Here is a 288,358-nt window from a genome sequence, read left to right on the forward strand (position 1 = left end):
CAGTAACACATGATATATAATATACAACATTATATATTATATAGTATAAAAGTGCTATTCACAGAATGTTTTGTATAAAACACGTGCATTTTTCTATCTTATATATTAAAAGGCAAGTTGTCTGTCTGTGTGTGTGTTTTGTGAACCACTTCTACAATTTTCAACCGAATTTCACCAAATTTGACATGTGTGCTCTCTTTGACTTAGGACGCTTTTTCTTATAATTTCTTCTTCGAAATTCCGCGCCCACAACATAAATAGCCTACTCTCAATTCGCCTAGGATTTGGCTTGAGCCAGCGAAAAAACGTGACACACACCCAGCTGGACAAAAATCAATACTTTACTTTGTTAGCTGTGGCGAGCTCTTATCGACTGCTTGCACAGTACTGCCAGCAGTATTCATTTGCGAGTTACGATTTGCCTCTGTTTTCACGTGAGCGCTCTTTTTCATATAATTTTTCCAACTTAAACTAGCCACTTCAAACTCTTACTCAAAATTAAAAATCCTTTAATTCGGTCTGTTTGATTAACATTTTTGCCAACTACATTTTACTGCTGTACAACGCGCAGTTCGACTTACAACCCAACGAAACAGCAAGTAAACATACTATTTCTCTTTATGTCATATCTTTAGGCTCAACCTTTCCATCTGCTAAACAGCACATGTCAGTAGCAATGTGGTAAGAAAAATAAACTCAATTACTGCCGGTTTTTTACAGATGGACCAACTGTCCCAATGGAAAACAATGATAATGGTGTGGGCGTATGACTCTGCATGTTCACTATTGCGCTAAATAATTCAAACAATGCAGAGAACATCTGCCATTATGATTTCTTTCATTCAGTTCAGAGGTGCATCCGTGAATGGTTTAATAACCAAACAGGCATACTTAACAAACAGCCCCGGACAAGAACGCAAAACATCCAGACAAAGGATACAAAAAAGGGACAGGAAAAAATAAGGACGGGTCATTCGGAGTTTTCTTTCGTCAGTCAAGTTCCAGATTGGATTTGAAGTTTCGGCTGGTTATACTGGAGACTACTCCAATCTGGCCAGCCCCAAGGAAAATCTAAGCTAAGAGCACTAGATTCCCTGGAAGAAAGCAGCGAATGTATACGAAAACAAGGACGGAAAAAAAACCCCGGAGAAATGGTACACAAATATAAATGCAAATACAAACAACAGGACATTAACAACAGGTGTCTTTCGACCACACACATACATACATACATACATACAATATACATACATACAATATACATACATACAATATACATACATACATAACGCTTAGTTTTAGAATGGTGGCAGCTGATGAAGGAAATGTTCTCTATGTGGCCTGTGTGTTTTCTGTGTTCTGTTTATGTTCTGTTTTACATTTTGTCCACGTTTTTTTTTTGTGACGTCCTGTACCCAGATATGCATCTATATATACATGTAGATGTAGGTATGTGCATACATGTACGTATATATGCATATACTCACATATTATTTGTATTATTACACACACACACACACACACACACACACACACACACACACACATATATATATATATATATATATATATATATATATATATATATATATATATATATATATATATGTATATATATATATATATATATGCGAAACCACGAGGATATCTTGGTCATTGACTGATGAGGAAAGAAATCTGCTGCGAATTTTCCGTGTATCGTGTTTTTGTTTAATTTTCCGTTTGTTATGTTTACGTCTAGTTTTCCTTTTGCTGTGTTTATGGACCAAAACAGTTTGATTCAAATTCCGTGGTACTTAAAGTTCCCACTTGTTTTGCTTATCCTCAGTCATTGGAAATCTGAATTTCCAATGGCTGAGGAAAAGCGTCACGCTTTGCAACTTTAAGAACCACAGAATTTGAATCAAACAGTTTTAATCCATACATGTAACTCCCAATAAATGTGTTGAAGTGGCGCTGGTATGTTTTCTCCTCCCTCTTATCTTGATTTCGAATTGTCATTGATGCTTTTTTAGGTAAGGGTGTTACCAGTGTATACTTTCAATATGGTGCCAGTTTCTGAGATGTTTTACACAGCGATGACGTCATCCGTGTATGTAGACAAAGGGCTCTTATATCCTTATTGGAGCACAGTGTTCCTTAGTATATATATATATATATATATATATATATATATATATATAGCACAGTAATGAGTCATGAACCAGAGCACACATAAGTAATGAGAGGAGACATTCTCGAACCCTTGACGGACCGAGCGTGTAATTTGGAACGGTTCCTATCGGTGGTCATGTAGTCTTACCCTCGAGCAGAAGCCATTGTACACAGAAAAGAAAACGGAACCGAAAAATAGCTACACTTAAGAAAGTAGCTTGATAACAATGGATAATCCTATCGGACGCTTTAAACTGGTCAAAATTTATTAAGGCACCACTGAAACTAGATCAAAGTCGTTTTCGCAGTGATCTTTAAGTCTTTTCGTATACCAGAAAGTAAATTATTCAATCTCCCTCATATTATACTCTACCAACCGGAATATTCTTTGATTACAGTCATGCAATATCAACATAAATCTGGAGCTAAACAATTACAACAATACTACTACCCACTTGTTGCAGTGTTACCCTCATCCAAAACTTCTTCACCTGCTGGGCCATATAAGCGGGGATTAGTGTGAAATATTCATTCTTGTCGTTTCATCTACCCTTCTAAGAGAATCACACCCCACTGTTTCGTTTTGTTTGGTACGAGTGACGAAACCGCTCGTTCCTGTGGACGGTCTTCAAGTACTCCCCTTTCTACGAGAGGGCGCTGAAAAGATCCTGGATTTAAGGGTGTCGCGAAAGGCCTGGCTGGAAGCCCAACCTTCCGAGTTCTTTTACAGGGCTTAGAAAAACTGAAGGAATCTGAGAGGGGAATATGTTGGAGAAAATCATAAATAACTGATCCTCCTGTATTTTCTTTTACCCAAAGCCAGTAACTTTTCAGCACACCCTCGTAATTGCTTATTCGTTGAATTGACGATTTCAGAAGTTGAGTCTATGACAACCCTTACGGTTGTTATGGTTTGAACATTCTAATCAAAAGAAAAATCAATGACAAGCTACCTTGATATTATTATTATTATTATTATTATTGTTGCTGTTAAGGCGGTGAACTGGCAGAATCGTTATCACGCCGGACTAAATGCTAAGCGGTGTTTTTTTCTGCCTTAACACTGAGTTCAAATTCCGATTTTGTTTTTCATCCTTTCCTGGTCGATAAAATAAGAACCAGCCGAGTACTGGCGTCAATGTAATCAGCGATAAATTTCGATACTTTCACCCGCACGATTTTCACTAAGAAAAAAAAAACCGGATTTTTTTTTTTTTTTTTTTTGCGGGTAATCAAGTAACCTGACCTTCTAATATGCCGCAAACCCTTATTTTTGTTCGGAAAAAAGGGGCGGGGGGGGGGGGAGCCGGCAACCACACCCTTTTCTGGAATAATTGGAATTTGTTTTTTTTCGTTGAATGAATTAAGGTGACCTTCTAATATGCCTCAAAATCTATTTTTTGGTCCGGAAAACGGGCTGGGGGTGGGGACGGAACCCTCGGAAATTTCACCCATCCCTGCTACCCTTGGGAAGTACACCCGCACGATTTTCACTCAGAAAAAAAAAAAGAATCAACTCAGATTTTTTGAGCGGAATCAAGTACCTTGACTTCCTAATATGCCGCAAAACCCTCATTTTTGCTCGGAAAAAAAGGGGTGGGTGTGAAACCAGACTTCTCACCCCTATATCCTGGAATCATTGGAAATTTTTTTTTTTTTCGTTGAATGAATTACGGTGGTGCTCGAATGGTGCTTTTTACGTGCCGCCAGCACTGGCATCGGTCGCGTATTATATATGCCAGTGCCGGCGGCACGTAAAAAGCACCATTCGAGCATGGTCGCTGTCAGTGCTGTCTGACTACCCCCGTGCCGGTGGCACTTAAATAGCACCCACAACACTCTCGGAGTGGTTGACGTTAGGAAGGGCATCCAGCTATAGAAACATTGCCAGAACAGGTTGAAGCCTGGTGTAGCCTCCTGGCTTGCCAGAACTCAGTGAAACCTATGCCACCATGGAAAGCAGACGTTAACCGTTGATCATCTAAATATAATATAACATATTGCCATGCCATTGAAAGTTTAGGTAAACTTCGTCACTCACTCACTCACTCACTCACTTACTCATTCTCTCTCTCTCTCTCTCTCTCTCTCTCTCTCTCTCTCTCTCTCTCTCTCTCTCTCTCTCTCTCTCTCTCTCTCTCTCTCTCCACATACATATACACAAAAATGAAACGCATTAGTTACCCGACTTCGGCGCCAAAAATTGTATAGGGAAAATGGATTTGTCATTTAAATCTATTTTGTAATCTGGGATTATATTATATTATATTATATTATATTATATTATATCGAGTGAGTTTTAAGAGGTATGAAAAAGATATTTTATTTTAATATTATACTTTAACTTGTTTCACACACATACACAACCTCTTGCGTGTTTTTTTAGATGAATTCTTTTTCCTTTATCTCTCCACAGACTTCGTTACCACTAACTTCTATAACCTCTGCATTTTCACTAATTCTTTTCAATATTCTTTTCAAACTTGTTTGAATTTTCCATCTAATGTGGATTACACACTCTCTCGAAAAGAAGGTATTTCTGCAAATTGTTACCTAAAAATATGGGTAAAGAAAGAAACAGGAAAAAACTATTTGAAAATGTGTGGGGGTGGGGGTGGGGTGGAATTTCCGAGGGTTCCACCCAACTCCGTTTTCCGGGCCATAAAAAGGGGTTTGTGGCATATTAGGAGGTCACCGTAATTTATTCAACGAAAAAAAAAAAAATTCTAATGATTCCAGGATATGGGAGGTCGAGCCCCCCCCCCCCTCCCCACCTTTTTTCCAAACAAAAATAAGGGATTTGCAGTATGTTAGGAGGTCAGGATACTTGATTCCACGCAAAAAAATCCGAGTTCTTTTTTTGCGGGGTGGAGTTCTTAGTGAAAATCGTGCGGGTGAAAGTTACCTAATCAGTTAGCCCCACCCATCTAAAAAAAAAAAAAATTCAGGACATGTACACTATAATGGAAAGAATTCTTTATTTCTTTATTTCTTTATTGCCCACAGGGGGTGGGGGTAAACATAGAGGGGACAAACAAGGACAGACAAAGGGATTAAGTCGATTACATCGACCTCAGTGCGTAACTGGTACTTATTTAATCGACCCCGAAAGGATGAAAGGCAAAGTCGACCTCGGCGGAATTTGAATTCAGAACGTAACGGCAGACGAATTACCGTTAAGCATTTCGCCCGGCGTGCTAACGATTCTTCCAGCTCGCCGCCCGATTAGAAAGAATTATAGCTGTTGTTGCTACCGCTGCTGCTGCTTTTACTGATAATAGATGTTTATTATGTTGGTGTATCTCAGGCAACATAGTTGTGGTCTAGTACAGAGAGATAACAGGGTAACACCGTTAGTAGGAGAGGTTGGGAAGGTGAAAAGGGGAACTAAAGTGTAGTGCCGGAAAGAGATAGGGGACTCTAAGCTAAGAGAGGTTAAGGCACTTGTAAACGTGATAGGAGGAATGAACAGGTAGAACAAAGTGACAATTGAGAAATGGATCTAGTTAGTTTCAGATTTTCAGATTTTTTAACTTCCTTTTAAAAAATGCAGATTTGGTGAATCAGTTTAACTAGATCCTGAGAAATTAGCAATTAGTGATGGAGAAACGAAAAGCTAAAAATGATAAAAGATGACAAAATGCTGAGAAGCTGAGGCAATGTGAAAGGTTGAGGTTTTAATAGATTACATGAACTGTGGGGAGACCCTTGGAAATACTCATTTAAAATTCCAGAAAGGGTTTTTTTTTTTTTTTTTACCAGTAATTATTTAAAAAGTTCTCGCGGCACTGATGTTGGTGACAGCTGCAACTATTATGATGGAAACAGTGGAGTATTAGCGTTGCTACTGGTATTCGCAGCAATAGCTACGCGCAACCAGTCACTCGTCTTTCAACGTTGACGATAGAGTTAGTATTATTCGTGGTAGCGTAATGCGGATGTTGCCTTCACTACTGTCAGCAGTCTTGCTGTTGTTGCTAGTGACACTAAGTGGTGAAAGTAGGCTGGCAGTAATCGTGCTGTTACTCAAGCTTCTCACCCCCATCTCTTTTTCACTTCTCCATTTTCAGTTGCTACCGCAATGAACGCCATTGTTTGTAAATTTTAAAAAGAAAAATTTTTCCTAGAGGTAATGAAAAAGTGAACTGACTCTCCCTCTCTCTCTCTCTCTCTCTCTCTCTCTCTCTCTCTCTCTCTCTCTCTCTCTCTCTCTCTCTCTCTCTCTCTTTCTTTTATAGCGCAGGAGTGACTGTGTGGTAAGTTGCTTGCTTATCAACCACATGGTTCCGGGTTCAGTCCCACTGCGTGGCACCTTGGGCAAGTGTCTTCTACTATAGCCACGAGCCGACCAAAGCCTTGTGAGTGGATTTGGTAGACGGAAACTGAAAGAAGCCCGTCGTATATATGTATATATATATGTATGTGTGTCTGTGTTTGTCTCCCTACCATCGCTTGACAACCGATGCTGGTGTGTTTACTTCCCCGTAACTTAGCGGCTCTGCAAAAGAGACCAATAGAATAAGTACTAGGCTTACAAAGAATAAGTCCTGGGGTCGATTTTCTCGACTAAAGGCGGTGATCCAGCATGGCCGCAGTCAAATGACTGAAACAAGTAAAAGAGTAAAAAGAGTATCAAATAACATATACTATTTGATACTTATACTATTTGATACTCTGTGTTATGATATCCTAGTTTTGGCTCATGGAATATTTTTATATAGTTATCTAGAGTGATAAAACAAAACAACGATTTTTGGTATGAATAGAGCCAAGTATGTGTTTATCTATCAAGCGTGTATTTTGGTATCAAGAAATATATGCATATTATTGAATGAGTTTCTTTCAATGCTATCATTCAAGCTATATTATTATTTTCCGAGAGACGTATTTTGCTTTTATGAGATATACGTGATACCACGAGCATAACTGCCAAAAGTATTACGATGCGGTTATGTAATACATGGTAGGCGGTTAAAAAATGAACATTTACTGTTGAGTGACTTGAAGCTGCTTGCAGAGTATATTATACTAACATACTTCGAATTTGGGATTAAAACGCATGAAATTTTAATAATGAATCAATGGAAAATTTCCACAAGAAAATATATTGGAAAGAAAATCTAAGAAATAAGATAGGTTATAAAACACTTAATCACATCTCTTTCTCCCTTATAATGGAAAAATCCTCATATGGAACTAGAGGGGTTAGAATAAGATAGTACGATATGAAAATGCAAAAATAATATCAATATGAAAATAGAGATGACCCTGTGCCTATACAAGAAATCAAATGAAAGGATTAATTAATTATTTTATTTTTTTGATAGTTATTGCTAATATATATTTAACTAGCAATGCATCCCGGCGTTGCCCGTGTGTTATGACCTACAGCCACATTGTCTTATTCGAGGAGTGTGAAGCGAACAACTCTTCTTTATAAACATGTTTTTCGGTAATTTTGTGATGAACAATGCTGAAATTGTTGACACCAAAGACATGTAGAATGGCAGCTTAGATTAGAATGAAATCCTAACATTGCTCCCCAAATGACCTAGAGTTACGGATTTTAAGAATTGGATGACGTATGAAGACGTAGAGGTATCCGTATTGCAGAAAATTAGGTACATGGAAAGAAAGCTGCTACACTGTGAAAAACACCATCTCTGTAATGTTTGGGCAGACTGCACACCTCAGCATATGTTAAGTGAAGCCGATGGTAAACGATGTTTTGCGTAAGTCGGTAGAATAAATATACAGGTCATCTGCACTGCTAAATCGAGAGCATGCGATATATAGTTGTCCATGAGAAAAACAGAGTCTTTGTAAATTGAGACCCACAATTTTTAAAGTTTGACCTTAGGTTTTGTTGATCGTCATAGCTAAGCACAATCGCACTGGGAACTAGAAGCGCTTGAATTGAAATGGCACGTTTAAAGGAGTAAAGGGCGTGCGTGGAATGTATGCGATCTCTCCTCGATGGCAGCCGGCAATAATTGTTGCTTCTAGGACATTACTTCTCATTGTAGTTATAGTCGTGATGGGTCTAAATTCCACAAGAGCATTATAGGTGCACCTTTCTTTAGGAACGACTTATGAGGTGGCAGTCCTGTGGGTTGTAGAGAGTTGAGAAATTCAACTGGAAAGTCAACAGTGGCATGTTCGTCGATGGTAGTATCAATGGAGATAAACGCTGAAACATCTCCAGGTAGAATGTGGAGGAGTTCAAGGTTTACTTTGTCAACGCTTTCATTCCGAAGTGCTAGAATATCTTTCTCTGCGAACCATGCTATGTTTTTGAAGTGGTCTTGCAATATAGGAAATAATTTTTCTTTAAGCTCAGTCAATGTAGACACCATGTGCCCACATTGCAGTACATGCTGTTGCAGGGTGCAATTCAACGTAAGGCGCCATTTCCAATTTGTAGAAGTTGATGAGAGAATTCCTCAGCTAAGGGGTCGTTGTAGAAATGAGCTCGTGTATTCTTGCATAATGAAAGCTGACGAACAAACCTCCACAGAGGTGAAGACTTCAGATACGCACAGATCTCGTCAGCTCGCTTACTCCGTGGTATGACTAGTAATATTTAACGGAAATCCCCTGCGAGGACAGCAGTTAAACCCATGATAATAGCAGTATTGTTTCTAATATCCTTTAGTGACTTATCTAGGGTTTCTAGTGCACAACGGTGTGCCATCGTGCATTCATCCCAGACAATAAGTGTAGTTTGGAGCAGAACTTCCACTGTCGGTGATCGTTTTGAAATATTGCACATTTGGGCATCGCTGAAGTGAGTTTTCTTGAGCACGAATAGAGGCAGTTTTCTTTGCGGCCCTTGTTTGTAGAGTTAAATTAGAATGTTTTCGTTTTGGTAGCATGGCTGAAAAGAGTGAACGATTAAGGAACATATAAGATGGAAGACATAAGCAATTTGAAGTTGGGCATTGTATAATTTCATTTTTTTGTAACGAATGAAGAGATATGGAAAAATTCATATTTCAATTTGTATACCGTTATTATGAGAAGTGGTAAACTGTGAATGATTTGGCTATGTTCTGTCTTGATAAGCGTAATACATTCTGTTAGCTGATATATAGTGGAGTGGATTACTGGTGTAATAGAAGTTATTCTTTGTCCAGAAAGTGATTTGTGTTCTTGCATGAAAGTGATTTGTGTTCTTAAGAAGGATCACAAACTATGTTCAGTTTCATCGAATATAAAAAGGGGTTAATATGATTTTACCCAGAAATCACGTTTGCAAAATTATAATTTCCCCCCACCCCACCGAAATTTCTTAATTTTCAACTGTTTCCCAAATTTTGTTTTTATTCACGTGGTAAAATACAGAAATTATGAATGTGGGAAATATAATTTCTTTTCGAAAGTTTAATTTTTCTGAAAGAAATACTGAATGCCCCTTCACCACCTCGGCCACCCATTAGCTACTCGCTTTCTGACGAAATGCATATCTCCTGTATTGAAAACATAGGAATGTGAGTAAATTGAGGAAAGAAATAGGGGGAGGGATACACAAATGTCATCTCGGATATGCTAGAAACAAGGTAAAGGACGGGATTTCTGAGATAACTTTTTTGTAAGTTTAAATGAAAGATCAGACTTTGAAATACGCTCATCACAAACAGGAATGATAGAATAAGAAAAGGTAATTTCCATAGGATTTGAGCCGTTATTTAGCACACAGCAAAAATAACATAATTCGTACAGAAGTTTAACTGTGTGTGTGTGTGCCAAAGGAAGTCATTTTTGCATATCTTTCTTAATTCCAAAAGAAGGAAATGTAGTGAAGTTATAACATGTTGACAACATAAGGTCTCCGTACATTATAATAAGGAATTGAAAGAGCGAGATAATGCTTAGTTCTACCCATGCATGAAACATGGGACGAAAGTGAAAATGACCTGAAAATTGTGCGACCCGATCTCGTTTCCGGGGTTCGCAGCGTCTTCTCTTCCGCTTTCCCCTTCTCTCTGTGCCGGCTTTCTTTTACCTTCACCTATAGAACATACATACAGTATCAACTTTCTGCCAGCTTTTTTTTTTCACCTTCAGCCCTAGAACATACATAGGGTATGAAACATCAGTATTTCTCTCTCACTCGCTATCCCTGTCTTTCAACTTCTATAGAAACTTGTTTTCTGTTTCTGTTTCTTTCTCTTGTCTTTCTGTCTTTTTCTCATTTTGCGCTTCTTTCGCTCATTCCGTTAAAATTTATTTGTTTATGCTTTGAAGAGAGCAGAAATTGAAAGAAAAGAGAAAGCGAAAAGGAGGAAGAGAGAGAGAGAGAGAGAGAGAGAGAGAGAGAGAGCAGAAAGTGAAGGAGATGAGAAAGTGAAAGATCTATGTACGTGTATATGAAATGGATGTGTGTGTGTGTGTGCGAGAGAGAGAGAGAGAGAGAGAGAAAGAAAGAAAGAAAGAAAGAAAGAAAGAAAGAAAGAAAGAAAGGGAGAGAGATAGAGTGAGTGAGTGAAGGTGTGTCGTGATGATGGATGTCTTTTAAGGTACACACTCACATAGAAAATGTGACGCCATCGTCGTCGTATAAAATGTTTACGATAGTTGACTTATGGAAAAGATTATAATGTTAAATTTTTTGTAATGCAAACATGTGAATGAAAATAAAGTTTAGTTGGTAGTGGAAATAGTACTGAATCTTTTTGATACCTCATACGTCAAAATCGGTAACTCGGTTTTGGAATGCATAAGAAAGATACGCACACAAACACACATAGAAATTCTTTTATAGATACAGACAAGCCTATCTCTGTCCTTGTGTCTGTCTGCCTCTGTCTTTAGATGTGTGTGTGTGTGTGTGTGTGTGTGTGTGTGTGTGTGTGTGTGTAGGTGTGTGCGTTAGTCGTCACAAATGTATGTATACTGACAGACACATACACCGTCACACACATATACTTGTCAGTCATCAACCTAACGTACGTGACGAACGCGCGAAATCTCTTATATTTACAAAATGTGACGTCATCATCGTTGTAGTGCTGGTATAAAATGTCGATTACGATAGGTGACTAAAAGAAAAATTACAATGTTAAATTTTTGTAATGCAAATATGTGAATGATAATATAGTTTAGTTAGTAGCCGAAAGTTTACTGAACCTTTTGATACACCATACGTCAAAATCGGCAACTCGGTTTTGGAATGCATAAGGAACATGCGCGCGCACGCACACACACACACACACACACACACACACACACACACACACACACACATTTTTATAGATATAGACTAGCTGAAGTACCCGGCGTTGCCCGTTTTAATGACTCAGAGAATTAACAGTAACATCGCAAAGCTCTTTATCTAACTTATAGTAAATATTTTTAAAGAAAACAAAAACACTCAATGAAATTTCGGACTAAGAACACTTTGTAGACCCTTGTTGCGACACTGTGCTTCCTTTTGAATGTCACCAATAAAATATATTTGTAAAAATTGTGAATCTTTATTTTGTAAAGGCATACGAGGGCCAATTCTGTGATAAATTTGTCCTTGCAATATAAAAGTCGGCATAAACCCATTTACTCTAATAATTCTTGCTCCAAATGATGTCATTTGAAAAGCACAATTGTATGCTCGAATATTTTTAAGAAAGTGTTTTGATTCTGAAGTGGTACCCAAAATAAGATATTTTATAAGTCCTGGAGGCTCAGGTATTTGTAAATGGACTTTACCTTTAGAACAACACATACCTAATGATACCTTGTCCCACTTCCTAGCACCACACCTTTCACATGTTTTGCACATAGAGCTCAGGGAGACAATTTTTCAGATGCATAATTACGATTAGGGTCATAATTAAATGCTACACCTTGCCATTGAAATCGTCTATACTTTTTCTGCTGGTTTTCTCTGGAAAGCTTTCTCCTTTTTAGTCGTATTTTTCGGTCGTTTTCACATTCTTGTTTTCTATTTATTCTACCTTTTTCTCTCCTTTTTTGCAATCGTATTTCTTTGTTTTTTTTTATTTTCTTGTATTTTTTTATTTCTACAATTTTCGTTCTTTCTCTGCAATCTTATTTCCCTATCTTTATCACCTTGTTCTCTTGTCCTCCTCTCATATTTCCTAATTTTTTGCAACCTAACTTTCCGATGGTTATTACTTTCTTCTACAATTTTCATATTGAGTGTTTGAATTCTCATTCTTTTATCTTTTTTATTGTCTTGTGATATTTCATTTCCCTCTACAGTTCTTTCATGCCCATGATTGTTTATGGGAAAGAGAGCATCGTATTGGCCGTTGTAAATTTCGCCACTATATAACACTGAAATCTTCCTTTCTGTAACTGTTCGACCGCAAATGGTGAAGAGTGGAAGAATAATTTCATCGTCATTTTTGTAATGAACTTGAATTACAATGGCAGCTAATTCAACATTACCGCTGTATTGTCCATCCCTAATCATGTATTCCTGCATTCTTAACACAGTGAACCTTTTCAAAATTGTCATGAGACCAATAAAATGAAGGAAAGCTGTTCAGCCCACAATATATACAACTTCCAATGGAATCGGACATCATAATTAACCTTAAACTTTTGACACTCAAACACTTTCACATTAGGATAAGCACAATGTACTCTTCCATAGTACATACCTCTTATTGACACCTATACGTCAGACTGAACGCTGTTTTATCTCCAAAGTGAATATTGCAAATGATATTTAAGTAATAAACTGTTCTTTGGCTTTTGCATTTGACGACTGTTTCTTTACGCATTTTATTTCGCTTTTCCCTGGCTTAGTGGTAAGAACTATGAGATAAGTAACATTGGTTTCAAATGAAAATATAAATGTAAGTTTTAATTACCCGATGGACAGGCAAACAGAAACTGCTACTTAATAAAGATGCAAAAATGCTTAGGGAAGTCTCTCTTCCCTCAAAAACTGACACAAAAAGAGTTGAAACTCGGTGGGGTGAAATAACACAAGGTACAATAAAATAATATAAGGTATGTTCTTTGCAAATCAATTTTATCTCAGAAATTGAACAATACCGCTTATTTTTTAAAGTTGGATGAGAAACGCTAGGCAAGGTTTTAGATATGACCCCTCAAATTTTTCACGTTTTATAAGCAATCAATTAGTCTTCTACTTTCAATTGAATTTTGTTGAGAATATCTTCAGAAAACTGAGTATATTACATGCGCTGAATTGTCTATGCACTGAATTGTCGGTACTCCATATATATATATATATATATATATATATATATATATATATATATATACGTTTATATTTATATAAGGGCATTGCTACAGAATAATGCCCTTATATAAATATAAACGAATAATTATATCCTTGGGAATAGAAATTTCCCTTATGAATTTTTTTACACACTAACTTCCTGATAAAATTCTTGTAAAAGATTTTTATCCTTTTTTGACTTTATTAATCAAACATATATATATATATATATATATATATATATATATATATATCATACAGGCAAGAAAGTAATATTTTGAATGTAGTATCACCGTGAAAACATTAAAAAAATTGGGTATTTTACTCTTATATGACGGAAAAAGTTGTCAGCAATCTTTCAGCTGTTTTCACGGTTATACTGCATTCGAAATACTACTTTCTTGTATGTATGATACGATACACATTCGACACTTCCAAAAACAACTCGTTTCAGCTATACGGCTGCTGTCATGCTGGAGCACTACCGTGGTTTTTCTGATTTCCTCAGTCTGGAGTGTTTCACATCACCACTCCCATATGTGTCTGTGTCTCAGCTGTTGGTCCATTTGGTGTATAAGGGAGTTTGATTCCGCTACCCTCGTCTGTATCTTATGACGGGTTGTTGGTTCATCCGCTATTGTAAACAGGAGGATATCTAGCTCCTTTTAGAAGACATCTACTTCACCTTATGCAGATTTCTTAATTCTCGTGGCAGGGCATTGAAGAGCTGTGGGCCTTTGAACCCTATATACTAAGAAGAGGGATATAATATCCAGGTTGATACAGACCACATACAAATTCGTTCTTCACAACTCCTGAAGCTGCTTCAGATATGATCCATCCCATTCTTATAAAACTGATAATTTTGTCCAAATTGGTGTGCTAAACTCAAATTGTCGTTTCTGCAAAGCTTTAAAATTTCCAAATGAAACTAATGGCATGTGCTGCTCGGGCGGTAAGGTAAGATTGCCAGCACTACCAGCTCTTCCTCAACCTCTTATGAATCTTCTGGATGGCACTTCCATCCAATCAAAGGATTTTCTGAACAATATCAGTCAACTCTGCATTTCAAATGACATCGTTTGGTGCATCTAAGGAGATAATTGAACATGGATTTACGCCGACGTTCAAAGTTCAAGGGCAAGTCTCTCACCTCATTGGTTCCCTGATACCCACAAATGAAAACCACAGTTCCTCCAAATTTACTTTATGAGTGGTGTAGGACATTATTGTCCTACATCGAAGGAGTTGTCATAAATTCGAAGGAGATATAAACTACAGACGATGGGTCATGTCAGACGCAGCACCGACTGCCACAAAGGAGAGTATATCCAGTGACAACTTTTCAGTGCGTTCAAAAATCACATGCCCCCTCTCAATTTTCCATGACAGGTTACGGTTTGGAATACTCCAAACGGACGCATGGCACGTCGCTTAGTCGAATTAGCCCATAATTTATTCCACAAATGTTTTGTCGTCAATGCTGCGCTTTCCCGTATCACTTTTTCAACATAACTGTAATATATATAAACAATGCCATTTTAATCCCGAGCAACGCCGGGTATCTCTGCTAGTTTTTAATAAAGGCAACGGATATTTTTACATATGCGCCTAAAGGAAAACGGAAAATAGGCGTTTATACTCATAGAACAAACTTCTCTTTATGTCCCTGTATCAGTGACAAGGAAAATACAGTAATACCTCACTTTACGAGGACCCGTCTTACAAGACTCCAGGTTTACGAGTTTTATTTTTTTAGCACAAAATCCAAATTTTGAACGAAGTGCAAAAGTTTCTACTACCATAACCATTGCTTCTGCGTGTTACCGAGAGAGCGAAAGACAGTTTCTTCTAAGCAAACAACTGTAGACTTGTTTTTTAAAAAGAAATCTACAAGTCTGTCTACGAGTGCTTGTGAATTGGGGATTGCTTCTACAAGTAATAGTGTTCGCGATCCTATTGCGAGTGAAAGTGATTCAGAAAACGATTATAATAATTATATTTTTATTATAAATGATCTTGACATTCCTTTTACTCTACATAAAATATTCTTTACATACTACTGTTTTATTGCCATTTATTTACGAGTATTATAAATTTTATTGGTAAAATATTTTTCTGGGAACAAATTATGATTTATAACATAGCTATTATGGTAAATTATTACTCTGCTTTACGAATTTTCGGTTTACGAGCGGTCTCCGAGAACAGATTAATTCGTATATCGAGGCATTACTGTATATCAGTTTCAGAAGGCAGGACTTTTTGCTTTTTTCAAAGAAGGCGGAGAAAAATAATGGTTGCAAGGACACAACTACAAAATTAGATTCTGCCAATTTTTCTCAAACAACAGCTTGAGGTTGTTTTGAAATTGTGGAAAATGCGATGTAGATATATATATGTATGTATATATATATATATATGTATGTATATATATATATATATATATATATATATATATATATATATATATATATATATATATATATATATATATATATATATATATATATATATATATATATATATATATATATATATATATATATATATATATATATATTCTACGTACCGCTAGAAAAGCATGTCGTTCGCTGGATCTATTCCAAGGTAAACGAAAACATTTGTGAATAACGTAAATATGTTATGTTGGTTAAATGGTACAATGTCCGGAAATGACTCCTAGAAGACGATCAGGTGAAATCGGTGTTTCTCTACTGTTAGTGCTCTAAGGCGACGGTTCCCAATGTTATTTTGCAGCAAAACAATAAAATGCATTATATGGGATATTCGGCTCACGATCGTAAGGTTGTGAGTTCATTTCCCGGCGATGCATTGTGTCTTTGAGCAAGACACTTTATTTCACGTTACACCAGTCAATTCAGCTGGCCAAAAATGAGTAGTACCTGTATTTCAAAGGCCCAGCCTTGACACACTCTGTGTCACGCTTAATCTCTCGAGAACTGCGTTAAAGGTACACATGTCCGTGGAGTGCTCAGCCACTTGTACGTTAATGTCATGAGCAGGCTGTTCCGTTGATCGAATCAGCTGGGACTCTGGTCGTCGTAACCGACGGAGTGTTCCCTTATATATATATATATATATATATATATATATATATATATATATATATATATATATATATATACGAGAAATTATACGCACTCTTGTTTTTTCAATGTATTTACACAAAAGCAGGAGATAAACAAGTACGTCATTTTTCTATATAGTCTCCTTCTTTTCGATGCACTTGGTCCAGCAGTCCACAAGCTTGCGTTGACCCTCCAAGAAGGTCTTTGGTTGGTCGTGCAACCATTTATGGACCGCCTCCTTCACATCTTCATCCGCAGGAAATCGACGACCTCGTAAACCGTCTTTGAGCGGTCCAAAGACATGATAGTCGGAAGGGGCGAGATCTGGGCTGTAGACAGGGTGTTCCAGTACTTCAAAACCCAATTGGATAATGGTTTCAACGGTCTGAGTGGGCGTGCATTGTCATGCAACAACAAAACTTTCTTCGACAATAAGCTTCGGCATTTGGTACGAATTGCTGGCTTCAGTTTGTTGGCCAGCAAAGCACTGTATCTTGCATTGTTGATCGTACACCCCTTTTCCATGTAGTCTTTCAATATAGACCCTTTTGAGTCCCAAAGAAAGGTTAGCATAACCTTTCCCGCAGAAGACTGAGTCTTGAATTTCTTCGTCGCTGGTGAGCCAGGATGTTTCCACTCCATACTCTGTATTTTGGATTCTGCTTCATAATAATAGACCCACGTTTCATCGGTGACTGCCCTCATTGTTGTAGCGATCAAGTAAACGCAGACAGACCTCAAGATGTTGGCGTTTGTATTCTGCAGTAAGCTCTCTTGGCATCCATCTTGCACAGATTTTATGGAAGCCGAGCTCATCGTGGTTGATTTGATAGGCAGAACCATGACTAATCTGCAGAGAACGAACTTCCTCATTGATGATAACTCGCCGATTCACCATTACCATCTTTCGAGCTTTCTGAATCTTCTGGTCAGTGGTGGAGGTTGTCGGGCGTCCTGCTCCCTCTTCGTGCGTCACGCTTGTCCGGTCACTTTTAAACTCCTCAATTCACTCATACACACTTCTACGCGGTAATGCACTGTCCCCGTATTGTGCTAAAAGCCTCCGATGAATTTCAGTACCTGACACACCTTTTGACCAGAGAAATCGGATCACTGCTCTTTCTTTTTCTTTGGTGCACATTGCTAGTGAAGCAGCCATGCTTACACTGTAAAGCCAGAAAGAAAAATGGTGCGATCAGGCTTAAACTTCTATCACGTGATTACGATAGTAATAATTAAAAGCACACATGCGCAGAAGGCAGTGTGACAATAATAAAGACATGGCGAAAATGCGGATAATTTTTGACTTGTGTGTGTGTGTGTATAGTATAAGAACACTCTACAGCCTACGATCTATATATATAAAAATGAGAATGTGTGTCTGTCTGTCTGTGTGAATCCCTAAAACTCGAGAACTACGCAACCAATTTCATTCAAATTTTACACATGCCTTACTTAGGGTTCCAGTTGTGTTTTAGTCAAAAAAAAAAAGTTAACTTCTTGCAGAGTTCGAGCACACGGCAACATAATATCTCCTCCACTATTTAAGTATTACGTGTCAAAAGTGAAACAAAAACACTCATGTCAAATACTTTCACTTTAAAAATGAAACTATTCCACTAACTGAAACAATCACATTTCGATACTGTAGTGACAGATACTTTCACAGAGAGAGAAAGAGAGAAAGAGAGAGACAAAAAGAGAGAGATGTATATGTATACATATACATGTATATGTACACCATTTCGATACTGTAATGACAGATACTTTTCAGAGAGAGAGAGAGAAAGAGAGAAAGAGAGAAAGAGAGAGAGAAAGAGAGAGAGAGAAAGAGAGAGAGAGAAAGAGAGAGAGAGAGAGATGTATATGTATACATATAGATGTACACGTATATGTATATATATATAGATCTATACATACATGTATATGTATACATATGTGTAGATGTATATATATATATAGATGTACATGTAATATGTACACATATATACATATATACATGCATACAGATATCTATACATATATACACCCATCACACACACATACACATGCGCATAAACACACACATTAGTCATTTGTTTTCTTATCCAAAACTACGTCAAAAGTACTGAATGGATCTTTATGAAATTTGGAAATTATATTCTTTGCATAACGGCCATAACTCCCATGAAAATTCATATATTTTTGATGTTGATGAAATTTTAACCCAAACATAACAGATGAGCATTATTTAGAAAATGATGTCACACGTTATCGAGGCTACCATTCTTTCTGGATGTGCAAAAGGGGATGACGTCTTTATTCCAAGAATTCCTCTTACTCCATCAGGAGCAGACATTCCTTTTACATTCAGAAGACTACAATTCCCCCTTCGTGTGACTTTTGCCATGTCCATAAACAAATATCAGGGTCAAACACTGTCTGTAGCTGGTCTTCTCTTGGAAGAGCCCTGCTTCTCACATGGACAACTGTATGTTGGCTGCTCAAGAGTGGGCAGCAACAAAAAACCTATTTGTATATGCTCCACAAGGGAAAACAAGGAACATAGTTTACAATGAGGTGTTATAATCACAACAGCAAGAAAGTATGTACATGATCACCTTCTTTTACGAAACTTCATTGACTTTCATATATTTATATTGATATACATATATATACGTGTGTTTGGGTGCGTGTGTGTATATACATCTCTATATATAAAGATGATGCGTAGTCTAGACGGCGTTTTTAGATTTCATTATTCTCTTTAACCCGGGCAACGCCGGGTATTTCTGCTAGTAGTCAATAAAATAGAGACTCTTTGGTGGCTGGGGAGACCTGTTCTAAAGGAAGTGCGATGCAAATAAAAAACATGTCCGTATGACACCGATGTGTGTGTGTGTGTGTGTGTGTGTGTGTGTGTGTGTGTGTGTGTGTGTGTGTGTGTGTGTGTGATGTATATACGCACCAAATAAATAAGCGGAAGAAAAATATTGGTTGATATGGTCTTTATTTTATCGTTGCAATGTAAGATACAATTTCATCGAGTTGTTGTAGACAGATTATTTGCAATCTTGTCATCCATTCTGTAGGTGAGCGACTGCTAGAAGATAGATGGAAGAAGAAATGAGAAAAAGTAAAAGAATTTACCTCTCTGTGTTGACAAGCATAGAGGGTGAAATTTGTGTAGTCTCTCACATGAGGGACTTCATCCGCGGGCTTAATGAAAAGAGGAAGAACTGAATTTGGGTACATGTTGGGAGGCTGAATGTAGGGCAGAGTACAATTAAAGTAATAAGTTTATCACTCTTAAACTGTATTTAACCCAAAAATGTTCACTTAAACAATAAAATTTAACTAAGTTGACCCCCTCTCCATAAATTTCTAAGTACTAATATCGAGAACAATAGGTAGAAAGTCGTAGAAAAATCTAGGTTAAGATTTCTTGGCTTAGAATCTAGTAAGCTATTCGCTACACACACGCGCGCGCGCGCGCGCGAAAATTAAGATAAACATAAGTATAAATTATTAGCTCCTACGTACGTGTCGCTATTGCAGTTATTTGGAATGCTCTAAGTGCATTTGAATGCACTGGATCATCAGGGAAACACTTTATTACATTCTGTTACAGAGATCTTATATACATACATACATACACACAGACAGACAGACAGACATGGCTTAGTGGTTAGGGTGTTGCACTCACGATTGCGAGATCGTCGGTTCGATTCCCAGAGTGGGCGTTGCGTTGTGTTCTTGAACAAAGCACTTCATTTCACGTTGCTCTGCGATCATTTTGACATCTGACATGTGGTACCCATTGCAGCTGTACAGGTAATGTCGATCTGATGGAGGGAGCGAGCTTATGTCTACACAAACATTTGGTCACTATAAACAAATCATCTGAGTGGTGTTCGGTAAGAAATTGTCGGATCCTCATGTTTCGTCTAATGACGGGGGAGTCCATCATATGTTTGTGCGTTTGTGCGTTTGTGTGTGTGTGTGTGTGTGTGTGTGTGTGTGTGCGTGCGTGCGCGCGTGTTAAACTATTACGGCGAAGACTCGCAATGAAAAGCGAATGCTTTCGCTTTAAATGCTATGTATTCACAAGCAGATACCTCTCAGCCTTCTCACTAGGGAAACATTCATGATACAATCCGAAAGAATGAAAGGTGAGGTTGACTACGGTAGGATCTGAACGCAGAGTGCAGAGATCGCGAACAAATCTCTTGATGCATTCAATCTGACGGTCTAAACGGTTCTGTCACTCGATTACCTTATGTATATATGTATGTATGTACGTACGTACGTACGTACGTACGTACGTACGTACGTACGTACGTACGTATGTATGTACACACTTTGTCATAATTTTTAGTTTATTTTTGTCCAGTCACCTTCCTGATAGCAAGGTTGTAAAGAAAAGGAAATTATCATCATCTCTTGTGTCTTGATCATCCTTTGAATCGTAAGAACATTTTACTAATTTTGATGGTTCCAGATATACGGCCATTTGTAGTTTATGAATTAAAGAGCTACGTTCTTTCTCCATAAATCCAAGTTAAGTTTTGCTTTGGTGCAGGCGGGTTGGTATATAGTCTGTAGCTTCAACAATAACGGGTAGGAATCTGAACGTGTATCTAGGATATTGGATCAGCAAATTTCTCATTACTGGCCCATAGGTATCTATCTTCCTTCTCTTCTATTTTCTTGCCACAGTAACTTCAAGTGAACAGCTGTACTTTAATTTGGTAGGAGTTTTTATTTTTATGTATGTATGTATGTATGTATGTATGTATGTATGTATGTATGTATGTATGTATGTAAGTATGTATATATGTATGCATGTATGTATGTCATCAGTTTTATTTCAAGATTTCTTACCAATAGAGACCCGGTTTCTAACCTAGATCCAAGGCTCCTTCATTGGAATTTCAACAATATCAACAGGATATTTTCATAAGTATGTATGTATACGTGCAGATTTGTATGTTTTGTTTTATGCGTGTCTTCGCATGCATATACTTGCATATCTAGACATGCTCACATATACTTAAAGGATAAACTTCTGGAAAGTTTTACAGGTTTTTACAGATCCATCTCTTTTCTGATTCTGAAAAGCCTAATTTCTCAAGATTAGTATTTAGACAGTATGTTACATATCCCAGTGCCCCAGTAATTACAGGTATAAACCTGAACTTGTAATTTGGATAGAGTAACTGCAGATTTCTCAGTAGTTCAGGCTCTCGAACCAGAGCTCCACAACTGGATGCAGTTTAAAATCATACTGAAGTCTACTCTGACCCACAGTAGTAGAATCCCAGCTATTGGTTACTTAGCACGTAAACCAATGAGAATGAAAGACCCCTACTCCTCGTTAGAACTTCCTTCTAGAAGGTAAATTTGTATAAAAATCCCCGAAGAGCAGTTGGCTTCTAGTCATCCCAACTGCTGTTGTGTTACTGGTTTCATAGCGTATAGTGCAAAAAGCTGGCCCCAGTGCTGTGCAACACTTTATCCACTCAAAACAAATCCATGCGCACAGGAATTTCTTGGACTCTCGGAACGTTTGCACAAACTTACTGAGTTTAGGAAGTGGCCTTACTCGGACGCGAATCGACTTCTATCATGTATGTATGTATGTATGTATGTATATATGTATGTATGTATGTGTGTGTGTGTATATGCATATACAGTGATACCTCGTTGTACGAGGACCCGCTTTACGAGACACAGATTTACGAGTTTTCTCTTTACGAGCGTTCTCCAGGAACGAATTAAATGGAATATCGGGGCATTACTGTATGTTCTTATGTATATATATATGTACAGAGGTAAGAATAAAAACGTGTGCATATAAATATGTATGTGTGTGAAGGTGCGTGGTTTAGTGGTTAGGCTATTCAGCTGACGATCGTATAAGGTCGTGATTTCAATTCCATGCAACTCGTGTCCTTGAGCAAGACACTTTACTCCACGTTGCTTCAGTCCACTCAGCTGATAAAAATGAGTTCTACATGTATTTCATTCTGTGCCATGCTAAATCTCTCTGAGAACTACGTTAAGGCTACGCATGTCTGTGGAGTGCTCAGCCACTTGCACGTTAATTTCATGAGCAGGCTGTTCCGTTGATCAGATCAACTGGAACACCCGTCGTCGTAACCAACAGAGTACCATTATACGTATGTGTGCAGACAACGATATGATTATATATGTGGAACTCTATGTTTTGACTTATGTATGCGTGTACACGCATATTTGCATCTTAACATCTGTGGATATATGCACTTATTACATGTTAGACTTCGGGAATATTTTACGTATTTTCATACTGATTTTAACAGCTTGTAGCTGTTTTTTAATTAGCTCTCTTCTTTCTGGTTTTGCGAATCCCACCTAAGACACAGTCAATTACATATGAAAGAGTTCCAATAATTACAGGCTTAATTTTAAAGTCCTGCATATTTTTCATTATGCACTTATAGTGTATATATGTTTGTTTGTTTGTTTGTCCTGGGTATGATATTAAACAGTATCCGGTAGTAACGCTCCACTTCGGAACATCTGGAGTTGTGAAGAGCGTGTAGTCACCCCTTTAATTACCATTACTCCTGGATCTGTTCTGACCTGGAACAGTGACACTCGCCTAAGTCACATTTATAGGTTAAATCATTTTCCCAGAAGTACTGAAGGCTCCCGTTGATTTTGACAAAGCTGCAGGGAAGGCAGCTGTTCTGGGAGAAGATTACTATGACATAAAACTTGAAGTGAAAATAGTACTAGTCATTTTGCAATGCTTGTGACTAGAACTACTATAGTGACCGAGAGAGTGACAAGTGCTGTACAAGCTTTTGTCACTTAAATCCAATGACGTACAGTAATCTCACTATCTAATTTGAGACGGCTATCATCTGATAAGATGAGGCAGCCATCATGTATGTATGTATGTATGTATGTATGTATGTATGTATGTATGTATGCATGCATGCATGTATGTATGTATGTATGTATGTTTGTATGTATGTTTGTATGTATGTATGTATGTATGTATGTATCGATGTATGTATGTATGGGCGGAAGAGTTAATGAGCTATCAACGGCCATCCATCAATATGTATACATGTGTATGTTTGCATGTAGGTATGCGCGGGGTCGTGGAAATTCCTGGGTTGGTGTCCAAGCGCACGTTTGGCCCACTACGAGTGGGACGCCCCTCTGTTGGGGGAAACTTTGAGAGAAAACCTGTTGGGGAAACTTTGAGAGAAAACCTGCGACACTGACAATATTCAATGATGTAGACTAGTTCTTTTCGAGTTTATGTTGTCCATGTTCAGAGAGTGGGATTGGATTTGTGAAAATCCTTTCCCTACTATAAAAAATCATCATGCACAGGCATCGCTTGAAAAAACGTAATACCTATCACAAAAATGGCTGGTTGTAGCCTTCGCATGGTTAGGATTTTCGATCGGGCGATGGCAGTATTCGAACACGAGTTTGCAGCCATTATGTATGTATGTATGTATGTATGTATGTATGTATGATTGTATCTTTACAATCAAACAATTTCAAGAAAAGTGCATTGAACAGAATCTTGCCCTATACCATTGCTTTGTTGATTTGAGCAATGCATTCGATACTGTTAATCGAAACGCTCTATGGCTAATTCTAAGGAAAATAGGTTGTCCAGAAAATTTTTTAAGCATGATCAGGGCTTTGCATCAAGATATGAAAGCTAGAGTTAACTTTGGTGGTAGGTTCTCTGAATCTTTTGCTGTGGAAAATGGAGTAAAGCAAGGAGACCTTGATGCACCCACCCTCTTTGCAATATACTTTGTTGTTGTGTTGTCACATGCTTTTCAAAACTCTGAGGAGGGTATTTACATAAAATATCGAACAACAGGGAATGTTTTTAATCTGACCAGACTGAAATTCAAAACGAAGGGTTTTACTTCACTCATTATGGAATTTTTATACGCTGACGGTTGCAATCTTGTCAGTCATTCTGAAACAGGTCTGCAATCTCTTGTATCTGCATTTGACTCAGCTTGTGATAATTTTGGCTTGACCATCAACTTGAAAAAATCAGTTGTAATGCATCAACCTGCGTGTGGTGCTGTTTGTAACACCACTAAAATTTTTGTTAAGGGTAAGTTACTTGAAGTTGTCGATTCGCTGGAAGCTCTGTACAAAATGATGGAAATCTTGATACAGAAATACATCTACGAATTTAAAGGGCAGCAAAAGCATTTGGTGGCTTGGAGTCACGCGTTTGGTGCCAGCGACATATAAATAACAATACAAAGCTGGCTCTTTCCAAATCATTTGTCTTACTATCCCTGTTGTATTCTTGTGAAACATTGACTTGTTACGAAAAGCATTTTAAATTGTCAGAACAATTCCACCAAAAATGCCTTCATCGCATTTTGAACATTAAATGGAGTTCTTTTACTCCAAACACAGATGTCCTTGCATCTACAGGCATCACCTCAAATAAAGCGAGGATTTTGAGAAACCAAATGAGATGGTGTAGCCATATGGTTCGAACGCATGCCCAAACAGCTCTTTTATGGTGGGATTGCAGAGGGGAAACGCTATTGGCGTAAACCTAAAAAAAGGTTTAAGGATGGCGTAAAGACTACTATGAAGTCACTTGGAATGGATCCAGAGGACATAGAAACCCTTGCTTCAGATCGAGCTGGATGACGAACAAAAGTGTGGGGTGGAGTGAAAGCGTTTGAAGAGGCCAATATAACGCATGCAAGACTCAAAAGAGATTTAAGGAAGAATGTTACGATCGAGAAGGTAAATTACAATGACCTTTTTGTGTGAACAGTTTGTGACAGACCATACCTTTCTTTTGCTGGGCTCAAATCTCATTTGCGAACCCATGGAAAACGAATCTCCGCCAAATATTCTGCCTATATGTCTGTGCACACCTTTCAATGCAATGTATACCAGAAGGTTTTTCAAATCTAACGGAGGCCTCAAAAGACATTTTAAGATCCACAAAAATCAGAACTTATCTGCAGGTCTTGGTGGTCCAAATCGGATGTGCAATCTATGTGGGGTCTTTTCAGAACATTGTCTGGTTTAGAAAGCCACATTAGATGCCATGATGGTTCTAAGGTTTAAGGTACAGGAGGTGGTCAAACTCTGCATAAGGAGTAAACAACCACCATGTATGTATGTATGTATGTATGTATGCATGTCTGTATATGTATGTATTTATGTATTTGTATATAATAGTATGTATGCATATATTCCTATGTACGTACATACACGTACATCGGTAAGGATTGGATGTCATATATGTGGATTTGTATGTTTTGACATTTGGATGTGTACACAAATATAAACTTGCATGTCTATAGATGTGTATGAGCACTTATATGCTAAACGTCTTGATCGTTCAACATATTTTGACAGCTTTGTAGCAGTAATTTCCTGAATAAGCGTGTTTTCTTTTTTTGTCTGAAACCAACTTTTCAAGATTGGTACCCTGATAGTTGTAGGCAGAATCTAAAGCTATAATTCCAATATAGTTACGGCATATTTTTTATCAGTTTGATACTGATATTTTCTTTTCCATTAAACTTTTACATTATGTTATCATTTGATTGGCAGCTGATTGCAACTGCTATGTATAATTTCTTCTTTCTGTCCCAGATCATTAGGTCTGGTCTGTTATGCCTGCATTTTATCGAAATCGCGATAGGGACACTTCAGCTGTATTCTTTCATAGTATGTGTTTTTATATCCCCTGCGTCACTATAGTTTCTTATATTTGCCACCTCAAAATTATCTTTTCTACTGATTTCGTTGCATAATGCTTCAGCCACATCATTTAGGTAATTTTGTGATGACATTTTCGGATATCTACTTTTGATATGGGTGCCATTCCCAGTGTTAATTCCATGGAGCCTGTATCGGTTGCCGCATCTAGATGGTTTACCCACCCTTTTTGTACATTAGTTATTTTGTTATTGCCTGCTCCTGTATTGCAAAAGCTTATCCCCAAACCTAAAAGCAAACATCCCAGACAGATTACCTTGGTTATTAGTGATGCTGTAACTTCGGTCTTTTCTGGAAATATATCCATTCATATATTGCAGTAAGGCTGTGGGATTCCTCTGTGTATATATCCCTGGTTAGGGATATATATACACAGAGTCAGGTAATACTTTCTAAGAAGCTCCTTTCCAACTCTCATGCTGAGTTGATCCATGGCTGAATTTTGACATATAGTAGCTTATAAGTTTTTCTAAGAGATATGATGTGATATTCAGAGTCTGTCTAAATCGATTTTAAGATTCTGCTGCTTTGATAGAAGCTGTCTACATCACTGTTGATGTGGAAATTTCTGCTATTAGTTAACAATTTTCGGGTTTTAACACTAATAGTCCGGACCTCATATACTGCCAAAGAAGCTCAAATGCTGACATGAATACTGCTACAGCAAACATATTGAGGACTATTGATTTGTTGTATGCGGAAAGTTTTGTGCGCTAAATTTTGCGTTGCTTGTTATGGATTCCATCCGTAAACATCTGCAACATTTTCCATCCGATATTGGCGAAATAGTTGATAGCCACTGATATAAATGTTGCTATATGGGTTCATAATTGTATGTGTGTATGTATAACTGATGTGTTAACAGTGTTTCGTTTCGCTGCTATAATGTGCGTTTATATAGTTTATTATTTAAACTATGTATAACGATAATTGTAAAATCTTTTCCTCTGTGCACTATGTGAGCGGACAGAAAAGGGGAAGAACAGCTGTTCGTACGTTTGGGGTCTTAGTCAGCAGCTTTGTTTTAACTATTTATAAACAATTGCTTACATTAAAGGTTAAGGTAAATTAGACAGACCAATTTCCACATTTAACAATTTCATGGCTGTGAGATCAAACATGAAATTATTGGTGTTTTAAATGAGTTTGATTTTCTTGCTATAACGTATTATAGAATGTATCTATAGATTTTTTTTTAATATATGGAATGAAATTAGGCGAAATTAAGCGTTCACCAGATTTACATATAAATAAATGTATGTGGCATATTAACAATGAGGTTAATGGAAAGTTTGATGGATGGATGAGATGTCATTGTTTCCAGTCATGTTTATTGTTAAAAATTGTATCGGACACGACCATCGGTGAGGAGCTATATTACAGTGGAAAAGTTGTTTTCATGCAAAAGGTTTGGTTGAACAGGTTCTATTGTGATGTGCAGAAGAGAGAGAGTGAGAGAAAGAGAGAGAGAGGGAATATCACTGTCAGCTACCAGTACAGTCCTTAACCTTTAGCTAATAGGAGTTAGGTCGTTCGTGTTGCAGAGACTTCATATTTGGTGAGTATAGTTGTCAACATTGATATTGAATAAAGCCTAACAAACGTATAACTATATTCTGTTTGTTCTGTTGTCTGCTCTCGGTGCTCTCTGTTTTCTCTCAGACCCATTCTGTCTCTTCCTCTGATTTAGTTTATTTAAGCTAGCCCATCCGCCGCGCCAGCAGCGACGCGACACGAGGTCAGCGTCGTAACCTGACCGGATCCTCGACGGCGAAAAAACCACGATCGCCTCCGTGCATCGGGCCGAAAGCGCGCGCCCCCAAATTAATTGATTTACCTCAAGCAACTTTAATGTAGCGTCAACTTTCTGTATGAAATATTCACTTTTTAAAAAAGGTTTGGATCTTTTTGGTTTGACGGGCAACACTTGTTTTCTTAACGAAACACTTTCAAACTTGGGATACTTGTAGAATGTGTCATATAAAACATCTTTCTCTCTTAGCCTTCTTAACAAAGATTTATTCTTAATAAGTTATTTCATGTTAAAGTTGTCGTATTTCTGTAATTTCAACCAATCACTGACGTCTATTCAGCTGAATACAGTTACTGCTCTTTTTATAAACAATAATTTTTACCGGTGTTAAGAGTGTTATTCCCTGTTTAATTATATCATTATTCCTTAGTAAGGGTTTAGGGTTTTAGGGTTAGGGTTCGGGTTTTAGAGTTAGGGTTAGAGTTTTAGGGTTAGGGTTGGGGTTAGGGTTAGTGTTAGGGTTATGGTTATGAGTTATAGGGTTTTAGGGTTAGGGTTAAGGTTATGGCAAAAATAATCATAACCCTAACCGTAATCCTAAAACTAACCCTAACTCTAAAACCCGAACCCTAACCCTAAAACCCTAAAGCTAAAACCAGTACAAATGCACGAACGATGTCATAAATAACAGTGACAAACGAAATATATACCGCTGATAGTTGTTGTTGACAACGGATAGTTTTTGTTGACAAACAACGGCACTAATTTTATTCAAGGGAAAAGATCCCCTGACACCGTTGTTTACATTCCACGGCGTAATTGTTTTTTACCTCAATAGACGTCAGTGATTGGTTGAAATTACCGAAATACGACAATTTTTTACATGAAATAACTTCGAATACAAATTTTTTTATCTGTTCTATAACACAAAATATACAAGTATTCGAAGTTTGAAAGTGTTTCGGTACCAAAAACACTACATAAAAAAATGTTGCCCGTCAAACCAAAACGATCCAAAGGTTTTATTATTGTATGAAAGTTTTACAAGCTGGAGAAAACAGCTCGGGTTCAAACTGAAGTAGAAACCGGCTATATGCCCCAACCCCAACCTTCACCTTTTCTTAAACCAACAATTTTGTGTTACGACGATTATAAACAATTCTTCAATATATGTGCGGGCAGAAAAAATTGCAGGGAACAGCTGCACATACTTTTCAATTATTTTTAAAGTATTCATCAGGGGCTGTGTATCATTGTTTAGTATACACAAACACATTGCTTATAAACCCTTTAAAATCAGAGTTTAAAATAGAGTTCATTGACCATATTTAACAACTTCTTGACAGTGAGACCAAACATTGAATTAATAGTGTTTCCTTTCTTTGCAATAATGTTCTATTGTACTGTAGAGTATAACTATAGATTAACTGCGGAGGCGCAATGGCCCAGTGGTTAGGGCAGTGGACTCGCGGTTTCGATTCCCAGACCGGGCGTTGTGAGTGTTTATTGAGGGAAAACACCTAAAGCTCCACGAGGCTCCGGCAGAGGGTGGTGGCAAACTCTGCTGTACTCTTTCACCACAACTTTCTCTCACTCTTTCTTCCTGTTTCTGTTGTACCTGTATTTCAAAGGATCAGCCTTGTCACACTGTGTCACGCTGAATATCCCCGAAAACTACGTTAAGGGTACACGTGTCTGTGGAGTGCTCAGCCACTTGCACGTTAATTTCACGAGCAGGCTGTTCCATTGATCGGATCAACTGGAACCCTCGACGTCGTAAGCGACGAAGTGCCAACAACAACAATAGATTAACTACAGATTGTAGTAGCGTGCATATCTATAGCAATTTCTCTATGCAATATAAGCGTGAATAGAAAATGGTTGGGGTGTTAAATATGCATACTGGTCTATCCATTTACTATAATCTTTAATATTTTGTAGTGAAACTACCTATCGCCATTAGATACAAAACTACTATCGCCATTACATACAATCTTCTCATTTAAATATAAACAAGCGCGGGCGTAGCGGAGAACCCATCTCCTTGTCATCACGTGACTGATTAATATTCGAAGCGGCAACTTCTTCGAACCGTTCCCGCCAGAACGCAAACTGACCAATCACGGCCCCTAATAAGGTCACGTGATAGTGTATTTTTCTGAAGCCTTCGGGAGCCGATAATTCGCTATAAATAGATCAACTCATACCCAGCAAATTTGTCTCGGTTCAGTTCTCTTTGAGATCTATGCCGTGTACCACACGACAGCAGCAACAATCAGCCAGCGACACATCAACAGCTTCGTCCAACGATGACCACCCACCGCCGTCGCCACATCAGCAACACGAGTCTACGACTACTAACCAGCATCATCGTCATGACCAACACGATTCTACGATTACTACTAACCAGCATCAATCTCCACCAGCGTCTACACGACTTTCTATGTACACCAAACTAAACCACCGCGGCACATCTCTCTCTTCGATTCTGTTAGGTGACTCAGCTTCACCACGATAAATAAACAGACAAGAGATTTCAGCCAGCGACGAACGACGAACATCTGTATAACAAGAATCACGGCCGGCATGGAAGCCACCACATCACAACTAGTGATCAGCTCTGCCACACACAGCCTCAACTCCCTTCACATACAGACTCATCCTAATGTGTACTCAAGAACTGGTATAAATGCTCACGTGTTACTGACTCTTTCTATCTGCTGTAATATCTCACATATACATACATGTATCACTCACATACACACTTTTCTTTGTATGACGGCCTGTCTTTGATTGTGTTCTTATATGTCGCATTCACACTCTCACATACACATACATCTTTAACGCTACAATAAATATTTCTGTTATTCATCTTATACGGTTGTGGTCTTTCATTACTGGTCATCTATGTTATCGTAGCATAACATTATGTATATCATCTATGATATATTATTTTGTGTTCGACCGTGTGACACGTTTAACTAAAAGGAGTCCTCTGTTTTTCCATTCGTCACCATTTCTCCTTTTTGAGTTCGCACGGTCGTCCTTACAATTTGTACTTTAAGCAATGTACTTGTAAATACTTAATGATTCGTGTACCACTACAAAAAAATCTCCCAAAGAATCAAAATGTGTATACAGCTGTTTGCCCTTTCTCTGTTTGTATTCATTGTATAGCCGAATTGCTTACAATTGTTAACTATTTATTGCGAAATTCTATAGATATGTATGTATGCATGAGTGCATGTGCGTGTGTGTATGTGCAGACAACAATATAGTTTTATTAATTTGTTTGTGAGTTATACTAAAATATAATTCTCTTTTGCACCAATAGCTACGGCTGATGTTGCCTAATTTTATTTGCCTTTCTTTCCTTTGTTCGGCTAGAAATTAGCTTTTTCATTTTAAACTAGACTGAATATGTCTTTGTTGATACCCGTCTGAATACAGCATGCCTAGGTCAACATTTGATGTTTAGGTGTGACAAACAATGGAATAGGCCGAGTAGTAACGATTATGATTTTTAGGTACAAAAAGACATTTGTTACAAGCAGACAGAGTGGAGAAATAACACACTATATATATCCATGTTCACAAAGAAATTATACTTGCTGAAATGATAGGAGCTTTGTTCTCTTTTGTAGCTTATTTCAAGTGAAAGTTAATGAAAGCAGAATAATGAAGCGCATCCATATGTACACAGACATGACAGAAATAAATAGCCACCCTTATAGTTGTTAAAATTTCTTTAAATCTGAAATTATATATTCATATTGTTTATTAATTATCATAATGTGAACATCTAAAATTTAGTAGACATACCTTTTGCACTTTTCAATGCAAGGACCCAATTAGGCATGCTACTGATCAGATGATGAATATTCTCTTGAAGAATTTCTTGCTAAGTTTCATGCAGTAACCTCAAAAGATCTAACTTTGAGGATGCTTTCTTGTTTTTGTTTTTTTTTACCCCAGAGGTGTTCAATAGGGTTCATATCTCGTGACCAGCTTGGTCATGGAAGCTCTTCAATGCCATTCTCTTCCAACCAATCTTGGGTTCTTTTAGCTGTATGACAAGGAGCCCCATCTTCCATAAATAAAGAGTCTTCTTTAATCATTTCAGCACTAGAGAAGGTTGGAACGAGTCCTTTCTGCAATATGGACATATTTTTTATCTGAGTTTACGTTTCCCTCACACTCCACCAGCTCTGATCAACCATTGCTCCAAATTTCTCCCCAGACCATCATAGAATAGCCGTTGTGTTTCATTGTTGGCTGCAATTTTTCTCATCAAATTGTTGATCAATTTCCAGACCCATGCTCAACCATTGTCAGAAAATACACCAAATCTGGACTCATCAGAGAATATAACAGTGTCCCAAAATGCTAGTGGCCTCTCCACCATCTCACTAGCCCAATCTTTTCTCTTAGCTTGTGGAAGAAATGGCTTCTTTCTTGCTGCTCTGCCATAGTAGCCAAGTTTGTGGAGATAGTTGGTAGCTTTTCTGGGACTAACATCAATTTGTTCTGCTATGTCAGAGGCCTTGCAACAAGGATTATCCTCCACACTTCTCTTAACAAAGGGCTCTGGGTGACCTGGGCGAGGTGATATGGACTCCTTCCTCTCTCTGATGAATAACACAATCACTCTATTAACTGCAGAAAGCGGAATCCCAAAGTTTTCTGAGATTTTACGCTAAGTCCACTTTCAGATTGACTCACGATAGGGCCTCTTTGAAATTCGAACAGTTCCAAAGCTTCTTTGTACGTGACATGATTAAACAGTCACATATGGAACCTGAAACATAAAAATGTCAATTAATAAAAATATATAAACCTTTTCAAATTAAAACAAGAGCACTCAGAGATCGCAAACCTCCGCCAAAGCAACACCAACGTCCTCTAGATGGTTAGCCGATGATTTTTTAAATGAGAACATCTGAAATAAACTCGACTGCTCTCACAAACGAGAATACTAAAAATGAACCCGACCGTTCTCAAAAATTAAGTAAATAAAACCGGAAAAATAATCCAGCATCCTTGTCTGGTACCGGATCGATCCCAAAATCTAATCAGTTGGTGCCAGTCACGAGACCAAACATCCTTGAAAATTTAATCCGAATCCATCCAGCAGTTCTTGAGATATCTTGTTCACGGACAAACAATCAAACAAACACGACTGAAAACGATACCTCCGCCTTCGCTAAGGTGGAGGTAATAAACATAAAACAATGTTTTATAAAGTGGCTATTTTCTTCTGTCATGTCTGTGTATACGTGAAAGGGCATTTGGTACGACATTTTCTTTCATCTTTTCTTTTACTTGTTTCAGTCATTAGACCGCGGCTACGCTGGAGCACCGCTTTGAAGGGTTTACTTGAAGAAACAGAGCCTACTACTTATTTTTAAGCGTCGTACGTATTCTATCATTTCTTTTTGCCGAACCGCTAAGCTACGGAGACGTAAACAAACCAACATCGGTTGTCATGAAGTGGTGAGGGACAAACATAAACACATACATCCATCCAGACATACATACACAACGAGCTTCCACAAAGCTTTCTTCTACCAAGTTCACTCACAAGGCATTGATCGGTCTGGGACTATTTTAGAAGACATGCAAGGCACTGTGCAGTGGGACTGAACCCTAAACCACGTGGTTGCAAAGTGATCCGCTTAACCACATAGTTGTGTCTTTTGATGTGCCTGACATAATTTATATTTTGAAAAATAAAGTTGTCGCGAGGTTTGCTTGACGCATGAGTTGAGCTTGTCACTGAAGATATACTTCAGAAGTATGCTTCACCATTGCCAAAGTGGTCGGTTTTATTAACATTGCGTAGTGTACATGTGTATGTTGTTGGTTGTGAGAATGATAACTAAAGCAAACTCATGAACATTTAACTTGATATTTATTGCCGGACAAAATGATATTTAGTGTTATTAGGTTGTTCGGAAAATAATGTTCGATTTTCCGAAAATATTTTTTCCAATTTGATTTAAGATGTTGTTTTTATAGTGTTTTAGACGAAATTTTACTTGCTTAATAATTGATGTATACTCTTTAATAAATTTTTATTGATTTCTTTCCGAATATAATTATGAAGCGTAGAAACCCCTAATTTCAAACATGAAGAAAGCAAAACATGCGTTTACCTTTTTTTGTATGAATTCAGCCTTAGACATAATGCTTCCTAAACAGCCACCAATATCAAAAGAGCATGGGGGTGAAGGATCCACTAGTGATCGAACGGTAAAACGGTTGTTTGAGAGATTCCGTAGTGAGGATGAGAGCCTTGAAGATCAAGAAGGTAGATGATGTGCGTCTTCCTTCGATGATCAACATTTAAAAACAATACAGCTTTCTGGAACCTAACCAGAGCATTACATTGGAAGTTTACTGTAGGCAACTGGAAGAAATGCATGTTTGAGCAAAACGAGACCTGCACTTGTTAATCGACGTGGTCTAATTCTGCTCCACAACAACGCTCGACCGTACGTTTCAGGATGAACCTGCAGAAGCTCACAGACATGGAATACGAGACTTTACCGCATCTTCCATATTCTCCTGATCTTTCAACCACTGACTACGTCTTTTTCGAGCATCCAGACACTTCTTTTTGATTGACCGTATGATTTCAAACTGATAGCTTTCTATGTTTCGAGAGCAGTTTTTCTCTCTATCCTATTCAGCAATTATTAATATTATTCATTGAAAATATATATTAGGTTGTTCGGAAAATAATGGCCGATTTTTAAAATAAGCCTATATTTTTGAAAAAAAACTGAACTTAATCAAAGGTCTAATTATTCTAAATATGATTCCTGAAGAGGTCATTTATGCCTCTTCGATAAAAAAATCCAAAGGGTTTGATGTCAAGAAATCCTTGAATTCAATTTCGACCTCAGTTTTGGAACAGAAGGTTTATTTATTTATTTTCTATTTATTTTTATTTATTTTTATTTTGCTTTAAAAGAAGTGTCTGGATGCTTGTATTTGACAAGTTCTAGAGAGGAACGAAAGCGCTAATAATAATGAAGAAATAAAAGGATTTTTTTCCAAAATTCCGACGACTTTTTTCTCGGGGCTGGCCAGATTGGAGCAATATCGAGAATAACCAGCCGAAATTACAAGGATAATCTGGATCTCGACTGAGGAAAGAAAACTCCCAATGACCTGTCCTTGTTTTCTTTGTATCGTCTATCTGGATGTTTTGTCCCTTTCTTGTATCACCTAACTTTCTGGATGTTTTTCGCCCTTGTCCCATTCTGTATTATTTATACATGTATATATATAGCGGCGTACGTACACCTTGTCTCTTATATGTAAGTATACATCTTTCTAAATCTTGTATGACTCTATTTCTGTCTATTAGCCCCTTCACCCTTATTCGTTCCTTCCACTGTTCGTTCTTTCATTCCTCCTCGCTCACATTTCCTTGCCTTCTCTTCTTTCCCTCCACTTTTCCCTTCACTGTGTCCCTATTATTTTATCTCGCCCCTCCCTAATTCTTTTGTCCCTCTACCTCTCTCTCTTCTCTTCCTACGTGACCGGTGTTCGGCCAAGCGTGATCTTTCTTTTTTCGCCGGCCGTTTGCGTGCAACATCGTTATTCCTCCCTGTGCCTGTGAAATCTTGTATTCCTGCCATAAAGCCTTATTTCCACACACGCCAGCTTAATTTAATTCGTCCTTAGTCGAAAGACATCTGTTGTTATGTCCTGTTTTATTATTTTTATTGTATTTGTGTAACATTGTTCGTTTTTTTCCGTCCTTGTTTTTGTATACATTCGCTGCTTTCTTCCAAGGAATCTAAGAAATAAGAATCAAAATAGAAAAAAAGTATGATTCAATTTAAAGGGGTAAGTTGAGGCATGTAAAAAGTACTATACTATAGTAATTTAAATTTGACAAATATATGTTATTGATTAACTAACTTTTTATCTGTTTATGTTTAATAATCAGTTGTTAAAAGTATTTATATTTAACGATTTCAAGTGTAATAGGTGTAAATGAGTGATTTACTCCACAAATTTCAGAACATTGTCCATAATATAATCCGGGCCGATTGGAGTATAAGTTTAATTGATTAAGTCGTCTTGGAATAGCATCTACCTTTACTCCTAGGGAGGGGATTGTTCAAGAGTGAATAACACCAGTGGATGAAATGATTATTCGAGTGTTTGTTTTTATTGGGATAATTAAATGGTGGTCTGTTTCTAGTAGGCGGAATGAACCTTCGTTTAATTCATATAAAGGAATTATATAAGAATAATGCTTTGACTGTAAGAAGAGAGAGGGTTGATAGATTCATCTAGAAGATATAATAATTTAAAAGATGGAAGAGCAAGAAATAATAAAAAATTCTGGGAATGATTGTTTAAATTGTTTCGATTTGTCTTTCTGTAATTATTAATGAAGAAAATTTATTTGTTATTTGTAGGATTGTAATATATATTACTAGTGTTATGATAATTGTAAGAATAAAAAAAGAATGATCATGAAAAAAAATAAGTTGTGCTATAAGTGGTGAATTTGCATCTTGAAATCCAAATTGTCCTCCATTGGGTCATAATATATTTAATTAAATGAATAAAGCTCCTGTTTCTATTTGATTATGAGAATCAACTGGGAGGCGATTGTCTCATTCTAAAGATGTATTTAAATGATTTTATCAGATGATTGTTCGTTAGGAGATTAGTGCTTCTCATACAATAAATATAAAATATATAATTGATGTCAGTGAAAGAAGAGATCCTATGGATGAAAGTATGTTTCATTTAGTGTAAGAGTCGGGATATTCTGAGTATCATCGTGGTATACCTCCTAGACCTAAGAAGTGTTGTTGGAAAAAAAAGTAATATTTACCCCGATAAATATTACATAAAAATGGGATTTAGTATATTATTGATTTCGGGATAGACCCATCATTAGTGGCTATCAGTGGACGAACCCCGCAAATAGGACGAAAACTGCACCTATAGATAAGACGAAATGGAAATGTGCAACTACATAGTAGGTATCATGAAGCATAATGTCTAAGGATGAATTGGATAAAACAATTCCAGTTAGTCCTCCTGTGGTGAATAGAAAGATAAATCCTAAGAATCATAGTATAGAAGTATATTTAATAAGGGAGCCATAAATAGTAGCTAGTTAACTAAAGACTTTAATTCGTGTGGGGATTGCAATAATTGTTGTAACAGATGTAAAATATGCTCGTGTATGCCCGTTAATTTTCATGGGTTCATGCACACCTTAACGAGTCTTGTTTTTTTAATGCTCCAGGTCCGACGACGCACAAAAGTGACTTCATACATACATACATACATACATACATACACACACACACATATATATGATATTATAAGGATATAGACACATATACATATATATATATATATGAGTACATATACGTATATATGTGCATATATAGCCATGAATATATGAGTGTATATAAATATGTGTGTGCGCGCGTGCGTGTATATACTCAGTATATACTATTGTAACAGTATTTTGATTCTTCGTTACAAGTTACTCTAGAATATACCTATTGATTTATTACCCAAAGCAGTATGCAGCAACGAATCTAAACAATACATATTTACAGTATGTTCGTGGACATAAAAAGATGAAACGGCTGTACACACATTCTAATACAATTCTTCTCGAGAGTTCACAAGCAGCTGTGCACTCTTTTTAACTATCCAAGAACACACGGCTCATAAACTATTATTTAGAGGCAAAGTAATTTACTTAACCCTTTCCTGGTAGCTACCGTATTTCTCAGCGTCGCGTCCTCGAGGATGCACCCTAATTTTGACAACAAAAATTTGAAAAAAAAAAGAATAAATAACTAAAATATAAAAATAAGGTTCCGGCACTTCGGGTCTTGTTACCTTCACAGATGTAATGAAAAAAATACAAAACATCACTAACCTCCAGCATGTCACTTAAAATGTTCCTAACATTTATTTTGGCTGTTCGTCTAATACGTATTTGCGTTATCCCTTACGTTGGCTAACCGTGACTGTCTTCCGTTGTAACCCCACACTCGCACCTGTAAAACTAACAAAAGGCAGCACACACCTACCTTAACAATTTGTTTTTCTGGGACCGTCAGTACAGAGACATAATATGGTAAGTTTATTCTCAAAGTTTATGTCTACCGTTATGTACCCACTGTAATAATGTAATTACACTACAACAGGGATGAATTCAGAGGGGGATAGGGGGATGCAGCCCCCACCACTAACCAAGAAACTTTTCAAATGTGAGTGTTTTGTTTAAATATGTATGATGGAAAACATATTTTTGAAGCAGCAACAAACAACGCTTGAATGGTTCAGTATAGAAATTAATTTTTTCAGTATCTCTTAACATATATTATACTGTCATTTCATTGATCAATTGCAATGAATCAGACCTCAGCCCCACACCCTACCAAAAATTTTTGGATCCACTCCTCCACTACGATACTCCAGTTCAACTATTCACTGTTCGGCCCAGCAGTGATTTTTATCTTCATCAGTGTTTCGTCAGGAAGGTTCTTGGCCAATAGTGTCTCAGTTCATGCAAGTGGATGAGGCTACAGCTGGTGCAGTATTTTAAGATTTTGGTAGTATTGCATGCAGACTTATTACTTTACATTTTTTTGTCCCAGACAAAGGAAAAACTAAACTCCACAATAGGAAAATTGTTGTAAGAAATACGAATAAAATTTTTATTGCACAGTTACACTTTGTAAAAATACCACATGAACATAACATCCCAAATAGAACAAAAAAAATGATATAATGATTATAGTAAAATCTACTCAATAAAAAACATTTCAATCATAAAATCCTGGAAATATTTTGCTTATTGCTACCATTTATAGAAGTACTACACAAGCATGACATCCCAAATAGAATAAAATAAAAACAGAATAGAGATTAAAATCTGCACAGTTGAAATATTACAAGTAAGAAAACATTTTAATCTTCAAATCGTGAAAATATTTCACGTTATTACTACTTGTAAAACTTTCACACGGCCATGGCAAAACAAACTCAATGTACATATTGTCTGGATTCTAACATAAGGGAAAACATTTATTTCAAGAAATGGCCGCAGTCTAATAACTGCAACAAGTAAAAATAAGAAAAATTCTGGAGTCAATACATTCGACTAAAAATTCTTCAAGGTGGAGCCCCAGCAGAGCCAGTCTAATGACTGAAACAAGTAAAAGGTGAAAAAATTCCAATCTATGAAAAGTTTCTGTTCTACAATATTCTTAAAGGAACGAAAAATTATCCAGCAACTCGAGCTAATACGAACGAGCTTGGTAGGTGTAAAAGACTAACTAGCATATCTTGTCAAGAGTACAGGTGACAATGAGATCGCTAATGTTTGTTGTGCACTCCGTTGCCGTTATTTGATTGTTGTTATCCTGTGCATCTATGTTTAAAGATCAGCTGTGTTTTGCTGAGTTGCTTTATTTTTACCCTTAACTTAGAAATGGAGAAAGACATAGTGCTAGTTATAAAAAATAAACCATTTGGGGCTAGAAATGAAGCGGGAAAACGTGAAATTCTTCGAGCAAGCACGTGCCTTATGTGAAATTTGTGATGAGCACGAGTGATGTTGATGACTTGGAGTCGCCTCTGATGTCTATCTATCTATCTATCTATCTATTTATCTATTTATCTATAAATATAATTTAAATAATAAGGGTGAAAAATTGAATATTAATTTGATTAATATCAATTTAAAACCAGTGGCCTAGCATATTGAAAAATCTGAAGATGCAGAAAAATTATATTACATACACATAAGAGGGATGACCACTAAGTGGACATCCATTATGCTAGAAGACCACCTATGATCTGACTACTAAGAAAAGATTGTTCTGAAGAAAATTCTGCAAACGCCAGAACGTAAGCGAGCAAGTCAAATGAAAAGCTACAAAATACAAAGATTAATCACAAATCGGTTTCGTTGTTACCACTTATGTAATTACTTACGTAATTGTCCGCAACTCATTAGTGTGATCGTCATAGCAATATAATTTGCAGAACTATACACGAGACGTCCGCATGAGATTGAATGTGTATATAGTTCAACCAATTACATTTGGAGTTATATTTCAAAAGTCTTCGTTTTGGTGCGCCAAATACCGGAAATAATTCTGCAGAAAATAATTCGCGGCAGAGAATTTTGCCGGTTAGAGATCAAAACGAAGACTTGAAATATAACCCCAAATGTAATTGGTAGAACTATGTACATGTTCAATCTCATGCGGACGTCTCGTGTATAGTTCTGCAAATTATATTGCTATGACGATCACACATGAGTTGCGGACAATTACGTAAGTGGTAACAACGAAACCAGTTTGTGATTAATCTTTATATTTGCATTTTTTCATTTGTCTTGTTCGCTTATGTTCTGGCGTTTGCTGAATTTTCTTGAGTAGTAAGGAGTCATGTCTTCTGTTATTCTATTCTACTTATTTGTTTTCGAATGAATATATTTTGTTTACTTAAAAATTGGAATTTTGAAAAATAAAAGTTTTTGTTTTTACAACCGCGATTTCCGTTTTTGTTTATGTGAAATTATATAAATTTTTTTTTTTTAAGATTTGGCTGTTATTTCAAGCATGTGGCGCGATCTTCTAGGCTTAACTTCATGTGCTGGTTGAAAATCACGTAAAAATGATTCTGGGATCGATACATTCAACTAAAAATTCCTCGAAGTGATGCCCCAGCATGGTGACAGTCTAACGACTGCAACAAGTAAAAAGAAAAAAATGACAAAATAATCGAAAAATGTAACCGTCGGGCTTTTGTCCGAAAAGCTTTTGTCCGTGAGGCTTTTGTCCGTGGCCGCTTTTGTCCAGATCCCAGGATAAACACACCTCTTATTTTTGTGATAAATGTGCTGACCGATTACATCAACATACCCACCCGTTTTTCCCCGTTAAATTTAGGAACTATGATTTCAATGTGGTAAATATGTAAAGATGTGCAAATTATGCGTAATTTAAGAAATGGTGGCGAGTGAAAATTTTGTTAAAAAGAATTATAATTCTATCTACTAATGACTACGTCCTTCCACCCCGTTATTCAAGTTTATATACCCTAATATTAGACCATTTTATATTGTCAATATATAGTGAAAACGTATAATTTTATTTACAAACTTTCCCTTAGTTAGGTTGCCTGGTCAGAAGCACAAAATAAAAAAAGGAGTAAAAGAATGGTAATGGATTATTAGTTGGTGATTTAAACTCATTTCCCCTGCCCAGTAAAATGGAATGTAACCACATCCCGATGTACATAGTTTGCGACGAATTAAAATATGCGCTCAGGCAGGTGATGATGGAATAGCGACAGAAAAATGCAGGTCATTAAATATTGTTCGCAAATATTAGTAGTCACCTAAAGATTCCATTATTGTTCAGTAATTATTGTAAAATTTGAATAGTTACATTAACAGTAGTTGACTACTAAGTTCAAGAAACGTCGTTGGTTACGTAACGCAAAATATTTCCAATATGAAAATTAGAAGTACAAGCCAACATTTACCGGAAGAAAAAGAACAAAAAGATAACATTTCAAATCATCCCATTTGTAACTTGCCCATATATGTAAGATTCTCTAAGATCAGTGTTCTTAACCAAAGATTTCTAGACACACCTTTACAAGTGTTCCCTAAATTCTTTCTTCATAACTATCAGAAAAATGGATATTTTTAAACAGAATTTTCTAGAAATACATATCATGGTGGAATAAATTATGAGTATTTATAGAATTTAATGAGAAAAACAAATTGGTGGATGCGCATACATACATACATACATACGTACATACATACATACATACATATATACATAAATATATACATGCATGCATGCATACATACACACACACACACACACACACACACACACACATATATATATATATATATATCATATTATAAGGATATAGACACATATACATATATATATATGAGTTCATATACGTATATATGTGCATATATAGCCATAAATATATGAGTGTATATAAATATGTGTGTGTGCGCGCGGGAGCGGGCGTGTATATACTCAGTATATATACGGTAACAGTGTTTTGATTCCTGGTTACAAGTTACTCTAGAATATACCTATTGATTTATTACCCAATGCGGTATGCAGCAACGAATCTAAACAATACATATTTACAGTATGTTCGTGGACATAAAAAGATGAAACGGCTGTATACACATTCTAATACAATTCTTCTCGAGAGTTCATAAGCAGCTGTGCACTCTTTTTAACTATCCAAGAACACACGGCTCATAAACTTAATATTTAGAGGCAAAGTAATTTACTTAACCCTTTCCTGGTAGCTACTGTATTTCCCAGCGTCGCGTCTTCGAGGATGCACCCTAATTTTGACAACCAAAAATTTGAAAAATATTTTTAAAAATAAGGTCCCGGCACTTCGGGACTATATATATATATATATATATATATATATATATATATATATATATATATATATATATATATATATATATATATATATATATATATATATATATATAATCATAAATATATAGGGATTGACAGTAACCTGCTTCTTCAACATACTGAGAATTCAGAAATAGCAGCCAAAGAACTACTGATTCCAAAACTACAAATTTTACTCTAAATTGATAGCGATATTTTTGATACACACAGAACAAAAAACAGTAGAGAAGAGTAAAAAAACCACTTGCCTTTAGTTAATTTAGTACGTGTTAATTATTAATTTTATTACTAATTGACGATTCCCTGCCCTGTATATCTATATATATATATATAGATAGATAGATAGATAGATAGATAGATAAATAGATAGATAGATAGATATAAGCCTTACATCATGATAGGGAAGCTAAACCCGAGTCATAGAACCATCACAACAAAAACGAATTCTCCAAAGGAGTATTCAAAACTAGGAAAATACCCCTACCAAATAGCCACCTAAAAGCCTTTGAAAATTAACTCTGGGATACAATTAAGAGTCTAAAATTCAAGCGACACCCACTAAGGAATGACAGCTACCAAAAGAACCTAAAAGACCTACTATATAAGCTAAAATCACAGAACGTAATTATTGTTCACTCGGACAAAACTAGGAATTCTTACACGCTGGAAGTCAACTTATACCACCAACTGCTACATAAGGAAATCACTAAAAGATATAAATTAGCACCAGATAGCACCAAAGAAATTATGAATGACTACAACTTAGCGGACAAAACTGAACCCTTCATGCCATCCAGACCTCGCATCACTATAAAAGACCATAAACCTAACTTCCTAACCGATGCAAAAGTAAGATTAAATTGCCCAAATAAATAAGACATATGTAAATTAAGCAAACTAATACTCGATAAATACATCCCTAAGCTAAAAAGTAAAATAACCCTGGAATTATGGTCCAATACATATGAAGCCATTAACTGGTTCTCCAACATACAGAACAAGAGCAACTACAAATTCATACAGATAGACATTACTCTTCAATTAACTCTATGATCCTCCATAGTGCCCTAATATATGCCAAAAATCACACACAATTGAACATGAAGGAAATAAATGTAATATTAGAAGCGAGGAAATCACTTATTAGCTTTGATAACAAACGCTGGGTACGTAAAGATACCCCTAACTCATTTGATATCACCATGGGAGCCCTAGATTCAGCACAAGTAACTGACCTGGTAGGCATCTATTTGCTATCATACATGCAGGACGAATTCCCGGAACTCAAAGGCGGATTATACAAGGATGACGCTCTCTTCAGAATTAAGAAACCCTCAAATAAGAAACTAGAGCTTATCAAGAAAAAACTATATAAATTCTTCAAAACATTTGAACTATCTATCTCTATTGAAAAGGAACACACCTCAAATCATAGACAAACACATAAACGTTAATAATAAAAACAGAATTATTTAGGAATAAAATCAGAATAGGTCACAGTTTGACTAATAAATTAGCCACAATAATAGCCTCAATGAATAATAAAAAAGAAACTTGACAAATTCTACGAAAGTAGAAAGATAGTGAACAATAAAAGTAATAACCGACCAGCCAACCAATTAATAGGACTAAGCCCCCCCCCCCCACTAACGCAACGCCTCCTGCTAACTTAGGTACAGACCTGAATAATAATTCCCCCCCCCCCCCCACAATACAACACGGACGTAGATACACCCAATTATTTATGCGGCTGTAGGGATAGAACAAAGTACCATTTCTCAAATAGATGTAAGACAAATAACGTAGTTTACCAATGTGACGTCCGCAGAAACAACCAGACGAAATCATACATAGGTACAACTAAGAACCAAATGATTCTGAGATATACGCATCTATCCAGCTTCAGAAACAGGAATAAGGCTAACTCAACAGGGTTAAGTGCATACATTATCCATTGGTAAAAAAATTATCACAATCTCAATTGGCTGTCTGAAAGAGCAATACTGGCTCAAATAGAAAACAGCACTGTCAGTAAAATTAATAAGCAGCTGTTGTAGTACCTTCTTGGAAGGCCTCACATCTATAAGCCAGTTGATACAATCTCAGATCCAGAAGAGGTGGTAAATTATTCAACAGGATTTCTCAATTCGTTGGAGCCTCCAGGACTACGTCCCCACAGATTGGAACTTGAAGTGGGAACTCCTGTAATGTTATTGAGGAATTTCGATCCACCAACACTCTGCAATAGGACACGTCTGGTAGTAAGAAAGACGATGCCACATGTTGTCGAGGCCCCCATTCTCTCTGGAATTGAAAAAGGAGAGGATCTTTTCATATCAAGAATTCTTCTCATTCCACTGGGAGCAGAAATACCTTTTCCATTCAGAAGAGTGCAATTTCCTATTCGCATCAGCTTCGCAAAGTTTATCAACAAATCCCAGGGTCAAACACTGTCTTGGAAGAGTCATTCTTCTCACATGAGCAATTAAATGTTGGCTGCTCTAGAGTGGAAAGCAAAAAAAATCTATTTGCAATTTGTTCCACGAGGGAAACAACGAATATTGTTTACCGAGCGGTTTTGTAGGAATTACTACATCCTACGATGCGCTCCAGTAGGCAATTCTCTTTGTGAATGGTGAAGATGGATACCATTTCGGCATAATACCAACAAACCCGAAGACTGCATCAACAAAGCAGTTTCCTGCATGGACTTCAGTATCAAAACATATTCTTCAATTACTCCCACCAGTTTATGTTTCTTATTCTACAGCAATCCAATGTCAGCCCTTCACCTTCTGCAGCATTTCAACAGTTCACTTTCCCGTTGCTGTCTCCCATTGCAGTCCCTTTCCGGAATATACCCATTTACGTACAATATCTCCATTACACATACATTCATTCGACTATCAACCATACAATGGATCATGTTAGACGCAGCGCCAACCGCTACAAACGGGAGTATATCCACTGACAGCTTTTCAGTGTGTTCAAAAATCACATACACCCCACCCCCAATTTTTCATGACAGGTTAGGGCCTGGAATACTTCAAACGGACGCAAGATATGTCGTTTAGTTGAATTAGCCCATCATTTACTCCACAAATGTTTTGTTGTCAATGCTTTCCCATATCACATGTTTCAACATAACTAATATGTATACAAACTATGCCATTTTAATCCCGAGCAATGCCAGGCATTTCTGCTAATACATACTAACACTCATCACATATATATCTACAAAATGAAACTTGAAACGTTGATAAAGAATTCATGTACGTGCCCAGTAATTATTTTGCCTGACGTTGAATACTGATATAATCGTAGACCTGTTTTTTTTTTTATGAAAGTCGTGAGGAAATAAAGTCGTGAGGAAATAAAGTCGTGAGGAAATAAAGTCGTGAGGAAATAAAGTCGTGCGGAGCACACAGGTATAAGTATACTAATATATCTTTTAACTTGTTTCAGTAATTTAGACTGTGGCCATGCTGAGATGCTGTGTTGAAGAATTTTAGCAGAACGAAGTGACTCAAGTGCTTATATTTTAAAACCTGGAGCTTATTCTCTTAGTCTCTTTTGCCGAACCGCTAAGTTATGGAGACGTAAAGAATCAACACTGGCTGTCAAGTGCAGGTGGGCACGGACACACACACACACACCGTCGGTAAAACATAAATCCGAAAAAGAAACACACTCTAAGTTAAAGAGCAGTATATGATACAAATAAAGTTATATGAGGCCAGTTTATGGAATTACATTGAGTATCACATCCATAAAGCGCTAAGCATTAAGGCGTATCATCAGATCCAAAAGCCTATTTGCTTAAGGCTTCTGTTGCGAGTGGCCTCTCTAGAATGTGGAGAAGGCAAGGACCTCGCTACTCAATGTCAACAACAGGGGATTGGCTCCCTTTAGCTATTGATCGCAAGTGACCCTATTATCTTGTGGGTTCCAATAGGCCAGTAGGAATTTCCCGAAATGTAAGCACGGTCCAAAGACTTCTATTCTGGAGTTAAGGATGTCTCCCGGGTTGAAGGAGTCCTTTAGAATTCTCACCTGTTCCGCTATGCATAGTTTACAACGCTTGGTCCCGTTTATGTAGGGGCCTGGATTTTCTAGGATTCTCCATTCTATTGTGTATGAAATCACATCGTCTTTCAACTGCCATACATGGCTAGCTAGTGACGTAACGTATCTCCTTTCCGGTATCCTGAAGGAGGATCTGTGGTTGGAGAGGTGTTGTTTGAATGTGCTACTGGAGCAACCGATCTATCTCTGTCGTCGAGTGTTGGTGATGCTGTGTCTGCTGGTGTTGGCGTTGCTGCTACAGCTGTTGTTGGTACTGGCACTGTTGGTGTTGGCGTCATTGGAGGAGGCGATGATATTGGTGCCATCACTACTGGTGTTGGTAATGGTGCTGTTGTTGTTATGTTGTTGTTATCATCGTCGTCACTACTGTTATAGATATCACTGGCAATGGCTCTATTTCTATTTCCGTTAGGGAGACTGCCATTGCTGTCGTTGTTGTTATTGTTGTTGTCGCTGATGATGGTGCTGCTATTGGGACAGTCGAGCCTGCTACTGTAGTAGCCGTTGGGGAAGCTACCGATGTTGCTGCTGCCGTTAGGGATACTGCCATTGCTGCAGTTGATATTGTATTGTTGTTACCGCTGGTTCAGTTCGTGTCTCTGTTACTGCTACTATTGGTACTGTCGTCCCTGCTACTGTAGAGGCTGTTGGAGGAGCTGCTGATGTTTCTGCTGCTATTATGGGTCGGCCAGCATCTCAGCTTCATAGACGACTCCCTTAGTTTCGCAGTGGCCTCTCACTGGGCATCTTTTGTGGTTCTTGCATGAGCATCCTGTCTCCGCCCGTGGTCTAGGGGTGCTAACTAGAATGCTCTTAATATTGGGGGAATAACTAAAAGAGACCCTAAGGTTGTACCTGTTGAAAATGGGTGCGTACCTATGTGAACGTTTGAAATGTTTATCTATTAACTTAAGGAATATCCTACCTACAGACGTTTTTAATTTAAGAGAGAAGAGGGAAAACCAAATGATTATTCTGCGACGCTTCCTTTTACAGATGTTGGGGCACGGCATTTAGGAGATGTAGTCCCTAAATCTGTTAGCAGCTAGAGCCTCGTTATAGCAGGGGATTGTTGCATCAAAAATCTCTTGGCTAGAGGAAAGGTTCGTGATCTTCTTGCTAACACCCTTCACCAGGTTTTCGAATACAATGGATGGTGATAGGAGGCTGTGTTGAAGTACGTTAGTTTTTCATTTGGCTTGCGGTATGTACTGTATGTACTGGAGCCCAAGTCGAAGGTCTAAGAAGTCCGCGGTGGTGAGATTGGTCTCGATGGTATCTTTCAGTCCCATGGAACCAAGTGTGCTAATTAGATCTTTCGTAAGCCTATCTAGGGTGTGCCCGTTTACTCCTCTAGAGATGGTCAGGGCGGCATCTCTGTAGTCACCAAAGAGGACAGAGGGGAACTTTTTCTTATGGGTATCAATGATATACAACCCGATGAGGTTATATACATCAGCACTGTCGTAGACCCCCATCGCTATGTCAAAGGAGCCCGCGGGGTCAGACTGCTTGACCCAAGCCGAACCTTTATTAAACAGCACTGTTTTTCTGGCGTGCATAATGACATATATATCCCTGTCGTTAATGCCAAGCGCCTTGACAAGTGACCCTTTTGATATTGACGAGTAAAAATCGACTATGTCAAACTGAATGAATCTTGCTCAGCTTCTCCCCTTGTTGGTATTAAACCATGCAGTCACCTCGTTGGTGCTATACCATAAGGAAAGGTTGATGGCTCTCTCTATGTCGTTATTGATGTTTCTCAATATATGCTTGCTCGCTAGACCGATTTCGGATTTGGCCGGATTAATCGGGCGGCATTTAGGGTTTCTGGCAAAGTTCGATTTATAGTCTTTGATGGTAATAAAGACGTTCCTTTTAGCTGAGATCTCTACCCTATCAGCTATATCTAAGTCGTTGGCTAATTGTTTGGCTTCACTGTTGTTGTTGTATATGTGTGGGGAAGCGCGCCTATAATTCCGTGTAATATTGTTTTCTAGCTACCTATCATAATTAAGAGTGTCTATCCTATATAGATTTTTAATCTTATGTAGGGAAATTAGGGACCTATCCGAATTTTTTTTTTTTTTAGCAAACTAATGTCGGTACGGAGCTTACATTGGAAGACGCAAGAGAACTTATGGAATTTTAGCTTGGGAATGATGCCCAGTAGGTCCACTTCGAGGTCCTTGAGCTTGGGTGGGTATTTCCTAAATTTGATTCCTTAGGTGCTGCACTTCGGTAACTGCTTTTGGGACAACAGAGAAAAGGGAAACAACAGAACACTCCTAAAAATGTATGTCTGTATGTCTCTGTGTGTATATGTGTGCTTGTGTGTGTGTGTTTGTGTGTGTGAGTGTGTATAAGTATAAGTGTATATAAATATAAAGAGATTGATAAAAAAAATGTTATTGTCTCTAGGAAATCTTTCTTTCAATGCATGACTGAGCTTGACCTTGGCTTGACCAATAGCGGTTAAAGGTACAAACACACACACACACACACACACACACACACACACACACACACACACACACACACACACACACACACACACACATTTGTACTTTTTAGTGAGTCTTTGAAAAACTGGTCATATTTTATAAAGCAAGTAAGTAAAGAAAACTTTTTAATTTAGTTTTAATTATAAAATCACATCTCTTAACAGCTAAAAGCATTTTGTTTTCAACTTTAGAATTATTGCATATTAGCTGGCCCCGTGCCGTCAAGAATGATGGCTAATTGTAGTATTTTATATATAAATATGGATGGTAAATCAAATTAATACACTTGTCAATGTTCACATACATTCACATTCTTCCCTTCTACACGCTCACATACACACATATACTCACACAGAGTTGAAACGCTGTTTGATTTGTCTTTTCAGCGTTGAATGTTCTCTATCGTTGAATGTTCTCTATCGAACCTTTTTTTTTTTTTTTTCATATATTTTTGGTTGTTCTGTCAAACACTTTGAAATTACTATATGGAAGCGGGGTAAAATTGGTAACTGGGTCAAAATAAATCATTTCTGATTTCTTGTTATTTTCTCTCATTTTGTACCATTGCATCATCTTTGGAAGTAAAATTTGGTCAGTATAAGTTATGTAGTTGGGATTAAAAATTGGTCAGTATAGTTTACATAGCTGTTGTAGCTGAGAGTTTGAAATATAGGTGACACGTACTATTTTCAAGAAATTTTTCCTCAAATTTGACCCAATTGTAATTGAGGTAGTTAATAAAATATATGGATTATCTTTGGCGAAGAAGCTATAGTGAAGAAGCTATAGTAAAGAACATTTTATGTTGAGCTTTTAGATTTAGTTGAGTTTCATTAATTTCATATTATACTCTTTACTCTTTACTCTTTTACTTGTTTCAGTCATTTAACTGCGGCCATGCTGGAGCACCGCCTTTAGTCGAGCAAATCGACCCCAGGACTTATTCTTTGTAAACCTAGTACTTATTCTATCGGTCTCTTTTGCCGAACCGCTAAGTTACGGGGACGTAAACACACCAGCATTGGTTGTCAAGCGATGTTGGGGGACAAACACAGACACGCAAACACATATATATATATATACATATATACGACAGGCTTCTTCACTTTCCGTCTACCAAATCCACTCACAAGGCTTTGGTCGGCCCGAGGCTATAGTAGAAGACACTTGCCCAAGATGCCACGCAGTGGGAATGAACCCGGAACCATGTGGTTGGTAAGCAAGCTACTTACCACACAGCCACTTCTGCGCCTATTATGTGCTATTTTTCCATAAACCTCTTTCATTTGACCAAAATATTTAAAATTTTGTTGCATTTCTGATCTCTGAGGATGGATGTTTATGTGTATGACTCGTTTTTTTCAAATTTAATTCTGGAGAACTGGAATGGTATATTCACCTTGTCTTGTTTTGCCCATTTTGCCCCGCCTAAGTTTGTCTTTTATGTTCTCAAAGAGAACAGTAATAATTTTCTGAAATAGTGTTCTGAATATGTATAGTTTTGGCAAGGTGGTGAACATTTAAAACATATATATTTTCTTCAGAGTCAAAAATCCAGTAAATATTACTCATTGTACCCCCACCTACTCTTACTGGAAACTGTCGGGGTTTCCTCCGCTTTGTTTGTTTTTGTTTTTTTACACATTTCAAAACAATGAAGGGAAACTGTTTTAAAAGAAGAATTTTTAAAATCCATGTCGTTTAAATGTTGGTATCTCTACCCCACCTCTTTCTTTCTCCCCCCCCCCCACTCTCTCTCTCTCACACACACACACACACACACGCTCATCATGCCTTTGGAACGGCAACAACTACAAAAATGATTTTTTTTTTTTCTTTTTTCGTTATTTTCTTTCATTTTATCTTATTGTACATTCTGAAACATATGTAACTCACATTAAAAGAAAATAATCTTACTCCCGCTATTCCTTCCTTCAGAACACAGAAATCACAAATAAATCCTCACTGAAATTAAGTGTAACGTATTTTCTGTTCGTTTTCCATAATTTTACTGAATTTTTCATTTCTTATCAATTTTGTAATGTACTCTGTAATGAGAATTGGAAAAAAAAAAATCGCGAATGTTTGAAGTTTCCCAAATTGATTTCATTCTTGTCTCTTCCATATCTGACAAACATCGATTTCTATTTGCTAAACTGTAAACTATGATAAAAATTTCTCTGGTGAACTCAAAATCTATTTCGTTAATTTAAAAGTTTCTATTTTATTCATTTGATATAAAACCGGAATGTAACGAATAATAAACAAGTTATGCTCTACTTTAGAGTGCAGTCTACCGCAGTATCCATAGTCTACACCGTGAAATAACCTGATCTGGGTTAGGGTTTAAAGTTAGAGGTCAGAGTTAGACAGCATGCTAAAGTGGCACCTAAGTTACATCTTATATATAAAAAATGCTAATTTACATAACGTTTACAAAAAATTAGTATTGACTTTCTATCGGTTCAAGTTATATGCTTAGCAAGATATATGCAAATACATGACTTTGAAAGTGTTTATTTGTCGTTGAAAAAAGAATTGTCCATTAGTACCGCCATTGAACAATTGTGTGAGATGTGTCTTCAGATTTTTGTTCATTTCCAAACTTGATTTGTGGCTTAGTTAATCGAATACTGACCTATTTAACCACACACACACACACACACACACACATGTTCCTAACTCATCACTAATGCTATGTACGCTATATACACTCCCTAATAAAAATATGTTCAAATTAATGATCTAATCTTTCAGTTGAAATAGAAGTGAAATGCAACTTGCCCTTCACATTATATAAAGGGGTTATGAGATAATTTATATATGTAGGTCACAACCTAATTGGAGTACCATACTTCCAGTTACTTTACCTCTTTTATTCATTTTAACATTCAGCTTCAGTATAGAAATACAAACCTCAGAAAAATATTTTTAGCATGACCTCTCTGTATATAAGTAAGCTCGTGAAATTTCTCTATATTTAAAAAAAAAAGAAAAAGTTTCTATCTATATTGCAAAACTTACAAGTTCTCAACAAAATCATTTACAGTATAAAATAGTTTACTGATGAATGATCTTGCGATTCTGAAATCATATATCGCAAAATGTCATCCTGCATTTTCACACTTTCAGAATAACAATTTTTTTTTTTAAAGAGAAAAATGTATCAATATTTGATGAGCTTCACGATCCAGTTGTACGAGAATTTGATACAAAATAATATTTTATTCTATTTTATTTCCAACTAGCAGAGATATCCGGCGTTGCTCTGGATTAAAACAGCATAGTTGTGTGTGTGTGTGTGTGTGTGTGTGTGTGTGTGTGTGTGTGTGTGTGTGTGTGTGTGTGTGTGTGTGTGTGTGTGTGTGTGTGTGTGTATTGCATTTATGTTGAAACAGGTGATACAGGAAAGTGTGGCATTGACGACAAAATATTTGTGGAGTAAATGTTAAAACTTTGCATAAACGACAATTTGAGTTTAGCACACCAATTCGGACAGAATTATCATTTTCATAAGAATGGGATGGATCATATCTGAAAGCAGCTCCAGGTGTTGTGAAGAACGAATTTGTACGTAGTTTGTTTCGGAGAGCTATTCTATTGGGCCTCTGTGTAATCTGACATGCTAAACATTGTTTTAATGATTCAGCATTAAGTGCTGCAGCATGCCTTTGCTGATCTTGAGAAAATCTCATCTCTCTTCTATCTTGAGATTCCATTTGACGTACAGCAGCGTGCCTTTGCTGATCTTGAGAAAGTCTCATCTCCCTTCTTTCCTGGGACTCCATCTGACGTGCTGCAGCACGCTTTTGCTGATGTTGAGAAAGTCTCATCTCCTTTATCTCTTGAGACTGTATTTGATATGCTGCAACATGCATTTGATGATCTTTGGAAAGTGCCATGTCCGTTCTGTATTGAGACTTCATCTGACGTGCTGCAGCATGCCTTTGCTGATGTTGAGAAAGTCTCATGTCCCTTATCTCTTGAGACTCTCGCCTTCGGTTTTCTGCACTCCTCCTTGCTTTATATGTGTTTCTGGAGAGATTACGTTTTGACTTTGGTAGCATATATTTTTTCAATATCTTAAACAAATAATTATATACATAGAAAACAATATACATTAATTTCTATTTTTGTAAGCAGTTGTGTGTATGTAGTACGCCTATATTTTTTGTATGCAGTGTAAAGTAACCAAATATAAGCAAATTGTAAATACTTTGCAACCTTGCAACTGCTGCGATAATTATGAACTGTTAATGGAACGGTAGATGTGTATCTATATATATAAAAATGAGAATGTGTGTCTGTCTGTCTGTCTGTCTGTCTGTCTGTCTGTGTGAATCCCTAAAACTCGAGAACTACGCAACCAATTTCATTCAAATTTACACATGCCTTACTTAGGGTTCCAGTTGTGTTTTAGTCAAAAAAAATTATTAACTTATTGCAGAGTTCGAGCACACGGCAACATAATATCTCCTCCACTATTTAAGTATTACGTGTCAAAAGTGAAACAAAAACACTCATGTCAAATACTTTCACTTTAAAAATGAAACTATTCCACTAACTGAAACAATCACATTTCGATACTATAGTGACAGATACTTTCACAGAGAGAGAAAGAGAGAAAGAGAGAGACAGAAAGAGAGAGACAGAAAGAGAGAGACAGAAAGAGAGAGACAGAAAGAGAGAGACAGAAAGAGAGAGACAGAAAGAGAGAGACAGAAAGAGAGAGAGAGAGAGAGATGTATATGTATACATATACATGTATATGTACACCATTTCGATACTGTAATGACAGATACTTTCAGAGAGAGAGAAAGAGAGAGAGAGAAAGAGAGAGAGAGAGAGATGTATATGTATACATATAGATGTACACGTATATGTATATATATATAGATCTATACATACATGTATATGTATACATATGTGTACATGTATATATATATATATAGATGTACATGTAATATGTATATATATATACATATATACATGCATACAGATATCTATACGTATATACACCCATCACACACACATACGCATGCACACAAACACACACATTAGTCATTTGTTTTCTTATCCAAAACTACGTCAAAAGTACTGAATGGATCTTTATGAAATTTGGAAATTATATTCTTTGCATAACGGCCATAACTCCCATGAAAATTCATATATTTTTGATGTTGATGAAATTTTAACCCGAACATAACAGATGAGCATTATTTAGAAAATGATGTCACACGTTATCGAGGCTACCATTCTTTCTGGATGTGCAAAGGGGGATGACGTCTTTATTCCAAGAATTCCTCTTACTCCATCAGGAGCAGACATTCCTTTTACATTCAGAAGACTACAATTCCCCCTTCGTGTGACTTTTGCCATGTCCATAAACAAATATCAGGGTCAAACACTGTCTGTAGCTGGTCTTCTCTTGGAAGAGCTCTGCTTCTCACATGGACAACTGTATGTTGGCTGCTCAAGAGTGGGCAGCAACAAAAAACCTATTTGTATATGCTCCACAAGGGAAAACAAGGAACATAGTTTACAATGAGGTGTTATAATCACAACAGCAAGAAAGTATGTACATGATCACCTTCTTTTACGAAACTTCATTGACTTTCATATATTTATATTGATATACATATATATACGTGTGTTTGGGTGCGTGTGTGTATATACATCTCTATATATAAAGATGATGCGTAGTCTAGACGGCGTTTTTAGATTTCATTATTCGCTTTAACCCGGGCAACGCCGGGTATTTCTGCTAGTTTTCTATATAATTTAGACATTCACCGTAATTGTTTTTTGTCAAGAGTTTGTGTAGATGTTTGTGTGTGTTTAATAACGTAGGTAACGGGCGCGCAAACACACACACACGTTCATATAAAAAGTGACGATACGCACACATACACTCTCACATACAAACACATGCATATGGTAAGAGAAACATATATAGACATACATTCATGTATGTCAGTTGTCACATGTGTATATGTATGTGTAGGTGTTTGTGTGTATGATTAATAACATACCTAACGCGGAAACACACACAGAGTCAGAGAGACATACACACACACATCCAGTCAGAGACACGTATACACTCATATTTGTGACGTCATGGTTTGAAATGTCCTTTACTATCTTGTGCACATTGAACACTTAAGCACACACACACACAAAATTGAAAGAATAAAAGTAAAGCAATATTACACAACGGTTTTCGATGGAGGGAAAAATGTAAATAGTGAATTTCAATAGACGGAGTACAGAAAATTTAAAATAAGTAAAGTAATGTTGTAGGGAGAACGTACAAATAGCGTGAAGACAAAGGCATTTGCGCACGACAAAATTGAAATACACTGAAGTCAATTTTCAGAGAGAGTGAGAGAGAAAGAGAGAGCGAGAGAGAGAGAGAGAGAGAGAGAGAGAGAGAGAGAGAGAGAGAGAGAGTGAGTGAGTGAGTGAGTGAGTGAGTGAGTGAGAGAAATAAATATCTGTATAACTGAAAGTGAGAAAAAGAGATAAGTGGAGAGAGAGAAAAGGGAGAGACTCGCTTGAAAACTGCAGAAGTCAAAGGAAGAGAATCGGTTGAAAACTGCGGTTTTTTGGAGACAAACCCATGTGGAAAACTTTTTTCACGGTCGGTTTGTCGCATTACGCGGGAGCTCTGGGCAAAATGTTATAGTGCATGACACAAAAGTAATGTGTGTGTGAAGTTTGGTGAAAATCGGTTGAAAACTGTAGAAATGCATACGTATTACATATACAGACATCTTTTGTTTTATATAGAGAGAGGAAGCTTACTGAAGTTTTTTCTCGAATACATACACTAACGTTTCACGTTTTACCATTCAGAAGAAATATGGAGAGGTTCTCAGTTGTTACGTATTTGTGCGAAGAAATATTCTGTCTTTGATAACCAATCTTTAATAACCAATCTTTAATAACCAATCGTGTGTGTGTGTGTGTGTGTGTGTGTGTGTGTGTGTGTGTATGTGTGTGTGTGTGTGTGCACGTGCGTGTGCGTGTGTGTGTGTGTGTGTGTGTGTGTGTGTGTGTGTGTGTGTGCATATGTAAGCTCGAAAATTACCAATTTTTCAGTACATTTTGAAGCTAAAATTATTAATTTTCAACGCTAAATAGCACAGCAATATTAGAAAAATTAATATCTATTTTGTAACTGCGAAAACATGGATAAATTACCTATGAACTTTGACATGGTCGGAAATTGAAATGTCGATACAAAAGGTAGAGAAAACAGATATGAAAAGACAAATTTAAATAGAACTTTCACACATGGCAGATGGAACCTAAGCCAACTTAATTATATTTCAGAAGAAAATGGCGCCTAATAATCAAGTTAAAAACTTGATGACTATTTCTTTGTATCATTCCATGATATTGGGAAAATAGCATACAATATACTCAGTTCTATAGCAAGTATATTCCCAGTATTGATAAGACTTTTTGCCTGTATTCACCCACAAATTCCAGACAAAAACATTTTGTGCGTAAAACTGAAGTTCATCACACAGGAATTACTGTCATGTAACCGGTGTTCATAACCTTCGCAGTTTACTGTTTTTCCTGTCATGTGATACCTGAGGATAGTAAGTTCTGTTGTTTTCAATAGCTACAAGATCGCCTACGGTCATAAAAAAAAATCAAAAGATTACAGAGTGTGGGGAGGGAGCAAAAACTGTGAAAACTTACATTTTGAAAAATTGTAATGTATGATGTTTAATGTATGAATACAAAGATATTTAAAAAAGACAAAAATAAGAAAGTTGTGGGAAGTGAGAGGGAGTAAGAATTTAAAATTTTGAAAAAACAATTTTTTTTGTTTCAGATTGTAATTTCAGTTGCTTGAATCAGCAAAACTAAATAAATAATTAATCTTTGGTTTTAGGTGCAGATATTTGTACCTAAAACTAGCGCCAGCAAATAAAGAAAACAAAATTTATTTTATCGCTGACTGCATACTCCAAAAGGGAGGACATGAGCTGAAAACAATGTAACAAATACACTATTATGCACCAAATAAATGGCAGGAGAAAAATAATAGTTAAAATGATCTTTATTTTAACGTTACAATATAAGAAACAACTCCTTCGAGTAGTTTTACAAAGATTAGTTGAAGTTCAATTATCTGTTTCTAAGGTAGCTGTTTTCATCTTGCGTTGACTGCTAGAAGACGGATGGAAGAAGGGGAGAGAAACAGTAATAGAATTTATCTCACTGGGTTAACGAGTAGAGAGGCTGGACGTTGTATGTTCCCTTGGTGACATGTCATTACCGAAATGTTCCTTTGACCAGACACCAGATGCAAGAGAGAGAACTGAATTTGGTCCTATTTATATTTTCCTACTAAACAAGAGATTTTTCATTTGTTATCTGCTTTGAATTAAATTTGATGCGAGATTGTCACGTGTTAATAGTTGACTCTCATAAATTTCTTAGTGCTAATGCTGAAATAATTGGAAGGTACTCATAGAAAAATCTAGTCTGGATTTGGAATCATGGCTAAGAATCCAGGAAGTGCTTCTCTTCACACCGATGTGCACGGTATTTACTGTTTTGACTCTTGAACAAAATACAATTGTAAACTTATTCTCCACCCCGACCTATCTTTGAAGGTGAATTTATAGATGGGGAAATAGTCTTTAAAACTGCCTTCTCTCATACCAATGTTGCATTTTGTTTTCCTCTAGAAGGCTGTTACCTTCACTTTGTAGATTATTGCTTTCATAAAACATTTTCCAGTTGCTTTCTTTGTTTTGATATTGTCTTCGGCTTCTTGAATATTGTTCTGACTATCTCCCAACATACCCGTATTATTATGATGCTGGTGTTTTTTATACTACTACAACAGACTAAACTTTGTTTTTCCTTTTTTTTAGTACTTTGTAACTGAATAGGGCATATTTTTTTGTTAGGTCTAATACATTTATTGCCATAATTGATAATACATTTTTGCCGAAAGGTGTGTTAAACCATTTAATGTATTAGTTTGTTGCTCATGTTTGGGTAAGAAGCTCATACTTTTCTTTAAACTAGTCTTTTTTTAATGTAGTATTATAACTGACAACCTTTTTGAAAGTTTTTCTCTTTAAAGATGCATTAAATATTCTACTTAGGCTGCTAATTAAATGTCTAAATATATTGGGAGGTTGATAAGAATCTGTAAGGACCGTGAGATCTGGAGAAGGTGGCGAGGAATGGCTCCTTTAGTACGTCGCACGGTCGATACAAATAGAAACATGAAAAGAGGATAAATAAATATAAGTGCCAGAAGGAAAAGAGAGACACAACCGGTAGAAGGTTTTAAGAGGAGATCTTATTGATATGTCAACATGTATGTCTGTGTGTGTGAGTGCGACATATAAACATTAGTAGACAGGCCGTCATGTAAACAAAGTGTATGTATATACAAACATGGATATACGTGTGCGAGAAATGCAGAGCATAGGAAAGAGTCTACAATGAAGTTAGAAGAACGTCCAGATACAAGGATGATAAATACCAATTCATATTCAAGGTACACAGTGGTTGAGGTGCTGTAACAAGAAGTTGAGACCGCGTAGCAGAGCCGGGGAGAGGCACATGTCGTGAGAGGTCGTGGCTTCAATGCTGCTGCCGGTTACTTGGTACAGGAGTTCTCGCAGGTTGTATTTGCTGTTAGCCATGGTGAAGTAATTCGCAGTGTGGAGATAGAACCTGTGCGAGTGCTGTTGGTTGCTGTGTACGTAGCAAGAAGTTGTTGTTGACGTTAAGTAGATGGAGGCGACGAAGATGGAGATAGCCGTATGCTGTTGGTTGTGTGTTGAGTCTCCATGTGGTTGCTGTGGTGTCGTCGTTGGAACTGGCTGTGTACTCTGTGGTCAGTGGCTAGACCGCAGAAAGTCTGGAGCCGAGAAGACTGACAAAATGTGACGGTGAGAGGCTAGCTATTTATAACATACTGTTGGCTCAAACTGAGGTTCAGAAAAGACTGTCTCACGCGACCTTATCTGAAGGCTGCATCTTGGCGCGCAATAGAACAGGAGACAAATTGCGCCAATACCAACCAATCAGAGTTTGATTGGTCAGAGTGGTGGACACAACAGGGTCCAAAGGTGCGGCCGAAGGCTAGCTGTTATCTACTACGTCCGTATTCAAGTTTATATAACAAAGAGAGAAAGAAGTATCCCTTAAGGCGTGCGTTACAAATCTTATGTTCTCGTTCAGCTTTGTATATAGTTGGTATTTACTGATCTATCATAACTAAGGAGTTAACTATGCCTATGTTGGTGTTGACGGCAACATCAAGTTTAAATTCCTTTATGTGCTAATTAAGTCTTTCCTACACTTATCTAATATATAGATGTTTGTACAAGACTGCAAGGTCATTAACTATGAGAAAGAAATTTGGTACAAGGATACTGTGGAAAACTGTCTGGAAGATCGTTTCTGTTCGGACCGAGCAGGCTTTATCCGTCTCCTTTTTAACACCAAAAGGGTTGTTGTGGAAGTTGATTAGTCGCTTGTATCGAGGTAGTCAATAACAATATATTGTGAACGTCTGAGGCACCATTGTCACAATGGATAGCCTTTTCGCCATTGTTGTGGTGTGCTTGTTGGTAATGTATTATAGTGATGTGGAATGTTTAAAAGAGGGTGTAAGAACGACCGTGCGAACCCAAAAGGAGAAATGGTGACGAATGGAAAAACAGGGCTCCTTTTATTAAACGCGTCACATGGTCGAACACAAAAATATATCAAATGATATACATATGTTATACTTCGATAACATAGTGAATTCGTAAATGGCCAGTAAGGAAGACGATAGAACACAACCGATTAAGATGAATAACCGTAATATTTATTGTAGCATAAAAATGTATGTCTGTGTGTGAGTGTGAATGCGACATAATGAAAACACAATAAAAGACAGGCCGTCGTGTAAAGAAAAGTGTGTGTGTAAGTGATACATGTATGTGTATGCGTGAGATACAGCAGATAGAAAAAGAGTCAGTAACACATATAAGAATTTGCCAGTTCTTAGAGTACACAATAGTAACAGTCTGTATGTAAGAAGTTGAGGCGTGGGTAATTCTTGAAAATCTGAGAAGCCATATCACGCCTCGCTGATTGGCCGATTTAGAGATCACTCACGTGAAACAAAGGTAGCTCACTCGTGATGCCTAACCGAGTATCTAGCGGTTAGGGTTCGAATCACTATAGGGTCATTGACACTACACTACTTCCTTTGACTTTGCCATTAAAAAAGAAAAAGAGAGAGAGAGAAAAAAAGGTACTAAGCATGGCTGTGTGGTAAGAAGTTTGCTTCCCAACCACATGGTTCCTGGTTCGGTCTCACTGCGTGCCACCTTAGGCTAGAGTCTTTTACAGATCTTTACCCCAAAAGTTATTTTTTAAATGTGTCGGCCAAAGGGTAAAGATCCATCTTTTACTATAGTCTTGGGCCGATTAAAGCCTTGTGAGTGGATTTCGTAGATGGAAACTGAAAGAAACCCGTCATATATATATATATATATATATATAATAGCAGGTTTGTCTCCCATATTAATTGACGACCGGTTACGCAAAAATGGATAAAATAAGTACCAAACTTCAGGAAAAAAATCGATCAAAAATCCTTCAAGGCGGTGCCCTAAAATAGCTGCAGTCTAATGACTCCAGCAATTGGGTGTGTGGTAAGTAGCTTGCTTACGAACCACATGGTTCCGGGTTCAGTCCCACTGCGTGCCACCTTGGGCAAGTGTCTTCTACTATAGTCTCGGGCCGAACAAAGCCTTGTGAGTGGATTTGGTAGACGGAAACTGAAAGAGGCCCGTCGTATATATGTGTATATATATATGTGTGTGTGTGTGTGTGTGTGTGTATGTTTGTCCCCCCCCCCCAACATCGCTTGACAACCGATGCTGGTGTGTTTATGTCCTGGTAACTTAGCGGTTCGGCAAAAGAGACCGATAGAATAAGTACTAGGCTTCCAAAGAATAAGTCCTGGGGTCGATTTGCTCGACTAAAGGCGGTACTCCAGCATGGCCACAGTCAAACGACTGAAACAAGTAAAAGAGTAAAAGAATAAGGGTAACCGAAAATAATGGAATGTTGAAAAAGTTCAAAAGGCTGGTTTGCTGTGAATTAAAAACTTTCCTCGGCATTAGCTCACAAAATAATAGGGAATTATTAAATGAACATCGGTATATTATATTTATTTATTGACTGATCGTGAAAAAAAAACAACGTCCGACAAATTTTAAATGTAAATACTTGATACAGCAGACTGGCTATCGTATCGTGACTGCTGGTGCACACTCGTTTACGACAATTACTTCCAAATTAATTATTAATAATAAAAATGATATGAAAAAACTTTAATACGTTTTAAACTGTTCAAATAATTTTAAAAATCCATTTAAACGGTTTTTGTAGAGAAAGAGAAATATTACTGTTTACGACATTAAGTTTGATTTATGGCACGATGGCGGTAGTTGTTCTAGACAACGGTGCCGGTTTTTCCAAAATAGGATTTTCCACTGATGGACAACCAAGGTAATATCTCCAAAGTACTTCATGCATTTATTTTATTCAGTGCATTACATTTCCCATTTTTTTTTCCAAACTTGGTATTGTATTAATCGAAATTATTTAGAGTTCACTAATTGAAATCCACTCACGTGGCTTCATCGTCTTTTGTTTATATCTACATCTATCTATCTGTCTATTTATCTATTGGTCTATCTATCTATCTGTCTATCTATCTCTCTATCGCACACACACTCACATGTTTGTGTGTGTGTATATATATATATTTCTACGGTACTACTAAAGCAGCGCGGACCCAAACGCGCAGTCGCGCGTCCGCGCTAGCTAGTCGTGAGTGGTCGATCCTAACCCTAACCCTAACCCTAACCACGCGGGTTAGGGTTAGGGTTAGGGACAGGGTTAGGGTTAGGGTTAGGATCGACTACTCAAGACTAGCTAACGCGGACGCGCGACTGAGCGTTCGGGTCCGCGCTGCTTTAGTAGTACCTATTTCTACTACCTGTTAAGACGGACGAATAAATATATCGACGCTAAGCTTTGCTCTGTCGCTATTTTGATGTGTTGTGTATTTTTTTCGTTTTATTTACTGTATATTCCTCTCATTTGAGAAAGAGAGAGAGGGAGAGATGTATACATATATTGTTCCAGATTTAATGTGGTGATAAACTGTAAAGACTGGCTCTGTAAAGTTCGAAAAATACGATTGTTGTTTTTCTTTGTGAATATAAGGGACATTACTGTAGCTATTTCACTTAAGGGATTAAACTTTAAACGTGTCATTAACGGTATTAGTAATGTTGCGGGTAACTGGGTATTTGTTGTGCAACCAGGTTGAAAAATAACATTAGTGTCGACCTTTTAATATGCAAGCGCCCTAATTTAATTTTTTGAAACAGTGGATCGCGAAGCACATGAAGCTATAAACAGTAGCATGTAAATATTGGGTTTCTAAGAAAATTATTTCACGTTTTCGTGAAACTTTATAAGTTCTTATGGCGTCAGTAACATAGTAATTTTAATTAAAACTCGTATAAAAGTTTGAAGGAAACTATTGCTGCACATGTTCGAAGATGCGTGTTGTTTTTCAGTAGATAAAATGAGATAAGGCAGCGAGATGGCAGAATAGTTTGCACGCCGGGCAAACGCTTAGCGGCATTTCGTCTGTTTTTAAGTGCTGAATTCAGATTCCGCTGAGGATGACTTTGCTTTTGGGGTCGATGTAATCGATTTACAAACTCCCACAAAATTGCTGGCCTTGTGTTAAAATTTGAAACCAATAGATATAATGAAATTTCTTCCAATTAAATGTTTCACTTTAATGCTAGAGTTTTTATTTCCGTTTTAAAATTAATTAATTTGTCATTTCAGGAATGTCCCAAATTGTGTTTCCAAAGCCAAAAATGTACGAACGCGAATATTCATTGGTGACCAGATTGAAGACTGCAAGGACCTTTCTGGACTGTATTACCTTCTTCCATTTCAAAAGGTTTTTATTCTTATTTTTGTCTGCGGATGACAAGCCCCCTAGATCATCATCATCATCATCATCGTTTAACGTCCGTTTTCCATGCTGGCACAGGCTGGACGGTTTAACTGGGGACTGGCTGCACCAGGCTCCAATCTGATCTGGCAATGTTTCTACAGCTGCATTGTCTTCCTAACACCAACACTCTGTGAGTGTAGTGAGAGCTTTTTACATGCCTCTGGCATGGGAGCCAGTCAGCCAGCACTGGCATTGGCCACATTCAGATGGTGCTTTTTACGTGCCACCGGCACAGGGAGCCAGTCAGGTGGCACTCATATCAACCCACACATGAATGGTGCTTATTGCGTGCCAACAGCACAGGAGCCAGTCAGGTGGCACTGGCATCAGCCACATCTACAATTTCCATTTGATTTCGATTTGATTGACATTCTGACTATGACTTTGATTTTGATTTTACTTGACCCAATAGGTCTCCTCAAGCATGGCGTGTTGCCCGATTATTCAAAGGTACTTTTTAAATGGCTGGTTATGCAACACTGGTATAGGTTACGGCTGTGATCTCACTTCACTTGCCGGGTCTTCTCAATCACAGCATATCTCCAGAGGTCTTGGTCTCTTGTCATTGCCTCTATGAAGCCCAACATTTAAAGGTCATGCTTCACCACCACATCCCATGTCTTCCTGGGTCTACCTCTTCCACGGGTTCCTTCCACTGTTAGGGAGTGACACTTCTTCACACAGCTCTCCTTATCTATACACAACACATGACCATACCAGCACAGTCGTCTCTCTTGCACACCACATCTGATGCTTCTTATGTCCAACATTTCTCTCAAGGCACTTACACTCTGTGTGTGTACACTGACATTACGCATCCAGCGGATCATACTAGCTTCATTCCTTTCAAGCCTGCATATGTCCTCAACTGTGATGGCCCATGTTTCACTACCTTGTAGCATGGCAGTTCACACACATGCATCATACAGTCTACCTTTCACTCTGAGCAAGAGGCCCTTTGTTACCAGCAGAGGTAGGAATTTTCTGAACTTTGCTCAGACTATTCTTATTCTAGTGGCAACGCTCTCAGAGCATCCACCCCCACTACAGACTTGGTCACCTAGGCAGCAGAAGCTATCAACTACTTCTAGTTTCTCCCCTTAGCATGTGATGGAATCTGTTTTCTGAACATCTTCGGTGTTTATTGCCCCTGTGCATCTGCTGCACACAAAAACTATCATCCTGGTTAACCTTCCTTTGATGTTGCTGCACCTCATATGTGTCCATAGCTTACACTGGGTACATCTTATGGAGTTTCTACCTACACCTTTTCGACAGATCAAGCAGGGCCATCTACCTGAAGGGGTTTGTGATTTGTTCACCTTCCTACTTACTAGAACTTTGGTTTTTGCAACATTGACTCTAAAGCACTTTGATTCTAAACCTTGCTTCCGCACATGAAATTTCTTCTCTAGTTCTGGTAGTGATTCAGTTATGAAAGCAAGGTCATCAGCATAGTGAAGCTCCCAGGGACAGCCTGTCTTGAATTCCTGTTATTGCCTGAATAAGAGGGGGCTGAGGGCTGATCCTTGGTGAACTCCTACTTCTACCTGGAATTCTTCACTATACTTGTTGCCGACCCTCACCTTACTGACAGCATCCCTGTACAGCTCTTACTAATCACTCGTCTATCCATAGTTTCTGCATCATCCACCAGATAAGGGATCGGGAGACCCTGTCAAAGACTTTCTCCAATCAACAAAAGCCAAGTACAGAAGTTTATCGTTGGTTAGGTATTTCTCCTGTAGTTGCCTTACCAGAAATATAGCATCAGTGGTGCCTTTACCTGGCACAAAACCGAACTGCATCTCATCTAGACCAACTCTCTCCGTAATTAGTTGGGCATTGACCCTCTCCGTGACCTTCATCACCTGATCCAGCAGTTTGATACCTCTGTAGCTATTTCTGTTTAAAGCATCACCTTTACCTTTGCAGAAGTTGACTATGGAGCTGCTACACCAGTCATTGGGTATGACTCCTTCGTGAACTACCTGATTTACAATATGGGTGACAAGACCATAACCCACACCATCAGATATTTTAAGCATCTTAGTAGTGATTCCTGATGGGGTGGGGGCTTTTCCTGACTTCATATCCTTAATTCTTTTATCTACCAGGGTGCTATCGATTCAGGTAGCTGGTCCCTCAACTGGATCAACATTTGGCGGGCTCTCCTCCTCCCATTCATTCTCCACATTCAGCAGCCTTTCATAATGGCATCTACAAGCCTCTTTCTCTGCAGAATCTTGACATTGACCTTCAATATTTCATCCCATGTCTTCCTGGGCCTCCCTCTTCTGCAGGCTCCATCCACATTAAATGGTTGGCACTTCTGTTTGCAACTGTCTACATCCATATGCATTACGTGACCAAACCAACGCAGATTGGAGTGATTGGTGTTAGGAGGGGCATGCAGCTATAGAAACCATGATAAATCAGATTGGAACCTGGTGCAGCTCCCCAGTTTTCAGTCAAACCGTCCAACCCATGCCAGCATGGAAAACAGACATTAAACGATTATGATGGTGATGATTTCAAATATTATTTTAGTAGGTACTAACTTTCCATAATTATGTTTAAAAATATGCAGTTCTATTGGATCATTTAATTCTTTTTTTAATTTTGTTTAAATGCCTTTAAATTTTTATTTAACAGGGTTACCTAGTAAATTGGGAGATTGAGAAACAAGTATGGGATTATCTCTTCAGCAAAGATGTTCTGAAGGTGAGCTACATAGAAATTCATTTCTTTACTGATGCTGCTGCTGTAAGCTGTTTCATGGAATGGAAATTAATGAAATATCGAGGCATCTTTTCTCTTTTATCTTTTACTTGTTTCAGTCATTAGACTGCGGCCATGCTGGAGCATTGCTTTGAAGAACTTTTTTTTGGTTGAATGTATTGACCCCAGTACTTATTTTTTTACAAGCCTGGTACTTATCCTATTGGTCTCTTTTGCTGAACCACTAAATTACAGGGATATAAATACACCAACACCAGTTGGCACGCTACTGAGAAATGTAAGCAATGTATTTAAATAGACGGAATACTTTTTTTCACGGTTGGTTTGTTGCATTACACAGGAGTTATGGGCAAAATGTTATAGTGCATGGCATATAAGTAATATGTGTGTAAAGTTTGGTGAAAATCGGTTGAAAACTGTAGAAATGCATATGTATTACACACACACACTGACATCCTTTGTTTTATATAGAAAGATGGAGAGAAAAATGTCAAAAAACATCAATACATGTGAGTGATAAAGAAATATGGAGGGTTGTCTTGGGATGTGCTAGAAACAACAGCCAAATCTCCCTTAAATCATTCATGTTTCCCTCTGAAAATACTAACAAATTTCTTTCTTTTTCTTTTCTCAAAAAGGCTCCCCCATGGCTTTTAAGTGCAACTAAAATTGGCCAAAATAGGTCCAGAGTGGGATGATGAGGGAGGGGAGTAATATTAAATAAGTAACACACACAAACATCTACACATACATATACATGTGTGATGACTGACATGCGTGAGTGTATGTCTGTAGGTGTCTCTCTTACTATATGTATGGGTCTGTTTATGAGAGGGTGTGTATTTTGTATATGTCTGTGACTGTGTGTGTGTCTATTTAAATACACTATTTACATTTCTCCCTCTATAGAAAACTGTTGTGTAATATTGCTCCACTTTTATTCTTTCACTATTGTTTGTGTGTTTGTGTATTCGATGCGTACGAGATAGTAAAGGACATTTCAAAGCACCATGACGACATCACATATATGAGTGTATATGTGTCTCTGACTGTATGTGTGTGTGGGTCTATGAGTGTCTATGTCTCTCTGACAGTGTGTGTGTGTGTGTGTTTCCATGTTAGGTACGCTATTAAACACACAAACATCTACACATACATATACACGTGATAACTTACATGCATGAATGTATGTCTATATGTGTCTCTCTTACTACATGTATGTGTCTGTATGTGAGACTGTATGTGTGCATATCATCACATTTTTGGCATGAATGTGTATGTGAGTGTCTATGTTTGTGCGCCTGTTACCTATGTTATTAAACACACATACATCTACACAAACTCTTGATAAAAAGCAATTACATGGAAGGTTCAAGTTAAAAATAAAAATACACATCTACCATTCCATTAACACTTATTGCAGCTGTTACAAGATATTTACAATTTGCTTATATTTGGTTACTTTACACTGCATACAAAAATATAGACATACAACTGCTTGCAAAAATAGATATTCATATTTTTTTCTTTGTACATAATTTTTTATTTACATTATTGAAAAAAAAAATTTGCCACCAAAGGAAAGACGTAATCTTTTCAGAAACACCTATAAAGCAAGGAGGAGTGCAAAAAACCGAAGGCAATAGTCTCAAGAGATATGGACATAAGACTTTCTCAAAATCAGCAAAGCATGCTGCAGCATGTCAGATGGAGTCTCAAGAAAGAAGGGAGATGAGACTTTCTCAAGTTCAACAAAAGGATACTGCAGCACATCAGATGGAGTCTCAAGAGAGAAAGATGATGAGACTTTCCCAAGATCAGCAGAGGCATGCTGCAGCACTTAATGCTGAATCATTAAAACAATGTTTAGCATGTCAGATTACACAGAGGCCCAATAGAATAGCTCTCCAAAACAAACCACATACAAATTCGTTCTTCACAACACCTGGAGCTGCATTGAGATATGATCCATCCCATTCTTATAAAAATGATAATTCTGTCCAAATTGATGTGCTAAACTCAAATTGTTGTTTATGCACTTTCCTGTATCACCTGTTTCAACATGAATGTAATATATATATATATATATATATATACAAACTATGTGGTTTTAATCTCAAGCAACCCCAGGTGTCTCTGCTAGTACATGCTAAAGAAAAGAAAATTTGAAAAACTAGGAATTTTTTGCAACCTGGTGGTGAAAGACCTGGGTATATATAAAGTTGGAAGAGCTACTGGATAACAATGATACAGAGGAGCAGGGGGTGGGAGGACCTGATTGGGAAGTGAGAGCTAGGCATAGTGAATGAAGGAGGAAATATGAAAAAGAGAGGCTAGCAGATGGCAACAATAGAATGAAACAAGGCATGTGAGTAGAACGCACAGGTTGGGGCAAGCAGACAGCAATGATACAGTGGCATCCAGGCCAAGAGGACAAAATTGGGGAGTGGGAGGTAATCATAGTACTTGAAGCAGGAATGTGAGGAAGAGAAGGGATGTAGAGACGTAGTTTGGTTCATTGTGGTGGAGAGTGTGAGAAGTTTTCTACACAGTGCTTCGAGAATTCAGTTTCGCTGATATGGGTGGGTCTTCTCAAAAGCTTCATATTGCCAGACATCTCAGTCCATGGTCATTTCTTCTGTGAGGTCCAACTTTCTGAGATCAGTCCTTACCACTTCATCCCATGTCTTCTTGAGTCTCCCTCTTCCACAGGTACCATCCACTTTCAGTGATCAGCACTTCTTTATGCAGCTGTCCTCATTCATACATATCACAAGTCCAAACCAACATAGTCTTCTCTCTTGCATGCTACATTTGACACCTATTATGCCCAACTTTTCTCTCAATACATTTGCACTTTGTTGTACATATACACTGATATTGCACATCCAACGAAGCATACTACCTTCATTTCTCTCCAGTTTACGCATGTCTTCAACATTCCACCCGATTACACCTACCTTTCAATGTCATTCTAAAAATATACAATTACATCATCAAAATTTTGAAGCTATGAGATAGTGCATGGTTAATTAAAAACAATGTGAATGAAAAAGCATTACATTTTACAGAATAATCTGAATGCTAAGGGGTTAAAATATGGCATTTTTTAAAATGATTTATTATCAACTGTTTGCAGGTGAACTTCAGTGAGACAACACTTGTTGTCACTGAACCCCACTTCAACTTCTTATCCATTCAAGAAGCAATGAATGAAATTTTCTTTGAGGATTACCAATTCCAAGCTATCTATAGAACCAATGGTAAGAAAGAAAAATTGTCTTTTCAACAGGAAATTTACATTTTATTTTCTATAGATGCTATCTAGGCTATTTGTTAGTATAAGCATCCTCTACATTATGAAAGAATGGAAGAGTTGAGTTCAAAAAATCTCACCATACATGGAGTTCTGTAATGTGAAACATATTTTCCCAGGTGACTTCCATATCAACTGGAAGTCAGTGGGGATATATATTTTTTTTTTTGTAGTTCAGAACTTCACATTATAGCAAGATTTTGAGGAGTGCAATGCTTCAGTAACACAAAGCATACCTGTATATTAAAGTGTAGTATCTGACCTAACAATGATCAATTCTTTTTTTATTCATTAGCCCAAGAAGGAAGTAATGTTCTCAGAGCTTTTTAGGAATAAATAAGACTGATTTAGGTTATAACAGTCAATGCTTGATTTGTCTGTTGCTGGTTGCTAGTTGAGTGATAAAATACTCAGTTCTCTAAAAGGAAGTATTGGGAAAAGTGTTTAATAGAGGATGTGTATTAGGCACATTGCTGTACTCAAGAAAACCCGTCCACCACAACACAATTGAAATCCTAAAACAAGATAGTGTGGGTGCTAGCGCCACATAAAAAGTGCTGGTGCTGGTCCCACACAAAAAAGCACTGGTAATGGTACCATGTAAAAAGCACCCAGTACACTCTGTAAAGTGGTTGGCATTAGGAAGGGCATCCAGCCATAGAGACCAAGTTAAAACAGACTAGGGAATCTGATGTAGCCCCTGGCCTTGCTAATTCCTGTGAAACTGTCCAACCCATACCAGCATGCAAAATGGATGTTGAATGTTGAAGATGATGAGTCACAGTAGAGATGGTGGTAGCAGATGAGACATGTTCATTAAATGAAATCAGATGCAAGTGGTGGCAAATATTCCAACAGAATTGGCAAGGATGGTAGATTGCACTGGTATGGTCATGTGATGTGTATGGATGAGGACAGTTGTATAAAGAAGTGACAATCTCTAACTGTGGAGGGAATCTGTGGAAGAGGTGGGACAAGACGGCGGAGTATGATTTTTGGTTATTGAGTTTCAGGGAAGTGATGACAAGTGACCAAGACCTTTGGCGATTTGCTGTGTTTGAGAAGCCACATCGGGCTAAGTCAAATCATAGTCGTGGCCAGTGCCAGTGACACAAAAGGCATCCAGTACACTCTGTGGAGTGGTTGGAGTTAGGAAGGGCATCCAGCCATAGAAACCATGCCAAAACCAACTATGGAACCTGGTGCAGTTCTTTGGCTTACTGGCCCCAGTCAAACCATCTTAGCCATGCTTGCATGGAAAACAGATGCTAAATGGTGATGATGATTGTATTGTAAAATCAGATATTGTAATTAGTTGCTACAACAGTTGTTCTTTTAATAACATGTTATACTATAAAAAGAACAATTGTCTAAGCAAAATCATTGCAAAGCTTCAGTTTTTTTAACTAATCCATTGCTATATTGACACCAAATTCCTGATGAAATATGAAATAATCTGGTAGAGGATATTTAGTTTTCTAAACCTAAATCCTACAAAGTGCTCCTTCCTGTCCTACCTCCTTTTTCTGTTCCTTATTTCAGCCAGCCGATTAAGTGATTACAGACTAAGACGAGAACAAAGCACCAACAATCTCTGCAGTTTGATAATTGATTCTGGTTATTCATTCAGCCATCTAGTTCCCTACATGAAGGGGAAAAAAATAACAAATGCTGTTAAAAGGTGAACCACATTACATTAAAATTCTCTTCATTTTCTGTATCTTTTTTAAAATTATATTTCATGATGTTGCTTGGGTAAAAAGTGTAAATGGAACGATAGCAGTGCATTTGTCCTCACTAACATTGTGGCTTGGAAATGTTACTATGAGAAGTTGCTGAAGGAGGAGAAAGAAGGCCTATTCCAAATACTAGACCTAACAAAAGGATTAACTATTGAAGTTGACATCTATACAGTTGAAAGCCTAATTTAAGGACAAGGAAACAGAGAAAGCAGTTGACCAATCAGTAGTTAAGGTGTTGAAAATATCCAACAATGTAGGGCATGCACTAATTACTTGCATATCCAATCCAGTAGTACAGAGAAGTGTCATAACCAATGGCTTGCATATCAGTATCATCATTAACTACTACAAGAGCAAATGCAACTTCAGGGCCATCAACCTGATGGACCAGATGATGAAAGTAACAGAAACAGAAGGAATTATAGCACAACTGGTTAGGAAGAGATGTAGTAGTTGAGGTTAGTGCTAGGATGTGGTATTACCTGTACCCTCTTTCTGGTGTGACAGTTACAAGAGTAGTTCTTAACTGAGAGCAAGCCACTGCATCTGCCATCCATTGATCTGGAGAAAGTCTTTGAAAGTGTATCACGCTCTGTCGGTACATGAAAGCACCTGTGCTGGTGCCACATAAAAAGCACCCAGTACACACTGTAAAGTGGTTGGTGTTAGGAAGGGCATCTAGATGTAGAAACCATGTTGAAACAGACAATTGGAGCTTGGGCAGCTCTTCAGTTGGCCAACTGTCCAACCCATGCCAGCATGAAAATCAAATGTGAAATTATGATGATGAATCATTTGTCACAATCTTTTCGCACTCTAGCGCACTTACCTACTCACCCACCTTTTTTCTGTTCCTCCCTATTCTCTCTCTCCCTCTCATATTCATCTTGTACCTTGAGGGTACATACTCATCATGTTTCTTTCTCCAGCTGTAGTCACCACTTCAGCAAGACACCTGTTGCTATTCCTCTATCATAATTTCACATCCTTCAATACTTTACACCACATGGATGAGGGTTCTTGTCTTGCGAGTATTTGGCGACCACACAAGTGATGATGCCATGAAAAAAGCACCCAGTACACTCTGTGAAATGGTTGGCATCAGGGAAGGTATTTCATTGTGGAAAACCATGTAAAAGCAGACATTGGGGCTTGGTGTAGCCCTCTGGCTTATTAGTTCCTGTTGAACCATCTAACCCATGCTAGCATGAAAAAAGGCACATTAAATATTGAGGATGGTAATGATGATATGTATATATTTATAACTGGCACGCTGTTGGTTACGATGATAAGGGTCCCAGTTGATCTGATCAACAGAACAGCCTGCTTGTGAAATTAACGTACAAGTGGCTGAGAAGTCCACAGACAGGTGTAACCTTAACATATCACATCCATATCTGCTATAGCTGATATGGATGTGAACTATGTTCCATGGAAACATATGACATTTTAAAACTTAGAAACAATACTAACCTGATTAATAACAGATTAGACCTTAGAGTATCATATTGAAATCAAAATGGAAATTGTAGTTGTGGCCGATGCCAGTGTCGCATGACTGGCTCCCCGTGTGGGTAGCATGTAAAAAGCACCATCCGAATGTGGTTGATGCCAGATCCCCCTGCCCAGATTGGCTCCTGTGTCAGTGGCACATAAAAAGCACCATCTGAACGTGGCTGGTGTCACCTTGACTGGCTCCCATGCCGGTGGCACATAAAAAGCACTCACTACACTCTTGGAAGGGTTGGCATTAGGAAGGGCATCCAGCTGTAGAAACATTACTAGATCAGATTGGAGCCTGGTGCAGTCTCTTGGCTAGCCAATCCTCACTCAAACCATCCAATCCATACCAGCATGGAAAACGGATGTTAAAAGATGATGATGATGATGATGATGATATATATATATGTACACACACAAATGAGGGTACATCATCATCATCGTTTAACGTCCGCTTTCCATGCTAGCATGGGTTGGACGATTTGACTGAGGACTGGTGAAACCGGATGGCAACACCAGGCTCCAGTCTGATTTGGCAGAGTTTCTACAGCTGGATGCCCTTCCTAACGCCAACCACTCAGAGAGTGTAGTGGGTGCTTTTACGTGTCACCCGCACGAAAACGGCCACGCTCGAAATGGTGTCTTTTATGTGCCACCCGCACAAGCCAGTCCAGGGGCACTGGCAACGATCTCGCTCGAAAATCCTACAGGAGCCAGTCAGGCGGTACTGGCAACGGCCACGCTCAAAATGGTGCATCTCATGTGCCACCCGCACAAGAACCAGTCCAGGGGCACTGGCAACGATCTTACTTGGCTTGCCGGGTCTTCTCACGCACAGCACATTTCCAAAGGTCTCGGTCAGTAGTCATCGCCTCGGTGAGGCCCAATGTACGAAGGTCTTGCCTCACCACCTCAGCCCAGGTCTTCCTGGGCCTACCTCTTCCACGGGTTCCCTCAACTGTTAGGGTGTGGCACTTTTTCACGCAGCTATCCTCCTCCATTCTCACCACATGTCCATACCAGCGTAATCGTCTCTCTTGCACGCCACAACTGATGCTTCTAATGTTCAGCTTTTCTCTCAAGATACTTACACTCTGACGGGTATTCACATTGACATTACACATCCAACGGAGCATACTGGCTTCATTCCTTGCGAGCTTACGTATGTCCTCAGCAGTTACAGCCCATGTAGCATGGTTGTTCGTACGCATGCGTCGTACAAGTAAATTTTCCTTAGTTATGAATTTAGTGTACAGGTAGGTCCTCACCAAGGCTTGGTTCTCAGCCCCTACCTACAGGCCATGATCAAGAAATTTTAGACTGGCAGCCCATGTGAACTGGTAAATGCTGATGATCTTGCCCTCATGGCAGAATCTAACAGAGTTAGAAAAGAAAAGGTGCTGGTGCCACATAAAAAGCATTGATGATGATGCCAAGTAAAAAACAGTGGTGATGATGCCATGTAAAATGCACCCAATACAGCCTGTTGAGTGGTTGGCATTAAGAAGAGCATCCAGGTGTAGAAACCAAGCCAAATCTGACTATGGAACCTGATGTGGCCTCTGGCCTTGCCAGATCCTGTCAAGCCATTCAACCCATGCCAGCATAAAAATGGATGTTTGATGATGTTGATGATGATGATTACAACGACGATGAAGAAGGGCTTATTTCATCTCCTTCCAAATCCACTCACAAGGCTTTGGTTGGCTCAGGGTTATTGTTGAAGTTTGAACCTAACACCATGTTGTCAGGAAGCAAACTTCTTAGCCACACAGCCATGCTTGCACTTGGCACTTGGAATAAAAATTAGATGTTAAAAAGACTGAAGATATTTATAGTCATGTTCAGTTATTTAGAGCCAGCCATGGCCAGTGAGTTGGAACCATTTAAAAACTGTGGTAGTACAGGAAATGGTGTGAAAGCTTTGTGATAAGCACACTGAAAATATGAATTTATTAGTTTTACATCCTTTCTGTTCTCATTTTTTCATCATTTTCTGTTGTTTTTTTTTTTTCATTTTTTTAATTCTTTATTTTTTTAGGATTAATGTTGGTGGGAAAATATTGACAAATCATTTGAAAGAAATAATATCTTATCGGTAAGCATGTTTATAAATATATCGTTTTTTTGGATGTCCATAAAGTTTTAATGATTTTTTTTTTAACAAACTGCCTGTCTAAATTTGTTGGTAGTTCTTTTAGTTAGTGTTGTATTCCTGTTGAAATAAATGGTATTTTTCTGACACTTTTTGAACACTTCAGTCTGCTTGCATTAAAATGAAATGCAAGGTATTGTACTCTGTTTTAAATTTTTTTGACTGCTGATTAAATTTGTCTTTGTTTTTTTGTTGCTAGGCAACTGATGGTTATGGATGAGACATATGTTATCAACCAGCTTAAAGAAGATGTTTGTTTTGTATCTCAAGACTTCAGCAAAGATATGGAAACAGCAAGGTGAATGTTAATATTTGCTTAGATTTATGGATTCTCCTAAGTAAACAATAGTTTTCAATTTTGTAAGATTTACACACACACACACACACACACTTATATATATATTAATGTTTGTTTTTATGTTCAGTTATGATAATAACAATTTTACATTAATTTAATGAATTACTCTAGACTTTTGTAGAGTACAAATTTATCATTCTTAAACAAGAATGTTGTTGATAATGACTTCGAAGTTTCAGCCAGCTAAACCATTGTTGGACTGGCAGACTGGCCAAAATGTCAAAGTCGCTGTCAACAACTTTTTTGTTTAAAAATAATATGTATATTTAAAGGGCAGCTGTGCCTCTGTGTGTGTGTGTGTCTCCTTGTCTGGACATCACATGATAGTTGTAAACCAATTTTCTATGGAAACATTTTTGTCCATTTGGAAATATCACTTTGCTTAGAAACACATGAGGGTTGGTAACCAAAAGAGTATCTGGGCAATAGAAAAATGTTCCTCAACAAATCCTATCTGATCCATGCAAGTATGGAAAATTAGATATCAAAGTGATGATGAATAATGATGATTTTTACTAAATATCTCCCTTTGCTATTTAAGGATTATGTTCTTCATAATCTATACTATGCAGATTAAACAGAAAGGATAATTCCATTGGACGAGATTATATATTACCAGATTACACAAATATCCACCGTGGCTATATGAATTCACTTGAAGAATCTACTGGAAAGTCTAAAGAAAATGAGCAAGTAAATATCTAACTTTTTATTTTCTTTCTTGTTAGAAATGCCATTTGTCAACAAATTATTGTTTCCTTCGTTCAGTTTGGGAACTTTTTGCATATATTTCTTGAAATAGTCATTTAAATGCTTATGTGGTATACCTAACTTTGCAAGGGCATTTGAGGAAGTTGGTTTAGTAATTGCATATAATCATGCAGTACGTAAGTGAGACATTATGGGAGAAATTTGAGGAACCCCTGTGACATATTAAAGAAATGAGTTAAGTTAGTGCACTTGCATTATATACAAGCACTCCGTTGCTTATGACGTCGAGGGTTCCAGTTGATCCGATCAACGGAACAGCCTGCTCGTGAAATTAACGTGCAAGTGGCTGAGCACTCCACAGACACGTGTACCCTTAACGTAGTTCTCGAGGATATTCAGCATGACACAGTGTGACAAGGCTGAGAGAAAGAGTGAGAGAAAGTTGTGGTGAACGAGTACAGCAGGGTTCGCCACCATCCCCTGCCGGAGCCTCGTGGAGCTTTAGGTGTTTTCGCTCAATAAACACACACAATGCCCGGTCTGGGAATTGAAACTGCAATCCTATGACCGTAAGTCCGCTGCCCTAACCACTGGGCCATTGCGCTTCCATTATATACAAGAAGGGAGAACTAAAGTCACTTTTCTGAGATTATTACTTTTTGTAATAGCTTTTACAAATATGAAAAATCAAGCCCCTTGCACCTAGCTACAATCATGGCACTTGAATTAGCAAGGCTTTTAAAAGTTAGTGGCAACATTAAATAATTGGAACAAAAGCATGGTATCAAATGTACAAGTAATTTTATGAGAACATGTATTTTATTGCTTAAATCAAGCCTGTATATCCTGTGAAACCATTGATATTTTTGTAATGGGTTAGTTTGTTACAGGTGTGGCTATGTGGTTAAGAAGCTTGCCTTGCAACCACATGATTTTGTGTTCAGTCCCACTGTATGGCACCTTGAGCAAGTGTGTTCAACTGTAACTCCAAGCTGACCAAATGTCTTGTAAATAGATAGTAGATGGAAAGTGTGTGGAAGCTTGTATATCATCATTTAATGTCCATTGTCCATGCTGGCATGGGTTGGACGGTTTGACCGGGCTGGCACGCTGGAAGGCTGCTCTAGACTCCAGTCTGATTTGGCATGGTTTTCTATGGCTGGATGCCCTTCCTAATGCCAACCACTCTGAGAGTGTAATGGGTGCTTTTACTTGCCACCAGCACAGGTGCCATTTGCATAACACCATGGTGCTTTTACATGATACCGGTATCTGCCACCACTGTGATTTTGCTCAGCTTGATAGGGCTTCTCAAGCACTACATAATGCCAAAGGTCTCAGTCATTGCCTCCATGAGGCCCAACACTCGAAAGAAACTCAGCCACTTTGCCTCTGCGTGACCTAACGCTCAAAAGGAACTCAGACACTTTGCCCCCATGAGGCCCAATGCTCGAAATGTGTCCTTTACATGCCATTAGCACGGGATGCTCTTAGCTTGATGGGTCCTTTCAAGTACAACTCATTGCCAAAGGTCTCGGTCACTATACGTATATATCATCGCCATCATCATATGTCTGTTTTCCATGCTGGTATGGGTTGGATAGCTTGACAGGAACCGGCAAGGCCCAAGGACCACATCAAGTTCCACAGTCTGTTTTGGCTTGGTCTCTATACCTGAATGCCATTCCTAACGCCAGCCACTTTACAAAATGTACTGGGTGCTTTTTATGTGGCACCATCACCAGTGCTTTTCACGTGGCACCAGCACCCACACCAATGCTTTTTATATGGCCATTTGTTTTTAGGATCTCAATTCTGTTGTGGTAGGCAGGTCTTCTTGAGTACAGCAATGCACCACATATCTTCACCTTCTGTCATCTCCTTCATAAGGTTCAGTGTTTTGAGATTGACCTTCAATACTTTATTCTATGCCTTCCTGGGTCTCCCTCTTCTGCAGGCTCCGTCCACTTTAAGTGATATATATGACTATATATGTGTGTGTATATGCTCAATAGGTAAGAGCTAGATAAGCTCAGTATATAAACCACTCAGTAGTGTTTGAATGAATTTGAACTTAAACTTTGACTTCTTTATCCAGGCCAAGGCCCACAGTGTCAGGAATGACTCTAAGAGAAATTCAAATCAAACTGATATGGAGGTAGTAATACAGATAAACACACATAGGCTTGATTTATATATATATATTTACAAAAATATAAAATAATGTATGTGTTTATGTGCCCGTAACTTAGTGGTTTGGCAAAAGAGACTGATAGATTACTAGGCTTACAAAAGAATTAGAAAGAATTAGCCAGTCTAGTTTAAATTTAAACTAGACTGGCTAATTCTTTCTATTTCTAGGCCATATGAAAAGGGTGGAAAATTCTGCTCATTATGTAATAACGAAATGTACTTTATTTTATTTTCAAAGAATAAACTGGTAAACACGTTCATTGAAAACTCTTACAGATGTAAACATTGGCAGCAACATGTATTTTCAGCATTTAAATAACATTCACTTTTTTACAAAACGCTATCACATTAACCCGTAATACACGAGTTCCTCAAATAGTTCTAGTAAAACATATCATTAACTCCCTCATATGTTAGAAGATAAAAATTGATTACGATTGACATAATTTATCTAAACATTCTTTATTTATTAACCTAAATTAGGACACATAAAATCTTTGAACATAAAAAAGCACATTATTTTTTGGTTTATTTCATAGTAAAATTCACCCATAATAATTACATATTATGCAATGCTTTATTAACCTTACTTCTTCTTTTCCATACTTAATTATACCTCAATATCAATATCATTAATTTACGACTTCCAATTTATTCACCAATTTGCTTAGCAATAATAAGAGTTATTTATGTTCCTGGCTTTTTTAATGAGAGTCTTCTAAATCTACGATCATAATTCATCATTTCAACGTTTCTAGAAACATCTTCAATTTTTTATCATACATAGTTTAAATATTTATTCTCGTAACAAAACATATCCCAATCATTTTAATATCTCATTATTTGACGAAAAATTTACTGGTCAGCATAATATATTGTGATTTTCAAATCTCGATAAAACTTTTACACTAACAAATATGTTACGGAATTACCTTAGTAAACCTTATTTATAATTTTGATTTTGTCTTCTTAAGCAAGTTTTACTCTTTCAACCCCTAATTCAGCCCAATTTTTCTAACATATAATTATAAAGTAATCATTTCATGTGAATTAATGGACAACCCATTAACTTTATTATTCTTTAATTCATTAATTAATTTTCATTCATGTAACATCTCATTCACTTATATATGAATTACCTTCAGATAAATATCCCTCTACTTTATTAATAATTTCCACACATCAACAGTTATTCATACGTACTTGGGAGTATATTTAATGGCGTATGAGTATCTATATAAATTCATGTAACAACAAATACATAAAATATATATGTATGTATAATGGTACGTGTATAAGTGTTTATATGTACATGTGTATCTGTGGGACAGTGTGTGTATATATATTCATGTTTTTGTATGAAACTAGATGTGTTTGTATAGATTTTTGTGTACATATATGTATTTTTATTTTAATTTTAATTTTTATTTATATTGCTATTATTTATATAAAAAATATATAAATATGCATGTATGTATGCTTAATTGGATGTATGTATATTTTTGTGCACAAATATATTTATGCAACTTTTTATATATATTCATATATGAGTGTATTTGTGAATATGTATGGGTGCGTATGTGTGTATCATCATCATCATCATCATCGTTTAACGTCCGCTTTCCATGCTAGCATGGGTTGGATGATTTGACTGAGGACTGGTGAAACCGGATGGCAACACCAGGCTCCAGTCTGATTTGGCAGAGTTTCTACAGCTGGATGCCCTTCCTAACGCCAACCACTCAGAGAGTGTAGTGGGTGCTTTTACGTGTCACCCGCACGAAAACGGCCACGCTCGAAATGGTGTCTTTTATGTGCCACCCGCACAAGCCAGTCCAGGGGCACTGGCAACGATCTCGTTCGAAAATCCTACAGGAGCCAGTCAGGCGGTACTGGCAACGGCCACGCTCAAAATGGTGCATCTCATGTGCCACCCGCACAAGAACCAGTCCAGGGGCACTGGCAACGATCTTACTTGGCTTGCCGGGTCTTCTCACGCACAGCACATTTCCAAAGGTCTCGGTCAGTAGTCATCGCCTCGGTGAGGCCCAATGTACGAAGGTCTTGCCTCACCACCTCAGCCCAGGTCTTCCTGGGCCTACCTCTTCCACGGGTTCCCTCAACTGTTAGGGTGTGGCACTTTTTCACGCAGCTATCCTCCTCCATTCTCACCACATGTCCATACCAGCGCAATCGTCTCTCTTGCACGCCACAACTGATGCTTCTAATGTTCAGCTTTTCTCTCAAGATACTTACACTCTGACGGGTATTCACATTGACATTACACATCCAACGGAGCATACTGGCTTCATTCCTTGCGAGCTTACGTATGTCCTCAGCAGTTACAGCCCATGTTTCACTGCCATGTAGCATGGTTGTTCGTACGCATGCGTCATACAGTCTGCCTTTTACTCTGAGTGAGAGTCCCTTTGTCGCCAGCAGGGGTAAGAGCTCTCTAAACTTTGCCCAGGCTATTCTTATTCTAGCAGCTACACTTTCAGCGCACCCACCCCCACTACTAACTTGGTCGCCCAGATAGCGGAAGCTATCGACTACCTCTAGTTTTTCACCCTGGAATGAGATAGAAGTTGTTTCCTGTTTGTTTGCAGTCTTTATTGCACCTGAACATCTGCCACAAACAAAAACTAACTTGCTAGTTAACCTGCCTTTGATGTTGCTGCACCTCTCATGTGTCCATAGCTTGCACCGGGTACATCTTATAGAGTTACTACCTACTCCTTTTCTACATACTGAGCAGGGCCATCTACCTGAAGGGGTTTGTGTTTTATCTACCTTCCTACTTATTAGGATTTTGGTTTTAGCTAGGTTGACTCTAAGGCCCTTCAATTCTAGACCTTGCTTCCACACCTGAAACTTCTCCTCTAGTTCTGATAGTGACTCCGCAATTAGGGCAAGGTCATCAGCATAGAGGAGCACCCAGGGGCAACCTGTCTTGAACTCCTCTGTGATTGCCTGGAGGACTATGGTAAATAAGAGGGGGCTGAGGACGGAACCTTGGTGGACCCCTACCTCTACCCGGAATTCATTGCTGTACTCATTTCCAACCCTCACCTTACTGGCAGCATCTCTGTACATGGCTCGCACAGCTCTCACTAACCATTCTTCTATCCCAAGTTTCCTCATTGACCACCAGATAAGGGATCGGGGGACCCTGTCAAAGGCTTTCTCCATGTCAACGAAAGCCAGGTACAGAGGTTTATCCTTAGCTAGGTATTTCTCCTGCAACATCTCACTAGAAATAAGGCATCAGTAGTGCTTTTACCTGACACGAACCCAAACTGCATCTCATCTAAATTGATTCGCTCCCTAATTAGTTGGGCTATGACCCTCTCTGTAACTTATATATATATATGTGTATATGTATATATATATATATATATATGTATATATGTATATGTGTGTATATGTGTCTGTATATGTCTATATGTATATGTATGTATGTGTGTGTATTTGTGTATGTATGTATATGTATATGTGTGTGTATATATATATATATATATATATATGTATGTATGTATATGTGTGTATGTAAATGTATGTATGCATGTATATGTATGTGTGTGTGTATTTGTGTATATATATGTGTATATGTGTGTGATATATATATATATATATATATATATGTATTTGTATATATGTATGTATATATATATGTGTGTGTATATGTATCTTTATAGGCGTAGATGCATATATATATGTGTATGTGTATGTATGTTTGTATTTATGTATATATGGGTATCGATGTGGATATATGTGTATGTGTGTATATGTATGTGTGTGTATATGTGTATATGTATATGTGTATATGTATATATATATATATATATATATATATATAGTGTTTAACGTCTGCCTTCCATGCTAGCATGGGTTGGAATGTGTATAGATATATATACATATGTATATGAGTATATGTATGTATTGATATATGGAGATCTATATATATATATGTATATATATGTATATGTGTGTGTGTGTTCGTATGTATATGTGAGTGTGAGTTTTGACGTGGGTGTGTATATAAATATGCATATATGAACTTATTGGAGTAAATGTGGGTCTGTTTGTATATATACATATATATATGCGCATACACATAAGTATAAGTGTTTATATACATCCATCTCAATATTTTCATAGAAACACAGTATTAACCCCATTTATAATGCCTTTTTATTACATAACATTCCTCTCCAAAAAAATTTTTTTTATTGGATTTATATCATCCCATCTACTCCCAAATCTACACTCTGAATTTTCCTTCTCTCTCTCTCTGTCTCTCTCTCTCTATTTTTTTTTCTCTTCCTTTCTTGTTCGACGTACTATCTGGTAGCGTCCACATCTCTAACGGTTTTTTCAAATGAATTACGTTATAACCTTATCCAACTATAGTTCTCATACTCGGTCATAATGTCTTTTAAGATGGTTCCCATACATTTCCCTGAGGAGAAGTTTACATTTTTAACATCAACGATTCCTATGGATCGCATAATTTGTAATTCTTCGAAACATATGTCGGAATAAAGTATGCAGTTATAACATGCGTTCACTCCATTCCTTAAATTTATATATACTCAAATACCCAAAATATCAAGGAGTTTCTGCTTCACAAACAGGAATTACACCACAGTTATTTTGTGATCTTTGCTACCCTGGTTTCTATTAACCCATTTATTCTATCCGAATTATTATTAATTAGGATAAAATAAATACATATAATTAAATATATATATATATATATATATATATATGACAGTCTGTTAAAGTCTGTCATACCGGCCATGACGAAGGGAAATAGCCCTGAAACTCGAGTCGCCTTTATATATTTATATTTATATATTTATATATTTGATCCTTTATATTGAACACTCAATATTTCATCTACATTCAATACTTTCTTTCATGGTGCCATCCATTTTTATTTTATTTTATTTTATATTATATATTGTATATTATATTATATATTGTATATTCCATATTCTATACCCCACATTGGTTCTGCAGGAATATAAATAAAACATAAAAAACAGACAGTGTTGGAACTCTTTTAAACAAAATAATATATTCCTCTATACACAATCATACAAAAAAACCCACCTTTTTTGTATTTATTTTTACTCGCATATATATATATATATATATATATATATATATATCAAACGTGGTCAATGCCAGACCCCCGCCCCCACTGGCTCCTGTGTCGGTGGCATGTAAAAAGCTTATAAGCGATCATGTGTATAATATATATATATATATATCATCATTTAATCTCCATGTTCCATGCTGGTTGAATGGTTTGAAGGATCTGATGGGTGCAAGGATTGCATTGCATCTGCTTTGGTATGATTTCTACAACTCAATTCCCTTCATTGCAACAACTATTTTACACTGTGTACTGGGTACATTTTTTGTACCACTGGCACTAGTGAGGTCCCCATGCAGCTTGTATGTCTACAAAAGCTGGAGAACTGGGTGAAGGTGTGTCTTTAGGGGAAATGGAGGTTAAGGTATGAGAGAAGGGTTTGGGGTCAAGAGGTTCTTGTAGAGGGGATACATGGCTACTCATGTTTAGGGAAGAGAATGGAAATGAATCAGTGCTATCTCCAAAGAGATTAAACAGCGGTTATGAGGTATCCAGGTGGCACCTCAAGGTACCAGGTGAGTAGAAGTGACTGGTGACAGAATCTAGCAGTGTGTATGGGTGGGGGTTTACAAGAGTGTATGGCAGGGGCAAGAGACTGGGTGAATGGGATAGGAGAAATAGGCAACATCTGTATGATACATCTTAAGGCTTATTTACATTAACTTACACGACTTATTTTGAAAATGGAACTTGCTACTGGTGAAAAAAATAATTGAGTATGCACATGCATATACACATACACACGCACACCACTACCACCACCACCACCACCACCATTTTACATTTGCTTTTCGATGTTCGCTTAGGTTGGGTGGGAACTCTACTACACAGCACCCAACCACTTACTGCATTCTTCTGTTCAGCATCCTGAGATCAGCTTCCTCTACTTCTGCCTATGTGTCTCTCTTTTTTTCCCCACATGAATCTCATGGCACTTATTTAGTCAGCTGTCATCATGCAGGCATATTTATATGTTTGTACCAACACAGTTGTCATACTTGCACTCTGATTTTCTTGTACTGCTAATATTTCTCTCAGCTCAACTGTGCCTTCTCATTCATACACACTAATGGTTCATAACCAGCAGGGCATGCTTGCATCATTTCTTTCCAGTCACCATGGATCATACACAAGCATCATGCAGTCAATCCTTTGCTCAAAGAGTGAACCTGTCTGTTGTCAGCAGAGATAATAGCTCCTCACTAACCCCACCTCCTAATTCTTTTAGTGCACCCTCCTCTGCTACTGAGTAGGACACCCGAGCTGCAGAAGCTATTAATGGCTTCTACGGAGCTTTCTGAGCATTATAGGGGCAGGCGTGGTTGTGTGGTAAGAACCTTGCTTCTTATCCACATGGTTCCGGGTTCAGTCCCACTGCATGTCACCTTGGGTAAATATCTTCTACTATAGCCTCAGGCCAACCAAAGCCTTGTGAGTGGATTTGATAGATGGAAACTGGAAGAAGCTCGTCATATGTGTGTGTGTATCTGTGTTTGTCCCCCCACCACTCGACAACTGGTGTTAGTGTGTTTACATCCCTTTAACTTAGCAGTTCAGCAAAGGAGACTGATAGAATAAGTACCAAGCTTTAAAAAATAAGTCCTGGGGTCGATTTGTTCGACTAAAATCCTTTAAGGCGGGGCTCCAGCATGGCCGCAGTCAAGTGACTGAAACAAGGAAAAGATAAAAGAAAGATAAAAGATTAGAAAAAATTAATTTTACTATTTTACTACATAGGCGTAGGAGTAGCTGTGTGGTAAGTAGCTTGCTTATGAACCACATGGTTCCGGGTTCGGTCCTACTGCGTGGCACCTTGGGCAAGTGTCTTCTACTATAGCCTCGGGCCGACCAAAGCCTTGTGAGTGGATTTGGTAGACGAAAACTGAAAGAAGCCTGTCGTATATAATAAATGAGTATATGCATATATACGTACAGGTATGTGCATACCTACGTCTACCTGTATATATAGGTGCATATCTGGGTACAGGACATTGCAAACAAAACGTAGACAAGAAACTAATAATAACCAGAGTACAGAAAACACACAAGCCACATAGAGAACATTTTCCTTCATCAGCTACCCCCGTTTTAACACTGGCGTTTCGAAGAGTTGGGCAGGACGCATCGTTAAAACGGCTCTTCCCATGGACCGCAAATTAAATTTGTATACACAAATTAAACCTGTGCCACGGAGGAATGTAGTGGCGGACAAAAAACAAGACAGGAAAACAAACGGAAAAGGCTATGCGGCCAGATGTGAAAAATTATGTGTATATGAACGCTGTGAGGCACGAACTGAAAGTAGGGACGAAGTAAGTTCGCGTGTTTGCTCGACGATAGCCAAGGAAGAAAAGGATTAGAGACCGGAAGCATGTGACCGGATATCTATCTATCTATATATATATATATATATATTTATATATATATATATATATATATATATATATATATGTATGTGTATATGTTTGTGTGTCTGTGTTTGTTCCCCCAACATCGCTCGACAACTGATGCTAGTGTGTTTACGTCCCTGTAACTTAGCGGTTCGGCAAAAAAGACTGATAGAATAAGTATTAGGCTATAGAATAAGTCCTGGGGTCGATTTGCTCGACTAAAGGCGGTGCTCCAGCATGGCCACAGTCACATGACTGAAACAAATAAAAGTAAAAAGTAATTCTCTGACAGGTAATTACTCCTGTGCATGTAACATACAAAGCCTTTAATCACTGTCAGCCTGTTTGTGATCCCAGTACATTTGATGTACCCCATACATTACATTGAGTAGAGTGTGGAATTTCTTCTCACTCATTTGCTTTATATCAAGCACCTCTGTTTCCTTGATAGAAGCAGTCTTCTCTCCTACTTACTGATACTTTAGTCTTTGCTAAGTTTGCACTGATTGGAGGTTTTCATGAAATTTGTATGGTTTTACTGGCTAGATACCCTTTCTGTTATCAACCACTTTAAAGCATGGACTAGGTATATTTTATTGTGCCACCATCACTAGGCCGGTTGTCTGCCAGGAATAAAGTGTCTCTTTATATGTTAGCATCTTCATTATCATCATCGTTTAAGGATTACTTTTCCATGTTTGCATGAGTTGGACAGAATTTGTTGAGGCAGATTTTTTTGGCTAAATGCTTTCTCTCTCTTACCAACACTTACCTGTTTCCAGGCAAAGTAATATTTTCCCATAGCTAGACATGTTTCTCAAGGAAGACTGGAAATGAACAACTTGGCTTGTATAACAGTGATTCTCATTTACAACTATCACGATATCTAGACATGGGTACATACAAGCATGCACACACACACACACACACACACACACACGTGCATGCACACACACACACACACACGCACACACACACAATGGGTTACTTTCAGTTTCTGTTTATCATATACATTCATAAGTCTTTGGTCAGTTCGGTAATAGTACCGGTAATAGATGATACTGAAAGTGTCATGCAGTGGGACTGAACCCAAGCCCACATGGTTGGGAAACAAACTTCTTAACCACACAGCCACATTTGTGCCTATGTCAATTTTTATTTGGAGTTGCTATTCTCTCAGATGGGTTGTATTCACTATGACTTAGTAGAATCCACATCTCTTCCATATAAGTATTTATTCAGAACATCTGCTCTCTTAGACAAGGGATGGGGGTGCCATCACTCCAATTTACAGAACCTATGTTTCCTTTGTGCATGTATTTATTTAGAGTCATTGCTCTCCTTTCTCTTAGACAGTAGGATTGTCTTAGGGTCTAGTTTGCAGAATCCGTGTTTCTGTACAATTTTTCCTAGTTCTTGTTCTCATGGATACATTGCCTTCACTGCTACTGGTGGAGTCCATGTCTTTCTTGTGTAAACTTTCAATGACAGACTACAATGCTTAACTCTTTAGCATTCAGATTACTGTGTCAAATGTAATTCTTATTTATTCCCATCATTTTGTATTAATCATGAATTATCTCATAGCATCAAGATTTCCATGATATGATTGTTTGCTTTTAGAATGACATTGTTGGGAAGGTGAAAGATGCTGAACCTGGCTGGTTTGAACATAAAACACATGAAATATTTGGGCTGGATTTGGCAGGTTTAAATACTAAAGGGTTGAAATTACAGTTGTAGATTGCAGTGTGTCAAAGCTGGGGGAGAGATGAGAGGGAGGGTACGAAAGAGAAGTGGGTAAAGGAGAGACACAAGGAAAGAGGTAGGATAGAGGAGATAGTCATACAAGAAAAAGGGAAAGTGGATAGAGAGTAGAGAGGGGTTGTGTGATAAGGAGTGGGGAGAGAAAGAGAGGTAAGTGTGAGAGAGAAAAAAGAGGAAAACAAGGAAAGGAAGATATGCATCAATGAAGTATGAAAGGGCTTCTCTGGCATTGTTGCATAATTTAGTAGGAAATGAGGAATAGAATTATAAAGATCGAGCGAGATCGTTGCCAGTGCCGCTGGACTGGCTCTCATGCAGGTGGCACGTAAAAGACACCATTTTGAGCGTGGTCGTTGCCAGTACCACCTGACTGGCTTTCATGCTGGTGGCATGTAAAAGCACCCACTACACTCTCGGAGTGGTTGGCGTTAGGAAGGGCATCCAGCTGTAGAAACTCTGCCAAATCAGATTGGAGCCTGGTGTAACCACCTGGTTCACCAGTCCTCAGTCAAATTGTCCAACCCATGCTAGCATGGAAAGCGGACGTTAAACGGTGATGATGATGATGATGATGAGGTGTAGGTGACGTAAAAAAAGAGGACAGGTGACAGTGCAAGAAGAAAGTACATGTGATATATGTCAGGGAGAGGGGACATAGGATATACATGCTGTTGAGAAGGAGAATATTTACATAGCTTGACTACATAGTTTAATTGCCAAGGGAGCCTGTATTGATAAGCTTTATAGACTTTGGTATGTGAGAGAAAGGTTAAATCAAGACTACAAGAGAGAAATACAGATATGCGAGGCTGAGCGTGAGAGCTTTGCAATGGTGACCATGCATAATTTAATAACCAAGGAAGCACATCTGGAGAAAGGTAGAGTGGCTATGTGGTAAGTAGCTTGCTTACCAACCACATGGTTCCGGGTTCAGTCCCACTGCGTGGCACCTTGTGCAAGTGTCTTATACTATAGCCTCGGGCCGACCAAAGCCTTGTGAGTAGATTTGGTAGACGGAAACTGAAAGAAGCCCGTCGTATATATGTATATATATATATATATATATATATATATATATATATATATATATATATATATATATATATATATATATATATACATATATATATGTTTGTGTGTCTGTGTTTGTCCCCCCACCATCGCTTGACAACTGATGCTGGTGTGTTTACGTCCCCGTAACTTAGCGGTTCGGCAAAAGAGACCAATAGAATAAGTACTAGGCTTACAAAGAATAAGTCCTGGGATCGATTTGTTCGGCTAAAGGCAATGCTCCAGCATGGCCGCAGTCAAATGACTGAAACAAGTAAAAGAGTAACATATAAATAAAATAATAAGCAAGTATAATAATTATATGTCAACAGAATAAAATCAGAATGCCTTAGCTGACTGACTGCTTAACATTCATCACAGAATGAAAAAACTGATAGATAAAGAAGGCCATGAATGTTATAAGAAAGTAATGAATTCTGAAAATTCTGAAATCATGTTTGAAAACATATCTTAGACAGGCATTATTGAAACCTTTTGAATTTTATCCTACATATCAGTCATGTGACAATTCTTGAAGTTGTGTGTTTGTGTGTGCACGCACATGCATGTGTATGTGTGTGTCTCTCATATATATAGAGGGTGTAGCTTGGTTGATAAAGTTATGAAGGATATGCAAACAGCCAGGCTACATGGCAGTGAACCGTCACTGCTGAGGACGTGCAGAGGCTTGAAAGAAATGAAGCCAGTATGCTCCACTGGATGTGCAATGTCAGTGTGCACATATGACAGAGTGTAAGTGTCTTAATAGAAGGATTGGGTATAAGTGGCATCAGATGTAGTGTGCAAGAGAGAAGATTGTGCTGGTATGGCCATGTGATGCATATGGACAAGGACAGCTGTATAAAGAAGTGCTGATCTCTAACTGTGGAGGGAACCTGTAGAAGAGGTAGACCCAGGAAGACGTGCAATGAGGTGGTGAAATATGATTTTCAGATGTTGAGTCTCATGGAGGCAATGACAAGTGACCAAGACCTTTGGCGATTTGCTGTACTTGAGAAACCATGACAAGCTAAGTGAAATTTTAGTAGTGACCAGTGCTGGTGACAATCAAAAGGCATCTGGTGCACTCTGTGGAGTAGTTGGCATTAAGAAGGGCATCTAGCCATAGAAGTTGAGCCAAAACAGACCAGCTTACCAGTTCCAGTCAAACTGTCTAACCCATGCTAGCATGGAAAATGAATACTAAATGATGATGATATCTTCATCATCAACATTTAATGCTCGTGTCGCATACTGGCATGGGTTGGATGGTTTGACAGGATCTGGTATGTCCAAGGACTGCATCAATGATGTATTTATTTTTAGACTGACATTTTATGGTAGGTGTGAGAAGCTGAATTTGGTCAGTTTGAACATAAAATGTGTAGAGTACTTGGGTTTGATATGGCTGGTTTAAATGCTAAAGAGTTAAGGTGGTACACAATTTTTTTTTTGCTGCTATAGGTACAAAGCCTGAAATTTTGTGGAAGGTGGGGCTGGTTAACCCGTTTGCATTCAAACTGGCCATATCAGGCACAAATATTCTATCTGTTTTGTGTTCAAACTGACCAGATCAGGCCTCTCACATCTACCTTGTAATGTCATTCTAAAAGTAAACAAATGCATCATTGAAATCTCAGAGCTACAAGATGATATGCAGTAAGCCCTCACTGTATTACAGTTCACCTATCGCACACTCAGTACATCGCAGATTTTTCTGGCTAATATATGTAAATTTATATCGCGGGTTTCTGCAGCTGATAGGTATTTATATTCTTTTAGATTTTAATTATTTCTGTGGGAGGTTTTGGAACATAACACCCACGATAGATAGTCGAGGGATTACTGTATGATTAATTCAAAACAATGTGAATAAATTAGCATCATATTTGACAGAATAATTTGAATGGTAAAGGGTTAATTATATTGACTCCAGTGCTCTATTGGTACTTATTTTATTTATCCTGAAAGGATGAAAGGCAAAGTCAACCTCAATGACATTTGAACTCAGAACAAAACTCCTGGAAGAAATGCTGCTTTGCATTTTGTCTCATGTGATAATGATTCTACCAGCTTGCCCTTTCAACACAAAACACAATGGAATTAAACTTGAAACCACATGGTTTTGAAGTGAGCTTCTTAAACACCTGGATACAACCATACCTACACTCTTATAGAAGAGAGAGAGAGAGAGACACACACACACATACACAAAACAAGTGAGAGAATTTGGAAGACAGCCAGAAAGTAGGTTGATCAAAACAAATCTAAGTAGAACTATAAAACAGGGAATTATATCTTAGTTAACCTGTCACTTGTGAAATTGTATCTACATTGTTTAAACTAGTCCACTAGTAAACAAGATGGACAGAACAAGACCAAAAGCATTTTAACTGCTATTTCATTATTTTTAATTAGTACTTGTCAGTTTTATGTGTATACTACCACCATATGATTAGTAGTTTCTCTTAACTATGAGTGGCAAGCCTCACATGCCACCTGACTTAATGCTACCATATTGTCCTTGCATGCCATTAATGATGGTTGGGAAGGTCACACTGTTGCAGGTATTTAGATCAACATTTCACTCCTCACCCATGCTTTTCCTGTGAACTTTGACCTGCAGATGTTCAGGATGAAACATGAGCCACAACAATCTCCCCAAATGGTAGAGGGCCTTTATAAGTTATAAGTGTTGCTTTTCCTCTTATCCCTTGACTAATTTATCAAAAAGAATATAAATTAGGATAAAATTTACGTATGAAAATATATTCTGACTATTCTGACTCTCTCTCTCTCTCTCTCTCTCTCTCTCTCTCTCTCTCTCTCTCTCTCTCTCTCTCTCTCTTTCTCTCCCTCTCTCTCCCTCTCTCTCTCTCTCTCTCTCTCTCTCTCTCTCTCTCTCTCTCAGAGACTATTCTAGAGTATGTTCTGCCTTATCCTCGAAATGTCTAGTTAGAATAGATGCAGCTGACGAAGGATTAATTCCAAGTGTCTATCTGTTTTCCTATGTGTTCGTTTCGTTGTCTGTAGTTCATTGTTCTAGCGTTGTGTGCCCTGGTATGCATCTATATACACATGTAGATGTGAGTATGTACATTTATGTGTGTATGCATGCATATATATTCTTTGTATTATATATATAGATATACATGCATATATATATATATATATATATATATATATATATATATATATTCGCCATGATAGATTGCTAACCACTGCACACATTTTTTTCTCTCCTTGTTTCTTTGTGTTCCTTTCTGTGGAAGAGCGTAGGCTTGAAACATTAAAAACTTTTTCAATTCCCGAGCGTTATACTAATACATCTGTTTGTTTTCTACACCACCTGTCTTTGTCTTTTGGGTTTTTTTTTTTTTGTGTATATCACACGCTCATGTCGCACCAGGTGACCCTGTCTCCTCTCATCACCCACGAACTTCTCCACTGGACTTTTTACCTTTCTACACTCTTTTGGACTTTCTACACTCCGGCTGCACCTCTCCTGCCTATGGATTACTCTGGACTCTTCTGTATATATATATATATATATATATATATATATATATACATATATATATATGTAAATATAAAAATAAAAAGATAAAGAGAGCAATGGTAAGGCTGGAGAAATATTTTATGGATAGAGTCTTACAGCTGTTTCTGGGAAGATCCAGTACTTCCCTTCATCGGAGACAGAAAAAATAAAGGAATCGATTATTATATCCATAGGCGGATAGTTTTAGTATGAAGTGATATAGAGTGTGATGGGCTGAAAAAGAAAGAGAGAACAGTACTTGAAGTGTAGTTTCATTCCAGTAGTAAATATCCGTGTAAAGTAATCCTTGTGGGGATAATCCGGAAATAGATGTTGAAGCAATGGTGAATATATTCCATATTGCATCCGAAACTAGTCGGTATACAGCACTTACTCGGTATTACCTGTAACCTCTTGGGTTTGGTTAAATCCAATACCCTCCTCAACCTTATGAACTTTTGAATAAGTTCTCCACCAATAATGGTGCCTTCATACCGATGGGCTTGGTAAAAATTATTAATTATTAATTGATTTATTAATTAATAAATTGATAATCCTTTACCCTTCTAATTTGTAATAATTAATTTATATATATATATATATATATATATATATATACACATACATACATACATACATACATAATTGTTAAACGAGACGTCAAACATTAAGGCAAGGCAAACATCTCAAGTCATATACAATATCATTATAGGAAGAAATTCAAAATCTTACAGCTGTTTCTGGGATATTCCGTCATCAGAGACAAATAGTGGGGGAAAAAAATATGGAAAATGAGAACGGTATATATCAATAAGGTGACAACATAGAGGAAGGGAGTAAAAGAGTAAGAAGATGGAAAGAGAGAAGAAAAAGAAGAAGTCCATAGTTCAACTTTCTGAAGTTATAGAAACCAGAGCATGAGTCCTTAGGCTTTATTTTTTTCCACTATTTTCCTCTACCACCTCATCTTCTCTCATCTTAGCTACCCCGTACATAATTCTTAGACACCATACACATATGCACCTTACTTTATCCTATAGCCAATCCTTAAAATCTCTGCTACCTCACTCTATCTACCTCTCTTTCTATTTCTTTTCTCAAAATGATGAACATTTGGTTTGTTTATCTTTAAAAAAAATAATAAAACTTATCAATTTCCCACTAAGCAAGTGGTCATATTATTTTGTTCACTTTCTTTTTCATATGAATCAACCGTCATCTGCATGTGTATAGATCATGATATACCTATGCATGTAGACACGTGTGCATACATACATATATAGATATGCGACTGTGTGTGCATACGCGTGCATGTATGTGTCTGTGTACACTGATGGATTCGAAGGTTTTGTCTATTTGCAAGTTGATTTCCTAATTTCACCAGAGTATAAATACCTATAATGGTGATACTTGGAAAAAAAAAAATTCAGTTCAATTAAAAAGCATGGATAAGCAATGCATCGTAAGCCACACTATAATTTGTGAAAAAATTTAACTGCACACAGAGTATGCATCACCCCTCTGATGCCTTTTTTTTTTTCCATTAAGTTTTCTTTTCACTATTCTGTTTTGATAAGCATTTTCTAATTACTCTTTCCTTTCCAATTGTTTTTAATGTCCATATCACCTTAGTTTACTTTCTATAGGTAGTCCATTTTAGACAGTTTCTACTTGATTGTTGGTGCCCTAAATTATGTATGTCTGATGGTTGGCGTTAGGAAGGGCATCCAGCTGTAGAAACTCTGCCAAATTTAGATTGGAGCCTGGTGTTGCCATCCGGTTTCACCAGTCCTCAGTCAAATCGTCCAACCCATGCTAGCATGGAAAGCGGACGTTAAACGATGATGATGATGATGATGATGATGATGATGATGATGATGATGATTAAAGTATAACTTGAAAAAGTAATTCAACAGGCATGGTTGTGTGATTAAGAAGCTCTCTTTGCAGCCACATAGTTTCAGGTTTAGTCCCACTGCCTGGTACCTTAGGCAAGTGTCTTCTACTATAGCCCTGGGATAACCAATGTCTTGTGAATGAATTTGGCAGGCAGTGCGCCAGCATGGCTGTTGTCTAATAACAGAAACAAGTAAAAGATGAAAAGTAACAATAATATTTATGTTCAACTTCTACAGTTATTAATGTTTGTTTATTTTCCTCTGTTTTCTTGTTCCAGTTAATCCGAGTAAATAACGAACGGTTTTCTGTCCCTGAGATACTTTTCCACCCATCCAATGTTGGAATAGAAGAAATGGGAATTGCAGAAACAGTGGCACATATTTTAAGTCTTGTCTCAAAAGGTTGGATTACTATTATCAATAACATTTGTTTAATATTTTTTATTAATTTTCAAAATAATGAAAAATTGGTAAAAAAGTTTTGTCATTATTAAGCTGTTATTTGGATTAATATGAAATTTTAAAGGCAGCTTTTATCAGGTTGTAACGAAAGTTCTGTCCATTTTTCTAATAAATATGAAATAAAAATGAAAATGCAGCCATAAATAGATTTATTTAATCATCAGCATAGTCACCATTCTTTTCAATGACATCATCCCATCTCTCCGTTAGCTTTTTGATACCCTTTTCATAAAATTCATTTGGTTTTGACTCGAAAACAGAAAGTAGTTTCATTTCAACCTCTTCTGAAAAATGATTCTGTAAGTATCTAAAAAGATGGTAATCTGTTGGAGTAAGGTCAGGAGAGTGTGGTGGGTGAAGCATAATTTCCCAGCCAAATTCTTCTTGGAGATTCTTAGTCACTCTTATTGCAGGATCACCCCTTTCCTGTTTACCAACGAAGGCCGTTTACCCTGCAAAACTGTTTATAAACATCTTAACTGCTGGCCATAAACTTCAGCTGTTATTGTTTGATTGTCATCTAACGGCTCATAATAAACATTTCCCCTCATGTCCCACCATACACTCAAAAGAATCTGTTGGATAGGCCTTGAATTACGGCTCAGGCCACTGTCTTTTGTGCTTAATATTATTGTAGAGAATCCACTTCTCATCTCTAGTAATAATGATTCTGTCTAAAAAAGAAAAGATGTTTGAACTTCATGGGAATGCAATGAGTCACAGCAGTCCACACGTTGTTTGTGATTGTTTTCTGATAGATCATGTGGAACCCTTCTTCCTGCCTTAGAGACTTTACCAAGCCTTATTATTTTACAGTAGATGGTCATATGGCTCACATTAATCTCCTTGCTCAGTTCCCTAGTTGTAATGGTTGGATTTTCATCCACAGTAGCTGGCAATTCCTCAGAATTGAGTTCTTTGGGGCATCCTTCTGTTGCTTCATCTTTTAGACTGAGGTCATCTTTTTTGAAGTCACCCTTTCTCCTGCAGGTCCTCTCATTCACCATATCCTTTCCATACATATTTTTGCATGATTTTGCTGCTGAGCTTGCTGTATTCCCCTTCTGGAATTCAAATAGTAAAACATGCCGTGTGTGTATGGTGATGGTGTCTTTACTTGTAGTGTATATTTGGGTCATCTGAAAGAAGAAGAAGTAATATTTTAGTGATTTAGATAGCTACTAATATCATTTAGAAACTAGATTAGTGTAATCATGTCTTATAATTATCCTTAAAAAAAAAACAGACAGAACTTTTGTTACAACCTGATAATTTAGCTCACTTTAAAACAGGATGACTAGAAGTCTCAGGAGAGTTGGAATCAAAAGGGTTAATATTCTAAAAAAACCTATCTTTTGTACACTCATTAGTAAGAATTGTCGTTATTTACTTATCAGAAATGGAACCTCATTTGCTGAATAATATTCTTCTGACTGGTGGAAATTGCTTCCTTCCTGGTTTCAAAGAACGTTTGTAAGTTGGGATTTTATTATTATTATTTTCTTTTGCATTTTTCACCTAATGTTACTGTTCACATGCACTGGAGTTTGTAAATTGAAACTTTTGCATAGCTGTGCGGATAGGAAGCTTGCTCGTAGTTTTGAGTTCAATCCCTCTGTGTGGCACTTTGGGCAAGTGTCTTCCACTATAGCCATGGGCAAACCAATACCTAGTGAGTGAATTTGGTGGAAACTGAAAGAAGCCTGTCATATACATTTGTGTTTCTGTGTCAGTGTTTGTCCCCCATGCCACTTGATAACTGGTGTTGGTTTGTTTATGTCTGAGAACAAGTGCCAGATTTAAAAAGATAAGTACCAAGATCAATATGATACGATTCTGTGAACTGAGCCTTCATTTCTGGATCACAAAGATAAACCTATGTTCTCTTTCCTGTCATTGGATCAGAAAAAATTGTATCTTCATTGATTTCAAATGCTTCTTGCAGAACAGAACAGACTTCCATCGTTGTCTCCTTCAAATCACTTGTCAACTGCTGAGGTATCTCCTTTTCACACACATTGAGAAACCCAAATTCTTTCACCATATATTTTTTATGTGTGTGTGGATCAAAATAGTTTAATTCAAATTCTGTGGTACTTAGTTTCAAAGCATAAGATGAAGCTTATCCTCATCCATTGGAAATTTGAATGAGAACTCAGTTGGAGAAAGTCTTATGTTATTACCGATAGATGGACTGCGATTGGTCAAGAACTACTTGGAAAATACTGCATGCTGAACAGGAAATCAACCATGTGATGCACAGGAAATCAGTTGCATGGTTGGAGGGAAGTAGGTAGGGGCAGTGTGACAATGTATCTTTGGTTATAAGTATGCATGCATATGCACACATGTGTGTATGTGTGCAGGTGTATATAAAATACATAAGATTGTATGGATATGCACATCCACATGCAGGTTTGTGTATATGCATGTGTTTGTTTGGATGTGCGTGTATGTGTGTCCATATATACACACACACACACACACACACACGTACATACAAGAACATATATGTACATACATCCATCAGTTTCCATCTACCATATCTACTCACAAGGCTTTGGTTGTCCCTGGGCTACAGTAGAAGATACTTGCCCAAAATATCCGGTTTTTCGAAACTGGGGTGGGAAAGAGTCCCTAGCCCCCTGGTAAATCTGCAGTCACCTTCCAACAGCTGTTCCACTTTTCATCGCTCACAGGACGTTTGTTGTTTTTCTCCTTGAAATGGATCTGCTGTCCTGAGCACACAAAGGTAATGAAATCTCTAGTTGGTACTTTCAACGGTTTTCACTGTTGTTGAGATCAATTTGGTTCGTTATAGCATTGAAGATAACCTTAAGGACCAGGTTGTGTCTCCATGTATACCTGTTCAATACTAATGAACAGTTGGAAAGAATATGTTTCAGTGTTCCGACCTTTCTGCATTTGCATATACGTCTGAGACATTCCACCTTACTAGATTTGTAGGTGATGGCAAAACACCTATTCCTCTTTCGTACATGATAAAGTGCCACTCTTCAGTTCAGTGAACAGATTCTTAGTAAACCCGTACAGGTCCTTCAGAAATTTTCTTTCGTCACTCATATTGGCAGATATGTCGTTGCACATAACAGCATTTCCTTTTCAAATTGTCGTACAGCAGAGCAAGGCCAGGTTTTTCATCTTCTGTAGCACATTTCCACTGCTTTCTTAGGCTGGTCTTTTCCTTCCTCAACTGTTTCATTTTCATGATTCCCCTGTTTGGTCCACACTTTCCTGTATTGTAAATTGAACTTGTTGACTTTCCCAGTTTCTCCACTGTAAAGCCTGTCATTTTATAAAAAGCTCAACATACCTTATTTTCAAATTCTTTATATTTTCCTTTCTCATTAGCACTGCACTTCTTATATGTCCATAGTTTACACTGAGTGCAATGAGGGGAATTCTTCCAACTCCTTTCCTACATATTGAGAAGGGCCATTTACCTGACAGAAAGAGAGTTTTATCTTCTTTCTTACTAACAACAACTTTGCTCTTTGCTATAATTTACAAATGTTACATGAACAATATTTTGAAAAGAAAAGCATTTAATGTTTAATAAGTGCAAGTCTGTCATTGCAATGCAACACAGACTTCAAATAATAACTATATGCTTGTTTAACATCAGCTTTCCATGCTGGCATATATTATACAGATAGTTATTTTTTTAGTTGTTTGTGCGTGTGTGTTTCTCTGTGTTTGCATGTATTTCTGTATGTCTTTTAACATATAGACAATGCAACAGACTTTAAAAAAAAACTTCCACTATAATAACAGATTGTTGTTGCTGAGAGAGAGAGAGAGAGAGAGCCATAGAATTAGATTTGTTTCAAGAAAACAAAAATAGGTTGTTGTTGAGCATATCAGTGTGATCATTGTAGTAAGCTTCTGCTGAAAGATCTATTTTGTCTTAACTAGGTTGTTACCCATTGCTATGCTGCCAGGTAACAACTAGTGAAATATAGTTTATGATTAAAAATTTCCACTCTTCTTGTTGTTTTAGATTCCCTTTACTAGCTAACCACAGTGTGAAGCACATTGTGTTTTATTATATACTAGCTTAGAAGCTGCACTCTGTGTGGACTTTTAAGTTAGCTCCTGTGGAGGGCTTAATGGGCCTACAGCCCAAAACTAAGGAGGGCAATAATAGTAAAGCATTTATTGGTACCTTACCAATATGGTATTACTTTAAATGAAGAACTTGTAAGTTCACAAGTTTTTGGAGCTCTTTTAAAATTTGAATTTTCAATTGTTTGTTAACAAATCCTCATCCAGACCTGATCCCAATTCTGGATATTCAAGAACCAAATGAAGGGCAGATTTTCAATCCCAGGATCATCCTGATTCCAAATACATATAATATGTCTATGTAGAGCAAATGTAGACTGAGATACAGGGGTCCTGGACGGACAGACAGACAGAGTTTTGCATTTATTATTATAGATAAAATTTTGATGTTTCTATTTATTATCCGTTTGTATTGCTTTTCAGTGTAAAAGAAGTGAGAAGTATGATCCCCATTGAATATGATCTCAGAGTAACCATGCCAGACAAGTAAGGATATGTATTTATGTAATATACTTGTTTCTCTAATGCTTTATTACGTCAGAGTTGTATTTGCTTGGCAGCTGACATGATTTGAGTTTTTGTGTGTGGAAAATGAAATGGCTAGAATATGGGAAAGTCATTGTAGCCATTATATATACAATTGCATGGCTTTGTGGTTATGAAGCATACTTCCCAACCATGTGGGTCTAGTTTCAATCCCACTGCACACAGCACCTTAGGCAAGTGTCTTCTCCTATAACCCTTGGCTGACCAATTCCTTTTGAGTGTATTTGGTTGATGGTATGTGTTTTATGTATTATGTTTGTTCCTTACCAACACTTGACAACTGGCACTGGTTTGCTTATGTCTTTGTGACTTAGCAGTTTTGCAAAAGAGACTGATAGAATAAGTACCAGGCTTAAAAAGTAAGTACTGGAGTCGATTTGTTAAACTAAATCCTTCCAAGCAGTGCCCCAACATGGTGCATACAGTTCAGTGACTGAACCAAGTAAAAGATAAAGAACATCATCATCATTTAATGTATATATTCCATGTCGGCATAAGCTGGGTGTTACGATAGGACCTGACTAGCCAGAAGATTGTATTGGAATCCAATGTCTACTTTGGCTAGGTTTCTATGGGTGGATGTCCTCCATGAGATTTGATGCAGTTTATGTAGTGTATGAGTATATAAGTTTATCTGTAATTACATGAAGGGAATTCCAGAGGGTTGACATTCTGTAAAAATTACCTACTGCACTTTGTAATTAGTGCAGAAGACAAGGATAGGCACAGCATAAGTGAAGAAAGGCAGAGAGATGGGTATGTGTGGTGGACCTAGATAGATTGGCCCCCCCCCCTCTGATGAGTAGGAGCCATTGTGGAACAACGCAGTAGGTAGGAGTGAAGAGAGAGTTTGCCTGTGTGTTCACGAGGGAGTTTTATATTACTACTGTTAGTATTTTGAACTCATACACTTGCATATTATTTTACCTCCTCAGTCAGTATAGTTGAAAACGAAAGGTATTCTGTCACTTTTACTGTTGAAAGAGTGAGTACTATGAACATTAACCAGCTGAATATCAACTGTTTCAGTATTTGAATTTGATATCGAAATTTGTGTCACTGTAGAAACCATTCCAAAGCTAACAGTTGAGTTTGGTTCTGTCCTCTGGCTTGCCAGCTCCTGTCAGACCATCTAATCCATGCCAGTATGGAATGTGAACATTAAATGATGATAGTAATGATTTTTGCAATCATATAGAAGCTTAACCAATAGTTTAACAATTTTTGTTTTTGCTCCAAGATTTATTGAAGCCAGTATGCTCCGTTGGATGTGTAATGTCAATGTGAATACCCGTCAGAGTGTAAGTATCTTGAGAGAAAAGCTGAACATTAGAAGCATCAGTTGTGGCGTGCAAGAGAGACGATTGCGCTGGTATGGACATGTGGTGAGAATGGAGGAGGATAGCTGCGTGAAAAAGTGCCACACCCTAACAGTTGAGGGAACCCGTGGAAGAGGTAGGCCCAGGAAGACCTGGGCTGAGGTGGTGAGGCAAGACCTTCGTACATTGGGCCTCACCGAGGCGATGACTATTGACCGAGACCTTTGGAAATGTGCTGTGCTTGAGAAGACCCGGCAAGCCAAGTAAGATCGTTGCCAGTGCCCCTGGACTGGTTCTTGTGCGGGTGGCACATGAGATGCACCATTTTGAGCGTGGCCGTTGCCAGTACCGCCTGACTGGCTCCCGTAGGATTTTCGAGTGAGATCGTTGCCAGTGCCCCCGGACTGGCTTGTGCGGGTGGCACATAAAAGACACCATTTCGAGCGTGGCCGTTTTCGTGCGGGTGACACGTAAAAGCACCCACTACACTCTCTGAATGGTTGGCGTTAGGAAGGGCATCCAGCTGTAGAAACTCTGCCAAATCAGACTGGAGCCTGGTGTTGGCATCCGGTTTCACCAGTCCTCAGTCAAATCGTCCAACCCATGCTAGCATGGAAAGCGGACGTTAAACGATGATGATGATGATGATGATGATGATGATTTATGTGATTACACTGACATTTTGATCAATTTGGAGGAGTTTTATGAAGTTATTACTTAATAGGCACAGGCATGGCTGTGAGGTAAGAAGCTTGCTTCCCAATCACATGGTTCCTGGTTTAGTCCCATTGCATGGCACCTTGGGCAAGTGTCTTCTATAGTTTTGGGACAACCAAAGCCTTGTGAGTGGATTTGGTAGGCAGAAACTGAAAGAAACCAGTTGTATGTAAAGAAAGAAACCAGTTGTATGTAATGAAAGAAACCGGTTGTATGTATATATATCCAGTATATATTTGTGAAACGGTCGGACATTGTCTCACAAGCAGTTGTGCAGGCAAAAGTGTTAGTAAATGTGGTCAGATTGACCTGAATATTTGCACACCTATGTTAAAAGTGCTGGGGAGTTTGCATGGCAACTTCGAGTTTGCTCAATTGAAAGGCATGGCCTCTAGGGCAAAATTCCTCATCGAGTTGTGTACACAATTATTTCAACCATATGAAATATCTAGTCCATGTTAGCACAGAAGAAAAGATCTTACACAGTGAAAAAATAGGAGGTTAAGCAGGCATGGCTGTGTGGTTAATGACCTTGCTTCCCAAGCATGTGGTCTCAAGTTCAGTCCCATTGTGCAGCACCTTGGGCAGATATCTTCTGTAACCCTGAACTGACCAAAGCCTTGTAAATGAATCTGGTAGATGAAATTGAAAGAAGCCCATCATATGTTTATGTGTGTTTGTTTGTGTGTGTGTGTGTGTGTGTAACACTTGTTTCAACATCACATGATAGCTGTAAGTATGCATCGCCATCATAAAAGTAATGCTGTTAATTTCTCGTCATCCATGAAAAACAAGTCAAGACATGAGAAATATTAATTTTCATCTATTTATTGTTTTAATAATTTTTTTCTTTACCTTTCCTAAATTTTTTAAATTATTTTGTTCATTTTCTCAACTTTGTTTTCAGTCCACAGACTTATGCTTGGCATGGAGGTGCAAAGTTGGCTTCTGATCCTAAATTTTCATCTATGGTTGTCACCAAGCAGCAATATGAAGAATATGGACACAGCATTTGTGCAGATAAATTCAATGTATAAAATCAAAACATCAATTATAATCACTCATTAATCAAAGTCATTAGTGTAATGGATGTCAGTATTGTATAATATTCATTCAGATTTCTTGGTTCACTACATCAAGTATGCTAGCTCCCATTTTAAATATTGTATATTCTGTGATTCCTTTACTCGTTGTTTAAAAGCTTAATCATGAAAAGAAATACACTACATGTTTGCAGGTAAAAGAGAAAAAGGGAGAGATGGACAAATGCTTATAGAAATGGAGTGTGATGGATGTCAGTAATAAGTAACCTAGGAGAGAGAGAGGGAATGGTGGCTGGCTGTAAGGTGGAGATGATCTTATTAGTAGAATGCAAGTGATGTATAATTTAGATTAGGGGTTTTCAAACTTTTTGACTTGCGGACCCCTTTATATTTCAGGCTTTACCTTAGGGACCCCCTTATAAACGCTTATGAAATTCATACATAAATATTTGCTTAAAATAACATATATTTTTACATTTATTTATTTAACAGTATTTAACAAATAGGTTTATTGTCAATTAAAAGATTTCGATTAAAAAACATATATAAAATCAAATTGCTCATAAAAAGTATTTGCTGTCCACGGACCCCCTGTCTTGTCCCTGCGGACCACAGTTTGAAAACCCCTGATTTAGATGACAATTACAAGAGAGTGTGCAATGTCAATAAAAACAGTGAGCTGAGAGGGAATGATGACAAGCAGCACAAAAGGGTAAGTGGAAATCAATAGATCTGATGCAAACCCTCATTATACAGGCATCATGATGGGAGACAGTTGCTAATTGCAGCTCACATGCATGCAGGTAAGAAAGAGAAGATGTGTAATGGGTAGTTATAGAAATGGTTGGTAGTAAGAGAGTGTGAAGGCAGTATGGTACAGTGAATGAAAGATGAATTATAGAGAGATTTGATGGTATCAAATTGACAAGAGGAGTAATTAAATGGAGACTTAGTAAGTGCAAAACAGATAGGAGACTCAGGTATAAATGTATATTATATATCCCAGCCTCCATCACTGCCTACATTTTAGCAGATGTTTCATTATGCTTGCATAGGTAGATGTATCTTCTCCAGTATCATTTATCATCAATCATCATGGTCTTTTGTCATCTCCTTTGTGATGTGAGACCAGTCTTCACTACTTTGTCCCAAGTTTTCCTTGGTCTCTCTCTTGTTCCAGTCACTTTGGTTTCATTCACTTTGAACATACAGCACTTTTTTTTTATATCTTCCATACACATCACATGCCCATATCAATGCAGTCTTTTCTCTTGCATATCATTCCTTGTTCCTCTTATAATCCATTTTTCTTTCATTTCATTTGTACTCCATAATTCTTGTACACTAACATTACATATCCAGTGAAGCATGGTCACTTCATTTCTTTTCTACACTTGCATATTATTTTGCTGTGGTTTTTTGGGCAGGCTTTTTTTCTGTTAAGACTCTTTGGATTGGATCTTTCTGCCCTGCTAGATTTCATATCCATTGTCTCCACTACCTCTGTAAACTTCTTGGACATCTCTATTTCTATTGCACACACCAGCCTTTACATCTCCACCCTTTTACACACCCACTGACTCCCCCTCTTATATAAGTTCCATCTCATCCCAACCTCACTCATATCAAATCTGCTATCCTCTACTCCTAACCAACTATTGATGCTACTGCACTACTGAGTGGATCTCCAACCCTCCAACTCGTATCTGTCCCACCGTCAACATCCTTTGCTTTCCCTTCACCTACGTTCGACCACCTTACCTCTTGAATTCAACACCAAATGTCCTAAAGGACACTCATAACTGACTGAAGTTTTGTTAGCTTGCAGTACAGAGTTTCACTATTCCGGTTGGGTTGAAACAGGAAGCTGCTACAGCAAATTATTCCTATAATATATATCCCCTGGTAATGTCAATAGATTTAATAACCCATTGTTGGATAATTCTCTGAAAATATTAAACAACCAATGACTATGTCATATTTGGTGGAGACAAATAAAATATTCTTAAAAAATATACAGCCAAAAGGTTTTAGCTAAACATTTTATAACAATAAATAGTTAAATTATATTTTTAATTAAATATTAATAATATTCATGCATTTTGTTTTAATGTGTTAACTACTTACACCAACATGTGTCTTTTAACAATTTGTTTTGTCTTCGATGTTTGGCTAGACTGTTGAAAATCGAAGTATGCAACTATATGAGGTCAGTAACAAAAAAAAATCAAAAAACTAATTGTTTCTTTTGATATTATCTGGTTTGTATTCCATTTTATTTTAATTCTCATTAGCAATCTCATAGCTCACACCTCTTTAACTTTCTCGTGTAATATTTGATTGCCCTGAATCTGAAATTGTTTTACTGAATTTCAAAATTAGAATATCAGATATGTAGTAGGCATATGAAAGCAGGATTGTGAATTAAACAAATATTTAGATCAGTTGAAATATGTTTTGAGACATATCTGACCTGTAAAAACACCTGTTTCCAATGCAATTTGCCATGGTAAAAAATCTCACTTTAGGTAATATATGTCAAAACACCAAGTCATTTTATGGCAACCTCTGGCCTACTACATTTTTTATTCTAGCCTATTTGACATTGCATTTAATCACTTCATAAATTTATACTCATTTTCTATATAAACCATGACTAACAGAATCATTTCAGAGTTGCCTCCCCTATAATACTTTATGCTGATGGTAACCAAACAGCTTGAAGTGCATTTATTATTCCACTGGAGGACACTGTGAGATGACTTGATATTCTGACACCTGTTGCCTAAAGCTAAATTTTTCTCTATGGCAAATTGTGGTGGTAACAGCTTTTTTTACAAGTCCCTAACAGATATGCATTGATCTAAATGTTTGTTTAGAATATCAGGCTTATATTGAATTGTAAGGAGGCTGCCTGTCTGCATTACTCCTCACACCATATATAATATCCAGCATTTTATAGATTGAAGAATTAAATCTCTTAGTACATTACAAGTTCTGTAAAGTGTTCCATACCTTTAAGGTGATCTAGCCCCTAGGAATATAACCAGCCTTTATATGAAAAATTAATCCATACATCAATGAAACTGTTGTTGTTGTTGGCACTCCGTCGCTTATGACATCGAGGGTTCCAGTCGATCCAATCAACGGAACAGCCTGCTCATGAAATTAACGTGCAAGTGGCTGAGCACTCCACAGACACGTGTACCCTTAATGTAGTTCTCGGGGTTATTCAGCGTGACACAGAGAGTGACAAGGCTGACCCTTTGAATTACAGGCACAACAGAAACAGGAAGTAAGAGTGAGATAAAGTTGTGGTGAAAGAGTACAGCGGGGTTCGCCACTATCCCCTGCCGGAGCCTTGTGGAGTTTTAGGTGTTTTCGCTCAATAAACACTCGCAACACCCGGTCTGGGAATCGAAACCGCGAGTCCGCTGCCCTAACCACTGGGCCATTGCGCCTCCACAATGAAACTGTAAACATTAACTATTGCAATTTTTAATAAATTGTTTGAAGAAAAATAAAAAAATACCTATCACCTTCAGTTCTGTTAACCTTTTCAGGGTCATAATTCTAATGAAAGAAGAGGATACAGGTTATGCTCTACCTTCATCTTGTATAGCTTTGTATTTCTAGTGGTTATGAAGCTGAAATGAATTGTAACCTTACAAATGGTTACAATCATTATCTTCCTAGAACAGAATACATAACTCTGGTATACAGCAGATTTTTAATCCTTCTTTTTAATTGAGTGGTTTGCAATAAGGACATCAGTTGTCGAAAAAATATTTATTCCAACAATATACAAATGTACAAATTACTATACTTTTAAAAATTAAGGTGTAACGAACCTTTTAAGTGCTGTACATTGTCTGTTGGCCTGAATGATATAGATTATTTTGGCCAGTGAAGAGACACTAGTCGTTTGATATAGCAGCCAAACACTCCTCAACTACTTGCTATTGTGTTAAGTAAAAAATGAAAATACTCTAGATAATATATCTTAGAAATACTATGTCTGGAAGAACATGACACTAATACCAGTTTTGGCATAATTTCATCAATATAAGAGGTACAGGCGTGACTGTGGGGTAAAAAAGTTCACCTCACACTGCATCCAGATGGTTCTGTGTTCAATAATACTACCTGGGACTTTTGGTAAGATTGGTCTGTTATTGCTATGAGATAATACTTGGAGTGGAATTTGGTGAATGGAAACTAACAGAAGCTCAAATGTCTTCTACCATAGTCTTGGGCCTGTGTGTGGAATTGGTAGATAAAAACTGAGAAGCCTGTTATGTATGTGTGTGTATATATATAGATATATGTGTGTGTGTGTATTGTCAGTATCAGCTCAAACATTAGTCAATATGTTGGCACCACTGGTTTCTATTGGCTGCAATCCTTTCTGCATCCATCCATGTGGTGATTAGCTATCATGCTGGTTATGAGTGTTATGCGCCATATAGTATTCTATCTTTTTTCTTTTTACTCTCCAATGCATCTATTTGAAAGCTGTTTTAGAATTATGGTTTCTGATAGCCAAAGTATGTGACCTGTTAGTAAAATCATCACAGAATGAAGATCAAAGCTAAGTAGTCTTGTTGGCTCTCTTTAGATTGTCTTCATTGGTTATGTGGTCATTCCACCACATTCTCAGAAGCCTTCTGAAGCATTTTTAGTGGAACACATTTAGCTTTCTCTTGATTTTCATAGTGATCTTCCCTGTCTGTCACAGAGAACTGTTGGTAGAATTATGCTGTGACAGAGCTGGATCTTTGTAAGTCAATGGTTTTGGAGGACCAAATAGTATACATTCTCTGAAATATGGCTACAGCTTTGCCAATTCCATGGTTGATATTAGACTCAGTATCACCATTGTTACTGATGACACTATCCAGATACGTGAATCTGTCTCAATGTTTTGTTCATTAATCTTTATGATCATTGTTGTTTGACAGTCATTTGTAATGCTCAGTTTTGGACTTCTCTGCACTGGTTCCCAGTTCAATTTTTCTAGCATTTTGGTATAGTTATTAAATATATATATATGTGTTTATGCACATATATATATATCCTAATTCAAGTTAATATAACAACTATTTTACACATTAATCATTTTATTAAATCATGATTTGTATTAACTTTTATTCAGGAAGGAATACACATACATATGCATGCATACATGTGTGTGTGTGTGTGTGTATGTCGGTAAATGTATTCATTCCTGAATAAAAGAAAACATTGTATGAAGCAATTGTTTTATTAATTTAAATTAAGATCTATATATATATATATATATGCACATTCATACACCCATTATTTATTAATGTAAACTTAGTGCTTCTTTACCTTCTACAAACTGCTTAAGTTTATCCTTTTATCAAGGCAAATTCTTGAATGGCCCGATGCACTTCCCGTTGCCAAGCCTTATCTGTTTCCAAGAATGGTAATATTTTCCTATGACCGGACATGTTTTCACAGGATATTGGAAATGAGTGACGTTCATTCATTTACAAGAATCACATCATGCCAAGACAAGGAAACATACATACTCACAATAAATAGATATATACAGGGTGCGATGGGCAAATTGTCGCCATTTAATTTTTAAAATTCCACGCAAGCAGATTGTTTTTGATTTTGGCAGTGTATACCAGGAAACCCTTCCAACTTGTTGGTTTTACGTAGTTGTTTAGCTACTTCTATGATGTACAATGTGTATCAGAACGAAGTGCATCTTTGAGGTCAAGGTTTCCATTTTTGAACTTGGCATACTAATCATGAGCTGTTCTTTCAGCTATGGCACGCTCTCCGTACACAGCACAAATGCCGCAAGCAGCTTTTGTGGCCTTAGAACTTTGATCTAAAGCAAAAAGAAGGAGGTGTCGAAAATGCTTGTTTTTCTTAACTTGACATTCCATTTTAATGATCCTAAAATTAACTAAAAGAAAAACAAAATAGATTCCAAAATTATTCAAAAATAGAATTCTCGAAAAAAATAGATTCCAAAATTTTTAAATGCAATAAATTCCAAAATTTAAAAAAACGGCAGGAACTTATTTGCCAACCCAATACAAACTCTTCAAAATTGTGACAGTTATTGGAAATTTAGTACTTAGTGAAAATACTGAAATTAGATTGAGTTTTTCAGCTCATTTTTACTATTCTCATAAGAAAGATGCAAATGAATCATTAAACAATTTTAAAAAGTCATATATATGTGTGTGTGTGTGTGCATATGTATATATATATATATATGTGTATATTATACAAAATATGGGGGTTTGGTTCACAGGTGATCTAAATAACTACGTACGCTAGTTAAGTTCTGTAATGGATTACCAAGGCTACAAAGTAGTTATGGAGCCATTGCAGATTTCTGATATAGCAGATATAAATTGTTAAAGAGGACAACAAACGTTAAGGCAAGGCAAATGTCTCAAGTCATATACATTATTATAATTGGAAAAAAAAAATTCCTCTTTAACAATTATATATATGCGTTGATGTTGTGTGTGTGTGTGTGTGTGTGTGTGTGTGTGTGTGTGTGTGTGTGTGTGTGTGTGTGTGTGTGTGTGTGTGTGTGTGTGTGTGTGTGTGTGTGTGTGTGTGTGTGTGTGTGTATATATGTATATATACACACATATATATATATATATAAATTCAATTTACGAAGCAATTAAACAAAGTTTGTTTTAGAAGCGTTGAGATGTATTGAAAGATACAAAAATTAATTTTTTTATTCTTAAATGAGTGATAATGCTAATAAAATAGCGTGAACAGGATAAATTATCCATACATTGCAGAAAAATACATTGGCTGGCCAATAACGTATTTTTCTGCAATGTATGGATAATTTATCCTGTTCACGCTATTTTATTAGCATTATCACGCGTTTGAGAATATATATATGTATATATATATATATATATATATATATAGATATATATATAGATATATATATAGATATATATATATATATAGATATATATATATATATATATAGATATATATATATATATATATAGATATATATATATATATATATATATATATATATATAGAGATATATATAGATATATATATATATATAGATATATATATATATATAGATATAGATATATATATATATATATATATATATAGATATATATATATATATATATATATATAGATATATATATATATATATATATAGATATATATATATATATATATATATAGATATATATATATATATATATAGATATATATATATATATATATAGATATATATATATATATATATATATATATAGATATATATATATATATAGATATATATAGATATATATATATATATAGATATATATATATATATAGATATATATAGATATATATATATATATATATATATATATAGATATATATATATATATATATATATATATAGATATATATATATATATAGATATATATATATATATAGATATATATATATATATAGATATATATATATATATAGATATATATATAGATATAGATATATATATAGATAGAGAGAGAGAGAGAGAGAAGTAATAGTGTCAGTAAGACCCAAAGGTGTCAGGTAATGTTGAGTGCTATGGATAGACCATAGTTAAGCTCCAGGTTCGGTGATTATGCAAATAAGGAGTCCAATGTAGGTCATATATCAGCGTATATATATATATATACAAAAATTTTTTTTTTCAGAATGAGATAAAAAAACCAAGGCTGTGAAGATTTTAGAACATTTATAAATAGGTCTTATAGCTGTTTCCAGGATATTTATCCTGGAAACAGCTGTAAGACCTATTTATAAATGTTCTAAAATCTTCACAGCCTTGGGTTTTTATCGCATTCTGAAAAAAAAAAATTTCACTCTCTCTCTCTCTCCCTCTCCCTCTCCCTCTCTCTCTCTCTCTCTATATATATATATATATATATATATATATATATATATATATATATATATATATATATATATATAGAGAGAGAGAGAGAGAGAGAGAGAGAGAGAGATATGTATATGCACTAGAAATATGTCACAAAAACAAAATAGAAACTACACTTGGAAATGTAAAGGGAAAGTAAGAAAAATAAGCGAAAATGCACATTGGAAATCAAAAAAAATAAAGGCTTTTTATGAAAAGTAACGATAGATATATACAATTAGATGAACTGAAGTAGGAATAAAAGTCATTATTGTGAATTGTTAAAGTGATTCAAAAGCATACCGGTTTCATAAAGTTACTAATCATTGCTTTGAATGCATACTGATTCCTGAACGGTGTCAGGTCTACTAGTCCCTGAGTAAAAAGATTGTGTAAGGGAGGTAAGTAGTTTTGGATTTGGTGCAATTAGGGTAGATATAGATCTGTAATGTAAATGGTGTATGAGATGTATGGAGGTTAGTGTTATTAATTCAAAGGTCTTTGTTATACTGAGGTGTTGTGTGAACATTAATAGAAGGGGAAAATTAGGATTAAGATTCCTAGCACACCTTTCTATGTGTCCACTGACCTGTATCTGTCTGTATTGTGGGTGGCAGATTTGTTATTTGTGGAGAGTGGTTCTTCGACGGAGTGATATTCCTGTTTGGCCAATATAATTATTACCACACCCTAAGCATGTAATGGCATATATATATATATATATATATATATGTATATATGCATATATGTATATATATATGTATGTATAAATATATGTGCATATATATATATGAAACTACAATTTTATTCAATCAGGCACTCAACTGTGAGTCCACCGCATCTTATAATGGAAACAGCTATAAGCTAATGAAATTTATAAGATAATTACTTATTCTTTTATCATTCTTTTCTTACACATACACACATGCATGAGATTAACTGAACTGAGGTATTATTGCATATCCAATTGAAATATAATGATGATAACATAAGTTTGTCTTTTTAATTCATGATATAAAAAGGAAATATTGAATTTTAATAATTCAAAAACATTTTAAAAATGAAACAAAAACTCTAAAACATAATTGTTTTAGTAGATAACAGGGTGATGAGAGGGGGTGCTATGCTAAGAGAAGTAAAGTTGAGCTAGGAGGAAAGAATGAACAGGTAGGAGGTAATGGGAGGGGTAGCAGTTTATTGATGGGGAAACCAAAGGTTAAGAGTGAAAGATGGTAGAATTGAGCAAGGAAGAGAAAACTGTGGAGAAGTGACAAAATGAAAAATTGAAAAGAAAAAAAAAAAAATTTGAAAAACATTGAAAATAATAATCATTATACAATAAGATAATCATTATGTGAAAAACACAACTCATATGTATGTTGCTTGAAACTTTATTAAAATCTTAGAGTGATGACATGATGCACTCACAAATACTGTCATCGGCCAGTTTAAGTCTGAATGGATATCGAGGATGGCGACTTCAGCAATATGGGTGATTGAGATGGGAGAGGCAGGCTTTTTGGTGTTCCATTGCCAGAGCCATCCTCTGGTAGGAGCTGTAGCCAAGACTTTTCAGTGGATGATCAGAAAATGCCCTGTCTTAACATTCACAACAGTATGAAAAAGAGCGAGCGAGCGAGAGAGAGAGAGACAGAGAGAGAAACAGAGAGAGAGACACTAAAGTAGTGAGTCTATTTATTCACAGTCTGTACAAAGTATTAAATAGCTATCATAATCTCTTGAGTACTTTCTTCTTTTCTTTTTTCTTTTTGTCAACTGGTATAATTTTCTTTTCACCAGCAAATTTGTCTCCTGCATGTTTCTTGGCTATAGGACCATCTGAGGATTTGTCCCGAACATTGGACGATTGCTCCTCTTTGGGTCTGGAAAGAAAGAAATCAAAGTTGAATTACATCACTATACAATGTTTTTTTTAAAAAATGTAATAAAAATTTCTGCAATGAAAAATTTGTTTGCAAAATTTCTAGAAGAAATACATAGACATTTAGAAGTTTTGAAAAAAACACCCAACAGTTTTGCAGGAGGTTAAATGTTTACACTACTAATATTCCTGTATGACAAAAAGATTTAGGGATAGGAGGACCCAGAGACAAACTGATATGGAAAAGATGATTATGAAAGCTCAAGGATCCTTCAAATGGACAGAGATTTAGAATGTTCTTAAAGAAGCATTTTCTGAGAAGGAGGAAGAAATAGAGATATATGACATACAGGACAACTCTTAAGTTCTAATGGGATAATCTACTAAGGGTGACAGACAAAATTTGTGGTTGGAGCAAAGTTTCTGCCAAACCAAGGGTAACATGGAATAGTTAGGTTGACATAGTCAAACAAGAGAAGAGACAGGTTAGGAAAGTGGAAAATTTGGGATAGCAAAGAGCCATATCAGGTAGCTAAAAGGGAAGATAGATGTCAGGGTTTATCTAGCTAGGGTAGAAACAGAAAGGAAGATGTTTGCCAATGTCTTACAGTATGAAGATCGAAGACCTGAGGTGTTCCAGAATGCTAGTATGTCAGAGAGAATTGAAATGTGGGAGAGAAGTGTATATGGATAGATATAGTATGCTTGCACTTAATGATTCTGAAAAGAAAGAGGTATGGAAGAACTACCATGAAAGGCTGTTGAATGGGAGGAAGGGAAGCTTCCCCATCTGAACCTTAGAGAATGACCAAGTATCTCAGTTGATTGTAGTATGATAAGGCAATTGAAGAAATAAGGAAAGCCCCTGCTCCATCAGGAGTCACTGCTGAGATGCTTAAAATATCTGGTAGAGTAGGATATAATCTAATAACCTGTATAGTTAATCAAGTTTTTCAGGGAAGTGTAATCACCAGTGTAGCAGCATCATAGTCAGCTGCTACAAGGGTAAAGGAGACACCTTAGATAGAATTATAGAGGTACCAAATTGCTGGACCAGACAAGGAAAGAGAGTCGTAGCCCAATTGATTAGGAACAGAATTAGACTGTTGTTGTTGTTGGCACTCCGTCGCTTACAACGTTGAGGGTTCCAGTTGATCCGATCAACGGAATAGCCTGCAAGTGACTGAGCACTCCACAGACACGTGTACCCTTAACGTAGTTCTCGGGGGTATTCAGCTTGACACAATGTGACAAGGTTGACCCTTTGAATTACAGGCACAACAGAAACAGGAAGTAAGAGTGAGAGAAAGTTGTGGTGAACGAGTACAGCAGGGTTCGCCACCATCCCCTGCCAGAGCCTCGTGGAGCTTTAAGTGTTTTTGCTCAATAAACACTCACAACGCCCGGTCTGGGAATTGAAACTGTGATCCTATGACCACGAGTCCACTGCCCTAACCACTGGGCCATTGCGCCTCCACAGAATTAGACTAGATGAATTGCAATTTGGCTTTGTACCAAGGAGAAGAACTACTGATGCTATTTTCAGTCAGGCAACTGCAAGAGAAGAATTTAGTTAAGAATAAGGTGTTGTATTTGGCATTTGTGGATCTGGAGAAAGTCTTTGACAGAGTATCTTGCTCTGTGACATGGTGGCCTGAGGAAGCTAGACAAATGACATGTGAAAATAGTACAAGTCATGTACAAGGGTACTGTTAGTAGGGTAAGAGTTAGCTCTGAGCAGAGTGGCAAATTTAGTGCACAGGTAGGTGTTCACCAAGGCCTGATCCTCAACCCCATCCTATTTATCATTGTTCTTCAGGCCATAACAGGAATTTATGACCAGCTGCCCACAGATATTACTATATGCTGATGATCTTACTTTCATAGAAGAATCTGTAACAGAACTAAAATGAAATTCTCAGTGTAGAAGTAAAATCGGAAATTAAAGGGCCTTAAAGTTAACTTGGCAAAAACAAAGATCCAAGTTAGCAAGAAAACAGACAGAACCCTACTCACTTCAGGTAAATGGCCCTACTCAATATGTAGGAAAAGTGTAGGCAGGAATTCCATTTGGTGTACCCAGTGCAAGCTATGGATACACAAGAGCTGCAGTGGAATAATAGAAAGTAGTGTTTGTATATGGCACAAAAGCCATAAAGTCTATAGATATACAAGAAATTCTTTTTCTCAAATGTCCCAGAGGTTGTCTAGAGGTAGTGGATAATTTCTGCTACCTAGGTGACCTAATTAGCAGTGAAAGAGGAGATACAGGAAGTGTAATTACTAGAATAAGAATAGGATGGAGAAAGTTCAGAGAGCTTTTGCCTCTGGTGGCAACCAAAGATCTTTCCAAGTGAAAGGAAGATTGTATGATGCCTGTGTGTGAACAACAATGCTACATGGTAGTGAGACATGGGCTCTAAATGCAGAGGACATGTTAAGACTAGAGAGGAATGAAGCTAGTATGCTCTGCTTGATGTTCAATGTCAGTGTACAGGTGCAACAGAGTGCTAATGTACTGAGAAAAGTTAGGTATAAGAGGAATTAGATGCAGTGTGCAAGAGAGAAAACTGTGCTGGTCTGATCACGTGATGGATATGGGCAAGGACATTTCATAAAGAAGTGCCAATCACTTAAAGTGGATGGAACTTATGGAAAAGGGAGACCCAGGAAGACATGGGACGAAGTATTGAAAGCTGACCTCATGATACTGAGCCTTATGAAGATTACAAAGGACTGAGATATCTGATGCCTTGCTGTTCACAAGACCCGTCCACCACAGCAGAATTGATATTCTAAAGCCACCTTAGTAATGTTTGATGGTAAGGAGCTCTGCTCTTGCATTCACATTGCATTCCCAAACACTCATCACTTTTCTATCACCTGAGAGCAGAATAGGCATATACAACATCCCTTGCCCTCCAGACTACTTCCATTTCTTATTAGCTTCCCTTGCCTACTGTCTCCACCAATCACCTTTCTGTGCTGTTCTCCATCATTAACACCTCACTTATCTGCTATCACCCTCAGATATCTACCACAACCCCATCCCCCAAGCCTCTCTTACATTTTTCTCCATCATTTGCTACAGTCACCTCTATCCTGCCCACTCATCCAGTCAAAATCTCTGTATCACCTCATCTATTCTCACCCCCCCCCCCCCAATGTCCCTCAAGGGCATGTTCTAATACAGCTTTGCCATCATCTCTCACAGTATCACTCTTCTTCTACTCTTTCACTCTTTCTTTTCCTATTGGAATATCCATTTATCTACGGCAAGACACCTATCTTTGTCCCTCCTTACCTTTAACCTCTCAACTGGCACAAAGCTTCCTCCTCCCAATGCTACCTCACACTCCAAAGTGAGGAGTTTTTGTTTTTACATCTTACAAGGTACTTGACCCTGTCAGTGATAGTACCATGTAAAAAGTACCCAGTACACTTTGTAAAGTGTTTGGCATTAAGAAGCATATCCAGTTGTAAGGCAGTAAGTGAACCAATACTGCAAGCATAAAGAATTTAGTAAATAGCAACACAGTTGCCTGCTTAGTGTTTCTATATATTATCACTGATACACAGCTTTAATTAGAAACTGTTTTCAACTTATTTACTCGCTTTCTCCTTGGCTCCCTCAATATATCAAGTGGTGATAATATTTTGGTGCTGTAAAATCCTGGACAATCATCTAAAGCTACATTAAAAATTTGTTTATGACTTTCTTCAAAACATCTCCAGAGTATGACGTTTTAAGAGGGAGGAATTTACAAGGGAGATAACTTTCATATAACAGCTAAAGCAGCAAATAGATATTTTTTAGGATACAATAAGCAATGTGAAGGTACGTGGCTTGGTGGTTAGAGTATTCGGCTCACAATGATAAGGTTATGAGTTCCATAAACAGCAGTGCATTGTGTACTTGAGCAAGATACTTTATTTCACATTGCTCCAGTCCATTCAGCTGGTAAAAAGGACTAGTACCTGTGTTTCAATGGGCCAGCCTTGTTGCATTCTGTGTCATGCTAAATCTCCCAGAGAACTACATTCAGGGTATATTATGTCTGTAGAGTGCTCAGTCAGTTGTACATTAATTTCATGAGCAGGCTGTTCCACTGATTAGATTAACTGGGACACCCATTGTTGTAACTGACGGAGTGCAAGTGTTCACATGAGCTAATAAAATACTGACTTAGTAAAAAAAGACCAATGATTCATATCTATCAATATTTTGTGCTATATTAGGGCAGTGAGCTGGAAGAATTGTTGGCAAGCTGAGTAAAGTGTTTTGCAGTATTTCATCTGTCTTTATGTTCTGAGTTCAAATTCTGATGAAGCTGACTTTGCCTTTCATCTTTCAGAGTGTACAGGTGCAACAGAGTGCTAATGTACTGAGAAAAGTTAGGTATAAGTCCTTTGTCATATTCATAAGGCTCAGTATCACGAGGTCAGCTTTCAATACTTCGTCCCATGTCTTCCTAGGTCTCCCTCTTCCATAAGTTCCATCCACTTTAAGTGATTGGCACTTCTTTATACAAATGTCCTTTCCCATATCCATCACATGATCAAACCAGCACAGTTTTCTCTCTTGCACACTGCATCTAATTCCTCTCATACCTAACTTTTCTCAGTACATTAGCACAATTATACCTAACTTTTCTCAGTACATTAGCACAATAAAATAGGTACTAGTTTAGCATTGGGCTCAATGTAACTGACTTACCTGCTCCCCCGAAATTGCTGGACTTGTGCCAAAATTTGAAACCAATATTTTGTGCTATGTCCATGATCAAAATATCTAACTCTTGCCAGTCCAGCTTACATAATTGTAAATTTCATTTGGAGGTGTATTTCACCAACACACAGCCAACATATCAAGGATAAAAATAATTATACCAACAAATGTGCGAGGAGGAAATTATTCACAAGTTTTTGAAGCAGCTAATTCAGTTTACCATCTTGGAATCAAAACTAAAAATTACAGCTCATGAATTCTCGAAATTCCTCATTATTTCTGAGTACTAACCAACAATTTGATAGCATAGTCCTCCTTGTATTGCAGTCTTAGCAACTGATGGATAGTAACTAGTGAACAACAAATATCAGACTTACTTAGGTTTTGCATGGATTTCAGTGTATAGTCTTGCTCTTGTCGAGTAATCATCATATTGTTCCAATAGCAGTTTACCGGCTTCCTCATTCAATGCAGACTCTGGGTTTGGCACAATCAGTAAACATTTTACCGTCTATATAAAAAATAAATTGGATTATTCAATTATTAATCTTGGCTGAAATCAACAAAACAGTAATCAATCAATGTGACAAGGGAAGATAATTTAGTAAAAAATAACAAATAACAATAGGCACAGGTAAGAAGCTTGCTTCCTAACCACATAATTCCGGGTTCAGTCCCAATGCATGGCACCTTGTGAGTGGATTTGGTAGACAGAAACTGAAAGACACCCACTGTATGTATATATGTGTGTGTGTGTCTTTGTGTCTATGTTTGTCCCTGCAACACTGCTTGACAACCAGTGCTGGTGTCTTTATGTCACTGTAACTTAGTGGTAACGATCACGCTCAAATGGTGCTATTTACATGCCACTGGCACGGAAGCCAGACAGCTGCTCTGGCAATATGTGTGTGTGTGTATATATATATATATATATATATATATATATATCACCATCATTTTAATGCCAACTTTTCCATGATTGTAAGAGTCAAACGGAATTTGAGGTAGATTTTCTAAGGCTGGATACCCTTCCTGTGGCCAATCCTCACTTGTTTCCAGGCAAGGTAATATTTCCCCATTTCCAAACAAGTTTTTCAAAAAGATTGGAAACAAAAGACATGACTTGTATGACAATGAAGATTGCTTTAGAACAACCACATGTCAAGACAAAGAGACACTAATACATATATATTTATATGATGGGTTTCTTTCAGTTTCCATTTGCCAAATATACTCACAAAGCTTTGGTCAGCCTGAGATTATAGAAGAAAATTATCCAAGGTGCCACGTAAAGAGACTGAACCCAAAATTATGTGTGGGAAACAAATTTCTTAACCACATATCCATTTAATGCTAATTATAGCTACTTTTAGAAGAAAAAGAACTCAAAACATATAGAGTATGTATTTTTTATAGCGATAATTGAAGGTACAATTTCTCACAACAACTAACCTGTTTCAACTCAGTAGAGTTCAATGATTCTCTATTGAGATGACTCAATCTAGTCAGTCACTGTGAGAAATATTTTATCTTATTCCCTCAATTTACACACACACACACACACCCCGCCGCTGTCACCACCATTCAACATCTGTTTTCCTTTTGTGCATGGGTTGTTGGTTTGACAGGGATAGGCAAGTCAAAGGACAGCACCAAGCTCTACTGGTTTTTATGGTTGGATACCATTCCTCACTTTACAGGGTGTACTGGGTGCTTTTTCTAACATGGCACCAGCACCTGTAAATATTATATATATATATATATATATATATATATATATTCTGAGATTGAAATGAACAATTCACTAATGGAACTTGCACTAAGTAGTGATCACTGGTAAGTCTAAATGCATTATAAATATCACTAGCCATGGTCTACTTAACTTCCTTCTAAAGAAAGGTATCTACATGTTTTTATCTGCACAAAATAGGCTACTTCTAGTAATGCTCAACATGATGAGATATCACATCTTAATACAATGTTTCTGATGGGAATTAAACCCCAAGAAGATTTTAACAAATAGATTAACTGTTAAAATTATACATAATGTTAAACTCATCTCAGTGCTAATGAGAGATTTAAGGAAACTATCGATTACAAATTTTGGCAGAAGGCCAGGAATTTTGAGGGCTGGGGTTAGTTGATAAATCAACCCCAGTGCTCAACTGGTACTTATTTTATTGACTCCGAAGGGATGAAAGGTAAAGTCAACCTCGGTGGAATTTGAACTCAGAATGTAAAGACAGACAAAATGCTGCTAAGTAATTTGCCTAGCATGTTAACCTTTCTGCTAGCTCACCACCTTATTTAAGGAAAATAGTGAGATACATTGATGCTTTTGAACACAAGATGAATGTAGGCTTATTGTCAATTTCCAACAGACTGTTGAAAATCATGCCATCTTGTTAAATGTGAATATTGCTAATACTTTTTAGAATGGTATTAGTCTTACATAATCGTATCCTTCTCTATAAGTCTGCATATAAAAATATGATACTTCAGTAAAATGTTACTAGTATAAATAAGATTAAAAAATTCACAGCATCATTACTTCAAGTTTATCTCAAGGCAACATCAAATATGTGTGCATATGAATTTATATTGGCATGTGAGTACACACACAGATGTACATGCATAATTTTATATTCTTTTGTTTTCTTTTACTTGTTTCAGTCATTTGACTGTGGCCATGCTGGGGCACCACTTTTAGTTGAACAAATTGACCCCAAGACTTATCCTTTGTAAGCCTAGTACTTATTCTATCGGTCTCATAACCGTTAAGTTATGGGGATGTAAACACACCAACAGCAGTTGTCAAGCGATGGTGGGGGAACAAACACAGACACACACACACAAACATAAATATATAGATATAAACGGTGGGCTTCCTTAGGTTTTTGTCTACCAAATCCACTCACAAGGCTTTGGTCGGTTCAAGGCTATAGTAAGAGACACTGGCCCAAGGTGCCATGCAGTGGGACTGAACCCAGAACCATGTGGTTGGGAAGCAAGCTTCTTACCACACAGCCACACTGTACCTATGTGTAAACGGTTATCTTGGGTTAGAAAATACACTCTTCAAGGAACCAACGAAACTGCTAGGATGTATGAATAACGCAATATCAAATTGGTTAATTAAATATCCATAAATAAAGAGCTGTAATGTGTGTGTGGGATATTCTATGAATTAATTAAAAACCAACTAATCAAGATCAATAAATGAATGGTAAGGATTCAGGACTTTTTAAAGCAGTAGCTTATTAAACTAGTAATTTTACCTGATGAAGTTTCGAAGCTATGTCAGTTTGGCAGTGACTTAATCTAAAACTGTGTATTGAAACTGAAACAATCACATCATAAGAGAATCATTTTAATCATTTAACCCTTTAGCATTTAAACCAGCCATAGCAGGCCAAAGTATTCAACCTGGCCAGATCCTGCATATCACACCTACTCAACAATGTCATTCTAAAAATATACAATCACATCACTGAAATCTCGAAGATACAAGATAACACATGATTAATTCTAAGCAATGTAAATAATTAAGTATTACATTTAACAGAGTAATCTAAATACTGTGGAGGCGCATGGCCTAGTGGTTAGGGTGTCGGTACCATGATCGTAAGATTGTAGTTTCAATTCCTGGACCGGGCGGCGCGTTGTGTTCTTGAGCAAAACACTTCATTTCACGTTCCAGTCCACTCAGCTGGCAAAAATGAGTAACGCTGCGATGGACTGGCGTCTGTCCAGCTGGGGAACACATACGCCATTGAAACCGGGAAACCGAGACCATGAGTCTGGCTAGGCTTTAAAAGGGCACATTTATTATTTTTTTTAATTTAACGCCTCAACAGAGCTGTTGCTCATTATGAAATAAAGTTTTATCACACTTAAATGATGTGGTTGCCCACTGCCTCCTTATTTGAAGGGCTGCATCACTTAATGATTGGATATTATTTTGTCCAAATAAGAAATACATGTGAAATGCTGTTTACTTTCATTTCACTAATAGCACACTGCTATCAATCTGCATTGATCAATGCTACAATGAAAATTCCCCATAATTTTTGTGTAAACCTAGACAAATTTGAAGGTGTTTTTAAGGGTTTTTTACTTCATTGGTTATATATTTTAAAATAGTGCTATATATGAACTAAATTTACCATTTTTTTCTATAAAATTTAAAAGTGCAACACAACAGAATTAAAATATCATGGACTCTAAAATAGATACAAGCAAAAAATATCTACTTACCAAAAGAATGTGTTTGATCCCCAGTTCTGGTTTCCAGTCTTTCTTCAGCGTATTTACACATATCTCCCCATTATTTGCCACATTTGGATGAAATATTTTTGTCAAGAAAAATCCCTTAGGTGGTTCAGTTGGGAAGTTTTTTCCTAAAACTAGTTTCATTTTGAAAACACCTCCAGCATATGGAGTTCCGGCTGATAAAAAAAAAGTGCAAATATGTATATTTGAAGCTGTACATTACAAAATCATTAAATTAAAATAATTTTTATAAAATATCAGAATGAAATAGCAATCCTATCTACACAACCATCTAGTTCTGCATGTGTGTGTGTGTGTGAGTGAGAATGTGTGTGTGTAGTGTGAATAGTTGAAGTATTTGAGGTTACTAATTACTAGTGAATAAAAGCAGACAAGAAAATTTAGGCATGTTATATGTCTGAATGTGTAAGTCTAAAAATCTGTCCAGACAGTTGTGAGAAAAAGTTCAATAATCTGTAAGATCAAATGAGGAGGTGGCTAGACTAGTGCTTAGCATGCCAAATGCTACAGACCAGAAATAATAGCATTGTTACAGAGAAAATCATTCAGGACTGAATCATATGGTGATGCTATATTGTACATTCATCAATGTTGGCATAGAAAATTTCCTATGCACAAACATAACTTGAAACTTCATATAAATTACACCAGAGGCAATTAAACAATTATAAAATTTTTATACTATACAGATGTGACAAAGTTAAATTTAAGGAGGTATTTATCCTTTTTTACATTTCATAAAATTCTCAGACATTGCATGAAAAATAAAACCTAAGTTTAGTGTTACCACATTTAATAGGTTAACTAGAAATAAATATGCAATGAGGAAAAAAATCAATAGTAGTCAATGATTAACGTAAATTTCATGTTTCTAGCAAGTGCAGGAGATGATACCTCCTGACATGTTTTGGAGTTATGATATAATCAGCATAGCATAGCATTCATTGTACTTGCAAAAATAAGGATTAAGTATCACTAAGTAAATGTACAAGATTGTACATTGGTTGGCACAGGAAACTAGAATTGGCTAGTGAATAAATAATTCAGAGATGTAATATAATAATATAAAAAAAGCTATTTAATTCATGAAGCTCTAAATGGTGGGAAAAAACCTCCAATATTATCTTTATTTTTTACTTGTTTCAGTCACTGGACTATGGTTATGTTGGGGTACTGCTTTGACGGGTTTAATTGAACAAATCACCCCCAGTACTTACTTTTTTTAAGCCTAGTACTTATTCTCTCAGTGTTTTTGCCGAACCACTAAGTTACAAGGACGTAAACAAAGCAACATTGTCAAGCGGTGGGGCTACTTCTAACTTATGTCAACAGAATCCACTCATAAGGCTTTGGTAGGCCCAGCAAGGTACCACACAGTGAGACTGAACCAAAAACCATGTGGTTGGGAGGCAAACTTCTTACTACAATGCTGAAATCTACACTATGCTGATAAGGGTTATAACATACTAAGAAAATGAAATATCAACCATTGAAGAATATTGCTTTTTTTATCTTCACCCCATATTTATGGCTGGTTAGCTTTTTAGCGCACCCTCCAATAAATATGATAACATGAAGATAACTATTAAATACAACAGTTCACTGACAACTTTAGTGTATTCACTGTTCACAATGAAAATTTAGAAAAAGAGATATAATTTTTAATCATATATCTAACCTAAAGCTAGCATTAAGCTGAATGGAATGTTTGCTGCTAAATGTCCTGCATTAAGAAAACCTTAAAATAATATTTAACCCTTTAGCATTTAAACTGGCCATATCTAGCCAAAATATTCTCCCTGTTTTATATTCAAAACCAACGAGATCTGTCCTCTCATATCTGTCCTGCAATGTCATTCTACACATAAACAATCACATCATTAAAATCTTAAAGATATGAGATAATGCAGATTAAATCAAAACAATGTAAATAAATAACCATTATATTTGACAGGATAATCTGAATGCTAAAGGGTTAAATCTATGTAATAGTCATGTGCAGTCATTTTTAAATACATTAAGAGATTTTTAGGTTCACTGAATAAAACATTAGCAATTTTAAATAACAAAGATTTTCATGACTTTCTTGATGGCAAAGTTGTTAGCCCAGCAAACCATACTATTACTAAACCATAATTATTGTATAAATTTTTATTTCAGTTTCAGATTCATATAATTTGATTTCAACTAAGCAGTATTAATAGCTTTCCTGTAAATATAAATTTTACATTATGTCAATTTAATGAAAATACACACGTTTTATAAATTCAGAATATTCTTATTCTAAGTGTTCAAACTCTTGTGTATGTGTTTGTATATATATGATACATGTGCAACCATTAATACAGGCACATTTTTTTTCTCTTTCCATCTGTTTTCTTTCCTCATTCCTTTATTTTCCCTGAGCATTAAACTAATACACCCTGTTGTTTTCTCACCTGCACCTGTCCATTGTTTTTTGGCATCATATATATATATATATATCATCATCGTCGTTTAACGTCCGCTTTCCATGCTAGCATGGGTTGGACGATTTGACTGAGGACTGGTGAAACCAGATGGCTACACCAGGCTCCAATCTGATTTGGCAGAGTTTCTACAGCTGGATGCCCTTCCTAACGCCAACCACTCAGAGAGTGTAGTGGGTGCTTTTACGTGCTACCAGCACAAAGGCCAGTCAGGCAGTACTGGCAACGGCCACGCTCAAAATGGTGTATTTTATGTGCCACCCGCACAAGAGCCAGTCCAGGGGCGCTGGCAACAATCGCGTTAAAGCATTTAGAAACTTCAAGGCATGTGAAATAATTTGTTTTTAACAGTGGAACTTGAAGTAGACAGAAAAAGTCAAAGGCTATTATTTATAGCTTTATCTACTTCAAGTTCAACATCATTTAACATCCTCCTTCCATACTGGAATAGGTTGGATGGTTTAACAGGAGCTGGCCAAGCAGAAGCCAGCAACATACTTCTGTGTCTGTTTTGGCACATTATATATAAATCAAGATAATCATAACATATTTTGATTATTTTATGACAAGAATATTTCATTTAAATTACTTTAATTGCTTAAAACAGCAGCCAATCTTGTTTGATCAAAAAAAATTTTGAACTGGTGAGCAAGGAGCATATTAATGGCATTTTGATATGACTACTTCATAAACATTAAGCCAAGATAGTATTCTATAGCCAAAACTTTCAAAATTTTTCTCTAAAATTTTCCATGTATTTTATAAATGAATGGGAGAAAGAGAGCCTGCCGTATGTCGACCCAATAGAGGGACCAGCTATCCGAGTTGATAGTACCAGGGTAGATAAAGCAATTAAGAGTATGAAGACCGGGAAAGCCCCCGGCCCATCAGGAATCACTGCAGAGATGCTCAAAATATCTGGCAGTGTTGGCTATAGCCTAGTCACCCGTATTACGAACCAGGTGATACACGAAGGAGTCATACCCAATGACTGGTGTAGCAGCATCATAGTCAACTGCTACAAAGGTAAAGGTGACGCTTTAGATACAAATAATTACAGAGGCATCAAGCTGTTAGATCAGGTTATGAAAGTTACAGAGAGGGTCATAGCCCAACTAATTAGGGAGCGAATCAATTTAGATGAGATGCAGTTTGGGTTCGTGCCAGGTAAAAGCACTACTGATGCCTTATTTCTAGTGAGACAGTTGCAGGAGAAATACCTAGCTAAGGATAAACCTCTGTACCTGGCTTTCGTTGACATGGAGAAAGCCTTTGACAGGGTCCCCCGATCCCTTATCTGGTGGTCAATGAGGAAACTTGGGATAGAAGAATGGTTAGTGAGAGCTGTGCGAGCCATGTACAGAGATGCTGCCAGTAAGGTGAGGGTTGGAAATGAGTACAGCAATGAATTCCGGGTAGAGGTAGGGGTCCACCAAGGTTCCGTCCTCAGCCCCCTCTTATTTACCATAGTCCTCCAGGCAATCACAGAGGAGTTCAAGACAGGTTGCCCCTGGGAGCTCCTCTATGCTGATGACCTTGCCCTAATTACGGAGTCACTATCAGAACTAGAGGAGAAGTTTCAGGTGTGGAAGCAAAGTCTAGAATTGAAGGGCCTTAGAGTCAACCTAGCTAAAACCAAAATCCTAATAAGTAGGAAGGTAGATAAAACACAAACCCCTTCAGGTAGATGGCCCTGCTCAGTATGTAGAAAAGGAGTAGGTAGTAACTCTATAAGATGTACCCGGTGCAAGCTATGGACACATAAGAGGTGCAGATGTTCAGGTGCAATAAAGAGTGCAAACAAACAGGAAACAACTTCTATCTCATTCCAGGGTGAAAAACTAGAGGTAGTCGATAGCTTCCGCTATCTGGGCGACCAAGTTAGTAGTGGGGGTGGGTGCGCTGAAAGTGTAGCTGCTAGAATAAGAATAGCCTGGGCAAAGTTTAGAGAGCTCTTACCCCTGCTGGCGACAAAGGGACTCTCACTCAGAGTAAAAGGCAGACTGTATGACGCATGCGTACGAACAACCATGCTACATGGCAGTGAAACATGGGCTGTAACTGCTGAGGACATACGTAAGCTCGCAAGGAATGAAGCCAGTATGCTCCGTTGGATGTGTAATGTCAATGTGAATACCCGTCAGAGTGTAAGTATCTTGAGAGAAAAGCTGAACATTAGAAGCATCAGTTGTGGCATGCAAGAGAGACGATTGCGCTGGTATGGACATGTGGTGAGAATGGAGGAGGATAGCTGCGTGAAAAAGTGCCACACCCTAACAGTTGAGGGAACCCGTGGAAGAGGTAGGCCCAGGAAGACCTGGGCTGAGGTGGTGAGGCAAGACCTTCGTACATTGGGCCTCACCGAGGCGATGACTACTGACCGAGACCTTTGGAAATGTGCTGTGCGTGAGAAGACCCAGCAAGCCAAGTAAGATCGTTGCCAGTGCCCCTGGACTGGTTCTTGTGCGGGTGGCACATGAGATGCACCATTTTGAGCGTGGCCGTTACCAGTACCGCCTGACTGGCTCCTGTAGGATTTTCGAGCGAGATCGTTGCCAGTGCCCCTGGACTGGCTTGTGCGGGTGGCACATAAAAGACACCATTTCGAGCGTGGCCGTTTTCGTGCGCGTGACACGTAAAAGCACCCACTACACTCTCTGAGTGGTTGGCGTTAGGAAGGGCATCCAGCTGTAGAAACTCTGCCAAATCAGACTGGAGCCTGGTGTTGCCATCCGGTTTCACCAGTCCTCAGTCAAATCGTCCAACCCATGCTAGCATGGAAAGCGGACGTTAAACGATGATGATGATGATGATGATAATTTAATATACTTATGTTTATCAACGAGTTTAAAAGTAAACTAAATTGGATGTTTCAGAGCAAAGTTGTTGTCATTTTAGACTTACAAACTGAATTAAGAAAAACAAATTTACTCATTTTAAAAAAATATTTAATCTCTCTGTAACCTGGAATACCTTTGAAATAGATGTGGAATACATAAAAACTAGAATTATTATTCTACATCACAATAATGTAATCAAGTAGATGAAATGTAAAAGAAAAATGAACAATAAATTTTAGTTATAATTAAAAATGTACATACCAGGCCCTTCTATTCTAGCCTGTATATCTGTAATATCCTCTTCATTGGGGAAGACTTTTACTCCTTCAGGAGGGTTGCTGGATAAATCAGCAAGTTCCTTAGCAACTTGACGGATAACTTGGGGAGACAAGTTTTCCACATTAGAACACTGATAAAAGAGAAAAAATATTATTAGCCAAAATAGACACAAGTTAATAAATATTCATGTTGTAAATTACCCTCTTCAATGATTCCTTTCATAAATATGAACTTAGATTTCATTAAGTGAGATAAATCAAGAGTTGTGCTATTCATTACAAATGTAAATCAAATGGTTCTGCCTAAAAGTCAAAGAAGACAGTGGAATTGTTTTGCAGAAATGTCACAATTGCACTATGAGGAAATTAACATTTATAATGCACATTTTCTAATTTCATATAGAGGTATATATATATAAATTTAAACTGAAATTACTCTATAATTTTTTTAAACCAAAACAAACCAAACTGAAGTGCAGAACATTAATGAATCTCCTGTACTCAACCTTTCTTGGTTTGACAAACTTGACATTTTGCTTTCTGATTAAGCTTTTGATATTGAGTCTTCTTTGTTCCACTTCTTTAAGGCCAGTCGCATAGTTTTTATAAACCTGACATAATATCCTATCATTACTTGGCAGTGGACAGCATGTAGTAGAATAGCATAACAAAATTGTAAAACCTAAGTGCAACACATGGAAAGACTAAAAGGAATATCAAGAAAGCAAGAAGATAAAGAAAGAAAAGATGAGAACTAAAAGTTCATGATTTTGCATTAAGTAGAATGAAATAGCTTGGATTTGAAAATGGCAATCCACATGATCCAGGATAAGTGGGGAGAAGTATATACAACTTAACATTAGTGCATTCACAGTCAATAACAGTGAAAAGAAAGGTATGAAGATGTCATTATAAGATGTTCTGTTGAATATGGCAAATCTAAATGGAATCATCTGCAGAGTCATGTACTAAAGTTAGCTTCAGTATAAAATTATCAGGTCATGTAAATACTATACTAATAACACCCTAAACTATTTGAGTAATACAGAAATGTGCAACCATCAATGACAAGTAAAATAGTACCATCAGCTGTAATGCTCTTGCAAAGCTACAAGGGATAAAGATGAACTGGTCAGGTTCAATTATAAACCTTCAAAAAAGATAAAACATGCCTTGAAAGTAGTTGAGACAGAAATAGCAAAGTTATCATATGCAGGATTGGCTTTGATAAGATACTATATTTCTGTTGAGACAACTACAAGAAGTTCCTAGCTAAAAACTAACCACTCTATTTTTGTTAATCTGAAGAAACCATTTAAACAATGTCATGCCCATGACAGTTTGGTGTGTATTAAGACTACATGTTCATGTACAAAGTTGTTGTAACAAGCATAGGGTTGGCAGAAAGAAATTGTGCAGAAGCAGGTGGGCTAAAACACAAAAGTTTAAGACTAGTCTCTGAGAACTTTTTGTTATCATCATCATCATCATCATTTAACGTCCGCCTTCCATGCTAGCATGGGTTGGATGATTTGACTGAGGGCTGGCGAACCAGAAGGCTACACCAGGTTCTAATCTGATTTGGCAGAGTTTCTACAGCTGAATGCCCTTCCTAACGCCAACCACTCCGAGAGTGTAGTGGATGCTTTTACGTGCCACCGGCATGAAGGCCAGTCAGGTGGTACTGGCAACGGCCACGTTCAAAATGGTGTATTTTACGTGCCACCTGCACAGCGACACTGGCAACGACCTCGCTCGAATGTCTATTCACGTGTCAGTAAGGCGACGCTCGTAACGACCACGCTCAAATGGTGCTATTTACGTGCCACTGGCATGGAAGCCAGACAGCTGCTCTGGCAACGATCACGCTCGGACGGTGCTCTTAGCACTCCACTGGTACAGGTGCCATCACGATTTCACTTTCACTTGCCCCAACAGGTCTTTGCAAGCTGAGTTTAGTGTACAATGAAGGAGAGGTTGGCATGGGTGCATATTTCCAAAGGTCTTGGTCACAAGTCATTGCCTTGGTGAGGCCTAATTTTCGAAGGTCATGCTTCAAAAATCAATTAAATAACTGCAGGCAAAGATCAAAGTGCTATTTAATAACAGAGAATACATAAAAGTTATTTTGCTAGATATGTAGGAAAGAGTAGGTATGAACTCAAACTTACAAAATAAAGCAATAATTCTTAGTTTCTTTTACAAGAGGTTCTTAAAAAAAAAGTAGTGTAATTTTTGGTAACTAGCAGAGAACCAAGATCTTTGATGTACAAGAGTACTTAGCAGTAGTAGTTCATGTAATATTGATACTTTATAAAATATAGAAGTAGATGGCTTCTGTTTCATGGGTAATTTAATTAGTGGTGGAAATGTGATAGCAAATACTTAACTGCCAATGTAGGAAGTGGAATAAATATATGAAATTATTGACAACAAAAAGTTTCTCTGTGTGCGCAAATGACAGTCTGAACAATCTGTAAGGCATATGATGATAAAGAAAGGTAAAGGGTATCAAATGTAAAGGAGGTTGTGCAGATGATGGAAAGAAATGAGTCAGCTTATGATTTACTGGATGTGTAATGTTAACCGGCATGAGAGACAGAGCTAGGTAAGCTGAGAAAATGGCTGGGCACTAAAGGCATCAGCTGATATGTATGTAAGAGACATCATTTCAGTTATATGAACATATGATGCAAATAGATAAGTGCTGATTGAGAAATGAACCATATAGCAAACATTAGAAAGTAAATCCCAGAGAAGCAGACTGAAGACTCAGGAAGAAGTGATGAAATGAAGTAGATTTGCTGGGTCTTACAGACAAAATGATGGAAGATTGCTATAAGTGACAGTATTCTGTGCTGTAGACCCAACAAAATCATGCCGGCATGACAATAAGACTAACCTATGTTCAGTATTAAAAAAAAAAATGCAAAGCGAAATTAATTGTAGAAAATAATGTTCAAAATTACTGCCAACTTCAAACATTTCAAAGATGATAATTCACATAACTAGAAGAGAAAAAAGCCCATCCTTATCATTATTACAAAGAGTGATTATAGAAACAAACAAAGAGGAATGCAAGCAAATATTCAATAGCTGGTGTATGTAGGTTCATGAATGTTTTTTTAGTGCAGGTGCGAAAGGCATAATTGCCAGCTGTATATGAATGATTAGTAGTGCTAATGTAAAAGTGTTGGTAGGTACCTGTGAATTAGCACAGGATTAAAGAATTGACATGCTTGCCTCTGAATGTGAAAAGATCATTACTGAAGGAATTTTATCTGTAATGTCATTAATATTGGTTGTAAACAAGTATTTTGCTCTCAAAAAACATGTTTCTCCCATTTCGCTTCATGATTGCAAATCAACTATTTCAATCATAACTCTGGATAACCATTCATGAAGTTAGAAGCCTGTCTGTCTTTCAGTAACAAATAGTTATTTGTTTTTCTGTCTCCATAACTATCCTCTCTATATAGTCACATTATCTGAGATTTTCATTTTTGGATTTACTAAATTTCTTCATTTAGTTTATCTTATCTTTCAAACCTAGTTTGAAATTCATTTGTGTGTGTTGTTCTTATGTTTTTTTGTTTTTTTCCCCCAGCAATTGCAGCCAAGGCAATAAATACCAGAGCAGTACCTTCATGTACATTTATATAGAATAAATTTTTATTTAGTTGAGTCTCATACACAATGCAAATTTCTTCAGTTTCAAATATTCAAGCGATTTCTAAATTTCATTCTTTCAATCACTGGTTTCAAACCACCAAACTCAATTGTCCAGTGGCAATACTTATATACTCAACAATAAATATCTTTCTGTTGAGATATTTCATGCCATAAAACAATTATTCCAAATTACTTAAGTCATAATACTGTCGATTTATTCAATCAATTCTATACAGAACATTTTTATATACGGTAATATAAGGTTATTGTGTTGACATTATACAAAGCTATTTATCTGCCTCAATTAATCCATTCATCTTTAAAATCAATGGAAAATTGATATTTATTTCAACATAAAAAGGATTACATTGATATCCATATTTGCAGATTTGTCTGTGATCCTATATGTAGAAAATAATCAAAGAATTAATCCATGATTATTGATTTCATATAGGAAGAAAATATCTTATTTCCATAAAAATCATCTATCCAAGAGTATACGAACAATTTAATTGACAGTAAAGTCTAAATCATTCACCTTGTATTAATATTATACGTACACACACACACATGGAAACCTGTGCAGCTTTAACTTTTTAGATTCAATCATGATTTTAGGAACATTGAAAAGTATAACCAACTTTAAATATGTCCCAATCTGTATTGATTATAAAAAAGATTTCTTTAAAGAAATATACCTGGTCTCTAATAAATAAAGAAAATCAAAATACTTTTCATGATTTCCCCTTAAAACATAGGAAGAAATAAAACAAAATTAAATTAAAAACAAAATAGTATGAAAAAAAAACCCAAATCAAACAAACAAAACTACAGGTACACAAATCACAATTATTTCTACGAGTAGAGTGACACTTACCAACATAGGTTTGCAGGTGAACATTGAGTGGATAGATGCTAAGCATACAAGCAAGTATCAAGTTCTAAGAGGTGTAGATGGTAGGCAGGTCGGCCTCCACCATGCAAGGGTATACACTTCTATGATGTTTCCACTGATTAGTTAATTGAAGTGGTTTCCTATATTATGTAAATAAACAAACATTCCTTCGTTTTAGTATTACATCAAATAAACATACAAAAAGTTTAAAGCATTTGCAAAGAATACTTTTAATAAATATCACATATTAGTTATTATTGACAAAAATGGAACAAAAAAAGAAAATATATCTTTGACAAATGAAAGGACTATAAAAAGTAGACAAGTAATTGGATTTTTGAAAGATTTTAATTATGCCTTTACCAATACAGAGATAATCACAAATATCTTTTATGAAACAAGTTCATAGCTATAACCTGCCCTGAAATGTTTCCTATTGTAAGTTTTCTTATTTCAAACAATAGATTTTATCAGAATCTACAATACTAAAGTCACTATGGAATGTTTTAAAATATTTAAGACCATTTTGTCATCTATGCTGTAGTTATTCTGCTGGTGTAACTAAGGAAGGCTGTACTCAATAAACATACTATCACCCTTTCTGGATTGCCAATTATCACTTTCTCTACTGTCAAACCCTGTGGCGGCTTGTGTATAGGCAGCACTCCTATTTCCACTAAATATTATCGATAACACTCAATAAAATAAGTCCTTTTTTTCTTTAATTCTGTCTTTATACTTGTATATTATATAATCCTTAAGCTTAATGTCAGTAGCCATACCCTAGTTTATGAATAAAATACAAAAATCCTTGTATAGAACTGTGTGCTTCACACAAGGGAGAGAGAGAGCACTGCATGAATGACAGTGCCACATGAAAGGTAGTGTTTCTTTTTGACTCCGCATGTGTTGTGCTTAAAAATGTGTTTATATTCTTGAATGTGATAAAGTGTAGAGCACATTTCCCCCCACCACTAATTTTGTGATTTAAGGGGGATTTTTGAAAAACAAGTGGGAATATGCGACAGTGTTCGGTGAACAAATTAAATACACTACCCAGCAGTGGCTAAAATTTGAACCAATCAAGTTTATGTATAAATTATCATTTTATATGTTTGTTTCCTTTTACACAATATTAAAACAACGGCTAAAAATTTTCTAAAGCAGCACTCCCACTAATTTTATCTATGAGTCGCCACTGGTCAAACCATTCACTATTGACATCCATCACCACTTCTTTTACTATCTACTTTCTCCTATTCTATCACACTCACCCTCTACTTCTGTTATCATTACTTTTGCAACACTCCCCCTCACCCCCAACCCTGATTAATTTTCTGTGATTACTACTTCCTCCACTCACTTTCTCAGACACATTAACTTTGAGATACAAGATACCAGTGCCATGCTAAGATGCACCTTGTCCATTCCATAAAGTGATTGGTCAACATGCAGAGACAATGTAGGGCTGAAAGAAATTTTCAGTCTTGTTGAGGACAAGACAATCTCTCAAGTGCTGGTGCTATAGTAAAATGCACTCAGTACAGTGTAAAGTGATTGGTGATGGTAAGGACATCCAGCTATAGAAAACATGCCAAAATTAAAAAGGTCAAGCAAGATGTGGTCCTCCAACTTATCTATGAGGGTAGTAACTTTGAATAACAACTAACTCAAACTGTGATGACCTATCTAACCCATGCCAACAGGAAAGGTAGATATAAAATGATAAGTAGACAAAAAATGTATTTCTTTGTTTTCTTTCTTTCATTAAAACAAAGGACAATAATATCTCCTATACTTGCAAAGATAGTTACATTAGACGGATATTTGTCCTCATCTTGTTTGTTGTTAACACAACGTTTCGGTTGATATACCCTCCAGCCTTCATCAGGTGTCTTGGAGAAATTTTGAACCTGGGTTCTCATTCCAAGGTATTTTTCAATTCCAAGCAGTGACCTGAATAATAATAATAACATCGAAAGATACCTTAAGAATGAGAACCCAGGTTCGAAATTTCCCCAAGACACCTGATGAAGGCTGGAGGGCATATCAGCCAAAACATGTTAACAACAAACAAGATGAGGACAAATATGCATCAAAAGTAAATAATGTACATAATTCCTCATCTCCTAAATATAGAATTTTATAAATAGTTACTTTATGGTAGAAATGTGTATATTTTAGACACTCTAAAATGACATGAGTATGTACAGTGAGTTAAAAGGAAAATGACCATTGAAACAAATATATGTTGAAGAATGACAATAAAACTCCAATCAAAACATGCTCAAATCTTCCAAAAGAACAAAATTGTTTTTGTGGTGCTGTGGACAATTTGGCCAAACAATTCATTTTAATTAATCACAACAAAAATATTAATATTAATATAACAATAAAGATGATTTTCTATTTTAGAGAGTTGAAGGACGAGTAAATAGAGAGGCAACTAGAGAGTATTTTGGTTTTACTAACAATTGAACAAAGATTTCTCACATTACACTTTGTTATTCTCTGTATTATAACTAGATGTTGTCATATGTTTTCCATAACTAGCTTCCAATATTGGTTTCAAATTTCGGCACAAGGCCTGCAATTTTGGAGGCAGGGGGTAAATCAATTACATCGACCCCAGTGCTCAAATGATACTTATTTTATTGATCCCAAAAGGACGAAAGGCAAAATTGATCCTGGAAGCATTTGAACTCAGAATGTAAAGATGGACAAAGTGCCACTAAGCATTTTGCCCGACATGGTAACAATTCTGCTAACTTGCCAGCTTAGTTCCAATATCGATAACCAGAATTCTTTGCAACAAATGTAAGTAAATATATATATATATTTATATATATTATATATATATATATATATATATATATATATATATATATATATATATATATATATATATATATATATATATATATATATAATACTAGCCAGAATACCTGGTGTTGCCCAGGCTGACAGCACAGGAAATTGAAGTTAATGTCACAACATAATTTACTTAAGTTATAATAAGTTTCTGGACAAACAAAAGCAGAATATCAGACTTAGTAACCTACATATTTTTTTTTTTTTTCCATTTCTATTTTAGAAAATTTCTTTGGATTTCTGTTTTAATTAGCAGATAACAATTCTGCAAAGAAAATATTTGCAAATGATTTTGAATCCCATTTCTCCATTTAACCCTAAACTGTAATTCTAAAAACTCTAAAACTTTGTCCTAAAATACTAATTCATAATCCATACTAATCCTGCCTCTAAATCTTAACCATATTTTTTTTTAGAATGATAACCTCCTGTGTTCTATGGGGGTAGTTCACACTTTCACTGGAAAAGAAAACAGTTTCTGCAGACATAATTTCATCACTATGCAATGTTGATTCACTATAATGTTAATCCAATGAGTTTTTACTCCAGACAATGCCTGGTATTTCAGTTTGTATATGCATGTATGAGGTGGAATGCATGCAAGTGTGTGCACATCTGAGAGAAAGAGTGCCAACTGTGGATTAGATGTGATGTTTTGATTTATAAATGGCACAGACCTACCACCTTTGCTTCAGGATTGAGAATGTGAAGAGCCAAAACTGAAAAGTATGGTTTGACATACTGTGTGTGTGTGTGTGTGTGTGTGCATGCATACATAAATATGAGGGGGAGAGGAGTGTGTCTACATGTAAGTAAGTATGAGTGTTTATGTGTACATATTTGTGTGTGTATGATTATTTGTTTATATATCCATATACGTGAATGTCCTGTGTATAGTAGTATATAGATGTATGTATATATACGTGTGTGTATATCTATTCATATATGCACACATGAATATGTAAGGATAACTGGTTGAATGACTACTTTGAGGTACTGTTTCTTTACTCAATCTCTACAATTTATCAAATTTCAATGTTTCTCTATCTACTTTAGATCATTCTCTACTCTCATTTAAAGCTTGTATTAAGAAGCATACATACATGCATGCATGCATACACACATTCATCCATACACACACACATTCACCCACAGGCAGAAACATTAACTGGAAAAGTAGCCTCTCTTAGACTTGAGGTAGATACATCACATCTCTCCTAGAAGGCTTTGCTTTTGCTATCTAGCAACAGGAGATAGCTATTAAACACCTCATCAATGAGGGAGACAAGGAAGCCTTTAAGCTTCCATGTGATGTAAAATGTTGATCATGTGAGAAAGGTAGATATTACCCACATCATCAACAGCTGTCCAAAGATGTCTGCAAAGTACTACCTTCTCATGAGACATAAGATTGTTACTAAAACCACTTACAGTGCTATACACAAAAAGGAATGTTCTGATAGCCGTACCAAAGGTACATCAGACTAAAACATATCCATACCTTTAAAAATTAGGAATTGGTTGAACATTCCAATAAAACAGCAACCAGGTGCATACACAATAGGCCTGATGTTATTCTAAGACAATAGAAAAAAATCATGTACAACTGTAGAGATCAGCTACTCAGTGATAATGAATGTTCCATCTAAATTGGAGAAAAGATGAATGACTTTATGCAATTAATGAAGATCAGAGACCTAATATCCAAGCTAGAGATGTTTGTACCCAGGGTATATAAGAGGTAAGTTCAACTGGTATATTGATCTGGAAACCAGAGAGCTAAGGAATTGCTAGTGAATATTTAAGGCCCTATCTGTCTGTCTCTGTCTTCCAGCTTAATAGTTTTGTGTTGTTAATACACTAAACATGCTTTGAGAAACCAATTTTAATGGTGAAAATTCAAAGTAAATATTCACCATCAATATCAAATATTACACACACAGACACACACACATTTGCCTGTGTAAAACCTACTGTTTTGTTACCTTCCCTATCAACTGCTTATCTATTATTTATAATAAATTGAACTTTTAGTTATTTATGAAAGAAAAAAAAAGCATAAAACTTTATAAAAAAAAAGAATTACAAACAGTGCCCAGGTTATTGCAAATCTAACAATGAAAAATTGAACAAAATTAGTTTAAATTCCTTCATTAAATAAAGAAATGCAATCAATCAAAAACAAAAGAGATTGGTCCATAACAAGTGATTATTTTAACATGAGTAAAAGACTGAAACTCCATTGATCATTTGATAGCTTATCTTCTAAAGTGTAAATTTTGATGGTATAAACAGATTTGATAAGAAGTTGTACTGTATGAAATATGGGCAAGATGAACTAAGAATAGGATCAAAAACAGTCTTATAGATAATACAATAAAATCCCACTTAAATGAAAATAAAAATCCTTTAACAATAAAATTTATCCAAAATGCTATAATCCTAGTAATTATCTGAAGCTATTAACATTAAAAAGCATTTAATTCTGTAGAGTATTAAAAATTATCAGTTAGCAGGAGGGATTTTCAGCAAGCATATTCAGAATACTTAAATGAAGAATGGTGTACATCCATTCAACATAGCAGTAATATTCCCTCTCATTTTATAATCATCATTCAATATCAGAAGTAATATAATAAACCTAAAAATTTAGTTATTTGCACATATTTCTAATAAATTGCTTCACGTCTGCCTTCCATGCTGGCATGGGTGGGACAGATTTTATATCCTATACCAATGCTTTAATTTACAATATGATAGTATTGTAAATAAATCTAGCTAAAATGACAAGAATCATATGATACAGTGATAAACTAATTCACACTTTACCAAATAGTTAACTAAATTTTAGTGTCTTATAAAACTAGAATTATTAAATAATATCAAAATATTAAATATTGTTGATAAATTTTATTCTAATTAGTATTGAGAGTTCAGATGTCAAAGGGGAAATTTTATGAAGAAACTCAAAAAATAAAACAAGTTAATATTACTATAACTAAAACATATTTCAATTTTTTTAACCAAGTGTATACCAAAGTTACCATGCAATAAATACCTTTCACAACAATCTAGTTAAAGTGCCAGAACATCAGACTAAACAAATAATATTACAACACAAAAAACCTCTGTGTTATGGAAATAACCTATTCGTGAAAATCTTGTCATAACAGAAAATATATTTTCCCATTGATTTTCATGTTATCAAGTGAGAATGTGGTTTGATGGATTTTTCCCCAAAACAATAAAATAACAAAAAAAAAACAGCAAGACAACCACTTTTATGTATGAACATAATTTCTAAACGTATACAGTACAATATGTATAGATAAATACGCTTCAAGAGAAATACATTAGGAAATAAACAGAAATCATAATACCATAATAGGTTATGTTCCTACTACAAAACTTGGTGATTATTGTGTGAAGGGGTAGAATGAGAATTACAAGGGAGATGAGGGACACCATCTTTTCTCTTACAGTTCATTATCGTCAACATCTACTTGATGTCTATGGCATAACATCTCTTTGTACAGCTCAGTATAAGGACTGAGCTCATGGTAAACTCTTCTTGTAATTTTTATGATTAGGGTTGTTATCAGCAAAACCTTGTAAATCTTCCTCAAAAAGTGCCAACTCTTTAGCAATATTCTTTGCACTTAATTTAAGTGGAGTTGGTAAAATCTCCATCGTCTCAGGTTGCTCTTCCAACAGCATCAGCTCTTCATGAGATAAACTTCCTCTATGGGATATTAGCAACTCAACCACATCATTCTCTCGGACTTATTCAAATCTTATGTCATTTGCAAGTATCACAATATCTTCTGAATTTGATGGAATTGCTTATCTTGTTCATACTATTGTTACTGTTGTTGTTGGTCATTAATGTGTTGGTGGGTTGGTAATGGAGGTGGTTGTATTGGTCTTGGTGTTGATAATGGTGAAAGTTCATATAAATATATATACACACAGAAAGGTAAAGAGATAGAGAGATACTCATAGCAACCCAAGAAAATATACACAAATATTTGCAGTGAAAAATTCCACCTCATACACAAACACTTACATACACACATAACACACAGGTATGTATACATATGTATTGTGATTATAGTTTCTCAAGTTGTTAACTATACTTTGATCTTAGCTTAAATACTGAGAAGCAGCTTTTGGCTAAGAAGAAAGTGTGGTCTTTAAATTCTTAAAATTTATCTGAGTTTCCCAAAGGGGGAAATTTCAGACTGCATCCCAAAATTAGTGGTCATGTGCAAAATACCATAACCTGCTGTAGCTGGAACATAGGGCGTGTCTGTACTTAGTTTCAAATGTTTTAGTTTAAGATTAAAATTCTGTTGGAGATGAACTGGTCAACTTTGGCTTGTCCTTTGAAAACCAATAAAGCAAATACTGGTAACATATCAATATCAATTCAATTGACTAATTGGCACTCTGTTGGTTATGCCGATAGGTGTTCCAGCTGATCTGATCAACAGAACAGCTTACTTATGAAATTAATGTGCAAGTGGCTAAGCACTCCACAGACACACATACCGTTAACGTGATTCTCAGGGAGATTCAGGACAACACAGAATGTGACAAGGCTGGCCCTTTGAAATACAAAGCACTACATATTTTTTTTTTAGCTGAGTGTACTAGAGTAACATGAAATAAAGTGTCTTGCTTAGGGACACAACATGCTGCCAGTTATCACACTTATGACCTAACAATCATGAGTTAAATACCCTTACCACTAAGCCATGTGCCTTCAGAATTTAAGTGACTACAGCAAAAATTGGCCAAAGGTCAAACAGAGAGAAAAAATACAGAAAAAAAGAAACCTACCAATAACATAGTTGAATTTTGAAATGCACAAATTTCACACTCAAATCACACAGAAAAAAAAACCCATTTGAACAGTTTTATTATATCCATGAAAAAGATTTGGGCCAAAAGCATATATGTTAAGAAATATGTTAATCAATTCATTGCTCAACTTTTCCTATGTTTCAGTATCATTTAAAAACTATATTTTTGTCATCAGTTGTTTTATTGTTACAACATGAAATATTACCGAATGAAATAATTCGGTAATTCAACTTCAAACCTATAAATATCTCAACTGAAGTTTATTTTCCATATTTTTTTTCAACATAGTGAATTATTTCATTATCTGTTAATAAAGGACACTGGTTTTAAGGGCTAATGCTTTAAATAACATGCAACAAAAGGTGGCTCATGAAAAAAATCATTTCCTTAAATTGGTCTATGTGGTCCAAATATTCTATCCATTTTATGTTCAGACCAGCCAGATCTGGCTTCTCAAATCTACCCTATGAGGTCATTCTAAAAAGAAACCATCACAACATTGAAATCTTGAAGCTACGAGATAATTCATGACTAATTCAAAACAATGGGAATAAGTATTACATTTGACAATAATCTGAGTGCTAAAAGGTTAAACCATGGCTTTGGTTGAACACAATACACAAAAATGCGTACTTAGCAACTGTACTTGTAAAATAATAGATTTAGTTTTATTGAAATAATTTGAAATAATTCAACACAATACCAACTCCAACTCTAATTAACAAAATATAAATCCAGTTAAAGTGGCTCATTATTTAATTACCATTGCTACACTAACTGTAATTCATTATTTGTTGTTACTGAACGAAACACTAGTCAAGCGTTTCTTATAGAGTGGGACCTTGGAAACTGAAGTTGCAAAGGAAGCTGGCAAATAGCTATGCTGAATAAAATTAAGATGGTTGATTTCCTAACCTGTCCAACACAATAACAAAGAAAGAAGAATTATATGACTGCAAACCCAATTTTGTCTTTTCATTAATAAAGGTGAAGGGGATAAAAATATTTCCCTAATATTTGGTGGAGGGGGTTAGCATTTAATTATTTGAGAACCACTGCACTAGGCCATGTGGCACATATATTCAGACAATTAACTATCCTTTATATAAATTACTTCATAGAATATGCTTCCTTTAACACTACTTGTTATAGGATCAAAAGGTTATAGTTTCTTTTGCAGCACTTGCCAAGTCTAGCAGTTTTCACACATATACCAAGTATATTGTGTGCAGTTGTTTTAATATAGTAGTCAAAGCCCTTAATAATCCAAACTTAGAATCCAGTTCAGTTCCCAAATGGTGACATTAAGCTTCATATATATTTCATGCTTGTAAACATTCACTTTCTCTCCCCTCTTATAGTACACATGCACACAAACTACTAGGCTTGTGTGAGAGTAAAATGCACAAATGTGCTTGAGTGAACATTTGCAGAGCATTAATCATGAAGTCTTCAACTAATCAACAGAGTTTGAAAAATAAAAAAGCCAAAAAATATGTAGTAAATCTCAATTTTTTTTTTTTTTTGCAATATAAATAATAGTCTAGACTCTCCAAATCATTGATAATCTTCCTTTTGTGGTCTACAATTGTAATGCAATGGAATGAAGTCAACAGCATAATCTGTTATACTAACATTTATATTATTTACAAATCAATTGACTGATAAATATTTAAAATTAACTATGATATATGTATGAATAAATATATTTTCTATTAGATTCCACAGCTCAATAGAGTAGCCCAGTACTTAAGTTTACTGGGACTGTGGATTCAAATCCAGTCAAAAGTACTTTTCTAATATTAAAATAAGGATGGAGTTCAACAAAATTTGTAAAATAGTTACCAACACAGTCATAGTTATAGCATAGGAAAATGTTATGGAATGATTATGCCCTTGATTTTGATCCCTGGTTAAGATTGATTATAGTGTTTGCTATATACATTATTCTTTCACTACATTTTCAGTAATTTTTACAGCTTAGAAAGGCAAAGAGAAGTGAACCACTTTTTTCTCAGAGACAATTATATGTAGCTCTTTCTAGAGTGCATTCATTCTTTGATGTAGATAAAAATTCTCATGATAGAAGAGGTGACAAATAAGTGTATAACAAAAAACATAGCTTTCAAAAGATGCTTTCTCCTCAGACTGCAACATCAGTACAATGTGGACTTTACACCATCTCAAGAATTAAACATTTCAGAAACTACAATTCCCTAAGAAATTATGTATTTCATGGTTTTCTTTAAACTTTAAATAATCTTAGAGTTTTCAAAATAACTGGAATTTCCATGGATGTTGTTAGTGTCAAATAAATATTTTGCAGACATAAATCTGTAAAATTAACAAGTCATTATTTGTCTCAGCACAGAAGCCCCCTAACAGGATCTTATAAACTTGCAGTTCTTTCCTGGTACTAAAAAGATTGCCAATCTCTGACTGAGTCCCTAATTCCCAAATGTCTTTGCTGATTTTAATATAATTTCTTGTATAAACGCAGAATCAAGAACATTATGCTCATCTCATTTTTCCTGGCATTACAAACTTTTCACTTTTATAAAAATTTCATTGCTCTGTGAAACACTATTAATGTGGCAGTTCATTAAAAAGAAAGGAAGAAAAAAGATATTGAGAAAGATAAGAGAGAAAACTTCAGTCATTAGGCAAAAGAACTCAACTATTAAGCTCTTTGTAGCTCTATCCCATTTCTATGCCTTGTTTCATCAGACAGCAACTCATAAAACTATTATGTCATTTTCAGTCTCAACAATTTGTTTAGCAATTTGTATTTATACCATTTCAGTTTAACACAAATCTAAGCCCTAGTTTGGTTAGTTAAGAGAATGACAAGTATGCTGTCATTACAGCACACAACTATTTAAATTTTCTGGTACAGAAATCTGTGTTCTTATGTCAATATAAGAAGTAATTATAATAGGGCAGGAGTATAATTGATTCAATCATGTAAAATATTATTGGCACATATTTTATTGATACCAAGGGATAAAAGTCAAAGTAAACCTCAACAGAAGTTGAATTCAAAACAAAGAGACTTTACTGTAATGCTGTAAAGTACTTTGATGAATGATTTTTTGTATTTGCCAATAATAATGGTTCCTTAGTTACAAAAAAAAATATAGAATTGATACCATTTGAAGAGGGCTAAGACCAAGAAGTCCCCACAATCCTGGAAGTTTTTGATAAAGGAATCAACTGATGCCCTTCATCTCATTGAAGTGAGGATGACAAATTTACAGGAAAAAGATCCTAATGCAAAGAGACTCAGCAAACTTCAGATAGTTGCAGATGGCCACAGTTGCTTCAAGGCCATTTATAATGACAAAATGAAAAGTTTTATTGAAGGTTCCATTGCTGTTTACTTCAAAAAAATTGACTCCAGAAATAAAGCTCTAGAACCAAACCCTAATTCTCCAGAACAGGTTCACCATTCTTTAACAGTAGTCATCTCTCCATCTTCTTCCACATCAACATCATTTAACATCTGTTTTCCATGTTGGAATGGGTTGAACATCGTTCAATTAATATTATCTTAATCAAGTATGCTACTTCTGATATGCAAGAATTGTTAGGAATAAGAGTGAATATTAAACTTTAATCATTGTCTTCTTTTCTCTATCTAAACTGCTGAAGTGTTTTTTTTTCTTCGTGTTTTTATACTTCTTCCTACAGACTCAATTATCATTTGACAAACTCAGAGTATTGGACAAAATGCTTTGTGGCATTTGTTATAGATCTTTATGTTCTGAGTTCAAGGTCAATTTTACCTTTTATTCTTGTGTGGTTGATAAAATAAAGTACCAGTCAAGTAATGGTGTGAAGTTCTTTTCATATAGATTGCTTCCCCAAATATCACCTTCCATCTGCATCACATCTCTTGCACTCTACATTTGATTTCTCTAATACTCAGCTTATTTGTGTTCATTACACCCAGCAAAGCATGCTATCCAACCATTGTACATTACTGCATCCAATGACCAAGTTTCACTGCCACCTCAATGAGAGAGAAAATACTTTTTTGCCAGTTGAGGCAATATCTCCCTAAACATTTTCCATACCATTCTTTCTCTGGCTATGTTTTCAGAGCAAAGTAACAGAAGCTATCGATTACTTATTATGGAACCTTCTGAGCATTTGAAAGAATTTATTTCACAAGTGCTCTTACTACAAAGAACTCTTGTAATAAAGGAAATGCTTTACATATTGTCTGAAGAATTATGAGAGAATGTGGAAATAAGTGCACCAGCCTCTTAGTATTCATTCTGAACAAAAATTTAATATTTCAACACCTAGAAGTTGTGAACACCTAAAGAAGATCTTTAGCATGAAAACAACCAAGAAAGAAAAACAGCATCCAAAGAAACCTATGAATATCTGTACCAGAACACATTGGTTTCTGATGAAGGGCCTGGTTTTAATCTTTAGAATTCAGTTTTTATCCATGAAAATAACTAAGAATATTCTAGTTCATACTTGTCAAACTTGAGGGAAATCAGAGAAAACTATTTTTAAACATCATTAAAGTAATATCAATTAAAACCTTAAGCAGAACATCAATCAAAATAAGTATAAGAAATTGTCAATTTTGAAAATTTAGATAGAAAAGTATAATGTACACAAGAGATGAAGACAAAACAAGGCATCCTGTAATAAAACAAGAGAGAATCATTAAAGGTAAACAAAACAAGACTTAAATACACTTATTGAAATAGTATTACCAAATTCAAGACATTCTTCATAGGACATGATCCAATAGATATATCAAGTGTTCATTCACAAGACAACATATTTTAAATTGTAAATGCCAGTAACCCAATATTGCATACTGTAATAAACCAACAAACCAAAAAAATGCCATGGTGTTGATTTAAAGCCATTTTGCATTTTGAATCCTAAATGTAAACAAAGCTCTACAGCAAAAACTTACTCTCTTTACTTCAAAACAACCAGTAGGCAAACTTTCTTTATGAACAAATTTTCTTTTTACGATTACACAAAACTGTTTAAAGTTGTGTTACTTATTAAACAAAATTGTTGGTCAATCTTGATAGAAAAGCATGTAAAATGTTGTTTTTATGCTTTGCTACTTCAAAGTAACACTGTACGTTCTAGCATAATTACATGCTGAAAGTGACTGAATGTACATGTTTTAAAATGATAATTTCAGGTTTTCGTGAGCAACTTTCTAAAGCCTTTCAGATGAACTGCAGCAGTTTCTATGGTGAAAAGAAACTGCTTCCTCTCATTGCACAAAAGTTACAAGACATTCTACTACCTGATGTATTGGAGGAAAGTGAATTGTCATCTGACAGTAATGATGATAATGATGAGTGTGTTACACAGCAAAATAGTAAGAGTGAAACATAGGGTTGAAGAATCGCACAAATATGCTATTCAAAGTAACCCCAATACACCACTCAATTTGACGAGCTGAGCTGGAGCAAATTTTTGGAATTCTTTACATGATGAATCTCATCAAGATGCCCCTGGAACAAAGAATCCAACTGCCAGTGTCTTGACTGTACATTGTTTCAAACAAATTGAAAAGTTTTTACACAGCAATTACAATCTGACCAGTCCTCAAGACTGTACAGAGAGATGGTGCAAAGTTAGGCCAATTGTTGACTCATTGAAAAAAAAAAGTTTGCAGAAATTAACCCATGTGAATATATGAAAGGTTATGCATTGATGAGCAAATGCTTCCTTTCAAAAGCAAATCTAGAATCAAGCAATATAACCCCCAGTAACTAAAGAAGTGGAGTTATAAGTTGTATGTGTTATCAGGAATAGATGGACTTATCCACAATCATGAGGTTCACACTGATGCAATTGGAATATGTCCAAATCAGCAAGACTGAAAAACCTCTGGAAATATTGTGACAATTTTGTTGCAAAATATACCAAGAAACATGGCACTAACTGTGTTTCAACAATTGGTATACAGGAGTTGACCTTGTAAATACCCTACATGAACAGGGTATAGCACGTGTTGGTACAGTGCATACCAATTGTAAACTATCATCAGATGCAGCATTAAAGAAAAAAGGTAGGGTCTGTTGAAGTATGGATGATCAATTTTAGTGATGTGGAGTTACATGTTGTAAAATGGTTTGATAACAGGTGTTACTCTCTGTTGTCAATATATGAAGCAGCCAATCCAACCCTTGAAGTCTCCAGATTTGAAAGAAGAGTGTCAAGTAACCATCCCATGCCCTTCAATTGTTAACACAAACAACAAATTTATTGGCAGGGGTTGATTTACTGAATGGGCTATTGAACCTTTACACAATCTGCATGGATGGTATAGATCACTGGCTCCAGTACATGGAAGGCAACAAGAGGGCAGATGCAAGAATCCAGTTTGTGAGTCCATTACAAGGGTTATCTGTGGTAAATGTTAACTTTTGTTTTACTGCAAAATCAAACTGTTTCAAGCACTTTCACACTGTCAGATGACAATTCACTTTCCTCTAATACATCAGACAATTTCCAGACAATTACAGCTTTTTATTGTTATTCTTTGTGTTTTTAGATAGCCTTGATATGATTACATTTCAAGTATTTATTTACTATCTTTGTATATTATTGCTTTAAATTAACAAAGCCCAAAATGCCCAAATATTCATACTTGCATAGAAATTTGCAATGATTCACTTTTTTGGCTGTGGATTTTGATTATCTTTCAGTAAAAATGATTTTTTTTTAGTATGTCCTTAATAATTCATGCAATATAGGGTTAAAAGAGATGATTATAAAATAATCTCTTTTGATGAGACAAGCTTTTAAAGAGAGAAGCATATAATCAATATAATTGACACAGTTCTCTTATTGGTACTATTTTAAAGACCTTGAAGGTATCAAAAACAAAGCTGATGTTGGTGGAAATTAAATTCACAACTGGAAGACATGAAACTTTACTATAAAACAATTATCTGGTTCCTCTACAGATTTGGCCATGTATTTCTTTGCTATGATTATTTTTTTATATAAATAACTAGGGAGTTACAAATATAGAGGGAGAGAATTAAGGCCATGATACTGATATCTTTCACAATGGCATTAGTGGTATAACACAAAGAACTGGCATCAATCCAGAATCAACAGAGAGCCATAAACCATCTGCCTAATTTGCAGAGACTAACCTACTCTAAACTCTGACCCACAAATGCACCATCTTCTTGTTGCCTATTTTACCACTACAATAATGGCTGTTACTACCTCAAACTCATTCTCATAGGATATCCTTTCTCTGCTGCCTCTTCTCACTAACCACTACATCCAGTCTTTCCTCTCAAGAATATCAACTTCTGGACTACCCTTCCTACCCACATTTTTCCTACAAATGTTGACTTACAGATGCTCAAACTGACTATCAACCATGTCGCTATCACTAGTCCCAGAAGACCTGCGAAGTTCATGAGTACTTTCTTCTGACCAAACAATATAAAATGAAATTTTTCTCTATAGTGCTTCCAGTTAATAATTTATCATACTGGTGCAAGGTCAAAAATTTGTAGGAGATAGACAGAGTCAATTTAATTGACTATCACCAGTCTAGTATCTATAAATCCTAAATGAATGAAAGAAGAAGAATAAACTGGTAGAAACTAAATACCAAAAGACATTTAATCAGGTACTATCATTCCTGCCATAAACAATGAAGCTTTGAATTTAGTTAGAAGAGGAGGAGCAGAAATTTAAAAAAAAAGTTTAACCCTTTAGTATTTAAACCAGCCATATCCAGCCCAAATATTCTGTTTTATGTTCAAACTGGCCTCTCACACATACCCTACAATATCATTCTAAAAATAAACAATCACATCATCAAAATCTCAAAGCTATGAGATGTGGGATTAAGTCAAAACAATCTTAATAAACACGCATTACATTTGACAAAGTAATCTGAATGCTAAAGGGTTAAAAGTAAATAATAATATTTGCATAATTGAATCTACCTATATACAATCTCATAATTTTTTTTTTTTCCAGTTTTCTGCAATTTCCATTTTCTTCCATGAGTTAGTCCAATTAATCATATTCTCTTGATCCTACCCTAGTTAGTGGCTTTTACCAAGCCAAATCAGATTGGAGCCTGATGTAGCCATCTGGTTCACCAGTCCTCAGTCAAATCGTCCAACCCATGGAAAGCAGACGTTAAACGATGATGATGATAACTCCAAATATCTGCTCAACACGATTGTTGAGTGTCATAATTAGTTATTTTATGCCTGTCATAATTATAACTTTTTAATCACATATCTAAACTACATCAAGACTTTCTCATGATATGACATGATATTAAATACAGCTTTTAATATCAAGCTGTATTTTTTAAACAGCTGAAACACAGCTGAAATTGTTCTTTAAGAGAATGAAGAGGCACTACACTTTCATACTGACACAAAATTAACTTTTGTTTCAAATTATTCCACTGAAAATACAATCACTTCTGTTCCAAAAAGTCCCCTACTCATGACCAAATACAAATTTATCCACAAAGGGCAATACCATAATAAACAAAATATCTATATTTTTCTGATATACTTACAAGTTTCTTCTTTTATCAAATATTCATAATAGGTCTCCAAGATACTATTTATTAATAATTAGGTGGAATCCACTTAATTATGACTTGTATCAAGAAAAAATAAAGGCTCTATTTTCATTGTCACAGATGAAAATACATCAGAAGCCATTTAATTTGTAGGAGGAGTCAATTAAACTGACTATCCTAAATGAAAGAAGAAAAATAAAATGAAGTGGGAGAAACTAAATTCAGAAGATAACCAAATACCAAAGACATTTAACCAGGTGCTATCACTTTGGGACAGTTTTTTCAATAAGAACTGGTTGATAACATTATGTAGACATCATCATCATCATCATTGTTTAATGTCCGCTTTCCATGCTAGCATGGGTTGGACGATTTGACTGAGGACTGGTGAACCAGATGGCTACACCAGGCTCCACTCTGATTTGGCAGAGTTTCTACAGCTGGATGCCCTTCCTAACGCCAACCACTCCAAGAGTGTAGTGGGTGCTTTTACGTGCCACCAGCACGAAGGCCAGTCAGGAAGTACTGGCAACGGCCACGCTCGAAATGGTATATTTTACGTACCACCTGCACAAGGGCCAGTCAAGCGGTACTGGCAACGAACTCGCTCGAATGTCTTTTCACGTGCCACTGGCACAAGTGCCAGGAAAGCGATGTTGGTAACGGTCACACTCAAATGGTGCTATTTACGTGCCACCGGCACGAAAGCCAGACAGCTAGTGCTCTGGCAACGATCACGCTCGGACGGTGCTCTTAGTGATAACAATATCTGGACCTTTGATTCTATTTTTATTTTCTTTCACGTTTATTTTTCCATGCTAGTATGGGTTAAACAAATATACTATTGAAGCTTTGTTTTACAACCAGATGCTCTGGCTGTCACTAACCCTTACTTGTTTTCCAAGTAAAGGTGCCATTATATCAAACATCTTTGAAGCTGCAAAGTCAGCAAACAATTTACTGACAAGGGAAATAACAACATCACTGCTTGTAGCTCAGCAATTTTTGGAGAAATGCAAATGTAAACAAACATACAGATGTATACATGTACATCAATCCTACTAGCTTTGTCTGACCAAAGCCTTATGAGAGAACTTGATAGATGGAAACAGAAAGAAGCCGGTTATGTAGGTGTGTGTTTGTGTGCAGGTTTGTTTACATTTGCATCTAATGGTGATACTGTCACCTCTGTCAACAAATTCTTTGCTTGCTTTATGCCTTCATAGAAGTGTGAAATAAGAGATCTCTTACTTGAAAAAGAGGTTAGCAACAGGGAGGGCATCCAGTATCCTGCAGTCAAACAAAGCCTCAATAATATTTATTTGTGTAACCTATGGTAGCATAGAAAAATGGACATAAAAACAAATATATATATATATATATATATATTTCACATGACAAGTTGCTTTCAGTTTCCATTCACCCACATTGTTTTGGTTAGCATTGGGTTCTAGAAGACATTTGCCCAAAGTACCATACAGTGGAACTGAACCTGAAACCACATGGTTAGAAAGAAAACTTCATAGCCACATAGCAATGTCTGTTAAACTGATAATTTTAATTCGTTTTAAATAAAAAGTTTGGGACCCTTATTTTGATAATCTGAAGCCATTATATGTAATTATAATAAAGGCTTTCTCTATATGTATGTTAGCATGTGTATGTGCACACATGCATGCACAAATAGAGCCAATGACAATGACCAACACATACCATTAACTCCATTTCCAATATCGACATGATTCTACTACCACCAACCCCCATACATCTATCATGTCTTCATACCTTGCACACTTTTCTTTTGATCTTCATAATGATTATAGTGGTTGTGTAGTAGTTTACTAGGAAATTTTGAAAACAATATCTAGTAGTTTAAATTTAAGAAATGGATAACAAACAGTTTCGGATTCATTAATTTGGGTAACGTTATCCAGGATTACAAATGACTTCTACAGTATTTTTTAACTTTATTAACAGAAGTAATTTTTAACAGAATTTGTTTTGAGTTATATAATTCTGCATGTATATTTTGAGTTACATAAATTTGCATATAAGCTGAATTATACCAATTTATTTGTAGATTGCAATAACATTAATGTTGTTTTCTTACCTTAACTTTTTTAAAGTAAAGGATGAAGAAAGAAAAACGTTTCTACCACTCTAGTACATATTCTGTACATACATCTCAAACATAGGATGTACATTGAATGAATATATATATATATATATATATATATATATATAATTTAATTATAATAAAGGGTAAACTCATTAATAATTTTACTAGGTGGTCAGTGTGGAAATAAAAACCTCATAGGTAAATTTTACAAAATATTTTATAATTATAACAAGGGATTGGCTTTACACCTCACCACACACTGTAGAAATAGACATCAAATGCCCTATTAACACCTCAAAATCTCCTGATCGAAACTGTATTAAGTGCGGCCTAGATCTTGACACACTATACATGGGTATAAAAGAAAGATGTGAATTCTACTTTGCAATATATTTCTACAAGTGGGGATGGATATTGCTTATGCGATGTCGCAGCTTGCATGCATATTTTGAAATACTCATAAATTTATGCTATGGAATATCGTCGCTGATGAGAGCAGTAGGTAATATTTCTTTACTTTAAGCTCGAAACAGGATTTTGTATGCAGTTAACCGAAAAGTTGTTGATTCATTATTTTTCTTTTGCTCGCTTACAATATAGTGTTATTGTCGGAGATTTTTAGGTGGTAATAGGGCATTTGACATCTATTTCTACAGTGTGTGGTGAGGCGTAAAGCCAATCCCTTGTTATAATTATGTATATGATTATAAAATATTTTATACATATATACATCTAATAGATAAGGCAATTAAGGACATGAAGACAGGGAAAGCCCAGGGCTATCAGGAATCACTGCCAAGACAATTAAAATTTCCGGTGGCTAGGATACAGCTTAGTCACCCATATAGTTAATCAGGTTAATCAGGAAGGCACCATCCCCAATGAATAGTGTAGTAGTAGTATAGTTAGATGCTACAAGAGTAAAGGCGATGTCTTAGATAGAAACAACTACAGAGGCATTAACTTGCTAGACCAAGTCAGGAAAGTTACTGAGCTAATTGGTTAGAAATAGAATTAAACTAGATAAGATGCAGTTTGGTTTTGTACCAAGGAAAAGTGCCACAGATGCCATCTTCCTAGTGAGTCAACTGCAGTAAAAGTACTAGGCCAAAAGCAAGCCATTGTACTTAGCCTTTGTCAACCTGGAGAAAGTTTTCAACAGGGTTCCCCACTCTGTTATATGGTGGTGGTCTCAGGAAGTTATGAGTAGAGGAGTGGCTTGTTAGAGCTGTACAAGCTATGTACAGTGGTGCTGTGAAAAAGATGAGAGTCGGCCATGAATACAGAGATGAATTTAGCATACAGGTACAGGTTCACCAGGGCTCAGTTCTCAGCTCACTCTTATTCATTATAGTCCTCCAGGCCCCTCTCAAAACAGATTTTTCTTTTTGTTTTGCAAGTACTTGGTGACCCTGTCAATGCAGGTGCCACTTAAAAGCACCCAGTCCTCACTGTAAAGGGTTGGTGTTTGGGAGGGAATCCAGCTGTAAAAACCTTGCCAAAACTGACCTCGCTTATGCTTGTGCTACGTAAAAAGCACAAAGTCAACTCTGCTGAGTGGTTGGCTATAAGAAGGGCATTTAGCCGTAAAAATCCCGCCAAAACAGTTACAGAAGCCTGGTGCAGGCTTCTGCCTGGATGGCTCTTGTCAAACCGTCCCACTCATGCCAACATGGAAGGTGGACGTTAAACGATGATGATGATGATATATATAGATCAAAAAAGTTTGATTCAGAATCCTTGGTACTCTGAGTTTCAAACACATGGCCTTCAGCCATCAGAGTGTGTTGCTGAAGACAAGCCGTGTGCTTGACACTCAGAGTACCAAGGGTTCTGAATCAAACTGTTTTTATCAATACATGTAATGCCCAATAAATGTGTTGTGTGCCTTCTTTCATTTGTCTACTCATTTGTGTATAAATATATATATAAAAACACATTTTACAATAAAATTGTTTAGTAGATTTGGATATAAATTTTCATAAAATCATTTAAAAACTTATTGACAATTTATGAAATATTACTTTCTCTCTCTTACACACAGATTGTTTTACCTGTGGGTGCACAAGGCAATACTCAGTAGCAAGAGATTGACTTGACCAAAATATATATATATATATATATATATATATATATATATGTATATATATATATATATGTATATATATATATATATTGCAGCATGGAAAGCGTTTATAAGCCATTTAAGAAACACACAAAAACTGTTAGATTCACTTCAACATTTAAATTGAATTTGACAAAATATTTTCGTTGCTTTGAGACCACGACTTGTTCACTGACAAAATTCCAGTGAACAGGTTGTGGTTGCAAAGCGACAAAAATATTTTGGCAAATTAAATTTAAATCTTGAAGTGAATCAAACAGTTTCTGTGTTTCCTAAATGGCTTATAAACACCTTCCACGCTGCAATTGTTTTCGTTCCAGAACACGATCTCAGATCAGGTCACTTGCTATGCAAGTACACCACCGTAAAATATATATATTGCAATTCAGAAACTGCTAAATAGAAGGAGAGTCGGTGGCATGTCATATAAGTTTAATTGCCATGTGGCAATTAAACTTTGTGACATTTCACAAACTCTCTAATTGTTGCTGACACAGACATTCACCAGTTTTTTTGGATTCTGGAATTTACACTTGGTTAAACAGGTTTACATAATTATCATTAGCAAACTTATCCTATTTTTAGCTTTCCCAAACCTATTGATCTGATTTGACTTGTTGCAAAGGTCCAAAAAGACACAAATTCCTTGGGTTGAAATGTGAATGAATATAAACAAAAATGATTAACAATAAAAGCCATGGAAAAAGGATGAAGCCAATGTTACAAGTAACCTTAAACTTGTGTAAAGGCAGATAGATGGGTTTTTCTATTACTATTATTAAATTCATCTAACATAATTTAATATATATCTATAGAAATAACTAGTTATTAGTCATTTATGGCTGATTTATGTTGATACCAACTTTCCAAATCACCATTACAATGTAGTAATTAATAATAATAATCATCATCATCATCATCCCTAAATATTTACTTCTGAAGTGATAAATTTACCTTATGAATTTTTTTTATAATTATTTTTCATGAGCGATAGAACTCTTAAGATTAGTTACCTGGTGTCCATGGCATTTAAACTTAAGATTACATTCCACACGAATGGGATGTCAGTCCATTACAAGGTCCAAGGCCAGCAATTCTGAGGGGAGGGGAGAAGTTGAATATATCAACCCTAGCACTTGACTAGTACATTATTTTATTGACCCGAAGGCTTGAAAAGTAATGCTGACCTCAACAGGATTTGAACACAGAACATCAAGAGCCAAAAGAAATGCTATTAAGTATTTTGATGTGCTAACAATTCTGCCATCTTGCTGCCATATATCTTATGCAGTAGCTTACACAAATATTCTGGTTAGCATTTAAAACAGGTGTAGGTCATAAATTTCAATGATTTCCAAGCTCAGCATTTAAAAATGGTTATACATCGCAAGGAGTGTTTATAAGTGGTAAGTAATGCACGACTGATTGGCTCTTTACACACCTCACTATGTTCTGTTAATTAATTTTAACCCTCAAAAAAAAAAAAAAAAAAAAAAAAAAAAAAAAAATCAGTTATGGTAAATAAAGTTATATTAAAATCATTATCAAAATTCACTTTTTAAAATGTTAAATAGAAATAGTTGGTGAGTTATATATAAACCCAAGATATCTGCAAATAATGTAAACAAAAGAATATAATTTATAAAATACAAAGCAAATTTATTTAAATTCCTAAGTAATCATTTTGACATGTTAATCTTTTTAAACTTCTAAAAATAAAAAGAGAAAACTAGGTCTGTTCAAAGAAAAATCTATGTCTTACATGAATATAGTATAGATTTCAGAGCATATAACGTGAACATTGAAATAATTGTACAGGGTATGTTCAACTATGATAGCGTATATCAGTATGGTATCAAAATTTTCAAGTGTGAAAAATTCCCTAAATGTTTTAACTTTGTTCCAGTACCCATTAACAATGTGCAATTGAGATCTTTTATCTTTTTACATGTTTCATTCGTTAGACTGCAGCCATGCTGGAGCACTGCCTTGTAGAATTTTTAATCAAATGAATTGACCCCACTACTGACTTTTTTTAAAACTTGGTACTTATTCTATTGGTTTCTTTTGCTGAACTGCTATGATGAGAATGTAAACACACCAACACAACAGGCTTCTTTCAGTTTCCACCCACCAAATCCACTCACAAGGATTTGGTCAGCCCAAGGCTATAGTAGAAGACACTTGTCCAAGGTGCCATGCAGTGAGACTGAACCTGGAACCATGTAGTTGGGAAGCAAGCTTCTTACCACACAGCCACACTGTAGAATAAAGGAAAACAAAGCTTTGCTTATAGTACTCAAAATCCAATGCCTTATCAGCTTAAGCTATTTAGTTTCTTTGAAAGTATACCAGCCTAGTGAACCCTATTAGTTATTAGTTTAGCCATGATTTAATCTTACCAATCAATCTTAAGAATACTTGGTCTTAAATACTTATTTACAATGCAGAACAGTGATGTTTTCTTCTGTTAGAGGGGAAATTAGGTTCTCCACAGGTTGGCAAAGGCATTCGGTTTTTCTGTTTATCTTTAAGCTCAACTGTTGTGCAACTCTGGCAAAGTTATCTACCAGTTTCTGTATATCTTCAGTATTGTTGGTAACCAGTGCACGTCTCAGCTTTGTACTGTACAGCATTGAACAGATCAGCATCAGCTACATATGTTTAGCGCTGTGGGCAACTGGTGCACTATCATCAGCAAACAGCATCTCCTGCATTAGGACCCTCGCAATGCTTGTCTTGGCTTTATACCGTACAGCATTAAGCAGATCAGCATCATACAGCATCTGGATGTAAATCCTCCTTGAACAAAAGTTATGTATTTCATAATTAGAAGTATGTTTCTCCTACTTTTAAGAGAGAGAAAAACTTAGCACTTTCACTCAACAGGTTTTTGGGAGGGTAAACAAAATATGTAGCTAGCTGCTAAGGCCAAGTGCAAGCACTGCTATGCAATTTGGTGAAAAACTATGAAGTTCTTAGTGAACTGAGGTAACAACCCTCATTTCATTTTCATATAAGACCAATTCCTTTCAGACACATTTCTAATGTTTTGTGGGAAAGAAAGGCATGAATATCATGACTTCTTATACTTTTTCTTAAAATGTTAAGTTTCAATTTTACTTATTACATCAATTTCATAAGAAACAAGACTGGGAAGTTAATATGCTAGATTACATTAATTTAAACTTTGCTAACAGTTATTGGAAACTTGCTAAATTAGGCACATTACCATTTGCTTCATTCTGGTCAATGGCAAATTTCACTTCTATAGCTGAGTAGCTAGTGAAATAGCATGCAGTTTATAAACACTTGCACCAAAAGCTATTCCACTTGTGCTAGCATGAGAAAGAAAGTTATTGTAATAAAGCAACAGAAAAACACGTTGAACAATAAAAACTGCTTAGATTTAATTGGAATTATATGATAATTATATATTTCAAGAGATGTGAATACTAGGATTGAGACATGAATACTAAGATTTCCATTTCTTCTCACTGAAAACTTTTTCGCAATATAATATTTGTATGCCCCCTTACTTTTCCTTGCCAACAGACATTATTAGAAGGAAAACATTTAACTAACTATAAATACTGGGATTAAAACTTTTTTCTAATAATATTAAAAGTATTAGCGGTTTGGAAAAAAGAGTTCGATGGAGTAAGTACTATGCTTAAGAAATAAGTCGTAGGGTCGATTTGTTCGACTAAAAAAACCCTTCAACGTGGTGCTCCAGCATGGCTGCAGTCAAATGACTGAAACAAGTACAAGAATCAACTATTTATTTATTCAATACTTTCAGAATTAGCAAGTTCTGTAAATTCAAATATTTAAAGCAACTGCTTTAAATATTTTTAATATGAATCCTTCAAATGCAATGTAATAGCGATACCTATTTTTCAGCTGTGTAAAGTATTTTGCACAAGAGTAACCGAGTCAGGGCAGGACTGGTAGAGTAAACAATATTTACTAGTGCTCATTGAAATCTCAACACGATATAGTTTGCCCTTTTAACCCCGGAAAGGGTCAAAGTACGAATAATGTGAGATCATTCAACCGAGTCCATCCCTTTACAAAATTTAGTCTTGTACCAAAACAAATTTGTCAATGTCTCTGTTTGCATTCATTTAAAAGGGACTTAGCGTACATTTAGCTAAATATTTGAAAAGGAATTTTGTTTTTTCTTAGCATAAGCCTTTTATTCCAGGGTGAGCTCAAAGAACGGGAAGTTATATAGTTTGCGTTACCGGAGGAGTATATTAGTGAAGTGAAAATAGTTTCAAGAGAGTACCAAAAGCGTAGTTCTTGCACAGGCATGGAATTAGACATGTTTGAGGAAAGTACGTTGATGAAATGGGTCTAATTCAATCCTACCATACTTCCAACGTAGAAAAATGGACGTAAAATGGCGATGAACTGTTACAATGTTGCAAGTAGAAAACCATGTAAAATGTATTATGTGCCGCAGAACGAAAATGTGAAGAAAAAAAAAAGCAGTTGTTTCACACAACAAAACTACTTTTAGAAAATCCAAGTGTGCAATGAAATAAATAATTCCTTGCGTTGTTCAAAATCAGTGAGATTATATTATTATCGTATACAATGTTTATGTTCACAACATATAGGCTATCATTGTTTCGACTCTGCTAAATATATAAAACCTCTAAGAGAAAATACACAAAACATAAACGAGAAATTATGTATGGGAAATCAAAATATTAATAGGATCACGTATTTTGTATATTTGTCAACACTTTTGTTTTAACCAAGACATTCCGATGTCGTTTACCTGCTTAGAATAAGATGGAATTCATCAACCATTTTCGAATCGCTTTTAAAGTTCAGCCCCTGCAAAGCCGTACGAATAAGAATGTTTGCTAATAAGAATCCTTGAATTCAATCTAAGCTCAAGAATGTAGTTCAAAGCTACACTGGGGTGCTTCAAGTGTTATATAGAGCGCACATACAATGCTTTTTTGTATGTTAAAATATTAGGAAATAATAAGGTAAAAATTAAGTCTAAAATGAGAATAAAACAGTTGACACTATAATTAGGACAGCAAAATCATTAACAATAATTATGTGTATAGTTATATTTATAAATGCGAGTGTGTATGTATGTATATATATATATACGTGTGTGTGTGTTGACAAGAAAGGGATTCTCTCTTCGTGTGTACGAGGTGCGATATTGCTTGGTAGTGCGAAGGCTGGAACATAAAGAAACGAACTTGATCCACTGGATCTAATGTTAAGAGTGCATCGATGACCGAGCACATATGAGCTGATAGAAAAACTGGGTATAAAGGGAATCGGATGTAATACGCAAAAGTGAGGACTGCACTGGTTTGGACGTATGCGTATGGAAGATAACAGTTGACTTTAGAAATGTCAAGCGACCGAAAAGGAAGGGGGGCTGCAAATGAGGGGAATAACGGGGGAAAATATGGGCAGGAGTAGTGAAAGCAGATTTCAGGGTGTTGAACCTTACGAAGATGATTAGAAACCTCGACTGGCAGAAAGAGACCGGCCAACTCATGCATGCGTGGAAAACGGACGTAAAATGATGATGACATAATGAGGTCGCCAAAAGTGATCGGAGAATATATATATAGAAATGTAATTATAAGTACCATAATTAGGTCGCTCAGCTTCTACTTCCTATTTCAGAAAATATTAATTCTTAATTCCGATCGGAGACATTGAAGTAGGAGAGAGTGAATGTGGAGAGTCGCAAAAATAAAATTTTAATGAAACGGTGTCTATTGTAAATACGAAATTGAAAGACTACTGTTTTTTTTTCTTTAAATCATGAGCTAGAACGGTATAACTTGACGCACGTAGTTTATTGATAAACAAAATGTAAATTAATAAAGGTATGTAGTAGAGATTCGAGCATCCAATTAGAGAGTGGTTGAAATAACCACTTTAGGTTTTAATGCCGTTTTGAAAATTAGAAAAAAACAAAATGATGATGATTATTATTATTACCTTATAAATCAAAAAAATTACAGTGCATTAATATACCATAGAGGCAAAAGTAAACCAAGTTTTTTTTTGTATATTTGCATAATTAAGTACAAACAGATGCGCACAACAGAAAAAAGGAGGGGGTCTCAAGAATCAGTTGTTTAAAGTATTTCTTCGTTCACAATAAATGACTATATTTTAAAAGGGTTCGAATTACACATTATATACATATATATATATACATATATATATATATATATATATATATATATACATACATATAAAAACGTTCTGTTAATTCACTTAAACTAAATATCATCCATTGACTATATATAAATTGATTTTATTAATGAAGCTGATTTCTTTTTTTTTTTAATACGAAACTCACTCATATTTTTAAGAAAATTCGAAATTATAAGACTGAAATCTTAACAGATCCATTAATATGCTTATCATACGTTCGAACAGACAATTGATCCTAACAGATCAATGTTATTGATTTTTTAATAAGGAATGAATTTTCTTGTCAAAATTTACATCGTAAAATTCTATAAAACAAGAACACGAAGCAATTTTCTGCATCGGATAGCTCCTTCTAACCAAGTAATGAAACAATCCGAGTTATTTCCTATTTAAATATTACATACACCAAAAGTCTAATTAATTTGCTTTAAGCCAGATATTAAAATAAAAACGAAAAAATGTTTAAATACACCAGGTAAAACATTTTCTTGACAAATTATATCATTTTTATAAAGATATACAACACAGGGTTTGTAGGACAAACACTGTGACAAGCTGATGGCTATATTATGTTCAGCTGTCCAACAATAACAAAACTGAGAGCTATCTCACAAAGGATCAATTATTTAACAAAATTTATATTTAAATAATGGATATATAATATACATAAACCTAAACAACTACATGTATATTTTTTATTAAAATAATTTTTTTAAAATTCTACATTAATTCAACATGTTTTATTTTTAAATTTCCAACGGAAAACGATATTAAATGAAATATGGGTCCAGATGGACTATATGTAATCTGAACCTTTCCCCCCTTATTTTTATTTTTTATTTTTTTACGGAATCCCACGTTTTAGGCTATGGAGATTCCGATTCTGAAAAAAAAATTTCAAAAATCTCAAATTCAAAATTTCTGGACCGAAATATGTAACAAACGAAAAAGCGCTTTTAAGTTTGCGCTTCAGATTTCATGCAAACAGAAATTCTGGTCTTATCAGCTGGATTAGAAGAGTAAAATAAGGGATAAATGAAATACAAATAAATCAAACCATTGGCAGAAACGATCTATATAAATGGATCAGTATATATATTAAGAGATTGTGTGAAATTATATATAAGTCTGTGTAAAGGATCGACCAGTTGTAAAAATGTTAGTTAATAAGTGAACCCCCATTTTGTAGTCACATCTACTTATAACAATAGTAGCAAATTGAATGTTTAAGAATTGAAATGATATATATATATATATATGCGTGTATATTGAATAAATGTAAAGAATTGTAATGGACGTCGCTAGAATATATGAGAATTAATAAAAGAAAAAAGGTTTGCTACGACAGGAAAGCCGGGGGAAAAAATCGAAGCACTGAGACGATGGCCAAGTAGTGAACGGGAGCCATGATAATATAAGTAGTATAGGATTTCTTTACTTTTGAGAAACTATCCATTATTAAGAGTTTAAAGAAATAAATGAACCTATGTGAAATCAATAACAGATAGTAGTAAACATAAATAAAACAAGTACTCTTACAGCGATGCAATTTAAACAAAGTTTCAATGAATCGTTGTATTTGTATATTTCTAGTACTGAAATCTGACAACAGGAATAAATCTAGATAAGGGCCACAAACTCAGGGATCAATTTATCATTACTTTACTATAATAATGTGATCCCCCAATTTAGAATCAAAATGAACGTAGTGTTACGAATAGAGTCAATGTTTTAAGTTTCTTCTTGTGTTTATTTTAATTTTGGGGAAATTCTCTACTTACAGTCTTTTTTTTTTTTTTCTTCTCACGTTAAACCAGGTAGTAACCGATGAACGTGCGATGCCTTATTAGAAATTTCAAATAAGACAAAACCGAACAGCTGCGCTTCAGAATCGGTAAGATTTAGAAAAATAACGTATTTCAATTTTTCGAAGGCAACCAATCAGATCACGGCTTAGGCATATCTGTCGTCTGCATAAAAGAAAAAACATGAATAGTTTTATAAATAAAAAATTATTTTCCGCAGAAGAAATCACTGTGAAATTCAAATTAAAAACTAAAACAATGGTTTGAACATAAAAATAAAATAATAAAAATATTATTATTCCTTCGGGCGAAGCTCGTCGTTAAACAGTTACAATGGCGGCTTTGACGAATCAGTTTGTGTATAAACATTTGATTTAGGTGAAAACCTCTTATTTAATAAAATTACTACGTTTAGATAAATTTTAACCTTGTAAAATATTAATTTAATCCATATCTCTAACTTTCGAAAGATGTGGAAAACATAAATTGCGTACAGAAGAATTTGTCGTGCGATTAACATGTTTTGATTCCAGTTCGTTTCGGTCCCAATTGTTAATTAGTAGTGAGATCGTGGGTGTCTTTTTTTGTTAGGAATTTCATCTACCTTTAACATTAAATTTTCATTCTCAATTTAAAATATTTATTCTACCGTCTTTTATCTCCACATTCTCAAGAAACGCGACAGAAAAATAAATTATTCTGAGTCATTTTCGGCATTTAGGATTTGACATTTTCATTTATACAAGAATAAATGTAAGACATGTACATCTAATAAAGAGATGTACATTTCATCAGTACATTTTATCAGATACCATGTGAAAAGGAATTCTAAGACATACCTATTATTTCAACGCTGTTAAAATTGCCGTTTTTTTTTTTTTGGTTTTTAGTTTTTTGGGGGTGGGGGCAGCAATATTTCAGTAAAATCAAGTTATTTTGAAATTTAGATATTCAACCTTTACTCAAAATTATATTATTGATGCTAAAATTATATTTTCAATCGACTCATCATAATCTCCCAATCTCTCTCTCTTATTATCAGTCATTTATCTTTTTCTATATCTTATAACTATTAACTCCCCCGCCCCTAATTCCCTGTGATCTCTGTCTCACATCACATCACATCTATTTCTATTGTCTCTGTTTTATCTATTCCGCCTCTGCTAACAATTGTTCTCTCCCAAACTCTCATTTTTATACTCACTCCCTTTCTCCACACACACACACATACATTTTCTTATATTCTATCTTTCTCGTGCTTTTGGTAAATCGATGATTCTATATGATCTGCTTTTACCTCCTTAACTTTCTCTCTCTCCCCCTCTCTTTCTAGCAGTCACTAACTTTTTCTCCTTTTTATTTCTCACATATCCTCGCTCAACTTGCTAAATACAACAACCGTATTTCCCTCAAATTACACCCTACTGTCTAAAGCAATAATAGTAATGCTTTTATTAATACAAATACACATTGGGGGGGGGGGGGGGGTTGTTCAATATTCACTATGCGAGAAAAAATTCGGATAGTCATGAACGGCATGCCTATTGGTTAGAGCTACCTTTTCACTAAACAATTTCTTACTTTTAATAATTTTCTGACACTCTTTTTCTCATTCATTCATTCATTCGTTCATTCATATCATACTTGCTTCATTCACTTTCATTATGGTATGATTAAAGCGGAATACTGAACTGGATATGTTTCAGTATCCCCAGTTTGTTATCTCACTGATCCAAGTTCTAATCCCACCAGAGGAAAAAAATCTAGTATAAATTTAAGGTGACGAGGTGGCAGAAGCATTAGCATACCAATCAAATTGCTCAGCAGTATTTTGTTCGTCTTTACGTTCTGAGCTCAAATTCTGCCAAGGTTGACTTTGTCTTTGAGGGTTGATAATGTAAGTACCAGCTGAGCACTGAGGTCGATGTAATCGACTTACCCCTCCCCTAAACTTGCTGGCCTTGTGCCAAAACTTGAAACTAATTTAGCATAAATGTACAAGCATATATTCTTTTACTCTTTTACTTGTTTCAGTCATTTGAGAAAATCGACCCCAGGACTTATTCTTTGTAAGCCTAGTACTTATTCTATCGGTCTCTTTTTGCCGAACCGCTAAGTTACGGGGACGTAAACACACCAGCATCGGTTGTCAAGCAATGTTGGGGGACAAACACAGACACGCAAACATATACACACATATACATATATATGACGGGCTTCTTTCAGTTTCCGTCTACCAAATCCACTCACAAGGCTTTGGTCGGCCTGAGGCTATAGTAGAAGACACTTGCCCAAGGTGCCACGCAGTGGGACTGAACCCGGAACCATGTGGTTGGTAAGCAAGCTACTTACCACACAGCCACTCCTACATTATATACATGCTATCAAGATTACTGTGTTGTAGCTTGAACATCTGACAGGTATATTACATGGTACATTCCTTGAACAGCTGACCCTCTTTTTGCAATGAGTACAACTCAGTTGTATCACATTACTCTTACCATGCTGGTTTTAAACCCATTAGACAGTTTTGTTCAAATTGGGTCTTGCACCAAGAGAAGACCCCACACACATGCTCAAACAGAGATTGCTATAATGAATTTTTAGCATATCAAACCCTCAATGCTTTTTGGCTGGGACTAGCATACTACACAAAACATAAAACATCAATCTTCAACTTTTGTAGAGTAGAGGGCCCCACTGACAATTCTCGAACTGGCCCTGATGCTGAATACATTCCAATAAAATTTTGCCAATCACCTAGAAAGTTGGCCATTATCAAACTAAAAAGCTGGGCACTTTCAGCATCAATTATCAGTGTTGCTACTTATAATGACCCTTCTTCTTTAACCCTTTAGTGTTTAAACTGGCCACATCAGGCACCAAATATTATACCTGTCTTATGTTCAAAGTAGCCAGATCTATCCTCTCTCCTCTACCCTACAATGTCATTCTAAAAATAAAACAATCACATCATCAAAATCTCAAAGCTTGAAGATAATACATGATTAATTCAAATCAATGCAAATAAATAATCTGAATGCTAAAGAGTTAACCTGTTTGATACTAACCCACAGTGACTGCTTCTGGTTCTTATAAAATGTTTAAATTTAACTGTTTTAAAAATGTTTATATTTAAATTGAAAACTTTCATCAAAATTTTATGAAAAAAACTTTTATGTTATGTTCTAAAATACCTGTTTAAAGTTAGGTCTCTTCAAATTCTTGATTATTTTCAAGGGTGGATAGAATTTGTTGAGGTGGATTTTTCTATTGTTTGGATGCCCTTCCTGTTGCCAACCTTCACCTGTTTCCAAGTGAGGTAATATTTTCCTATGACCAGACGTTTTCCTGGAGGTTTGGTAATGAAGGACACTGCTCATATGATGCAAGGCAAGGAACCAGTAATACGTGTGCAAACACATATATATTATGAGGGGGTACCCAAAAGAAACTGGAATTTTGCAATATTTCATTCACTTAGTTTTACATGTTTACACTTTTATTGCCTTCAAAGTATTCTTCATTTGAAACAATGTATCGGTCCAGATGTGTTTTCCACTATTCAAAGCAGTCCTAGAACTTGTGAAGTGATGTCTTTTAATGCCTCTGGTTTTTTCTTCACCTCTTCCACATCTGCAAAACATTTTCCTTTAAGGACTTTTTTCATTTGGGGTAACAGAAAAAAGTTGCAGGGAGCATGATTGGGGGAATAAGGAGGGTAGGTAAATGGGCTCATGCCATTTTTGGTCAAAAACTGTCTCGTACTCAAAGCAGTGTGTGAAGGTGCATTGTCATGATGAAGCCACCACTCTTCATTGTGTCACTGGTCAGGGCATTTTCATTTTGCTTCAGAACTGCCAAATAAAATGTTTAGTTAACAGTTTGACCAGGAGGAACAAATACTGTGTGAACAATTCCTCTTGCATCAGTGACACAAATCAGCATCATCTTGACATTTGGATTTCACTTGACGCACTTTTTGAGAGCATGGTGACATTGAATACTTCCATTGACTTGATTGCTGCTTTGTTTCCAGGTCATAGCCATAGCACCAGCTTTCATCACCTGTCATGACCATCAAAAAAAGGTTCGGATCAATTTTTAACTGTTCTTTCAGTTCACAACATGCATTTATCCATGACTGCTTTTGATCTTCTGTGAGCAAGGAAAGTACAAATTTTGCTGCAACTCTTTTCATTTGCAATTCCTTGCTCAAAATTCATTGGCAGAAGCTCCAGGACTGTTGTATCCTCCATCTCCAAATGTCGTGGCACCGCCACGATATTGTGACAGATGGTTTAGATACCCTCTACCAGTGTAGTAACAATAAACAAGATAACGATGCAGCCATAATAACAAAATAATGACCAACAATCTCTTCATGAGCCAACAATCAATATTCCAAATGAACTAACCAACCAACACCTTTCGACTTCACTGTGAACTCAACTTGAACTAACACACAGACTCCACTCCAAGAGTGTAATGGCTGCTTTTACATACCACCAGCACAAGTACCAGTTACGTGACACCAGTATCTGCCATGACTATGATTTCACTTGACTTGATAGGTCTTCTCAAGCACAGCATATTGCCAAAGGTCTCAGTCATCTGTCATTGCATCCATGAGGCGTAACACTTGAAAGTTGCTTTTTATGTGCACCAGCATGAGTGCCAGTTATGGGACACCAACAATGTCCATGACTATGATTTCACTTGGCTTGATGGGTCTTCTCAAGCAGTGCATATTACCAAAGGTCTCAGTCCCTGAAGGAATTTGTGATTCGTCTGCTTTCCTACTTACTAAGACTTTGGTTTTTGTTAGATTCTTTGATTCTAGACCTTGCTTCCACACCTGAAATTTCTTCTATAGTTCCAGTAGTGATTCAGTTATAAGAACAAGGCCATCAGCATAGAGGAGCTCCCAGGGGAAGACTATCTTAAATTCCTCTGATATTGCCTGGAAGACTATGATGAACAAGAGGGGGCTGAGGACTGAGCCTTGGTGGACCTCTTCTTGTACCCTGAATTCATTACTATATTAATTGCTAATCTTCACCTTACTGACAACATCCCTGTACATAGCTTGTACAGCTCTTACCAGCCACTCATCTAGCCCTAGTTTCTGCATTGACCACCAGATAAGAGAGTGGGGAGACTCTGTCAAAAGCTAGGTACAGGGGTTTATTTTTGGTTAGATATTTCTTCAGCAGTAGCATAACAGTAATATAGCATCAGGCAGGCTCCTGCTTGGCACAAATCCAAACTGCATCTCATGTACACTAACTCTCTCCCTAATTATTTGAGCTATGACCCTTTCTGTGACTTACATCACCTGGTTCAGCAATTTGGTGCCTCTGTAATTATTTCTATCTAAGGCATTGTAGTAGTTGACTATAATGCTGCTAAACCAATTGTTGGGCATGACACTCTCATGTACAACCTGATTGACTATATGAGTGTCTAGGCTATATCCTACTTGGCCAGATACTTTAAGCATCTCAGTGGTGATTTCTGATGGACCAGGGGCTTTCCCTATCTTCATATACCTTAATTGCTTTAACTACTAATGTACTGTCGATTTGGATAGCTGGTCCCTCAGAAGGGTCAATGTTTGGCAGACTCTCCTTGTCCTATTCATTCTCCACATTTAGCAGGTTTTCATAATGGCACCTCCGAGCCTCTTTCTTTGCAGAATCATTAAATGCAAATGAACCATCATCCATGCAGGCACATTGCTCTCCTATGACGTCATGATTTTCTCTCACGCACTGTCTTGCAATCCGAAACACTTCAAGTCTCTGGTCCTCATATCGCAGAACATTGGCAAACTTCTTTTTTTCTGCTACTTCCCTGACTAAATATACCTGTCCCCTAGCTTCCCTTCTGGTTATCCGATACAGTTCCCTGCTACCCCCACACTTCCAGTGCTTGAAGGCCTGTTTCTTTTATCTTAACTAATACAGGGTGTTCCATAAAGGGCACCGAAATTGAAAGGTGAATAATTAAAATGAATTCTTGTAAGCATGGATATATTCTGCATATTTCTAATGAGTTATGTCTCCCATTTAGATATGGAGCACAATGTCGGTCATATGTCCACCTGCACTGAGTCTGCATATATTTATGTGCTCCTCGAAATTTCCGATAATTCTCTCACAGATGTGTGACCTGATGCCTCCAATCACATGCCTAATTTCAGCCTTGAGTTCAGGAATTGTGCAGGATTTTTTGACATATACCTGTGATTTCACATACCCCCATAAGAAGAAATCACAAGGGGTAAGATCACAGGACCTTGGTGGCCATTGCTGGTCACCATGCAAGGATATCACTTGTTGCAGAAATTTTTCATGGAGTAATGCAAGCGTTTGGCAATCTCCGTATCTTCCAAGTTCGGCTATAATTTAGTGGATATCATGTCTTGGTAATGTTCTCCATTAATGGTAACTGCATACCCCTCATCATTTTCAAAGAAGAACAGTCCAAGCACTCCACCTCCCCAAAAACCACATCACACAGTCACTTTCAGTGGATACATTTCCCATTCTTGCATTATTTGAGGATTTTCATTTCCCCAAATCTGGCAGTTCTGTTTATTAACAAATCCACTCAAGTGGAAGTGGGCCTCATCACTGAAGATGATTTTCTTTGCAAAATTTTCGTCAGCTGCAAGTCTCTCCACAGCCCAGTCAGCAAATTTCCTTCCCCCCTCCCGTGGTCAGGTGGCTGAAGATGCTGTGTAATTCTTTTGCTCTTTTACTTGTTTCAGTCATTTTGACTGTGGCCATGCTGGAGCACTGCCTTTAGTCGAGCAAATCGACCCCAGGACTAGTATTCATTTTATCGATCTCTTTTGCCGAACCGCTAAGTTACAGGGACGTAAACACACCAGCATCAGTTGTCAAGCGATGTTGGTGGGAGGGGGGGACAAACACAGACACATAAACACACACACATATACATATACAAATATACAACGGGCTTCTTTCAGTTCCCGTCTACCAAATTCACTCACAAGGCTTTGGTCGGCCCGAGGCTATAGTAGAAGACACTTGCCCAAGGTGTTATGTAGTGGGACTGAACCCGGAACCATGTGGTTCGTAACCAAGCTACTTACCACACAGCCACTCCTACACTAAGTTGAATTTTGTATGCATGCATATGGAGATCTTTATGAAAAATTCGATGTAATGAAGTGGTTGGGATGTCCAGCTGCTGTGAACATCAGCGAATCAATTTTCCTGGACTCAGAATGACACTGTCTCACACAACAGCAATTTGTTGCTCTGTCCAATGAGAACAATTCCACCCAGGTGATTTGGCCATTGCAACTGAACCGGTTGTTTTAAACTGTAGACTTGTTGGGTGCTTCATTTCTCCTCCAAATGGTACAAAGTGTTTGAGCTGTTTGTGTTGCACTTTCTCTGTTTTGGTAAAATGTCTTCACAATGAGAATGCATTGATCAGTTGTAAACTGCTCTATGACACACTGCACACTATTCTGAAAAACAAACGAACAACTATTAATTGGAGTGAAGAGAGATAGGAAACAAGATAAAAGCATTTCTTCAAACGTCAAAACACAAAATTGTCGCTCAATTCAAATTCAGCGGTCTTTATGGAACACACTACACTTCTAATATTCAAAAAAGTATAAAACTTGATTGCTATGGACTGGTCTGATTACCCAAATTGAAACAATATCTATTTCCTCTTCCTTTCAATTCCTTTTAGATTTGTCCATTTATCTTAAATGGCATCATATTATACTCATTATAAGTGGTCAGTGATGTGAATGGATCCTGACCTAATTGAGGTTTTTTCTACAACTAAGCATATAAAGTAATCTGTTCCCTTAATATCTAAAAAGGTGGTTCTAAGTTGAAGTGATACCAAAACTATAGTTATATCATGACTTGTAGGTACACAGTATTTTGTTATGCAACCATGATATACTATAAAGTATATTAAACGTTTTTATAAGCCAATACTACCTTCTACTGTGTTAGCAGTGTGTTTTACATTATTTGTTAAGGTTACTTCTACAGATATTCTATAGAAATTATAGCCACCACTGATTTCTATAGAATATCTATAGAGATAGCTTTAACAAGTAATATAGTTATATCATATTTCAATACAAACTCTTCTGTCCTGTACCCTGGTGTTTTATGATCCTTCACCTAGAATATACTTTAAGAAGGACTATCTGATACTTGAATCTTCAGTTCACTTCACTCACCCAAATGAGATATTTAAAATATTTGGTGGAGTAGGATATGGCCTAGTCATCTATATAGTTAATCAGGTTGTACATGAGGGAATCATACCCAATGATTGGTATAACAGCACTTGAACGAAGTTGCAAGGAATGTCTACCTTAGATGAATATGTGCTGCAAATGAATCAAATAAATGCACAAAAATGCTACATCAAAGGACACTAAAACACTTATCCAGCAAAAACACACATCAGATTGGAATTTAATGAGAATAATACTGTAATAAATGAGTTTTGAAGATAATTCCCAATTCTTCTTTATGATGTCTTGTATGTATCATCATCGTCGTTTAACGTCCGCTTTCCATGCTAGCATGGGTTGGACAATTTGACTGAGGACTGGCAAGCCAGCAGGCTACACCAGGCTCCAATCTGATCTGGCTGAGTTTCTACAGCTGGATGCCCTTCCTAACGCCAACCACTCTGAGAGTGTAGTGGGTGTTTTTATGTGCCACCGGCACGAGGGCCAATCACACAGTACTGGCAACGGCTACGCTCAAAAAGGTATTTTTTACGTGCCACCTGCATGGGAGCCAGTCCAGCGGCACTGGTAATGACCTCGCTTGAATGATTTTCTAATGTACCACCAGCACAAGTGCTAGAAAGCGACGCTGGTAACAATTCCGCTCAAATAGTGATGTATACATATATGTATATGTACATATATTTTTACATACATACATATATCATTTCTTTCTTTTTACTTGTTTCCGTCATTAAACTGTGGCCATGCTGGGGCACTGTCTTGAAGAATTTTAGTCAAATGAATTGACCCCAGTACTTATTTTTTTCTTTAAAGACTGATGCTTATTGTATTGGTAACTTTTGCTGGACCACTAAGTTACAAGGATGTAAATATACCAACACCAGTTGTCAAGCAGTGATGAGAGGCAAACAAATTTTTGCATGGAAAATGTGTGGAAGCTTGGCACGTGTGTGTGTGTGTGTGTGTGTGTGTGCAGTGTCCCAACATGGCTGCAATCCTTTCACTGAAACAAGATAAAGATATATATATATATATATATATGTATTCTCAGCCACCCTTGGATTCCATTATTGTTGTCACGATTGCGACTTTCGCTGCTGGACTTCTTTCTGTCTGTGCATCTTTTTAAAAAAATTCCTTTCCATTTTACATGTTCTGTTATGTTTAACTAGATTTTGTTTCCCCTTTATTTCTCTTCAGACAATATACACAACCTCTCGACTTTTATGTATTTTCAAACTATGTACATCTTTTTCTTCTAGCTTTGTTCTTGAGAACTCAAGTTCAGGCATGCACGCATGTATGTATGTATGTATGGGAGAGAGGGGGAGAGAGGGGGAGAGAGGGAGAGATAGATAGGGAGAGAGAGAGAGTAGATGTGGCTATGCAGATAGGGTACCAGGCAACCAGCAAAGATGTCAGCAGCTTGTACTTAGTGTCACATTGTGTTTCTGTCCAAAGCACTTCCCTCACCAAGAAAAGCCTGAGCTAAAGATTGAGACTCATCAAAGATCATTCAACCACCTGAAAACAGCAGCCAAATCTCCTTCAAATTACACACTATCATCTTAAAAGCAGGTAAGGACATGTTAGATAATGTAGTTTTAGTTACTGCTAAAAGGCACAGAATAATCTCTTCAAGAAGATCTGGGGTTAAACAGCAACAACTTAAAATTGCCAAGTCCACCTAGTCCTAAATAGGAACTGCAGATGGTAAAATTAATGCCAGAAACAGCTGCATTAACAGCATTTTGTAATTGGCAAATGATCCTTTGAATTACAGTGGGTGGAACAGAGACACTTACATACATACAACAGGTTTCCACATACCAAGTTCACTCACAAGGCATAAGTTGATCTGAGTTTATAGTAGAAGACACTTGCCCAAAGTGTAGTACAGTGGGACTGAACACAAAAATACATGGCTACAAAGCAAGCTTCTTAACTGCTAGGTCATTCCTACACCTTTCATTTTTAACTAACAAAAATTAAAAACTTCAATATATCACTTCGTAAATTTTATAAGAGACCATATCACTTCATCAAATATATTTCTATCTAATTTAATTGTTATTATGACATGTTGATAATTGCTGTCAGTTTAGTGATCTCTTTCTCAATTGTTTTGACAGGCTTTTCTAATGTACTGGTATTGTTTCTCATTAACTTTTATACTAAAAAGGAAATCTGTATTTGCAAATTGTAATGTATTACTTATTTATTTATCTATCTATTCATTAATCCATTATAATTTTTTTACCTGTACGAAGAAAAATACTGGAGTCTGTTATGATTTGTGGTAATTAAAATTTTTTATTCTTTTCATATACAACATAGGTACTGGTGTGGTTGTGTGGTAAAAAGCTTGCTTCTCAACCACATGGTTCTGCGTTCAGTCCCACTGTTGTGGCACATTACTATAGTCTCAAGTCCTCGGAACTTGCCAGGAAGTACCATCCTCGGAACTTTCCAAGAAGTAGCTCATCCTCGGATCTCTCCAAGAAATCATTGGAACTTTCCAGGAAGTACCATCCTCGGAACTTTCAAGGAAGCACAACCCTCGGAACTTTCCAGGAAGTACAATCCTCGGAACTTTCCAAGAAGTAGCTCATCCTCGGATCTCTCCAAGAAATCATCGGAACTTTCCAGGAAGTACGACCCTCGGAACTTTCCAGGAAGTACAATCCTCGGAACTTTCCAAGAAGTAGCTCATCCTCGGATCTCTCCAGGAAATCCTCGGAACTTTCCAGGGATTTCTCAGGGTTCCCGGAAATCATCGGAACTTCCCAGGAAGACCAATCCTTGGAACTTTCCAAGAAGTAGCTTATCCTCGGATCTTTCCAAGAAATCTTAGGAACTCTCTAGGCAGTTCCAACCTCGGATCTTTCCAGGAAGCAGCTCATCCTCGGGTATTTCCTGGAAATCCTTGGAACTTTCCAGAAAGTAGCTCATCCGGGGGTTTCCAGGAAATCCTTGGCATTTCCAGGAATTCTCAGATGTTTCCAGGAAATCCTCGAAACTTTCCAAGAAGTATCTCATCCTCGGATCTTTACGGGAATTCCCAGGAAATCCTCGGAACTTTCCAGGAAGTTACATCCCCTGAAACTTTCCAGGAAGTAGCTCAGAAAGGGGAATTGCATTCGAAAAAGTTTTAATCGCTGTTTTCGGTAAGTATGGGGGCTAGGAGAAATAGAAGAAGCCTTAAGAAGTTGATGTTAAGAATTGGTTTAACAGAAAATGAAGCTGTAAGAATTAACGGGGAAATTGTATGTAATAATTAATAGCAGACATATCCAATTTAAGAAAAGTGAAGAAATATGGAATAAGTAATTGTTATATTCTTGTAGGAAAACAATTTATATTATAAAATAGATATATACCTGTTCAAGACGAAAATGTATGTGAGAGCTATTGTATTGGACGTGTGTATAATCATAGAGAAAGTGAAAGACATATGAAATGGACGTGCGTGTATGTGTGTGTGTGTCTTTTGCGGCTAATTTGACCTGAGTTTTGCAGTCAGCAGGAGGGGTTTGTGTTTTATCTCTTGATCAATGGCCGGACAAGTGAAAATATTTTTTTAATATGTGTTTTGGGGAAAGGGGATCTTTTGAAGTGGGCATCAAATGAAAAGAGACATGGACAGTTTTATGACTGAACTTCTTTTGAAGTTGGCGTGAGATTGCAGCCATGCTGGGGCACCACCTTGAAGAATTTTTAATTGAATGTATCGACCTCAGTACTTACTTTTTAAAAGCCTAGTACTTATTCTATTAGTCTCTTTTGCTAAACCACCAAGTTACGGGGATGTAAACACACCAACACCAGCTGTTGAATGGTGGTCGGGACATCACAGACACAAAGAAATACATACACACACATACATATATATATGACAGGCTTCTTTCAGTTTCCATCTACCAAATCCACTCAAAAAGCTTTGGTTTGCCTGAGGTTATAGTAAAAGACACTTGCCCAAGGTGCAATGCAGTGGGACTGAAACCCACATCCATGTAGCCTAGCGGTTTGACAAAAGCAACTGATAAAATAAGTGTTAGGTTTAAAAAAAAATTACTGAGGTTGTTTCATTTGACTAAATTTCTTGAAGGTGGTGTCCTTGTATGGCTGCAGTCCAATGACTGAAACGAGCAAAAGGCTATATATATATATATATATATATATATATATATATATATATATATATATATATGCACACACACACACACACATATATATTTTTTTTATAGTTTCAGCTTAGAGCTGCGGCCATGCTGATGCACCGCCGTGTAAATTAGGGTTCGCTATATATATATATATATATATATATATATATATATATATACATAACCTTATATATATATATGAATGTACATGTAGATACATTTGCACAGATATACATATACAAATATGCATACAATTGCATATACACATATAAATATATATATACAAACACACTCATATATATATGTATACATACACAAACATATATATACACATACACACATATATACATGCATACATATATGATCTAATCTATATATATAAGTTTTGATAGAATACATATGCTCGGGCTGACTTACATATCTATATATTGTCAATAAAGAATCAAGTTACTGGGAGTAGTTATCTGGTTTTTGTTCTTTCTATATATGTTATGATAGGATGCTGGTTATTTGTGTTTACTATTTTTGTGAATACTGATATTGTTTTTTTTTTTCTTGTGTGAATGAAAATCTCTTTACTAGGTCAGTGGAGCAAACAATTTGATTCCTGTTATTTATGCATTGCCAATAAACTTCAGATAAACTTAAGCCATTGTTTGCTTAAACTAGTAATCCGGAGAATATAATACAATAATACCTCACTTTAGGAGGACCCACTTTATGAAACCCCAAGTTTACGAGTTTTATTTTTCAAGTACAAAAAACAAATTTTGAATCAAGTGCAAAAGTTTCTACTACCATAACAAATGCTTCTGTGTGTTATTGAGAAATTTAGAGAGCGTGAAATAAAGCTTCTTCTAAGCAAACAACTCTAGACTTGTTTTTTAAAATGAAATCTACAAGTGATTCAGAAAATGATTATAATAATAATATTTTTTATTATAAACGATTTTGACATTCTTTTTACTTTACATAAAATATACATTACATTCTACTGTTGTTTTATTGCTATTTATTCATGAGTATTATAAATGTTATAGGTAAAATGTTTTATTTATAATATTGCTACTATTGGAAATTATTGCTCTGCTTTATGAGCAGTCTCCAGTTCGTTCTGTTTTTTTCTCAGTTCACTTAGCAGTTATCTCTTGTTACTGAATAGGAATGACATATTCCCAAAAGAATGCTCTTTTGTTCAAGACAGATTAATCTCTTTACTAATTTGGTGTTATTTAAATTATTAAAAAAAAACATAATTTTTTTGTTGACATAAGTAATCCATCTCCATTAACAATCTCTAAGTTTACATGAAATGCCATCAAACTCTTGAATATTTCATTTTAGTATTCACTTCCCTTATAAATTAATATATGTCATATATTATAACCATTTCTGCTCTTTGCCTTCATCAGCTGCTATCTGATGTATTTCTCAAAATCTGTCTGAAATAAACTTAACACAACGCAATACTTGCCACTACCGCTGCCACTACCAGTCCTAGCAGCAACAGCAACCACCACCATGACCACCACTGCCACTACTGCAACTACCATCACTACCACCACCACCACCACCATTGCTACCCCTATTGTCACCACTGTCACCCCATCTCCAACAACTCCAACTTCTCTTTTCTTTTAACATAAGTTTGTTAATCTATATCGTTTACCTTTTTTAGTCATTAGACTGTGGCCATGCTGGGGCACCGCCTTAAAGAATTTTTACTCGAATGTATCAACACCAGTACTTAATTTTTATAAACCTGATACTTATTCTATCAGTCTCTTTTACTGAACTGCTAAGTTAGGGAGAAGTAAAAACACCAGCACCGGTTATCAAGTCATGGTGGGGGGACGACGAATACAGACTCTCTCTCTCTCTCTCTCTCTCTCTCTCTCTCTCTCTCTCACACACACACACACACACACACAATGGGCTTCTTTCAGTGTCTGTCTACGAAATCCACTCACAAGGCTTTGGTTGGCCTGAGGCTATAGCCAAAAACACTTACCATGCAGTTGGACTGAATCCTGAGCCATGTGGTTGGGAAGCAAGCTTCTTACTAAACAGCCACACTTATGCTTAATGTTTCAAAAGAATTTCTGAAAACATTTCTGAATGAAGGATCTACAAAACAATTACATCTCTGAATCTCATCCACAAACTTTACATCAGTTACATGAACCCATGAACCTATTTTTTTTACTAAGACGACTATGAAGTTAACCCTTTATCTGTCCAAAGCATTTTTATAAGTTTGTCTTTTCATTACTGTATTTATTTTGAGATGCTCTGTGTTTCTTTTAATTACTTTGTTTTCAGATTTTTAGTTAGCCCCTACTTCATATGTTCTGAGTAGCATAAAGCTTTCCTTTTATAAGTCCCAAGATACTTTGGTGGTTGAATAAAATTGAGTATGTTTATCATATGTGATAGTGGAGGCGCAGGGGCCAGTGGTTAGGGAAGCAGACTCACGGTCATAGGATTGCGGTTTCGATTCCCAGACCGGGCGTTGTGAGTGTTTATTGAGCGAAAACACCTAAAAGCTCCACAAGGCTCTGGCAGGGGATGGTGGCGAACCCTGCTGTACTCTTTCACCACAACTTTCTCTCGCTCTTACTTCCTGTTTCTGTTGTGCCTGTATTTCAAAGGGCCAGCCTTGTCACACTGTGTCATGCTGAATATCCCCGAGAACTAAGTTAAGGGTGCACGTGTCTGTAGAGTGCTCAGCCACTTGCACGTTACTTTCACGAGCAAGCTATTCCGTTGATCGGATCAACTGGAACCCTTGATGTCGTAAGCGACGGAGTGCCAACAACATCATATGTGATGCATGGATGCTAAGGAAATAAGTCCTGGGTGTCATGTGTGATACAGAGGACAGGGAAAGGGTTAACAATGTTACCAAGGAATACAAGTATAAGGAAAGGAAAAAGTTTTGCAACATGTTTAATATTGGTTTCAAATTTAGGCACAAAGCCAACAATTTTAAAGGTGGGATTACCTTGACCCCAATGCTTGACTGGTATCTATTTTTTTGACTCTGAAAGGACGTAAAGCAAGTCAACCTTGGCAGCATTTGAATTCAGGACATAAAGTTGGAAAATGTCACAAAGCATTTTGTCCAGAACAGCAACGATTCTGCTAGATCACCTTAATAACAACAATAATAATAATAGTTTCAAATTTTTGGCACAAGGCCAGCAATTTTGGGAAGTGAGTAGGTTCATTACATTGACCCCAGAGCTCAACAAGAACTTATTTTATCAACCACAAAAGGATGAAAGGCAAAGTTGACCTTGAATTTGAACTCAGAACATGAAGACAGATGAAATGCCACTAAGCATTTTGCCCAGCATGCTAACAGTTCTGCCAAGCTTGCCACCTTAACCCTTTCGTTACTGTATATATTTTGAGATGCTCAGTGTTTCTTTCTATTTAGCCAGAGAGGAAGCAGATAAGAAAAAAAATTGCCAATATTCTGCGCTGTGAGGACCAATGACTTGAGGTATTTCATATGGCAAGACAGTGTGTGAGAGAGAATTGTGATGTCATAGGAGAGGAATGTATCCGCATGGATGATGGTTCACTTGCATTAAACGAGGCTGCAAAGAGAGAGGTTTGGAGATGCCACTATAAAAGGTTGCTCAATAAAGAGAAACAAAGAATTTAGTAAAATAACTTAGTTATCATTCAGCTAGTGTTAGGAACATAAATTGTGACTAAGGTTTGGTGGAGGATTTTCATTCGAAACTTATGGAAACAAGACATTTGTACTCAGAGCCAGAGCCGGTTTCAGCCAAGCTGGTAATGAAAGGGTTAAACATATTTAATATTACACATAGTAATGGAATTTGGTCAAGATAAATCTTCATGCCTGGTTGCAGAATGAGGGAAACTAATGAAATGATTAAACAATATGGCTGTTAAGAACTATATTATATGTGTCAGATGATGAATACCACAAAACTAATGAAAATATATATAATATTTGTTTTTGCAATAAAGAGTATTCCATGAAAACAGAATATTAAAATAAAACTAACATGGTCTTTGGTAGTCTAGTGTTGAGTATCCTTGTCAGTCATGCAGGAGACCAAACTTCAATTCCTAGCTGGAGAGTTGATATACACTTTCCAATAGGTGCAGGTATGGCTGTGTAGTAAAAAGTTTACTTCCCAACGGCATAGTTTCAGGTTCAGTCCTACTGTACAGCACCTTGGGCAAGTGTCTTGGGTCAACCAAAGCCTTGTGAGTGGATTTAGTAGATGGAAACTGAAAGAAGCCTGCATAATAATTGGTGTTGGTTTGTTTACTTCCAACAACTTAGCAGTTTAAACAAAAGTGGACCAACAGGATAAGTACTAGACTTTAAAAAAAAGTACTGGGGTTGACTTGTTCAACTAAACCCTTCCAGGCAGTGCCTCAACATGACCACAGTCCAATGATGAAACAAGTAAAAAATAGAAGATCTATAAGCCGTATTTCTTGCTGCTGAGAAACAATTACATAGCTGTGTACAACTGTTATCAATGTTGTTTACCCAATAAATCTAACCATTATATTTAAAATAAATGATAAAGGAATATTCATGGACATTCATTGGAAAAAATGGGCAAATTCTGTGTTCTGATTTTACATTTACAATTGTACGTAAAGGCATTGCATTCTAGACTTTGCTTTTCATCTCCATTTGGGGGATAGCAAAATAAGTACTTACTGAGCACTGGAGTCAAGGGCATTGACTAGGCTCCTCCTACAAACTTTACAAGCCTTGTAATCAAAATAAACAGTACATGATCTCGCAGGTGGGGCCCAGTTAGAATTTTCTTCAGGTCGAGTAGCCTAACCCGCTCAAAAGGTCCCTGAATAAGGTTTGTTTAAGGATGTTGAACAAAACACCCATGTTTCCAAAGGTGAATTATTCAAACCCCAAAGAATTCCTCTCAACACAAGGCTATGATGCTCCTCCACTACTTCTGCTCATGATCAGAGATGCTCATATCGTCAGCCACTAAGGGACATGCTCAACTGGTTAAGGTCAAACAACTGACAAGCAAATCTTTGGTATTGAGCAGAATATTTGCTGTAGCCCATCTTTTATACCAAGACAAAACAATGTACATGATAACACTTACAATCAATTAAAATCAGAAGCCATGAGAGTCACTGACCCAAGGTAATGTGGTGTTGGAACAATGTTGCTGACAGGGCCATTAGGGAAAAGAAACAAGCTTGGAAGGACTGGAAGAACGGTGGTAGCAGGGAATTGTATCAGACTGCCAGAAGGGAAGCTAGAAGACAGGTTTATTTAGCCAGAGGGGAAGCAGATAAGAAAGAAAATTGCCAATATTCTGTGCTGTGAGGACCAATGACTTGAGGTATTTCATATGGCAAGACAGTGTGTGAGAGAGAATCGTGATGTCATTGGAGAGAAATGTATCTGCATGGATGATGGTTCACTTGCACTAAATGAGGCTGCAAAGAGAGAGGTCTGGAGACGCCACTATGAAAGGTTGCTAAATGAAGAGAATGAATGGGAGAAAGAGAGTCTGCCAAATGCCAACCCAACAGAGGGACCAGCTATCCGAATTGATAGTACCTTGGTAGATAAAGCAATTAAGGGTATGAAGACAGGGAAAGCCTCCGGCCCATCAGGAATCACTGCAGAGATGATCAAAATATCTGGCAGTGTCGGCTATAGCCTAGTCACCTGTATAGTTAACCAGGTTATACATGAAAGAGTCATACCCAATGACTGGTGTAGCAGCACCGTAGTCAACTGCTACAAATGTAAAAGAGATGCTTTAGATACAAATAATTACAGAGGTATGAAGTTGTTGGATCAGGTAATGAAGGTGACGAAGAGGGTCATAGCCCAACTAATTAGGAAGAGAGTCAGTCTAGATGAGATGCAGTTTGTGTTCATGCCAGGGAAAAGCACCACTGCTGCTATATTTCTGGTAAGACAGCTGCAGGAGAAATACCTAGCCAAAGATAAACCTCTGTACCTGGCTTTTGTTGACATGGAGAAAGCCTTTGACAGGGTACCCTGATCCCTTATCTCGTGGTCAGAGATAGATGAATGGTTAGTGAGAGAGGGTTGGCAACGAGTACAGTGAAGAATTCCGGGTAGGGGTAGGATTCCACCAAGGATCAGTTCCCTTGGGAGCTCCTCTATGCTGATGACCTTGCTCTAATTGCTGAGTCACTATCAGAACTGGAGGAAAAGTTTCAGGTGTGGAAGCAAGAATTAGGATTGAAGGGCCTTAGAGTCAACCTACCTAAAACCAAAGTCTTGAAAATGTGCAGAGAACAGCTTCTGTCACATTCCAGGGAGAAAAATTACAAGTAGTTGATAGCTTCCCTTACCTAGGGGACCAAGTCAGTAGCCAGGGTGGATGCTCTGAAAGTGTAGCTGCTAGAATAAGAATAGCCTGGGCAAAGTTCAGAGAGCTTCTACCTCTACTGGTGACAAAGGGCCTCTCGCTCAGAGTAAAAGATAGACTGTATGATGCATGTGTTCGAACAGCCATGCTACATGGCAGTGAAACATGGGCTGTGACTGCTGAGGACGTAAGTAAGCTTGCAAGGAATGAAGCCAGTTTGCTCCACTGGATGTGTAATGTCAGTGTGTATACATGACAGAGTGTAAGCGCCCTGAAAGAAAAGCAGAATTTAAGAAGCATCAGATGTGGTGTACAAGAGAGACAACTGTGCTGGTATGGTCATGCGTTGCGAATGAATGAGGACAGCTGTGTAAGTGTCACACCCTAGCAGTTGAGGGAACCTGTGGAAGAGGTAGACCCAGGAAGACCTGGGATGAGGTAGTGAAGCACAACCTTTGAATACTGGGCCTTACTGAGGCAATGACTAGTGACCGAGATATTTGGAGATATGCTGTGCTTGAGAAGACCTGACAAGCCAAATGAGACCATAACCCATGGCCTATGCGAGTGGGTGTAACCAGCCCACTTATGAGTACCCCTCATTCATTGGACAATAAACTTTCCTTGCGAAGACCTGTTGAGGCAAGTGAAATCAAAATCAAAATTGCCGACGTGGCTGATGATAGTACCACCTGATTGGCACTTGTGCCAGTGGAACGTTAAAAGCACCATCTGAGCGTGATCATTGCCAGGGCCGCTGATTGGCTCCTGTGCCGATGACACATAAAAAGCATCATTCAAACATGATTGTTGCCAGCGTCGCCTTACTGGCACATGTACCAGTGGCATGTGAAAAACAACATTCAAGCGTGGTCGTTGCCAGTGCCGTCGGACTGGTTCCCATGCAGGTAGCATGTAAAAAACACCTTTTGAGCATGGTCGTTGCCAGAACTGTCTGACTGGCCCTTGTGCCAGTGGAATGTAAAAGCACCTACTACACTCTCGGAGTGGTTGGCGTTAGGAAGGGCATCCAGCTGTAGAAACTTTGCCAGATCAGACTGGAGCCTGGTGCAGCTTTCTGGCTTGCCAGTCCTCAGGCAAACCATCCAACCCATGCCAGCATGGAAAGCTGACGTTAAATGACGACAATGATGATGATGATTATTATTATTAAGGCGGTGAGCTGGCAGAATTGCTAGTATGCTGGGCAAAATGCTTAGGGACATTTCGTCTGTCTTTATGTTCTGAGTTCAAATCCCGCTGAAGTCGACTTTGCCTTTCATCTTTTCAGAGTCGATAAAATAAGTATCAATTAATTACTGGGGGGGGGGGGGATGTAATTGACTTAGCCCCCTCCCCGAAATTTCAGGCTTTGAGCCTACAGTAGAAAGGATCATTATTATTCTTAAGGTAGTGAACTGGCAGAGTCGTTTAAACGCCGGGCAAAATGCTCAGTCGCATTTCATTCGCCAGCATGATCTGAGTTCAAATTCCACCAAAGTCGACTTTGCTTTTCATCCCTTTCGGGGTCGATAAAATAAATACTAGTTGAGCACTGGTGTTATGTGATCAGCTTACCCACGAAATTGTTGGCCTTGTGCCAAAATTTGAAATCATTGTTATTTAAAACTAAAATTTAAGAAGAATGATGTTACATCTTCATTCTTCTTAACTTTTAGTTATTTTCACTTATTTTGCCATCCCCCAAATGGGGATGAAAAGGCAAAGTCTAGAATACAACACAAAAAATGAAAAATTTATCCTAGTCACATAATGTTAAGTTTAGACTTATTGACAAATTTTACCGTTTTACTTCAAACAATTAGCTGAACCCAATAGTCAAACGGAGTTAGTTCCCTTGTGTTTTGTTTTATTTTTATCACAAAGCTTTGAATTTTCTTTACTGTTTAATACTCATTTTGCCTTGCTTGCATAAGTGTCGTTTTTTGAAGATGACAGACTACTGTTTAATGGAGATTTGGTTGTTATTTTTCAGCCCCACTGCGTGGCACCTTGGGCAAGTGTCTTCTACTATAGCCTCGGGCCAACCAAAGCCTTGTGAGTAGATTTGGTAGACGGAACCTGAAAGAAACACGTCGAGTATATATGTATTAGCAATGACCCATGGACGTTGACCAGCATGGAGACGTCCGATGGTTTGCTCCCTCTGATTTTGTATCAGTCTTGGTATGCTTGCTGCTTTCAGGAAACAAATGACAGGCTGGTAAATTTGGGTACCTTTTATACCCAATGAGTCAACGTTTTGACCCTGCATCATGCTTTTCATAAAGATGCATTTGCAAGCATTACCATGTTCACCAAAAGTGAGCAAGTTTGAATCCTACATGCAATCCTTGTGTTTTCAAAAGAGTGGTGTTGTGGGTCAGTGATATCTTCCTGATGTCAAACTACCTAGAAATGTGATAAAATCATATAATCTCAATATTGTGTGTAACGAATATTCTTTTACGGTGCCATGTTGCTTTTTTGGTTCAGTATGTATGTATGTATGTATGTCTATGTGTGTATGTCTTTCTGTTTGTGTTTGCCCCCCCCCCCCTGCCACTTGACAACTTGTGTTGGTGTGTTTGCATCCTTGTAACTTAGTGGTTTGGCTTAAAAAATAAGTACTGGGTTGATTCATTTGACTAAAAATTCAAGGTAGTGCTCCAGTATGGCTGCAGTCTAGTGATTGAAACAAGTAAAAGATAAAAGATATGTATATATATATGTATATATATATATATATATATATATATATATATTAATAGTTATCGCCAAGCCAACATGGCAGTCCCAAAATTAGGACGAAAGCTGCCGTGGATTAGCTCCAAGAAGCCATCGCCTCTAGCTAGCTATGTGACACACGAAACCTGTGTCCTTTATAACCTTCGAACAGGGGAGGTCAGCAGTGTCCCCCTGCTGGTTTGGCATCTGCAGACTAGTTTCAGGGTGTTGCCCCTTGTCAATGCAGAGCAGCCAAGCCCTAGCCAGGCGGCGCTGCTGACTATCTGCTCGAAGGTTATTTATCTAATTTCAGTGGAATCTATCCACTGGTTTTCAGAAATAGAGTTATTAATATTTCTAAGTCTCTCTAAAGGAGACTACGGCAGCGGTACTGGAAATTAATAGTTATCGCCAAGCCATGTTGGCTTGGCGATAACTATTAATTTCCAGTACCGCTGCCGTAGTCTCCTTTAGAGAGACTTAGAAATATTAATAAATATATATATATATATATATATATATATATATATATATATATATATATATATATATATATATATATATATATATATATATATATATATATATATGGTGCTGTAACGGTTCTGCCACCTCGTCACTATATCTATTTCTAACTTAATAAGAACATTCAAATACAAAGAAACAGGAAAGAAGAGAGATCATCATCATCATCATCATTTAACGTCCATTTTCCATGCTGGCATGGGTTGGATGGTTTGATTGAAAACTTGTAAGCTGGGGAGCTGCACTAGGTTCCAATCTGATTTGGCATGGTTTCTACAGCAGGATGCCCTTCCTAATGCCAACCAGTCCAAGAGTGTAGTGGGTGCTTTTTAAGTGCCATCGGCATAGGTGCCAGTTATGTAACACCAGCACCGGCCACAACTACGATCTCACTAGGCTTGACAAGTCTTATCAAACACGGTATATTGTCAAAGGTCTTGGTCACTTATCACTGCCTCCGTGCGGCCCAAAATTCGAAGGGTGCTTTTTACGTGCTACCGACATGGGTGCCAGGTATGTAACACTGGCATCAGTCACGACTACGATTTTACTTGACTTGAAGGATCTTCTTACGCACAGCATATCGCCCAACGTTCGAAAGGCGCTTTTTACGTGCCAGTTACACGACACGAAAAGAAAGAAAAGAAAAACAAGGTGTGAGTGGGTAAGATGAAGCGGGAGGAGGCGATGGGTCACGTACCCTAGAACAAATAGTGAGCTCAGACACGCCCCGCAGTAATGGCCGCGATGGCGTTGCTCTGGTGAATGTTCAGCGGCACTCGCTGCAGCAGCCACTCCACCTCGCGGGGCTCATTTCTCTGACAGGCTACCGTTTTTCCTATTTTGCCGAGAATATCGATAGTACGGGGGGTCCAAGAATACCTTACCCGATGCCTGGACGGCGGCTGGCCAAGCCCCTATATTCATTGATTTTTCTCTCCTCCGCATTATGGAAGTTTGCTGTGAACTGTTATTATTATAAAGGTAAACTACTCCTTCTAGAAGATATTAACACCACAATATTAAAACGAGTCTGGTAATGAAATAATGTAAGGGAGACAACTGTCACAATCTTAATTTCTATCCATCTTTATTTCTGTTCAATATAAATACCAGTAACCATCAAACATCAGAAATCTATAAATAAGTACTTGATTGATAAGCACTCGTTATTTTAATTTTGTAAAACATTTTAAGAATATTTGAAACATCTTATAGAATTTAATATAGTTGTACTTTAACGATCGTCTCCAACAACAATGATAAACGGTCTAAGGTGCATGTTTAAAGCACCAGTCTCTTCGTGTTCTACTGCTTCAACATGGTGTTTTTTGAGGCAGTCCTGCAGCATGGCCGCAGTCTAATGACTGAAACAAGTAAAATATAAAAGATAAATTACATACACAGATCCACATTTATGTATGAACCAAGCTTGTGGGACGTCAGAGAATGGGGCTCCCTTTTACTCTGAGAAGCCTAAAGCTTGGAATACAAAATTAACAGGCTTGGTTGTGTGGTAAGAAGCTTGCTTCCCAACCACATAGTTTTGGGTTTCTTCCCACTGTGTGACACGTATATCTGCGCGCGCGCGCGTGTGTACGTGTACATCTCCTTATCTTCATCATAGGAGTTGGCCAGCTGGATAGCTGTCCAGACCCCAATTGTGTGTTTGGGCATGGATGCCCTTCTTAATGCCAACCACTTTACAAAGTGTGTTGGGTGCCTTTTATGTACCACTGGCATGGTTGCATCTACATAGCACTGGCTCAAGTGCATTTTATGTGACCCCAGCATGAGTGCATTTTACATGACACTGGCACCTGCAAAAGATATATCTGTATGTATGGATGGCTGCGATTTTACTTAGCTTGTCATATCTTCTCAAGTACAGCAAATTTCCACAACTCCTGGGTTCTTGTCATTTCCTCACTGAGGCCCAGCATCTGAAGATCATTTCGTTTCCTGTCTTCCTGGGTCTGACTCTTTCACAGATACCCTCTACAATTAGAGCTCAGCACTTCTTTACACAGCTGTCCTCATCTGTAGGCATTGCATGACCAAACAAGCACAGTCATCTCTCTTGTGCACAACATCTGATGCTTCTTATACCCAGATTTCCTCTTAAATCATTTACACTCTGTTGTATGTGCACACTGATATTACCCATCCAACAGAGCATGCTGGTTTCATTTCTTTTAAGCCTTTTCAAATCCTCTGTAATCATAAGCCATGTTTCATTGTCATGTAGCATAGCTGTACATACACAGGTGTCATATAATCTGCCTTTCACTCTGAGAGCAAAGCCCTTAGTTACCAACAAAAGTAGAAGCTCTCTGAACTTTGCTCAACCCATTCTTATTCTAGTAACTACTCTTTCAGGACTTCCTCCTCCACTGCTAACTTGGTCACCTTGGTAACATAAGCTATCTACGACTTCTAGTGATCCCCCGAGCATTTGAGGAAGTCTAATGTCTGTGTATCAAAGCATTCCAGCTATGACAAATCCATTCTGTTTATTTAGTGCATTTAGGCTACATCAAATCAATGTTCCCTTTTCAAAACAAAACAACAAAAAAAAAAGGTAAATTGTAATTTGAAGGAGATTTGGTCGATATTTCTAGCAGATCAAGTAACCTCTTAGTGCTTCACGACAATATCTCAGTTTGAAGATTGGAGAACTGAAGTAAACAGACAATTATTTCATTTTTTTTTCCATAGAATAACCATCTAGTTAGAAAAATAGCTGCTCATACAAAATGTGAATGTAAAATTCAACAAAAACCATTTAATCCCTGCTGCTAGAAAGCCACCCAACAACATACAATCCCACCTCAGAACAATGAGGTAGATATGTATTTTTTTCACAGTTTACTTGGCATTTCCTTTTCACCCTATTACTGTAAAATTAAAATTCTTGGTTATTCCAGTGCTGATGTTAATTAACCGAAAAAACCCCAAAAGAACATGGTATTTTCTGCAAGTGACATTACTTCAATAAACTTGAGATATCCCAACAGAAAAGAATTTCAAACATGATATTCCTTCACAAAAACTAAACTGGTGTATAAAACTGCTTTCCACAGCTAATGATATTGAAATTTGGAATGGATACATCTAAACACTTAACTTTATTATCATCATTATTATTATTATTATTATTATTATTATTATTATTATTATTATTATTATTACTACTATTATTATTACTATTATTATTATTATTATTATTATTATCATTATTATTATTATTATTATTATTAAGGTGGTGAGCAGGTAGAATTGTTAGCACACCAAATGAAACGCTTAGCGGTATTTTGTCTGTCTTCATGCTGCTGGGGTCGACTTTGTTCATCCATTCAGGGTTGATAAATTAAGTACCAGTTACACACTGGGTCAATGTAATTGACACATTCCTTCCTCCAAAATTTCAGGCCTTGCATTTATGGATTATTATGTCTGGAATGGATTATTATGCCTGGAAAGGACCTTTATATGTACCTCATATAACTAATTTTTTTTTAAACATCCAAGGGAAATAACCCATACCACCTGCACAGTATTTTTTTTAAACACTCAAGGGAAATAACCCATTTCATTGTTTATGTTTGATTAATTTTGAATATTGATTTTTGTGTGTCCGATTTCTAATTTTTGCAGACAATATCACTTTTTTACTTTTTTGACACGTGAGTAGAACATGCGAGTCTGGAAACCTCGTGACATACTTATATCGTTGAAAAAAAATCGATAATATGGCCCATCCAATGGATCCTCCTATCTACTACATATTACTAATATTTTATTTAAACAACCCAAGGTAAATAACCCATACCACTTGCAGTTTTTAGCAAAGTGATCAATATTTGATTCTCATGATCAGCTGACCTAATTCTGCATTTCACTACTCACATTTTTGAACTGCTAAACATTACTAATAAAGCAGTGAGCTGGGAGAATTATTAGCATGCCAGGCAAAATGCTTAGTAGAGTTTCTTCTGTTTGTTTATATACAATTGTATTGTATAATGTGTAGTATGCACATTAATGCAGACATGTAAATATAATTTATTATACACTGAAATTATTAATACATAAAGAAGGCTGTGAAATGGGTGTAATCCTAAGGATATTAAATAGTTAAATAAATATATTCACCTCTCATATCTCCTAACCTTTATGGTTTATACACACACACACACTTCATCATCATCATCATCGTCGTCATTGTCATCATCATCATCATTGTCATCATCATTATCATCATTATTGTCATCATTTAACATCTGTTGTCCATGCTGACATGGGTTAGACGGTTTGATCAGAGCTGTTGAGCTGAGGGGGATGCACCAGACTCCAGTCTGATTTGGCAAGGTTTCTATGGCTGGATGCCCTTCCTAATGTCAACCACTCCAAGAGTGTAATGGGTGCATTTATGTGCTACTGGCATGGGTGCCAGTTGCGTAACACCAGTATCTGCCACGACTATGATTTCACTTGGTTTGATGGGGCTTCTACTCAAGCACAGCATATAGCCAAAGGTCTCAGTCATTTGTCATTGCCTCCATGAGGCCCAACGCTCAAAAGATGCTACATGTGTGCCACCAGCATAGGTGCTAGTTATGTAACACTAGCATCAGCCACATTGTCTTCGTGAGGCCCAATGCTCAAAAGATGCTTTTTATGTGCTACCGGCATGAGTGCCAATTGTGTGATGCTACCATCGGCCACAACTACGATTTCACTTGGTTTGATGGGTCTTCTTAAATGAGCCATATCGCCAAAGGTCTTGGTCACTAGTCATTGCCTCCATGAGGCCCAACATTCAAAGATCATGCTTCATCACCTCATCCCATGTCTTCTTCTGTGTGTGTGTGTGTGTGTGTGTGTGTGTGTGTGTGTGTGTGTGTGTGCATGTGTGTGCATGTCTTTGTCTTTAGGTTTGTCTCCCACCATTGCCTGACAACTGATGTCTGTTTCTTCATGTCCCTATAACTTAGCAGTTTGGTGAAAGATACTGACAGAATAAGTGTCAGGCTTAAAAATAAGTCAATTTTTTTTGACTGAATCCTTCAACGTAGTGCCCCAGTATGGCTGTAATCCAACGACTGAAATACGTAAAAGATAAAAGAAAAAGACAAAAGTCAAATAGATATTCTGAAGAAACTAATTTATTTTTCAATTTTTCAAATTTGTTTAGATGATGAGTAGAATGATTTCAATCTAGGCGGTGAGCCGGCAGAAACGTTAGCACGCTGGGAGAAATGCTTAGCGGTATTTCGTCTACCACTACATTCTGAGTTCAAATTCCGCAGAGGTTGACTTTGCCTTTCATCCTTTCGGGGTCGATTAAATAAGTACCAGTTATGCACTGGGGTCGATATAATCGACTTAATCTACTTGTCTGTCCTTGTTTGTCCCCTCTGTATGTAGCCTCTTGTAGGCAGTAAAGAAATAAAAAATAAGAATGGTTTTAATCTGTTGGATCAGATACATGAAACAACTATTTGAAAAGACAGTGGAATGACTATATAAAATACAGAGTATTTCTGACAACAAAACACAACATAGAGACATATCTTCAGGGGTAAACAAGGCAGGTAAATGAGTTAAATGGAATCTATTTTGAGATGACATTACTGTGCAGCCTTTAACAGATGAAACTTAACAGATGAAAAATGAGAAGGTCAAAGAACTCTGTAATTGGGTAACAGAAATGCTAAAAATAACATTCCAGGTAGAGGTAGCGTTGGTTATATTTCTAACTAATTAGGTTGCATGAACCGACTGATGGCAACTATGTTCACAACTTCAGATGAATCAGCATATTATCAAACTAATGATTCATTGTGAGTTTTCCACACAGTTGCTTAATTTTCATTAGGCATAACTGTGTGATAAGAAGCTTGCTTCCCAACTATATGGTTCTGGTGGTCTGGGCACTGGAGGTGGTGGAGACTTATTTCCCCACTAGCAATATAAACAAGAATACATTTTACACCAGAAGCCAATATGAGAGTTTTCCACATTTTTTTTTCACTACCACAGTATAGTTTGTTCTAACAGAATATCCACATTTAAGTAGGAATAAAAAATTTGATATTTAATCAAAAGAATTGCCTATAAGCAACTATTAAGTCAGGGATGATGCCATGAAAAAAAAGAGGTTTGAAGAGAAAGTGACTCAAGTGCACACAGCCAATGAGCTGCAAGTACAGCAAAATATTGATACCCATCATTCTCATTCACCTTTGGGGTGAGTTGTTTCACTTGGTTTAAAGTATCCAATGTTTTTTAACACTCAGCATCTTAAAGGGACTTTTTCCTCTGATGCTATCTTGCAGCAAGTGAGTGCATAAACAAAAAACTTATACAGTAAGAATGTGACATTGATGTTTACAGTATCAGAACTGCTTAAAATGTGACCTCGATAATGTTTATATTATTAGAGCTGCTTTAAATAATTTTAACTCTTTAGCATATCTGGCCATATCTTGCCAAAATATCCAACTTATTTTATGTTCAAACTGGTCAGATCTGGTTTCTCACAGCCCTAAAATATCATTCTAAAAAATTAATAGCTACCTCATCAAAATCTAAAAGCTACAAGATAAGGCTTGATTAATTCAAAACAATGTGAGTAAATAAACATTACTTTTGACAAAATAATGTGATTTGTAAAGAGTTAAAAGGAAAGTAATTTTGTAGGTTATGTAATGAGAGATTACAGCTCTGGTACAGTGGATATGTGGTTAGAATATTAGAGGAAAAGAATTAAAGCAAATTCTTCAAGCTGAGCCAATTGGCAAGAGACCAAAGAGTAGACCACAAGCAAGATGGTTGGATAATACTCATAGCCTCGGTTAATCAGAACTTTAACCAAACATATTCCAATCAAATGTATCTTCTGTTTTCCTATGTATAGAGTATTGACACCTGTTCCCTCTCTCTTTCTTTCTTTCCCTCTCTCTCTCTCTGGATGAGTAACCATGTAACTCCTCTACAGCAAGACATCTGTTTCTGTCACTGTGTCTCTCTGTCACACTCTAACTGTTCATCATCTGAGACAAGATCACTTCCTCCAATGCCCCCTCTCCTCTCAAAGATTCCTTGTTTGCAAAGTTACTTGGTGACCCTGCCAGTGCTGGTGCTGCTTAAAAAGCATCTGGTCCACACTGTAAAGTGGTTGGCATTTGGAAGGGCATCCAGCTCTAAAAACCATGTCGAAACTCACCTTGCCTGTACTGGTGCCATGTAGAAAGCACTCAGTCCACTCTGCAGGGTGGTTGGTGTTAGGAAGGGCATCCAGCTGTAAAGCCATGCCAAAACAAACACAGAAGTATGATACAGTCTTCTGCCCGGCCAGGTCCTGTCAAACCACCCAACCCATGCCAGCATGGAAGGAAGGTATTAAATGATGATGATGATAATGCTGAAGTCTTTATTTTCTGGGACTTTATTGTGATTTGAAGGTGACTTGGCTACTAATTCTGGTAAATTGAATGACTACATAGACTTGAATATTTGTTGGCTCAAATTGTAGCAGGTTATTTGACTGATGTGTAATTGTTTTTTGTTGCGTTAAACAGATGGGATATAAGTCTCCTAGAAGGCCTGTTATCTGTTCTTCATGTGTAGGTTAACTGAAGCAAATAGAATTAGTAGATATCCTGTTGAGAGATATAAAAAGAAGCAACACCTGTTACCAATATGAATTCATGGCCTGTATCTTATTCTTTCAGATATTTCCACTCTACAATTTAAAAGATGTGTCCTACCGATATTCTCAGAAGAATATCAGTTGAATATCAATAGGTGCAGATGTGGATGTGTGTTTAAGAAGGTTGCTTCTCAACCATGTGGTCTTCAGTCCACTGTACAGCACCTTGGGCAAATGTATTCTATAGTCCTAGACAACCAAAGCCTTCTAGATAGATTTGGTAGAAGGCAGCTGAAAGACACCTGTTGTGTGTGTATGTGTGTGTGCATGTGCACGTGTGTGCATGCATGCATGCGCGCGCGCGTATATATATGTATATATATATATATATATATATATATATATATATATATATATATAATTTTCCAGTAAACTTTGTAATCGTTACCAATATAGCATAAGACTTCACCCCAAAGGATCATTGATTAGATTCCTTAAGGATCGTTCTCATTGTTTATATTTCCAAGGTTTCAAATTTGTATATTTAAAAACGATAGAGACTTTCAACACGATCGATTTTTATTCCATTTATTTAATTATTTACCATTCGATAATTAATAAATAAATTAATAAATAAATAAATAAAATAAATTAATCCAGTAGACATTCACAGGAGAGCGATAACAATAGAAAAGATTAAGGAGTTACCTCCCCTGTATATCATAATCAAAACATAACCAAGACAACATGGCGGAAGAACGGTATAATTAAATTCTAATAATCTGTTCTGATAGATAATTGTGTTTTTTGGTCATTTGTTCTAATGGAAGCCATTCCTGAGGAAGTGCCAAACGTCAGACATCCAACGGATCAGTCGGTGGATAGAGTTGAGCACAGAAATGTTGACATCGAATGTTAAATAATTAAATAAATGGAATAAAAATCGATCGTGTTGAAAGTCTCTATCGTTTATATATATATATATATATATATATATATATATATATATGTATATATATATATATAATTCTTTAACAAGAATAGTATTGGTAGTGACTTTGAAGCTGGCCGAAACTTTGAAGTTTTAGACTGCTTTGAAGTCACTGTATATACATATATAAATAAATAAATAAATAATATATATATATATATATATATTATCCAAAATAGACAGTATTATATATCCAACACGGCTGATCTTACCAATTAGTTTTGCACAAGGAATGCAATGGAGCGTTAGGTAACAATCCAATTATATAACCTTACACTCATCAGAGTTAGCTGATATGGAATAGAATATGGTGACTCTGTATATATATATATATGTATGACCTAGTGGTCAGGATGCTGCATGCACAATTGCAAGAGCATGGTTTCATTTCCTAGACCAGGTCGTGTGTTGTGTTCTCGAGCAAAACACTTCCTCTCACATTTTTCAGTGGTCACTTCAGCACCTGTTTGGGCAACGTTGCTTTGATGGGTGGGAGTGAGCTAATGTACAGAATAAACATTCGATCACTATAAACGAATTATTTGTGTAAATCATTTGGCAAATGCTGAACACTCATATGTCATCCTTCAATGGGAGAGTCCATCATATGTGTGTGTGTGTATACACCTCTAAACTCCACCTACCAATTTTATCAGTGGTGGAGGAGTTCTAAGCTACAAAGGCAAGAGCAATGACCACATTGCTTCTATCTGATGATGATGATGAGAAAGTCAAACACACCAACCAGACCATAAAATGTGGCAAAAAATGGAAACCCCAGGAAGTTGTAAAAGAAGCAGGGACATTCTGAAAATACCAGGAGATTGTTAGGTTAGTCTGTCAAGGATGGTAAGGACTTGGAAATTACAGATCCAAGAGGTGGAAAAACATCAATATCAGAAGTGAGAGCTTATAGTGCAAAAAATATGTGATTCAACAGAAGATGATTGCAGTAGGGCTTGCCCACCAAGGTCAATGGATTTAGTGGGACCAAGCACTCAAGCATCCAATGTCCTGGAAGGACCTGTAGAGCACTGACCAGGGAAGATTGTCCTTCCTCCTTTGCAGTATCACTAACCTCTTGTCAACCCCTAACAACCTTAAAATATGGGACAAAGCAGAAGACCCATCCTGCAAGCAGTGTGAAGTAGCTCTGTACTCTATGGTACTGGACGTATTGTAGGAGAATGACAAAAAGTTGATGGTGAAGAGTGTGCGCTAGCTTTGACAGCATAGTTACATGTTCGTTTTTGCGGGGAGAAGTTGTACATTTAAATTAATTTAAAATTCTTAAACTAAAACTAATTTGTTTACAAATTTTTTTCTTACAATATCATCATATAACTTTGATTTTAATTGTTTTCAAAACTAATAATAAAGTGGTTCATTGTACAATGAGGTTATAGAACATTTTATGTCTCCTTGTTGTTGTTGGCACTCCGTCGCTTACGACGTTGAGGGTTCCAGTTGATCCAATCAACGGAACAGCCTGCTCGTGAAATTAATGTGCAAGTGGCTGAGCACTCCACAGACACGTGTACCCTTAACGTAGTTCTCAGGGGAGATTCAGCGTGACACAGTGTGACAAGGCTGACCCTTTGAATTACAGGTACAACAGAAACAGGAAGTAAGAGTGAGAGAAAGTTGTGGTGAAAGAGTACAGCAGGGTTTGCCACTATCCCCTGCCAGAACCTCGTGGAGCTTTAGGTGTTTTTGCTCAATAAACACTTACAACGCCCGGTCTGGGAATCGAAACCGCGAGTCCACTGCCCTAACCACTGGGCCATTGCGCCTCCACATTATGTCTCCAAGATGAATAGAACTTACATATAAGTAATTTAAGTAAGTAAAATTATATGGTTTTTTATTTTTCAGTATGTGCACATAAGAAAATTATGGCTTATTTTAGAATGCTTACAATTTATAGGGTATTATTAATTCAGTTTACTTTAGTGCCATAAATCTGTATCCCAATTGAATTAAGTTTACATTATTTACATTTTGAATAGAAATACACAGTTTGTATGCCTAATTTGAGTAATACTAATGTTAGCCATAGTATGGTCAGTCTGGCAGCACACCCAATGACAACAACCACCATATACCACTGCTATTGACATCAACTCAACCAAATCCATATGTTGGTGATACATGTACAAAAATATACTTATTGTTACACATGTATTAAGTGCATGAGAAACACTTAATACTTGGATTAACCACCAGTTTATCACATGGTTATCCTTTGGGAAATTTTGAATCCTGTTCTCCCATAGTCTGATTTTAGTTCACTATGTCTTCACATGATAACTATTTTTCAGTTAGATTAACTGAACCATGAAGGGTTCAGTAACTTTTTCAAGATGCACCACAGTTAAGCCATTGCATATTTGGCATCTTGGCAAATATCCTTATAACTTTGTCTACAAGCAATTCTATAAATATGATTGAGAAAAGGCCTAATTACAAGACGTTTCATTGAGAAGCATTGCTAATATTACTGTAATGGATGAATGATTTACCTTGCATAAGTATGCAAGAGTATTTTCTTCAATTTGCGTAAGTATGCATGAGTATTTTCTTCAATCGAGTGGAGAGTTGCTTAAAATCAGCCACAAAATATAAGATTGTGCTATAGATAAACACTCTTGAGGATAAATTATATTTGAAGAGTAACCAATTATAAGTGTATGTAAAGAATGGAAAAGCTTATGAAAGAGTTACTGAACAGAGTATGTATATCCACACCTGTTGCTTAATTATGGAACAATCACAACCTTTTATGAAAGAATGGATGTATATTTCTTATAAATTATCTGAAGATACTTAATGTTATATATAGAGACATTTGGCATTAAATATCATCAAAATTTATTATCATGGTATTTAATCAATAGATTTCTCTTATAAACTTAATTGAGTAGATTACTTGGTTGTTAAGTAGAAATTGGTGTTTACAACTGAAGAACTATAAAAACCAAAACCATTGAGTTGAGTGTTACTTATGTCAACTGATCAAACTATGTTTAAGTCTGATAACTGATAAACAAATGAAATACAAATAAAATAAAATAAAATGTGTTTGTGTGTGTGAGAGAGCAAGAGAGAGAAAAAGAGAAAGTGAGAGGCCAAAATGTATGAAGAAAAACATAGAACAAAAAGAAACAGCATAGAAGTGGGAAATCAATCACTTGATAGAAAGTCAAGTGAACTACAGAGAAAAATCAAAGTGAAGTAAAACTGAAGAAGTGGGCCTATTTAGAAGAATTGGTTATATACAACAGAAATGAAAGGAGATTAAAGAGAATGGGCTAGTGGGAGAAATAAAAGGGAAAAGGTCACTTGGGAGAAGCAGTGTAAAGTAAGAGTAAAAGACATCTGATACAAAATCTGTCTATCTGTCTGTCTTCCTCCCTTGTGTCTTTATATTATTTCAAACAATTATAAAGAATACGGAGACTGGTACATCATCAAATCAAAAAAAAAATTTTACACTCACTTTATAGACATATATACTGTAGATAGGTTTATTTGCCAACATAACATGGCAGTCCTGCATAGGACTATGTTACTACTTTTTAACCCCAGGAAAACATCTTTTCCAGCTGGTTATCATGGACACATGATCTGTGTCCGAGACATACTGTAAGTAAGGGGGCTTACTACACCCTTCTAGCCATTAGCAGTACCAGCAGACCAATGGTTTCTGAATAATTTCCCATCTTCAGTACTGGACAACCACCTGACCTTACAGTATATACTTATCAAAGTGTATACGTATATATAATTTGTATGTATTCATATTGTTATCCACCCAGACTTTAATATGATAGAAAATATATCTGGATGTTGGTAAAGTGGTATTAATAAAGTCTATATATAAAAAGCATTGGTATGGATGCTGGTGCCACATAAAAAACACTGATGATACTGGTGCCACATAAAGAATACTGGTGATGGTGCCATATAAAAAGCATCCAGTATACTATAAAGTGATTGGTGTTAGGAATGGTGTCCAGCTGTAGAAACCAAGCTAAAACAGACTATGGAACTTGGTGTAGCCCCTGGCCTTGCCAATTCTTGTCAAGCCATCCAAACCATGCTATCATGGAAAATGGATGTTAAATTGATAATGATGATATATATATTTGTGTGTGTATGTGTGTGTGTGCATGCGCATATGCGTGCATGTGTGTACATGCTTATGTGGACTCAACAAGCCACATCACAGGCTGCATATCTAAGTAACTCTGAAGAAATGATACAGATAGAGGGGACTCTTCTTTAGTGTTCCTCATATGGGCAACCTTTCCACTGCCAAAGGCATGATAAAATGCATCCAGAATACTCTGTAAAGTGATTCGTGATAAGAAAGGTTATAGAAAGGCATTCAGTTACAGAAAACAGGCTAAAATGAAATTTGTGGGTTACCTGTTTAGGAGGGCAGTCTGAATATGAACTGATTCAGGGGTAGAGGGGATCCTTTAGGTCAACTAACATTGTACAACTTTTCAAGTGTTGGTGGCATAATAAAATGCATTGAGTTCACACTGTAAGATATAATCTATACTAGGGTGTATTTTTTGTCTTGCGTTTAAGATGACATGGACTGTGACAGCTTATGCTAGCAGTGATAAGTAGACCTAAGAATGATGATGATGAAATATATATGTATGTACATAGGTCAGCCCCAACCAAAATGGATTTGATACTTATATCAACAGCTATGGCTTAATCCCCTTATTTCATGATAAGAGCTATGTGCCCAAAATGGCATAAGACTAAAATAAATTCCAGTTGTTTTATAAACCACCCCATTAACTTTTAAAGGCTTCTTTTATCCAAATTTCAAATTTACAATACTTTATGCATTTTCTCAAGGGGCCTACCAAACGATCTGAAGGACCACTTTTATGATACCCTTCTACAGGCCACCTCAAAGACAAGTGGCAATGACCTCATCTTTGCGGCCGGAGATATTAATGGGCATGTAGGACGGCATTCCAGTATCTTACATGGTGTTCACAGGGGCCATGGAATTGGTTCCTGAAGTGAAGAGGGAACTAGGCTACTTGAGTTCTGTGATGCATGCAACCTATTAATCTGCAACACTAACTTCAGGAAGCCAGACAGCCACCTGATAACTTATCAAAAAACTTTTGACAGGGTCCCCCAATCCCTTATCTGGTGGGCAATGCAGAAACTGGGAATTGATGAGTGGTTAATAAGAGAATGATAGAATGTGCAGCATGAGTTCAGACAAGCCTGAAGTATTGCATAACATGTCAAAGGATCATGATTTATAAACTGTTGCTATCTGAATAATCCACTAGTTACTTCTCCTACATAGATCTATTCAAACAGATATGCGTGTCTCCTCCTCCCGTCTTCCCCCTCCCCTCCCCTTCCTCCAACACCACTACCACTACTAGCAGCAGCACTAGCGCCGCCACCACAACACATCATCATCATCGTCAGTAACAAGAAACAATAACACCAACAACATGTATTTTTCAAGCATACCAAGTAGAATGGACAAACTACCTGTAAGTTGCACTGCAATAACATACTGCCAAAAATACAGGTTTATATTCCAGGATCACATTTCAGGAGTGTTAAAGTACAACTGTTTTGATGTATGGTGGTTTCAGTCAAGTGATATTTCCAAGACATCTGTCATTATTCTGTATTTAAGATACGGTCTTTCCTTTCAGTTCTAACACATGTTGGATATTGGTTTCAAATTGTGGCACAAGGCCAATATTTCAGGGAGGGGGAGTAAGTTGGTTACAATGACCTCAGTGCTCAACTGGTAATTATTTTATCGACTCTGAAATGATAAAAGTCAAATTTGAACTCTGAACGTAAAGACGAGTGAAATGCTGCTAAGCATTTTGCCCGGTGTACTAACAATTTTGCTAGCTTTCTACCTTAAACACATATAAGATATTAACACATCTAAAATACAAAAAATGTTTAGGAAGGGATTCTAGGTAATATGACAAAAATGGGATTAGGAAGGGATTCTAGGTAATATGACAAAATGATAGCAGTAGCCTTCTATACTACAAACATGCAAAACATCTTATCTCTTTTATATTTTACTTGTTTCAGTCATTGGATTATGGCTATGCTAGGGAACGGGCTTGAAGAATTTAGTTGAGTTGAGACCTGCCCACCCCAACAGAAATAAGATGCTAAAATCAAGGTACGACATAAAAAACATTGGTGTGGGTGCTGGTGCCATGTAAAAAGCATTGGTGATGGTGTCACATGAAATCACTGGTGCTAGTGCCACGTAAAAAGCACCTAGTACACTCTGCAAAGTGGTTGGCATGAGGAAGGGCACCCAACTGTAGAAACCAAGACTAAACAGGCTATGGAACCTGGTGTGTCCTCTGGCCTTGTCAGTTCTTGTTAAGCTGTCCACCCATGCCAGCATGGAAAATGGACATTAATGTTGATGATGATAATAATGGAACTCAGTACTTATTTTAAAGTCTGGTACTTATTCTAGTGGTCTCTTTTGCCAAATTGGTAAGTTATTGGACATACAGAAACCAACACCATTTGTTGAGTGGCAGTGGTGAGGACAGACAGACACACAGACATACACACACACACAATAGGCTTCTTTTGGTTTCCAGCTACCAAATTCACTGACAAGGCTTTGGTTGGCCTGGGGGGGCTATAAAAAAACAAGACACTTACCCAAGGTGCCACCTAGTGGGACAGAACCAAGAACAATGTGGTTGGGAAGCAAACTTCTTACTACACAGACATGCTGTAGACTATTAACTCATCGAAAGTACAAAAACGTTCAGGAAGAAGCAGTAATATGCTTAAACAGGTGATAAAAATAGCCTTCTATACAACCCATACGTAAAATACAAATATATAAATAAAATTTAATTAATTATTTAGACATTTATTTATTTGTGTAATTGCTTTATAATTCTACCTGTCTACACTTTCGTTTTGTGAAAATCTAGAGTAAAGACTTAAAAAAAGTAAGATTGCTTTGCTAATGTGATATCAGGTAAACTTGAAAGGAATGTCATAGAATAATGAAAGCAGGAAGACCATTATATATACCGTAGAATATACAGATTCTGAAGATAAAGTGATATCTTTGAAGAATCTTGAATTTACTGGTAGCATCTTACCACATATGAGAATAGCATTCTTTAACGTGACTGAGAAAATGAGTAGGTTCTTTTCATTTGTTTTTTTAATTACAAAACCAAGTTTTATATGTATTTGTGTGATTATATATGTATGTATGTGTGTGTATGTATGTATGTTTGTGTGTGTGTATATATATATATATATATATATATATATATATATATATATATATATATATATATAAAACAGATATATATGTACACACACACATATACATATATATATATATTTACATATACATACATATATATAAATACAAACATATATATATACATATATACATACATACATACATACACATATATACATACAGACACACACACATACTTAAATGTGTGTATACATATGTTTGTAATCATATACATACATACATATACATATATATATATATGTATATATATATATATATATATATATATATATATATATATATGTATTCCCAGAGTATAAGCTGCATCTGTTACATCCAGACTTTTCAGAGTATAAAATGAAGAACCAGGAGAAAGTACGCAACACTCACTTACACACTACCCCCCCCCCCCCCCCCCCCCCCCTCCACTACCACCACCACCACCACCACACAATATTATATATATTATAGTACATTTGCAACTAATATTCTGAACTAAGTAAAGAGGGTGCAATACTTTAAGCAGAATGAGTATATTAGATCACAGTTAAGTTGAATGCTTTTCCATTACTTCAAGATTCATTCTAAAACAAATAGAAATCTTCAGGTGATAAATCAACAACCAATGCAAACAGTTTCTTCATTAGAGCCCAGTGTTACAAGACAGCATACTGTAAACTTCTGATAGCTCAATCCAGCTTTATTGGTCATCATCATCATCATCATCATCGTTTAACGTCCGCTTTCCATGCTAGCATGGGCTGGATGATTTGACTGAGGACTGGTGAGCCGGATGGCTACACCAGTCTCCAATCTGATCTGGCAGAGTTTCTACGGCTGGATGCCCTTCCTAATGCCAACCACTCCGAGAGTGTAGTGGGTGCTTTTACGTGCCACCAGCACGAAGGCCAGTCAGGCAGTATTGGCAATGGCCACGCTCAAAATGGTGTATTTTACATGCTACCTGCACAGGAGCCAGTCCAGCGGCACTGGCAACGACCTCGCTCGAATGTCTTTTCACGTGCCACCGGCACAAGTACCAGGTGATCATTTATTCTATTTCAGATAGGACATCCATTGTCTTGTTTAAAAATATCTGTTTTTGTTTTTTAAATATATGTGGTATTTCTGAGCTATACATAGCTGATAATATTTTTGAGTAAATTTTGATGAATGCACCCACACGTGTTTAACTAAGAAAAAAAAAAAAACCTTGGATTTTTTATGTGGAATCAAGTACCCTGACCTTCTAATGTGCTGCAAACCCCTTATTTTTGTTTGGAAAAAAAGGGCAGTGGAGATATTGGACCCCATTGTCATCCCAGAATCAGTGGAAATTTTTTCTTCATTGAATGAATTACAGTGACATCCTAATATGCTACAAAACACCTTTTGTCCGGAAAACAGGGTTTGGGTGGGGTGGAACCCTCAGAAATTTCACTCCCACCCCCAATATTTTACAGAAATATGTTTTCGAGAGTGTGGATTACATGGTTTGTTATTAAATAAATATTTACTAGTTGTTACTATATGAATGAATATATATATATATATATATATATATATATATATATATATATATATATATATATATATATATATATATATATATACACATACATACATACATACATACATACATACATACATACATACATACATACATACATACATACATACATACATACATACATACATACATACATACATATATATATATATATATATATATATATATATATATATATATAAGAGTGTGTATATATATATATATATATATATATGTGTGGAGGCACGTGGCCTAGTGGTTAGGGTGTCAGCACCATGATTGTAAGATTGTGGTTTCGATTCCTGGATTGGGCAATGCATTGTGTTCTTGAACAAAGCACTTTGTTTCACGGTGTTCCAGTCCACTCAGCTGGCAAAAATGAGGAACGCTGCGATGGGCTGGTGTCCCGTCTAGCTGGGGAACACATATGCCATTGAAACTGGGAAACTGGGTCCATGAACCTGGCTAGGCTTTAAAAGGGCGCATTTATTTATTTTATATATATATATATATATATATATATATATATGTAGACACACACACAAGGGTTAGTACCAAATTGTTTCAGAAAAGTACTTATTACATACTTTGCTGTCAAATCATTGGATTAATCCCGACAAAATACAAACTTTTTTCAAAACTTTTTATTCTTTACAAACTTTTTTTTCTAAATTTTATCAATATAAATATTTGTTTGACTAAACATTTCAGACTGTGTGGCAGCGTTTTAGAAAAAAAAAAAATCACTTTTGGTTTGCATATTTCCCACTGAAACTTGAATTGGGTTTTATTTTTGTGTGTGTGTGTGTGGAAGAGAGAGAGAGAGAGAGAGAGAGAGAGAGAGAGAGAGAGAGAGAGAGAGTAAAAGTTGCATATTTCCTGCTGAATGTTTTCAAAATTTTAAATTCCCTGACAAATTTAAAATTTTTAACTTTTTTCAAATTTTTTTTTCAATCTACATGGAAAAATATGGAGATCAAAAATATGGAAAAAAAACAAAGAACTGCACGCACACACATATCAGCCACACCCTCCCACCTCGTAGTCACATGTGTTGATAATGACATGCCCTACGTCTTCCATTAGATCATCCTACCAGGGCTTTACTCTCATTTGACGCAGCAGCTATGACATGGAAGTGACCTCATGGCTGGACATGATTAAGGAAGATCTCCAGAGGCTCGATGTTACCTTGGAAAATGCAGAGGAGTTGGCATGGGACTGCCAGTGATGGAGAGCACTGGTGGACCTGGTTGATTCTATGCATAATGACATCTCTGGAACCACTAATCTAGGATGACCCCAGCTCTGTCAAGCAAGAGCATGAAGCAAGCAAGTATACTTTACTTATGGGTTAACCAAGCTACCATTAGTTTCATATTGAGAGAGGTATATCTCTTAGCAATTATCAAAAACTTTTGCATGGGATATTGGTGTTCATCTCCATTTGGATGAAAATGTTTTGGCGTTCATCTTCATCTTGGATGAACACACCTTACTGTTTTCATCTAAGATGGGGATGAACACCAATGTCCCATGCAAAAAGGTTTGATAATTGCTAAGAGATATAACTCTCTTGACATGAAACCAATGGTAGCTTGGTTAACCCATAAGTAAAGAATATTTATCTACCAATGTGGTGTTGAGTACTGATTCTCACTGTTTGATATCAACATACACCCCACCCACACACACACTATAGGTAGATACCCTTCTACACAAATATGTTTATACACACACATATACACACTATATACATATTTATCCGTCTTTTGATGTCTGTGTATGCTTCTGGTATTAAATGTGTGTACTTCATTTAGTCATTTTTTTAAATTAAGGATTTTTCACATTACCAATTAGTCTTTTACCTCTGTTTAGAATATTACACTTCCCAGATTCAATTGTATTTCACATCCTTTCTGAGTATTATAAGGATTTTTCACATTACCAATTAGTCTTTTACCTCTGTTTAGAATATTACACTTCCCAGATTCAATTGTATTTCACATCCTTTCTGAGTATTATAAGGATTTTTCACATTACCAATTAGTCTTTTACCTCTGTTTAGAATATTACACTTCCCAGATTCAATTGTATTTCACATCCTTTCTGAGTATTATCTTTCAGATATAAGGGCTTCAGTTCTGGTTATTCGTGTAGTTTTTATTGCAAACAAGAATGATAAGAATCAAGATTATGATGTAGATTTTGTTTCCACATTTGTTTATCCCTGAACTTTAAATTTTCTGGCTGTTGTATTTCACATTACCTGGTTTCTGAAAGAAGCCAGGTAATATTTCAACGGTGGTGTCTGCTGTATGTTACTTAGATGTGTTAACTAATTCTTTGAGTTTTGCATTACATTTGGTGTAGAGTAGCTTTCATGGATAATTTTCTAGTCCTTTTGTAAATATTCTCTCTTTCTTGTAGTGTCATCACCTCTGTTGCACCATAGCCACCACCACTACTGCCACTGCCACTGCTACCAACATTATGACTGCTGCTGCCACCACCACCACCACCGTTGCTGTTAACAGATAGTGTTTGATGATTAGCCACTTAAGCAATTCTCTTATTCTTAACATTTCTTTCAAGTAAATATTCATCTGATCATAATATTTAACTTAATTCTTTCCCTAATGCAAAAAATATATATCAATTTTTATTGATTGACAAGGCCAGTACAGTTGATAATCTTTGATCCAAAATCCCGCCCCCTCCAAAAAAACCCTTCAATATTTGAATTCCTTTTGAGTGAGCGAAACACCACTAGTAGAAAATTCCAAAAGTGCTCTGGAGGTTTTTTTCCTGGAATTGTGCAACTGCTGCCAGCCATGCACTAAACTCTTTAGCTGCTGAGAGCAATGTCACCCTCTCTGGGTTGTGTAAAAGTGTAATAACTAGATTTGTTTTTGGTGAAATGAGAAATACTGTCTTCAAAGTGAAACTGTTATATGTTGCATGAAACTGGTCTAGAGTTAAGATTGTATAAAACTACCATCACTATTTATGCATAAGCTGTATCATCATCCTCATCCTCATCATCCTAATCATTTAATGTCCACTTTTCTTAGCATTCATGAGTCTGATGAAATTTGTTGAGGCAGATATTCTATGGCCAGTTGTCCATCTTGACACCTGTTTCCAAACAGTGTAATATATCCATGGTCTGGCTCATCTTTCATGGAAGACAGGAAACAAGCTAATTTACAATCACCATGTGATGTTAAGACATAGGCACACACACGATGGCTTTTTTCAGCTTCTGTCTTGCAGATCTACTCTCAAGGCTTTGGTTGGCTTGCGGCTGCAGTAGGGGGTCACTTGCCCAAAGTGCTGCACAGTAGGACTGAGCCCTAGACCATATGGTTAGGGAGCAAGCTTCTTAACCAGTTTATGACAGTGGTTCATTTGGTTGCCTGCGCGTGGCAATGGTAATTGCGCTGATTGAGGTCAGCACTCAGTGCGAGATAACATTCGGCGTATATTTATGTCAACCACTTTAGTGCAAGTACTGTTTATTTACCTAAACTATATCCGGAATAAGATCACTTGTCAGATCAACTTCCTGTATTTACAATCACATGAATTCAAAAACTGACTTTAGTGTGGTAGAGTTCAAAATGGGGAACCACACACAGTAGTATATCACATTGTAAACAATAGCATCCAGTTTCCTTACATTTCCCTTTTGCTTTACATACTGTGCATATCTTTGAAGCATCTGTCTTCTCGGTGATCGGGGGAAACAGTCATGGAAAATATCCACATTCCTTCACCATGCAGTGAGGCAAGAGTTCGCTGTGGGGATGTCCACGTGTTCTGTACTTTGGCAGGTCTGATGCTACTATCATATCATGGAACAATAGATTCCTGAATATCAATCCATACCTCACACCACCAAGCATCTGCCAAATCAAATGTGAGTTCACGGCACACATGTCAACTATATACAAGAAATTTTTTTGTACCATTTCACAAATTTTCTCACCAATTTGTGTCATCGTCAGCTGATCTGAGTGATTGACCCCACCTATCCCTTCGTTGTTTGAAGCAACTACACTTGATTTCATTATGGCATTACCATCTGCATCTTGTTTCCTAATATCCTTCATGCTTGCAGAATGCATGTTTTTCCTGTGCATCCTCACAGTCCCACAGGCATTAGTCCTCCTCACCTGCAGCTGCAGGAAGAGGTCTGGACTGGAAAACCAGTTGTTCATATAAATATTGTAGCCTTTGTGAAACAAGTTTTCATTCAGCAACAATGTGGCATAAGTTGACACTAGAGTAGACGCTGGAAGATCCAATCTGTCTCGATCTGTGTAGATTTTGTAATTTCACATTTCATCCATCGAAAAACTTATAGAAGATGTCAACTATTTTAAAAGGGTTAACCGTACAAGACTACACCTATGCAATCGCAGAATGTTATATATGACTGTATGGTAAGAAGCGTGCTTCCCAACTACATGGTTCTGAGTTCAGTCACACTGTGTGGCACCTTGGGCAAGTGTCTTCTACTATAGCCTCGCGCCAACCAAAGCCTTGTGAGTGGATTTGGTAGACGGATACTGAAAGAAGCCTGTTTTATATGTGTGTGTGTGTGTCTTTGTGTGTGTGTTTGTTCCCCCCCCCCCCCCCATCATCACTTGACAACCAGTGTTGGTGTGATTGCATCCCTGTAACTTGGCAGTTCAGCGAAGAGGCCAATAGAATAAGTACTAGGACTTAAACAGTAAGTTTGACAAAAGCACTTCAAGGCAGTGCTCTGGCATGGCCACAGTTGGGTGGCTGAAACAAGTAAAAGAATACACACACACACATGTATATGTTTTGATGATTACTGTTGATTTCTGTAACAGGGAAAAAATTATTTAATTGCTAAGAGCAATGTTAAAAACCATGGAGAATGAATTTCCTTTATCAAATGTCATAGACCAAATGTCAAAGAAGCATTTATATTCTATAGCAAAGAATCAGATTGAATTTAATTTCACATTTTGGTAAGTTTATAAGTCACTGTCATGTAAGTGTAGATATATGTGTGCATTAATTTAAGCTGTTGAAATTTCACCATCATAAAAAAAAAAAATTGCTCATTAATAAGTATATTTCTTCATGCTAAATGAACCTCTGAAAAAAAAAAAAGGATTCATTCAATAAATATATTTTTTTTAAAAAGCATTGTAGTTTGCTTGAAGCATTGTAGTACAGAAGTAGAAAATGAAAGAAAAGAAAAATAAGGAAAGCTTCTAACAATGCAAAAGCGCATCTTCAGAAGAAAGCAGTCCAAAATATGTGTGTTTACATAGATTTCACTGTGACTATGACTAACATACGCCACTGCTACTGCCACCACCATGGGAAAATATATTAGAATGACCACAACCAACAGTTGGAGAGTCGATCCAAACACCTAGCAATTTAAAGTAATGAATTCTATGTAAACATACATTTCTTTGACTGCTTTCTTCTTAAGCAAAAGAGACCAATAGAATAAGTATTAGGTTTAAAAAAACGTACAGGGTTTGATTCGTTCCACTAAATATTCTTCAAGGCAGTACCACAGCATGGCTGCAGTCTAATGAGTGAAACAAGTAAAAGATAAAAAGTGTGTGTGTATGTGTGCGTGCATGCATGTGTGTAACTTTGTCTTGACTTCAAGTGATTGTTGTATAAGAGACATCACCATTATACAAGAGATGTTGTTTGTTTCCAGGCTACCATGCTAAACAAGTTTGGTCATGGAGAAATTTTACCTTGCTTAGAAATAGGTGACGGTTGGTGATAAGAAAAGCATCAGATTTTAGAAAATTTGCCTCATAACATTCCATCTGGCCTATGTAAACATGGAAAAGGCTACATTAAATGATGATGATGATGATAAAAATGGCTTCTCCTTGTCAAAGCTGGCTTATCTCACATTATTTCCACTCAGGCTTTCCAACTCATTCATCATTCTTTCACTCATCAGTCATATTGTGGCCCAGGCTCTGCATTAACCACTTTTCTTAGTCCTTGCTGTCTGCATTAATCTTCTAGTATTTCCTGTCTGCCTACAGTTCTCTAGCTGATGCCAACTTACAAGTTTGCTTGAGATCATGTCAATTAATAGAATGGCCATTTTTTGGTCATGGTCTAGGATTGCTGCAATGTGTAGCACCATCCTAGGGGTGAGAGCAGCACTCAGTAGGGCACAAATATGAGCTTTCTGGCTCTGAAGAATAAAATCAGGCTTTGTCAATATAACTGCTCTATAAATCTGTGGTCTTGCACTTAATTTAGAAATTAGTCCTACTCTCTGTAATGAATACTTTATTCTCAATCAAAGCAAAGTTCATAATTCAATTTATTCTTCAAATGGTTTCTTTTCAATTTTGTTTCCAAATGTCTTTTGATATAATCAAACTTCACTTCTCAATTCAAATCTCAGAGGTTTCAAATTCATGTTGAAAACAATGTTTTTAATAATATTGTGTGGAGAGGTGGTGAAAAAGTGCCAAGCTAAATGCTTTGTGATATTTCTTTTGTATCTTTTGCTTATGAGTTCAAATTCCTCTGTTTCAACAGCTCATGAGTTCAAATTGCTTGTGATTGGAATGCCACATGCAGATTGTTACAACAAACAAATGATATAGTGTTTTAGGTTCTACAGTTCTACCTAACTTTTAACCCTAATGTTTCAATGGGAAGTTGAATTAACTAGTGAAAGCTGTATGCATGTGACCAGCAGGCAGAATACTGAACAGTTTTTTTTGTTTCTCAAGATTTACATTTTGCCAGGGTTAACTTCATCTGAGGTCAGCAAAATATATAGCCAAGCCTAAAACAAGAAATATGATATTTAGGGAGACTGATACAATTTATACTGTTTTTTGAAACATGTTTCTTGATGTGATTCATTCAGTTTAATACTTAATTTTCATTTTATTTTATAGTTCAAGAGAAGAGAGTGATAATATAGTCCAGTGGTTCTTAACTGGGGTTCATATAAGATTTTGTTGTTAAAATTTATGTGCAAGACATTGCTTATATTTCTAAAATACAAAATATTTTAACATTTTTTTATATAATTCTTAATATTTGATTATAAAAAACAGTAGTATTCTTTATACAGATCAAATGGCTATGGAGATCCAGAAGAATAAAATAGGAATCAAAGGGATTTCATAGGCCAAAAATGGTTGAGGACCACTTGCGTTTTTAATATAGTTAACAAAATAGTTGTCTGGAAATTGAAACTGTTCACAGACTTAGTTTCACTAATAACTTGCTATCACAATACAATATCAGCTACAATAGTATTCGACCCTTATATGAGAGTCACAGGTGGTAAAATGTATTGAGTATCAGCCTAAAGAATGAAATATCAGCTGTTTGTAACCCAACACTATCTCTGCACTATCCCAAAATCATGACACCTAACTTCTAAGGGCTCAACTTAGGGCTATAGAATGATTACCTCCAACTGTTTTCAGTCATGTTTGTTTGTTTGTTTGTCCATGGACAAGATATCTGAAGAGCCGCTGGATGGATTTGGATGAAACTTTCAGGGATGTTTGGCCTCATGACTAGCACAAACTGATTAGATTTTGGGATTGATCTGGTGCCGGACAAGGATTCTGGATTATCTTTCTGTTTCTTAAATTTAATTTTTGAGAGTGGTTAGGTTCATTTCTAGTATTCTCATTTGTGAGAGCAGTCGAGTTTATTTCAGATATTCTCATTCTAAAAATCATCTCTGGTTAATCATTGAGAGGATGTTGGTGTTGCTTTGGCAAAGGTTTGCACTTTCTGAGTGCTCTTGTATTCAATTTGTTTTTAAGACACAGTTTTTTATTGGGGACAGGATCAATCAATGTGGCATATTATTATTAGAATTGTTAGCACACTGGGCAAAATGCTTAGCGGTATTTCATCTGCTGCTACGTTCTGAGTTCAAATTCCACCGAGGTCAACTTTGCTTTTCATCCTTTCGGGGTTGATAAATTAAGTACCAGTTGAGTACTGGGGTTGATGTAATCAACTATCCCCTTCCCAAATTTAAGGCCTTCTGCCTATGGTAGAAAGGACTATTATTATTATCATTATTATTGTTGGGACTCAGATGTGAACTCAGGAGGGGAAAGATACATAAATAAATATTACAAAGCTTTTAGCTTGGCACCTTCTGCCTAATATTACAAATGATATTAATCTGCACATCAAGGATCGGTGAACTGGCAGAATTGTTAGCACACTGGGCAAAATGCTTAGCAGCATTTTATCCTTCTTTACGTTCTGAGTTCAAATCCCACTGAGGTTGACTTTATCTTTCATTCTTTTGGGAGTCAATGAAATAAGTACCAGTTGAGCACTGGAGGTTGATGTAATTGACTCACCCCTCCTTCAAAATGCTGGCCTTGTGCTGAAATTTGAAATCAATATTAATTTGCACATCTAACTTAACTTGGCAACAGGCACCCAAGCACTGAATACCAAATCAAAAGTCCATCAAACCGATTAGACATTGCTAACTGTTTAGTCAGTGTTAAACTATATTGATTTGACAGATTTTTTGGTCTAGAATTTGGTGCTTGGGTGCCTGTTACTGATGCTGCGCAATTTGTACTGAAATCATGTGATACAATAGTCTCATCAGTTGGTGATGATGAAATTTCATCAAGCAATATAATCTATACATTTTAGCACCTGATGTCTGAACAAGAGGATTTCTCAGGACAATTACTGCAGTCTATGGTGTTCTTAACAACACATTGAAGTTAAGTTGGATGTGCTAATCAAATCAATATTCATTACAAATATAGCTTCTGTTACTAATAGCTAATAAATAATATTGTTTTTGACATTAATTTGAAGCCTTTGAAATATGAATTGAGAAGTGAGGTTGATTATATCAAAAGGATATCTGAAAAAATTATATAGAAATCATTTGAAGTGTAAATTGAATTTAAATCATAGACTTTGCTATGGCTAGCCAATTGAGAACTTACTATACATTTCAGTGAATAGTACTAATTTCTGCAAGAGCTCAGACTGTTCCCCTTCTTATACCTCAAGGGACTACCCTAACACCTTGTCATCTTTATCTTTCTTTCTCTCCATCCTTATTACAACCAGCCAGTCAGATATAATGCATGTAGCCATGTATCTTCTACAACAAGAAATCTGTTCTGGCCCTTTCTTTCATACTTTAACTTTTCATTACTTGGCATAAAGCTGTCCCCACCTCTTAACTGTAATTCCATTCATTTGAATGGGATCTTAGTTTTGTGAGCCACATGGCAACTTCATTAGTGCTGTTGACAGGAGAAAAGCATCCAGTACACTCTGTAAAGTTGGTTGGTGTTAGGAAGGGTATCTAGCTGTAGGAACCATGCCAAAACAGACATCGGAACATAATGCAGTCTTCTGATTCATCAGATCTTGTCAAACCATCCAACTCATGATGGCATATATATATTATTTTATTAAAAGAGTTCCAACTCTGTCTGTTTTTCATGTTTTATTTATATTCTTGTAAAATTAATGTGGGATATAGAATATGGAATATATAATATATAATATAAAAATGGATGGTACAATGAAATGACGTATTGAATGTCTTATTGAATATATGGAATATGTCTTATTGAATATATGAAATATTGAGTGTTCAATATAAAGGCGAATACGTATTTTCAATACCTTTTGGTAATTCATCATGGCCGGTATCTGACAGGCACTGTGGCACATTGATCTATTTTTAACTCATTTCTCTTATATTACTTGAAATAGTTCATTAGTTATAATATACATAATTGTATTCTACATTTATTAATTTCATGTCTCAGTAACAATATCATTATGTATGAAACTTACAACTACTGATGTAGGTGTGGTGTGAAGAAGATGAAATTCCATGGTATCATCCAGTGTTGAGAGGTTATGATATCAGGGGTTTTTGGTTCTTCAGATGTCAGCAGCTTCCAATACATCACAGAAGTTTGAGCAGACAGTTCAGAAACATGGGAAGTAGGTCAAGTAAAGTAATGACTTTAGAAAGTTTTTCCAAGTCCATGTGATTAGCAAAAAGAAAGAGATTTGACTTTTATTGCACAAAGGAACTAAAGAGTTAAAAAAGAATTGTTGAAAAGCTGCCAATTTTGAAAAATGTGCTTGTGGGGAGCAATTGCTCCCCTTGTTCCTCTGACAAGTACTCATTAGTTTATATGTAACAGAAGATACAAGTTGTCAATGGCATTCCTATTTTTTCTTGTGGGATTTGAAATTGTATTGCAGATTTGGTTTACTGAAAATGTACTCTTTCACTGCAGTTCTAGTTATGAATAAAGTATTTTCTGTCTTTTACATTCTGAGTTCAAATTCTGCTGTGGTCAACTTTGTCTTTCATCCTTTCAGGGTTGATGAAATAAGTACCAGGTGAACACCGGGGTTGATGTAGTTGACTATCCCTCTCTCCACATAATTTCAGGGCTTGTGCTTATAATAAGATTGTAATAAGTTCCGAGTTCAAATACCTCCAAAATTAACTTTACCCTTCATCCCTCCAAGATCAGAAAGAGAAAGTACCAGTCAAATACAGGAATTGGCTAGCCTCTGTGCCATAAAATGCCTTCATTGTACACAAAGCCAGCTTGCAGAGATAGAGAATCTAGTTGTTTAAATCGAATCCAGTAATCCTACACAAGTGTACCCACCACTCGATTTGTTTCCTCATAACTTCCAGGAAAATGGATATTTTTTTAATGAAATCTTTTATAAATACGCTGCAGATTACAGTTATATCAGAGATGAATGTGAAGAATTCTTTCTGAGAGTAGGGTGAGGAGTTTCAGAAAATTCACATGAGTTAGCTTTGTTTCCTTATAACTTTCAGAAAAATGGATATATTTTAATGAAATTTCTTAAAAATACCTTTACAGAGCGTGTAGATTATAATTATATCGGAATTTAATATAAAAACGAAAATTGGTGGACTCGTACACATACGCACTAACACACATCACAATTTTTTCAAAAATTTCAAGTTTCATTTTGTAGATATATATGACATGTGTCAGTATGCATGTGTACGAGACCACCAATTGTTTTACATATGGAATTCTGATATAATCGTAATCTGTACATTCTCTGAGGTATTTGTAGAACATTTCAAAAAAAAAAAAAAAAAAAAAATTACCCATTTTTCTGAAAGTAATAACGAAACAAAGTCAACGCATGTGAATTTTCCGAAACTCTTCACTCCACCCTCGGAAAATATTTTTGGTAAATTTTCAGATTAACACCCGCATGATTTTCACTAGGGTGTTAGGGTCAGGGTTAGGGTTTTAGGGTTAGGTTTTAGGGTTAGGGTTTAAGGTTAGGGTTTTAGGGTTAGGGTTAAGGAATTCCGTCCCTAACCCTAAAACCTTAACACTGACCCTAAAACCCTAACCCTAACACCCTAGTGAAAATCGTGCGGGTGTTAATCTGAAAATTTACCATATTTTTCACCACAAATTCCGATACAATCGGAATCTATATCATCTGAAGCGAATATATAGAAAATTTCTTTAAAAAATATCCAGTTTTCTGGAAGTTATAAGGCAACAAAGTCGAGGGGGACACTCGTGTAGCTATGCCTCGAATTCCTATATCAGCAATACATAATTTGAGGAAAGTCGAAGTCGATACTGTCAGGGATCGAACTCTGAACCGCGACGCAGCGACTAGCTATCGTATAGTATCAAGTTCAGCGTGGTGTTCGTACGTTATGTTTATAAATACACGTCGGTAACAATAATAAAGGATAATTTCGTTAGTCTGATTAGCGCATGGTGACCTATTGAAGTTAATAACAACAACAACCATAATTAAACGACAGCGAAACAATAAATAAAACCCAGGAGATGACAGTCAAATATGTAAGAAAAACTAAAGTTCAACTGTCACCGGTCATCCTGAAAACAGCAGCTATTGTAATCGATATCTGAGAACAAGTGAAACTGAGTTCTCCTCTTCTCTCTCTCTCTTCGCTGCATCGTTTTCCGTCGCTGTGCCAATTTGGTGCTTACAACCAGCCTATTCTAGAACATCAGTTTCTTTCAAGCGAACACCTAGTAGTTCATTCCATCATTCCCACAGTAGGTCTCCCGCAGGCGCTCGCTCTTCAACTTCTACAAAAACATAAATTAAAAAAAAAAACACCCAGGAAAAATGGCGGAAATTTGTGAAAATGAGATGCATGAAGAAAAGGTAAGTTATAGGGAACTCGTTGCTTTAAAATTCTTTAACTTTCATTCTTTAAATTTCATAAGTAATTTAAATATTCTACCTTACATATCGACGGTGGTATAATGTTTAGCACTGGTTGCTTTGAGTTATTTTAAGTTGAATTAATCACTACGTAAAGTTTGTGCTTGAGAGAGAGAGAAAGAAGAATGAAGAACTTAGCTGTCTGCTAAAAGGCTTGGGAGAGAAAAAATGTAATAATCCGCTTGTTGATACCACTTCGTTTTGTTAACCCCCTCTTTTTTTTTTTTTTAACAACCTGTTTCTTTTTTGACTACTGTGTTTTCTCCGACTTATGTTACAACTTGACTATTACTTATGGAACATTCTAAGTATATATATATATATATATATATATATATATATATATATACAGAATAACAGTTTGAAATCCCCGAATAAAATCGTAGGTAGTTAATGGATTTACAAAATCAAATGATCAAATTGTGTGTATACATATATACAAGCGTTACATCTTTGTGTACTTAGAGTCGGAATTCCCTTGCTTGTCAAGGTGTTTGACAATCAAAGAAAATGACTTTATATGCTTTACATACAATCGAACATTAAACATTGATTGAAACGTTAGAAGGTAATTTGTAGGAGAAATATTACAGAACACGAAATAAAATTGCCATTAGACAAGAAGTAATGTTTAGAATATGTTTCTATTAATTAAGGAAATGAGTTTTAGATTTTAATTAATCATCAGTTTAATGATTTGTTTACCTTTTCTCGTCGAAAGGCAATAACATCGATTGCTTTTTTCTTGTTTCCCTCGTAATAACGATATTAATAATTGTTTTTGATAATTCTTTCTATCTGTCATAGTAAAGAAATACTGTCTGCAATTATTAAAAGACCAAAGTCTTCATTCTAATAATCCTACAATACCTGATCTTTCAGCCTGTGTCAGTTGATAATAAACACAAATTAGTTGTCATCAGTCTATGTGGCTTAGCTGTATTTCCCTTTCTTTGACTGCTGCCACTGATAAATCGTTAGAGATGGCCACAACATTTGTTGTGGTGATTGCTTCATCATAACAGCTGTCTGTTATGAATATCAACAATGATTGATTAACTGGGGGGAATGCTTATCGAAAGCAAATCGATTCTATAGGAAAATGAAAATAATTTCTTTTAAATATTGAAACTGTATAGCAGCAGGTCACAAGACAGAGATATAATGTTAATAATTTTAAACTTGATGATGACGACATTTGAAAGTATTGTTGTAAACAAATAAATGTGTGTATATTATGTTCGAAAGGATACGTTCTATTTTATTATTTTTTTTTGCTCGTTCTCCTCTCTTTCTATAATTACTTGCCTTCTGGATACGTCTAAGCTATTTATTAATTTCCCCCCTCAGTTTGGTCAGTTACCAATGAACTAAGAATGTTTACCGTAACCTGACATTATTCATTTCCGTTCCTACACACACCAGCGCGTAGGTATATACGTGACACACACATATATATCTATAAATACATGCATACAACATATATATATATCCTGTATATATATATATATATATATATATATATATATATATATATATATATATATATATATATATATATATATACGTTGGAATTTAAACATATATATATATATATATATATATATATATATATATATATATATATATCCTGTATATATATACATCTATCTATCTATCTATCTATCTATCTATATACACACACACATATATACATACACGTATATATATATATTTGTATACATACACATATATATATATATATATATATATATATAACACGTACGTATATGTGTGTGTGTGACAATAATGTAAAGTATCACTGGAAACCGAGAGGTTAATACAATCGACTGCCCCCTTCCTCAAAATTCGAAGCTTTGTTCCTCCTTTGTTGGGTATGACGATGGTTTAAATCAGTGGTTCTCAGGCAGCGTCCATATGGCCCCTGATGGTCCATATATAATTTTTGGGGGTCCACTCAACAAAGTAGTAAAATGGGAATCCACAATAGTATTTTAAAGGGCCCTGAAAAAAAATTTGATTTAGAATGTATTGTAAGAAATAGCTAGGTTTCTTCCTCAAACATTTTACATAGTTCAATTTACGCGAGTTAATGTGTGAAAGACAAAACAAGAATTTTATGAAAAGTTTTTGTAAAACTAGTTTTTAATCATCAAATGGCTATAGGGGTCCACCAGAATAAAATAATAATCAAAGGGGTTCATAAGATAAAAAAAAATGGTTGAGAACCCCAGGATAAAATGAATTGCTAAAAAAAATGTACGTCGTCTATAATGAGGCGGTATTTACACGACAAAGTTACGTACTCTTAAAGAATTATGAAAACTTCTATGTTTCATCAGTTGTAACACGAAAATCCAATACAAATTATTGATATACTCTACGGTCCTTAAATCAAGGACGGTTTCGAGTAAGTTCCGTAGCCAAGATTTCCAATTAAAATATTCCGCCGGATACATATGTAAGAAGTAGTAAAACCGAAACAAGGAAGATTAAAGTAAGTCGGTGTAAATTAACAAAAGTGAGCCTCAACGTGACTGCTCGACCTGCTGGTTATAGTGACCAAACCTCGCTGTAATCACATACTACTGCTTTAAGAATGGAAAGGAAAGACACGATGCATAATGTGGTTCTAGATATGGAGTGTGCGGATAAAAAGACGGGATGCTTAGTTTAAGAACCAGAGCTTACCTGGGTTGTAAAAACTGAAATATATTTGCACATATATTTTAGAATAGGAGAGCATTATTTCAGTTTCGAAAAATGCTTGATTTCTACTGAAATAATTTGTAGAACGCCCCCAACTTTTTGTCAACCCACTCCTGACATGTACATCAAAGGCAGTTTAGCTGCTAGAGTACTTTCACTATGTGTGGATGTCTTGGAAATAGCGACAAGTTGTTTATTTCACTCAGCCGTGATACTTTTGCTATTCCTGTATTTCGTTGAAACACCAACTTAACTCTTTAACCGTTTATATATAAATATACATTTATCTGTCTGTCTATCCATCCGTACGGCTATCTGTCTGTCTAAGTATCTATCTATCTGTCTGTCTGTCTGTCTAAGTATCTATCTATCTATCTATCTATCTATCTATCTATCTATCTATCTATCTACACACACCCACACACAAACCCACCCACACACACACGCACATGCAAAGAGGTTATATTCTGTTAAGAATGTAGTAGAGTACAGTATAAAGCTTGTCCGCCTTTGGTTGCATAACCAAACACCTGCAAACCTGGAAACAATTGTAGTGATCACAAATAAATACCCAACTGAACTCCTTTTTGTTGACTCTAACTTATTCTCTCTTTTACTCTTTTACTTGTTTCAGTCAGTTGACTGCGGTCATTCAATTATATATGTATAAAATATATATTTGTATATTTCATTATAAGAGGAACAACATTGTATTTTCTTCAGTTAAACTCTTTCAATTCAGTTTACCACAAGTAATTAACTATAAAATTGAATATTATCACCTGCAGATTTTCTTACTAGTAATATGATTAATAATATTGCTCTTGCAGTCAAAATTTTAAATGAATAAAGGCTATTGTTATAGCTATTATAAGTTTAGATAAATGAAGGAAATATTGTTCTTATACAGCAAAGAAATTTTTTTTTGGCCAGTACCCAATCACACTGAGATCAATCACAGTGATTTTATGTTACAGAACAAGGAAATCTATGAAATAATTACAGAACATAGCTAGACAAACTGAAAGCTAAAGAGCAAAAGTGAAAGTTAATAAATAACTTATGGAAAGTCCCTTGAGAAAGTAAGAACTACTTTTGCGAAAGTCAAAACAATAATAATCCTAGATCACATTTAGTTTGAATGAACATTCCTGCAGATGATGTTTTAAGATCCGTAATGGACTATAATTCTAATTTCAAAATACATAGGGGCAGGCATGGCTGTGTAGTAAGAAGTTTGCCTTCCAACCACATGGCAAGTGTCTTCTGCTGGAGCCCTGGATTGACCAAAGACTTATGAGTGGATTTGGTGGATGGAAACTGAAAGAAGTTCATTGTATCATCATCATCATACATCTATTTTCCATACTGACATGGGTTGGATGTCTTGACAGAAGCTGGCAAGTCAAAGGACTGCACTAAGCTCCACTATCTGTTTTGTCATAGTACAAGACTCTTGCCCAAGGAGCCACGCTGTGGTACTGAACCCAGAACCATGTGGTTGGGAAGTAAGCTTCTTACCACACCGCGATGCTTGCACCATATATATATATCTGTGTGCAATAGGTCAGATGTACTTTGAAGAAGTATTTACACAGCTTTATGTTCTTCCTAATAGTGATCATAAAACTCTTAATTGCAGGTGTTAACTGAGAGACTGCATAATGCCAGTGGCCAGATTTCAACTCTTTTGCTCTAGTCCTAAATTCTTAAGCTGGGTGTGGTGGAATTCAGAATTCTGGGGGAAATTGCTTTTTGAAAAACAAAATTTTAATATTATTTGTAATGTTTTTGGTAGATTTATTTTCTTTAATGTTGATTTTTTTTTATTAACCCTTTAACCTCAAAATTAAATTTCATGACCATTCCAATAATGATGTTAAATATCAAACAAAAAATAGAATTGGTATTTTCTGCAAGTCATGTTGTCTCAATAAACTCGAAGCATCTAAACAAAAAAATAGTTTCAAACATGACCTTCCTCAACAAAAGATAGACCGGTATATAAAGCTGTTTTCTGCAGTTAAGGATAATGAAATTTTGAGTGGATATATCTAATTTCTGCAGTAAATGAGTTAAGATTGTTAATGTCATGCAATAAATTGTATTGTGTACTAGACTGTATTGTGTGGGAGGAAATTGAGATGGTAAATTGGTAAATGGTGGGATACAGAAACAATAAACAATAAAAGGATAAGAAACACTGCTCTAAGCCATTATACAACTCTTCCACATCTCTACCTGTAAAATGTGCCACCTATACTCTTAACAATTTCAAACTATTCTCTTATGTTAAAAAAAAAAGTAAAAGTATTTATAAGTGATCTAACATTTTGTAACTTGAATAGCAAACCACATTACTGTTAGCAAGTTGGAGTTAAATCTTACTGTTTATGGTAAATGATACCTAAGATCAGGCAGCTTACTTCCTATATAACTCTGTTTGCCTGTAACTTGTATGTGTTACTTGTGTGTGTGTGGTTTTTGCTTTTCTAGCAGACTTGATGCCATCCTATCTTTTGCCTAATCATTAATTTTCTCACCTGGTCTCCGTACTTACCTGGTGTATTACCATCCACAGAAACTGCTGTGTTGTAGGGAAGCAGAGAGAGAGAGAGAGAGAGACTTCCACACAAGATTACTTATATCAAATTACACTTGCAAATAAAGCATGACAGCATGTATACCAGATCTATTTATATATGCTTTAGAGAATTGCAAATAAGCATGACAAGTATACCACATTTATTTATATTTGTTTAACAGAATGGAGTGCATTTATAATAAGACACCAAGCACAATTTGAAATTGGATGTAAATGTGCATTCTTTTTAATTAACCCCTTTGTCACTAACTCACCTGTGACTGCCACTGTTTCTATGATAGAAACTTCCTGTTTTTAAGTAATCAAAGTTAAAACCTTCCATCAAAATTTCATGTTAACTTATATTCCGAACAGCATCTTCATAATAACGGATTTTTAAAAATTAAAACTCTTCATTGTTTCAGAAGTAATTGAAAAAAAAAAAAACCTGTATTTCAACAGAAATGTGGTAACAAAGGGGTTAACAACGAATCAGTAAACTCAGCTTTATTGATTTAATTATTATTGAATCTTTATTAGTATCTCTTTATCCTTTTCATTTTCTATTCTTAATTTTAATTACGGCATTCAATGTTAAAAAGAAGGCAAACTAATTTGAATAAGTTTATCAAAAATAACTAGATCATTAAGAAGCCACTTATGGGAATAATTTTTCTCATTCTTTTTTTTCATTTATCATATATTAATATCATTTAGGAAAATTCTTTTTCATAGTTCATGATCAGCATGTTTCTTATTTTTCTTCAAATCATGTTAAAATCTGTTTTTTCACACACACACACACACACACACACACACACACACACACACACACAGACACACAGAGACAGACACACACACACACACACACACACACGCACACACACACACACGTTTTAAATATTACTTCTCTTTATAAGAAAAGAAATGAATATCAATCAGATTGAGCCAGGAATCAGTCAGTTTTCAATGTAAGATTGTGTTGTGTGATAAAATTGTACATTGTTTTGATCCACATTTTTAACGTACAAACACACACATTTGAAGTATATATAATATATATGTATATATATATATATATATATATATATCATGCCAGCTTGGAAGGCAGATGTTAAATGATGATGATGATAATATATATATATAAGTGATAGGCTTGCCTCGATCCTTCAGGGGTAGTCTGAAGCATCCAAGCAACCAGGGGATGTTTAAATCCGGAGGCACTCCTGGGGATCACCTGTATGGGTACCGTCTTGGGAAGAGGGCATCCAGAGGCAGGTAATTTACTGCTTAAACTGTAGTTTATAATTATATAAATATAATTATATATATATATATATATATATATATATATAGTGCCCCTGAACTGGCTCTTGTGCGGGGCCGTCGTAGGATTTTCAAGCGAGATCGTTGCAGGTGCCCCTGGACTGGCTCTTGTGTGGGTGACACATGAGGTTTTTCGAGTGAGATGAGCGTGGCCGTTGCCAGTACCGCCTGACTGGCCTTCGTGCGGGTGACACGTAAAAGCACCCACTACACTCTCTGAGTGGTTGGCATTAGGAAGGGCATCCAGCTGTAGAAACTCTGCCAAATCAGATTGGAGCCTGGTGTAGCCATCTGGTTTCACCAGTCCTCAGTCAAATCGTCCAACCCATGCTAGCATGGAAAGCGGACGTTAAACAACGACGACACCATCCAACCCATGCCATCATGGAAGATGGATGTTAAATGACGATTATGATGATATATTTATATACATACACACACACGCACACACACACATATATATATATGTATATATAATTGTTTACTTTATACAAACACACACACATGCAGACATTTTAGGAAGTTAATTGTGATGGCTGGTCATAGAGTGACCATTGGTTTCACACCTGTAAAATACTTAGCCTTACTGGTGACTAGTCAGACTCAAATGACTGAAGAAGCATGCTCCTTCAGCCATTTCAGTCTGATGAGTTACTAAGTGCTTTATAGGTGTGAAACCAATGGTCACTCTATGACCAACCATAACAATTAAATTCCTAAAAAAATATATTATTGCTCTAATTGCGCTTCTCTTTCGGATATATGAACTACTGATGATGTACACACACAGACACACACATATACATATATGTTATATTTTATACACATACACATCTTAAATGATGAGGATTATGATGATGATGATATATATATATATATATATATATATATATGTGCACACACATACGTAATTGTATATTTTACACTCACACACACATATATATTTTATGCACAAACATACATATCTTAAATGATGATATATATATATATATATATATATATATATACTAGCTGACATACCTGATAATTCCTGGGACAGCGGGTTTTATCTCTATGTTCCATTCTCATAATTGTTTTGTTAATCCAATAACAACAATACAAGTATGTAGCCCTTAAAACGGTTTTTGTGCATTTACAGAGAATACCCAACTGTCTTACACAGGATCTTGTTTTTAGGAATTCCCAATAAGTTATGAATACCCAAATTGTGAAGTCAGTTTTGTAATAACATGAAATTAATTACCTGATGTAAGAATTCAAATAAAGTAGCCCTGAAAAGGGCTCTAATGTGTTCCCAGAGTATATAGAACTTAGGAGGAAATACTAATAAGGTATGTATACTAAAATCGTGAAGCATGTTACATAATAACAGGCTAATCAGATATGAGATAATAACATTTCAAAGTAAATAACTCTGAAAAGCGCTTTTGTGCGTTCCTGAGAATATTACCCTCAGCGGTGCTAGTGTTGCTATATTTGTAAATAAGTCACTAACTGATATAAGTGGATCTATTGTTTAGGAAAATTCTATTTACTTATTTAAGGGTTGTACTGGATAAATTGTGAAAATAGCTCTAACAGTTCAAATACTAAGAAATAGGCATACTCAATTTGATTTATATCAAATAATTTAAGAAAATGGATGGGCTATTTCCCTTGGCTGTAAAAATATATTAGATATATATAAGGATCACTTCCAGGAGCCCTCATCGATTTTTTCAACAATTTTCATGCCATGAGGTTTCCAGACATGAGTTCTACTCATATGTCAAGTTTCATCAAAATTGATAAAATGATGTAGGAGTTAGCTAACAACTCCACAAACACACCCACAGACAGAATTTCCCACATATGTAGTAGATATATAGACATGCATACATAATTGTATATATAACACTCCCACACACTCACCCCCCCCACAGACCCCCCCCCCCCCACATATATATTTATAATTTACGCACAAAAATACACATCTTAAATGATGATGATAATGATAATATATATATATATATATATATATATATATATATATATATATATATAAAACATTCCTTCATATCATACTTTAACATCTCATCACCTGGTACAAAACCATCTCCTTCAATACTATTTCCCACCTCATTTGAGGTCAAGGTCTTGTCTTGCAAGTTACTTGGTGACCTCACTGGTGCAGTGCCTTGTACAAAGCACCAGTACAGCAGAGATTGGCACAGTCTCCTAGCTCACCAGCTGATGTCAAACTGTCCAACCTATGCCAGCATGGAAAATAAATGTTAACTGGTGAGGATGATAATGATGATGATATATATATATGTGTGTGTGTGTGTGTGTGTATATATATATATATATATATATATATATATATATATATATATATATATATATATATACACACACACACACACACACACACACACGTACACACACAGGGGCGAAGGGTAAATTGTTGCCGTTTTATATTTTTAGTTTCGTGCATGCGCATTGTTTGTTTTTGATTTTGTTGACTACACAGTATAGTAGGGGCACTGTTTGTGAGAAAAACAGCACCATGACACAATTTACTCTGCCAATAATTTGGAAACAACATGGTGTACTGCTTGGCATTCATGCCGGAAGCTCCAACATGAACAGATGGTGAACAAACAGAACAACCATTAGTTTGCTGTGTTACCAAAACATGTACCAAGAGTGATAAAAACCAAACATCCAGTCAACATCCTGGTGTTTGGAGTGATTACTAGTGATGGTGACGTTATGCCGCCATTCATCTTCCTACATGGCCTCAGACTCAAGATGGAGGCCTACATCTGGCCACCTAACTCCCCAGACTGCCACCCCCTTGATTATTATGTGTGGGGTGCAGTTGAGCGAGAGAACAACAAAACTCCTTGTAACACCAAAGATGAACTCAAGGCAAGGATTATGGCAGCATTCACCAACTTAAACAGGAGACCATCCGGAAGAGTTGCATGGTTGAAGCCAATGGCGATTTTGTTGAATAAATTTACTCTTTAATATTTCAAGGTATTTTTATGTAATTTTGGTAAATATGTCTGTTAAAATGAGATGTCAATGTTATTTTCATTTTTGCATAATTTAGACAACAATTTGTTCACTGCACCCTGTATATATATATATTGGGTTGTTTGGAAAGTTCTGAATGTTTTTAAGCTAAATCTTTTAATACTTCATTGAACACACCTGAAACATAACACAGTTAAAACTTTGGCATTGCTTGAAATAGTAGTGCGTCCTTTCTTTGTTCCTGACTGAAAATAGATTTATTTTTTCATTCTGGTTACCCTTCATTGACATTTGAAATGGATAACCAAAAATTTCGTATTCAAGTAATGCTTTCTTTTTTTTTACCAAATGTTGCAAAGACTTGCAAAAACATTAGTGAATCAACTGTTTGAAGCTGAAGCGTTTAGTGTAGATGACAGTTGCATTGGAAGATCTTCAAAATTGGATGAAGATGTTTTGAAAGCAAAAGTCAGAGAAAACTCAAATATCACGACTAGAGAACTTGTAGAGGAGTTGGAAGTTTCTAAAAGTATGGCTCATGAACACCTAGGATACAATTCTTGCTATAATGTATGGGTCCCTCACAAACTCTCAGAAAAGAGTTGCTTGGACCAGTATTCCATTTGTGATATTCTTTTGAAATGGAATGAAAACATGCCTCTTTTGAAACAACTTGTGACTGGAGATAAAAAATGGATTGTATACGAAAATGTAGTGTGTAAAAGATCCTGGAGTTTGTGTTAGGATCCTCTAAAATAGCAACCAAAGACAAATATCCATGCCAAAAAAGCTATGCTTTGTGTTTGGTGGGATCATAAAGGCATTATTTATTATGAGCTTCTCCCACAAAACCAGACCATTAATTCTGATGTGTGCTGTCATCAGCAGGATAATTTGAATAAAAAAAATAAAAGAATTGAGGTTGGATATTTCCAATAGGAATGAAGTTGTGGTCCAACAAGACAGTGCCCGACCATGTGTGTCTTTGGCTACCCAAACAAAGTTACATGAATTTGGCTGGGATCTCTTACCCCATCCACCATATTCTCCTGATATTGCGCCATCTGACTGCCACTTGTTTTTCTCTCTACAGAACTCATTGCAAGGAAAACATTTAAAAATTTAGATGGAGTCAAAATGTATCTCGATGACATTTTTTTCTTCAAAATCTCTCAAATTTTATGTTGATAGAATATTGAAATTGCTTGATAGATGGGCAAAGGTCATTAATAATAATGGAAATTATTTCATTGGATAAAATTTATTGAAAGGTCAACTATTTATATGCCTTTTTGCATATTAAAAAAAAAACACTCAGAACTTTTCGGACAACCTAATATATATAAAAGACAGATGTTAAGTAATGATAACAAAATGATGAGTGATTTAGATTTAAAGGAATGTGGCGATAAATATTTCCTATATCAACTTAAATCATAACATTTTATTCTAATAGAAAAATATTTGATTATTTTTAGAGGTTGGAAGCAACGTTCTTGAATTGGATTCAATAATTTTTTTGCTTCAATGTAAATTTCAATAACTATTTCACATTAGACCATTCCATAAATATTCCATTGCCTTTTAAAGTAATTATTTCTATAAGCATTTTTTAGCTTGTATTTGTTTTTCTTTTTTTGGAAAGAAATTCTGATCCACATAGTAAGTTGGTTTTTCTGTTAATTTCTAAAGTTTGGCACTTTGTCAAAATAATGTGACTACATAATTGTCTCAAGGTGTTTTATTAAAGGGGTTAATGAGTTATAATTTATAGTGTTTACATTCCCTCTGTTGTTATTGTTATATAAAGTCAAGCCAGTCCTCACTGAGTATGACTATTATCAAACGTGTTCCAGCTATGACCATCCCATCTTATTCTAGAGTCCTGCACATTTGTGTCTACATAAGTCAATGTGTTCCCTTTTCAAGAGTCCGGTGTAATTTGATGGCAATTTGGCTGTGATTTCTAGCAGGTTTTGTAATCAAACAATGGCTCTCTTATTGGCTTTTATTCCTTGTGTATGCATCTTGGGTGTCTTCAAGTTCATTAATCCTTTGGTCACCATCTTTCAGCTGAAATACACTGCCTTTGTTTCATTAAAGTTTGAAAATAACGATGAATTTAGTAAAATAACTTTGCCATTATTAAGCTGGTGTTTAGAACATAAATTAACATGATATTTTGGTGGAAGATTTTAACCTAACCAATGCATTTTTCAGATAGTCTTATTACTTAAAAAAAATGAAATTATTGTTGAACCTAGGACTGAATGGTGAATACATGTTTAGTTTTTAAACTAAGTGAAATGGGTAACACAAGAATGTAGCTCTGAAAATGTCCCAAGTTCTCTCATATATCTGTATGGTTTTGCATTCTTTGAAATGTAAACACGTATTCAACTATTATGTATTTCTACCTCTCATTTTCTCTAGATCCACTGCAGGTTGTTATATTAGTCAAGCAATCATTATTCATTTTAACGTCCCTTTTTTTCATACTTACATGGGTCAGACAGAATTGATTGAGGCAGATTTTCTTTCTTGTCACCAACCCTTAACCCTTTAGTGTTTAAAGCATCCATATCTGGTTAAAATATTCTATTTGTTTTATGTTCAAACTGGCCAGATCTAACTTTTCACACCTATCTTACAGTGTCATTTTAAAAATAAATAATCAGATCATTGAAATTTCAAAGTTACAAGATAATGCATGATTAATTGAAAACTAATTGAAAATTAATTGTGAATAAATAAGCATTATCTTTAACAGAGCATGAAAGCACATGGCTTAGTGGTTAGGGTATTTGGCTCATGAATGTAAGGTCATGAGTTCAATTTCCAGCTATGCATTGTTTCCTTGAGTAAGACACTTTATTTCATGTTGCTCCATTCCACTCAACAGGCAAAAAATGAGTAGTACCTATATTTCAAAGGGCCAGCATTGTCACACCCTGTGTCACAATGAATCTCCCTGAGAATTACATTAAGGGTACATGTGTCTGTGGTGTGCTCAGCCACTTGCACATTGATTTCATTAGCAGGCTATTTCATTGATTGGATCAACTGGAACCCTTGTCGTCGTAACTGATGGTGTGCAGTTAGTTAGTTATCTTTAACAGAGTAATATGAATGTTAAACGGTTAAATGTTTCCAAGAAAAGTAATATTTCTTCATGAGCAGACATGTTTTCACAGAAGATTGGAAACAAGGGACACCTCTTGTACGACAGTGATGCATGTTTACAACTATCACATGATGTCAAGACAATGATGTACATGCATATATGACAGGCATTTTTTAGTTTTCATCTATCAGATCCACTTACAAGGTTCTGGTCAGACTTGGCTTTATAGTAGATGACACTTACCTAAGGTTCCACATAGTGGGACTGAACTCAAAACCATGTGGTTAGGAAAAAAACTTAACCATGCAGTCATAGCTGTGCCCCCCCCCCCCCCCAATCATAAGATATATGTTGAGTTAAGCAGACATATGAAAATACAAGATTCACATATTAAAAAATATATATAATCTAGTATATGTACACTCTCACATGCATATGTACATACACATAGTAGTGAGTTACACATCTTTCAGAAATGATAAAAATAATATCCTTTAGACAAAAATAAATCCTGAAGAAAAGTAAGCCTACAGATACAAGTTTCTTATTAATTTTACATTCCTAAAAGTATAAATAGCTTTGTAAATTCTTGGAATAAGAACAAGATGGCTGAGGAAAAAAATACCTCTAGGGAGAATTCTTTGTACTGAATGCAAATATGGTAGGGTTTCACATATATAATTTAGAGAGTTGTAAAACTTCGATGAACAGATTATACTAGGAAATTTTTGTCCAGAACACCCACTAATAGTTTTCAAAATTTAATTTAAGAACAACAAAGAAGCGAGATGACTCTAATAAGATCAGCTTATTGAAATTTTTGCACATCCATAGATCAGTCATGAAACTTTCTGAATGACACATCTAATAAAAAATTACCTTAAATTTTTTAGTAATGTAGCTTGCCAGATAATATGTCTTATGCAGCCTTTTCTGAAAAAAGGTTGCACATGCCTGCTATAGACAGTGCCAATTGGAGTGGATTTTTGTCTTTATGTTTAACTGGTGAAAGGAATAGACATGTTTGTGTCTTATTAGACTTCTGCATTGGTGAAGATTCTATTTAGCTGTCAAGAATAGGAGTGATCAGGAACAAAGCAAAACAAGGAAAAATAAAGATATTAACAGTAAAAACAACAGCATATTCCCAGAAAAAACTGTGTATTCAACAAGATACATCAGAAACCATTCAACAAAACCATCCTCAGCTTCGATGGTAGACCTGACATGACCATAGAGATGGCTGTTTGCCAGGGTTGTATAGCTCCTCTATCATCCATGCTACCTGTCACAGCTATGCCACAGCTCCCACTCCACAAGTTCTTGGGGGTCTTCAGCTGGTCCCCATTAAGGAAACTTTAGATACAGTAATCCTGAGGATTCAAGTGTGGGGAGCTAGAATACTTGATCATGAAGGGGGTGACATAAGCACACAGTTTTCTTGAGTTTTACCAGACATGAGTTGCCCTCTCCTCATCATATAGGACTTTGTTTTGGGACCTGTTGGACAAACTTGATCATCATACTGATGCCTGGCAGTTTAGACTGTATCTTCCTCTTGACCTTAAAAGACATGTCCCTGCCAGAGGACACTAGCTTTTTCCTGACCATAGACACAAAGGACCCAGTTGCATTTAAGAAGCTAGTGATCTCTGAATCACTGTGGTCAGCAGCAAGAGTCATGTGCACAATATACCTTTTTATTTCTCATTCCAGATTGGAATCACCAGTGTAGTTGCTGTTGTCATATGTGAAAGACAAAGATGAAAGTTAAAATTTGGCATTTGGCTCATGCCATGTAACATTACATAAGGCTGTCTTCCAGTTACAACCCCCTTATATTTGTTTATAAATATTCAGCACATCGTGTATAGTAATAGAAGTAGAGTAATGGACCTAATTATGAATATCAACAATAAAACGCAATAATATGGCTGATGAAGATAATTTTGGAGCATTCTGTATATGGAATACAAATATGGTCAATATGGACAGTGCAGATTGCAGTGTATCTGGAAATCTTTAATTCAACTACGTATTATTTTGAGAATGAATTATATGAAGTATTTTTAGTATATGCTTACTGTCTACATTTCTGTGTTTTAAAGATTTGCCAATTCTGAACTGTTGTTATCAATTCTATATTAGGTAATGAGTATTGTTCCTTCACATTTATGTGTATGTGTATGTGTGTATATATATATATATATATATATATATATATATATATATATATATATATATATATATTACCATCATTATCATTTAACACCTGTTTTCCATGCTGGTATAGGTTGGATGGTTTGACTGAAAACTGGTAAACTGGGGAGCAGCACCAGGATTCAATCTGATTTGGCATGGTTTGATCCTTGGATCTTACCTTTACACATACACCCACCCACATACCTGCAATATATTATTAACAAATAACACCTAATGGTTATTTTTCCTTACTGTGAACTCAATGCCTAGATTCTAATGAATCCTCTAACTAATCTCTCTCTCTCTCTCTCTCTCTCTCTCTCTCTCTCTCTCTATATATATATATATATATATATATATATATATATATATATATATATATATATATATATATATATAATTTATGTCATAAGAACTTAGAAACTTTGAGAGAATGTGAAATAATTCTCCTTTGAATGGTGAAACTTGAAGCAGATTAAAATAAATAATGGATTAAAAATAAAAACCCTTTGGATAGGAAAAGTTAAAGGCTGTCTTTGGGATTTGAACCCAAATCTTCTGTAAACATAGCAAATGTTCAACCATTGAACCAAAGCAATTCTTCAAATTTCTCTCACCATTTTAGAAACTTTATTCTTAACAGTGAGAATTGTGTGTTGATGCAATGGTGGAATGTCTGTTATGTTTACCGAGTCCCATGGGCAGCCTTCAACTTTTTCTATCCAAAAGGGTATTGAGTTAAAATAACTCAATATTTACTTGCTATTATTTATAGCTTTAACTAAGGCAGTAAGCTGGTAGAACTGTTAGCACTTCAGGCAAAATGCTTCGTGGTATATCGTCCGTCCTTGTGTTCCGAGTTCAAATTCTGCTGAGGTCGACTTTGCTTTCTTTCTTTTGGAGTCAATGAAATAAGTACCAGTTACGCTTGCACAATTTCAGCCCTTGTGCCTATAGTAGAATGGGTTATTCATAGCTTTATCTGCTTTGTGTTCCTCTGTTCAAAAAAAAGTTTCTAAATTCTTATGTCAATAATATGCTATTCTCACTGGTAAGAATAAAGTTTGTTAACTGGATAGAGAAATTCACATGGTTGCTTTAGTCCAATAGTAGAACATCTGTCATGTTTAAAGAAGATGTGGGTTAACTCTTGGTAACATGTTTCAGCAAAATTTCTTGCAGTGGTCCTAGACATAGGAATATTTAAACTCATTTGGGGAATTTGTAAACTCTTGACAGAATATTCACGAAAGTTTAAAGATGTTCCTTTTGTTTATTCCATTTTTTCCTTTTTTTTTTTTGCTTTTTCTTTCTCCTTATTTCAATGGTAGTCTTGTATATATTTATTTCTGATTTAATTAGGATTTGGAACAATGATTTCACTTGTTTTAGCTATATGGTGTAAACATTTCTGAAATATTTACTCCATTTCTAATGATTATTTTCACTCGAATATATATCGCTACATATTTTTCTTTCCATTTTATTAGTCTCTCTTGCTTCATTTCCAAATAATCAATTTGGAAACAAAGCAAGAAACTGTGTTGATCAACCAGAGTACCATTGGGGCACATATCCCTTATTAGCTCCTTTCTAAATTAGTGTTCTCTTTAGGCATTTTTCCAAGTTTTTCTGCTTGAATGGTGTTGTATTTTTCTTTTGAACTTCTTAGTTTTTATCTTAGAGCTCCTCACCAAAATAATCATGTTTGTTGAAGAGTAACTTAAGGTGAAATCTTTATTTAACATGCTCTTTGCCAAAAGTAAATAGAAAGTATCTGGCACAATTTATCACCCTATTTAGCTACTCAACACATCGTACACTCTCAACTGTTTTTCGTTTTTTTTCTCCTCCCAAGTTTAGATTTTCATTGAAGCTTTGTTGCTTTATAAATCTCTATCTAAAATTAAGGCTTCACTGATTTCTAAAACAATTTCAGATTAAATCACCTTGGAAATAATGTTTGGAAGACTATTGTATGTTAAATACAGGGAGATGGATTATGGAATTCTTTTGTTAAGATTCACTGTAGCTTACAGATATTATGCACCACTTAGAAGAAAACCCAGAAGCTATGTATCATAGCTTCACAGTTCTGAATTGAATATATCGATTAAATTCATTGTCTCCTCACCATTTCAACATTGAGAAGTAAGAGATGTAATGTTATTGCTTGATCTCTTAGTATATAAATCAGTGTGAAAATCCACTGAAGAAATAAGACTTGTATTTGAAGAATATTCATTTGACTGGAGCATATTTTTCTTTCAAATACAGACAAAAAAATAAATAGAAAAAAATACTGTTTTTTAGCTTAAATCACTTAACATTTCTAAAATATATATTTTTTGTAAATTCTTAAAACCACATTAACCCTTTTGTTAACGTATTTATTTTGAGATGCTCTGTGTTTCTTTCAATTAATTTTAAATATAAAAGAATTTAGTAAAATAACTTTGTAATCATTAAGTTAATGTTAGGAACATAAGTTGTGATTAAGGTTTAATGGAAGATTTTAATTCAAAACTAATGAAAACAAGACATATGTACTACAGAGCCAGAGGTGGTTTCAGCCAGGTTGGTATCAAAAGAGTGGTTTCAAAAGGGTTAAAAGAAAAAAGACCTGGTCTTTTATCATCATGAATTGAATACTTGAACATATATTTTATTTCATCTATCCAATTTTCCCTCTTCAATTTGAAAGATGTATTTGATAACTAATCCCTTAAGAAAAGTATGAAATCTCAAATTTCTAACATCACTTTGCCTATAAATATAGAGCTCTGTATATGTGCGACTTGTACATAAAAAAAATTGATTTTCTCTCTCTCATTTTGTGCCTTTCCCTTGGATAACATCAGTGGTGTGGAAAGGGGAGGCTGGTATGCATGGGCAACTGATGATCTTCAATAAACAACCTTGCCTGGACTCGTGCCTCGGAGGGGAACTTTATAAGTACAATCCCAATGTCCTTTATGACTGAAGGGGGTCTTTACTTTTTTATATATTTCCAGAGATGTGCTTTTAATAGTTATACAGTTTTTGTTTATAGCTACAGACACCAGGTGCTCTCTCACGCACATACACGTGCATGGCTGGCTATTTTCATAGTAGAGTGTTCCATACACAAATTAAACAAAAATAAACTTAGAAACACCCCGCCAGGGTGTACTTGACTTTTTTTTCTTACTCTTTCACGTGCTTATTATATTTGATCTTTCTCTCTCTTTCTCTTAGTATGCATGTATTTCTTTGTGTGTGTGTGTGTGTGTTTGTGTGTAAGCATCTTCATTTTAATATTGTTTTTATTTGATAGTGAGATATCGGCATGCTGGTATGATATCTATCAGTAATCATCTTGCTCATCTGTCATCTCTTATGTCAAGTGTAATATCTTGAGATCTGATCTCACTATAACTTTTCTTGTCTTGCTCAGTTTTCCTCTCCTATAGGAACCCTGACAACATCCAGTAACATTCATGATGTAGTAGGACTGCATATTTTATATGTCTGCTGTGTTCATCTGACTCCGCTTGATGAACACAGCATTTAAATTGGTTGTATCCAAATATTATTCTATCTGTTTTATACTCAAACTAGCCAGATCTGGCCTCTCACACCTACCCTACAATGTCATTCTAAAAATATACAATCACATTATCAACATTTTGGAGTGATTAGATGATGTATGATTAATTCAAAACTATGTGAATAAATAAGCATTATATTTGATAAAATAATTTGAATGCTAAAGGATTAACCCAGCCACCAGTTTGATGTAGGGGTTGGCTTATGCATTTGAGCAAATCTTCTGGAAGTAAAGAACATCATAAAACTATAGCATTATTAGGATGAGTGCTTTACTGTGGGACTTTATTTGTGAACTTGAGCCAATACTTACTAGATACATTATATACATGGCCGCTTTAGTTCTAATACAGATATGAAATGTCACTATAAGCACAATCACTTCTGAATACTTTGGCTAATGTCTTTGATATCTAATTGCACTTCACATCTGCTCAGCCGCTCATATATTTCAGACCAAATGGATAATTTTTACCTAATTTCTCTCCAGATTTGCTACCCATGTCTTATTAGCATATGGCATTACAATTTTTATACATGGTTCATATAGTTCACCTTCTGCACAAAGAAAGAAGCCCTATTATTTTAACAATAGAAGCAACAAGTATCTAAACCCTTCTATCTTTACTTTAGTTAAAGCTCTTGCTGGATTCACCTGTCAGTTTCACATATTTCACTGCAGTTTTTGTGTACCGGTTGCTTGCACTGATTATTTTAGTATCAAGTTTCTGCTTACTTACTTCCTACTGAGCAATAACACAAGGGATTTGTGCTCTCTCTTACTTACTAGCACTTTGGTTGTCACCATTGTAACTTCTAGGCCTTTTGATTCTAGGCTGTGTTTCCTGATTTTAAGCTTTTTCTGCAACTCTTCAGCAAATATTGATATCAGAACTAGGTTATCAACCCCTAAAAGCTCACAAATACAATAGTCATAAGTTACAGTTTCAAAGACTACACTAAATGGAAGGGTGTTGTGACTGGAACCATAGTGGTCACCCTCACTGCCAATTCTTGGTAACAGAAGGTTCACATATAGTTTGTGTGACTTCCACAAGCCATCCATTTACACTTAATTTTCTTAGATCACAGAGCGAGGAATCCTGTCAAAAGATCTCGTTGGACTTATAAAATGTAAACTAGTGTAATTTATTCTAAAAATTTCTCTTGTAGTTGACTTAATATAGCATCATTAGTGCTACCAGCCATTGTATGATGATGGGAATATTGCAAGAGAGACAGTGTCTCTTATCAGCTCGTAGCACACCCTGTCTGGTTTCTATGACTGAAGAGGTGATAACTATTCTGAAATGCTTGCCTCTCACAGTCTGGGTAGATGAATCTGCAAGCTGATTTTATTGTGTGTACACCTGTCTGTCTACAGTGAGAAATTTTCTCCATGACAAAACACAGTGAATGGCTTTCTTATGGGTTTGAATATACCCTGAGCATATTTGAACTGGTAATAGCCTTGTATTTATAAATATCACTGCTTAGTGTTGCCACCCCACTATAGCATTGATGACTCCATGAAAGAAGGGAAGTCAGCTGCTTAGTGAAGATAGTTTCCCTTATGTGCTAAAGCTATTGGTTCATAGAAGTGTTTTTCCTTTTCTCCCCATCATTTGCTGCTGCTAGAACAGCCTTTCCTCTAATATACTTGTTAGTTATGTACTCCAGTTTATCCTTCCAATCAGACTAATCTACACATCTGTTTCTCTTCACAGTATCCTTACCATGTCTTATATCCCAGATATTACACTAAACTCTTTAGTCACACTCTCCACAGCTGCTACACTCTGAGATCTCTCTCTTCTCACATTTGTTTCTGCAGGCATCAGCCTACAGGGTTCAAATTGAATATCAATCATGTAGATTGGTATTCATTGCATTAGGTCATAGACTTTCCCCTCATCCATTAACTAAAAACCCTAACTTCATCTTCTCCAGGCTAACTCTATCTTAAACTAACTCTCACAGTTACTGTCAATTTTTAATCTATCAGTTTGAAGCCTCAGTGATTTTACTTTCCCCATGGCAGCAGTATTGTTTATGTAGCAGTTACAAAGTTTATTTCTTAATGCTTTTTATTCATACAAACACAGAGTTTTGTGATATGGGACAGTTCAAAGTGTATTCCCCGCTCTCTGTTCTTCTCTCTCTTCAATCTAGCTACATATAACAGCTTGCTTCTACCTAGCTCTTGATGTTGCTCCTTTCTAAGCCACTTTCTTGTTTCCAAGCCTGTTATTGAACTCTTATAGTCTTATATACTGCATTATCATTTACTGTCTAGCTGGAGCCCTAATCCATTCACAGAACAAATTGTTCTTTAAGAATAACCAGCTGTTCTCTATCTTATAATTCTTATATTTTTCTCTATCATTATAAGTATCAGTTCAACCCTGCAGTGAAATCTTTTTATCTATACCTTCATTCTCCTCTTTTGTTCCCAAATCTGCCTCAACCACAACCTAAAATGGCTAACCAGTAATGTATAGTGAGGGATTCATTCTTCATAATTGAGGGATTGTGTTCACATCATTGATTTCTTTCTATTTCCAGATAAGAACAAAGTTGTCAGTTGGTTGGCTATCTTTCTGAAGTCGATATTGAAAATGGCAACATGATTTCCTTTAGAGAATTCAAGAGTCTCGATCCCCCTTCATATTGTGTGCTACATAGCTTTCATGCAGACAAGTGTACTTGTCCTGTTGTTTCCTGACCCATAATGACAATATTGTCACTAGCTTTCAGTGCAGCCTACTGTTTACTGTATTTTCCAGAATACAAATCAACATGATATATAGTGTAAACATTCAAACATTGTCACTGTCTTTCCAAATCTTTCTGCATTTCATATGGAATTTTTGGTTCTCCAAAGTTGTCTTGGTGTATAAGTTGACCTACCTTTTTTTTTTTTTTGGCTGTAAATTTTGGTCTGGAAAATTCAACTTGTATGCTGAAAATACAGTGCTTTGCCCATTACTTATCTAAGTTTAATTATTTTATCAGTTATCTTGACTGCTCTGGTGTTTACACCTACTATATCAGAGGTATTACTCATTCATAAAATTTATACTTATGTTATTTATCTGTGAGGAGTCTAACTGAATCACCCTGCCATATCATTTTTTGCATACAGCACATACATCACCCTTACACCTCAGCAGCCTCACCAGTCCCTATCTTTCATCATGCCATCATTATTAGTGGGGATAAAATTCAAAATCAGAAAATGAGTTGTTACTATTAGTTTTACCTGATGATGCTTGAAGAGAGAATACTAACCTTCCTATATGCTGTTTTGATGTAATAGATGTTAATCCTGTTAATGCAATTAATGTTACAAATCAGTATCCTGTGTTTTATAGCTAATTGGCAGGAATTGCTTGACCAGATGTCCTTTCGGCTGTGAGCCCTATTAGAGTAAACTAAATATATTTATTGTATCATTGGCTCTAGAGATATTACGAGGTGGGAGCACTAAGCAGTGATATGTATAAATGCAATGTTATTACTGGTTATTACAGTGAGCTGATGTTTGACTGAAATAACATAAGAGAGACTGTCTCTCTTATCAGCTTGCAGCATCCTGTCCAGTTTCTGTGACTCAAGAGGAGATAACCACTCCAAAATACTTGCATCTCACAGTCTGGATAGGTGGCACTGTGAGCTGATTTAAGTGTATTTACACCATTTGTCTACAGTGAGAAATTTTCTCCATGACAAAATTCAGTGAATGGTTTGTTTATAAGTTTGAATTTGTTACTGGCATATTCAAACTTTCAAACTAGTAATAACTACACTAGAGATATTGTTTTGTAAGATGAAGAGCCCTCTCTACCCTGAATCAGTTTTAATTCAGATTAGCTGCTCAATTGACACTGAAAAAGAAAGAGGCATAGAAGTGTTACTATGAGAGGCTGATGAATGTGGAGAATGCATAGGATAGAAGGAGTCTACTCAAAGAGATTCCAGCAAATCCATGTCGACCACGTTACAGCGGATAAAGGGATTAAGAATATGAAAATAGGGAAAGCAGCTTGTCCATTAGGGATAGTTGCTGTGATACGTAAAATATCTGATGAAGTAGGGCAGTAGCTTATGGGACCACATCTCTCTTGTGTTTTAAGATATAAATTCCCTTTACATCAATGAGTTTCTTTCAAGTGTCCAAAGTTTTAAACGGGTTGCCTTTACTGAAGTTAAAAAAAAAAAGCTCTCTTTTTACTGGTATAGTGACTGGAAGTAAACAGGCACTAGAAAGCTTTAAAATGTCATTTCTTTAGCAAGAAGGAGACTTTAGCTGTGAACTAGGTTGCCTAGCAGCAAAAATAGAAGGGTGGGTGTTTTTGAACTTTAACACATAATGAAATGCCAAAATCATGAAGGTCATTATATTCATAGAACCTTAGAAAAAATAAAGAGATTTTAAAGGTAAAAATTGCTACAGATTTTAACATATGAATAAACAACTATTTGATTAGAAAGGAATGATGGAAAGTTTATTTTTTTCATACAATGATTTAGTTGTGGACTGCTTTTGTAGTTATGAGAACAGAGAAGGAGAGAGAGAGAGGGAGAGAGAAGACTGAGTGTCATCTACCATAGTGTAACCTTTAACCTTTAAGCTTGTAGGGGAGTCAGTTGTGTTGCAGGCTCTTCATATCTAGGAGGTCTGGTTATTGCATGTTTGAATGGTATTTGACATGACTGTGTTCTGTTCTTGCTGCTTGTCAGTTAAATTTCAGTGATCTGGTCTGTTTTCTTTCACTTTATATTGGGACAGGTTGATTATCATCAATAAGTTTGATCATTCAAATCAAAAAATGACGTTATCAAGTGAATTCATAAAACTTAACGATCATTTAGTTTATATATGTATATATATATATATATATACATATATATATATATATATATGTAAAAAAAAAATGAGTCTCAGGTTCAAATTGAAGCAGAGATATTCTACAGGATTAACTAAAAAGATTGACTCATCTGTGCAATATCTGAATACATGTGTGTGTGTATACACATATGCATGCATGTATGTATGTATACACAACACACACACACACACATATATATATGCACAGGTATGTATAAATACATGTACACACCTATGTATATGTCTGCATATGTAAATATACATGTGGCTGTGTGTGTAAATCCATATATATATTGTATTTGTGTAGGCACCCATGCCAGTCACACGTAAGACTCTGTGAAGTGGTTGGCATTAAGAAGGGCATCCAGCCATAGAAACCAAACCAAAACAGACTGGAACCTGGTACAACTCTCTGGCTTACCAGCTCCAGTCAAACCATCTTATCCATGCCAGCATGGAAAACAGATGCTAAATGATGATGATAGTGATGTGTATGTGTGTGTGTATTAGTGAATAATTGGAAGCATGAGCCTCACTTATGATTCTAGTTATACCAGCTCTCAATATGATAAATATATATATATATGTATGAATGTGGTCAAGCAGTTTACTTCAAAATCACATGGTTTCACATTTGGACCTGTTGTGTGTCACATCATCTTTAATCTTAGGTTTGCCAATACATTTTGAGTAGAATACGGTAAATGGAAATCACAGAAAGCATTATTGCTTATAATTAGGAATGGGATTAACCTGGGTGAGATGTAGTTTTGCTTTATGTCAGGAATTGTTACCTCTAGTGCTATATTCCTAGCAAGACAACCGCAAGAGAAGTACTTAGCTAGGAATAAGTCCCTGTACCTACCATTCATTAACCTGCGCGAGGCCTCACTCTGTTATCTGGTGTTTTTAGGGTAGACAAATGACTAGTAAAGGCTGTTCAAGTTCTAGCAAGGTTAGAGTTAGCAATGAGTTCAGCAATGAATTTAACATGCAGGAAAGAGTTCAACATGGTTCAGTCCTTAGCCTTCTCCTGTTTATTGTAATTCTCCAAGCCATTACAGGGGAGTTTAAGATCAAATCTCTGCGGGAACTCCTGTATGTTGATGACCTAGTTGTTATAGCAGAATCTGTGGAAGATTTGGGGAAGAAATTCCTGATGTTGAAACAAATTAGAATTGAAAGGTCTTAAAGTAGACTTAGCAATGACTAAAATTTTAGTAAATCTGAAAGTAGTTACAACCCTGCTATCATCAGGAAAGTGGTTGTTCTTGTTACGCAGAAAGGAAGTAGGTAGAAATTTCTTGTATTGTGTCCAATGTAAACAATGGAGGCACAAGAGGGATGTGGTGGGATCACAGTTAGTGTAATAGAAAAGGTAGAGTTTATATGCAGCAGATGCATGAGTGCAGTAAAGACTGAGCATATGGGTAATACATTCTTTCAAAGGGCTGAAGGATTCCTAGAAGTACTTCATAGCTTCTGTTTGCTAGACAATCTAATTAGCAGTTAGAATGAGTATAATTTTTGCAATTACAGGAAAAAATTCTGGACTTATTTCAGTCTTATTCTGACCTCATTAGTGATGAATGGCTTTTACCATTCCTGCTCAAGTTGTTTGCACTCTGTCGCTTACGACGTCGAGGGTTCCAGTTGATCCAATCAACGGAACAGCCTGCTCGTGAAATTAACGTGCAAGTGGCTGAGCACTCCACAGACACGTGTACCCTTAACGTAGTTCTCGGGGAGATTCAACATGACACAGTGTGACAAGGCTGACCCTTTGAATTACAGGCACAACAGAAACAGGAAGTAAGAGTGAGAGAAAGTTGTGGTGAAAGAGTACAGCAGGGTTCGCCACCATCTCCTGCGGGAGCCTCGTGGAGCTTTAGGTGTTTTCGCTCAATAAACACTCACAACACCCGGTCTGGGAATCGAAACCGCAATCCTATGACCGCGAGTCCGCTGCCCTAACCACTGGGCCATTGCACCTCCACTCTTGCTCAAGTAATAATTTGCAAAATCACAAAGTAAATTTGAAAGATTGTACATTGGTTGGTGTAGGAGAATAGAACTGCTTAGTGCAATAACTCAGATAAACACAAACTGCTTGAAAAATAGTGGGACATATTAGTTGATATATTAGTTAGAAGTCCTTCTACAATGTAACTACAACAGCAAGACACATTCATGTGAAATAGGAATGTTATTTGTGTGCATTCTTTTAATTCTATTTGCAAAAAGAAAAGAATTTTATTTCATATTTTGTGGCATTTAATCAGTTGTTAATGATGTCTTGTTGAAACATTTTTCTGAGTTATTTTTGTAATTTTTTATTTTATATTTTTATATTAGGATTCAAATATATTTCAAGATTTTGAAATATAGAAATATGCAATATCTTTCAAGTATTTTTACTATTAATGACGCCTAGGTTTTTCAGAAAATATACTTTAAGTCTTGGCTGTGTGGTTAAGAAGTTTGCTTCCCAACCACTTGCTTTTGGGTTCAGTCACATTGTGAGGCACTTTGAGCAAGTATATTCTACTATACACTTAGCTGACTAAATTCTTTGTGAGTGGATTTGATTGATATACAGACATATGTACTCACACACACATACACATATGTGGAGGCTCATGGCTTAGTGGACTCATAAGTGCAAGATTGTGGTTTCAGTTCCAGGACTGGGTGATGATTTGTGTTCTTGAGCAAAACACTTCATTTCATGTCGCACCAGTCCACTCAGCTGGCAGAAATGAGTAATCCTGCGACTAACTAGCATCCTATCCAGTGCAGATGTATGCACCAAGGAAACTGAAAAGATGTCCCTATGAGTCTATATATGACTCTGAAAGGATCTTTATTATTATATTTATTATTGGTCTCTCTCTCTCTCTCTCTCTCTCTCTCTCTCTCTCTCTCTCTCTCTCTCTCTCTCTCTCTCTCTCTCTCTCTCTCTCTCTCTCTCTCTCTCTCTCTCTCTCTCTCTCTCTCTCTCTCTCTCTCTCTCTCTATATATATATATATATATATATATATATATATATAAGTAAGGCATGTGTAAAATTTGAATGAAATTGTTTGTGTAGTTCTGGGGTTTTAGGGATTCGCACAGACAAACATTCTCATTTATATATATATATATATATATATATATACATACACCTCATCATCATCATCGTTTAACATCTGTTTTCCATGCTGGCGTGGGTTGGACGGTTTGACTGGAGACTGGCAAACCACGTGGTTGCACCAGGCTCCAATCTCATCTGGCAATGTTTCTACAGCTGGATACCCTTCTTAATGCCAACCACTCCTAGAGTGTAGTGGGCGCCTTTTACGTGCCACTGGCACGGGAGCCAGTCAAGTGGTACTGCATCGGCCATGTTCGGATGGTGCTTTTTACACACTACCGGCACAAGAGCCAGTTGAGACATTGGGGCTGGCATCGGCCACATTCGGATGGTGTATTTTATGTGCCACCAGCACTGGGAGCCAGTCAAGTGACTCTGGCAGTGACCCATGCATGGCCGAATGGTGCTTACTGTGTGCCACCAGCACTGGTAACCACCACAACTACAATTTCCATTTGATTGTGATTTGATTTGATTTTGATTTACTTGACTCAATAGGTCTCCTCAATACATACACATATATACAGGGTGTGTAAGATATTTGAAGACAGATTTATGTTTATAAATAAATAGATATATAATAATAGATAATAACTTTATTTCTCAAAAAAATGCTATGAGGATAAAAATAAACCTTCTTTTCTATAATGTTATTCAATAAAGCCACATTCAGCTGCAACAACTGCTTCTATATGAGATCTAAATCACCTACATCCTCGAATCAAGTGGTCCTGGTTCATTTTGGACATTACTCTGACCATGGCAGCTTTCAAAGAATCTTTGGTGTAATGGGCGTGTTCATTGACCTCTCTCTCAACAATGCTCCACATGTAATTGTCCAATGGATTGAGATCTGGGGAATTAGGAGGCGAAATGTTAAGGGTTATGTGATCATGAAAATCTTCAGCCATCCATTCCTGTGTTACTAGAGCTATGTGTGATAGTGCAGAGTCCTACTGAAACACATATGGCCTTCCATTGCATACACTGTCTATCCAGGGCTTAACAATTGTTCCCAGAACCTCAATGTAGGTGGCAGAGTTAACTCTAAGGCCTTGTGGAAAGAAGTAAGGAGGCATCACATGTCCTTCATTGCTGACAACCCCTAAAACCATGACAGTTGCAGGAAATTTTGTATGCATAACACTTGGAACTTCAGAAGGGTCTGCACATAACTATCTGTCATTTCTTCTGTTAACTTTTTGATCTTGGTTGAAGTTTTTCTTGCTTGAGAAAAACCAAATCAGATCTTTTTAATCTCTACAATTGTTTCCACACAATGTTTTTCTCTAAAAATACAGGTATTTGATTATGCAACTGTTTGTTTGCATAATGAGATCTTCGACTACAAGGCCATCCTATCTGTCCATCTTGTTTTAAATTTAGCAGTTGTTGGTAAATTCATGTTGTTTACTGCCAGAGTGCATTTGGTGCACTGCTATGACTGGTAGTGGATGTCTATTTTGGTAGTGGCTGATTACTGACCTGTTCTTCATTAGCTGACCATCAGTATTCAGTAGTCAGATATATACATACATACACACTCACACACAGATACTCATACATGCCCTCCCACACACAAACTTATGTATATATGCCTATATACATGCACATGCTCATATATACATTCATACACATACATTCACATACATACGTGTATACACATCCATACATTTATGCATATATACATACATATATAAACATATGCATGCATATATACATACACTGATCAACTTATGCACCTATATATACACCCTCTCACATATGTGGGAATACACATATGTATATATTAAAGGAGCACTCCATCAGTTACGACAATGAGGGTCCCAGCTGATACAATCTATGGAACAGCTTGCTTGTGAAATTTTCATACAGGTGGCTGAGTGCTCCACAGACAGGTGTACCCTCAACGTCGTTTTCAGGGAGATTCAGCATCACACAGATTGCGACAAGGCTGGCTCTTTGAAATACAGATACTACTCATTTTTGCCAGCTGAGTGAACTGGAGCGATGTGAAATAAAGAGTCTTGCTCAAGGACACAACATGTCGCTGAGAATTGAACCTACGACCTTACAATTGTGTGCCAAATGTCCTAACCACTAAGCCTCCACACACACATTTATGTATGTAGATATACATATATGTATATGTATGTATGTATGTATGTATGTATGTATATGTAATTATATATAAGTATATATAATTCAGACAGTATTATGTTTGATAGCATAAGGTAATAGGTACATGCCATTAGTACTCAGGTTGCCTGTTTATACCTTTATTCTGTTATTTGTCTGTCTGTCTGTCTTATATTATATGTATGTGTGTGTTTGTGTCACCTTGTTTTGGTATTGCACAATAATTTCAAGCAAATGTTGCCATCATTCAACTGTTCCATAGAAACATGTCTGACCACGAGGAAATATTAACCTGATTGGAAACAGGTGTGGTTGAGGTTGGTGTCTGGAAGATACATCTGGCCATACATAATCTGCCTCAAGAAATTCTGTCCAACTCATGCAAGTATAGAAAAATGAACGTTTACCAAAAAAAAAAAAAAACAGTGTTAAACATAATGTAAGATGTTGAACTTGAAGCTAGCTCAGTACTATGTTATATAAGTGGAACTACAGTAGTATCATTGATATTATATCCTCTGGTAAGGCAGTGAGCTAGCAGAATCATTAGCACAGCGGGCAAAATACTCAGCGGCATTTCGTCCATCTTCATGTTCTGAGTTCAAATTCTGCTGAGGTTGACTTTACCTTTCATCCTTTCGGGGTTGATAAAATAAGTACCAGCTGAATACTAGGGTTGATGTAATCGACTTTCCCACTTCTTTGAAATTGCTGGCCTTGTGCCAAAATTTGAAATCAGTATTATGTCCTCTGGTCAAAACTAATTTTTGTTAGTAATGCTTTCTTCTACTTTTGTTTGCCTTTTTTGCTATACCCTATGCGTTGCTATTAAGGGCTGCTGATTTCTTTCTTATTCTTGTCACCCCAGCATGTACTGAATGGGTTTACTGCTTAGTGCTGCTAGGCAAGAATGAGAAATAGTGTTGTGAAGACCAAGACATTGTCCTCTCAAGAAAGTCTTCTTGGTACACTCTACATATTAGTAGAATATCACTGTCCTATTCCCAACTCTTTTCAATTTTGTCCTCTTGATTTTGCCAACAACATTACCATCCTAGGGGAGTCCTATGGTGACATCCAATATGCTCTTGTTGGGCTAAGCCTCACTGCCACACGAGTTGGAATGAAGATCAATGCCTTGGAAATGAAGGTCCTCTCAGCCAACATATGTTCCTCCTCCAGGGCACTAGTGATCTTGATGGAGAGGCTGTGGAAGAGGTTAAGGAGTTCAAATATCTCTGATCCACCTTTACTGCCACTGGTAAATCATGTAAAGTCGGTCTTCTGCCACTTCCACAAGTGCTTGTAGCCACATTGGGAAATCCGCCTTGTGATGAAATACCGTATTTACCAGGCGCTTGTCTGAATGGTTCTTCTTTATTCATGATGCTGATCTCCAGAAGCTGGAGGCCTTTGATCACTTCTGTATTCATTGTCTTCTCCAATTGCATATCTCAGACTGCATTTTGAACTGACAACTTTACATTTACTGTGGTCTCTCACTTCTTGAAGGAACTCTTTTGACAAGGAGGCTACCGTGGTTTGGTCATGTGTTGTGGTGCACCCATAATAAACTCATCTAGAAGGTGACCAGATCTTCCCCTGGGTTGGCATAAGCAGAGAGTTGTCAGCTGAAGACATGGCTCACAACAGTCAAAGCAGATATGGAGCTTGTTTCCAGCCCTTGAGTCTTTAGCATTCATTGCTGGAATTGGGAAATTGCTGCAACACACTGCAGAATCGGCTGCCAACAGATGTGCATGAACTACTTTGACCCACAGCACACTGAACTCAGTAGGAGCCAACTTAACCCCTCCCAGGTGAATGCTGTTACAAGACAAGAGAACATCACTGAGACAAGTGGAGAAGTATTAGTATTTTGGGGCAGTAGTCATAAGCGAAGGAAGTCAGGAGGCTGAAATGGATGCCAGAATTCTGGTGCTGGTACAATAATGTGCCAGGTCCAGCAATCAATCCTCAGTGGAGGAGAGGTTAGTAAAAATGCCAAACTCACTATTTTCTGTTCTGTTTCCGTGCTTACCTACACATATGGTCATAAGTGTTGGGTAATGACCAAGAGTACAATCACAAATACAAGTGGCTGAAATGGAGTTCCTCTAGAGGATCTCTGGATTAACATTACTTGATAGGGTGTATAGCTCAGAGATCAAAGAGTTTCTCCAGGTTGAACTGCTACTTCTCCACATTGAGAGGTCACAACCCCGGTACTAGAGATGTGATTAGAATGTTGCAGGAAAGAATTGCAAGACAGAGTCTTCAAGTCAAGTTAACTGGCAGGAGACCTAGGGGTAGATCAAAAACGAAATGGTTGAATAATATCCATAGTCTCAGTTAGTCATGCTTGGATATCCAGCTGGAGACTATAATAACGTTTGTTTCTGATAGGACCTTATGGAGAGGTACCTGAGGACCCTACCCCCATCACCCTCCCAGGAACAGTGGGCAGAGAAAATGACTGGCTGGTTGGATGAATTCTAATTAAGCTTTCACATTTGTGCACTTTATCAGAAACTGGTACTTTTCTATAACATCTGCATAGACATTGTATTAGGATTGCCAAGTTTTTTTTACACATGCCTTATTTATTTTGTTAATCTTTTTACATATGGGGGTTGTGTTCTAATTGACTTACAGTATCTGGTGTTTATAGACCAGACTAAAATATTGGGTAACATTTCTTTGTTACTTAGTCTCAGCTTACTGAAACCATTTACTATTTCAATCTGCAAAGTCAAAGTCACCTTGATAATTATTCTCTATTCTGCTTGTTTTTATTTTACATTTGCAGCACATTTAAGCTATTGCTGTAACTTATAGAAATTCCTCACAGAATTATAAATGGGTTTGATTATATCTGTTTCTGTGATCTTTTCTCACTTGCTATTTGATGATCATTTAACCAAGTTTAAATCATTTCCAATATTCTATTTCTGTTCTGTACCCTGTGTATTTAGTGTAAAAGTAAGCACTGATTCAGCTAAGTTGTACACACAGAGGCATAAATATTCTATTGTTTACATTTCATTGCACTAGGGTAGTTCTCTCCCTTATCAAAACTAGGTATCAGTGGTGGAAAAAGCTATAATAGTAAACTGAGTCTTATTTAATGACAACGTGTTCCTTGTTTTTTCTAGCCATTACCATCTGTTTCTAGTTGCAAGTAAAAGAACGGAGTCATATATATATATATATATATATATATATATATATATATATATATATATATATATATATGCATATATATATATACATATATATATATGAGAGAGAGAGAGAGAGAGAGAGAGAGAGATTGCTTATCTTAGCAGCAAATGTTTCTAACAGGTATCATGTGCCTCAGCTAACTGAAACAATTTTACTCTTTGAAGTCACCTTGATAAGTTGTTCTGCTTTTCCTCTTGCCAGCATACTCAAACTAGAGTACAGCAGTAACATTTGATTTTTTTAATTTTAAACAGGTTTTGTTTAAATATATATACTATATTTAGAATTGAAAATGTTAATCTTACTTTATCAGATGCAACATTAAAATTTTTTTTCTGTGATTTCAACTGGTAGTAGTAAAACCTAAATTTGAAGTTAAAGAGAATGTGCTTACCAAAAAGTTATAGCATGTGGAATCTACTTTTGAGATTTCATTTTATATTCGTTACAAATTAGAGTTTTAACACAGACTGATGTTGTTAAATATAATTTGTCATTATTTCTTAAGTATAAAGGGGATGCTTAGCACAGAGAATCTGGAACCAATCTTGATATTTTATTTGAATTAGGGTGTTCTGTATTTCTGACTTTGTTTTATTGAATCCAGCATTACAATAAAGTAGGCACTGATTACAAATATAGCTGCATCTTCCAGAAAAAATAAAATTCTAAGCAATAATTTTACAAACTATGGAGAGAGATTAGTTTATGTTAATGCAAATAGTTAATAGGTGTCTGCTAAATTTTAAAAACAACAGCCTGGGTAAACTTGTGTCTAGATTTAAAAAAAAAACGCTTTCTGAACCTTATGAAAGAGATGACAGAGGACCAAGATATGTGGCGCATTGCTACACTTGAAAAGACCCACCCACCACAACAGAATTGAGATCCTAAAACCATGGTGCTATGTAAAAAGCACTGGTGCTGGTGCCATGTAGAAAGCACTGGTGATGGTGCTGCATAAAAAGCACCCAGTATACTTTGTAAAGTGGTTGGCATTAGGAAGAGCACCCAGCCATGGAAACCGAGCTAAAACAGATTATGGAACCTGGTGTGACCCCTGACATTCCCAGTTCCTGTCAAGCCATCCAACCCATGCCAGCATGGAAAACAGATGTTAAATGATGATGATGATGTTAATTGCATACATCTTGTTAGAAATTTATTGAAAATTTCATTAAATATCTTACCATATTTTCTAGTATTCAAGTTAAATTTTTCAGACCAAAATTTACAGCCAAAAATGGTAGATCAACTCATACATTAAGGTGACTTTAGAGGGCAAAGATTCCATGTGAAATGCTGCAGGATTTGGAAAGATAGTGACAATGCTTGCATGTTTACACTATATACTGTATGAACTTGTTTGCTGGAAATTACAGTATGTCATTTCTGATGGAAACAACAGTTAAATACATTCAAGCTGCACATTATTGATTTAGTTTTTATCATCCTGGTGTTGATAAAATAATTACCAGTCAAATCTTAGGTCAATATAATCAACTATTTCTCCTCCAAATTTCTGGTCTTTTGTTTGTTGGTGGAATTGTTAATGCTTTGTGAAATATGATTTGCAATATTTGATCCATGTCTTTACACTCTGAGTTCGAAGTTCACTGAGATCAGCTTGGGGGGTTTTCTCTCAGATCAAAAACTAATTAATGCTGTCATTTACTAAGTTCAATTTGATTGACTAATTCTTTCCCACAAAATTCAGGCATTGTGTCTATATTAGAAACCATTTTTATTATTATTACTATTGTTAAGGTGACAAGCTGGCAGAATCATTATCACACTGGACTAAATGCTTAACAGTATTTTGTCTGTCTTTATGTTCTGAGTTCAAATTCTGCTGGTCAACTTCACCTTTCATCCTTTTGGAGTCAATAAAATAAGTACCAGTTTTGCACTGGGTTGATGTAATCAGCTTAGCTCCTCCCCCCAAACAACTGGCCTTGTGCCAAAATTTGAAACCATTATTATTACTATTGTTAAGGCAGTGAGCTGGGTAGAATCATTAGTACTCCTGGCAAAATGCTAAGTAGCATTCTGTCTGTTTTTACATTCTAAGTTCAAATTCTACCAAGGTTGACTTTGTCTTTCATCCTTTTGGGCTTGATAAAATAAGTACCAGTTGAACACTGGGGTTGATGTAATTGACTTATCCCTTCTCCCACAATTACTGGTCATGTGCCAAAGTTTGAAATCATCAAGCAGCAAGCTGGCAGAATCATTAACATGCCGGGTAAAATGTTTAGTGGCATTTTGTCTGTCTCTACATTCTAAGTTCAAATTCTGCTGAGGTCAGCTTTACCCTTCATCCTTTTGGGGTCAATAAATTAAGTACTAGTGAAACACTGGGGTCAGTGTAATTGACTAGTCCCCCCCCCCCCCAATTTCAGGCCTTGTGCCTATAGTAGAAACGATTATTATTATGTCAGAATTATTAGCACACTGGGAAAATGCTTAGTGGCACTTCTGTCATTATGTTCTGAGTTCAAATTCCACAATTCGACTTTGTTTTTCATCCTTTTGGGGTCCATAAAATATGTACCAGTCAAGTTAATGCAATTGACTTCCCCCTCCTCTCAAAAAACTTGCTCTTGTGCCAAAATTTGAAACCACTAAAATTACTATTGTTGTTGTTGTTTTTAAGGCAGTTTTTTGGCCCATTCAGTTTTATTTGCTTTCCTTTACGTTCCAAGATCTAGTTTTGTTGAGGTTGATTTTACCTTTCATCTTTTTGGGGTTTGATGAAAATAAGTATTAGTCAAGTACTGGAGATCATGTAATCAACTGTTTCCTTGCCCAAAATTTATGGCTTTGTACCCATGTTAAAAATCATTATTATCAGGGTAGTAGATAGCTGAATTAGTAGAACCAGAAAAAAAAACCTTGCAGTATTTAGTTACACAGTAGCAATAAACTAAATAGTACAGTCAAGTAATGGGTTGATATAATTGACTATATCTTCTATTGGATTTTCTGGCTCTGAGACTATCTTTTATCTTTTACTTGTTCCAGCCATTAGACTGTGCCCATGTTGGGGCACCATCTTGAAGAATTTTTAGTGGAATGAATTGACCCCGGTACTTATTTTTTGTTAAGCCAGGCACTTATTCTATTTGTCACATTTGCTGAACTGCTAAATTACAGGGACGAAAACATGCCAACGCTGGTTGTCAAATAATACAAGGACACGCATGCATGCACGCATGCACAATGGGCTTCTTTCAGTTTCAGCCTACCAAATCCCCTTCACAAGGGTTTTGTTGGCTCTAAGCTATAGTAAAAGACATTTGCCCAAGGTTCCACGCAGTGGGACTGAACCCAGAACCATGTGGCTGGAAAGCCAGCTTCTTACCACACAACCATGCCAGTTCCTATAGAGTATGTACTGTTTTCAATCCTAGGGCTCATAAAGCCAGTTCCCTGGTTTCCATGGCATATAAATAACTGAGATCACAACATTCCCCTTGAACAGGATGCCATTCCATTGCAGGTTTACTCATTTACAGCTGAGTGAACTGGGGCAACATGAAATGAAGTGTTTTGTTCAATAACATTATCTGATCTAAGAATCAAAGCCACAAGTGCAACACCCTAACAACAAGGCCATGTGCCTTCACAGAAAGGTAATAAAAGCCACTTAATGCAAAGTTAGATGATAAAATTTATTCAGTTTTTCAAGTAGAAATTTTACCATTTTGAATTGTAAAATTTCTACTTTATGTTCATTCACTTTATTGAATCCGTGCAGTTATTTTTGTTATGTAGAAAAAATATAACTCACCCATTTCATACCATTTCTAAGCAGCAACTCTCAAAAAGAAAACAAAAAAAAAAAAACAAGTATCCAAACAAAGAGACAATAAGTCTGATTCTGAGAGAATATGCACACTGGCAAGTTGCCTGATGGGGAAATGATAATAAATGTTGAAGAAATTATATTCTCTGTCAGCTGTGTGAAATGTAGCAAGTTTTATATAGGCAGCCCCATTCACCCATTAAATTTATGAGGAAAAATGCCACCCTCCTGGTGGTTTTTATCCTAGTTTATGCAATGTGTGAAAATATATATATGTGGGTGCAAGTGTGACTGTGTGGTAAGAATTTTGCTTCCCAACCACATGGTTTTGGGTTCAGTCCCACTACATGACTCTCCAGGCTAACCAGAACCTTGTGAATAGATTTGGTAGACAGAAACTGAAAAAGAAGACTGTTGTATATGTATACATATGTGTGTGTTGTTGTGTGTGGGTGGTATTGTCTTCTTGTTTAGACATCACATAATAGTTACAAATGAGTGTCACTGTTATGCAAGTAGTATCCTTCATTTCCAATCTTCTATGAAAACTTATCTAGTCATGAGGAAATATTACCTTATTTGGAAATAGCTGAGTGTTGGCAACAGGAAAGGCATCTGGTCATTAAAATCTGCCTCAACAAATTCTGTCCGACCCACGCTAGCTTGGGAACATGGACATTGAAACAATGATGATGATAATATATATGTATATACAGTTTTTTGGTTTTAATACTTTTCTGTTTCTTTCTCCATGCTTGAAATATGAACTGGTTAAATCAGCAGATATGGATTTTCACATTTGAGACCAAAGAAATCAGTCAGTGGTGTCACTTTCTCATCTAGACTACTTAAGCAAATAAAAAGCTGTTTACCTTGATTAGAGATATGAAAAAGTAGGTGACCATACAGAAATCTAATTTGATAATTTGATCTCTAAACTCTGCTGAATATTCATACACAGGGTGCAGACAGAATTCATTTGCATGATGACTGTCTCAGGGAAAAACAAAACAGTGTTTTTATTTTTTGAGGTATATTCGTCAAATTTGGGTCAGATTATCTCCATGCCATGTTCTGTTAATCTCACCCAATGAACCTGCTTTTGGCCTTGATGACAGCCTCCAGGTAATCTCAGAACTGGCCACAGGCCTTTGGCACTATCTCTTGTTGTAGGCCTCTGAAGGTTCTGTTAATTCTGGCCCTCAGCTCATCCTTCATGTTGCAGCTGGATTTGTTGGTCTCTCATTCCCTTGATCTCCACGTGAAGAAGTTGAGAGGATTGCAGTCAGGTGAGTTGAGAGGCCAAATGCAAGATACTGTGTGATTGAAAAAATTCTCCGACAGCCAGGTCTAAGTTTTTGGCTGGTGTGGTAGGGCACAAAATCTTACTGCGACATGTACGGCCCCCCTGCAGCTACCTGGTTGATTCAGGGCTTCACCACCTTGCTCAGAACATGGATGTAGCCATTGGTGTTCAGCCTGACTCTCTTAGGGAAGAAGTGCAGTGGCAAGATGTCACCTTCACGGCTGATGACACTGAAGACTATGATAGTCACTGGAAATGTTGCCTGCATGACTCTGGACATGTCCTTGTCTGAGACAGTGTTCTGGGAGTTGATCTTCTGGTTAGAGAAGAACATGTCTGGATCCAGCAGGTGTTTCAAGTTGTTGATCAGTTTCTTGGTGTGCTTGAGTCACTTTTCCTGCATTGCCTAGGACAGAAATTGTCCCTTCCTTATCTTGTATGAGATGTAGTAAATGTCCTCATGCACCACCAGCCTAATGAGAATTTCATCCACACCTTTTTCCCATGCAATGGCACACATCAACACATCAAAAATTTTCCATAGTCAGTTATTCTGCCCAAAAAATAAAGCAAAAATGGTTGTTGTTTTTAAGAAGAAAATGACCGATAATGAAAGTTAAAAAATATGTGTAAAATTAGCAGTTGAAAATTGTAAACAAATACTGTCCTCACCCTATAACTTCTTAACTATACAGTCATGTTTGTGCCTACTATATATATGTGTGTGTGTGTGTGTGTGTGTGTGTATATATATATATATATATATATATAGTATAGTTAGAAATAGAAAGTTCTTGGTACAATATTATATATTTAAAAAAATTAATAGGAATAATTTTTCCTCTTGAATAATTAGATGTTTATAAACATGTAATTATTAAGGTGGAAAAATTATCAGAAAAGCCATTCATATTAATTTTTTCAAATATATATATATATATACACACACATATATATACATACATACAGGGGTTGGACAAAATATGGAAACACCTTTATTTTAATATGGGGTAGGACCGCCTTTGGCAGTAGTCACAGCTTAAATTCTACGAGGTACGGACTCCTACAAAGTTTAAATTGTTTCCAAAAGAATTTTTGTCCATTCTTCAGCTAAAACAGTCTCCAGTTCTTGTAGTGATGACGGTGGAGGATATCAACTCTTTGCTTTTCTAAAATGCACCATAAATGTTCAATAATATTGAGATCTGGTGACTGTGGCGGCCAGATAAGGTGTTCGACTTCACTAGAATGTTCCTCATGCCATTCAGTAACAACTTTAGCTGTGTGAATTGGTGCATTATCATCCTGAAAGATTGCATTTCCCTCCGGAAACAGTTCCGCAACCATAGGATGAATTTGATCAGATAAAATGCTTAAATAGTTTTGACTATTAATTCTGCTATGAAGAGAAACTATTGAGCTGGTGGATTTTCCAAGATATAGCCCCACCAGATCATCACAGATCCTCCTCCATGTTTAACAGTTGGAAGAAGACAGTCAGGGTCAAATGCTTCTTTTGGCTGTCTTCACATGTATACTTGGCCGGTTGTTGGAAATAAGGTAAAGGATGACTCGTCCGAGAAAATAACAGTCTTCCACTGCTCTATGGACCAATTCTGTAGGTTTTTACTCCACTCTAAATGCTTCGCAACGTTTGTTTTTGAAAGTAGTGGTTTTCTGATTGCAGCCCTCCCATGAAATCTGGCTTTGTGCAGCTCCCGGCGAACAGTTTTTGTGGAAACTGGGTTCTCGAGGTGGTCATTAAGCTCTGCAGTAATTTTGTGATCCTTTCTAACAATTTGCGTAAGAGTCTGATGGTCCCTATCTGAAAGTTTTGGTTTTCTTTCTGAGTTTTGTTTTGACAAGGAGGTTTTTCCCTCTTTCTCAAAGGCTGTCATTACTTTAGAGACAATACTTCTTGATACACCAAACATTTTGGCTGTTTTTGTTATGCTAGCGCCTGCCACATGAGCACCAACAATTTGACCTCTTTGAAAGTCTGATAGATCTGTCATTTTAATGAATTTTAATTACCTTTTTTCAATAATATCTGAAAAGAAACAGCAGTTTTAGCAAAAAATTATTAAGCAGCACTAATAATACATAAAAAAACATAAAAATAAATAAGCTTTTGACAGTTTTATAGATATTTCAAAATTATGATGCTATGATGCTAGGTGTTTCCATTATTTTGTCCAACCCCTATATATATATATATATATATATATATATATATATATATATATATATATGTATGTATGTATGTATGTATATTATGTATGTATGTTTGTGTATATGTAGATGTATGCCTATATTTGATATATAATTGAATAGACAATATATATTGGTCACTAGTTTTTATATATTTGTACCCCTTACCACTAACATTAATTGAGATTGAAGAAAAGCAACTGACAAAAAGACTCAATAAATTTATTCATCAGAAAGTGGTCTGTTCTTTTCTACTCTAGGCACAAGGCCTGAAATTTTTTGGGAGAGGGTGCCAGTCGATTAGATCGACCCCAGTATGCAACTGGTACTTAATTTATTGACCCCCCCAAAAGGAAGAAAGGCAAAGTTGACCTCAGCAAAATTTGAACTCAGAGCGTAAAGACAGATAAAATACCGCTAACATTTCTGCCAGCTCACCGCCTTAGAAAGTGGTCTATTATCTCTATCATGTGGCTCTCTGGCTTCGTTTAATCTCCTGTCTATCTCCCTTCCCTTTTTTTATGTGATGCCCATCTCCCTTATGCCAAATATAAACTGCTTCCCTGACTAAGATAGTTGGTTGTTATTTTTACGATGGTTTCATGAAAAGTTTTGTGTACATTCTGCATATTCATATGTATTTATCTAAATTAAACAATTGATAAGAAATGACCAGAAAAATAACAGCAGCTACCATATTTTTTGTGCTTGAATCTGCTGGAATATATTAAGAATAAGAATGCAAATTATTATATCAGAGCTCGCTGTACACAGTGCAAATAGTGATTTTTTATTAGAAGGTAGATAAAAGCACTGATCAGTAAACAGTTCATTTGCTGAAATTATAAACAAAGCCAATGGCTTGTATAAGCTAAAAAAGCTGGATGATTCCGGTTGAAGAACCACAACATGTTGAAATACAGATGTTCCAGAATCACTTGTTGAGTGTGTTATGAATAGACTGCCATCATAAAAGGGAAAAGTTGTTCTCCTGTGATGTACACAACAGTGACTTGCATATTTGCATTTGAAAATGCTGGAACATATTATGAATATGCAAATGATTGTTTGGGTAGAAAAGATTTTTATTAAAATTTGTTTTAATCAATTCAAGGAATATAGTCTCTATCAAAATCAAAATATTTTAAAATATTCTTTAATGTTTCAGAATAATGATAGTAAGTAAATCTGTTAAAAGTGATCTGTTTTAAATCAAAGTTACTGTTTTACATATCTATAATACAACTATTGCATATAATGACAATGTGAAACATTTTTGAAATGGCTGGTAATATTTACTCACTGTCTTTAATCAAGACCACACAATATGCAAAATTATTATTGTTAAGGTGGTGAACTGGTAGAACTGTTAGCCCACCGGGCAAAATGCTTTATGGCATTTTGTCCATCTTTGTGTTCTGAGTTCAAATTCCGCCAAGGTTGACTTTGTTTTTCATCCTTTCAGGGTTGATAGAATAGGTACCAGTTGAACATTGGAGTTGATGTAATTGATTTATCCCTTCTCCTGAAACTGCTGGCCTTGTGCCAAAACTTGAAATCAATTTTTATTCACTGTCTTTAATCCTCAAGACCATAAAATAAGTAAAATTCTTGAAAAAAACTCAGGAATGGTGTAAAATCTCTGAAGATATATCATGAAACAACATTTAATGATCTCTCAATGTTATCTTCAAAAACATCCCCTCCTATACAAAACTATTTTGGTATCATCTAAATTTGTAAATTTTTGAAACCCACTGAACATTCAACTAAATGACGTAGAATTCCATTGATAAGAAAATGAAGTACATAAATAAAAAGGAACCATAATGGAACCATTGAGGACTGAAGATTAGTTTATTTTAAAAGATAAAGATAGAAATGATATCAAACAAGAAAATATCTTTAAAATTTTTTTACTCCAGATATTTTCCCCTGTATTATTGTTTGTTCTTGTATAAAGTGCATTGGTTAAAAAAAACCCAAACAAATAAAAATAAATAAAATATTTTATTTTTTATGCATATTTTAGAAATAAAATAGCTTTGCTTTAGAAAAAAAGTGTAACAAACATTTTGGATACATTGAAGAAATCAATGAAACTAGCAGTTTATGAGGGAATGAACATGATAAGGTGAATGTGTTCAAATTTGTACCAAGTTTCATTGCAAAATATATTTTAATTGGGAATTATTTCTCATCACATTTTATTGCACCTGTACTTTTATTAATACATTGTGTGTTAAGTGTTTATATATATATATATATATATATATATATATATATATATATATATATATATATATATATATATATATATATATATATATATATATTACCTTATCAATAATGGGTTTTACCATCTTATGTTTCTATCTTCCTTACTATCTTCTACTCTCATGTAGCTTGCCAGGTGCATCTGTTTATAAGCTGCATATCTGTTATTACCATGTGATAACATGTTTTATTTTATATCTTCATTGGTTGATATGATATTTTTATTTCTTTATTCAGCATAACAATGAATTGAATGAACTTATGAAAGATATGGAAGGATGGAGAGCTGCATTGCTTCGCTTAAACGGTGTCGTTGACTGGGACCGGCCATACCATCCACTTGTACTTTTGGCTCCAATAACAATTATTTTTCTGTGAGTAACTGTTAATTTTTTCCATTTGTAATAAAGTTTACCACTTCTTGAAAAAAAAAAAAAATATAACCTTTGTTTGAACTTTTTCATTTAAAAACTGAAAACTTCCATCATTTTATGAATGTGAAGACCAACTGTTGAAGTATACTAGGTCCTATGAAGGAAATCTGATCTACCTTTTCCTCTGGTCATATCTATTGGTAAAGATAAACTTGGTACTATTATACAATGGGACATCTGTCAGTTTTACAATTTTGCACTTGCTTATATCTAGTTGGACTGGGGTAGTGAGAATTATATTTTCACAATGGGTATTTTGCAACATTGGTGACAGGATTAGCATCTTTTTAGCTGACTGGTATTTACTCTATCTGTGACCATGTGTTACATTTCATATGAAAGCATCATGTAATGGCTAGGATTGGGCCACCAGTGAGCGTTTTTATCTTCATACACCACCTCTTTCTCTTTCTCTCTCTCTGTATTCCTGCTGAGGTAACCATGTATCTCTTCTATAGCAAGACACCTGGTTCTGTCCCTCTATCAAAATCTAGCCTCTCATCATCTGGCACAAAGCTACCTCTGTCAATACCACTCCCCTCTCAGTTGAGGGGTCTTTGTCTTGCAAGTTACTTGGTGATCTTACTGGTGCTGATACCATGTAAAAATCATCCAGTACACTCTGTAAAGTGGTCGGTGTTAGGAAGGGCATCCAGCCATAGAAACCATGCCAGAACAGACAGTAGAGTTTGGCACAGTCTTGTGGCTTACCAGCTCCTACCAAATTGTCCTGCCCATGCCAGTGTTGAACATGAACGTTAAAATTATGATGATAGTGTATTATTGGCAAGTGGGAACCACTTGAAGATTCCATCACCCTCCAGGTTATTGACTCAACTGGAAATCACAAGCACATGAAATAAGTAAAATAATTGAACTAGATATTGAACCATCAACACAAACGTTTTCTGAGAGCTTTCCATTTTTTTGTGACACTGACATTTTAACTTCAAGATTCAAAACTGAAGAGTAGAACTGAAATATTGTTTATAGGAAGAAAAAGAAAGGAAAAAAAACAAACAAACAAACCTGGCTTGGTATAAAGTATGATTAAAACAAAATTGTATGAAATGGTAAAAGTAATAATCAGATATGCTGAGATACTGAGAACGCTTTACTACTGGAAGTTGTACTCTTTGAAAGGAAAATAAATTGGCATTCAGTAAGATAGAAAAGTAGTAGTGATAGGAAATAGGATTTGGCAAGGGAGTTGAAATTTGAGTAAAACAGAATAGAGCTGTAGATGGAATGAACACTGAAATAAAGTCTGTAGTTGTTTTAGTCTAATAGAGAAAGATTAAGTTTAATGAGGATTTTCCATTTAGAGGGGAGCATTGGATAATCTTAACTTGAAATTTGTAAAGAATATCTTGGCCTAAGTAATGTATGATATATATCAGTTCTTTTTATTTTTGGAAATTAAGTAAATATAAGATTAGAAAATTATTTCTTGTTATTTTTACTGTTGGGTAGAACTTGTATAGATGCTTCAATTTTACTTAGAATATTTGTACTTATGCATGCATAAAAAATTCCTATGAAAAGAAAAATTAAGGAAGTATTTTAAAACAACTAATTCATTTGGTTATTCTGGGAAATTGTATTTGTTTTAAGTTTTGGCAAAGGACCAGCAGTTTTTGAGAGGAGTAGAAAGTTGATTACATTGATCCCCAGTACTTGATTGGTATTTATTTCATCGACCTTGGAAGGATGAAAGGCAAAGTTGACCTTGATGGAATTTGAGTTCAGAACATAGTGATGAACAAAATGTTTGGCAGCATTTTGTCCAGCATACTATTGGTTCTGCCAGCTCACCACCTTATTCTGGTAATTTATAAAGATGATGTTTATTTATTTTTAATAAGGTAATTGTCCTTAGTTTAGAATTAAAGGTTCCTAATCAAATCTACTCTGGTACTGTGTACGTAGCTAGGAGTAAGATAACTGTTGTTATCCGGGGATGAAACCAACTGAAATATTGTGTAGAGGTAAATATTAAAAAAAATTTATCTCTAAGCTGATAGGTGAAAAGTCATAAGCTTATCACAATCTCAAGTTTGAACACTTTTAATAATGGTTTCTAGGTAATAAACTTACGTTAAGTCAAGAAGACAGACACTTAGTAAACAAGCTTTTGATAAAATTTCTTCTGTTTAGACTGCCTGTAATGTGAAGAACATTCAGCTATTAAATATCACTACTCTCAGTTCAGCAGCAGCGTTGTGAATTTATAGTAAAATTGTAATTTGAAAAACGCAATCAAATAAAAAGAAGATATATCACATGGAAAAATGCAATCAAATAAAAAGAAGATATATCACATGGAAAAATGCAATCAAATAAAAAGAAGATATATCACATGGAAAAATGCAATCAAATAAAAAGATATATCACATGGATTTCTGCAAAATCTGTTTTTCAAAGGTTAATGAATTTTCTAATTTGTCATGATTGGATTTACAAGAGAATTATTTACATTATACATTGAAATGAGGGGAATTTTTTTTTGTCTAAAGAAATGTTGCTCCTGCATGTATAATTATATATTATCAATGAATGTTGACAAGTTGTAAAAGCAACAAAACTTTTGGAAGAAAAAACATAATTAATAAATGAGTGGAAATTGAATCGATGAGTTTGTTAGGTTATAAGGCATTAAGACAATATGACTCTCCCCAGACACAACAAAATTTGCTTCAACACATGAATTCACATAAAGAATCATGCAAATCAGATACAAAAATGAAGTATAGTTATATCATTACTTCATTAGATTAAAGGCAGTGATCTGGTAGAATTGTTAGCATGCTGGACAAAATGCTTAGTGGTAGTTTTTCTTGTATTATGTTCTGAGTTCAAATATTACTGAGGTAAATTTCGCCTTTCATTCTTTTGGGGTCAATAAAACAAGTACCAGTTGTGCACTGGTGTTGATGTAATTGACTTACCCTCTCCCACTAAAATTGCTGGCCTAGTGCTAAAATTTGAAAGAATTATTTCATTAGGTTTGTAGCATATATATTGGTGAATTGATTGCAAATTATTTAAACAAGTCCTTGTGATATTTTATTTAGCAAAATGTTTGATTTGCCTGGTATATGTTTTTATCATTGAGGATATGACATTTCAAGTTTGTATAATTCAACTTGAGATTTTACTATAAAACATCTGAATAATTGTAGTATAATGGAACTTTTCTCAGTTTGTATGTTGAAGCAGTTTTTTTTTTGTTTTTGTATTCAGATTTGAATGTTATCAACATCCTTATCTTATGTACATTTTTTATGTTGACATAGATATGTTTTGAAGTTATTACCCTCTTAGGCAAATAAGGAACCCCTGTCTCACTTGTACATTTGATTTTTGGTATGATTACTTTGTTGGATGCTCTTATTGCCAACCATTCATCAAAGTGTGCTTAGAATATTTTATTGTGGCATCAGCATTAGAGAGGTTGTCTTGTTCATGGCAGGACTAATGAGTTTGCTCTATTCTTAGAAGTTCACATACGTGTAATGGATTCAGTGACCCACATGTTTACTATTTTATTTTTGGTTATGAACTTGTCACAATTTGAAACTCTATTTTCTGCTTCTTTTGATTATTTTAAAATTATAGTCATGGTTTTCTATTTTATCCTTTAATATCTTTCCATTCAAATCCATTACATAATTTTTTTTCCATCTAAGATTGTAATAAGAACTTATTCTTAATAATCACTAAATTGAAATTTTTGATTTAAACAAAACTGTGCTGGGGAAAGCTTACTGTTTTGGAGATTTATGTGCTGTAGTAATTTTTTTTATCATTTAATTGATTGCTAGTCTAGTAGCAGAAATATGTTGATGGTATTACTTTTTTTAAATTTTCAGACACTATAACTAAAGTGACCTCTGCTCTCTTGTCACCTATATTGTCCTCTCCCCAGGCCTTGTATCAAACACTTTGTCAAGTTCTTTCACCCCAGAATATGATCCCCTCTGAAATTCTTTATCTGCACAGTTTTCTCCCTGTGATTGTTGATTTATAATTATTTAAAAGATATATAAACTATTCTTTGACGATTTTTGAAGGCTGTTGGTACTGCTTCTTCCTCCAGACTAATCATCATTAACATTTAGTATCCGTACGTTATGTTGGCATGGGTTGGATGGCTTGGCAAGATTCAATAGGTCAGAGGACTGTGTCAAGTTCTAATGTCTGTTTGGCATGATTACTATGACTGGATGCTCTTCTTAACACCAACCAGTTTACAGAGTGTATTAGGTGCTTTTTCATGTCACCAGACCTAAAAGACAAAATCTCTTGATTGAGTTGAGAGGACCAGCAGGTGGCTTATGCCAGGTGTTAAGGGGAAAGAGTATAATACAAGGATCAGAACAGGTGTCTTGCCGTAGAGAAGATACATGACTAACTAAAAAAAAAAAAAAAAAAAACTACCATGTCGTTATAAAAGTTTAAAAAAAGTAGCTTTTAAGAAATATGACTCTGCGAATAGTTTTATTATGGGAAAAAGAAATTATACCACATGCTCTCTTTCTTCTGCTGGTTGTTAATGAGTTAAACTTAATTAGTTTTAGCTGCAACTCTTGTAAAATTATTTGAAACTAAACCAATAAGCAAAACAAATTTCCTTTTTTGACTGTTTTTGTATTGTGTAAGTGATCCAAAACTTGGGCTTTTGAGATCTTGGCAGAATTTAAACTTAGACTATTTCCAACCTTCAGTAGCAGTGTACTTTCTAGTGAAAGGATACCAATTGGTAAAATGGTTTACTTGTGGGGACCTGCTACCAGATAATTAGGATCCCAGCCAGAGTTTCAAGCTGAAGCATCTCCCTGCTAGTATATTCTGAACTTCTTTTCTTCCTTGGTTCATGATTAATAATTACTTCCAGAAAGCACAGATCATTCCTAACTCAATACAAACTCTAACTTCCCTGACAAGTCTCATATGTTTTGAAAATATTTAGTTCTGTCTATTTAACCTGGGTTCAAATCCTATCATTGTTAACTTTAACCCTTTATTCCTCAAAGAGTGATCAAAGGAGTTCTAGTAATACTCTGGAGTTGATTCAATGAACCATACCACCAACCCATAAAAGTATTGAACAGTGTTTTAGGAAGAAATCATTATTCGAAATAAACTACCATATTTTCCAGCATACAAGTTGATGTAATGTATACTGTAAACATGTCATTATCTTCCCAAATCCTGCTGTTCACGTTATGACTGCATTACATGAAATTTTTGGTCCTCCAAAGTCATCTTGGTGGATAAGTTTTGGCAGTAAATTTTAGCCCCAAAAGTTTGACTTGTATGCCAGAAAATACAGTAATAGATATTATACAGAAATAAGTTTGTGGACAATAAAATTACATCCTGCTTGAAGTTGTTTCACTGTATTTTCTGCTATTGTGAGGAAAGACCTGGATACCATAACTTTCCATTTTCCTACTCCTAAAAATTTCAGACATTGTTAGAAACCATTATTATTTGGAAGAAATTGATTTACAACAGCCCATTGAATCGGTTCTATATTTAACATTTTATTCAGTTTCTTAGATCCCAACTTTATCTTTATTTTATAAATAATATAAATTTCCATTACTGCGTTAAATATGAGCATTTTTTTCAGATAAAAATTTTGTTGAAGTACCTATGAATATGGTTGCTTTTACCATCCTCATGTGATATCTGCTAAAATTTATCTCTCTTCTCCTATTCTTGTATAAATTTCCAGTTATTTAAAACTTTTTAACGGTTTTCACAGCTGCACAGTCTCTTTATCAGCTCGGTGGAGACAAAGTAAAGGAAATTCACTTGGAATTCAGCCATTGTAACGTAGCTGTCTATAAAAAGTTCAACAGGAACTGTCATATACCTACTTTTTTTCATTATCACGTTTAACTCTCGTTGCATCACGTGGAAGAGATGTACCTTTCTTCTGCAGTGTGAACTATCTGAAAAAGAAACAGCCTTTCAATTGATATACAATACCTTTCCTAGCAGAATGTCTATTTTTAATGGCATTTTTACTAAACAGTAATGTTAGTATATTTAAACTGTGCTAAGTTTAGCAGCAATAACAGTAAAGCTGTAGCAATGTTTTTTTAAACAACTATTCCATTCGCTCATACCTTGCCATCTTTTTTGAAGCCCAAAACTGTTCAGTGCATGTCCTACTTACTCTTTTTCTTTTCTTTCTTCTTTTTATTTTGATCCACCTTCTCTCTGGTGGTTGAAAGATAAATTGTACAGCAAATTTTTTTTTTCTCATTATTTTTCTCTTATTATTTATTATTATTATTAAGGCAGTGAGCTGGCAAAATCATTAGCACACTGAACGAAATGCTTTATAGCATTTCTTCTAGTTTTATGTTCTGAGTTCAAATACTGCCGAGATGGACTTTGCCTTTCATTCTCTTGGTGTCAATAAAATAAAGTACCAGGCAAGTTTGGTGGTTGATGTAATCGATTTGCTGCTCTCCCACCCAAATGTTTGACCTTGTGCCAAAATTAGAAAGAATCATTATTATCATTATTACTATTGTTAAGGTGGTGAGTTGGCAGAGTCGTTAGCACACTGGATGAAATGCTTAGTGGTATTTTGCCTGTTGCTACGTTCTGAGTTCAAATTCCACTGAGGTTGACTTTGCCTTTCATCCTTTTGGGGTCAATAAATTAAGTACCAGTGAAACACTGGGGTTGATGTAATTGACTATCCCCTTCACCCAGATTTCAGACTTTGTGCCTATAGTAGAAAGGATTATTACTATTGTTATTATTATTATTATTATTTAAGGCAGCAAGCTGGCAGAATTGTTAGCATGCTGGGCAGAATGCTTAACGGTATTTTGCCTGTCACTGTGTCCTGAGTTCAAGGTCGACTTTACCTTTCATCCTTTCGGGGTTGATAAAATAAGTACCAGTTGAACACTGTGGTTGTTGTTAATGACTCATTCCTCCCCCCAAAACTGCTGCCCTTGTGGCAAAATTTGAAACCGTTATTATTTTTTGTTATTTAAGGCAGTGAGCTGGCAGAATTGTTAGCACACTAGGCAAAATGGTAGTGGCATTTCATCTGAGTTCAAATACTGCCAAGGTTGATTTGCTCTTCATCCTTTTGGGGTCAATAAAATCAGTACCAGTGAAACACTGGAGTCGAAGTAATTGACTAATCTCCTCCCCTATATTTCAGGCCTTTAGCTTACAGTAGAAAGGATTATTATTATTATTATTATTATTATTATTATTATTATTATTATTATTATTATTGTTGTTGTTGTTGTTGTTGTTGTTGTTTTTGTTGTTATTATTGTTGTATTTTTAACTCTTCAAAGCCTGATGTTAGCTTGTGGTTACATTGTCTTTTTATTTTAACTGGAGTTCTGGATTTTAACTGAAGCAAATTACATCTAAATTTAGTATCTTCCTCATTCACACATTATGGTTTAACATCATATAATGTTCCTAGAGAAATAAGAACAGACATAAACTTCCTGTTGAAAAAGAGTTCATAACTCCAACTAAAAACATTTGTCTCCCCTTACACACACTTCCTGTTTTGACACCACACTTCCTGCTTAACACAAACTTTTAGCCCCTTATTTTAAACCTAACACAACTCTCAATTCTCATGCATCCTTATTTTTCCAAGCATTATGTACATGAATTACAATTGAACTTCAAAAGCTCAAAGACAATATAATGTATTGGTATATTTATTTTTTTATATATTATTTTTTTATATATTATCTTCTTCATCTTGTACTTCTTTGTAAAAAACATTTTCATTCTCCCTCTTCTTGAAAATTTGCTTCGCAATGAAAGCCGGTTAGAAATCTTTATTAAAATATGCTTCCAGTTTAGCATTCTGCCTTATTATTATTTTTCATTTTCCTATTATTTCTCCACGTGCGGTTAACACAACCCCACTATTTACTGACTTATATATATATATATATATATATATATATATATATATATATATATATATATATATATATATGAAGGCATGTGAACTAGTAGTTAGAATATTGCACTTACAATCTTGTAATCTTGGTTTCAGCTCCAAGATTGGTGGGCAGTGTGTTCTTGAGCTAAACACATTGTTTCATATTTGCTCTGGTCCACTCAGCTGTAAATGGCTAACCCTGCAATGGATTGGCAACCTGTTTGAGGGAATGTTGGCCTGCCTCTCTAGCCATTGAGATGGCATCATTTGAACGGTACAATACTACAATATAGCACATTGTGACCAGCAGTGTGTAATATCTAATAGTTTGGTTGATACAGGAATATATATATATATATGTGTGTCTGTGCTTGTGTGTGTGTGTGTATGTGTGTGTGTGTGTGTTTGTGTTTGTGTGCATGTGTGTGTGTATACATACGCATAATGTCAGGATGACATCTTCAGTTTGCTTCCTCTCTCATCTCTCCAACATATCTCTCATCTACTTATCTGTCACTTACCCCTCTTATCTTACATTCCTTTATCATTATCTTATCTATGCCACTGTCATCCATGTCTCTAGTGTGTCTACCTTTATCACTTATCAATCATGCATCCAGTTCTCATTCTCTTATTGCCCAGCTCTTGATCACTCCTCTCTTCACCCTCACTGTACTATACTTCTGGTGTGATTAAGGATAACAGTTGAGCCTCTTCAGCGCACCATACTATACATTATTTCTCATATTACTAAGTATACCATGGAATGTATCTGACTCAATGTGCTACTTCTCTCTCTCTTTCTTTCATCCTTATTATCCAGCACTCTCAACATCTTCAGGTATATTTTTATAGCACCTCATCAAGTCTGCGTGCACCTCATACATTCCACCTATTTTCTCCATTGGCCATTTGGTATTGGCATTTATTTATCTCTCACTTTCTGTCACTCTCTCTCACCTGTGTCTTCTCTTATGCCGATGCCACAATAAAAAGCACTCTGGAACATGATTATGTTAGGAAGGGCATCTAGTTATAGAAACCAAGTAAAAAAATGAAACTTACAAGCAAAATTTAGTCTCCTAACCCATCTGGAAGAACAGAAATGACCCATCCAACCCATGTTAAAAGTGCAGAAAGTGGACATAAAATGGTGACAATGATGATGATGATGGTGGTGATGAAGATGAATTTGAAAAATTTAGTAAAATAACTATTTCATTAATTGGTGTATCAAGCTTGTGTTTGGGCCCTGGCTTAACAAAAGTTAAACACCAGAAAATTACAATGGAAATTTTTTGCGTGGCATTAGGAAGGGCATCCAGCTGTAGAAACTCTGCCAAATCAGATTGGAGCCTGGTGTTGCCACCTGGTTTCACCAGTCCTCAGTCAAATCGTCCAACCCATGGTAGCATGGAAAGCGGACGTTAAACGATGATGATGATATATATATATATATGAACATTTTAAAATAAGCAGTTTCTTTTTCAAATTTTAGAGGTTAAAATTGAAAGGGTTAATCAAATTCCATCAAGAGCAACTTTGTCTTTCATCCTTTTTAGGGTTGATGAAATAAGTACCAGTTAAAAACTAGGTCAATCTAATTGGCCTATCCCTCCCCCAAAATTGCTGGCCTTGTGTTAAAACTTAAAAGTGATATTAAAAGGATTAATTAGTGTTAGCTGTGTAAGTCTTTGTAACTAAATACTATACTTAGAATCAATTATTTTTTATTGTTGTAAAACTTTGTGTCAAACTTGTCTTTATTGCCATCACCTTTATAAATTCCAATTCTCTTTCCGGGTATTCGAACATTACAGGAAAGTGACATTGCTATTAAGAACAACAATATTTATAACAGTGGCTGCAAATTATGGTGCATTGAAAATATAACCTTCTTCAAACTAGTTATACTAATAAACCTACTTTTAGTATTTTCACTTCCTGGTTTACGCATTCTTGTCTCCATTACTGTTTATAAATCTTTCACTAAATTTCATCGTCTTGTATTTCGTTTATTTCACTTTCATTCATGAAATTTCTCATGCCTTTTAATTTCATACTGTAAATTAGAAAAAAAAAAATCTTGGGTGACTGCATTGGAATTTGGGTTCATTTAAACATTCAATCGTCATCAATTAAGCACAGTTTTAACTATCAATAATGACATTTTATTGTATTTGTTTTCCGAACACAAAATAAATAAAAGGATTCAGAATTTGTGGTTACTTCAACAATTCAGCAGTCATAACATGAACAGTGTTGATGAATTCTTATAAAAATGAAATAATAAAACTAAGGAAACCAGGAAATACAAATTTAAAAACTAAAAGTTTATGGAATTTATTTACATAGGCTTACTTCAAATTACGTTGATTATTGGTTTCATAATATGTAACAACTTGAAAAATGGCACAACATGAAAAAATCATTTTAAAAAATCTGTTAGCTTATATCTGTTTTATATCTGTTTGTATGTTTTCACATGTATTTGTTTTGGTTTCTCCATTTCAGTGTTGGTTTTTAAGTGTTTTTTATTATTTTTTTGTGCTTTTAAACATGTTTGCTGAGACCAATATAAAGTTGAATAAATCAACTGAAGTTGAGGTTTATTTCTTAAGAAAAAAAAAATGATGTAAAGTTGAAAAAGATGTAACCTGAAATGAGCTAAGTTGAGATATGCCTCCATTCTTAAATGTATTCTTACTTGATTAAAAAATTAAGCTTTGTGGTATTTAGTACTTGGTGTACAGCTTAATGTAGTCCAACATTTTTTTAAAGCGAAAAATATATAGGTCTCTGTGAAGAGGAAGAAAACTATAGCTAATAAGCCCCCCACAGACCTTGAGAAATCTGAGTAGGTTCATTTACAGTAGAACTGATAAGTTTGTGGGTAATATACTGAAGTGACATGTCAATGATAATCTTATAACTGAAATGTAGAAGAGTAACATGTGTGAGTTTTTAGCAACATAAGAGAAACCACAAGTTGATTACCTGATTACTTTCAACCAAAATAGCTACTGGGTCTTCAGTTAGTAGACATAACAAGCTTACATTTATTGTAAATTGTTAAATTATCTTCATCTGAGCCCCTGCTTATAAATAGCTCCTACTATGTTTTTAAAACATTTAAGAGCAAATGTCTATCTTGTGAATAGCAGTTTAATCCTTTGCATTTAAACCAGCCACATCAAGCCCAAATATTTTACCTATTTTATGTTCAAATTGACCAGATCCAGCCTTTCACATTTGTCCTACAATTTCATTCTAAAAATAAACAGTCACATCATCATCAAAATCTTGAAGCTTCAATATATTGCTTAGTCAATTCAAAACAGTTTGAATAAATAAGCATTACATTTGACAGAGTGATTTGAATGCTAAAGGGTTGAAAATGTATTTAGCAAGGTCATCTTTAAAATTGTTAATTTCAAAATGAAAAACATTTCAAATGATCATATTGTCTTCTAATTGCACCTTAATTAGTTGTTTTAATCAATTTCTGGTTTTCTGACAGCATTCATCAAATAACACTTCTACCTTTTCTCTGAAAATGATATTACATTCTGATAACCCTGTGTTGATTCCTAATTGATTCAAATAATACTTACTTGGTTGTCTTTGCAAGGTATTTAGATTTTGTGTGTGTGTGTGTGTGTGTATATGTAAACAGAAATAGAGTAACTCATATTTGGAAACAGTGACATCATATACATTAATTAAAAAGTTTTAAACACTTTCTTTCGATGTTAGATAGTTTGGCAAAGCTGAATAGTTTCATTAATTACAGATTTTTCAACTGTGAGGTAGGAGTGGTACTATTTTGTTTCATAAACTAAAGCAAAGTAGGATAAGTGAACTTAGCATTGCTCAAAATAGTTTTTGCTATTTTGTTAGGACTAATGACCTACAGGTGAAATATCCATGTCTTCAGCAATAAATGTATTGCTTGCAGTTGTTACATCTCTGAGAGAAAGAAGGGAAGTGAGAACAAATGAGAAGGAAAAAGGGAGGGAGAGAGAGAGAAAGGTGTAAAAAAAAACGTTAAGAAATCAAGAAGTAAGTTCATGTAGGTACTGCACCTGAAATATTTTTGGTGAAAGTGGGATAGCAATTACATTAGTATCCTAAATAATTCCATATAAAACAATCATGTCCCTCCAAAAAACAAAAAAAAAAATTGTTAAATTTTCTTCATAAATAAAATGTTAGAATTGTTGCTGTTGTTGTTGTTATTGATGTGGATACTGTTTTGTATTTTGTGCTAATGTAATTTGTTTACTTTCCTCTACAGAGCAGAATGGCTCTTTGGGTTTAATTTCTGGGTCTGTACTGTTTGGTCAGAACCAAGAAATCAGTTAGCTCTTATTTTACTGCCATAGAGCTCCACTGCCATTTGTTTGAGTTTGAACTTATCATCATCGTCATTGTGCCTATATAACTGGATCCAGATGATGCTATCAGATCTCCAGAGTACCTATTGTGGGTAGGTGAGCTTCATTAAGGCTTGACACTTCATAAATGTATCACTGAAAATGATTCCTTACCCTGTCTATTTCCTTTAATTTTTCCCATTCTTTATTGAAGAGGGCCTATAGTTTTTTTTTTTTAGATTAATTATTCAGAATAACTGAGATTAATATGGGTAATATTTGTCTTGAGTTTTTAATGATTAAAAAATAGAAAAAAAAAAGTGTGAGTGAAGGGAATTCTAAATGGAGACAGATTTAGAGAAGGATTGAGCATTTTGTATAGGATCTGGGAGATGAGGTATAGAAGAGGTGCATCTTGTCACCCTTAGGGATGATTGATGATTTGTACAGTGACTTTGTTTAATATGAAGAAGAGTTGTGCACCATCAACCTGACTCTCTTGTCCGTGTCTATCTTCAATCCAGTGGCAAAACCAAGGCAAGACAACTGGGGATAGAGATAGATGCAGTAGATGACCAAGATGTCTTAGTTGTCTTGTCATGCTCTTTGCAATCTACAATGCACTACTGCAACTACCTTCCCCTCTGTTGAGCTATGAAGGTTTCTTCCACAGCCTGTGCAATCTTGTCTTCACATGCATTGATAGGCAACCCCTAATATGCCAATTAACCCAAAGCTGGCACCTGGGTCAGAGTAGACCTGGGAATAGTAATAGCTAAGAGGTGGTTCCACACTCTTCGAAACCCAGTAACTCCTAAACCAGAGCCCCACTACCAGATACAGTTTAAAGTCATATCCACGACATAATATAATAAAATAAAACACCATCAAATTAAACATAACTTTTACAGTTATTAAGAAGAGAAATTTTTAAAATGATTAGAATAATTAGCTGAAATTTTGATATAAAATACCTGATATCGTTAAAAATTCTAAGCATTTGTAAACTTCTTAATTTCTTATATATTCTCTTAGTGTGAATCACCAGTGAAAATATAGTTTGCTGGTTTTCTACTGTAATTGTTAGTAATAATTTTAAAAGAACCAAATTTTTAACCTTTTGGAAGTGAACTCTAGTGCATTAGGAGCTTAAAAGAAATTCTTTCCATAAGAGGTGTATGATAGACTTAAACATTTTTATTACACATACTGTATTATTATTTTTAGTAAAAGTATGAACATTACAGCATGTAATTCATTTTACATATAGATTTAATACCTAGTGACTCTGGAAAAAGTCATTATTATACTACTGCTGGTACCACTAAAACTACCAACACTGCCACTACTACTACTACTACTACTACTACTACTACTACTACTACTACTACTTGGCAATAAGTTGTAGTTATCTGTGTCCTGGTTTTGATTCTCATTTGAAACTGATTTGCTTTGTTTATGCTGATGTAAAATTTGTTTCTAACATTGGCACAAGGCCTGAAATTTGTGGAAGGGTTATTATGGTTACATCAACCTCAGTACTTGATGGGTAGTTCATTTTATCAACCCTGGATAGATGAACAGCAAAGATGACCTTGGTGGAATTTGAACTCAGAATGCAATGAGTCAGAAGAAATACCACTAAGCCCTAACAATTTTGCCAACTCACTGCTTCATACTGTTGGCACAAGGCCAGCAGTTACAAGGTAGGGATTAAGTCAATTACATCAACCCCAGTGTTCAACTGGTACTTATTTTATTCCCAAAAGGATGAAAGACAAAATCGACCTCAGTAGAATTTGAACTCCAAATGTGAAAATGAATGAAATGCTGCTAAGCATTTTGCCTGGTATGGTAATGATTCTGCAAGCTTACCATCTTTCACTGTTCTGAAATTATTAATTACTATTTTTATTATTAGTGAATGATGTTCAAAGGACTGAATTACTGGAGTTGGAGTCACTTTATCTAAATATATTTTTCTGGGAATATAAATTTAATATTCCTTCTTTGAATTTTATCTTTCTTATAAACCTAAAGTTTCATATGTTTATATTGATTTCTTATGACTTAAATGTATTTATATATTAAATACAGACTCATTTAGTTGGTAGACTTTTTAACTCAGCACTCTTGAATTGTTTTACAGCATCTTTGATTGATTTTGTCCTACTCTCCTTGGACAAGGCAAGGTCTTTATACCTACAAATTACTAGAGACTGTTTTATACTTTCATACACTGCCTTTCAGTTAGAATAGAGCCAATTTTGCTGTTTATAACAGCTATTCAGATAACTTACTGGTAAGTTAGAGGCAATGTTACTGTATTTTGTCAGAAGAATGTGGGGAGTTGTTTAGATATATAGAGTAATTAGTACAGAAAAATGTAAAATGTGAGGAAACTAATGATAGCTGTCTTCAGGTAAAGTAAATAAATAAATAAATAAATAAATAAATGGTAATAGAATATGCAAAAAATCAGTATTTATCACTCTTCTTAGCACAAACTTCTTTTATGAATTTTATTATTCTGGAAATCAGTTGTTTTTTTTTTTTTAGAAATGCCTCATGCCACTTACAAAATATTACATAATTCTTTACCTTTTTCCTCATAGATCTTATACTTTTTAAGTAATCCTAATCAACATTATAATTATTGTTGCTGATGTCTATTTAAGAAATTGTCATCTATGGTTTAAACCTACATTTAAGACCCCCTATTTCATCCTGAAAAAAATGATGTCTTGTTTTTGGAATGGGGACTCTTGAAGCACATAAAGCTATAAATAATAACATGTAAAATAATATTAGATTAAAAAAAACCCTTTGGATAGAAAAATTCAAAGGCTTCTTAAAAGTTTTTTTTTTTAGCCTGATATTTACACGCTATTATTTATAGCTTAATGTACTTCAAGATTCACTGTTTCAAAAAAGAGCTATTTCACATTATCAAGTTTCTAAATTCTTATGATGTATTTTGTTTCATTATAAAAAAACATAGAGAAAAAACAAACAAACAACATTAATGATTAAAATATGAAGTGTCCTGCTCTAATGTTGGTTTTCTTTGCCAAACCCTTTGCTGTGGCCCTTTAACTCTCCTCTTTATAGACATACTATTGATTCCACCAGCCACCACCTCCACCACCAAACCCACCACCATCACCATAGTGTTTTCTTGTGAACTTTTTCTTTTTCTGTTAGTATGTCAGCATTGAGATAGTGTCTGCATGTACTATTTTCTGTGCATGGAATTTTATTCTGATTATAGTTCCATTGTACACAATATTTATGTCTGGTACCATTGTCATCACCATTATGATTGCTTTATTGTTGTTATTATTATTATTATTATTATTATTATTATCCATTGAGGCATCAGTTCTTTTGAAATGCTCTTGTTATGGTAGAATTTATACCTTTAGAATGTGTTGCTTAGCAGTTTTGCATGACAGAGTTGAGTATTTTTGAAATTTAGATCTATTCATTGAAATCTTGTAAAAATTCTTTTAATAGCAGTCGCTCTTTTCATTTGAGCTATGCAATACAATTATTTTGTGAGCATTCATTTCATTGACAAGTAGTTTAGCAAAATTGACTTGGGTTTTGGCTGTAGTCATTCGATTTATTTGCATTCAGAATTCTGTTGTTATTTGTTGCATAAACTGTACCACTGGGTGACTTCAGTATTATATTTTGCTCATATCTTTTACTTGTTTCAGTCAATGGACTGCTGCCATATTGGGCCACCACTTTGAAAGGTTTAGTTGAATAAATCAACCCCAGCACTTATTTTTTTGAGTTTGGTATCTATTCTTCTGGTCTCTTTTGCCAAACTGCTGAATTATGAAGTTGTAAACAAACCAACACAAACACAAAGACACACGCACACACATGCATACGTGCACAAACACACACATGCAATGGGCTTCTTTCAGTTTCTGCCTACCAAATCCACTCGCAAGGCCTTCGTTGGCTTAAGGCCATTGGAGAAAACACTTGTCCAGAACGGCATATAAAAAACATCATTTAAGTGTGGTTGATGCCAGTACCATGTGACTGGCTTGTGCCAGTGCCGTCTCACTGGCTTCTGTGCCGTGGCATGTAAAAAACACCATTTGAGCGTGGTTGATGTCAGTGCTGCCTGACTGGCCCCCATGCCAGTGGCATGTAAAAAGCATGCACTACACTCTTGGACTGGTTGGCATAAAGAAGGGCATCCAGCTGTAGAAGCGTTGCCAGATCAGACTGGAGCCTGGTGCAGCCTCCTGGCTTGCCAGTCCTCAGTCAAACCCATGCCAGCATGGAAAGTGGATGTTAAACGATGATGGTGATGATGATGATGATGATGATAGTTGGGAAGCAAATTTCTTACCACACAACTACACCTACACACACACACACACACACACACACACACACACACACACACACACACACACACACACACACACACACACATTATATACTCTCCTGTTGTTAGATGACAGTTGAAAGTTCTGCAATTTCTTGCTGAACTGTGCCTTCATACAAACAGGTGTGTGCAGATCAGTTTGACAAAAAAAAAAAAAAAAAATTAATAAATAAAAATAGTGATTGATAGAATAATTGCCAAACTTAAAAATATGCACTGAGGTTGATTTGTCTGACTAAACCTTTCGAGGTGGTGTTGTAGCATGGCCACAATTCAGTGACTGAAGCAAGTAAAATAATGAAAGAATAAATATATGTATGCATGTCTAATATTACAATCTCTGTAATATTGATATCAAAGCTGATTGTTCATGTATATAAAACGTTTTCAAGGTTATATGGAGATTTAATAGTTTTGCAGATCCTACAGTTACTGTCTATTTATATAGACTGTAGTTTTAGTGATGGTAATAGTTAAAGAATATTGAATTAGTGTACAGGAAGTACCATCTTGTTTCCAATACATAAAAGTTACATGTCTTACATATTTATATAAACCTCTGTCACCAATCCATATTAAATGTGTTGCTGCTGCACCGAGTATTTCCCAATCTTGTCATTAAATTAGTTAAACAACATTGATTTGGTGCATAGTTCTCTTTTACTCTTTTACTTGTTTCAGTCATTTGACTGTGGCCATGCTGGAACACCACCTTTAGTCGAGTAAATTGACCCCAGGACTTATTCTTTGTAAGCCTAGTACTTATTCTATCGGTCTCTTTTGCCGAACTGCTAAGTTACGCGGACGTAAACACACCAGCATCGGTTGTCAAGCGATGTTGGGGGTCAAACACAGACACACACTAACATACACACACACACACTCACATATATATATATATGTATAAACATATACGTCAGACTTCTTTCAGTTTCCGTCTACCAAATCCACTCACAAGGCTTTGGTCGGCCCGAGGCTATAGTAGAAGACACTTGCCCAAGGTGCCACACAGTGGGACTGAACCCAGAACCATGTGGTTGGTAATCAAGCTACTTACCACACAGCCACTTCTACACCTGGTAATCATTACACAATTATTTGGTAATTCTTGTTAGTTCAAGAATTTGCAACCTTTATCTCTGCTAGCAGAATCATTTGCATGCCAGACAAAATGGCATTTCTTCCAGTTTTATGTTCTGAGTTCAAATTCTGCTGAAGTCGACATTACCTTTCATCCCTTTGGTGTTGATAAAACATGTACCAGTTAAGTACTGGGGTCAATGTAATCGACTTGCTCTTTCCTCCAAAATTTCATGCTTTTTACTTATGGTAAAAAGAATTATTTTATTTATTTATCCCTGGTTAACCAAGCTGTAAACCGGGTATCATATATATACCACTCTGCTGTTGCAAGGATGGCAACAGAGAGGATATTTTAGTGAAACAAAATGCTTCAGTAGTCTTGTATATACTTGATTTTTTAAGCCCTTTAACTCAAAGCAGAATAGAATTAATGTAAAAAAAAAAAAGCTGTAAAATTGTTAATAAAAATAAAATAAAATAAAATTTAATCATTCATTCTAGATCACATCCAACTAATGTGTTTAAAGAGAATCCTTTTTGACTTTGAAATACTTTACAACTAATTGTGTTGTATTCTTTATTTGCTACCTCATTGGTATCTGTTCTGAACGTGTCACTTTTATATCTCAACCTAGACCTGTTGATAGTATTCAACTTTTCTTAAATTCACATCTCTCACCCTGTACTCGATCCTCATAACTGGATCTTCTTTGGCACTTTCTTTCTGTCTTTGTCTTCCCCCAACAATGAATCTGAAACAATTTAATCTTTCAGCATTTAACTTAGCCATATCTGGCCCAAATATTCTACATGTTTTATATTCAAACCTCCCTTACAATATCACACTAAAAGTATACAATTACATCATCAAAATCTCAAAGCTATGAGATATTGCATGAGGAATTTAAAACAATGTGGATTATATTTGAAAGAGTAATCTGAATGATAAAGGGTTAAGACAAATGTTAACCACCCATTGTCATTGTTATCTAGTTGGAGAGAACCACGAAAAGTTGTTGACCAGAAAATATTATGCAGATATCCATTAAAATGAATGGAAAGTTCTTTTAAAATAGTTTTGTGAGTCATGTAGCCAGGCTCTAAATTTTACAAATTATTAGGTGTTCAGATACGTTATCATCACATGAAGAATTTTTTTCGTTCTACAACATTAGCTTGGTTGAAGACATAAATGTGATGGTAATCTGCCTATTACTATGACTACTAAATACCAGGAAATAACTAGCTTACCATTTACCTTTCTTTCTTTTAGTTTTACTGATATAAGATACAATTTCTTATCTTGCTATGAAAGAAAATATAGTATACTTTGATTGTAGGAAAACATCTTCCAAGTAGCTTGCTCCTAATTTTTGAAGCATTTTCTGATAATTGTTTTCACATTTAAAAGGAAGTCAGTACATGATCTAATTCTTGCTGCTGTTAATATTATCAACATTATTGATGCTTTTGTTTTAAAAATAGTTATCTGTAGCTAAAAATAATAATACTAATTACTATCAGTAATAGTAGTGTAACTAAATTTTATTTTTATATCTGAAAATGACAATAATCTACTGTTGAGAGGTAATGTTCTAGTTCACCACTCCTCAGTCAAACTGTCCAACCCATGCCAGCATGGAAAGCGGACGTAAAATGATGATGATGATGATGATTCATTAAAGGATTATTGATAATTCTTTGATTATTTCACTGGCTTGCTTGCAGAGTTAATATTTTTCCTATAGAGTAATGGTTTGTTAAATAGTTGTGCATTTACTTATATGGATGTTTATAAATGTTTGTTAAAGCAAGGCAGACTTCATTACTGTTATGAAATGTAACTGTTGTATAATTTCAGTGATTGTATCATAAGTGGCATAGATATAGAATCAACTATGTCTTTTTATTTAATATTGATTTTGCACTTAAGAAAATATTGAACTGATTTGAAGGATCAAATTTCTGTTATTTTGCATTGTTCATCATCAACATCGTGTGTTTCTTAAGTCAACTTGTGGAATGTATTTAGAAAGACAATGTTAATGTTATCAAGTTGGAATCACTAGTGATAATGCTTAACTAGTGCAGTAGGATAAGTGATTGAAGATAAGCAGATGGAAATATCAATGCTGTTTAGTACTTCTGGAATCTGGGATATGCGCAGTGATATGTGGTCAGATCAGTTCCAAAAATAAACAAAACTAAGCTATGATTCACCATAGTAAATAATAAACATTTTGCATTTTCTCATATCAGTTCTGTTGTGCAGAAATGATATTTTTTTTTTTTACAAACCAGTCATATGTATAATTTATCAAATTTCAGAGAATTTGATAAATTATGATATAGTCTCCACCATAGTGATTCCTCAATTTTCAGACGAACAGTGAGGTTAATTTTATACCCTAAACTCAACTACTGTCTATGTGATAGCCATATACCTGGTTCTGTTTGAATCTTTGAATCCTTGCATCGTACTTCTAGACTTATCACTGCAGGAACATACTTTATGTTTGTTTGCTGTTAAAGTTTCTTTCAACATTTTTAATGTTGTTTTTAAATTTCTTAACATATTTATCTATAATGTAAGATGAATTAAGTTAAAATCTTTCCTATCTGTATATAATTATGTGAAGCTTATTTCATTGAAAGATAAGCCAGTGAGATGGATCTGTTTCACATTATACATCTTTCTAGCACAAACTTGTTGGCTAAAGGTAATTCTTTATAAGCATTTCAAAATGATTATCATTGTTATTGCTATCACAGCCACTACTACTATCCCTACAATATACTAGTATTAAAAGTTTATAAAATGAAGGTGGAGAGCTGGCAGAATTGTTTGAACATGAAACAAAAATGCTTTGCAGTATTTCTTCCCATTCATTACATTCTGAGTTCAAATTCCGCTGAGGTCAACTTTGACTTTCATCCTTTTGGGTTTGATAAAATAAGTACCATTGTGCCCTGGGGCTCAATGTAATTGACTTCCCCTTCAAATTGCTGACTTTGTGCCAAAATTACAAAGAATTATAAGTCTATAATTACAGAAGTAAATGTTCCACAAGCCATAGAAGCTCAGCTCTGAATTCTGTAGAAGTTAGTCAAATAGAAATTTCCCCCTTGTTACCATGTGAGTCTGTTACAGTTAACTTCTTCAGAAGTGTAGAATCTATTCATTAGCTAAGTAGATTGAGTTATGAACAATTGTCTAAGCAAAAATGTGAACAAATTGCCTGAAATGTAATATGGAGATATGGTTGTTCAGCATCTTATCTAATAATCTACTTTTCATATTCACCCTCATCATTGTTGTCATAGTTGTCATCATCATCATCATCATCTTCATCATTATTACATCTGCCTCCTTATCATCGTCATTGTTTTTTATATTCACTTTTTCCATGTGGGTATGGACAAGATATTGAGGCAGTAGTCTATGATTGGAAAATGCTCTTTATGATTGCAACTAACCATATTTTCCAATAAGACACTTTATTCCATAGTTTTGCATGTTGGACAGTCCAGCTGCCAAATTTATTGTCTATGTGGGACATAAGCATATCAGTGCTGTCCAAACAGTGGTAATGTATGCAGACATATGCATGCATGCATGAGCACACACACACACACACACACAGCTTCTGTACAGTTTGTCTACCAAACTGGTCACCTTAAGGCTATGGTAGAAGGCACTTGCCCAAGGTACCATGCTGTGAAATTGAACTCAAGAGCTCAATTTGAAAAACAAATAAAAAAATGAGAGATTGGGCTCACAAGACAAAACTTTCAGCACCAGATATAAGTAATCCTCTATTATCTGCTTCTTTATTATTTGTTACAAGATTTCAGCAGCCACATTCTTTTCTCATCATCAGGTGTCTTTACTCTCTTTACTCTTTTACTCTTTTACTTGTTTCAGTCATTTGACTGTGGCCATGCTGGAGCACCGACTTTAGTCGAGCAAGTCAACCCTAGGACTTATTCTTTGTAAGCCTAGTACTTATTCTATCGGTCTCTTTTGCCGAACCACTAAGTTACGGGGACGTAAACACACCACTATCGGTTGTCAAGCGATGTTGGGGGGACAAACACAGACACACAACCATATACACACACATACATATATATATATATATATATACGACAGGCTTCTTTCAGTTTCCGTCTACCAAATCCACTCACAAGGCTGTGGTCGGGCCGAGGCTATAGTAGAAGACACTTGCCCAAGGTGCCACGCAGTGGGACTGAACCCGGAACCATGTGGTCGGTAAGTAAGCTACTTACCACACAGCCACTCCTACCCCTGTAATGATTTTTGTAATGTTATAATACTCTTCTTCATTTAGTTACTGCTATTTTCTTAATGGTACATCACTATTTCATTTCTTTATTTAAGGTTTGAGTTCATCACTTTTATTCAGTAATTTTGTTTTTCTAATTGCTGAGTCTGGAGGCAGGGGCAATGCTCATACCCTTCATAGGCTCTCGATTGGTGAAACTAATGTCATTAATTTTCTTCTTGAATTTTTGTTAAGTCAACATCAGTGGGAAGGACAGGAGCAGGGAGGGAATTTCAGAGGACTGATGTTTTGGGAAGAAGGACTGAGTGTAGTGATGATTGCTGGATTTGGAGTGGTGGTGGTGGTGGTGGTTAAACACAACAAAGATGATGAAAGATGGAGCAGCAACTCTGAAGGGCTGTGGCCACTATAGTAGCATTAGAGAAGGCAGAAAATGGGACAGTATACTTATGGGTCGGAGACTGGAATGCATGTCAGTGAGTTACTTTATGCTAGCATTCAAGTGAATGACTCTTTTCTGGATGTAGTCTAGGATATGTGTGTGTGTGTGTATGTGTGTGCAGCAGCAGTTGTACTACTCTAGATGTGATTGCAATTCTGTTATGGACCTCAACTGAGCTTTGTATAGTATCAGTAATTGTTGGGAACTGGAGTAACTTCTAACCATGAAGAGAAGGGCCAATCATTGGGATGCATTCTGAGTTATGTTAAAGAAGTGTTTTCACTAAGCAAAATTCCTTGGCCCCAACAATTGGAGCAACTGATTGCTCTACATTGAAATGTAAATTTAGTTGATTATAGGAAGGAAGAAATGGAATACTTACACTGTTTTTATGGTCATTAGTGCACAAATGTGATGAATAATATAAGAGTTGATCAGTACTCCAGAAAAAGAAATTAAAATATGTCTTTAAGAAATTAGGTGGTAGCTAATTGTTTTTCATTAGCTACTTTTTTAAGAGGTAGTTAATAGTTATTTTTAGTTTCTTGTAATGAATACTTTAATAAAAATTGAAAGCCTGAAAGTAATTCTTGTTGAATAACAGATACATGGATAGCAGGAAGAAGCCTGGACAAAATAAAATAAAAATGAGAACAAAAGTTATAAGAAAGCAAAACATTAGTCTACATTTGAAAGTTAATATATCTCATAAGAATTGAGGAGATATGTTTAGCTCCTATGAAAAGTTTGATGCTATACTCTATTTTCCTTTCATCTTTAATAACTTATGTTTCTAATATCAGTTTGTTACTGTGCTCTTTTTTTATATCTACTTTCCTCACTCAGTTACCTTAGCTTTCAATTTTCTTTCATTTATTATATATATAGAATATACTAAAATTATTTCCACCATTATCCTACTTCTAACATTATATCTGTTAAAAATCATGTTGGAATAATTAGATTTTATTGGTCAGAAGCTGACATTTATATAAATACATTTCTGCTTTTATATTCTAAAGGATGAACAAAAAATTATTACTTTCTTTCTTTTGCTGCTAGTAACATTAATTCTAAATCTGTTAAATTTGACCTTCTGAAAGATCAAAATGGTTTTATTTCCATATCTATCACAGCTAGCAGTTTACATAATGTTACAAACACTGTTATCAAAAGTTGCTCCAAATTTATTTCTACCCCTTTAAATCTTGTTTTACATAGTCTGATACATTATGTAGTATAGTTATGCACTCAGGTGTTCACACTTATAAAAAAAAAATTCTTTAAACCATTTCATTTGGGATTAATGATAAAGAGTCAAAATAGGTATGAAAGAAATATGATATATCTAAAGAAATCTGTTAGCAGTAAAGCTAGCGGAAGAAGAATTTTTGACAATTGTCAAAACATATGTCACATATTTTGGCATCATTCCAATAGACTATGGATTTAATGCATTTATTTGACATTTCTGAGTGAAATAAATGATAATGTTGAAAGAGTGTATGCTTCTTAGATATTGGAAAGAAGATTTACATCAGAGTAAGAGAGGAAAATAAAAATAAAAAAAGAAAAAAAAAACTCAAGGGAATAACTTTTGGATTCTGAAAGCCTTTAAGCCAGAATATAAAAATAAATGAGTGTTTTTATGGATCTGATGGGTGTATGAGAAGTATTGTAACTTCACTTTGTAAAATGTGTATAGTCATTAGTCAACCAATAAGAGATTTAAGCAGAAATACTTTATAAGCAAAAATACTTTTGTTGTATTAATCTGGAGAAATGGCTCCAAAATATTTAAAGGGACACAAAGGACTGATAGTTAACTGTTTTTTCCATAATATTAGCAGATGATATAAATATATACATAAAAAACCACTCATTCACCTATCCTGCCATTTGCAGCATGCTTGTACTATGCTGTGATCACTGTTTTTTTTTCTTGTGAACTTCATTGATGGTGTTGGTTTCCTATATATATATATATATATTTAAAATTATAATACAGGGTATCAAGAGATACCACCATGCTGAAAAAATAGCAGTCAAATCCTGACTCTAAAACCACAATAAATGTCCGCATGGCACGATTAGCGAAGACGAAGACCAAATGAATCAGTAAAAATTTTTACTGGTTCATTTGGTCTTCGTCTTCGCTAATCGTGCCATGCGGACATTTATTGTGGTTTTAGAGTCAGGATTTGACTGCTATTTTTTCAGCATGGTGGTATCTCTTGATACCCTGTATTATAATTTTAAATAATTATTACCTTTGATGGTTTTTATTCCCATGCTGACCACTTGATAAGATCAATATTTTAAATATCGATCTTGTCCTTATTTATATAATATATATATATATATATATATATATATATATATATATATATATATATAGAAAAGAAATGGAGCAGTAATTAACAACGAGAAGTTGATCATTGCTATTAAAAAGTCAGTTAATTTATCTCGTTCAATTTAACAAACATCGTCAGAACGATTTAGAGGAATATAAACTGGAGAAAAGGGAAAAGAAAGGAAAAGGAAAAAGTTCGTTAAGTCTTTAGGTTTACATTTTAGTGACTTTTTGGGTTCCTTGTGTGTGTACGTTTCTTCAATTAGATGAACGGAGCAGTAAGTGGGGAAAATGACTAGTTGACTGGTGTTAGTCGAAGAAGTTATGAGACTTATAAATGAGCACTTTAATATGAATACCAAATACTAAAAACTCTTTAGTAATAAAATTAGAGTAGGCCATAGCCTGACTAGCAACCTAGCTACTATTATAGCCTCTGTCAACGTTAAAAAGCTAGATGCCTTCTATGAAACTAGGAAGAATAGCAATAAAAAACAACAGTCAGTCGAATGATATAATAAGTGATTCCCCAAATAACTCGCCCTCTAAAAATTCGTATACCCACCTTATAAATAATAATCCCTCTCAACATATCATAGGTACAGACTGTCTTACTAATCTATGTGACTGCAGATATAAAAAAAAAATACTTGTGAATTCTTAAATAAATGTAAAACTAAAAACGTAATCTACTAATGTGACGCACTCTCAAATAATTACAAGAAAACTTATACTGGAGCAACTAAAAATGAAATGAAACTTAGATATAATTCCCATCGCTCAAGTTTCAGAAATAGAAGTAAAGCGAACTGTACAGGACTTAGTAGTTACATCTGGGAACTGAAAGACAATAATATTAATTATAGATTAGAATGACGTATACTAGCCAAAGCATCTTCATATAACCTTAATAATAACCGCTGTAATTTATGCATAAATGAGAAATTCTTCAATTTAATGCCAAATCAGAATTACTTAATAAACAAGATGAGAATAATATAACGTTTGCATAAAGATAAATTCTTATTCTCTAAATACTGCTAATACCCACATTACAGGTTTTTAGCTGACCTACCTAACATGTTATTACCTCCCTGAACCATCCCACTTACCATAGAGCATAATTTAACATCACAGTGCAATTTTAAGTTAAATTAAAGTACCCAGATTAACCAAACTATCTATTTAAAATCTACATTGTACACTAGGGTATATAATCCTTGATAATATATTAACTTTAAAGCTGGATTGCTGACTCACATAACAGGTTATATAGTAGAAGACACTTGCCCAAGGTGCCATGCAGTGGGACTGAACCCTGAACTATGTGGTTGGTAAACAAGCTACTTACCACACAGCCACTCCTGGGAAAGGTCAATTTGTCAGAAAAAGCAAAAGAAAATCACTACATCAGATCTAAAAGGCTCTTAAACAAACTGAAAAATCCAGCAGAAGATTTGATTTGGTTTTTCTCAAATGAGAAAAACTTTGACCAAGATCAAAAAGTTAATAGAAGAAATGACAGTTGGTTATGTGCAGACCCTTCTGAAGTTCCAAGTGTTATGCATACAAAATTTCCTGCAACTATCATGGTTTTAGGGGTTGTCAGCAACGAAAGACGTGTGCTGCCTCCTTACCTCTTTCCACAAGGCCTTAGAGTTAACTCCACCACCTACATTGAGGTCCTGGAAATAATTGTTAAACCCTGGATAGACAGTGTATGCAATGGAAGGCTATAAGTGTTTCAGTAAGATTCTGTACTATCACACATGGCTCTAGTAACACAGGAATGGATGGCTGAAAATTTTCATGATCACATAACCCTTAACATTTCGCCTCCTAATTCTCCAGATCTCAATCCATTGGACAATTACATGTGGAGCATTGTTGAGAGAGAGGTCAATGAACACGCCCATTACACCAAAGATTCTTTGAAAGCTGCCATAGTCAGAGTAATGTCCAAAATAAACCAGGACCACTTGATTCGAACATGTAGATGATTTAGATCTCATATAGATGCAGTTGTTGAAGCTGAAGGTGGCTTTATTGAATAACATTATAGAAAAGAAGGTTTATTTTTATCCTCATAGCATTTTTTGAGAAATAAAGTTATTATCTATTATTATATATCTGTTTATTTATAAACATAAATCTGTCCTCAAATATCTTACACGCCCTGTATATATGTGTATGTATTGAGGAGACCTATTGAGTCAAGTAAATCAAAATCAAATCAAATCACAATCAATTGGAAATTGTAGTTGTGGCTGTTACCAGTGCTGGTGGCACACAGTAAGCACCATTCAGTCATGCATGGGTCACTACCAGAGTCACCTGACTGGCTCCCAATGCTGGTAGCACATAAAACACACCATCCGAATGTGGTTCTGGAAACAACTGTTAAGCCCTGGATAGACAGTGTATGCAATGGAAGGCCATATGTGTTTCAGTAAGACTCTGCACTATCACACATGGCTCTAGTAACACAGGAATGGATGGCTGAAAATTTCCATGATCACATAACCCCTAACATTTGGCCTCCTAATTCCCCAGTTCTCAATCCATTGGACAATTACATGTGGGGTGTTGTTGAGAGAGAGGTCAATGAATATGCCTATAACACCAAAGATTCTTTGAAAGCTGCCATAGTCAGAGTAATGTCCAAAATGAACCAGGACCACTTGATTCGAGCATGTAGATGATTTAGATCTCATATAGAAGCAGTTGTTGAAGCTGAATGTGGCTTTATTGAATAACATTACAGAAAAGAAGGTTTATTTTTATCCTCATAGCATTTTTTGAGAAATAAAGTTATTATCTGTTATTATAAATCTGTTTATTTATAAACATAAATCTGTCCTCAAATATCTTATGCACCCTGTATATATAAATATATATATACATATAGATATCAAAATAAGCAACAGGATATCAAGTAGTGATGCAGTACACCCGTTTCAAGTGGCTCCATTTAATTGAACAATGCAATCATTACATCAGCTGCACAAATAAATAGAATTTTAACCAGTTGGACACATTAATATAATTTTTCTCAAATACTTTAACAGAGCAAGAAGATGGAAGAAATTCATGTTGTTGCTATTGTGGCTAAGAATAGACTACACTTCCAAGAATCACATGAAGCCCATTGGGGTCATAGCTTGTAAAGGTTTGTGATTCATTTCTAATTCATTTATCTCTTTATCAACTACTAAATTTAAGACTAGAGGACTGTGTCTGTTTAGAATAAAGGGCAAGAGTGAGTTGACAAATCATGGCTAGGTATGGTCATAAATATTGTCATATAATATTTATGACCATACCTAGCCATGAGCTGTCAACTCACTCTTGCCCTTTATTCTAAACAGACACAGTCCTCTAGTCCTCTTAGATTTAGTAGTTGATAAAGAGATAAATGAATTAGTAATGAATCACAATCCTTTACAAGCTATGGCCCCAATGGGCTTCATGCGATTCTTGGAAGTGTAGACTGTTTTTAGCCACAATTGCGACAACATAAATTTCTTCTATTTTCTATCATCTTCTTGCTCTGTTAAAGTATTTGAGAAAAATTATATTAATGTGTCCAACTGGTTAAAATTCTATTTATTTATTTATGCAGCTGAGGATAACCCTGCATTTAAATTGATGTAATGATTGCATTGTTCAATTAAATGGAGCCACTTGAAACGGTCGTACTACATCACTACTTGATATCCTGTTGCTTATTTTGATTTTATTCACCTTACTTCGAGCTGTGTGGATAATACTGGACTGACTTGGTGCTTCAACTTAAGTACCTAATTCAACTGAATCTCAGTTATTTCGTATATATATATATATATATATATATATACATATATATATATATATAAAGTCATAAGTGACAGAAATATTTTGACAAACTTTTATGTAATAATAAGAAAAATCATAATATCATGACAAATTTGTTTCGTAATTCAAAAATATGCAAATAATTTATATTATCATATTTGATAATAAATGAATTACTTACATGTCTGCATTAATGCAAAATGCAAAAAATTTGTTCAAATTAATGCAGAATTTGAGCTACATCATCAGGTGAAAGAAAGTCTTTGTTAAATTTTGCTTATTGTTAAATAAAAGTTCATCAAAATATTTCTCTGTCAGTTATGACTTTATGCACTCTTTATCCTTTTCTTTTGTATATTACTATATATTCTATATGATTTCTACAATGATACATTAAGGTGCTTTTTTTATGAGTACTATTGGATTATTTGAATCCATATATTGTGACTTATATATATATATATATATATATATATCATCATCATCATCATCGTTTAGCGTCCGCTTTCCATGCTAGCATGGGTTGGATGATTTGACTGAGGACTGGTGAAACCAGATGGCTCCACCAGGCTCCAATCTGATTTGGCAGAGTTTCTACAGCTGGATGCCCTTCCTAACGCCAACCACTCCGAGAGTGTAGTGGGTGCTTTTACGTGCCTTATATATATATATATATATATATATATGTTGGTGTGTGTGTGTATGTGCGTATATATATATATATATATATATATATATAAGCTATGATAGATCGTTGACCAAACACCATTCAATTTTTTTTCTCCGTGTTTTTCTCCTTGTTTTCTCCGTATTCTTTCTGTTGAAGAGCGTAGCTCGAAACGTTAAAGACTTTCCGTATTCCCGAGCGTCATACTAATACATCCTTTTGTTGTTTACACCACCTGTCCTCGTCTGTTGTTGTTTTTTTTCGTACATTCTCCCATATATATATATATATATATATATATATATATATATATATGTATATATATATAGTGAGGGTCCATGGCTTAGTGACTAGAGTGTTGTACTTATGATCACTAGCTTGTGGTTTCAATTCTTAGACTGGGTGGTGCATTGTGTTCTTAAGCAAAACACTTCATCTCACATTGTTCTGCAATCACTTCAATACCTGACACGTGGTACACTGTGCACCTGTTCAGACAATGTTGATTTAAAGGAGAGTGAGCTAGTGTGCAGCATGAACATTTGATCACTATAAACGAATCATCTGTGCAGATTGTTTGGCAAAAGCTGAACGCTCATACATTGTCTTCAATGAGAGAGTCCATCATATATACACCCACCCACCCACACACACACACTCCAATCTGGCTTTCTATTTTAATGAACAAATGATACTTCCACTTGATCTTTACCTATTCTTGACATCTTGGTGAAGTGAAGCATGTAGAATTAAGTATGTTGCCCTGAATTTGAACTCAAACATTTCCCAGTTTATTCATACTGTACATCAAGAAAAAAGTATGAAATTTAGATGATTTGAAAATGATTAGAACTTTTTGAAGTCATTTAAGACACTGTTATGGTATGTTTTTAATGTATTTTGTTGTGATATTGAATGTTTACAACCAGGAGAGTGTGTTGTAAGGTCTATTCTATAGTGTGTTGCAAGATCTATACCGTTGGAGTTAAATCATTTACTTAATAACCTCACAAATCTTCTTTGAAAACTATCCACCTGTGGGGTCCATCCATCTCTCATCTATTGGATCAATGGTTTTCTATTAGATTGAGCTACCTTGACATGTGCTGATGAAGCTCTCTCTCTCTCTCTCTCTCTCTCTCTCTCTCACACCCACATTCTATCAATCCAGATGTGGTCCATTTTTCAGTTTCATCACTTACAGTTTCTATCTATATATCAGCAACCTACCTACCATAATCTCCAACACAGATGATGCCACTCTAAGCATCAGTACTTCAGCATCTTACACCAAATCTGCACTGTTTCTATAAAGAGAATCTTTGAAACCACTTCCAATGGGGAACATCGTATCAATGTTGATATTTTCCAGCAGTAAAATGACTTCATTACTTCATATATCAAGAAAACATTATCACACCCGTTCCACTAAACATGAACAGCATGCAACTAAAATCTTCAAGATTACTGCAAATGTAAGGCCTCATCATCACAGAATTTGTCTTGGCTAGTTCACATTCTAAAGAAAGCAAAGACTGCATTACAATATGACTTTCTTCTGTAAATACTTCAGTTCCTAACAACCATTAAACCTCTTCAAAGCTTAGGTGAAACCAGCAATGAAGTGATGCTGCCATAAGCAAGTTGTATTTGGTCCATTGGATATCTAGTGTTAATTTGTGAAAAACATAGTGTGCTAACAAGTTGAAAGTGACTGGGCAGTGCAGGAGTTGGTTTATGTTGCAGATGTATGCTGATATAAATGTTATGTAAATAAATGAGGTTTGATGAGTGAAAAAAAATGTGTTTGGAATCTACTCAGAATATTATATTTCTATCCAATGCATACCAACATAGAACAACAGATGTTAAATTTATGATGGTATGCAAAGTGTAAAAATGATGAAACAAAAGCTAGTCAGCAAAATTTAGTAATTAGATAGTATTTTCTGTGACACATCAACTAAAATGAAATGATGTTCATATGCACTTTTAAAAGCTATATGTTAACAAATAAACCTTTGTCATAGCTAAGTTTTGAGTCCTTTGTAAGTAATTTTTTTTCTTTTTAATTGTATCTGTTTTTTTTCTATTTTCTATCACATGCTTAAGTTGCAAATTTTTCTCATCAACAGTAGTTAAAATAGAACTTAAGTAATTATATTTTGTGTATGTGCATGTGGAATTTCTGATGTATAGCAGTTAGTCAAAGAGGAGCTGTTAAAATATCTTATAAATATCTCCATTACTTATTTCTCATAACCTGAGGAGCTATCTTAATTTCAAAATGGTTTGCATTCAGTTTGTAAACTTTTATGAGTATAGGTTAAGAGACAGACAGGTGGGCAGGCAAGTAGGTAGACAGACAGGTAAGTAGACATGCTTGTAGTTAGTCAGGTTAGTGGGTAGACAGGCAGAAACAGATGTATAAGTAATGCAAATACTATTGTGTGAAAGAAGAAAGAGAGCATACAATCTTAGATGTTACTGGCACTCTTTGATGGCTGCTAAATTTATGGTTGGTTGGTTCTTAGAATTGACTGCTGTGAAATATTACAAATAAAAATTCTAACTCAAGAGAAAAAAAGATCAGTGATTGTTTGATTATTTGGAATTGTTCAGTAGTAAAATAAAGTTACTAAGATCTCTTTCACGATTTCCAATATCTCTTGTTAAACAAAGGAAAAGACATTGAATCAAGGGCAGGTGTTATTTTGGTAATTGTTAGAAAAAAGTTTTCTCTTTGCTGAGATACCAAAAAAATATCTGTTGAACATTTTTGTTTTCGTGCATTTTTGAAAATCTACAATTGATTTCTGAAAATGAAATACTAGAAAAATCCAATATAATCATTTCTCAAGGGTTGAATTAACATTGCAACCACATTAGAACTGTTATAAAAGTAATTTGCATTCTACTCTGTACAATGTTGATTTTTCATGAAAATATCAGACCCCCCCCCCCCCCCCACCGCCAGTTCTGTGTAATGACTGGTTGTATGTTAAAGGTAATATTTCCTTCTTTAAATTTTTTTCATGGAAATTTCCTTATAACTGCTTGTATGAATTATTATATAAATGATGGTGTTATGGATGCCATCAAAGAAGAAGTTGAATATCTTTAGAATTAATTTTTAGTATTGTTTCTCTCAGTATTCTTAATTTATTAATATTTAAAAATTTTTTACAGCAATCATATGCTTCTATATTTAAGTTTCTTTACGTGCATAAGAACTTTTAAAAATCTTTTCTTATTTAGTGTTTTTCTAATTTGTAAAACAAATTTACTATGAATGTATTTAGTTTTCTGTTCAATAGAGTAGTTAGGATTGCATCTCAAGGACTTGCCTTTCTCTTCAGGACCAAGAAATACTTCATACCTCAATAGTTACTGACATACTACAATGCTAATGTGGGGCCCACACTGGAGTTCTGCTTCCATATCTAGGATGGTATTGCTATTGTGCATACAGGCATCTTGGATTGCGTATAGAGGAAAGCCACTTGATTGGTTGGCATAAAGTCACTTACAGACATGTTCTAGTTTGTATCCCACTGATATATTTTCCCTTTCTGCTGTTTCTACAATTATTCTAAAACTAATCTAATGGCCTCTGCTCCTTAGACCTGACTGATCTTGTGCCACTTTCACTCAGGCACTCTGACTCATTTGTCCTTCTTCTCATTACTCATATTGTGTCCAACTCCCATAAAAAAATCCCAGAGATCTTAAGAGGTCATCCTGAATACCACATACTTACTATTTTAACGTAGCTATAACCATCATGGTCCTAAGAAATATTAGGACTTCATAATAAGATATAAATATATACCCAGTGTATGTGTATATGTGTTTAAGAGCTGGCAAGCCAGAAATCTGAGCTTGGCATAGTTTTCTGGCTTATTAGTTCCTGTAAAATCATCCAACCCATGCTAATATTGAAAAAAGGGGTGTTAAAGGATGATGATGATATATATATATATATATATATACATATATATATATATATTATCATCATCATCATCATCCTTTAACACCCATATATCTCAAATAACTATTGTTTTAGGGTTCTTTTCCAAAATTTCACATAAAAACATTTTCCTAATTTTCATAATTAATATGATTTTTGAAAGAGGTTCATTGTTAGTACATTTTACTTTGAGGAGGAAGCATTTGTGTATGTATATATTTGAGGAGGAAGCATTTGTGTATGTATATATATATATATATATATATTATCATCATCATCATCATCCTTTAACACCCATTTTTTCAATATTAGCATGGGTTGGATGATTTTACAGGAACTAATAAGCCAGAAAACTATGCCAAGCTCAGATTTCTGGCTTGCCAGCTCTTAAATATATATATACATACACAAATGCTTCCTCCTCAAAGTAAAATGTACTAACAATGAACCTCTTTCAAAAATCATATTAATTATGAAAATTAGGAAAATGTTTTTATGTGAAATTTTGGAAAAGAACCCTAAAACAATAGTTATTTGAGATATATTGATATATATGAAAATGCTTATTATGATATATTCTAATCTATATTCATTCTTAATGTTTCAGCTTAGTCTGGTATTTCGAGCCATCCTTCTTGACTACGGTTGCTCTCTTGGGAATGAGTATCAGTTTAATTGATTTTCTTGTTCCACTTTTGTCATCTATGTATGGTCCTGAAACCTGGTAAGTAACCTGTAAACCTCAACCTTTACAAATCTTTATTATTTCTCCTTGCTATGATAAAATTTACATAAATGATTGGACCGTTTTCTTTATAGGTGGTGCATCATCATTTTATGAAATTACAAAGACCTTTCAGGCTAGTGCTTAATTCTGCTGTGTTAAGCATTCATGAGAGGTGGATGTTGAAAAGTTCCTGGCTTTAAGGGTATCGCGAAAGGCTTGGCTGGAGGTTCAACTTGGAGTTCTTTTATAGGGCTTAGAAAAACTGAAGGACTGCTGCCATAAGTGTGTGAATCTGAGAGGGGAATATGTTGAATAAAATCAGAATTAACTGATCCTCTCGTATTTTCTTTTATCCAAAGCCAAGAACTTTTTAGCACCTCCTTGTAAGAAATAGATTGTTCCATTTATAGAATGCTTATTATATATTTGATGATGTTCCCCACAAAATTTTGGTACTTATTCTATAGCTAGATGAATGTAGAATTAAGTAAATTCCTCAAAACTTATTGAAATATTTGCAGTAGATATGTACTTATAGTCCATGAGTTGACTGATTGATTCCTTATCTGCTTGACCAGTTCACTTTTACAGTTGTTAGATCCTGTTTGAAATGCAAAGCAATTTTTGTATCCACTAGGTGGAATGTATAGTTTGGTGCTTTATCATTTGCGTCATGTAAGCTCACCATACAATTACAATAACAGTCTTTGAATTCATGGACTTTGGACTTTAAGTCACTAAACAAGCATCTTAAGTCAAGCTGGTCAATATCAGCTTACAATGTTATCCTTTATTCATTTACTTGTTTCAGTCATTGGACTGCAGCCATGTTGGGGTACCACTTTGAAGGGTTTAGTCAAACAAATCAATCATGCTACATTTTTCTTTTAAGTCTGGCGCTTATTTTGTCAGCCTCATTTGCTGA

The 288,358-nt window shown here is 35.9% G+C and overlaps 3 protein-coding genes and 1 long non-coding RNA gene across 10 annotated transcripts in view; 2 read left to right on the forward strand and 2 right to left on the reverse strand.

Moving 5' to 3' along the window:
• The first annotated feature begins 61,536 nt into the window (after positions 1-61,536).
• Positions 61,537-103,962, forward strand: LOC106877939 (actin-related protein 6). Its single transcript, XM_014927017.3, has 12 exons — positions 61,537-61,628; positions 62,991-63,108; positions 65,821-65,889; positions 69,047-69,170; positions 70,766-70,904; positions 74,507-74,563; positions 74,820-74,918; positions 75,551-75,671; positions 93,968-94,091; positions 95,549-95,624; positions 98,661-98,723; positions 101,727-103,962. The coding sequence occupies exons 1-12, from the start codon at positions 61,558-61,560 to the stop codon at positions 101,854-101,856; spliced, it is 1,191 nt and encodes a 396-aa protein (XP_014782503.1). The 5' UTR covers positions 61,537-61,557; the 3' UTR covers positions 101,857-103,962.
• A 7,212-nt stretch (positions 103,963-111,174) lies between these two features.
• Positions 111,175-160,668, reverse strand: LOC106877940 (ubiquitin-conjugating enzyme E2 S). 5 transcript variants are annotated; one of them, XM_014927019.3, is made up of 7 exons: positions 160,267-160,668; positions 159,404-159,592; positions 130,839-130,996; positions 126,273-126,420; positions 120,668-120,858; positions 116,788-116,921; positions 111,175-111,682 (listed from the first exon to the last, which is right to left on the reverse strand). In XM_014927019.3, exons 3-7 carry the CDS (start codon positions 130,860-130,862, stop codon positions 111,529-111,531), a joined length of 651 nt encoding a protein of 216 aa, XP_014782505.1. In that variant the 5' UTR covers positions 130,863-130,996; positions 159,404-159,592; positions 160,267-160,668; the 3' UTR covers positions 111,175-111,528. The 5 variants fall into 5 exon arrangements, with proteins under 5 accessions (XP_014782505.1, XP_089201929.1, XP_089201953.1 ...); XM_089345803.1 differs by having other exon boundaries at positions 159,922-160,629; XM_089345827.1 differs by lacking the exons at positions 159,404-159,592; positions 160,267-160,668 and adding an exon at positions 157,043-157,421.
• A 4,670-nt stretch (positions 160,669-165,338) lies between these two features.
• On the reverse strand, positions 165,339-182,463 carry LOC149137071 (uncharacterized). Its single transcript, XR_016239122.1, has 2 exons — positions 182,391-182,463; positions 165,339-166,934 (listed from the first exon to the last, which is right to left on the reverse strand). It is a non-coding gene; the product is annotated as an uncharacterized LOC149137071 (long non-coding RNA).
• Positions 182,464-210,747: 28,284 nt separating this feature from the next.
• The window catches only part of LOC106877942 (ADP-ribosylation factor-like protein 6-interacting protein 1), a 95,339-nt gene continuing 17,728 nt past the window's right edge, over positions 210,748-288,358 (forward strand). The window contains exons 1-3 of one of the 3 annotated variants that reach the window (XM_089345853.1): positions 210,748-211,258; positions 253,107-253,243; positions 287,314-287,430. In XM_089345853.1, the coding sequence (XP_089201979.1) occupies positions 211,220-211,258; positions 253,107-253,243; positions 287,314-287,430 (293 nt within the window). In that variant the 5' untranslated portion in view covers positions 210,748-211,219. The remainder of the gene's footprint in view (positions 211,259-253,106; positions 253,244-287,313; positions 287,431-288,358) is intronic. The other 2 variants (XM_014927022.3, XM_014927021.3) reach the window with 2 other exon arrangements.

This window comes from Octopus bimaculoides, chromosome 2 (genome assembly GCF_046866305.1).
Source record: "Octopus bimaculoides isolate indiv1 chromosome 2, ASM4686630v1, whole genome shotgun sequence".
Classification (NCBI taxonomy): domain Eukaryota; kingdom Metazoa; phylum Mollusca; class Cephalopoda; order Octopoda; family Octopodidae; genus Octopus; species Octopus bimaculoides.

Bases quoted from the DNA above. Each gene is read 5' to 3' on its own strand.
- LOC106877939 (XM_014927017.3), top strand. From the start codon at position 61,558: ATGGCGGTAGTTGTTCTAGACAACGGTGCCGGTTTTTCCAAAATAGGA. The intron at 63,109-65,820 runs GTTTTTATTCTT...TTTATTTAACAG, and splicing joins ACCTTCTTCCATTTCAAAAG to GGTTACCTAGTAAATTGGGA. The intron at 94,092-95,548 runs GTTGGATTACTA...TTTACTTATCAG, and splicing joins TTTAAGTCTTGTCTCAAAAG to AAATGGAACCTCATTTGCTG.
- LOC106877940 (XM_014927019.3), bottom strand. From the start codon at position 130,862: ATGTTCACCTGCAAACCTATGTTG. The intron at 126,421-130,838 runs GTAAGTGTCACT...CTCTTTTATCAG, and splicing joins TCACCTGCAAACCTATGTTG to TGTTCTAATGTGGAAAACTT. The intron at 111,683-116,787 runs GTAAGTCTGATA...CTTTCTTTCCAG, and splicing joins GAAATCCATGCAAAACCTAA to ACCCAAAGAGGAGCAATCGT.